The 288,358-nt window shown below is 42.2% G+C and overlaps 4 protein-coding genes across 17 annotated transcripts in view; 2 read left to right on the top strand and 2 right to left on the bottom strand.

The window, feature by feature from the left end:
- Positions 1 to 224: 224 nt before the first annotated feature.
- Positions 225 to 81,675, top strand: atxn2 (ataxin 2). Of its 8 annotated transcripts, none has more exons than XM_078421581.1 (24): positions 225 to 580; positions 13,157 to 13,193; positions 22,786 to 22,845; positions 33,967 to 34,038; positions 35,057 to 35,216; positions 42,506 to 42,520; positions 48,582 to 48,703; positions 50,770 to 50,861; positions 52,579 to 52,776; positions 54,064 to 54,242; positions 61,398 to 61,574; positions 63,122 to 63,340; positions 64,446 to 64,562; positions 64,809 to 64,879; positions 65,303 to 65,619; positions 66,570 to 66,636; positions 68,251 to 68,403; positions 68,592 to 68,664; positions 71,119 to 71,306; positions 71,622 to 71,751; positions 74,010 to 74,158; positions 76,986 to 77,228; positions 80,073 to 80,244; positions 81,119 to 81,675. In XM_078421581.1, exons 1-24 carry the CDS (start codon positions 492 to 494, stop codon positions 81,145 to 81,147), a joined length of 3,129 nt encoding a protein of 1,042 aa, XP_078277707.1. In that variant the 5' UTR covers positions 225 to 491; the 3' UTR covers positions 81,148 to 81,675. The 8 variants fall into 8 exon arrangements, with proteins under 8 accessions (XP_078277707.1, XP_078277712.1, XP_078277711.1 ...); XM_078421586.1 differs by lacking the exon at positions 42,506 to 42,520 and adding an exon at positions 56,910 to 57,107 and having other exon boundaries at positions 65,297 to 65,619; positions 77,001 to 77,228; XM_078421578.1 differs by having other exon boundaries at positions 226 to 580; positions 65,297 to 65,619.
- Positions 81,676 to 90,123: 8,448 nt separating this feature from the next.
- On the bottom strand, positions 90,124 to 231,157 carry sh2b3 (SH2B adaptor protein 3). Of its 3 annotated transcripts, none has more exons than XM_078421588.1 (8): positions 230,896 to 231,157; positions 214,892 to 215,716; positions 122,242 to 122,343; positions 115,223 to 115,329; positions 108,886 to 108,980; positions 103,625 to 103,839; positions 102,643 to 102,814; positions 90,124 to 90,727 (listed from the first exon to the last, which is right to left on the bottom strand). In XM_078421588.1, the coding sequence occupies exons 2-8, from the start codon at positions 215,687 to 215,689 to the stop codon at positions 90,435 to 90,437; spliced, it is 1,782 nt and encodes a 593-aa protein (XP_078277714.1). In that variant the 5' UTR covers positions 215,690 to 215,716; positions 230,896 to 231,157; the 3' UTR covers positions 90,124 to 90,434. The 3 variants fall into 3 exon arrangements, with proteins under 3 accessions (XP_078277714.1, XP_078277715.1, XP_078277713.1); XM_078421589.1 differs by lacking the exon at positions 230,896 to 231,157 and adding an exon at positions 226,307 to 226,528; XM_078421587.1 differs by lacking the exon at positions 230,896 to 231,157 and adding an exon at positions 226,293 to 226,528.
- On the top strand, positions 230,626 to 240,879 carry pheta2 (PH domain containing endocytic trafficking adaptor 2). The gene is made up of 2 exons (XM_078421590.1): positions 230,626 to 230,853; positions 233,769 to 240,879. The coding sequence occupies exon 2, from the start codon at positions 233,779 to 233,781 to the stop codon at positions 234,661 to 234,663; it is 885 nt and encodes a 294-aa protein (XP_078277716.1). The 5' UTR covers positions 230,626 to 230,853; positions 233,769 to 233,778; the 3' UTR covers positions 234,664 to 240,879.
- Positions 240,880 to 262,437: 21,558 nt separating this feature from the next.
- The window catches only part of cux2b (cut-like homeobox 2b), a 280,485-nt gene continuing 254,564 nt past the window's right edge, over positions 262,438 to 288,358 (bottom strand). For 4 of the 5 annotated variants that reach the window (XM_078421595.1, XM_078421594.1, XM_078421597.1 and 1 more), the window contains 8 exons: positions 282,964 to 283,632; positions 281,391 to 281,492; positions 279,586 to 280,355; positions 276,776 to 276,935; positions 274,905 to 275,180; positions 272,112 to 272,300; positions 268,747 to 269,020; positions 262,438 to 265,173 (listed from right to left, as the gene is read on the bottom strand). In XM_078421595.1, the coding sequence (XP_078277721.1) occupies positions 264,321 to 265,173; positions 268,747 to 269,020; positions 272,112 to 272,300; positions 274,905 to 275,180; positions 276,776 to 276,935; positions 279,586 to 280,355; positions 281,391 to 281,492; positions 282,964 to 283,632 (3,293 nt within the window). In that variant the 3' untranslated portion in view covers positions 262,438 to 264,320. The remainder of the gene's footprint in view (positions 265,174 to 268,746; positions 269,021 to 272,111; positions 272,301 to 274,904; positions 275,181 to 276,775; positions 276,936 to 279,585; positions 280,356 to 281,390; positions 281,493 to 282,963; positions 283,633 to 288,358) is intronic. The other variant, XM_078421596.1, reaches the window with a different exon arrangement.

Below are 288,358 nucleotides of genomic sequence, written 5' to 3' on the forward strand. Positions count from 1 at the left end.
GTAAATTTGCTAAAGGCAAGGAAAGCACGGACAGCCATCGCTGTCAGAAAGAGACCTAATGAAAGAAAATACAAAACTCGCCCGACACGGTGGCAAAAGAAGGCCGCGTTCTGCGGGGTTTTCGTGGCTGAAAGCGGCGCTACTTTGTGCGCGCGGTGGAGGGGGTTAGCCGTTCACTCCGGGGGGGGTGGGGTGGGTTGGTATCAGTGCGCGGGTGGGTAGGCGCGCAGCGGCCCGGATCCTGTTTCCCCTCCCCCCCATCTCCCGCCCGCTGTGTTGTGGTGGCGGCTGAAGCTTTGCGATAGCAACGGCGGCGACCTAACGGCTCACTCGTCCCACCTGCCTACTTACCCACTCACCGGCCGCGACTGCAGCTCAGACAGGACCGCCCGTACGTCCTGATCCGCCCCCGGGTTCACCCGCAGCTGTGGATGCCGGAGCGCAACCTGTGACAAGAGCGGATCTGAAGCGAGTCGAGCGGCGTCCTCACCATGTCCATGAAGCAGGCCGGCAGTAGAAAGCCTGGCAGCGGCCTGGGCGCCACTGGTACCGGTGGAGGCAACAGGCAGTCCGGCGGCAGGTAATAACACACACATACACCCCTTCCTTCGTTGCTTGGCCTCGCATCGCCAGGCCCCGCGTTTATCCTTCAACGTTGCCGGGCCGGCGTGAAGCGGACGCGCAGAAGCTTTGCTCGGGCCTAGTGCTTCGGGCCTAACGTAGCGGCCTACCACCAAACGTGGACCTGGCACTGGCTGTCGAAGGGCAGGCAGGTGAACGTCCGTTGCCCACAAGCGACTTTTGAACTAAAAGACTAAAGATACAGATTAACAAATACAGAGGGAGATTGCTTGGTGGAATTCCTTACGGTAAACCTATTACCGAATTTACTGCTGGCTGTTAACTCTCAAAGTTTCTAAAACCTTAAAAAATTTTCATCACAGGAAAGGTAATTAAAAAAAAAATCAACTCCTCTTCAAGTGATGTCATAAGCAAAATATTTGCAGAAAGTGTAAGATGACATTTTAAGTATTGGCCGCGTTTTTTAATGTGGCTTGCTGTAAAATGGTACTAATGAAATGAATGACATTCAGACCAAAATAATCTTTACATCTATAATGCATTTCTGATCGAGCCAAAATAGTAGTAGTTTATTGATTATTGACAGCGAAATGTGAACAAAGATGTTAAACTTTTATTTATTCAAGTTGGTGATTGATTTGTGTTGTATACTCTAACGTGGTACAATGTTGATGTATTGTAAAATATTGTACAAATTGTTTTTGTTTTAACAATTAACATACATTATACTGTTTATCAAAAAAAATCGTGGGCAAATGTAAGCTTTTATGGTGCAATAGTTGCTGATTTTGCAATGTAATCAATTTACCTCTGTTTCCTCTTTACGACGTGATTAATTAAACAGGTTTTAAATTAACTTTGAAAGAGTCTTGTGTTTAGAGCCATGTTCACTATCTCAGGTAATCCCAAATAACTTTTTAGGCAATGAGGTGTTTTCTAAAATGTTGTCGTGCTATGGTATAGAATTATTGTGTTTAGTTTTCATCTGTCCTCACATTGGTCTAAATAAGTAAACAATAATTATTGCATTAAGTACTTTCAGAAGTTTTGATATGAAAGATTTAAAAAGTTATTTAATTGGAGTTTTGATACTGCCCATGTTGTCTGCAGTGACGTTTCTTACCTCCAGCAAGCTGTTGGAAATGGTGGATTAGATTTGAGTTTCCTTTTTCACATAATGATTAGATTCTCTATGTACATTGGTTCATGTCTGGTGCCTTATTCATTCAATAACTGCTTATATTAGACCTTTCAATTTGGTAAAACATTCCAAGATGATTCAAACCATTGATGTACTTTGTTTTTAGGCTTGGCTGGGAGATATTAGGGCAGATGACCAAAGAAGTTGGTCAAAGGGTTAAGTTTGCAGGATTTAAAGAGAAAAGTAGCAAGCCTTAGGAGGGATTATATTGTTAAAATCCTTGGCTACTGAAGTTGTGGCCACCAGTAATGGAGTAATTGAGGAAAGCCAGGGGATTTGAATTGCAGTAGTGATATCTCAGATGATTAGGGCGAATGAGATTAGTATTAGGGAGAGGGGGAATCCACAAACGGATTTAGAAGGAGGATGAGTTTCCAGAATTGATATTTTCAAGATCAATGCAATATTGGACCTGGAACCAGTGATGGGTGAATGAGACCTTGGTACAAACAAGCACACGAACAGCAGCGTTTTCAGTAAGATTTGCGTATGATGAGAATGGCAGCAATTGTATTTATGATGAGAATGGCAGCAACTGTATTGTAGTATGAAGGCTAATAGTAACAATGTTACAGAAGTGTAATTGAGTAGCATACGAACTGAGATAAGATTATTAAAAGGTGGGAATGGATCAATGTTGTAATAATACAGGTCTACGTTGCAAAGTTTATTTTGAGATCAGATGTGATATCAAATTCAGCCGAAGGTGGTTGTCGGGGAGAGGCGTGGTGTTTGTAGCTAGAGAATAATTTCTGGCAGGAACTAGTGTGCAGACTTTGGTCTTAATATGTAATTGGAGGAAAACTGTTCTTGTACTGGATGCACAACAGGAAGTCTGACACTTTGGAGGTGATGGAGCTAGATTCAACAGATGGAATTTCCCTTGGTTTATCGATGACATTTCTGACAAGGTGCACCATGATGAGAAGTGGGAGGGGGGTCCCCTAGGATAAATTCTTGAAGAATGCAGGGGAGTAGTAGGTTACCTGGGATTACAAGGAGGTCTGAGGAGGCCAATGAAGGTGACTAGCTGTGTGGGTGCAATTCCACCATATGCATTACAATGTAAAGGGATATTTGAAGGTGCGATTAGCTGGGTCAAAAGGTTGAGAAAGTTACGGAGACATAAATTACTTTGTCATTGTCACATAAGCTGTCATTTGTGACATGCAATGAATGATATTTAGCAACTTATTCATTACTTTTGTGTGCATATGACTGACATTGTCAGGGATCATGGATTTACATTTGTATGTCTGCTACTACTTTTAAGAAAAATTTGTATGTCTGAATTTAACTCGGAGGGCCTTCAACCAGGGTGAGATTTGTTGAAACATCTGTAGTGTTGCTTATTATTAATCATATTACTGAAACTCTCATCTTGTACGTATATATATTTGTATGTTCCCAAAATACAGCCAAAACGGTGCACACTAGCGCAACAATTTTAGGCCCACCGTACTCACCATTCGCCTGCGGCGTGCATTGATCAAGTTTCATTACATTTTTAAAGTGATTAACTTAATAAATGCGCTTTCCCCTCCCCTGTGCAGCAGCACCGGGAGGATGCCCCTTCCTCCCGTGGTGCAGCACGGATCGTCCTCCCGTGGTGCAGCGCGGCATCAGAGAAAAGGTGAAACAAGATGGCCGCCGGCAGGACCAACATGCCGCTTTCCTGCTGCTGGCCGTCACGATGGCCACCCGGGGCCGGGGTGAGTGGCTCCCTCTCCCCCCTCGCTCGGTCCCGGGGGAGACTCCCCGGCCGGCAACGGGTCCATGGGTCGTCAGTTGGGGGAGGGTTGCCGAAGAGGTTTGGACCCACCGGGTCCACGGGTCGTCTAGTTATTTGTAACATCAGAGTCTCTAATTTGGCACGTGTACAATCTGCGGGTTTTGTGAATGATTTGCTTGATTTTTGAATGTACCTTCTAATCACTTAGGTGATTTAGATTAAAAACCCTGTTATTAAAAAAACTCAAGTTAGAAGTACTGTGTAAATATTTGCTAAATCTGCATTTACATGCTGAACTAAGATCAAGTGCATTAAGAAATAACTCATTTAGTGCTTTACAAATGTGTCCCAGACCATTTCACAGTGAATAACATACAGTGCTTATGAATAGGAGACACTTGTAATATAGGGAGCCAATCTGTTCACTGAAGCATTTTAAGCAATGAGATAAATAACCAGGTAATCTGAGTATTGCCAATTGTAGTATAACATGGCTGGGATATTGAGTCCTCTGCTTCTCTTTATATGTGGGATTTTTGCATGCACTTTGAGAAAGCGATGTAGTTTGTTTGCCTTCCACCTGGCACAGCACTATGCCTAGATTGTTAAATTGCTAGAGTTTATTTTTGAACATATTTGCTGACTGGTGAGTAAAAAATATACCATCAGCTAAAGTATTTAGCATTCTCCCCCCCCCAATTTTTGTATCACGCTAGCTAATAATATTTCATGCCCCCTTCTGGCCCTCTAAATTCCATGCTTGAGTTCTTTCATGCTTTCTTTGTATCGGAAATCACCCCATGTCTTAATAACTGGCAGAGCAGGCTTGAAGATCTACTAATTTCTTATTTATGGAGAGAATCTACTTTATGTATGCTAGAGTGGAGAACCTTTTGCTGTTGCTAGATCAGTTTGGGTATTAACACATGGCCAACATGCATTGGTTAGTCAATTTACACACATGCGCACGATTCTCGGTCAGTTGTGTGTTTCAGCAAATTAGGCTGCTTCTATATGAGAGAAGTGTTAATGTTTCTAGTCAAGGGCTTTTTTATCAGAAAGAGGGAGAGCAGTTTTAAGTTGCAGAGTGGGAGAAGAGGGAAAGTATTAAGGGGAAAATCAAAGATGGCAGGCAGGAGAGATTAAATAATAAAGGTTGTTAGTATAAGTAACCCATGTCCAGATTACCTGAAAATGCAGAACAATTAAGAATGGAATTAGGAATGCTGGCATAGAAATGCTGATTATTTGAAATTGTTGAACTTAATTTTAAATCCACAGGCAATAAAGGTGATTTTCTTTGACTAAAATAATTTCATTAATAGAAATGCTGATTATTTGAAATTGTTGAACTTAATTTTAAATCCACAGGCAATAAGGGTGATTTTCTTTGACTAAAATAATTTCATTAATTATAACAAAAACAGAAAATATTGGAAATGCTCAACAGGTCAGGCTGCATCTATGGAAAGATAATCTTTCCAGGTCAAGGACTCTTTGTCAGTAAGATTTTCACTAATTCTAAATCATTGTCCAGTGTCTTACAATTGTGAAAGGTGTTATAACAATGTGATTTTTTTTTCTTTATTAAAATTTTGCTTGTCAAACTAATGTATTTCATATTATGTGAGGTTTAAAATTAGGGGAGGGGGCATGTGAGTGCTGTCCAAATAGAACAGTGCCTTAGTGAAAAGGTGAACTGGCAAAAATGAGTTTGTGACACTTGGGTGGAAATGAAAAGGTATACATTCTCCTTTCCTGTTGCATTAAATCCAGAAGTTAGGATTAATCCATGATTGCCCAATTAGCAGTTTTATAAATATTATCATAGAGCTTGCCTATTGTACAATTTTAATTTCTGTGGTAATGCTTGTGTATTTTCAACAGCATTGCCATCATGATGTCACTAATGACTACTCATCACACCACATTGTCCAGTTTGTATAAAGACTTAAAAGACTTGCATTTTGAATTTTCAGCAGATAAAATCATGGCTTGCTATGATACTCAAAACTATCATGCATTTGAAGACTTTATGAATTATAGTCCAGAAAAGCCAATGATACATTGAAATTTATCAGGATAATGCAGAATTAAATATAATTATTTCTGTAGCATTGATTCAAAAGCAAATTGCCACAGACAAGGAATCTGAATGAAAATGTTGGAACTGCCCACCACTCAGACAGGTTCTGTAAGGGCAAAGAAAAATGATATGGGCCAGAATCTGGTGAATTTGCCTCTTGCCTTTAATGGGCCTGACCCCATATGGAAAGCACAGTGGTGGAATGGCGTGACATATGTCCATTTGTACTGTGGATCCATGCAAGTTCAGAATTTGCGCAAAATAGGTGAACGTGAGCAGGTCCCCCTGCGCACGCCCACCATGATTTGGTCCTTTTTTAGCCTCAATTGTCAGTGGTATAATGTCGATGCAAGAACCAGCAGATGCTGGAAATTTGGAGCAAAAAAACAATGCTGGAGGAACTCAGCAGGTCGAACATCATCTATGGGAGGAGGGGAAGAGGAAGGAATTGTTAACATTTCAGGTCTGCTGCTTGAAGTCATGCAGTGAGTGGACCCTGCAGAAGGCAGAAAGGGATGGGAAGTGGAGGTTGTGGCTAATGGTGGGGTCTAATTACAGCTGGTGGAAGTGGCTAAATGTGATATGCGGAGGCTAGTTGGGTGAAAGGTGAAGACTAGGGGAACTCTAACTCTTTGAGATTTAACACCCCATTTTACCACTGGGTGGCGCCGTCAGCGATGGCAGCCTTGTCAACAGTCTGTCTTCGTCTTTTTGTTATTTTTAGTGTGTTTTAAAAAGTTTGTGTTAATGTCCTCTGGTTTGTTTTATGTGGGGGAGGTGGTCGGGAGAAACTTTTTTTCAATCTCTTACCCTGCCGGAGGTGCAATTGTTTTCCGGATCGTTTCTCCGGTCGCTCTGCGGCCTATCATGGAATTGGAGGCCTTGCTCGAGACTCGCTTTGAGCCCCACCACGGGGCCGTGGACCTACCAAGGCCTGTGATCCCTTGCCTGGGATCGATGCTCCAACCGCGGCCTGCGGATTTCACCATCGATGTGCGCGCAGTCTCGGGTAGAGACCGATGTTGGGAAGCTCCAAAGTCGCAGAAGGTTCAACTAGTCCCGACCCTGGGTCCAATCGCCCGGCGAGGGGAGCTGAGATTCCCCGATGCGGGAGCTTGGTCGCCCCGATGCGGAGGGCCCGACTGCCAGCTAAGGGAGCCAAGGTCATCCCGTGGAAGGCTCGAGGCTCCCGACCATGGGAGAACAAAGAAGGGAAGAGATTTAACTTTTTTTTTGCCATCACAGTGAGGAATGTGGAGGAGTCACTGTGGTGGATGTTTATGTTAAAATGTATTTTGTGTGTCTTATTGCTTTTTGTTGGTAGGACTGTTTGGCAAATCAAATTCCTCGTATGTTGCAAAACATACTTGGCTAATAAAGTATGATTATGATTAAGTGATACGATTCATGTCTTTAATTCACTCCCCTTGCTTCTCCTGTGGTAATATTTAGCTTTCTTTGCTGCATGATGCCTAAAATCCTTAGAACCTGGCTTCTGAAGATATCTCCTGGAATAGTTCATGTGGGAATTAGACATGACCTGGCAAAATCCAACATCCCAGCAGCGTACAAAGTACGAGTGTGAAAGACTGCATGTATCTTGTCAAAAGATTTTTAATCAATGGTGGGTCGTTTTGTTGCAAAGGTCTGCAAATGGCTCTTCCTGTGGAAGCATTCCTCAAATTCATTGCAGCTTGATTGAAGGACCATATTAAGAATGGGACTAGAAATGAATCTTTTGAAGCATCCAGAGAATTGGCCTCCACTACCTTCTGAGGCAGAGAATTCCACAGATTTACAACTCTCTGACTGAAAAAGTTTTTCCTCATCTTTGTTCTAAATGGCCTACCCCTTATTCTTAAACTGTGGCCCCTGGTTCTGGACTCCCCCAACATTGGGAACATGTTTCCTGCCTCTAATGTGTCCAATCCCTTAATAATCTTATGTTTCAATAAGATCCCCTCTCATCCTTCTAAATTCCAGCGTATACAAGCCTAGTTGCTCCAGTCTTTCAACATATGACAGTCCTGCCATTCCGGGAATTAACTTAGTGAACCTACGCCCTCGATAGCAAGAATATCCTTCCTCAAATTTGGTGACCAAAACTGCACATCAGTGTCCAGGTGCGGTCTCACTAGGGCCCTGGAAAACTGCAGAAGGACCTCTTTGCTCCTATACTCAACTCCTCTTGTTATGAAGGCCAACATTCCATTGGCTTTCTCCACTGCCTGCTGTACCTGCATGCTTTCTTTCAGTGACTGATGCACTAGGACACCCTGATCTCATTTTAGCAGCTAACAATAACTCGTAAACCAGTGTAGTCAAATTTGATATTCTGCTTCCTATTACAAGCAACTCAAGTAGATTTTGTTGTTCTAGGTTCTCTTACATTTTTATATAAATTAAAAGTCTGGGTAAGACTATGACTTGGAACTTTCAGTAGTTCGTGATGTTAATTGGCAGAAATCTGCCAAACCCGTGCAAAAATGGTGGTTTTGAGTGTAAATCCCAACCAGCACAGACTCTTTTAAAGAAAACCTTCCATGGAAATTGGCCATGGCTTCATACTGAAATAATAACTGGGGTTTCCAATGGATCTATTATTTGCAAACTGTTGCTAGACATTGATCAAAAAATGTTCTAACAATAATGTAACTAATTTTCAGCTCAGTTAATAACATTTTTAAGTGCAATTTGTACACTGATTGCACCTAAACTCTTGCCCTTTGTTTGCTTTGTTAAATATTCAATACTTTTGAATTTTTGCTTCTTACACAAATTTGCAGACATTTGGCAAATGTTGCCAATGATTTAGATTTTTTTATTTTACTGTACTAGACACATTAATCTGGATTTATGTTTTATGCCATATTTTGATATGGAATATTATTCTAATGTGCAGTAGTGCCCTGGGGCCCCTGCACATTTAAGGAAACGCTTGGGACTTGTTTATCTACCTTACAAGAAGTGCCATACTTTTAAAATTGATATATATTCTTTTATAAAAAAAAAGTAAATCAGATCAGAGATATACCCCCCCACCATGACCCTTGGGTCCCAGGATCTCATTGTAATTTAGATGTCTTTTCAATTGTGATTTTCAATTAAGAATTTATAAATTGGCACCATGGTGAAAATTCGTTACTTGCTTGGAGTGCTATTGGAAATTCTTTGAAAGTAAATACATGATGCACATCTAGTTGTCCAGATCCCTTGACGATCTGGGCCTTTTTCTACGGATTTTATATTTTCCCCTTTTCCTCAATGAAATTAGAGATGATTGTGTGCAAGTTGCCCACCATGATTTTAATTATCTTTGTTCGCATTTAAAGCTGCCAATCTCCATAAGGGCCAGGCTGTATATTAATCAAGGATATGTATATATATTAGACCAAGTTGTCCCTTTGGGCCCATTCCTCGTAGAGCGGGGACAGGGAAGGGGAGAGGGTGTACCTGAGGAGCCCTGGACCCAAAGTCTGTCCTGCATTGGTATAGCACCCACCGCCCCCCACTCTATCCCCCCCTCTTCTCCCCACTGACCGACTCCATTCCCCCTTCGCACCCCCACTTGCCCCTCCCCTGCCCCCACTCCCCCCAGCCCTGCCTCCACCCCCATTCCCCCCTCCCCACCCCTATTTCCCCCCTCCCCACTCTTTCACCACTATTTCCCCCCTCCCCCCGCTGCATATAACGGCCAATCCTAGCCGAGCTGGGATTACTCGCGACGGGTGTGGGGGAGAGGAGAGGAGAGGGGAGCCCCTGATTGCGGGCGGACGGCTCCGCTAACGGCGTCCATCTTGTTTGTGCGAGGGAGGAGAGAGGCCGTGCGTATGGTGCCATATGGTGGGGAGGGGGGTGGGGAGAGAGGAGTGAGGGGAGCCCCGATTGCGGGCGGGCGGCTCCGCTAACGGCGTCCATCTTGTTTGTGCGAGTGAAGAGAGTCCGTGCGTGCCATATGGTGATGTCATACGCACAGCACCCCTTGGAAAAATGTGTTTAGAAATTAGATTTTTGAACTTTAAAATGTCTAACTTAAAAAATATAAGACCAATTTAAATGAAACTTGTTATAAACAGTCGCTGCGAGAGTGGTGATTAAGGTGGCGCAAAAATTGTATATATATATATACAAAAATTGTGTGTATATATATATATATATATATATATACATATATATACAAGATCTGCGTTTTAGTGGTGTATAGATAGATAGATAGATAGATAGATGAATATAAAATATCTTGGAATTTAAAATGTTCTTAACATGCAACTGTATACAATGCAATCTTTCATGACTGAAGTCAAACAATGTGCAGAAGCTGAAGAGACAAGGCACTACAGATGTTGTTTTTCAAAAAAGACTGTGCTGGAGTAACTCAGCGGGTTGGGCAGCATCTTTGGAAAACATGGATATGTGATATTTTAGGTTGGGACACTTCCTCAGTCTGAAGTCGAGTCCCGATCCATGTCATCTATCCATTTTCTCCAGAAGTTGCTCCAGTACTTTTTTTTTTTGTGCTGTACCTAATCCCTTCACGGTCTAAAGAGCACAGTGAATTCTAATTTTTTTTTAATTGATAAAGGTTAGACTTTCCAAAATCATTGTGCTAGTTAAATGCCAGGTGAATCTTTTCTTAAGCTTTTTTTGAGATTCACAATCATATGTAAAGGAGCAAACATTTGATGCTCTTTTAAATTATACATAATCAAGGAATCCTTCAAACAGTACTGGAATTTTTCTCCCCAAACTTAATTATCTGTTTTCTACATTCTTTGAGGTGTTTATTCTGAGACCAGAGGAGTCCATTAGGCTCGTTGGATTCATGTCAACTTCCAAAAGACATATCCAATTAACCCCATTTCCCCCCTTTCATTTCCTTGTATCCCAGTAATTTATTCTCTCAAGCATGTCCATCTGCTCTCTTTGAATTCTTTGTGCTATCAATTTACACTACAGTAATATTTTATATGAACCAATTACATTTGAATATGGGCGGAAGCCAGCGCACTTGGTGGAAAACCATGTGGTCATGGAACGATTATTCAAACTCCTGAGGCCCGTATTTATTGCCCATTGCTGATTGCACTGAGTGGCTCGATAGGCCATTGAAGAGTCAGCCACATTGCCATTAGTCCAGAGATGTGTGTAGGCCAAACTGAGTTAAAGGTGGCAGATTTCCTTCCCTGAAGGATATTAATAAATCAGTCTGAAGAAGGGTCTTGACCCGAAACGTCGCCCATTCCTTCTCTCCTGAGATGCTGCCTGACCTGCTGAGTTACTCCAGCATTTTGTGAATAAATACCTTCGATTTGTACCAGCATCTGCAGTTATTTTCTTACAATAAATCAAATGGTTATCATTACCAAGAATACACTTCAGATTTTAGAGAGCCACCTAGTCCGTGCCGACCAGCGATCAACCCATACACTAACTATCCTACACACTAGGGGCAATTTACAATTTTATTGATGCCAATTAACCTACAAACCCATACTACTTTGGAGTGTGAGAAGAAACCGGAACTCCCGGAGAAATCCCACACGGTCACTGGGAGAACGTACAAATTCTCAGGATTGAAGAATTGAACCCAGGTCTCTGGCGCTGTAGGGCGGCAGCTCTACTGTTAGCCACTGTGGTCTAGATAGTCCTTTTTTTCTCTTCAAATTCCAGATTTTCATTGTAATACATTTTGGTCACTGGCTTGTCAATCGGGCCAAGCTTCTGGCTGACTATTCCGTTAATTTATGAACTATTATCCTGCTTTCATGAAGAAGATATCGCTGATTTACTTCTAGGACTCCATGACTATGATTGACCTGGCTCTAATTTCAACTTTTGTGTCCCATTGGTTCGACGATCCTTAACACTTTTTGGAGAACCAGGATGTATAATCACAGTTGTAGAGCAACAAAATCCAAAGCTACTTATAAAGACCATTAAGACTGGAGTCAATTGGTTATTTGGCCATAAGTAGTGAAAGTTAGGCATTATTATAAACTAATCGCTGTTCTTGTGTTCCCCATTAGTTCTGTTTAACATATGTATCATCAATATTTTACCACCAATTGTAGGGGCTGGGAGTACTCTAATTTTTATTGGACATTCCTTGATGGTTAAAGTGTTTGTTGTTTAGCCAGGCTCCTTTAATCCATGATAACATTACGAGTTGTAATATCAACCAACAGTACCATTCTTAGTAAAGACATTGTTGGGCAGGCTGCATTATTTGACTGTAAAAGCAGATACTTAAGTTTGATTTATGTTGTGATACGTTTGAGGGATGTGTCTGAAACAATTGCAGCAAGCTCCCTAACTGCTGAGAATCTCCCAGCCATGGAGAAGGAGCCCTTGGGACGATGTTGAGAACCTCAAGACCATGCATCTGAAACACAGAGACCCTATGTAAATGTTTGAAGGAGTGGACCATCACAGACACTCCTCCCCATCAACCACCAGCTGCTCCAGCCATTGTCCTCATTATTCACTTTAGAACTCTCAAAACCTGAGCATGTAAGTCGTGCTCGTTCCTGGGACAAACAAAGAAGTCAATTATCAGAATATTGGTATACAATAACACATCTTGATATGCAGGCAATGTATTTGCTTAACATAGCTGTTTTGTGCATTGAGTACAGTTTAACAAAAGTATTGCAATAATTCAGATCACAACAGTTGTCAAATTGGGATATAGCTGTGGGGCCCAACATATAGTACCAGTGAGTTACATGCATACATGCTCACTGCTCTTTGACCCACACATAATGACAGTACTCATGGATGGAGCACAGGGATTTCCTTTCATGTACATCAATAATGAGGCTGTACGCTCTTGATTCAGTGTGAAATGTGATAAAATCAGGTGGTTAACTGATGATGATCAGTGAACAGGAATCTGAATTTTCCAGTGCTGAAACAAATTTAGATTCAATTTTAGTATTATTCTTCACTGAATTTCGCCTGCCACCTCAGTTATCAAACGATTGTTCTGGAGATTCCTGATAAATTTGAGTATATAATATGGTGGGTACTAAACATATCTCTGGATTAATAACCAAGGCACCTGCATTCTAGTTGGGTAACTTAACTGTTTTTGTTAGATCAGAAAATGACGAAACAACATTGGGGGACTCTTTTCATAGAATGTGATTCAAGCAGGTGAACAAAGTCCTATCTATCATTGCCATCAATATTTTGTGAATGAATAGTAAAACATTAACCTTGTACAAGGATTTCAAAGATTTCTGTTTCCTAGATGTTGCAAGGCAGAGCACAAACAATTCCATTCCGTAACAAAAAATGTTGTCATTTGCAATGATTTGCTCAAAATTGATAAGGCGACTATTGTAGATTTTTATTGGTACTGAAAAATCTTGCTCATTAGATGAGTTCTATCTATTAGTAAAATAAAATGCATGCTTTTAGGAGTAAAATATTTTTTATTGTGAAAGCAATGAGATATAATGTTTGAATTTTGTTCAGTTCTATTTGGAAGGAATTATAGATGATTATTGCTGTTGCTTCTGATCCTAACATGAATATTCTGATGTTGTTGCAGAGGACGCAGCAGTGGAAAAGGACCTCCACAGCCTACAGTAAGTATAGTGATTTATTTGTTAACATTTTATGTTGATTTAATTTTTTTTTAAGGTATTCAAAAAATAGTTACGATTTAATGAATTCCATGAGTAGGTGAAGATAATTAAGTTGATTGCCATTGATTCAGCTTGTAATTGGATATTGGTAACTTAGAGTGAATGAGTTCCCTTGTTTCCATCAACTGAATGTTTTGCCTGGCTAATTTAAATTACAAATGTGGGTGTCCAATTGGAAATCAGTCTTCTGTGAAGCTAGGTTTTATTTCAAGTAATGTTCTAAACTTTGGTGCAATGGCAAATTTGTTCTCTAGGCTTTAGCAGAGGTCATTCGTTTTGCACGAGAAAGATAATTACTGGTTTTAGAAAGAAGCTAAAGGAGAAAATAAAATCATCAAATGCATTTTATTTTGTAATTAATAAATATAAAAGCTTTCAATTTTATAATTGGCAAAATAGATATCAAAAGCTATGCAGCTGAACTCTGCCCTTTATTTTGTTTCCTGTTCAGAAAATATAGCAGTGCTGTGCATGTTTAGAAAATGATTGATTACAAGCTATTTATGGTCTTAATGTGCTTCCATCCAAAGTTGCATGGAGAGAAGTAAGAATCAATAATGCTACCATCTTAAGTCTTGGTTTGTATTTTATTTTCCCCTACATCCACTTACCCTGCATGTTGTCAAGATCCCCATAGAGATATAAGTATTTGTGAGGAAGGGATGAGTGTAAAGCTGCCATTTATCTGCAAGCAGTGTTTATAAGGGAAAGATGCTGCATGTTGTGGTGTTACTGGACATTAGACATGATGGTATTCTAGTGGCAGTAGTACGCTCTTGTCGGACAAATATAACATTCTATGAAATGACTCGCCGGTTGCAGTGACGTGTGTGTACTTGAGTCTCAGTGTTTAATTCTGTGCCGACTACGGAAGATTTACTGATTTAACTATCTTGTGATACTGACAAAATTAACGAGTGAAATTTTAGACAAACAATAACACTTCTACCAGTGAACATTTGAAATGATACTGTGAAATGTTTAACTCTGAAATTATTTTTTATTATATATGTTAATGTATAATTACATTATGTAATTTTATTTATTACATCATCATAAACAAAATGCTGGATGAACTCAGCAGGTCAGGTAACATCTCTGGAGAGAAATGGAAAATTTATATTTTGAGTCTAGACCTTGCCTCCCTAAACTAGTGACAGAAGAACGGTCCCAACTCAAAGCGTAGACTGTCCACTTCCCTTTACTGATGTTGCCTGCCCCACTGAGTTTCTCCAGCAGTTTTTTGCTCAAGATGATCTCCAATCTTGTGTGTACATTGCCATAAAGACACTAAAGACATTAGCAAATGTAAGCAGTCTAGTTTGCAGTCTGAAATTATTCTTAATGTGTACTGTTTTGTGGAAACAAATTTAGTGGTAATTTGTAAGAGAAAACGTTTGAAATGCACTAGTGAGGAGTACCTGTATATTACAGAATTGTTCATGAAAAGTGATGTGTGATAATTCGATTTATGAAAGAAATTGATAATGCCAACAAATGGAAAATGTTTCTATTTGTGGAGGGCTAAAACTAAGGACAGCAATATATGATAGTCAAAACAAAGTCTGCAGAGTTATACTATGCAAAGCTTGCCAGTACTTGTGAATACCATTCGTTCACTTAGGCCAACGCGACATAAACATGTGGGGGAAAAGGAATACAAGGCAAAGAACAAATTCAGGCAAAAGCTTGTTGGTCCTAATAGCTATTTCATTACTGTACCATGTATTTAATACCAAAATGTCCATGTTGTAACGGTTAGTTATTTGAAAAAAGCATATCGTGTCTACAGAATGTGAGTGCAAGGTAAGCTTTGAACCATAAGCTATGAATGTTCATAAAATGGATAATTTTCTATACTGTGATCAGTTGGCTCTTTGCGGATGACTGCATAACAAAGCTTGTAAAGAATCAGCAATCCTATTGCTTACCACTGCATAAGCAGTATAATTGCACGTGATTCAAATAGAAATTGGAAACAAAACTGGTACATGCTTAGCACAGTGAGTGGGAGTGTCTTCTAGCATAACTGTCAATAGAGGTATTTATTGCTATGCTGGCAGATATGGGGCAAGTCACATTTATCACATCAAATGTAAAACCAAGAGTTTGTATAGCATTTATGATCATAAGAAAATATTGATGAATGAATTTATATCAATAATAATTTTGAGTTGAACAAACTTAACATTCAAAGAAGACAGATTAAAATGCTAAGAGGGATGATCAGCCAACCCCAAATTAATTATAATTGTAAACAAATTGCTCAAGGATGTTTTGGAAAATTAAAACAAGCATAGTTACAGTGTTTAGAAATCTAGACTTTAACTTAAAAGAACAATTGAAAGAGTTTATGGTGATAGACTTCCCCCCAACCCACAATCAGTCTCTAATTATTAATACTTCGTTTCTGAGGCAAGAATGAACCATAATGTCAGGCTGTCAGGATATGCAGCACTGCTTTTACTCAAAAATTCCAGTAGGCAAACGTATGAGTACTTTAGGTGCAGCTTGTTTTATTAACCTATCTGAGACATTGTCATACTTTGTTTTCAATTTTACTTTTTTTTTTGGCATATTGATTTAGGATGAAGTAAATTGCCCAGAGTGAAGTTCAAATTCTTGTAGTAATCTCAAAGGTCATTAAAATATATCCTTAAGCACATGGATCAGCATTTGTAAACTCCAAGTAATCATATTTCCAGGTGTTCAAGCTCTGAAATGAAAAGATTTTCCACTAGGCAATGTTAACTTCAAACAGGTTTCATTATTTTTAATAATTTGCTGTTTACACAACAATGTAAAATCTTTGAAGATAGTGTGCCAATTTAATTGCATGAGTTGGAGACTAACCTAGAAGGTGCATATACTGTTTTTTTGGTCTCCGAACTGGGCACTAAACTAGGCAATATTGCAATGAAACAGGACATTCAGCCAGCCTATCATTGTTGCAGTAGGCTCCAACTGTGTTTTTTCTCTATTCCCTCCTTCCTCATACATTAGTCCAGTTTCCCTTAAATTGAATCATAGTGTTTTCTCTACCCACACCCTTTGGCAGGGAGTTCTACATATCAACATTCTTTGGGCAAAGCAGGTTCTTCTAATTCCTGATTTCTTGGTGACTTTTGTTGATGGTTTCTTTTTGCTCCTCCCTATATGGAAATATACTCTCTGTATCCTTTTGTTTTATTGACCTCTTGGGTTACTCAACAGCCCCCCTTTCTCAGGAGTAAAGGAACAACCTATTCATCCCTCATATTTCCTGTGTTGTAAATCTCTGCATCCCCACAATTGCTTCTATAATCCTTTCATAATATAGCAAGAGAAGGCACGTATTCCAAGTGCACTAACCAAAGTTTGATGACGGATTTGTAGAACTTCCTTATTTTGCAATGATGCCACTCTAGAACTAAATCCTTGTGCTTGGTTTGTTTACTTTATAGCCTTGCTAACTTGTAGTGCAATGATTACTCACTGGTGTGTTAGTAATAATAAACTACTTTTGTTTCCCCCCAAATAATAAGTGACTTCCCAATTATTTGCCCATTCTGCCAATTTATTGTGCTCCAATAGTTGTTCCAATAGTTTTTTGCTGCTCTCCTCTGTCGCCCATATCCTTGAATTTTGTATCATCTTCATATTTAGAAAATGTGTTTTGGATTCCAAGACTAAATTATTAATGTATGCTCTGAACAACGGTGTTCCTTGCGGAGCATCTTTACTCAATTTCTACAATGAATGGTATTCCCACTCTATCGTACTTTAAGCACAAAATGCTGTCAGGAGGATGGAAGTTCCAACGGGTTGGTAACTGGTTCTCTGGGTATGGACTCTAACGCTCCCTTTAAACTCACCAGGGCCCCAGTTCCCATGCTCCTTTTAAACTAACTGTGTTCACAAACAATGGCCATTACACTGGGTGTTTAGATGAGTATTGACACTTGCATTTGAAAATGGAATAAAGGATATATAAACGAAACAATAAAAATTCCAAACCAAAAATATTGCCAGTTTGCATTTTTAAAGTACGCAGGGAAAAGGTATCAGAAGCATTATAACAGTTACCTACCTGTCAGAAGTAAACAATGCTAAAGGACTGGCAGATAGTTAATATAAAGTCTCTGTTTAAGGAGGGGTCTGGAAAATACCCAGAGAATTAAAGATGAGTCGGACCAATGTAGTAAAAACTCCATTAATCCAGCAAGCTCACGTTTTGGTGGAGTCCAAAAGGCAGATTTCCAAATTATTGGACGTTATTCAATCAGAAACACAATTCACTTTTAAGTAATGTTTTTGATGTTACACAGTATGATCCAGAGTTTGTTGCCCTCCTCTTTCGTTATGACATAGAAGCTTCAGCCTATCAAGTCTACACCGTCACCCAGAGCAATCCCATTGATCCACTACCCCACATATTTCCCAGTAACCTATTTTCTCCTGTGCCCGTCATCTCCACTCTACTTTTGCCTGCCGGCACCTACCTGCCATAGGGATAATTGGCAGCAGCCAACTATGCTGCCAACATACTCCCATTCATGTTACCGTTCAGTGGCTAACAAGATCATCCGCAGCCCTTTAACCTATGGTTTCTGCTTTATGACTAACTAATCCGTTCACCATATGCCTTATATTTCAACTTGAACCACAAGAATTAGATTGATTCCCTCCCTTTCTAAGTTCTCTTACAGTCACCATCGGGTACTTATTTTCCTGGAAAAACACTTTTGGGAATTTATAGTTTTTGCTTTTGATATTTCCATCTATCCTTGTGGTATGAACTCCCTATCATATTTTGTTTTTCCCACCTCAAAGCTTGGATAGTCTTCTTAGCCACAGTGCCTGATTTCCTCAGTGGCTGTCCATCCTGCTATTTTTCTGTCTTCTCAAGCAATGAGTACATACCAGTTGGATAGTGCAGTAACTGCGCACCCTGTCTTAGCTTTCTGTAATTTCCTATTCAATCCCGAGCAGTCCCAACCTCCTTTCATTACTCTATATTTTCTTATGGAAGTTGACAATATTCTTGATATTTTTTAAAAAAATGATCCGAAGCTCTTTCCTCAGTGTATGGCGAAATGGATCAACTCTCAATTCAGCTCCTTGTCCGTCCGACCTGGCGAAATTTGAGCTGGGGATCTCTGCAGATTGGAGTAATTTGCTCAAACAAAAAACACAATCTGGAGTAACTCAGCGGATCAGATAGCATCTCTGGAGATCATGGTTTGGTGAAGTTTCAGTCGGGTTCCTTCTTTCCCAATTGAGGAAGATGGGTTTGATAGTAAAGGTTTAGTTCATTCTTTGTCAGAGCAAATTAAACACAAAATATAGAACAACATTTCAGAATATGTTGAGATGCATAACAAAACTGACTGGTGCTTGTTGAGAGAAGAGTATGACAGGGGAATTTATGAAAAGAGGTTAAGGCCATAATACGTGAACCTGAAACTTTTAAGACCAGAAAAAAAAACCAAACAGCAAAAAGAACTGAACAGGTCAGTCAGCATCTGTGGAGGGAAATGAACACATGCTGTTTTAGGTTGGGACCCTTCTTCCGATCCGACCCCAAATTATTGTTAGTCCATTTCCCTCCACGGATGCTGCCTGACCTATTGAGCTGTTCCAACAGTTTTGGTTTTTTTGCTTAGGTTTCCTGCATCTGCAGTCTCGTGTGTCTCTAGGAACTATTAAGGTCTGGTTAAAAAGTTGAACATGTTGATTGGAGTGTTGGCACTGCAAATTAAGGCACACCCAGGGCCTTTTTCAATTACCAAATAATTGGTGTAACAAAACTATTTTCTAATGAAAGTTCCTGAAGAAGAAAGAAAATAAATCACAGAAGCTGTTGTGTTTCCTCTGTGTTCAATAACATTGTTCGTTTTAGCTTCTTAGTCTTGCATTTCAACACAACTGTGTTGTACCATGAAACACTCGGCTGATCTGACAGCATCTGTGGAACGATAAGCAGAGTTAATGCTACAGGATGAAGACCCTTCATCTGATTGTCTGAGACGTTAACTCTGTTCTTCTTTCTATAGATGTTGTCTGTCCTGATTTGTTTCTAATATTTTTTATTCCAGATTACCACCATCTATAGTTTTTACATTTTCACAGGCTGTTGATTTGCTATCAAAGTAATTGTAGTATTTGGAGACTGGAGAGGGCAGATGCTGGAATCTGGCCCCAAAAAATATAAATTGGTGGAAGAACGCAAAGGGTCAAGCAACATTTGTGAGGCAAAGGGATGGTTGATATCTCCGGTCAAGATCATTCATCATGAGAGTGTAGAAGGCAGATAGACAGTATATAGAAGACGAAGAGAGTGAGACGAAGACTGGTAAGTGGTAGGTGGAACTAGATAAGAAAGGACTGATGGAACCCTTGTGGGGTAAGGGATGAGGAAAGGCAAACTAAGGGAGAAGAAGCCAAAGTAGATATATGTGGTTAATGGGGAAGGATAATGTTGAAGTAATGGGGGAGGGGAGAAGGAATGGAAAAGGTGGACTTTGGGATAGAGATCCTGGGTGTACCAGTAGGAAATGAACACAGAGAGAGGGGTGATTTAACCAGTAACTGCAGTTCTTTCTTACACAGAGAGAGGGGCACCTGAAATTGGAAGATTGTGTTCATACCATTGGGCGATATGCTTCTAAGTTTGAAGTTGTGGCATGCCATACTGTGGCAGTGGAGAAGGCCGAGGATGGGCAAGTCAGTATTGGGCATTGGAAGGTGATTTGATGACATGCAACTGCGAGCTCAAAATGGCCATTGCAGATGGAGTGCAGCTGCTCTAAAAACGGTCGCCTAGTCTATGATTGGCTTCGGAGGCCATATCACGAGTACTGAATGCAATAGACTGGGTTGGAGGTGGTGCAGATAAATCTCTGTCTCATCTGGAAGGGCTGTTTTGATTCCTAGATGGTAGTGAGGGAAGTGGTGAAGGAATAGGTATTGCACCTCCAATAGTTGCAGAGGAAAATGCCAGGAGAGGAATGAGTGGTCTCGGGAGTCACAGGGAATGGACTCTTTGGAAAGCAGAATTAAAGGATATAGTGGAAAATATGACCGCTGGTAGGACCCCATTGGAGCTGGTGTGAAATGGCAAAGGATGATCTGCTGATAAGTAGTCAGAATTCATGTATGGAAAATGGAGGAAGTACATGTGAGAGCTTTGTCAACAATGGTAGGGAAACTCCATTTTCTGAAGGAGGAGGCATTTCTGAAGCCCTTTCTTGAGAACAGAAACTGGAGAAGCGGAGGTGGTGTTAGTATCCTTGCAGTAGGCAGGTTGGGAGGAGATGTGGTCGAGTTAGCAGTGGGAGTCTTCCAGATTTTTTATTAGATAATGCTGTATAATTTGTCTAGAGATGGGGATATCTCAAAGGAAGAGAAGTATGAGAAATTGAATTGGACTGAATGCAATACAATACAATACAATGCAATATATCTTTATTGTCATTGTACAACGAGATTGGGAATGCGTCTCCCATACGATGCAATAAATTAAGTCAGTATTGCGAGGGCAGAGTGGAAATTGGTAGCAACCGTCATAAAATTGATGAGTTTTGCGTAAGTACAGGACGCAAAACCATTACAGGCTTTGATTTGGCGAAGAAGGTTAGGGAGGGGTATCACTGCCAGTAGTTGCCTGTGCAAATGCTGAACTCCCCTAGGGGAAAGGCGACAAGAAGGTCATGTCTGGTGCGACGTTAGCCAATAAATAGGCAGAGATAGGGGTTAGACATTGACCTTGGGATAAACAGAGAAAATAAGGAGCTTCCTTCCAGCATTACTTGCTTGCATATGCATTCTTGTTACTCATTATATTTACTAGGTTAGCCACAGTTATTTTGAACTCTTGTATAATTTTGACAATTTGATGGATATTGCATCATCCAATACTATTTGTTAGGAAAAGACCTCAAAGAAATACAAAAGAATTGCCAGCTTTTAGCTATCTGAAGCAATCATCGAAGATAAATGGCTAATTGAGCTAAATGTCCTAATCATTTTCCTGTATCATAATCATAATTGTACTTTATTAGTCAAGATGTGTAAGAAAGAAATCTGCAGATGCTGGTTTAAATCGAAGGTAGACACAAAATGCTGGAGTAACTCAGCGGGTCAGGCAGCATCTCTGGGGAGAAGGAATGGGTGATGTTTCTGAAGAAGGGTCTCGACCCGAAACGTCACCCATTCCTTCTCTCCAGAAATGCTGCCTGACCCGCTGAGTTACTCCAGCATTTTGTGTCTACCTTTATTAGCCAAGTATGTTTTGCAACATACGAGGAATTTGATTTGCCATACAGTCATACCAATAAAAAGTAACAAAACACAAAAATACATTTTAACATAAACATTCACCACAGTGACTCTTCCATATTCCTCACTGTGATGGAAGGCGAAATTTTTTTCAATCTACTTCCCTTCTTTGTCGGGGGTCTCGAGCCTTGACGGGACAATCTTGGCTTCCGTAGCCGGCGGTCGGGCCCTCCGCGTCGGGGCGATCAAGCTCCTGCATTGGGGGTATCTCAGCTCCCCCATGCCAGGCGGTCTGACCACGGGTCGGGGCTGGTCGAACCTTCTGTGATTTTGGAGCTTCCCGACATCAGTCTCTACCCGAGACTGCGAGCTTCTTGATGGTGAAATCCGCAGGCTCCGATGGAGGGTCGATCCCAGGCAAGGGATTGCACGCTCCGATGGTAAGTCCACGTCCCCGCGGTGGGGCTCAAAGTCAGTCTTGAGCAAGGCCGCCAGCTCCATGATGTTAGGCCGCAGAGCGACCGGAGATACGATCCAGAAAACAATCGCATCTCCTGCAAGGTAAGAGATTGAATAAAAGATTCCCCCGCCCCACCCCCCACGTAAAACAACCCAGAAAACATTAACACATACTTTTGAAATACACTAAAAATAACAAAAAAGACAAAAGGACAGACAGACCATTGGCGAGGCTGCCATCACTGACGGCGCCACCCGGTGTTTGTGAAAGTGCTGCAGTACTAAATTTGGAAATTTAAACGTAATAGAAAAGATACGTAATAGAAAAGAGCCATGTGTATTTTGTTCCAAGGTGAAAACTTGAACTTTCTATGGGGGTTTGAACTATATAATACCAAACCTGGAAAATAATCTGTTTCTGGGCACTTTTCACTGCAGTACCGCCTGCTTTCGGGTTTGCCCTAATATTCAGAATGGAAAAAGGGGGTGTATTTTGGGTGAATTAGCACCATTTCAAGGGAATTCAAAATATTGAGAAATTCAGGTAATATTTGAAATTTATTTTGTTTCAACGGTTTTCATGCGGGCACTATTAATGTTTATTATAAGTGTGGGTACAGATTTGTAATTCTAACGTGTGTTTATTGATAATTGAAATGATTTATTGGCCTCTTGACCCTGTCCATCTGTACGTAAGAGGTCTATTATTAAATGTTAGGAAGATGTGATTCATTGACTATTATACATGTTTTCAGCATGTGTACTTAAAAGTTAAGTATTGAAATAAGTTAATATCTTAAAATTGTTTTCTCAGATTCAGTATGATGGAATATATGCAAACATGCGTATGGTTCATATTCTTACATCAGTTGTAGTAAGTATACATCTTGAATAATTTGTAAAATAATTTTCACCATATTTAATTCTAAAATGTATAGTAGTTTTAGTTTTGAAATTTACTAGCTCTGGAATAGTTTTTGTAATTAGTTATTTTGACAACTACCAAATTGGAAGATATTGAATATTTCATGCTAAATAGAAAAGAGATAGCAGCTTTCATTTTGTTACATAAAAATTGAACATCCTGATTCAATTGGTCTTTGGGAATTTATTGTGAAGAAATATCCATATTGTTACCTGAATGAAGCCCCATAATTAGCTTTATTTTCAATTATTTCATCCCTTCATGTTGCACCATGGTTAGAATGTTCCAGTTACATACGACCCAAATTGTAACTATGACTACAAACATAAGGCAGTCAGTAGTCTCAATAATAAGCGTCCTACGAACAGAGTTCTGACTTTTTCAGCCTCCACATTTGTCAGCGTCATTCAGTAGGTCAATTTATAAGGGTCCAGGAAAGAACTGCAGATGCTGATTTAAATTGAAGATTGACACAAAATGCTGGAGTAACTCAGTGGGACAGGCAGCATCTCTGGAGAGAAGGAATGGGTGATGTTTCAGGTCGAGACCCTTTGGACTGATCTTTAAAAAGGTCACCTGGTGCAAGTAGCAAACAATGGTGCCTTTTCGGCTTGTACTCGCTGGAATTTAGAAGATTGAGGGGGGATCTTATAGAAACGTACAAAATTCTTAAGGGGTTGGACAGGCTAGATGCGGGAAGATTGTTCCCGATGTTGGGGAAGTCCAGAACAAGGGGTCATAGTTTAAGGATAAGGGGGAAGTCTTTTAGGACCGAGATGAGAAAGTTTTTTTTCACACAGAGAGTGGTGAATCTGTGGAATTCTCTGCCACAGAAGGTAGTTGAGGCCAGTTCATTGGCTATATTTAAGAGGGAGTTAGATGTGGCCCTTGTGGCTAAAGGGATCAGGGGGTATGGAGAGAAGGCAGGTACAGGATACTGAGTTGGATGATCAGCCATGATCATATTGAATGTCGGTGCAGGCTCGAAGGGCCGAATGGCCTACTCCTGCACCCATTTTCTATGTTTACTTCTTACCTGGGGCAGTTAGATTCGTTTTGGGTATGTTTTGGGTACATACATGCATGTTGAATGTGGGTTGGGAAAATGGGTCATGTTTGTTGTAACTGCACTCTGGTTTGATAGCAAGAGATATTTGTGGAAAGAACGTCGATTAATTGCTTCAAACCATAATAGCAAGAAACAGAGAAGTGATAAAAGAAATTGCTTGCACCCAGGCATCTTATTGCTTTACTTTTAAAGTCATTATTCCAGCATTATCAATGGTTAGTTCCATGCAAAACAACTCCTACTACTAAAAAAAAATCTCGGTCTGATATTACATGATTGGAGAAACTTAAAAATTCTTTCACTGTTACAATGGCCACTGAAAGGAAATGAGAGGAGCAATAGCAAAACAACTTCAATAACAACCATGAGAGCACTAAAACATATGGATAAAATTTGCCAGGAATGAGTCGGGATTGCCAGGATAAATCTGGCCCCGGGGGGGGGGGGAGGCATTAAATTGGGGCAAGGCAGATTGCAGCGTTATTAGGCAGGAGCTAGAGAAAGTAAATTGGGAGCAGCTGTTATTGGGTAAATCCACATCAGACATGTGGGAGTCATTTAAAGACCAGCTGATCATAGTTCAGGACCAGCATGTTCCAGTAAAGAAGAGGCATAAGGATGATAAGGTAAGAGAACCTTGGATAACTCGAGGGGTTGTAAATTTGGTCAAAAAGAAAAATGAAGCATGTGTAAGGTGTAGGAAGATGAAATCAGACGGGACCTATAAGGAATGTAAAGCAAATAGGAAAAAAAACTCAAGCAGGGAATTTGAAGGAATGAAAGGGACAATGAAAAGTCATTGGTACTTTGGATTAAAGATAATCATGCCTTTTTACATCTATCTATATATTACTAAAACTGTTTGGGGCTTGACACAGCCAAAACGGTACATGATAGCGCGGCAATTTTACGCCCACACTCACCGTTCCCCGGTGGACTGAACAAACCCACTTTTGTTACTTTAAAAAAACAATTTTCCTTATCAACTTTAATAAATGCACCCCCCCCCCCCCCCGGAGGACCTCTGCTTTCCCGGCGTGCCCTGCGCCTGGCCTTCCTCCCTTGGTGCAACGCGCGGTAGAGGCGGTGACGCAGGATCCACAAGATGGCCGGTCCCTGCCGAGCGGCAGGAGACGCTTCGGCTCCACGCCTGTCCCACAGGAGAAATGGGGCTGAGATCAATGCCTTCTCTCTGTCCACTCTCGCCCACCCACGGCCCTGGGAGACACTTCCCGCCCGGCAACGGATCCATGCAGTCAGGAGATGCTTCGACTCCACGCCTGGCCCGCAGGAGAAACGGGGCCGAGGCCAGTGCTGTTTCCCTGTCCCCCCTTGCCTGTCCACGGCCACGGGGGCACTCCCGTCCCGGCAATGGCTCCGCTGTTGGTGCGGGTGGAGGAGGTGGGGGGGAAGGGGATGGGGGAGGGTGCTGCACCAATGCAGGAGAGGTTTGGACCCAACGGGTCCACTTGGTCTAGTGTACATTAAAATAAAAACCAGGGTAACTAGGTAGAGAGTAGGAGCACTCAAGGATAAAGGAGGAAATTTATGCTTGGAGTCAGAGGTGGTAGGTGAGGCACTAAACGAGTACTTTGCATGTGGATTCAATAAGGGGAAGAACATAAGGAGGGCAGTTTAAGATCTAGAAGGTAGTGGTGAGTCTTGATTCATTAAGGTGGATAATTCTCCAGGGCATGAAGGAATTGATCCCAGGTTATTGAGAGAGGCAAAAGAGTTTGTTGAGGCCTTGATGAAGAAATTTGTATCATCTCTCGTCTCGTATTGAAAATGGCGGCGTGTCCAGACGCAGCAGCTTTGCGCTCCGCCATCCGATGCAATTCGGAGCAGCCCAGCACCGAACGCGGCTGCGAGAAAACCGAAGAAAGTACAACCGGGAAACCCAGAAAACATAATGAACACATACGACCACTGAAACGTACCTACAGCTTGAAGAAATCCAGCACCGGCACTGAAATCCCGACGGTGCGGGCGGCAGCACGTCCGGACACAGCAACATCGCGCTCACCAAAGCGCTGCAAACCATGCACGTAGCAGCCCAGCAGCGGTGGGAAAAACCTTACCCGCACCGGAATCCAGTCGGAGCCCGTCCCGTGGTGGCGAGTTTTGACTCAGCGGCAGCGCGTCCCCCAAGGCACTGCAGCTCCCGGAAGGCGGACAGCACATGGAGCCGCACGGAGCTGCTCAACATTGGACGCGGCTGCGAGAGACAACATTGGACTCGGCTGCGAGAGACTGGCTGGTGAGTACCACAAAACCAAAATCCCGACGGAGCTCGGCAGAACAGGCCCCTGGATCACCACACCGGAGGGATGGAGACGGAGCCAGCGCAGGGAGAGGAAGCAAAAACGTGGCCAGAGCGCGGGGGTGCAGGCCAGGCTACGGAGGGCCCCACAAAGACCATCCCTACCAAGCGTCTTTCTCGCCAATGTCCGGTCACTCTTCAACAAGCTGGATGAGGTAAGGCTATGGATCAACACCCAACGATCCCTGAAAGACTGCTGCGCGCTGATCTTCACGGAGACGTGGCTCAACCCGATGGTTCCCGACGGGGCTGTGGAGCTAACGAACCGGTCACTACATCGGGCCGATAGAACAAAGGACTCCGGTAAGAGCAAGGGCGGTGGGCTCTGTATCTACATTCACAATGACTGGTGCACCAACCACTCCGCATTAGAGAGCTACTGTTCCCCAGACCTGGAGTACCTACTGCTCAAATGTAGGCCGTTCTATTTGCCGCGGGAGTTTACTGTGGTCATCATCATGGCTGCATACATTCCCCCACAGGCTAATGCTAACCTAGCGCTAGCACAACTGCACTTGGCCATCAGCAAGCAGCAGGATGCCCACCCCAACGGCGCCTTCATTGTTGCTGGGGACTTTAATCAGGTCGACCTACGAGCCGCGCTCCACAAATTCCACCAGCACGTGCAGTGCCCTACCAGGGGCTCAAACACGCTGGATAAGGTGTATACCAAAATAAAGGACGCCTACAGAGCTCTCCCCTGGCCACCCCTCGGACAATCCGATCACCTCTCACTGCTTCTACTGCCCGCATACAAACCCCTCATCCGCAAGACCAAACTTACAATAAAGACGGTCAAAATATGGCCCGAGGATGCTACCCTACAACTCCAGGACTGCTTTGATCTCACCGACTGGGACCTGCGGTTCTGAGATAGACGGAGGAGTACACATCCACTGCTCTCCTACATCAACTGCTGTGTGGAGAATGTCACGGAGGACAAGGAAATAAAGATGTTCCCAAACTGGAAACCCTGGATGAATAAGGAGGTACAGATCCTGCTGAGGGCATGCAACAATGCCTTTAAATCTGGTGACACTTCAGCATACAGTGTTGCCAGATCAAACCTGAACAAAGGTATTAAAAGGGCCAAAGACACCCACAGGCAATGGGTGGAAGACCACTTCAACACCACGGACACCAGAAGCATGTGGCAGGGTGTCAGGGACATCACTGACTACAAGAGCAGCCCTGCCAGCCCCCACAGCGATATGACACTAACCAACGAGCTAAACACCTTTTTTGCCCGCTTCGAAACTGGCAACACCACCTTGAGTGGAAGAACCCTAGCCGAGGCGGAGGGACTGGTCTTGCAACTGAGCACACAGGAAGTACAACGCGCTCTGCAAAGGGTCAACCCACGCAAGGCTGCTGGCCCGGATGGAGTTCAAGGAAGGGTACTTAAGGACTGTGCTGAACAGTTGGCTGAGGTATTCACCAGGATCTTTAACCTGTCACTATCTCTGGCTATGGTCCCCAAGTGCCTGAAGTCGGCTACCATAGTGCCAGTGCCGAAAAAAGCAAAGATCACCAACCTGAACGACTACCGTCCGGTTGCCCTGACTCCGATAGTCATGAAGTGCTTTGAAAGGCTGGTCCTCTCACACATCAAATCCAGCATCCCTGACTCACTGGACCCACATCAATTTGCATACAGGGCAAATAGATCCACAGAGGACGCCATCTCTCTGGCTCTTCACACTGTCCGGACTCACCTGGAGAGACAGGGCACGTACGTGAGGATGCTATTCATTGACTATAGCTCTGCCTTCAACACGGTCATCCCCACCAAGCTCATCACCAAACTCCACCAGCTAGGCCTCAGCTCGTCGTTATGCGACTGGATCCTGGACTTCCTGCTGGACCGACCGCAGGCAGTGAGAATGGCCTGCACCTGTTCTCCACTATCACCCTGAGTACCGGCACACCACAGGGCTGTGTTCTGAGCCCCATGCTCTACTCCCTTTTCACACACGACTGTGTTCCTGCATTCGACACCCACGCCATTGTCAAGTTTGCAGACGACACAACGGTGATCGGGCTGATCTCCAACGGTGATGAAACAAAATACAGAGCGGAGGTGCAGAACCTGGCGGACTAGTGCTCTGATAACAACCTGTCCCTAAATACCACCAAGACCAAGGAGCTGATCATCAACTTCCGTAGGTCACACAACGGGGGATACGCCCCGATCTTTATCAACGGGGACAGTGTGGAGAGAGTGTCCAGCTTCAAGTTTCTGGGCACTCACATTTCGGAGGACCTAACATGGTCCAATAACATTGCTGCGCTGGTCAAGAAGGCACAGCAACGACTGTTCTACCTAAGAACACTGAAGAAGTCTGGTGTACCCCAACAGCTGCTGACGACATTCTACCGCTGCACCATAGAGAGCATCCTATCAGCTGCACGGAGGCAGAGAGGAAAGCTCTTCAGCGGGTAGTCCATAGAGCTCAGAGGACCATCGGAACACAGCTACCAGCCTTGGAGGGCATCTACAACACACGATGCCTCAGAAAAGCCATCAGCATCCACAAAGACTCTTCACACCCCTGCAACAGTCTGTTCGAACTTCTACCATCGGGCAGACGATACAAGGCCTTCTACGCCCGCACCTCCAGACTCAGGAACAGGTTCATCCCCAGGGCCATAGCTGCTATGAACCGGTCCTGCTGAGCCGGATGGTCACATCGCACAGTGATCCGGCACAGATCTACTTGCACTTTATTCTGTTTTAAAACTGTTACAATTTGTTTCATTGGGTTGTTTAAATTAATACTGACTAGCTAATTAAATTAGGGGGTGGAGGGAGGGAAGGGGAAGGGGTGGAGGTAGGGGGAGGGGGGAAGGAAGGGGGGAGGAGAGGGTGCTGCACCAATGCAGGAGAGATTTGGGCCCAACGGGTCCACTTGGTCTAGTTAGCTCTAAAGAGACACAAAAAGCTGGAGTAACTCAACGAGACAGGCAGCATCTCGTGGCAGTTGCGCCGACCCTGCCACTTCCCGCTTTGACCGGTTTTTCACACTTCACCTCATCCCTGCAAAAATACACAATTAGAGTCCATGGGAGTGCAAGAGGTGGTCTGTAGTGCCAAAGTAGGATTAGGCTATCTCTTTTTAAATACTTTAATGAACTGTTTCAAATGGTGTCCTTGGCTTTGTTTTATTGTGAAACACTCCATAATCTATTAACTCAGTGTGAACAAATAACTCTGCTTCCTCTTAATTATTCTTGTGAATCTTTTCTGCCTTATTTATGTGCTGTCCACTGGTACTATGCACCCATTATACTGCTTGGAAGTGTTGACTTGGAACAGTCGGGACCATTCTTTTCCTGAGATATGTTGTGGGGTATTGCCATGCTTCTGACTTGAATGTGTAAAACTACATTGACACTTCAGTGCAGTATGCAAGGACGGTTTAATTATTGGAAGTGTTTTCATTAGATAACATGTTAATCTGAGGCTCTACACCAGCTCGGGTAGATGTAAACATTCCCTTGGAACTCTTCAAAGGAAAGCAGGAAGTCCAGCTATCTTTTTCCTCTTCAACTAATAATTTTAAAAGCAGATCAAAATCATTAATTAACTTGCAGTTTACAGAACCACGCTGTGCATAAATTTGACGTGATTTTACATGTATATCACAAACTCCTTCAGAGGTTAATTACAATTGATGATTCTGTGGGGATGCAAGGCATTATGTAAATGGAAGCGTTTTTGCTCTCAAAATACTTTGGAGGTTTGAAAGATTTTTGGTTTAATTGTACTAGAACCACAGTGAAAGACAAAGATTTAACATCTTTTTTTATATAAGTGGTACATTGATTGTATAAAGTATTTGTCAACTAACCAATGCCTAATATGAATTCAAATTCATTTTTTCCCCCAAGTAAATGATTACATGAACAAAGAACCCAGTTGCATTTTGAATGGCTTGTTATGCTTGCAATCCTGCCTGCACTGATCTCATTAATGGTAACTGAGGTTATGATTCCTTTCTCTTTTCCCATCTCGTATTCCTCTGAACATCTGCCTATTATTGTTCTCAGTTTCTTTCACATATAAACCGTTGTCAAAAGGGCCCATGTTTCTGTGTCCAATTATTTTCAGCTACACTAGTCCCACCTGCCTGCACTTGTTCCATATCTCTCCAAACTAGTCCTATCCATGTACCTGTCTAACTGTTTCTTAAACATTGGGATAATCCCAGCCTCAACTACCTCCTCAGGCAGCTTTTTCCATACACCCACCACCCTTTGTGTGAGAAAGTTACCCCTCAGATTCCTATTAAATCTTTTCCCCTTCACATTGAACCATGTCATCTGGTCCTCGATTACCCTACTCTGGGCAAGAGACTGTGCATCTACCCGATCTATTCCTCTCATGATCTTGTATACCTCTACATGCTCACCCCTCATCCTCCTACGCTCCAAGGAATAGAGACCCAGCCTACTCAACCCTTCCTATAGCTCAGACCCTCTAGTCCTGGCAATATCCTCGGAAATCTTCTGTGAACCCTTTCAAGCTTGACAATATCTTTCTTGTAACATGGTGCCCAGAACTGAACACGATGCTCTAAATGCGGTCTCACCAAGGTCTTATACAACTGCAACATGACCTCCCGACTTCTATACTCAATACTCTGACTGATGAAAGCCAATGTGCCAAAAGCCTTTGACTACCTTATCTACCTGCGACTCGACCTTCAAGGAACGATGCACCAGCACCCCTCGATCCCTCTCTTCTGCAACACTCCCCAGAGGCCTACCATTCAATGTGTAGGTCCTGCCCTTGTTAGACATCCCAAAATACAACACCTTACACTTCTCTGTATTAAATTCCATCAACCATTCCTCAGCCCACCAGGCCAATCAATCTAGATCCTGCTGCAATCGTTCACAATCAGCAAAACCACCCACTTATGTATCACCAGCAAACTTGCTAATCTTGCCCTGTATGTTCTCATCCAAATCATTAATGTAGATGACAAACAGTAACCGGCCCAGCACAGAACCATGAAGGCACACCACTAGTCACAAGCCTCCAGTCCGAGAAGCAACCTTCCATGATCACCCTCTGCTACCTTCCGTGAACCCGATTTGCTCTCCATTCAGCTATCTCTCCTTGGATCTCATGCAATCTAACCTTCCAGAGCAGCCTACCATGTGGAACCTTGTCGAATGCCTTACTGAAATCCATGTATACAACATCTACAGCTCTGCCCTCATCGACCTTTTTGGACACGTCTTCAAAAAACTCAATCGGATTTGTGGGACACGACCTCCCCCATGCTGACTCCCTAATCAGCCCTTGCCCACCCAAATGTCTGTATAACCTATTCCTCAGAATACTCCTTTAAAATTGTGAAAGAATAATTTTCCAACTATAGATGTTAAGCTCACTGGCCTATAGTTCCCAGCATTTTCCCTGCTGCCCTTGAATAGAGGCACCTCTCCTGTAATTAAGGACAACTCGTAAATTTCAACCAGGTCTCCCACAATTTCCCCTCTAGTTTCCCACAATGTCCTTGGATATTTCTGATCGGATATATCTGATTTAGCTCATGCCTTTGTAAGTGTTACATTTTGACCAAATAAATTGGACACCAATGCTGTAAACATTAACTAAAAATGATCGTATAATTTTGTGTAGATTCATTAGTGTTCCTTAACTTTTATATTGTGTGCTAATTGCCAAAACATTTAATTTTTATGATCATATCCTATCCAGTTCAGGTGCAGTTTTTATTATTGTAAACTGGAAGTCCAAAATTAATTTGCACTTCTAGGCCATCTAACTTCCCTTTTTTTTTAATCCAATGTGTATTTGCATTGAATTCCATTGCTAAAGTCTTTCCTTTCCAATATTTTTTTGCAATATCCCTAATAATTTCATACAAGTATCTTTTGGTGCTTTTAATTATCTGTTGTGCCTTGTATTGCATCCAAATTTGGATAAATTTAGCAGATCATAATACTACAAATTGAAAGTTATCTGCAATTGCTCCACTTGGATAAGGCCCAATGGAGCAGTTGCAGACAACTTTCAATCACAGTGGTTTTCCCTTGTACCTTGTTTTTGCCCCCGTGACTAAAATTCAGTTTGTTGCTATGTCCCGAACTCTGTCCATAATTATCTGCACTTGGCTCCAGAGGTAGTTGCTTTCTTGTCTGAAGGTTTGTAACACCATTTCTACTTTCATCTTGTCAAAGAATGCGGTGGTAAAATTAAAATATTGGTCATTCTTAAACACAACATTTCAAGCTTGTATGTTTAGTGATGTATAGAAAATAAAACCCTTTTGTTATTTCCATTTATATTGACATCTTGCAGTTTCCTTTCTCATTCCTCAACTTTCAACGTTTTTCTTTTTTTAAAGTGCATTTTCCAACAACATGCATCAATTAAGTGAAGAAATTACATCTTAAAATGTTCAGTTTCTTATTTTTGGTAACGTGGTAACATCTTAAATGGATGTGGTTATTGAAAAATAATATTGCGCATTAGTGAGAAGAGTGCAGTTTGTCACAACAGCATGGTAAAAGTTTTTGTTTGCCAAGAGGATGAGTTATTTTGTTATTTACATTTTTTGTAATAATAAACATTTATATAGCCTTTCTTGACTTCAATGTCTCAAAACTAACCAAAGAAATACTACTGAATTTTTAAAGCAGGAAAAACATTTATTTTGCACACACAGACCTCAAACACAAAAAAATTAAATCATTTAACCTATTTTTGGTTTCGCGAGAAATCCCCTGCGCCCTGGAAGTATCCCCGAAAATGTGGCACCTAGGCTGGGCAAGGCAGTCAATCTCGACCTTATTGGGACTTCCACGGCCGATCGGTGGGTTGAATTTGCAACCTGCGGCCGGTGCTCTGGAACTCCAGCCCAGCTGGAGCCAGCAAATTTATCCCCATAGGCGACTTCCTTCGCCGGCTGGGTAAACCAGCAAAGCCCTGGAACCAAGAGTGCCAGAAAATCAGTGATGGAACTGTAATGAGTAAATATTAAATTTAAGTGCAAGATTATATAACTAAATTAATTAAGACGGGGTTAAAATATAAAACACAGCAGAAAAGCTAATTACCACCTTTTTAGGCTGATTATCAATTAATGTGCGAATTTACTTCAAAATGTTATTAGTATACAGTGACATTCACATTATTTTGTAATGTCTGTTTTTACTTTGAAATGCATTAAAAGAGGCTTGAAACTGGTAATTTTGTGTGTAAATTTTTAATTTTCCATTTTTGACCCCCGCTGTACGCCTCGCGCAAGTGCTCGGCTCTTTTCCCTCTTTTTACCTCACCCGCATGCCTGCACACTAGAGTTTTACTTTGAAGACCATAGACAATTTGGGGGAAAAAATTGTTTATTTCCTAACCAGTTCATGAACTTGATATCTTGGGAAATATACTCCTAAAATGGCAAATCTGCCTCATTTTCTTAGGCTATCTGTAAGATAGTGTTTTTTTTAAATTCTTGCTTTAAAAAATAAATTTCAAAAATTTGAGATTGACTTTTTTTATTCATTCCTACAACCAGTTCAGCCACAAATAGCTGCAGAATTTTGACTGGAAAAGTGTAATGTATTGAGATTAGCATTGGCAATGGGAGGGTTTGCTACTTATTTGGTCCTAAGTTAATGCCAGTTTTGCTCTTTGCACTTGCAGGGTGCAAAATGTGAATTAAAAGTGAAAAATGGTGGCATGTATGAAGGAGTTTTTAAAACCTATAGTCCTAAGGTAAGCACAAAATTAACACTGTAGATTTTATACAACTTTTAAATTAAGCTATTCTATGTTTAATGTTTTCCAGTGCATGATTGAATTGTGAGATTTTAACCAATGATGTCCAATAAAGTTTTTAATGTATCCAGTAATAGCCTAATTCCACTGCAGAATTTTCAGCCAATAACTGGACATCAAAATAGTATTGCTGTATTTATTACAATTGTTTTGTTTTACTATTGTAACTAAATTCTTATTAAATTGATTGTGTACATCAGACTTGTAACAGCGTTTCATAAATGGCTAATAAGTGTTAATTATTTTACTGTTAATATTTGGTTTGAAATTCTGCAAGTGATAGATCATTGCAATGTCAATTACAAATAGGTTTATCTTTTACTCCCATCAAACGGCAAATACTTTGAAAAGAACAGAAATCACAATCTACATTTTTAAGTAGCATTTCATGTTTTATGACAAGTTAAATTGACAATTTTGTGCAACCTCTACAAGTATTTGGTTAAAAAATAAAGTTAATTGATTTGAAAAATGAACATTTGAATATAAAAACACTGAAAATATAATAATCCTAAAAATATTATAATTTGTAAGAAGCTCTTCCTGCTGTTTCAATTGTGTGATAGCCTCATGATTATGGTGGGCAACCTAAATAGCAGACTGACCACTGAATACTGACCAGTTGATGTTTAATGGACGGGCTTATCTCCTCGAGCAGCATTTCTGTCCTGAATTGTATGAATGGCAACTATCAGCAAATTCTTTGCTTAACATAAGATCCCAAAGAGAGTAGAGGAGGCAAAAGCTCTGGAATTATTTCAGGAACCGTTGTAAGCTACATTGAGAATTGTTTGCATCACTCTAATTGCATTTAAGTAACAGCACACTTGTACATGGTCTGCATAGTTTCAATTTGTTCCTTTTCATTTCTGAAATGTTTGTTTTCTAAACTATTAACAGTTCAGAAAACAATTTAGTGTCATTGGTTACTATTTCTAATGCTTTTCTTTTCCAGTGTGATTTGGTGCTTGACGCTGCTCACCGAAAAAATTCAGAATCCAGCTCGCGAGAAGTGGGCCCAAAACGTGAAGATATTGTTGAAAGTATCATTTTTAAATCTGCAGATATTGTAATGCTGCATTTTAAAGATGTAGATTTAAATTATGCAAGAAGAGGTATTGACTTTTTAAACTACTTTTTAACAATGTGAAATTTATCTAATAATTATTGATGTTTGCTCAACTGGATAGCTGCTGGAGAGGTTCAGAATTGAAATAGTGTGCATAATGATTTGGTTACAAAACAGGATCCACCATCGTGAAGAAAGTGTTGTTGGTAATCTGCCCAGATCTTAAATAATTAAATGTAAAAAAACCATTAAGCCGTAAAAATTTAAAAGAAGAATTTCCACTCAAGCGTAGTTGAAGTGCAACCATGTTGTATTTACACAATTAATAAAGCTTGAATTCAAATCCACCTGGGTAGGAATATTTTGAGTTAAAAAAACACCTACCCCATCTCTTTCCTTCCCGCCCCCCATCAGTCTGAAGAAGGGTCTTGACCTGAAACACCGTCTGTCCATTTCCTTCCACAGATGCTGCTTGCCTGTTGACTTCAAGCATTTTTATTTTGCTCAAGGTTCTAGCATCTGCAGTTCATTGTGCCTCCAATGTACTCTGGTTCCATTCCCGCCTATCTAATTGACCGCCATTATCAATGGTTTTGAATTGTTTTGTGCCTGTGCCTCTGGTATCTCACAAGGATCTCTTCTTTTTTTTTCATCTGCAGGCTGCCCCTTAATAATCTTACCTGAAAACGCATATTATTTTTTCTCTTGGATACTGATAACCCTCAGTTTCATCTCACCAACACCAATATCTATCTCTCACCCACCAGCCATGTCTCCAGACTCCCTCCCAAGATGGCGCCCAAGCCAGGCGACTCTCTGCTTGCTGGTCCAAGAAGTGGATTTGCAATCACTCCACTCTTTTATTTCCTTTATCATGTATCTGTACACTGTGGACAGCTTGATTGTAATCATGTATAGTCTTTCCGCTGACTGGTTAGCACACAAAAGCTTTTCATTGTACCTTGGTACACGTGACAATAAACTAAACTAACACCTGCCTTGAACTCTAAATTGTTGGGCATTTTGCCTGATAACCAGTGCCAAAATTGCCTCCAACTATATTACTGAACAATTTTCTGTCCTTATCATAAGTGTTGATTCTTGGCCATTGACTTACTGTGGACTACCTGGAGTAGATTCAGTCATTTTGGGAGTTGGTGTCAAATTGAATCCCGAGTTGAACTTTCTGCGGCCACTTCATATAAACACATGACCTGCGTCGCATCACAACTGTTGTCCATGCTTTTATAATTTTGCATAATCAATGCCTGATTTGTTTTACCATTTATAAACGTGTTCATGCAAAGCACTGCATTATTTGCCCTACACTTATTGCCCCATCTTCAGTGACATACATTAACGTCATTTTTTCTTTCTTTTCCTATCCCTCCATTTTCTTGTCTCTGATCATTATCTTCAGTTCTACATCCCCTCGAGCCCTCCAATTCTGGCCCTGTTCTCTTCCCAACGTGGAAGAGCATGATTGCTACCACGACCCAAAGTTCTGGGATTGTTCTCCATCTCTCTGCCTTCCCATCCTTTTAAGATGTTTCTTAAAAGCTATCCTTCTGATCGTCCTATGTGACTTTGTGGGGTTTTTGGTTTGATATTGCTCCTCTGTATTAGCTTGAAATGATTTTTACGTTACAAGTGCTATATAGTTGTAAGTTGTAGTTGGTCTCATTTTATTTTCCCCCTCTAATGTTCTCTCCTTTTATCAAATTACTGGAACTGCATTTTGCTAACCTCCATATAGGATCTTGCCAGATGCACTTTTAGATGTACAGCTGGAATGTGATAGCTCCAGAGATTTTATGCTTAGAAATTGCATTTGCGACAGATTGAGAGAAGTCTATGTACTGAATGTGGAAAGCAAGAATGATTTGTCATTCAGACAGATGTTTTTATCAGAGATTTAAGTCCCTTGATAGTTCAGGGTCATTTCTCGATGAAATATTAGTCCTTGTTCACTTTATCTTCAATAGTTCAAGTTTATCCCCCTTAATATTTATTTTATTGATTCAGTGTTGCTGCTCTCTCATTCAGTTGAAGAGTTATGGGTTCATACTTGGCTCCAAAGACTTGAGTGCAGAATTTGGGCAGTGATTTCTGTGCACTATTAGTGATGCTGTTGTTTGGATGAGGCATTTAGGCAGAGGCCGATTTGCATTAAAGATCACATTGGTTTTATTGGAAAAAGATGTAAATTTTTCGGGGATTAAAAAAACACAATGTTAGCGATGCTTAACATTCGTGGGCAATATCTCTGGAGATAAAAACAGATGACTTTTATTGGAATTGGGATACATTAAAAAGTCTTAAGATGCTAGTTGGCGCACTCTGATTTGTTTCTGACTCCCTGGACTTCCATATGGCTTCATCTGAAGCCAGTAAAGTTTCTCCCATTCCACTGGTCACCCTGTTCTGCGGTTTGACCATGTATAGTCCATTGATGAACCTCATCAATTGTTTCCATATTGATTCCATAAAGGCGGTGGTTATTTAACACAAGCTGACGAATGCCTTGTCTTGAAACAACAGTAACTGGCAAAGAATTGTAAAATTCAAAGACTAACAAAATTGTTTTCAGGGGCATGTCTGTTGCGAATAATTTAGACTAATTGAGGTCTCTGTTAAAGAAATAAGTTTTCAACAACAATGTGCATCAGCGCTGAACAAATGAAGTCATGTTCACAGCTTCAAGTCATCAAATAGAAATGCTTGTGTATATTATATCTCGCTGTCACTATTTTGATGTGACAGCCACTCAACTATCTGTAATATAGTGACACGGTATCTAACAAATCATTTTAAAAAGGAATGTGTTTTTAATAATAGTTGCAATTTTATATTAATTATGTATCTATTGTATGCATTGTAGTGGAATGTAGTGTAGTATAGGTACGCTTATAAATATTTGGCCTTCAGATATATGACTGCTGCCAAAACATTGTTTGAATGCATTTAGACCACACTTTAATAAAAGTGCACAAATGATTGTCATATCCTGTAAATGTTTATAGTTCAGATATTCTCATGTAATCCTGATAGGCTAAAACGTTCTTGAGGTTTAGATTAACCTAATTAGTAAGCAAAATGAACAGCTCAGAATGAATTATTTATTTTGATCAAAGCTCTTTCTGTGAAAGTATCAGCTCTTAAATAAGACCTTTCTTTAAAACAGTAGTTTACTTGTATGCTTCACTTTTTTAATTTCAAAAACTATTTGATCTTGGATATGTGGCTGAATTATTGTTCAGGAGAATTAATCCACAGGAACAGAATCTCCCTATTCGTCAGTGTACATCAAATCTAGTTATTTGTGATCTGTAGTGGTTAGTTATGCAGTTGAAAGTTAGGGTTTTTTAATTACTACATTGCAAAAATGATAAAGTTGGTTAGTTTTGATAATTCGGAACTTAATCAGAAGACAATGCTCCTGCTACAAAAAGATTCTTTAACTGCATTCAAATACAGTGTGTAGATATCAAGTCTCATCCAAGCCTTTTTGTTGATCTGGTATTCGGAACAGGTTTGCAAAGTGCATTTTGAGTTTGGGTGTTAAATAAATACAGGTTAAATAATATAAATGATTTTTTAATATCCTCCCATTGTGTTTTTGAAAGCCAATTAGATTGATTGTATTTTGCAATTTTTTTTGGTAAACTTGAAACATTTTATTCCACAAATTCATGCTGAAATTGGTTTGATGGGAAAGAATGCAATATAGCTTATGTAGTGTTGCTGATAGAACCTTGATGAATTTCTGAAGTGCATCCTTAGGTGGACCTCAACCATAAATCTCTATTGATGTAGTGGCAGTATGTGTAGGAAGACCTGGTGCCATTCCACCAGACATGTTCTGTTCGGTGTTGAGCTATCTGAATATTGCAACAACATATGTAGGGTGCCCTATAAGGGAGTGGGCAAAGCTGGTTCCCTACTTTTATGGGATTAGACAGGCCAATTGACTGGTCAGTGGGCAAGTCTTTTGGGACCAGCGACCACAGTTCTATTAGCTTTCAAATAATTATGGATAAGGACAGGGCTGGTCCATAAGTTAAAGTTCTAACTTGTGGCAAAGCCAACTTTGGTATTAGACAGGAACTTGCAAAAGTTGTTTGGAGTAGGTTGCTTGCGAGCAAAGCGATGCCCAGAAAATGGGAGGCTTTTAAAATTGTAAGTGATAATTCAAGGTATGCTGTCCCTGTTAGAATGAGGGGCAAGGCAGCTGGGAGCAAGGAGCCCTGGATGATGAGAACAATTTGTCTCTGATCAGGAAAAAGGAGGCTGGGTCAGGTATAGGTAGCTGGAATCAAGTGTATCTCCAGAGGAGTATGGGGGTTTGAAGAGAAGGAAATCAGAAGGGCAAAATGGAGACATGAGATATCTCTGGCAGATTAAGGAGAATCCAAATAGATTTTATGTATGTGAGGGTAAGTAGAGAGAGAATAGGGTCCTTCAGAAACCAAAGTGGTCATCCATGTACAGAGCCACAGGAGATGGGCATGGTCCTCAATTCTGTTTTGGCTGTGGAGAAAATAATGAAGACAAGGGAACTTGGGAGAATTCCTGGAGATGTTTTGAGGACAGTCCACATTAGTCAAGGAGGTGCAACATTTGCGGAGACGTCTGAAGGTAGATAACTTTCCTGGGCCTGATCAGATATATCCAAAGACCTTGGGAGGCCAGAAAATAAATTGCAGGAGTCTTGGCTACAATATATGAATCATTGTTAGAATAGTACGGTGCCAGGAGACTGTAGAGTAGTTAACGTTGTGTCTCTATCTAAAAAGAGCCGCAAAGAAAATTCTGGAAATTATAAACCAGTAAACTTAACATCTGTGGCAGGAAAGTTACAAGAGATTGTTATAGGTGCTCCTCAGCTTACGATGGGGTTACGTTCCGAGAAACCCATTGTAAACCGAAAATATCGTAAGTCGAAATACATATAATACATCTGATCATGTGAGCTGAGGTTCGCTACGGGTTGCTGCCGTTTGCACCATCGCAAAGTCGAAGTATCGTAAGTCGGGGAGCATCTGTATAAGGGATTGAGTAAATGCACTGTCTTTTTTCCCCCAGGAGAATCAAGAACTAGAGGGCATTGCTTTAGGATGAGGGGAAATAGGAAACTGAGAGGCAATGTTTTTACGAAGAGAATGGTGTGTAAATGGAATGAGTTGTTAGAGGAAGTAGTTGAGGCAAGTACAATAACAGCATTTCAAAGACATTTAGACAGGTAATGAACAGGAAAGGTTGGAGGGATATGGGTCAAATGCAGGTAAATGGGACTACCGTAGATGGGGCATCTTGGTTGGCATGGACGAGTTGGGCTGAAGGGCCTGTTTCCATGCTTTGATTCTCTCCATCTAAGAAAATAGAACTTATTCTTTCATGATACTTATGGTGGAAGTTTGACAGTGGAATTGCTGTTGAGGTCAAATGTGCATATTTTCTCTCCCTTTGGAAGTGGTTATTTTCTGGTACTTGTGTGGCATAAATTCTAGTTAGTTAACAGCTCAAGCCTGGATATTAACCTGGATGTGCTTACAGATATACGCTAAGCAGATATAAACTGTGGAAATATTAATCTAGCTGAACAATACGCTGAATAACTATGATGGAAGGAAGATTGATTGAAGAAGCAAAGTATAATTAAATCTTGGACCTATTGTGGCAGTGCCCTTGCATGTCTATTATACTCGTAGTAATACAGCACGGTAACAAGCGCTTTTGGCTCAGCGTCCTTGCAGACCAACATGCCCATCTAGTCTCATTGGTCCACATTGGGCCAGTAAACCTTTCCCGTTGATGTACCTTATAAATGTTGTTATTTTAAGCTGCCACAGCCACTTTCTCTGAGCTCACACCACCCTCTGTGTGAAGAAGTTGCCCTTCACGTCCCTTTTAAATCTTTTCCCTCTCAAAATAAACCTACCCCCACCGGTTTTTGATTCCTCTTCCCCAGGTAAAAGACAGTTTATTTTCACCGTATCTATGTCATCTCCTACACTTCTCGATCCTAAGATCCTCGCCTGTCCAACCTCTCTCTACAGCTTGGGCCTTCAAGTCCTGGCAGCATTCCCGTAAAACCTCTTTGCACTCTTTCCAGTTGAACGCATCTTTTCAGATAAATATCTACTTGTACTCCTAGGTCCCTCTCTACTACAACATTCCTCAGGGACCTACTGTTCACTTTGAAAGTCCTACCCTGGTTTGACTTTCCTAAATGCAACACCTCGCACCTATCTAAATTGAAGGTCATTTGCCATTCCTTGGCCTTTAGTGTAATCTGCTTCCTACCATCAAGCCAATTATGTATCCAGTTATCTAGTCCCTAGATTCTATGTAATCTGAACTTTCAGACTAGTTTACCATGCGGGATGTAATCAATCCTCTTGATTACCTGTTAAAAAAAAGTCTTAACAGATTTGTGGCACAATTTCCCGTACACAAATCCATGTCGACTATCCCTAATCTGTCCTTGTCTATCCAAATGCTGTTAGATCCTGTCCCACAGAATTCCCTCCAGTAATTTATGCACCAAGACCCACTGACCTGTAGTTCTATGCTTTGTTTCATTGCTGCCCATTATAAATAATGGGTACAACATTAGCCACCCTGGCTGTAAGTCTTCTGGAACTTCACCTGTTTTCAGAGCAAGTTAGAAACTTCCACATTTCTCTGCAGAAGTCTTGGACTTGATTGTCACATAAGCTGGTGGTTCTGTTCAGAACTCTGGGAATTTGCCAGCAATATCCAGGCCAATGTTTGTGTGAGCACCTAGGTCTGAGTGGAAATATGCTACTGCATCATGAAACTGGTTAGACCAAGTATGGAGGATAGCATTCATAAAGTGATGGCTTTAATTTTTTTTTTTTTAATCTAGAAAACCTATTGTTGCGAATTAACGTGATAGACTTTGGATTATTTCAAGCAAAAATAGCTAATCCATCACGTATGCAGACAATGTGTTGGAATCTTGATGTGCTCCTGCATTTGTCTACCTACAGGCTTTTTTGTTCCTTGCTCAATTAGAAACTTCCTCCCCATCCGATATTTGCTTCACTGAGAAGACTATCAAGAAGTAGATGCTCTGTTTTCTAGCGCTGTGTTAACTGCTGTAAAAGAGATTGTAAAATAATAATTTAAAAAATGTTCCATGCATGGTCATTTCCCACAATAAGTCAATAAGTACACCACAGTGTTTTTTAACAAGCAAATGTTGCTGTTTGTTAAACCCGATAGCTGATTGATCATCTTGATCCTTAATACATATTTGGTTTACTGATATTGTTTCTTTTTTCCACCTTCTCTTTCTGATCTCTATAGTTCCATCTGAAACAGGTAATTCTGTTTACTTTTTGTTTTATAATGTGTGCATATGTTAACGCTCTCCCTTTTTTGTTATCAAACTGATTCTGAGCTTAACATCTGCTTATAAACTGCTTTATAGTGGCAGTAAATCTTAGAAAACATTGCATGTTCAATCCGTGACCCTTAAACCAGTGAAAAAAGAATCATTAGTTGCTCCATGAAAATTTCACTTGACTTCTACTCTTGACTTGTATGTGCCTTTTTTTACTTCAGCAAATGGTGCAAAGCTATCTTGAACTCTGAATATAGCTGAAAAATAGAGCAGTCTTCTATGAATACCTGTATGCATTGACTTAATCAATTTTGCAGGTGAAGATCATAATCTTTGCACAATTAGATGATGGTAACATGATAATATAGCTTGTATTTTAAAAAGCTTTTTGTGATTGAATTCAATTTGTGAGTTCGATAAACTCAGTTATTTCTAGCCAATGAATCAGCATGATTTAAAAAAAATCTTGAACCAGCATTGTACCTCTAAAATGAGAGTAGGATGAATAAGTCATAGTAAGGCTTAACCGTTGTCAAATTATGTTCAAATTCAAGAAAGATTGTTTCATTCCCTGGTAAGTGTTAAATTTGGCAAGAGAACAGAAGCATCATTTTCATTCTAAGAAATCTCTAAATTAGTTTCTTTGTGGCATAGTATGTAATTTAAAAATTATACTTTTGAGTAGGATATGCTTTCCAAATACCAAGCACACTACAAATTGCTGTAAATGAATGGAGAATTTCTGGTTTATACAACTAAAAAGGACTTCTTCACTGGTTCTACATTTCACTTCACAGGGTTTGCTATGTTTCTAAAGGGCTTTTGTTTTATAAGGAAATTGTGTACAATATTTTAAGTTTTTACTTTGTTTGTAAGTACTGATTTTCAGCTTATTCCAAAGGAAATAAATCTGTGTTGAGACTCCATAAGAGTTGCATTCTTGCAACAATTTCATTGCTATGAAATTATCTTAGTGCACTTCTACAATTTCATAGGTTTTAGGAGCAGAATAAGGGCATTCGACCCATCTACTCTGCCATTCAATCATGGTTGATCTATCTTTCCCTCTCAACCACATTCTCCTGCCTTTGACCCATAACCCCTGACACCCTTACAAATCAAAAATTTGTCAATCGACCTGAAAAAATCCATTGACTTGGCCAAATTGAATAAAATTGAAGTGTGAATGTCACCTCATGTACTTTACACAATTTCTTGTGTTGCCCATTTCCATGTCCATGGTGAACCTTGGGTTCATTGTTGCTGTGTATTGATAAATTAATTGCATTTGCTTGTATGTGAGAATTATTTGCAGAACTTGCTTTTATTTTTCTAATGTATGCAAATTTTAACTTGCAATTTTAATGGACAGATCAAACTTTTATATTTGAGAGAAAACATTTGCAGATTATGGGGGAAAGAGTTTGGGAATGAGACAGGCTAGATTGCTCGCAAAGAGCTGTTGTAGGATTGATGACTCGACCTGTGCTGTAAGGATACTAAATATTGAGGCAAGGAAAGCACCTATGGTATTTTGATTATATTCTGTATTTTGTGAAAAAAGTGTTGTAGTGAAACTAACTGCTTAAATAACACTTCCTGACGATCACCATTTAGCAAATTGAAAAAAAATTAACCAAACCAAATGATTTGTTATGCCCTAGCAGATTTAGTAAAGCATTATGTGCTTATTGTATAAGGACAATATGCTGCTATACTATTTTGAATCTGAATTGGTGCATTAGTAGAATATATGCAGTGGAAGAGAATATATTCGACTAATGAAAATAACTAAAATAATAGCCCCTCAGAATTGACAGTGAATTATTGGCTCATTGATATTTGGCTGCTTTTGCAAAATGGCACACGTTCTGATTTCTTATTTAAAAAGCAGCTCATTGCTTTCTAATAATTAGACAGCTACCGATTGCTTTTCTCTGCAAATTCTGGTGTTTTAATTTCCTTATTATCATTGTTACTACATCTATCATGACATAGGAGACCATTTGGCCATTATGTCCATTCTGGCCTTAGAACAACCCCAATATCACATCCCCCCCCCCCACTTATTTACTGGTAACCTGATTTTCCCCCCACATTTTAGCTCCGGACAGTCTAAGTCTGGAGGGAGAAAAAAACCTGCAGATGCTGGTTTAAATCGAAAGTAGACACAAAATGCTGGAGTAACTCAGCGGGTCAGGCAGCATCTCTGGAGAGAAGGAATGGGTGACATTTCGGGTCGAGACTCCTCTTCAGACCCGAAATGTCACCCATTCCTTTTCCAGAGGTCACCCTTTAACCCTTATTTGCGAGTGAGGAAGTTGGCAACCCTACTAATACGGGACAAGGGTAGTCCCGTACGGGACAAACCAATTTAGCTCAAAATACGGGATGTCCCTGCTAATACGGGACAGTTGGCAACCCTATCAGGAGACCTACTGATAGTATGTTTTGAAAACCAAAGAGTCTGAAATTTAGAATTGTCCAATATTCAGTTGAATGAAATTTAAGCCTCTTCTAAGTACTGAGGCAGTTATTCCAGTATTGGTTCATGGCACTATTCTGAAATAGTTAATGGATTTACTGCTTTGTTTACAGCATGACAGATATCAAGTTCCCTTGTTCAGAGTAAATCCAAACAAGCCTCAATCCAAATTGTCCTACCTCTTACACCTCTGATTTCTTTTGATTGATAAATTAGGAAACACTATATTATGTGGACCAAATTCTGTAACTTCAAGTAACCCCTGCATCCCTCCCCCACCCAGGTCGCACCAGCTTCTCGTTCTCACCTAATAAACAGCTAACAATAGCCTGTTTTCTTTATCATCTTTACTTTTTTTGCATATCTCATTCATTTGTTCTATATCTCTCTTTCACCATCTGTGTCAATTCCCTTTCCCCTGACTCTAGCCTGAGGAAGGGTCTCGACCCGAAACATCACCCATTCCTTCTGTCCAGAGATGCAGCCTGTCCCGCTGAGTTACTCCAGCATTTTGTGTCTATCCAAGTTAGTTTTGATTTAGTTTAGAGATTCAGTGTGGAAACAGGCCCTCGGCACACCGAGTCTGCGACGACCAGCAATCACCCATACACTAGTTTTATTCTACACACTTGGGACTATTTACCAAAGCCAATTAACCTGCATGACTTTGGAATGTGGGAGGAAACTGGAGCACCCAGAAAAAGACCCATGTGGTCACGGAGAACGTACAAACTCCGTACAGACAGCATCCATAGTCGGGATCGAATCTGGCTCACTGGTGCTATAAGGCAGCAACTCTATCGCTATGCCACTGCTGCTCCAGAGAACTAGAGAATCACTTAGAAGTGTGTGTGCTTACAGCAGTAATCATGCAACATTTTCTCTTAAGAACACAGCTGCTTGTTTCACCAGGTAAGGACTTTGCAAATTGATGAGCAGTGGTTTCTATTGATACCTGTGCAATGATACTCCATTAAACAATGCCTTTAATATTTTTAGCTTGCAATAACAGAAACCTTAACTATTAAAAACTACCTTTATTTTTGAAAGTCCTACAGGAAAATAACTCTTATGAATCTGAAACACTCAAGCTTCCCCCCCCCCCCCCACATTTCTCTTTGACACAATTGTTTTTATCGTGTAATTTTCTATAATGTGATGTTTCTTAGGAACGCAACTACCACATTATGACAGACCTACTGTACTCAATATTTGGACTTTAATTACTGACTGCATCAGGTTTGCACTTTGCCGTGATAAACTGAGCATTGCCTATATTTTTTATATTTTTTCATTCATGGTTTCCATCTCAGCAGTTTTAAAATACAGGTCAAATGCTTTCCTGCTTTTATAAAGGCCACCAAGGGTTGCTCTTGCATTTCATCTGAATCGGTTATGGAATGCCGTCAGGAAATGGGAGTGTGCATTTTTGTATTCTAGAGAAGAGAAATTTAGTGAAACTAATTCAGTACAGAAAAAGATAATCCCTGGACATGACAGGTGGTATGATCTTCAGAACTGAAGGGATCGAGTCAGCAGCAACATGATTCACAAATTATTATGAGCTCAAGGATAATGTTTCATGTGGCTGATGTTTTGAGAACAAGGAGTTACAGTCTGAAAATAAGAGTGCTCATTCAAGGCAGAGTTTAGGGTTTTTTCTTCTAGAAACTTTGGAATTCTCTACCCCTTAGACTGAAGGTTGCTCAGAATATTGGGAATAGACAAATTACTCAATTAAGTGAATTAAAGGTTATGAATTTGGTACAGGAAAGTAATGAAGATAAAAAAAATCAGCCTCGATTTTATTGATAATTTACTCTGTACTTCTCCGTACTCGTGCATATGATAATAAACTTGCATTGTATAGCAGGCAAAGAGCCAAGTGACCTACTACGTTTATGTCCTTGCAATACAAGCTTTCATGCGTTCGGTTTCAACTATCTGATTAATAATTATTTGCATGTAAGATCTTGATCACTGATCTGATTGTTTATTGTTTATCTCTTCGGTGAAATTTAGGATTGTCTTACTACTTCTGTATGAGAGCATTTATTTTCCAATGGAGGGAGTATTCCTTCTATTTTGTTCCCCCAATGTGGTTGTAGGTTCCACATTGGCACTGAAGAATGGGGAGCATAATGGGGCTAGAACATATTACAAGAATGGTCATGTCTTGAGGAGTATTGAGCAACAGAGAGATCTTGGAATACATCCATAGATCTTTTTAAATTGGGAATGCAGAAAGTGGTATTACTTGTAGATAATGTGATTATGAAAGTATTTGGGATACTGGCGTTGAATGCAGAAGTTGACAGGTTATGTTCCAACTTTATAAAAGCTTGGGATGCCCTCAGCTGGAGCATTGGTCACCAAGGTTTAGGAAACGTGACATTGTTAGGGAGGGTGCAAAGGAGATTTACCAGGATGTTGCATGGAGTAGGGCAATTTGGTTATTCGGAGAGAATGGACAAGCTACGTCGGATCTCCTTGAAGTAGGGGAGGTTAATATGGGGTATTATTGCGGTATATAAAATTGAGTACAGATAGTGAAGACTGCAGGAAACATTTCCCTGTATCAGAGGCAAGACTATTCTAGAGGACATGTGTGGGGTAAGGAGGAAGAGGTTTAGAGGTGAATATGAGGAAGACCGCCTTCACTGGAATATGCTGCCGGAGAAAACAGTTGAAACTGAATTGCTAGCAGCATTTAAGTCCTCTCCAGATGAGCATTTGAAGCGTTTAGGCATGAAGGGCAATGGATCAAGTACTAGATGATGGGATTAACATGGAAGGAAGTCCAATGATTGGTTTGGACGAGTCAGGGTGTTTCCATGCTGTGTGCTTTTGATTTTTACGGTTGTCAACTGGTTTCACTTTTCTTCCAACCTTTTAGTAACATCTAAGAGGCACATAATTACACCAATGATTTCTCCCACTTTTTCCTCCTTGGGCTGCCTTGATTTCAGCCCAGAACTTTTCTTGGCACAGCTCAGATTGGGAACTTGAAAGTTCAAATCTGCATCTTTCCATTTTTAAATATGTTACTATTTAGTGGGGTGTTTCCACAACATCTGTTAATCCATTTTTCAAATGGTCTTGCCTTTACAGAAGAAAATGTAAATGACAATTATCATCTGCTCATTGTGATTTTATTATGGATTATAAACTTGCTTTTGTCTTAACATATTTTAACATGTCTTAAATTTAATTTTATATAATTTTAATTAAGTGTAATTTTGTCTTAACACGTCTATAATTATTGAAATGGAACAAATCACTATAATCGGTGATTATAGTGGTAACAAGTACTTTGTTTATACATTTAGTCTGCAAATTTGTAATTGGCATTTTTATGTACACACTATGCCCCAACGGAATGTATAATGCATGAAATGATTCCTAGTAATAAAACTTAATTACCTTTGTATATATTATATTAAAGCTCACCTTTGGATGATTCCATAAATATTTGCAATTAGCACTTGAAAGTATTTCATACCATAGCTTAACATCTATTTTAATTTTTAAAAGTAATTTAATTGCAATTTCAGATGCGTTTACTGATGCTGCCATTGGCTCCAGACTGAATGGTGAGCACAAAGATAAAGATCTCGAACCATGGGATGGTGGTGATAGTACCAATGAAGATTTGGAAGCTCTGGAATCAGATGTGGTAAATATTTATATATTTAACCTTATTGGGTGAAGATTGCACAGAAGTAGCCAACATAAAATTTAAATTATGCTATTTGGTACACATTGTACCTATTTTTTCTCTCGAAAAACCAAGATATGTTCTAAAAATCAAGCATCCAGTTTATTTGTATTATTCTCTACTTCTGGAAGTAGTGAGAGTCAGTGAGTATGCAGCCTTGCCTGTATCTCCTCCACAGTCATTGTATGACTTGATTTGTTTCGTAGAGCCATGTAAAATCTATTGCATCTGTTTTAGGGTACCACATGGAGTGAAGAGTAGTCAGATGTTTTAATTTTGGATAGGGAAATGTAGTGTGAAAGAGTGTTGCTTATCTGAATTTTGGTTCTTTAGGATAATTTCCATAAAAATAAATTCCATTGTCCTCTTCACAAGATTTATTTGAGCCAATTCTTAAAAGTCTAAACCAACAGAATGTTAGCCATTTGAATTCAAAACATTTTCTGATGTATTCCTATTTGTGGCGCCACAAATATTATTTCCTGGGCAAATCAAGGTATCACTGTCGTAAAATGTCTCCCTTTATTGTCTGCAGTATCATTTATATTTAAATATCATAGAGTTCTGTGAATACAGAGAAAGTTGATTGACTGTCAATTATTCCATCCCGCCCCCCCCCCGCCACATGTTTTCATATATTTTAATAGAAACAAGGAACTGCAGATGCTGATTAACAAAAAAGGACACAGTGCTCGAGTAACTCAGCGGGCCTGGCAGCATCTCTGGGGAACGTGGATAGGTGACATTTTAGTTTGGGATCTTCATGATGAAGAAGAGTCCCGACCCGAAACGTCACATCCACGTTTTCAGAGATGCTGCCTGACCCACTGAGTTACTCCAGCAATTTATGTCCCGTTTTCCCATATCTTTTTCCATGGTTAGCTTAACTGAGAATGCTGATTGCAGACAGTCTCATTTCCTCCTAGGCAGTCCATCAGGATTGGGGATTATAGCTCTGAGGAAAATTTACAGATAGATAAACAATGAGAAAATACTGTAAATGTATGGACAAAATTTACAATTACTTTCCATGGGTTATTACATTATAGTTTTCAGTCTCATTATTCAAGATTGATCAAATTTATGCTGGTGGGTCCAGGGAATTTACTGCCATTATATGAATCGGAATAGGACTTCATTCTCTTGTGTGTAGTGTGGGTCTTGTACATCGCTGGGGTGTTTTTGATTGGCCCTGATGTATTTTCTGTATGTGCTGCACTATTGCAGTGGACATGAAGGAAAGTGCATAGAGTTTTGGAGGAAAGGAAATGTTTGGCAGTCAGACTTGGAGTCGGTAGGTTCCCCCTGTGTCTGCGTGGGTTTTCTCCGGGTGCTTTGGTTTCCTCCCACATTCCAAAGGCGTGCAGGTTCGTAGGTTAATTGGCTTCTGTAAAATTATACCTCTGTGTACAGGAAAGAACTAGTGTATGGGTGATTACTAGTCGGCATGGACTCGGTGGGCCAAAGGGCCTGTTTCCATGCTATTATCTCTAGACTAAACTAAAATTTGGCGGTCTTCTGGGATTGGGAGGGTGGAGATTGTGAAGTTGTCAGAATGAGTCGTGTGTTATGGTTGGAAGTTAGTGTTTGGAGTTAGATTGGAAAGGGTTGCAGATCAGAATGTAGCTTATAGCCAGAATCGGGTGCTCTTGTGGGAATTGGCGCCGAATTGAAGGGCAGGACTACAAATGAAGAAGAGCACTGTGGCCTAACCTGCTCCGAATTATCAAATGCTTTACATATATTACAATTGACATGTTCAAAAGATTAACGTAAAAGTTCAAATATCATCAGTCTGAAGAAGGGTCTCAACACGAATCGTCTGTCCATTCCCTCCAGATGCATCCTGACCTGCTGAGCTTCTCCAGCACTTTGTGATTTGCAGTTTATTTTTGTCTTAATGAATGGGCAGATTATTTAGTTATCATTTAACATTCAGTTAATACTTGTTTTGTTTTTTTAAAGATCTCTAATTGGTATCTCTGTTGAAGGTTTTATATAAATCCTTTCATTTCTGTCCTCAGTCTAATGGTTGGGACCCCAATGACATGTTTAGATTTAATGAAGAAACCTATGGAGTAAGATCAACCTATGACAGTAGTTTGTCTTCGTATACGTAAGTATACATTTCACTAATCAAATACTTTTCTGGGCTGTAATGTACTTAAAGGCCAAATTGTAGCCAAATTGTTTATTATTAAATTGAAAATTTGACGTGGATCATACTGTGGAGAAAATTGACAGTAAATCTATATTGTTTATTGGTGGCTGTGGAGTCCTTTTAAAAGCTGTGTCCTTATTTGCTCTGCACTTTTGTTTTCAAAAAATATGGTGCCTGTTCTGTCTAGTACAGGGATGTTTCAACTAAAATGAATAATAAATTGAATCTGCCATATGAATTAATTTCAAAAGGCAGATTATCATCTAAATATAAAGAAATTATACATTTGAATGTATGAAGTACAGAGAGAGCCATGTTCGTGTATGAATTGGAAAAAAGTTAGCAGGCAAGGGTGTCGAGGGAAAGATACCATATTGGCAAGAAGGTTGGAGTTTAGAAATGAGGTTGTTTTGTTAGTCATACAAAGCGTTGGTAATGCCACATTTGGAGTACTATGCACAGTTTCAATCCTCTTACCATAGAAAAATATAGCATGAGAAGCAGTACAAAGGAGATCCTCCAGACCAAATAAATAGGATTTGAATTGCTTGGAGTGTAGAAGAATGAGGGGTGAAATATGTGAGCAAATTTGGGCCCCATATCTGAGGAAGAATGTGCTGGCTCTGGAGAGGGTCCAGAGGAGGTTTATAAGAATGATTCCAGGAATAAGTGGGTTAACATATGATGAGCTTTTAACAGCTCTGGGCCTGTACTTGCTGGAGTTTAGACGGCTGAGGGGGGACCTCATTAAAACTTACAGAATGATGAAATGCATAGATAGAGTGGATGTAGAAAGGATGTTTCCAATGGTGGAAGAGTCAAGGACCAGAGTTCATAGCCTCAGAATTAAAGGGTGCTCTTTTAGAAAGGAGGTGAGGAGGAACTTCTTTAGTCAGAGGGTGGTTAATCTGTGGAACTCATTGCCACAGAGAGCTGTGAAGGCCAAGTCAGTGGATATTTTTATGGCAGAGATAGACAATTTCTTGATTAGAATGGGTATCGAGGATTATGGGGAGAAGGCAGGAAAATGGGATTAGAAAGCAGAGATCAGACATGATTGAATGGCAGAGTAGACTCGATGGGCCGAATGTCCTAATTCTACTATAACATGAACATGGTAGATTCTGAGGAGGTATGACAGGGTCGATGCTGAGATGTTTGCACTAGTGAGAGAGACTCAAATAAGCAGACATTTTTCAAGATAAGGTCTTGGTCTTTTAAAATGGCAAAATTTGTTCCGGCAGTGAATCTTTGGAATTCTCTATTCCAGAGATATGTGGAGGCTAGCTTAGAAGTATTTAATATGGAGGTCAAATTTTTGAGAGATTGTAGATTGAAGACTGGGGAACTGGTGCTAAGGAGTCGAGGTCTGAGGTAGATGAGTTATGATCATACCGAATTATGAAGTCACCTTGAAGGGCCAGGTTGGGAAGGGTGTTAGTGGTTATGGGGAGATGGCTGGAGAACCGGGTTGAGAGGGGAAGATAGATCAGCAACGATTGAATGGTGGAGTAGACTTGAAGGGCCAAATGGCCTAATTCTGCTCTGAGCACTTGCGAACTGCTATATCTGAGGAATGTATTTTTTTTCCCTTTGTTTTATTCACCTTGATTTGGTCTTTGATTTTACATGGCTTTATTTCCTCTAATATCCCCCCTATCATTTCTTACAGGGTAGCTTTGGAAAGGGATAACTCTGAAGAGTTTTTACGACGGGAAGCAAGAGCAGCTCAACTTGCTGAAGAAATTGAATCAAGTGCTCAATATAAGGCAAGAGCTGCATTAGAAAATGATGAAAGGACAGAAGAGGAGAAATATACAGCTGTACAAAGATCTCCCAATGAGCGCGAGAGCCATGGTGTTATCTCCAGGTATTAACGGTTTTGGGTTGAAATACCTATATTTGAACTACCTAAGTTGTAAAAGTTTGGAAAAAATTAGTAAGAATGGCAGATACATTTCTTTGAGTGTGTGTGTGTGTGTGTAATTTCAAATTGCTTTTTGTTTTTTGTTGATTGAGGGGAAGATGTAGAATTGTGCTGGGAATCGCTCCTGTGCTATTCTTGAGGACTGCGTCATTAGCACTATGGCCTTTGTATGAGATGGCAAGCTGGAGATTGGTTTATTCTCTCATTCAAGATTTGATGCTTTTTATCTATGCTTGGAATGCATATGTAAAGCCTCTTTCCTGAGCTAGGCGAATGAAGTTCTGGACATATTAATGCAAAATTAATTGCGGGTGAATTTTCAGGCAAAGTGTATTTGATTATCGGATTGTTGGGTCACAGTGTTTTATCCAACTTTCAAATACTGCGTTCAAATATTTTAATCAAATACTACGTGGTTGGAAGAATGAATGGGGCTAAAGTATTAGATGGATTATTAGTTTTAGCAGTCATTGTGATATTGTATTTCTGTTACTGAGCTTTTTAAAAAATCATTTTAGGAAATTTAGTGTTGGGAAAAAGAGTTATCCAGGATAGCAGAGTTTAGAAATATGAGAGGTGGCTCCAAAAGGAACCACTTTAGGTAGTGCTATTAAAGATAAATGCTATCCTATGATTTTGTACTTTCTGGTTGCTACTCATAATTTATTTCATTGAATACCTACCCACCTTTTATAAATCATTTCACTTCCCCATTTGCTTTAATACTGGGAGATCAATGGGTAAGAAATATTATTATTACTTTCTATACAGAATGCAATTGTTTGTAACTAATGAATTAGCAGTTGCATTTGTCATGGACATCACCGACACCACAAGTGTTACAAGCATCTTGCAATTCTGTCACACTGTTTGGTGCATCCTTTGTTGCTAATGCAATATTGTAAGTTTCATTTTGGTTAGGTTTGAGAAGAGTAACCATTCAGAAGCTTGATTGTTCTTTATTAATCCTTGTTGTAAAGATGTATGTGTGAATATGGGGTTAGAATGCATTGCTCTTGTGTTGTACAAACCTTTGTTCTTGTTCACATCTGTCGTACTGGTGGCTGGGGATATTTAATCCCTGAATGGCTCCCCATTGATAGTAACCCAAATGTAAAATTGATTGCTTTGTGCTGCTATTGTATTTGTTAATTTAATCCAATAATAAAATGTATTCTTTTCTCTCTGCCCTGCACCCTCTCCTCCACCCATCCCACTTCCTCCTCCTAGAGAAAATAAATACATTCCACCTGGGCAAAGAAACAGAGATGGAATGTCATGGGGAAGTGCACGACAACATTCACCAAGAATTGGACAATCTGGTTCAGGCCCACCACCTTCTCGGGCTGGATCACATACATCAGATTACAGTCCCAATTCTGGAACTGACCAAAGAGTAGTGAATGGAGGTAAGTGTTCATGTTTAATGGGAGAATAGGGCAGGTAATAAATATGTTCATTGTGTGTACGGTCAATACCATCTAAAGTTTTATTTCCGTAGCAGTCTGCAGAAGTGAAAGTATCAAAGTTCACTAGTGGGACTTTAACATCTGATTCACCAATCTGTCCTTTATTTTGAATACTGTAGTATTATTGAAATTATGTCATTAAAACCACATTGGTGGTACATGGTCATTGGGTTGTGGCAATTGTACACATTTAAAGATAGATTATCGCAATAAAAAATGTTTATTTGTTTTCATTAATGGGTTCAGAACAATGCCTTTTATGGTTAACATACAGCACATTGACAAACATCCCCTAAAAGGCAGATTTGTGGGTTTGTTTGCAATTTGTAGTTTTTATTAGGTATTTTTTATTCATTTTATGCAAAATTGGGTCCTAATTTTTATACTCTTTAGAAATAGGTAGATTCTTCCCTGCCCCCTCTTTCCCTTCAATAAAGCTAGTCTATAAATCTTCTTCATCTCTAATTATAAACCACAAATGAATTTTAGATTTGGTATAAATTAGGATATAAGATCTTCTGTGGCAATATGCCTCCTTAACAACTATTTGGATTAGTAATCATTTCATCTGTGGCAGTGCCTTGAAATTGAGGGTTAACAGGCCCAACATGCTTAAAAGGTCGTCTGAGGAATCTGATTTCTGACTGCATGCTTCTTTGTCATTAAAGGCATGTTGTTTCTTTGGGGAGTGGTATTTTGAGTCTTGGTTTGCTCCCCGTCTGCCTCTTCTAGCGTTCCACCTCTGCACGGAGTGTTGGGCTTCAAAATGGCGTGTGACTTGATAGACCAGGTGGCACCACACGTGGCAGTTAGAAGCTTGCTTTTCCTAGCCAACAATGTTGTGATTTTGTGTAACTGGATCATAAGTATAGGTTATTTTTCTCTCGAGTAAAATTTAGTTTCAATCACACTTGGATTTTTCAGGAATTCATTGGGCAAATATCAGTGATATTTTGCAGGCAACAAGCATGACATTTACATATGACATCTAAATGTTTGATTAAAGATTTTTGAAATGGCAGTGAATTTGTCATGCTTCTCTTTTGGTATTTGTAATAACTAGTTGTACTTGAAAAAAAACTGCTGCATAGATCGAGGCAGTATGAATTTAACCCTCTTGTTAAAATGTTTAAAAAAATGAACACAGGGGGTTTACAATTTTGTGAAAACCACCAGGTTGAGAATTTAATCTTGTTTGGCAAGCTGAAGGGATAGAAGGATAAAAAAGAATAGGCATCGGCTTTCCGCCCTTTTATATACAATATATACATTTTTTTCCCCTGCAAGTTTGCATTTGTACCATTTCCCCTCATTCATTTCTGTGACCTTTGAAATCTAAACTGCTTTCAGTTTTCAGGTTTGGAACTTTTATCTGGAAATCTAGTATAACTCCCAATTGAATCATGTTATACTGAATCAGGATTATTAGCCATGGCTGGGTAACATTCTCTTATATTTTTATACCCAGCAGAAGTGAATAAATATTGTAATTGTTACATTTGTTTCTTAAATCGAAGTCATTATCTCTGCATATCATTTCGTTAGCTTTGTTTCAAGAATTCTATTATGGCAATTCTTCACTGTATCGTAAGACAATATCAATGCCCAGTTCCCTTTCATTAACATCCCCATGTCATCATTCACCAGAAACTCAATTAGACATACATTTTCAACAAGGTATGATCAGATGTTTGGTATCCCAGAAGGAGTGATTCACCTTCTGGCATCCCAAATACATTTGAGTGAAGGAATGAACCTCCGTCATTTCAACCCCAGGACACAGCAGTTGCATGATTTACACTCGATCCATGACTGTATACATTTATCCCCTCTGTTAGCATCTCATTGAGGTTGCAATCCGAGTTGTCCACAAAATGAACCTAATCGGTATAATTGACCTCGCTTTTGAAAACCATAACCTCTATCCACGATATTGAGAAAAACATTGAAACATCACTATCTACGTTTAAAAAATCCAAATAGCGCACAATCTTGATTTGGAAATAGTTTTTTTCTTTGTAGCAATTTTTAGACATTGGAACTCCTAGCCTAATAGCAGTTTGGGAGTACTTTCACCAGCTGAACAGCAGCAGTTCAGAATGGTGTTCTATTCTTTTTAGATTCATTAAGTTTCTTAAACACACACATATACTAAAACTTCCCTGAAAATGAATTTTCTTTCTCTGTATTTACAACTCTTAAATATTTTCAAATGAATGAAAAAAAGGAACTTGCTATTCTATTGCTATATTTAATTAAAATTGCAATAATTTATAGCATTTGTGCAAGTTCATATTTTGATCAATGTCATGTCATAATTAGATTTTGATGGACAGCAGGATTGATATTTCTTTCAATTTGCATCTTGATCCTAATATTTGCTTTTGGAAAATCCTATTCTACAGGGTTTTACAAAATGCTCCATATTACTTGTCAACATGCACAGAATATTGAAATACTTTTAATTTTTTTATTGTGTTCGAAATATTTTCTTAATGCAAACGTCCATATATACTATTTTATAAATTCTATTTATCTTTTTTTGTTGCTTGTATTATCATAATTTTTCTTAGTTTTTACTTTCCTTCATATCATTTGTCCTGTCAGGTGTTCCCTGGCCATCGCCTTGCCCATCTCCTTCCTCTCGCCCACCTTCTCGCTACCCATCAGCTTCCACCTCTCTTCCACCTCAGGCTGCCTCTCCTACCAGGCTCCCATCGCGGCCTTCAAGGCCTCCATCTCACCCCTCCACTCATGGTTCTCCAGCTCTTGGTTCTACTATGCCTAAACGCATTTCTTCAGAAGGTACCATAGTTAGTTTTGTTTTTTCATCTTTGTTTAATTTCTATTTGTGTTATGATTGGTTTATATTTTTATCCAAATTTAATACAAATTTAATCCATCTAACTCATTGATCTCATAATTTTGAACATTACTTATATTTCAATAATAAAAAGTTGTGTGGATTGTGCATGAGGAGTGTGTATGCTTAATTAAATGTGATTGCACAAAAAAAGAACTGACCCTTCACGAAACGTCACCATCCTTTTTCTCCAGAGATGTTGCCTGACCCGCTGAGTTAATCCAGCATTTTGCGTCTATCTGCGGTATAAACTAACATCTACAGTTCCTTTCAACGCAAACCTTAAATCTCATCCAATTAAAGGGGATGAAACAATTATGATATTTATGGACTTTTAAATAAACTGTACTGAAACACACAAATACTCAAATGGTTGTTTTAAGTAATATGGGGGAGTTGGGGATCAAAACCATTTAAATTAAAGTTTAACAGTACTCTTCTTGGTAAAATACAGAGTTATATTATGAAATGTTGTTATTGCAGTGTAGAGAATTAAAAAGTGCAACTTGTTCAATTCCTCTAGGCATTGTTTATTTTGTTAAACAGGCTTAAGGATGTTGACTGATACAAAAGCTAAATACTGGAGAAACAACATTAATGAGATTGTTTGTGAACCCATGTAACATACTGTGAGCTGTGCACAAAAATATGAGAGAGTGTATTTTTCTTAGATTGGCCATTTGGTAATTCTTTGAGGATCTCTGTTATTTGATTTGGAACAAAAACGTTCCATTGTACCCCATGCTGCTTTTTGTGTAAAACTAACTTTGCGTTTAATTCCACTTGACAAAACTATTTATATGGCAAGTTCACTGCATATTTTTAGTTATTTGAAGTTGACACGTGTAAATGTAGGAAATGTTTGTGGAACCAAACACTTTCCAGAAAATAGTGCTTAAAGGGTGTGTTATATTCTGAATGGTGAACATTTGAAAGTGGTTAATTTGCAAATGTGTCGGAGAAGAGCAGCGTGTGGAATATAAAGTTGCAGGTATTTGTAACCATAGCTGACAATTGTTATAAAAATCTATGTGAACTTGTCAAACCGTGAGCTGAACAGGTTGTTGAGAATAAATAAAATCATAAAAATGTGCCCTTGAATAATTTTTTTAAGTTTCATGTTCCCTTGTATGTGTAGAGGAGGAAAATGTAAACCCACAAGAGTTGGTCAAGGGCACTTTCAATGGATCAAAATGTGGCTTAATTACCTCTTTTCTAGTCTAGATCTCTACTGCACTAAAAGCACACGCTGTAAGTGAACACCAAGTAAAAATGTAATGTTCCTTCCGACAGTCAGCCACTGCTAATTCACACAGAAAAATAGAATGAGATAGCTAACGGCTGCAGCCATTTGCAAAACAGAGTATGAACTCGACCATGGGGGGGGGGGGGGGGGGGGGTGTATATTTTCTAACTCAGAAGGCATTTGGTCAATTAGGTCCATGACAGCTATAAAAGAGCTGTTTATGCTTATTCCATTTCCCAGATCTGAAGCATTGTATGTAAACTAACAATTCAGCTCTCCTCGCCTTTTAAAGCGTGCTACAGGATTTCCATGCCTGGATGATGCGATAAATATTCCATTTGTTTAATTATGAGTAGTGAGAGGGTGTGTATTCAATGGAATGAAAGAATTAGAGCTTGTGTATGTAGAGTGATATATGGGTTACTGTAGAAAGTGGACATTTCTGACTTGTGGAGCAATTATCGTATGGAGTCTCCATGGGCACAGAACCCAGGGGCTGCCTTTGCTGCCTTGGTTTGAGTGTTGGTTAACAGAAAACAAAGAGCAAAACTAAAAGGCCATCGGGTTCCCAGACAACTAGTGGGGCACGGTAGTGATTGATGCATGGTGCCAGCTATTCACAATCTACATCCATTTTTTGGCTGAGCAGATGAAATCGTTTTAGTTTTCTGATGTGAAACTAAATGGGAATGGTAGTATTTTTAGAACTAAAAGATGGTTCAACAGGGTATGGACAAGCTAAGTAAGTGTCAGAGTACAGCGGGCGTTTGGATTTAAAGTATTATATAGTTGATATTGCACATGCTGCAGTATACAGATCAGTTTATTTACTTTGCGTTGATTTTATTCATTTTTATTTATTTATTTTTCAAAAAGGGCATTGCTGTCGAGGCCAGTATCTAATGCCCATTCACAAATACCTTTAGAGCAAATACCCTAAATAATTACCCTCATAATATTTCATTGTAACTAACACAAGCACATTCATTGATACAAATGCAGAGCTGAATAAATTTAATAATCATCAGATGGCTACATTTTGTGTACCCTTTTGTGCCCTCTATTCTTTATCAAGTACATGCCCAAACACATACTTTCTAACTGAAATAGGGCATAAAATGTATATTAGTGAATTACTTTACAAATTGCTCTAAATTAGGTCATATTCTGAGTGGGCATTAGTTGCTCAGGATAAAATTTGTTAAAGTTATTAAAAATGAGGAAACACTGAATGCAACTGGCTTTAACAAGTTTACCAGATTTGCCCTCAGATACTGGAATGCTTGTGATGGTGTGACTGAATTCTCTTCTACTTTTAATTCTTGCATGAGATGTGGTTCATGCATTTTATTTCTTGAGTTGAGCATAAGCAGACTTTCTGGAGAACAGCACAATTGGGGTTGTTCATTTTGTCATTCATTATTTATATATATGTTTTCAACCAAGTTAACAACACTTTAAATGAAAATCTTGATCTTTTATGAAATATTGCTTTACATTATTTCCAGATTTTGTTTTATAGCTGTACTATCTTGGAAGGTCTCTGGTTCAATCCTTGTTGTGAACTATGAGGCACATTTAACTTAATCCATTAGCTAATGTGTTAACTTCATTTTGTATTTCTGAAGTACTTGTGCTGTCAGTGTTGGGGGAAAAATGTCATTTAAATATTAGGTATTTATTAGCTTGTTCACTATTAAATTTACAGTTGATGTGTATCAGAGAATGTTTAAGAACTCTTTATATATGGTGGAAGTTGTCATTTCTGAATCACAGCATGTCCGGTAATATTTCACATTCTAAAACACTAAGTAGTATTATCAAGTAGTAATTACATATCAGCAAAATGGGTGTTATTGTTCATAGACATTTAAAATATAATATCAATGCTGGGCCTTTTAATCTGTCTAACATATTCATTGTTTAGATCCACATCCAAATATACCAGTTTTGCCTCTCATTTCTTTGTGGTGTTCACTATTCCCTACCAACAGCTGTATGAATGTAGAGAGGGAGTTGTGTGTAACAACATAGACCAGCTAAGATGATATGTCAGTTTTTGAACTGTGTATACTGTTTAATGATTGTTTTAAATACTTCTGATGATTAATATGCAGCAATATGTGAAATATTGAAATGCTATGAATGCCTTATTTAGTTCCATTTCCCTTAGTCCTAGCTCAGCATGACAGATACAACATATTATTCTCCTCTACAATAGAAAGATGGAAACCTTTCTTAATTTGTTCTTTAATCTTATAGATCCACAGTCTAGAATGCATTTTCTAGAAAGCTAAATGGTTTACCATTGGTTGTGAAACACACCATTTTTCGATGCTTAAAAGACTTCAAAATATGCACACACATTTTCAAAATGAAATAGAAGATAGACACAAAATGCTACAGTAAATCAGCAGATTATGCAGCATTTCTGGAGAAAAGGAATAGGTAACATTTCAGGTCGGAACCCTTCTTCAGAATCTGAACCATCAGTGTATGAAGAGGAGTTCCGAACCATAACGTTACCTATTCCTTTTCTCTCGAGATGCCGTCTGACCCGCTGAGTTACTCTAGCCTTTTGTGTCTGTTTTCGGTTATAAACTAACATTTCAATTTCTTCCTACTCAAAATGAAATTGCTCAACTGTGAGCATTCAGTGGAGAAAGTTTCTATTTGTCCTAATTGGTCTGTGGACATTGGTGCAAAGGAAAGCATGCCATATTGTATAGCTCAATATAAATTCTTAAAGGTCCTTGAGTATGGTTCAATGCACAGAATAGTTAAATAAAAGCTTATGTTTCTATGAACTGCAGCAATTTGGTTTAGCTGGTCTTCTAACATTACCCATCAAATTCATAGGAAAAATCAGTTGGATATGAATAGAACGATATTTGGAAACTGTATGGCCTAATTTTATCAGCCTCTCCATTTTACTTGCCAGCTGCGGTGAATAGTTATATTCATTATACTTCATTCTATCATCAAGGTCCTCCACGAATGTCTCCAAAGGCCCAACGTCATCCTCGCCATAGGGGCCCCTCTGGTAGAGTTGGGATGTCTTCAAGTTTGGATTACATACCCCACAGTGTATCTGGAGAAATTTCTGCTCCTATACCTCGAAACAGTTCTTCAGGGGGAACTTGGTCATCTGTAGTTAGTGGGGGTAAGTCTTTTTAAGATGTTGAAATAAAATCAGGTATTTGAGATCTTTAAGAATATTTTTAAAATTAGCAATTTATGTTTACTTAACTTCTTTCAATATGGATAAATGTCTCTGAGGTTAATCAGGCAAATGTGGATGCTAATACATAGATATTCCAAGGAATGATAAGTGATCGATGATGCTTTCCTTGGGAGTAAGATTGAACACATACAGAAGCATTTTCCTTTGGATCAAAGGCAGTTCAGACACTGAGTAAAATGGAAGTTAGACACAACAAGCTGGAGTAACTCAGCGGGACAGGCAGCATCTCTGGAGAGAAGGAATGGGTGACGTTTCGGTCACCCATTCCTTCTCCAGAGATGCTGCCTGTTCTGCTACGTTACTCCAGCTTGTGTCTATCTTCAGTTTTAATCAGTGTCTGCAGTTCCTCCTCACACACTGAGTAAAATGGAAATGTTAAGTTTTGGGCCAGTGAGGGAGTTTGGGTGTTTTGAACAGGAAAAGTAGAGAACCAGGAGAAGTTATAGATGATTTACAAATGTGATTTTTAAATGTGATGATTGGGCAGAGGGAGTAATTTTGGATGGCAGACTTGGTTAAACAGGATGTGAGCAAAAGATTGGAAAAGATTGGTTGTGGAGGTATGGGGAATAACGAGTTGAGTAAGAGACCATTGTTAGTGTCACTTTTGGTGATGGTCAAAGTCTTAGACCATGGAAATAGCCCCTTCGGCTCATTGAGTCAATTTACAGAGACCAGATAATCTATAAACCCACATGTCTGGGATGTGGGAGGAAACCGGAGCATCTGAAGGAAGCCCAAGTGGTCACAGGAAGAAAGTGCTAACTCCACACAGACAGCACCCGGGTCAGGATTGAACCCAGTTCTCTGGCACTATGAGGGCAGCTGCTCTACCAGCTGTGCCACTGTGCCACATTGGCGTGCTGTCGGAAGAAGGGTTTCCTTTCCGAAACGTCACCTATTCCTATTCTCCAGAGACGCTTCCTGATCTGCTGAGTTATTCCAGCAGTTTGTGTCTTATCTGCCGCATTGATAGTTGTGTTGTAATCAGGCGAGGGCAAGTTTCAAAGAAATTGGCAAAACTGAGGGTTTTGGCTTGAACGAATAAACTGTTTAGTATGCTCAGTACAATTGAAGGTATTGCCCAGAGGTTTTATTTTTGAGCTACATCAGGAACTGCTTATCCTACTCTATTTTTAGTTTGATTTGGTTGGGGGGGACATTGTTGATGTATGTTGTGCATAGAACCAAATACGTTTTTCCCAGGGTGTCTAGTAGAGCGGTGAGGAATGGTGGCAGAGAGTCTGGGAATTGAACATGGGAATGTTCTAATAAAGTATTGCTCTGCTCTGCTGGCTATTTCCAGAATTTTCTGTTATTTCAGATTTGCAACTTCAGCTCTTGGATTAGTTTTTTAAAAGTTTGTCACTCATCATCCATAAACCTCATCTGAAACAATCCTGCAGAATTTTGCTACATCACATTAATCATGTTCCTTTTAAATTGTGCTTTTTTTTACACTTTAGGATCAAGCACCCGTTTATCTCCCAAAACACACAGACCGCGGTCTCCCAGACATGGTAACCAGCCAACTCAGTATATTCCTGGAAGTTCACCAAGTGGAATGATCCTATCTTCTCAGCCTGGCAGTGTTCCAGCTGAACCTATAGCTGCACCTGCTACCAATGCATCTCCAACACCAGCTAGCCCAGCTACCAACAGAGCTGTTACTCCATCGGCTGAAGGTGAGCCATTTATGTTCCCCATCTATAGATTTGGTGCATTTCTTTTATATGCATTCTAAAGTTAGACACAAAATGCTGGAGTAATTCAGTGGGTCAGGCAGCATCTATGGAGAAAAAGGATGGTGATGTTTCAGGTCGGGGCCCTTTGTTTCTATCTTTTGTATAAACCAGCATCTGCAGTTCTTTGTTTCTACATTTTGTATGCATTGTAAAGCTATATGTCACATCTGCACTGTATTAAATGCTGTAAATATTAATCTGATAATGAAAATTGGTACTTCAGCTAATATTTTCAGGTGACACCAGAGCTTGCCTTAGCATACACACCAATTTGAAAAGGTGTTCTGGCACCTTCGGGAGGGGGGGGGGAGGGTTGACCTTCAATAGCATGCAAAGATAATTTCACTAAAAAGAGAGCACAAGACCTTTGTATCACTGTCCAACTGAGGTATAAACCTCAGTTGGCAACACTGCTTGCATCATCTCTGCAGACTTGCATGCTACCTAGCCCATCTCTGCTAACTGTCAGCAAAATCCTTTATCAATTATTGACTTATAAACTGCATTTCTTGGTGACCTTTTTTCCCTTTTTTGAGGAAGTTGTCCAAATCCCTGTCTATCCTGATCAGCGGTCCATCCTCATTGATATTTTTATTAGTTGTAAGGACTTTAAAACGTGCTATCGACCTTTCCATATTTTTGCTTAACGTAGCTTGATATTCTCCAATCAGATGCCTTTGGTATCTTTTCGCCCTTTGGTTTTTCCTTTGTCCCATCATTGTAGTTGCAAATTTCATTTGTTGCTATCTGATGTAAATGTATTTGTTCCGGAGCGCAGAACTTAATTAATGTTGTCTCTGCTTCCTACTGCTGAAAATCATCACGGTGCCTGTTTCTAAGCTGTGTATTGTAGATGGCATTGCATTACTGCTCTATCCCTTATATTTTGCTTCTGTCCACTAAGTTTTCTTATAGATTCTAATAGTTGATGTGCTGAAGGGCAGCATGGGTTTCTGGATTCTTGCGATATTTCATGGAAGACTCTTTGCTGTTAAATCTTCATATGCTTTAATGGTAAACCTTTTTGTTATTTTTGTGTTCACAGCTAAAGATGCAAGGCTTCAAGAACAAAAGCAGAGTTCACCCTCTGCAAACAAAGAGACTCCTAAGCCTGTTGAAACTTGTGGTACTTCCCCCAGCTTAACCAAACCAGGAATCAAGGGTTAGTATTGCATATGTGTGCATTCATGCCTTGCCTTGTGGCCTTATCAAATTTAGTCAGCTCATTAGTAACAGAAGTTCATTCACCATCTTCTAACTCAATGTTCAACTTGGTGTTCAGATTAATTAACTTAAAAATCTTTTGCAAATTATTTGTCTTCATTATGTCCAGGTCTTGGTATTATGTACTATTATTGAGTGCACAAAGAGTTGTCATGTGATTTTTGAATTTCCATTCTTTTTCCAGCTACATCTCCAATGGCTTCAGATCATAAAAAACAAATAGCAGATTTAAAGAAATTTAGAGAAGACTTTAGGGTGAGTATATTTGCAGAGAAGACCATTTAAAAAATGTTACATGTGCGCGTAACCTGTAACATAAGATGGATTTTGTAAATTCCTCTACCGTGTTTTATTCGCTCATGTCTGGATGTTGTGTGGGGAAGTTAAAATTACTCCTTTTTATGAAGGAATTGAGAGGGAGATTTTTTTAATATTACAAGTTGGATGCTTGTCATTTAATCAATTTCCCATCATGTACCTCACCGTGCAACATTTTGAACCGTCTAACCCTTGTAGTATATTTGTTAGTTGCAATGCACTTTGGAAACTTATCTCTTCTATATTTTGCATGGTGGTGCATTCCAAAACATGTTATTCATATAGAGGCTTACTTGTTATGCCAAATGCTAATGAGTTAGTTAGTGTATTTAAAATTAACTTTGTTCTTCCCAGTTACAGACTACTTCAACTCCTGATCCAGTTGTGGATCAGTTCAATAAGTCCAGAGAAGGTGTAGATAACCAGCCTAAGGATTCAATTAAAGAAAAAATAACAGTGATTGAGCCAGGCAGCAAGGAATCCACCAGTGACAGTAGCTCCAATGCTAACACCAGCAATGGTAGCAGCAAACCGAGCAGTCCCAGCAACTCTCCGAACATCATCACCTCCGAGCAGAAGAGAGGACCAGATGTGACTTCCCAAGCTGTCCAGACAACTGGCCCAAATACCAAGGCAGAGAAAGAGGAAAAGGAGGATAAAAAGGAAGGTACACCAGAGTACGTATGCAGAGCACACCAGAAATAGCATCTAAAATGATTCTACGCTCATCATCCATTTGGTTGAAAACTGGAAATCTGCAAACCACAAAGTTGATTTCCAAACCTTTCAATTCAAACACAGATTTTCCATTTTGGATTCTTTTGTTATTGTCTTTTGATCTGTTGATCTTCAACTTCAATAAAATTAGTGAAAGATGGGAAACGGGGTTCCTGATATCAGTCTTGGATTTACATAAAATAAATTAGAGCATGACCTTCATCTTAAATTTTCTTGGCAAAGTCAAAACTTTCCAATAAGGAAATCTGTGATTTGTATTTTAAGCACTTTTACTTTTTAGTATAGACTAAATTTAATTGTGGTGATTTGAAGTATAAACATTTTGTAACTTAGTGTGATGTTCAGTCTTGAGTACAACTATTGTAAGTATTTAGAATGGCAAAGCTGTTTTTTTAGGTTTATGTGGGAATTCTTTGAAGGATTTTTTTCCCAATGATAATTTGGTCAAGAAATGCTTTTCTACTTAGTTGAGACAAGAAGTACTTCAGCTGCTTGCTTGATCTGCTGAGTTCAATCTGAAAAAGGGTTGAACGTTGCCTGTTCATTCCCTCCACATTTGCTGATCGGCTGAGTTTCTCCAGCAGTTTGTTTTTTTGCACAAATTCCTCCAATAGTTTGTGTTTTGCTCCGGAACTGAACTTTTACGCATGCTGCTTCATTATTTTGATTTTGCACAATGATTACCTATCAATGTGATATAAATTAATCTTGGGCATGTGAACTCCTGTAAATATTATAATTTCATAATGCTATGTTGGTAATTTGTTTTCAAGGTGATCATAAATGGAATGGCATGATGGAAAAATTAATGTTGAAGATATTTTGTGCATTTTCAACAAATTGCATTTACAGGGAATCTGTATATCCTTAAATGTGTTTTTTGTTTCAGACAAGTTAGAAAATCTACATTGAATCCCAATGCAAAAGAGTTCAATCCCAAGGCTTTCTATACTCCTGTAAGTTGTTCTATGTTTTGTTTCTCACCCCATCCCCACCTTTATGTTAAAGGGCAGCTTTTGCAACCTCACAAATTAAATGAAGAATCTCTGCACATTTATGGAATGGTCTTACCCATTTACCATCTCCTTAATGTTGATCAGGATTTTAATTCATCTTTCCAGCTTTGGCCATTTCAAAAATGGCCCCCTACTTTTCAAAGTTGACCATTTACAGACACCAAGGGGTCATGAAAGGAATCTCTACCCTAAATTCCATGTGCTTAATCTTTACTTGCCTCCTGTCTGGGACCTCATTAAAAGCCTTCTGAAATACAAATGCACAACATGAGCCCTTATACACTCTAGTAAATATATCCTAAAAAGAATCTAGTAGATTTGTCAACATGATTCCCCTATCACAAATCTGGCTCAACTCTGCTCAATTATATTTTCTAAGTGTCTTGATTTGTCATCCTTTATTATAGAATCCAGCATTTTCTGAACTGCTGATAGCAGGCTGACAATTTGCTAGTTTCTTGTTTATTCCTCATCCTTAAATAGTAGGCTCATATTCGCTGCCCTCCAATTTACAGGAATCATTCCAGAATCTAGAACATTTGGTAGAAAATAACCAGAGAATATTCACTTTCTTTTTCAAAACTCTGGGATGCAAATCAGGTCCCGGAGATGTACCAGTTTTCAGCTTCTCTTTACCAATACGTATTTTTCTTTTATTACCTCTTTTGCAGTGGATCCTTAGTTTTTAATTAACTCGGAGGTTGTGTTTTCTTCCATGAAGGCAAAGCATTTAATTTCTCAGCCATATCTTTATTGCTCATTATAAATTCTTCCATTTATGTTTGTGTCAGATTAATTTGCCCGTACTAGTCCTTTCCTTTATACACATCTGGAGAAACTCTTACCTTTTGAAGCTCTTCTTTGTCGAACTACTTGAGCTCTTCTGTCATCACTGCTGACAATCTGTATTTGATCCTAGATGGGTGGGGGGGGGGGGGGGGGGGGGGGGAGGAGGGGAGGGGGAATTGTGCCATGAGTCTAGCAATAAAATAATATATTTTCATCCATTCCTCTAGGATTTATTGTACAAGAACCAATGCCCAAGCATCCGTGTTTACTTTCTGTAGGTTCTAAGGCCATGTAAAGTTTAGTAATTTATTGATTTGTGTTTGTTTCTAAGTTACCGATTCTAGCGTTTCTACGCAGATCTCAATTAGTTTAGATTAGTTATAACAATCTTTTATTAGTATGTAGCTTTTGAGTACTTCTGAGGATTTGCAGTTGAAATACTAATATGATTTATGAAACTAAATTCCTCCTTGGATATACAATTTTTAGCTGAATATAGGGGTTCCAGTAGGTTTTAGTGAGCTTCTTATCTTGCAATGAGCCTTTTTCACTGTCTCCTGGTTGCTTTTCTTCTCAAATTTTTGAGAAAATACAAGGTTGAGGGTAGACTAAAAATCTCAAATCTCTGTGCAACCTGTTTTCTGTTTACTGTTTGTGGTGACATCAAAAATAACATGTGCCACAATTTTCTTTTAGTTTTCAGTGGATTTTTTTTGTGAATTTCTACAAATTGAGACTTGAATTGCTCTTCTTAAAATTTAATAGCCTAAGCCAACAACCACACCAACACCACCACGTCCTCAAGCCCAGCCTAGTCCATCTATTGTGGTACAACAACATCCACCTACAGTGTACAATCAGCCAATGTGTTTTACACAGAACATGGTGTATCCAGTTCCAGTCAGTCCAGGAGTACAGGTAACCTGTCTGAAATCTTGCTTCTTTGTTAATTGACAATTTTTAAACCTTTTGTACATACCATTTTGATGGTAATCTTACTGTTATTCAATTCCTCGTTTAAAATGTCCTACTTGTATGACACTTTGTGTAACTGTTTAATTCTGAATGTTTAGACTGATTACTTTCACTGTTTCCTTTAACTTTAGCCTACACATATGTACCATGTCCCAATGACTCCTATGCCAATCAACCAAGCCAAGTCATATAGAGCAGGTAAAGGTGAGAGAATGTGGGTTTTGTTGTCTTGTCAAAAGCGTTGCTTTTGATGGGTTTGTGTCGGGTAATTTTGAAGTGGTATTCAACGTACTGGTCTTGTCGTTCATTTCTTGCATGTTTTGAAAGTTGGTGTGAGCTAACCAGAGATGTATGTTTTGAGCAGCTCTCAATTGTTACTAAATATTTGAAGACTGTTTCCCATGTTTTCTCACTCAACCCTTGTTGCTGTTGCATAATGATTCTCCCTGTAGCTGGGTGACTGGTAATTCACACTGTCTATATTAGCATCTTATTGGTATCAATTAGAATAATCCATTTCAAGCAGTGGTAGAAAGCCAGGAACCAAGTGAGAACAAGATATTTAAAATATAGCACATGGAGACAGGATTAATAGGTAACTTTATATTGAAGAGACTTCATGGGAGTCTATGCATGGCTATAAAATAGATGTCATACGAGTTCAAGATTGATGTGGCTAAGTTCTGAAACTGAAATTATATTTGAACTAAGGCAGTTATGTAGGTCTTTGGAGCAAATTGAATAAAGTTTATTGGTTAAACGATGTGAAGGTAAATATGGTAAGTATTTTAAAGAAATCATTCATAAATCTCATTATGCACATTCCCTTTATAAGCACATTCTCTGTAGGAAAAGGTGGCCCAATCATGGCTAAAGTGCAGGTCATGATCAAAAGATGACTGCTACTGCCTCAGAGCACCTGGAACCTAGTTCAATCCTGACTTTGGGTGCTGTGTGCATATTCTCCTTGTTACAAAATGGGTTTTCATTGGGTGTAAATAATTCTGCAGTATTGCTTGTGTGAGACAATGCATTAAGTATTGTCTTCCAGTATGGCTATCGTTTATTTATGTATTTGTCCAAAGGGATATTGAAGTATGTGTCACAGGATGCGATCCTGGATGAGAGCCTCTTACAAAGAGAGGGAAAACAGCCTGGGACCTATATTCTATGAATTAGAGGTGTTCTCATAGAAAGGTTCAACGTTCTGAAGAGGGCTTGTTGAGATATATGCGGCGAGGTTGCTTTCCCTGGCAGGAGAGAAAATATAGTTTCAGGGTAAGGGGTTGACCATTTGCAATTCAGAAACAATTTACGCAGAAGACTATGAATCTCAACAATCGCTACTCCAAAAGGTGTTAGATGAACAATAGACTTCTGTGCATAAAAGTAATTGAGGGATATGCGACTAGGGCAGGAAGTGGATTTAAAGTGAAAGATCTGCACCTTGTCAGTTTAGTTTATCAGTGTAGTTTATTGTCACGCGTACTGAGGTGCAGTGAAAAGCTCTTGTTGCGTGCTAACCAGTCATCAGAGAGACAATACATAGAGTGATACAGTGTGGAAACAGGCTCTTCGGCCCACACTGGCCAACATGTCCCAGCTACACTAGTCCCACCTGCCTGCGCTTGGTACATATCCCTCCAAACCTGTCCTATCCATGTACCTGTCTATCGATCCATTTACAGTGTAAATACATGATAAGGGAATAATGTTCAGTGCAAAGTAAAGCCAGCATAGTCCGATCAAGGATAGTCCAAGGGTCACCAAAGAGGTAGATAGTAGTTCAGCACTGCTCTCTCTGGTTGTGGTAGGGTGATTCAGTCGCCTGATAACAGCTGGGAAGAAACTGTCCCTGAATCTTATTGAATTCGCATAGCAGGCTGAAGGTGCCATGTGGCCTACACCTCTATCTTGTGTTCTGATAAGTTATAGTACTAAAACATCACAATCTGTTGAATACAGCTTATGATTTCAGTTCCTTTCTCTGAAAGTTAACCTTCTAGTTGGTTAGAAAATGTCAGCTAAACTCTTCAATTTGAACTGATAGGTTCATTGAATAAACTAAGTGCAGAAATGTTACGTATGAAAGTGATTATAGTACTTTCATCGATGCCCAAATGAACCATTTATATCCATTAGTGTAGGCGGAGCAATTTTTGATTTAACAAAGAACAACAAAGATGGTTACTACCTCGGTAAGTGCAGCAAGTAACAGGACATGATTAATTTATTGAATTGCTTAAAATGGCTCACACATTTTTCCATGATAAACGGTGCCATTGTAAATTACTTGTTTGGTATGAGGTGGGTAAAAAAGGCTTTGTCAGCGCCTTACCTTTCCTTTAAAAATAGTTTAATGTTATTTGTCCAGCATTGGGATCTTCCTATGATTTCACAGGGAATAAGTAGTGAAAGCAAGAAAATAGGAGCAAGAAAATTATCTGACCATTCATTCTGATCCAGGTTGTTCAGGCCCAGTTTCCATTTATATACCTACTGTTGTGCTTTTATCGGATATTTACTGCTGGAAGAATTATTTGATCATATGAACATTTAAAATACTTTGGCCTATCCCGAGAAAGTGATTTGTTGTGCTTTGTTTAATACTGTCGTAGAAAGACTGCATTTTTGCTAATTATTATTTCCCTTTTTCAGTACCAGCCATGCAGCAGCAGCGGCCAGACCAGCATCACCCTCAAGGCACGCCGACAATGATGCATCCAGTTAGTGCAGCAGGCCAGATTGTTTCTACCGCTCCAGCTTATTCGCAATATGTTGCTTACAACCCGCAGCAATTTGCTAGCCAGCCCTTAGTGCAGTCAGTAGCACATTATCAGTCACAGGTAAGTTGCCAAGTTATCGCTTCAGAGTAATTGACAATGTTTGAATATTTTTCTTCCTAAACTGAGAGTGACAGACTTTAAGAGCATTCAGGCAAAACTGAGTAGCATACATTGTTGCATTTAAGCCTTAAATGAATGCCTTATCCACAGTTTGAAATCAATGTTGTGACTACTACAGGGCATGTATTTTGGTATATTATTGAAATTTAGTACTTGAAGTCCATTATTAAAGCGGGACATTAGCAGAACCCACTGCAAAAGAACTGTTACCTTGTCTCTGTTTATTTTGCTACTGATGGTTTTCTTATCCTGCAGCCTCAAATGTATAGCCAAGTAATGCAAAGTAACGCTCGAATGATGGCACCACCTGGTCATGGACAGCCAGGAATGGTCCCTTCATCCAATGCTCAGTTTCCCACTGCTGAACAAACGCATGCTATGTATGGTAAGTTAAAGCAACAGGTCTTGTTATAAAAAAATAGTTAAAACCATTGGTTGTCTACAGTATTTGCATGGCACAGGGATCTTTGTTCCATAGACCCACATCATTCTAGTGCCAATGTCCTCCATCTTGATTCTTGAATTCAACGTACCATTTGGCTTCTAGCTGCTTGCAGAGCCAGCATATTCATTCTTAATTTCTGTAAAGTGACATTCAGGTCAATCTGTACACCGACACATGTCAGTCTGTTACTATTATATATTTTAAAATATATAATGCTTTTATTTTAACATTATGGATAATCTTGCATTTTTCCACTGATCTTATTGCCGCGTTTGTATTATGAGCAAAGTAACATTATACTCAAAAAGAATGAAAAAGGAAACTCTTAGCTGCAACCACAAACAGTCCAATATAATGACCAATTGCCAGGGAACAGTTATCCCTGGATGGTGATTTGAATGAATTGTGGAGCGTAGCGTCTCCTTGTGTGTGCTGTCCTTGTTCTTGGAGTGGCAGAGATTGTTTCTTTTTGTTTTGATTGGGATTGACAAAGCTCTGGTAGCCCCACTGTCGTTGCAGCCTGTTGTCATGCTGCTTGATTTTGGAGGTTCACTCATCCAGGCACGTGAAGCATATTCCAGAGAGTGGGAACTGTTCAGGAGTATGGAAGTGAATCACTCCCCGCAGTATACGTTGTCCCCCAACCAGCTCTCTTAGCCACATGCTGTAAAGTTTCTGGTCAGCAAAGGAAATTGATGATGGGGGTGTGGTGGGATGTCAGCAAAATTAATACCATTAAATGTCACGTGCGGATGACATTGATTAAATGCTTGTTGCTGGTGTTTATTGCTTGGCACATTTTGCCTTCCATTTATTAACCCGTGCTATTCTATTTTCCTACCCTTTCTGTAAGCAGTCATTGGCTGTTTCATTACCTAAAGCTTTCTGAGTGAAATCGAACATCTTCCAAGAAGCTGTGAATGTCCTTTTTTTAAGTGTTTTGGTGATGAACAAAAGATCAAGCATGAAGCAGCTGAGTATTGCTGCAAATGGAACACAGGACGATCCTTTGTGATGCCCTGAGGATGTGATGACCTAGAAATCGGTCATTATCTTTGGCACTATTGTGATTGCGGCCAGTAGATTGTCCATTATTCTCTCAATTTTACTCGGCTCCTTAATATAACCATGGGTGCTGTCTTAATGTCAAGCAGTCACTCTTATCTATCCTCTGGAATTCACCTTTTTTGTGAAACCCTTGATTGGTATTGGAGTGAATTCAATAGACTAATAGACGTTCCTTTTGATTTTTGATGGAAGTACATAGCGAGAAAATCTAAGGTTATCCACTTTGAAAGGAAGAATGGAAAATAAAATTGTTTAAATAGTGAGGCTACAAAATGCTGTGCTTCAAAGGGATCTGGGAATGCCTGTACATGAAACACTAGCATACAGATACAATAAGCTGGTAGGAAGGCTAATAAAATGTTGGCCTTTATTTAGAAGTAGTATGCAGTGTTAAAGTTGGGAGGTTTTGAATCATCTTTACAGGGTGCTGGTGAAATAACTTCTGGAATGCTGCACATGCTCTTAATCTCCATTTTTGAGGAATAATAGACTTGAGCTGGAGGTAGTACAGTTACATTTCACAAAGCTGCTGAAGAATGAAGAAAAATCAGACCTAAGGTCATTGGGGTTCATAGGATTTGAGAGTTTACCTCTTATCAAAACGTGTAGGGTTCTGAGGACAATTAACAGGGTGGATGCTGAGTGTGTGGTTCTGACACTGGGATAATTTAGAACTGGAGATACACTTTCAGAATAAGGAGTTTTCTGCTTAAAATGGAATTAAGGAATTCCTCCCAGGGGGTTGTGAATCGTTTGGAGCACTATGCTCCAGACAGTCGTTGAATAGATACAAGGCAGAGAATGACACACATTTGAACATGGGAACTGAGAAGAGTGGTGAAAGAAATAAAGCAATGATCGGCCGTGATCTTTTGAATGGTGAAGCAGCCTCAAGGGATCGATTAGCCTCCTACCTATTTGTAATATCCTAATCATCATGACAATTTGTTCTTTTCAAACTTTGGACAACTTGACAGTTTCAAAGTATTTAGCGATACTTTATTAAAAGTGAATGTCACAAAATTCTTAATATATAAAAAATTGCTATTTTGCATGCTGTTTTGAGTTTCCAACAAATGAGGTAGATTTATATTAGAAAACTGGGTATTGTTTTTTTGCTTTTTCACTAGTTTCCCCTGGCCCAATTCATCAGCAGTATGCACCCCACCCCACTGCTACATTACATTCACACCCTCCGCATCCACAGCAATCTGCCACTCCTACTGGACAGCAGCAAGGACAGCATGCGGGCAGTCATCCGGCACAAAGCCCAGTCCAGGTAAGTTCAGTGTATGTTTTACACAGTTACAGTAGACGATAAAATACTAAATCAAAGTTATAGTCATCAAGTTTGTTCCAACTTTAATTACTAAAATAACGAAGATTTAAAAGATTTCTTGCATTGATAATAATTTCGATAAAGATTGGATTGAGCTGTGTATTATTTTTATGGCTTGTTCAAGAGAAATATGGTGAAGCAGCTTGTAGAGCTGCTCCTTCAGCACCAGAGACGTGCATTCAATTATTATCTCAGATGCTGTCTCAGTGGAGTTGTCATGGTCTCTCTAAGACAATGCGTGTCTTCTGCCACATCCTAAAGATGCGTGGGTTGGTAGGTTAATTGTGCTCTGTACATTGTTCTTTCGTTAACAATAAAATTTGTGGGGCATTGAGAATGTGGGGAGAATAAAAGTAGGAATAATGTAGTGTTTTTGTAAATGGGTGGTTGATTGGTGCAAACTTGGTGGGTCAATGGTCCTGTTTCCATTGCTGTATCTACGACTGTGACTACTCCTATCAGCTAAGTTTGGGGGTTTTCAATAAGGCTTTGTAGTTAGAACCTTTTTCCCTCTTTGCTGTGCAATAGTAACATTTGAAAGAGAAATGTGAAGATTGTCACAGAATTTCAAGGCATTTTTACATACTTCGGGAACTGTAGGAGAGTGGGTTTTGTATTAAATCATTTTTTTCATTATTTCTTTTTATATTGTCCAGAGAAGCATAACATAGAACATCCAGTTTATTCCCCACAGGTTAAGGGGCAGGAGACATGTTAATAAACTTGTATCACTCAGCAATCTGTTCCCATAGAATAGTCCAAGGCCACTCCCTCTTCCCCCCCCCCCCCCCCCCCCACCAAGTGCATTGTGAAGAATTGTATGAATGAGAGAGAGAGACGCTGATTATTAATAAAATTAAAAACTGTCTTTTGCAATCAGTTCTTCCATCAAAAATCATTTATTTATTTGTTTCTGTGCTCCACAATTTGAGATTTGTAATAGAAAAAAATCACGTGGTTAAAGTACATATTGTCAGATTTTAATAAAGACCATTTTTATACATTTTGGTTTCACCATGTAGAAAATACAGCAGTGTTTATACATAGTCCCCCCATTTCAGGGCACCGTAATGTTTGGGACACACCAAAGTCATGTAAATGAAAGTAGTCATGTTTAGTATTTTGGTAACATATTCCTTTATTCGTCCCACATCGGGGAAATTTACAGTGTTACAGCAGCAAAGTGGATAGCAAGATATCCTTCATTATAAATAAAAGTAAAGACAAGGATAAATTGTCATCAGTTTACTGTGTATTCCTTAACTGTTGCTGTTGACTCGTCTGCTGGGAGCAGTGCTGGTTGTGCAGTTGCATGTCCTTTGCATGCAAAGACTGCTTGAAGTCTGATTCATGGACATCACCAGTTGCTGGGTGTCTTCTCTGGTGATGCTCTGCCAGGCCTGTATTACAGCCATCTTTAGCTTATGCTTGTTTTGGGGGCTAGTCCCCTTCAGTTTTCTTTTCAGCATTATAAAAGGCATGCTCAATTGGTTCAGATCGGGTGATTGACTTGGCCACTCAAGAATTTACCATTTTTTAGCTTTGAAAGTGAACTGCCGGCTAATGTTTTGAGGCATTTGTTTGAACTTGAGCAGATAAGATGTGTCTATACCCTTCCGAATTCATTATGTTACTACGATCAGCAGTTGTATCATCAATGGAGATAAGTGAGCCAGAACCTTCAGCAGCCATACATGCCCAGGTCACAACACCCCACTGTGTTTCACAGATGAGGTGGTATACTTTGTATCTAGGGCAGCTCCTTTTCTCCTTATACTTTGCTCTTGCCATCACTCTGATATAAGTGAATCTTCGTCTCATCTGTCCACAAGACTTTTTTCCAGAACTGTGGTTGCTCTTTTAAGTACTTCATGGCAAACTGTAACCCGGCCATCCTATTTTTGTGGCTAACCAGTGGTTTACATCTTGCCGTGTAGCCTCTGTATTTCTGTTAATTAAGTCTTCTGCGGACAGTGGTCATTGACTAATCCACACCGGACTCCTGAAGAGTGTTTCTGATCTGTTGGACCGGTGTTTGGGGATTTTTCTTTATTATAGAGAGAATTCTTGTCATCAGCTGTGGAGGTCTTCCTTGGCCTGCCAGTCCCTTTGCGATTAGTAAGCTCACCAGTGCTCTCTTTATTCGTAATGATGTTCCAAACAGTTGATTTTGGTAATCCTAAGGTTTGGCTGATGTCTCTAACAGTTTTTTTCTTATTGTCTATTGTCTATTCTCAGTCTCATAATGGCTTCTTTGACTTTCATTGGTACAACTTTGGTCCTCATGTTAATAAACAGCAATAAAAGTTTCCAACGGTGATGGAAAGATTGAAGGAAAGACTCAGTGCTGAGACCTCTCTTATACCTGCATTAGGGTGGCAATTAAACACACCTGACCAATTACAAATGTCTGTGAAGCCATGTGTCCCAAACATTATGGTGCCCTGAAATGGGTGGGGGGGGGGGGACTATGTATAAACACAGCTGTAATTTCTACATGGTGAAACCAAAATGTATAAAAACTGACTTTAATAAAATCTGACAATGTGCACTTTAACCACATGTGATTTTTTTCTATTACAAGTCTCAAAGTCTGGAGTACAGAGGCAAATAAATAAATGATGGGTCTTTGTCCCAAACATTATGGAGGGCACTGTATGTTCCAGAACATTGTATTACTGAAGAAAAGAGCTGACCTTTAGGGCCACGCTGGTGTTGTTATCCAATTGTCTAGAACAATTTGTATGAATATCAAATGTTTCATTAGATTTTTTTAATGCAGCATCCTCAACACCAGGCTCCTCAAACCCTTCATTTGGGCAACCCTCAGCAGCAGCAAGCGATCTATCACACAACTCTGACACCAACTCCACCCTCTTTGGCACAAGGTCCCAATCCTCAATCTCCTCAGACCAACTTCCCATCGGCACAGCAGACGGTCTACGCCCTTCATCCTCAGCAGGTTCAGCATGGATATTCAAATCCCCCACATATGGCACATGTACCTCAGGTAAGGGAACTGAACTAAGAGCTCATGTTATCCTTAAAGTGTGTGGGCATGCTGTAATCTTTTGTGCTGCTGCACAGTAAGAATTTCATTGTTTCATTTTCAGTACATATGACAATTAAACCAGCTTGACGCTTGACTTTTTAAACATAAATTGCCAACTATTAATAACTGGAAGAGCAATTTCTAACCAGCTGGCAGAGGATTGGTAGTGAGAGAATGTTCTTGCTTTAAAGCTCACCATTTTCATGTTTGTAAGATGTGCTGAATTTGAGATAAAGCCAAATACAATGTTTGCTGCAAGGTTGCTTTTGTTAATGATTGTAAAGTCAAATAAAAGATCTAGTTTGTAAAAGAATAATAATGGGATGAGCTTGAGAATTTGAGTACGGTGAGAAATCCATACATGATATATGATATTGTGGTCGGCATGGGTGAGTTGGGTTGAAGGGCCTATTCCCGTGCTGTATGGCTAATTCTCTGGATCCTTTAAAAGCTTGGGATGCTCTGCTTACTTTGGAAAGCTTCCAATGAGAACTTGAGTGAATTTGAACCAATTTGGATGTACATAATTTGGACAGGTACATAAATAGGAAAGGTTTACAGGGATGTGGACCAAACACAGACAAATGGGACCTAAAGATTAACTAAAGCTGGGTGGTAGTGTGAACTGTGAGGTAGATGCTATGAGGTTGCAGGGTGACTTGGACAGGTTGTGTGAGTGGGCGGATGCATGGCAGATGCAGTTTAATGTGGATAAATGTGAGGTTATCCACTTTGGTGGTAAGAATAGGAAGGCAGAGTATTTTCTGAATGGTGTCAAGTTAGGAAAAGTCAAGTCAAGTCAATTTTATTTGTATAGCACATTTAAAAACAACCCACGTTGACCAAAGTGCTGTACATCTGATTAGGTACTAAGGAAAAAATGAAACATACAGTAGCACGCAAAGATAACAGCACATACAAAACAGTTCACAACGCCTCCTCAATGAGCCTCAAACGCTAGGGAGTAGAAATAGGTTTTGAGCCTGGACTTAAAGGAGTCGATGGAGGGGGCAGTTCTGATGGGGAGAGGGATGCTGTTCCACAGTCTAGGAGCTGCAACCGCAAAAGCGCGGTCACCCCTGAGCTTAAGCCTAGACCGCGGGATAGTGAGTAGCCCCAAGTCGGCCGACCTGAGGGACCTGGAGTTAGAGAGGTGGGTTAGAAGATTTTTGATGTAGGGGAGGAATGTCCATTTAGGGGTTTAAATGTGAATAGGAGGAGCTTGAAGTTGATTCTGTACCGTACAGGGAGCCAGTGGAGAGAGGCCAGAATTGGCGTGATGTGGTCCCTTTTACGGGTACCCATCAGGAGTCTCGCTGCGGCGTTTTGGACCAGTTGCAGGCGGGACAGGGAAGATTGGCTGATCCCAGTGTATAGGGAGTTGCAGTAGTCTAGGCGGGAGGAAATGAAAGCATGAATGATTTTTTCAGTGTCGTCGAATTGGAGGAAAGGTTTGATTTTAGCTATGGTACGAAGTTGGAAGAAGCTGGCTTTTACCACAGCGTTGACTTGCTTGTCAAATTTTAATGCAGTGTCAAATATCATGCTGAGGTTTTTGACATGTGGTTTGAGTAGGCAGGATAGGCTTCCAAGACTGCCTGTTATCGATTTGATGGAGTCGGGGGGGGGCCGAATAGGATGACCTCAGACTTGCTCTCGTTTAATTGGAGGAAGTTCTGTGCCATCCAACATTTTATGTCCTCAAGGCAGTGTAAGAGGCTGTTTAAATTTGACTGGTTGGGGACGTACAACGAGATCTGGGTGTCCTAGTGCATCAGTCACTGAAAGGAAGCATGCAGGTACAGCAGGCAGTGAAGAAAGCCAATGGAATGTTGGCCTTCATAACAAGAGGAGTTGAGTATAGGAGCAAAGAGGTCCTTCTGCAGTTGTACAGGGCCCTAGTGAGACCGCACCTGGAGTTCTGTGTGCAGTTTTGGTCTCCAAATTTGAGGAAGGATATTCTTGCTATTGAGAACGTGCAGCGTAGGTTTACTAGGTTATTCCAGGAATGGTGGGACTGTCATATGTTGAAAGACTGGAGCGACTAGGCTTGTATACACTGGAATTTAGAAAGATGAGAGGAGATCTTATCGAAACGTATAAGATTATTAAGGGGTTGGACACGTTAGAGGCAGGAAACATGTTCCCAATGTTGGGGGAGTCCAGAACAAGGGGCCACCGTTTAAGAATAAGGGGTAGGCCATTTAGAACTGAGATGAGGAAAAACTTTTCAGTCAGAGAGTTGTGAATCTGTGGAATTCTCTGCCTCAGAAGGCAGTGGAGGCCAATTCTCTGAATGCATTCAAGAGAGAGCTAGATAGAGCTCTTAAGGATAGCGGAGTCAGGGGGTATGGGGAGAAGGCAGGAACGGGGTACTGATTGAGAATGATCAGCCATGATCACATTGAATGGCGGTGCTGGCTCGAAGGGCCGAATGGCCTACTCCTGCACCTATTGTCTATTGTCTATTAAATGTGGCATCTTGGTCGCCATTGACTGGTTGGGCCGAGGGGTCTGCTTCCGTGCTGTCTGGCTCTATCATCAAGCTATGAATGTAGGCAGGTATTTGTAAATGATTCGTGCTAGGCCGCACACAGATGTACCAAAGTACCATTTTGAAAACCAAATATAATAGCTATGCATGAATTGCAGTAGTACTTTTTAACACAGCACTTTTGTTTTGCTCTGCGGAAAGCCTCCTCTTCATGCAACTGATACTGCCTGTATTACTTTGTATAGTTTTGAGATGTGCATGAGAGTTGATGCAAATCATCTAATTGAAGGAATGTTTCTTCTCTGCAGGCCCATGTGCAGTCTGGGATGGGTCCTCCGCATCACCCTGCCACTACCCATCCTCCCATGATGCTGATGCCAGCACAGCCACCAGGTGGTCAAGGTGCCATTCCTCAGAGTGCACTGCCACCTATTCCAGTTTCCTCAACTACACACTTCTCTTACATGGCACACCCACAAGGTGAGTATTCATACAACTGTGAGTTGCAGTTGATGGGTCTTTTGCAGGTTGCAGCAAAGGTTTGACTGCAGGCTTACAGCATGGGGCGTGTCAGCAAATTGGCACGAGGAAATTTGCTGCACCTTTAATTTTGAAACCTTCACACCTTGCTGCGGATGAAAATGCGAATTGAAAAGAAAGGGGTTGAATTTTATTTGAGCATTTTAAATGTTTTCTACTTGCGCCACTTAACAACTAGGGTTAAGCAGACGTTCCCCTCTGTCTAATTCTGCTGCAATGATGCCTTGAGCTTAAGACAGCAAGAGTAATCTTTACAAATTTGGACTTCTCTGGAACGCCAAAGGTTGTGGGGAGACATGATAGAGGTGTATAAAATTGAGAGCCATAGATAGGGAGGACAGTCAGGATGGAGAAATCAAATAGTAGAGGGAGAGCTTTAAGGTGAAGGAAGCAAAGTTTAAAGAAGATGAGCAGTGCAAGTTTTTTTACTCAGAGTGGAGGGTGTCTAGAATGTGCTGCTTGGGGATGGTTTGTGAAGGCAGATATAATAGTGACATTTAGGAGACTTTTGGATCGGTACATGGATATGTAGGAAATAGAGGGATATGGATTTATGTGCAGGCAGGTAAGAGTCTGTGATAGCAACAGACTGTGTTGTATTGTTCTGTTGTATGTATGATCTTTGCTAGCATAATACAATTTTTACCTAGTCCTTCTACGGGCATGGCTTGAACTATGTTTAGAAATTGGAAGTATTCTTTGTACCTTGACAATGCCATAGAAGGGAGTTAATGAACAGTTTGAATTAAATCTCCGTTTAACAGTGTTTATGGAGGAATCATTAACTTGCAACTTTCTTTTCATCTCTCATTAGTGCAAGCCCACCACCAGCAGCAGTTGTAGTCCTGTTCTCTGCACTAAGCAACAGGCTGGCCAGTTGAAGCCACTTATTCTTCCCCACCCTAAAACCTGGAACCAGAAGCACAGCGTATTAAAATTATCTTCTCATGCTAAACGAATGTGCTCACACATAACTTCCAGTTTTTATCAAGTGATTCAATGGCTGCTGTTCTGAGGAAATGGACTGGAGAGAAAGAAATGAGAATTACCGAAATTCTGGAATCAATGTGTCATGTCAACAGACATACAGAATGCCCAAAATCTGCTTTCCAATAACTGGAATGTATTTATTTTGCCTGACACTTCTAAGTTATGAACTTCTCATGGTGAAAGAACTAATAAAGTTGTTTGTTCCTGCTGCAAGCCACCCTGATTTGGGAAACCAGAACCCTCTGCTTCTAACCAAACTTGAATTCCATCTTATAACAAAATCCGGTTGTGAACTGGTGGATTATTTATGAATAGAGGTTGCTGGAGAAAAGTGCTGTCATCAGACAGTGGTGTAACTTTTAAGTTAAAAACTTTTACTTTGTAGATAATATTAAAAAAACATAAAAAAACAAAAAAATAAAAAGTTTTAAAAACTGACTGCGATATATTGCAACTTTTTCTACTGCTTTAAAATGCTTTAATGGTACATAACATTGAATTGAAGGCAAACAATAGATTAAAGGTTATTTAAAGGCTCCTTAAAAGAGATCATATACAGTTCACTTTGTAAAACCTCCAACCATTTGTTTCCTTTACTCTCCTTTTGAAGATTTATAAAGTGATTGAGTGAAGAGGTAGGAAATTAAGCATTCATTGCTCTAATAATGTTTTCATTTTCATTTTATTTTTGAGAAGAGGCAACCATAAGTTAATCTTCCAGGAGACATAAGCAAAATCTCCCTATGATTCCTGGGGCCAGCCAGTCTTTGAAGTTTTGCTAAATTATAAATCCTAATATTATAAATTGTTGATTAAATCCAGGCTTGATGATGTAATATTTGTTCCATAGATGGTTTGATGATCAAACTCTGCAGAATCCATTATTTGCAACAGGGTCGGGGGCGGATTGGGTGTTAACATGATTTTTCTACGATTAGCAGTGGGTGATAAAACTAAAAACAAGTAAACAGTACTTTTTGGGTTTAAAAAAAAAAGAAGACATTTTACTTAGCAACTGCCTTGCTAGATCATGAGCAGTTCTACCGAATTTCATCATTGAGGCAATCGAACTTTGCACACACCTCATAGAAACTGCTTGAAAGCCTGACTGCCTGAAATTGGTAAGTACAATACAGAATGAGGGATTGGACAGACAACAGTAAATACTGTTAATATCAATAAATACAGTGCAAGTACTTAAATTATTTGAAATAACATTATTGATGTTTTAAATGACTATGGTGAAAGCTGATGTTCAGCACTATTTGCACGATTTAGATGGTCTGTCCGTATTTATTTGAAAATGGATTACAAAAACCTATTGAATATGTAGGTGAAATACCCATTCTACAATACAAAAAATTCAAAGGGCAAGTATTGATTTATGAATATTTCATGAGAATGTCCACCATTTTCTTTCTCAATTGTATAGCAAGTGATTTTGGTCTTAACGTTATATGCATTAAATATAGCAGACAAAATGGGGAAGGGCAACTTTTAGAATGTCGGAAGTTTCAAATTAATGGATCTGTTTGAAAATACTTTTATTTCAAGAAGAGGTAATAATGTTCTAAGATTTCAATCTTGGTAGAGTGCATGTGTGGTTTGAGCAGAATGACCACAGCATTTGCCCAGATTGTACAATATTTCCATGTAATTCAAGCTTTAGAGTCCAGGTATCATAATGATCAGTTTATGCTGCTCTCCTAAAAGACCACAGCTGTTTATAGTGCTTGATGTATGGTTTAAAAAGTTACATGATAACTTCCACACTTTTTACTCTGTCTCCCTTTCTCTTTTTTAAAAGGCACCATCAAAAGGCACGCCTTTTAATTTTCAGTGCCTGCTGTTGACTTTTTAATTTCTGTGCATGGCACTCTGATCCCTTCGGTCTGCCAATCTGCATCAATTTATAAATGCCTTTGTGCTCCAGCACAGCTGATTTTTCCTGCCTACCCCCCCCCCCCCCCCCCCCAACCTTTCCCATCCTTACTAAAATGACTATCTAAATACTAGTCTAAAAAAGGGTCCCGATCAGAAAAGTCACCTCTCCTTTTCCTCCAGAGATGCTGCCTGCCCAGCTGAGTTACTTTGTGTCTATCTTTACTAAAATGGTTGTTCTCGTCTTTTACTTTCTGTGAGTAGCATGTTTACCATTTTTAATGTCCAGTATTGAATGGGTTCTGCAAAGCCAGCGTTGAAATAGTTATCAAAACTCCAATCGTTTCTTTGATTATTTTCCTTGTGAAATAGGTAGGGACTCACAAATTAACACATTTGAGAGATTGGGGGGAAATTCCTGCGTGCGGGGACAGTAGCAAAAACCGAACATTACAAAATAAGCTAAATGTGGGTGGGCGCAGGAGATTCATAGGAGTTATTGCATAGAAAAAGATCAAATAGCCTGTTTCTGTGTTATGAAATAGACACTGCTCTCATACTTTATTTGCATTGTTTTTAGGAATGTTGTTGCTTCTCCGACAGTATTTCTCATCTTTTATTGCAGTGCACCTCTTGACCTATAGATGGTGCTGTAGGTATAGTTGTGTTTCATTTCATTTATGGAGAATTTTACACTGCAAAATGTGGAACCAACTTATCACTTTTCTGATATCTGAACATTTACAAAGTGATTCTGTGAAAGTACTCGCGAGTGTGAGCTATCTTGCTATGAGACGATCTAAGATTAAAAAATTGTTGAGGTATTACTGAAGCTTGAATGAGAACTATGTTGTAGCCATTGGAATGACTTGAGTAAAACATACAGGCTTTCACTCTAGTGCTGTACTGAGGAAATGCTTTGCTATTAGAAAGGCGTCTTTCCGAAGAGTAGGTGGCTGTAACCATGGCACTATTCCAAGAGGAAAGTTGTCCTGGCCAATATCTAGTTCTCAGTTGTGCAGTATCATGATGCTGCAGCTTCCTGTGTGATGCAGATTACTGGGCACTAAATCAAGTTAATAAATCAATGCATTGATTTGGTTTTGACTGGATACTGTAGTTTGTAATTAACTGCTCTAAATTGTTCTTGTTTAACTTCTGAAGTTGTTTGGTTCTGAATGGGCCTGTTTTGTTTCTGAAGGGACCATGCACAATTACATGGTTGTCCATTTCTATAGCAAATAATTATTCTGGTAAAATGCAACAATGTGCAATATGTTATAAGTACAGTGCAAATTTGGCAGAACCAATATTTTTGCCTGGTACAATAAGATACGAACTTAGAAAATGAAGCACTAAATAAAACAGCTCTTCGTGGGATCATTATAATGTAGTATAAATAGATGTGATCCTGAAGTTATTTTGAACCCGAGATACATAGAGGAATGTATATTGTGTTGTATATGGAGAGTACGGGTTATAATAGTCTAATATAGTAATGGATCTTTACTAGTTAATGTTTTTAATGTAAAATATTGCGCTGTATAATGAATAATGTAAATTTGACAAATATTACAGTGGCGGGTCACAGCAGCAGTGGGAAGTAGGACAGCTGAGGGTCTAGACTGTGGGTGGTCCACATGTTGGAATGAACGTCCAGGCGTTGGTTTTTCACGTTTTGATCGGTTCTTGAAGAATGCATCTCGGATTGCCTGCTTTTTCAAGTCTTCTTTCACAAAGAAATTCTCTGAAACAGGACTTGTCTTGAACACCACTTTTTCCCTTAAGCGCTCCCAGTTAAGGTCATTCTTGGTAAATTGGTCCATGATTTCCTTAAACTTTGTGATGATTTTACCAAGGAATTCAGTGGTGAGGATTCTCTCTAGTGTTGTCTCTGCAGCAGAGTTGTCAGAGTCTTCAGCCTCACTATAGATGCTGTGCCAACTCCTGTAGTTTTTCAACAATTAAACCTTTACCATGAGACTCCACATCTTCAACACTGACATCTCCACTCCCCCTTCATTTGCCAGCTCAACAATATTATTAATGACTGCTGGAGATTCCTCATCAGATTCCAGTAAAGTCATTGTGTGCTTCTGGCCATAGCCTCTTCCAAACTTTGTTCAAGCTGTTTGGGGTTACTTTATCCCAGGCTGCTTTGATATTATCTATGGCCATCACAATGTGGCAGTTTTTCCAACATTTCCCTGATTGTTTATCTTGGCCATCTGTCTCAACATGTTGGCTCTGAAGGTACACCAAAGGTAGTAGGCTTTGAAATCAGAAATGACTCCCTGATACATTGTTTGGAATAAGGATAGACACAAATTGCTGGAGTAACTCAGCGGGTCAGGTAGCATCTTTGGAGAAAATGGATGTGACGTTTTGGGTCGCGTTGGAGTAAGGAAGTTGTGTTCAGTGGAAGATAAATTGCCTCCGCAGGAATGCAGGTCGGAAGGGTGTCAAGGTTCTTGGGGCATTATCGGTCACCAACAATGCTTTGGGTTCAAGGTTATTTTCTTCACAATATCGCTTCACTGCTTGGCAAAACTGACACAAATCACTCTATGATAAACCTGTCAAACCAACCTCTGCTAGCTGTGTTTGTAAGTTATCTCTCTTGTAGGTGTCTCGAGATGCTGCTTGTTTTTTCCATGGTGATGTTAGCTTAATGACATGTGTTTGTTCACCCACCCAAATGCCAAACATCTTCCATTTTCTCAAAGAAAAATACTCTGATCGAGTCACTTTGTTTGATAAATGAGTTTGTCATGGCAGAAGCTTTTATCTGAGCTCTGGCATCATTATTCAGCACAAACATATACTGTTCCATGTTCTAAGCATGATGCAGCCAAGTTCATAGATTTACCAAGATCTACCTGAACCTCAGCAGCTTCCAATCGTTTCAACACATAAATTTTACATCCAATGTGATGCTTTTCCTGGGCACCTAAAGTCGCAGGCTGCTTTCTAGTCACGATAGGTGAAAATTGTATATATAACACATTCTGCAAGAGAGCCAGAATGTATGCACAATGTGCAGTCTCCTCAGCTTGAACAGACTAAAACTGCTGACCAATGTGAGTGCATGTGTCATCCGTTCCGATTGCCTATGTGAAACAGATAGGAGCTCAGTGGGTTGTTCGAATTGGCAAATTTTAACCACTTTTATGGATCTGCTTTTTGTAGGGGGGATAAGGCAGAGTGAAGCAATGCTACGAGGAGTAGCACTAAAATATGTTACTGTATATGAAAGTATGGGGGGGAGGGGAATAACCTGTAAGTACAGCCAAGTATCTAATAATATTACAACTGGTTTTCCTCCTCTTATACAATTTACAATTAATTCCAGTAGAATCCACGAGGAAGAGAATTACTAGTAATGAAACATTTGGACAGTTTTATTAATTGACATACAGCACAGCAGTCATCAGATGTAAAAATAATTTGAACATTTTTTTAATACTGCATGGTATTTGCGATGAGCATTTCTGTACTATGATTGCTCCAAGTAAATTTAATCTAAAGAGCAAACAATGTGGATAGAAGAATCTTGAACATGCATTTTCGTGATGTGATCCTCATGGCGGCACGGTAGCGCAGCGGTAGAGTTGCTGCTTTACAGCGAATGCAGTGCCAGAGACTCAGGTTCGATCCTGACTATGGGTGCTGCACTGTAAGGAGTTTGTACGTTCTCCCCGTGACCTGCGTGGGTTTTCTCCGAGATCTTCGGTTTCCTCCCACACTCCAAAGACGTACAGGTATGTAGGTTAATTGGCTGGGTAAAATGTAAAAATTGTCCCTAGTGGGTGTAGGATAGTGTTAATGTACGGGGATCGCTGGGCGGCACGGACTTGGTGGGCCGAAAAGGCCTGTTTCCGGCTGTATATATATGATATGATGATATGATGATGTGATCGCTTCAATAAAAAGTAAGTGCACTGCAATTGTATGCAGCAGCCACTAATGGAAATTTGGTATTAAATTGATAAATTTTGATTTTTAAACTTTGTATTACACTTTTTCCATGCTAGTAACATTTGCACTCGAATGATAAATTACAACTTAAAATTTTACAATTCTTTTTATTCAAATAACCATTTGACGACCAAATTTCATTTAAAGCTTGCTGTATAAAGGCATTTCTTACATTGAATATTTAAGAATATCACAGATACCTGTAGTGTATCACATCAGTGCATGATTTCTATACTTTGAAAACCAAATCCACAGTTTGTTGAAATTCAAATTGAGACTAATGGAGTTCATTTATTTTCTGATTGTGTACATGAGAACATCTAGTACTCTGAAAATGAAGAGACAGTTCATACAAAAGGCAAATTTGGTAGAATAGTGTTTCCTGAACATCCATTAAATTTGTAAAAATTTCAAGATTCTCCAACTCTTTTGGAGCAAAGGCAAGTAAAGCTTTATTGAGTGGGAACACCTTTTTATCATTGATTTAAATCTCGTCAATGTTTTGTTCATGGGATGTGGGAATTGCTGCCATTTAATGTCTACTCTGATTTATCCTTGAATTGAGCCTGATGAATCATTTTTGAAAGAGGTTGAGAATCAATCACATTGCACTGAGAGTCTGGCATTTCTGGTGGTCATTTGAGATGAGATGATTGGTTCAACAGTCAGGTACTTGACTACAGAAACATAACAAAACTGGAATCTTGAACAAAAAAACAAAGTGCTGGAGTAGCTCAGTGGGTCAGCCAGCATTTAAAGGGAAAGAGTAGGCATCCTTACAGGTCAGGACCCTTCTTTAGGCCCCGAGGAAAGGTTCTGACCCAAAACGTCATCTACCGATTCCCATCACAAATACTGACTGGTCAACTGAGTTCCTCTAGTACTTTTTTTTGCCATTTTCATCATTACCATTCAGGGAGATTTCCACATGACAGCCAGAGCCCCTTTCCCAGGGTGGAAAAGTCAGAGTTCAGAGAACATAGCTTTAAGAGGCATTTTTTTAATACAGAGCGTAGTGGATGCCTGGAATGCATTGACGGGTGGGGCAGATACAATTGTGTTTAATAGCTTTTAGGTAGGCACATGTTGATGCTGAGAATATGGGGATATGGATCACATGCAGGTGCGATTTAAAATAAAACTTAGCACAGACATTGTGGGCTGAGGACCTTCTCCTATGTTGTACTGTTTGTTCTATTTTCCATGAAAGGAGTTTAAACAATATTTTAACTCCTGTGTGTATTTAAGCCTTCCAGCAAAGGTCTATTCACAAATGGAAGAAATCTACTTGAACTTTATAATAATTACTGCCTCACATGTGCAATGTGAAACATGAATATTTTAAAAAAACTGCAGGCAAACGAGTTGTATCCAGAGATATTCAAAGAACATTTTTGACAGACTTTCTAAGCATGATTTAAAATTTAAGAAAATATTCGGTAAAATTTTATCTTGAAGAATCACTTTGGCCAGGAATAAATCTTCTGCTTAGAAGCTTGAGTCAGCTTCATACAAATGCTTCAATTCATAAACTACACCTCTTTTTTCTAAAACCAGACCAACAGATCCACACTGTAATTCTATTGCAGTCAGACCAGAGGAATACTGAAGATTTAGATCAGTGATGTGCAGATGTTGTAGGGAGGGCCTGCTGAACTGAGGAGGATGCAACTTTACAAGGTGTGGCCAAGGCTGTTACTTTCTCTGCATATTGAAGGATGTATTTGCATTAGGTGAGGTTCACCTGGTTGATTCCTGGATTGAAGGAATTAATATTAAAAGGGTTGAGCAGGAGTGGTCCTGACCTGAACCATCATTTGTCCATTCCCTCCTCGGGCTAGAGCTGCCTGACGAGAGCTCTTCCAGCACTTTGTGTGCTGCCCAGCTCATGCCTTGGTAATGGGGGGGTGGGGGGGGGGGGGAGAACCTGGACCTCAGAGGCAGGCCAAGTGGCGCTGTCCTAGGTGTGTTATGTAATTCCTTAAGCACAGTAAGTTAATGCTCTTTTAGAATCGTGTCGAAAAGAAGCCAATAAATGTTTGGTGGTGCTTGAATGTCTTGTCACTTTGGTGTTTGTGATATCGCCTGCAGCTGGCATTGTTGCATTTCCTTCTCTTAAGAATGAATCTGCCTTTTATTACTCTTTATGAATTGACAAGTGTTCGGGCCCAGGACATAATTAGATTTTTATTTTGTCTGGTTCTCCATTTTCTGAAGAGCTCCAGTTGGATAACATGAAGCTTAAAACAAAGGAAAGCATTGTTAATGTAGCAAACTAAACATTTTTAAATACTTTGATACTTTTCAATGAACTCCTTCTTATGATTATGTTCTACATCTTCCCATTAACCACCTCCCTTCAAACTTACAAGCCAAACTTCCTCTCGTCAGTACGTCAGGTCCTAAATGTTTACAAATTCTTAACTGCTAAGCCATGTAAAAGAAAGCCCAATGTTTTTTGGATAGGTCATTATCTAAACTTTCTTCTCCCATTGATGACAAAGAGAAATATATGTTGCTTCAGGTATCCAGCATTTAAATTTAACTTCTTTGCACATTACCCACTATTATTTATGCTTTGCCTTAAAAGGAACCTGATTTGATTTTACTTTTTTTTTTTGCCTTTCGAAATTATCCCTGACTTGCTGGGTTCTATTAAGTATATCCAAAGCTATGTACCCAACGGCTCTGAATATTGCAGTAGCCACTATAATAGGGAACTAAACTGAATTCCACCTGTAAGATGCAAAACATTCCAGAAATTACATCACCTTAGTGTTTACAATCCTGAACTGTCAGTTAAGCTTTTGCAAAAGCACAGGCAAATGCGTTCTTAGACATTTAGCACATGTAAACTCAACAAAATAACTGCAAATTAGCCTTTAAATGCTGCAAGTGCTTGTATTGCAAAGTTGGGAAACACCTTCACTGTTTTAGTCTGGTTAATGGAAATAACATTATATAAAGAAGTACTTAAAACTTTTTATTCAATACATATGTACAAATTGTACAAGACAATCATTTGATGTCCAATGAGGCCATAGTTAAAACATATGTTAAGAAAAAAAATAAGAGCAAAGCTATAAAAGTTAATGCTGTAAACAGACCCTTCAACAGGCCTAATAGAAAGAATACATTTCAGAGTAAACTTGGATTTGGTGTGAAGGTGTCTCACCTTTCCCTTCTGCTCCATCCTGAAACAGAAAAATACATTCATGTTTTCAGAGAAAACCTGAAACCATTTTCAGTGTTGATTTATCAAATGTGTCTACCAGACCTGTTCAAAGGAACATGTACTGATTGTCAATGGCCCGTGAATGACCCCTGGCAGTTGATTCCAGGTCATAGTCTGAGTCTCGCTGGTGCCTCATGGGCACGACCACTGAACCACTGCGCCGTAGGCCACCAAAGGGCTCCTCGTGCAGGGGCGCCGTGTGAAACACCTGCCCTGGCCCACCTTGAGGAGCTTCTGATACATTGCAGCTTGAAGGATCCATGTGAGCAAGGTTGGGTTCAGAGTTTGAGCGATGGACACTAAATGGCAGCACCAATGCATTGCTTGGTGAAAATGATCCTTTGGAAAAAACAAAAATAATATTTTAGGAATATTACAAGTGTACCTGCAATGAACAATTAAACAGATATTCTGTTGTAATTCCATGAGAAATGGTTTCGCACCCAATCGAGGCACCATTACCTTTGCATCACCTCCTCACCTGAAACTGCTGTACCAAATCCAAAGCAATGAAACTAAAGGCTTGTTATTTCAGGAAAAACAAATCTGACTTGATACAGACCATTATCTTAGCCATAAACCTACAGCAGAAAATACCTACCATTTCGGCAGTGGGGAGACAAGAGAAGGCAGTTACTGCAACCTGGAGCTGCAATCTTCTGGAGGAACCTTGCACTGATGAGCCAAAGCATTATGACCACCTGCTAATATGCTGTTGGTCCTCCGTGTGCCGACCTGCCGAGGTATGGACTCTACAAGACCCCTGAAGATGCCCCACCAAAACATTAGCAGCAGATCCTTCAAGTCTTGCGAGGTGGTGCCGCCGTGGATTGGACTTGTCGATCCAGCGCATCCCACAGATGCTCAATTGGATTGAGATCTGGAGAATGTCGAGGCCAGGGCAACACCGTGAACACTTCATCATGTTCCTCAAACCATCCCCGGACAATGTGTGCAGTGTGGCAGGGCGCATTATCCTGCTGAAAGAGGCCACTGCCATCAGGGAGTACCATTGCCATGAAGGGGTGTACCTGGTCTGCAACGATGTTTAGGTAGGTGACACGTGTCAAATTGACATCCACATGAATGGCCTGACCCAGGGTTTCCCAGCAGAACATTGCCCAGAGCATCACACTCCCTGCTTGTCGTCTTCCCACAATGCATCCTGGTGCCATCACTTCACCAGGTAAACGGCGCACACGCACAAGGCCATCCACGTGATCTAAAAGAAAACGACTCAACGCACCAGACCTTCTTCCACTGCTCCAAGGTCCAGTTGCGATGCTCACGTGCCCAATGTAGGCGCTTTTGACGGTGGACAGGGGTCATCATGGGCTCTCTGACCGGTCTGCGGCTACGCAGCCCCATACGCAGCTGGGTGTGATGCACTGTGTATTGTGACATTCCTCCCGTGACCACCATTAAAATTTTCTTTGACTTGTGCCACAGTAGACCTGTCAGTTTGGACCAGACGGGATGGCCTTCGTTGCCCTCGCGCATCGATGAGCCTTGGGCGCCCAACACCCTGTCGCTGGTTTGTCCCCCCTCGGCCCACTGTCAGTAGGTACTTACCACTGCTGACCGGGAGCACCCCACAAGCCTTGCCGTTTCAGAGATGCTCTGACCCAGTCGTCTGGCCATAACAATTTGGTCCTTGTCAAAGTCGCTCAAGTCTTTACTCCTGCCCATTTCTCCTGCATCCAACACATCAACTTCAAGAACTGACTGTTCACTTGCTGCCTAATATATCCCACCCCTTGACAGGTGCCATTGTCACAAGATAATCAATGTTATCACCTATCAGTGGTCATAATGTTTTGGCTCATCGGTGTACATGCTAAGTTTGCTGCTTGACATGCTTCCACCAGTTTGTTTGTTGCTCTCCACAAGTGGAGGGGGGTATGGACTAAGTGCAAACAGCTGAGACTAGCATAGATGGGTCATGTTGGTCAACATGGGCAATTCGGGCTGAAGGGCCTGTTTCCATGCTGCAGATTCTGACTGCCGACATCACTGCCTATGATCGAGTTGGAATGGATGATAAATAGCCAGGCTGAATTACTTTGATTTTTTTTGTAAATGTACCTTCCCAAGTAGATGCCAGCGTTGTAACTATATTGGAAAGCTTGGTTCTCAACATGGCCAGGTCTTGAGTGCGTGCCTTCAGTAGTACATTCACAATGTCCTCTGATCCTTGTAGCCTGTGCTCTCAGCTAATGTTTATCCTTCAACATCACTCAAACAGATGTCACATTAGAGATTTTGAGAACCTGCCCTGCATTATTTGGCTGCCAAATTTATACATTCCAAAAAAGAAATCACAGCAACTCCCAAAGTACCTTGAGCAAAAAACAAATCTAGAGGATGATCTCAGCAGCTAAGCCAGCGCCTGTGGAGGGGAATGGACAGAAAACATTTTTGATTGAGACCCTTCCTTTGGACTGAAGGGAAGATGAAGGCACCAGTCCAGATAAAGAGTCTCAACTTAAAACTCCAACTGTCCATTTCTCTCCACTGATGCTGCCTGGCCCCTTGAGTCCCTCTAACAGATCAAGTTTTGCTTAAGATTCAAGCATCTGCAGTCCGTTACCAAAGAAGCTTGTTGGGTATAAAGCACATTGGGACAACCCCCAAAGAAGGAATGTGAAAGGTGTTCAGAAATGCAAACCTTTTTCACCGTACATCTGGGTCTTTTGATATTTACTGAAACCCTTTCTCTATTAAGTCTACCCGAGCCTTTCATAATTTTAAGATATCTTACCCAGGCCAGCTTGCAAAGAACCAAACTCCCACTGCATCCATTCCATCCTAATACTAGCCCCCTGGAGAGAAGTGTGTATCCCCTTTGTCACAGAGATTTAAAACTATTGATATTTGGATGATGATCGCTAATTCCACCCAGACGTATATGTGCCAATTGAACCAAAACCAGAGCACAAAAATAACATCTGAAGACATTCCAACACAAACATTTCTAACACAGCTACAGAAAATGTGTGCTTCAGAAACAGTTTCCAAAATAGCAGCGGAGTAGGTTTTGAACTCTGATGTGTGTGGAGGAGGAGATGGAGCTGTCTAGGAACCTTAACAATGTGTTGGTGAGAACATACGAGCAGCATGACTGATGTTTTACATCAGATAATGTACACTGACATCCACCATCTTCTGCAAGTTTCTGTGGTTGTGGCATCAATGTGTGGGGAGTTAAAGACATTCCTATCTCATGGAGCTGTCAACACCATGAGCATTCCCATGTAGAGGAGTGCAGCCGCTTGCAGAGTGAAGCTCCCTTTACACTCCTAACAATCTGCTTCCGCTCTTATGCAAGGAGATTTCTCTACTGCACTGATAATTCTCTTCTATTTTCCACACTAACAAGTCTTGTGCCTGTCCAATAGATGGTGGTAGCAAGTCACATACAGCATGCCACTTCCTGGAGGAAGCTGAAAACACCCTCTGCACCAGTGTTCAAATTAATTTGAAACCAGATGTATGATTTAGAAACTCGTTAAATAATTACTGTGGAGATGATTCATAAATTGTTGCAATAAAGTTTCTGCCAGTCTACAATCATTAGATAGTCTTGTGTTACTTGAGTTTCATAATCAAAGCTGTTACAGTAAACTTCTAATACTTTAGTTAGCTTAATTAAGTTTAGAGGTACAGCATGGAAACAGGCTCTTTGGACAGTCCACGCTGACCTTCAATCACCCTTTCACTGAATTAATTTCCACATACCTCGACTCCATCCTATCCCCTTGGTCTAATCCCTCCCGACCTGGGCGGCACGGTGGCGCAGCGGTAGAGTTGCTGCCTTACAGCGAATGCAGCGCCGGAGACTCGGGTTCGATCCTGACTACAGGCGCCGTCTGTACGGAGTTTGTACGTTCTCCCCGTGACCTGCGTGGGTTTTCTCCGAGATCTTCGGTTTCCTCCCACACTCCAAAGACGTACAGGTATGTAGGTTAATTGACTGGGTAAATGTAAAAATTGTCCCTAGTGTGTGTAGGATAGTGTTAATGTGCGGCGATCGTTGGGCGGCGCGGACTCGGTGGGCCGAAGGGCCTGTTTCCACGCTGTATCTCTAAAAAAAACAGAAATCTATGTCCAAGACACCTCGCATGCTCTTTGTCTCTTCAATGACTTCCGTTTTCCAGGGCGCCTCTACCTCATCTTTACTTTTGATGTCCAGTCACTCTACACCTCCATCCCCCACCGGGACGGTCTTAAAACCCTCCATTTCTTCCTCAACCGCACAACCAGCCAATGTCCATCTACCAATACTCTCCTCCGCCTAGCGGACCTGGTCCTTACCCTCAACAACTTTTCCTTCAACTCCACCCACTTCCTCCAACTCCAAGGCGCAGCTATGGGCACTCGCATGGGCCACAGCTATATCTGCCTTTTTGTAGGGTACGTCGAACAATCACTGTTTCAGGCATACACTGGCCTCATCCCCGAACTCTACCTCCGCTACATTGATGACTGTATCGGTGCTACCTCCTGCACCCATGCAGAACTCACTGACTTCATCAACATCACAATCAATTTCCATCCTGTACTCAAATTCACTTGGACCATCTCCGACATCTCCCTACCGTTTCTAGATCTCACCATCACAGGAGACATACTATTGACCGACATCTACTACAAACCCATTGACTCCCATAGCTATCTAGACTACACTTCTTCCCACCCTGCTTCCTGTAAAGACTCACTCTCCTACTCCCAATTCCTCCGTCTACGCCGCATCTGTGCCCAAGATGAGGTTTTCCATACCAGGGCATCGGAGATGTCCTCATTCTTTAGGAAAACAGGGGTTCCCCTCTTCCATTATAGATGAGGCTCTCGCTAGGGTCTCCTCGATATCCCACAACTTTGCTCATGCTCCCCCTCCCCCATTCGTATCAAGGACAGAGTCCCCCTTGTCCTCACCTTCCACCCCATCAGCCGTCGCATACAACATGTAATCCTTCAACATTTTTGCCACCTCCAACAGGATCCCACTACTGGCCATATCTTCCCATCTCCACCCCTTTCTGTTTTCCGCAGAGACCAGAGTTGACAATGGATAGAGAATTGGTTGACAGACAGGAAGCAAAGAGTAGAAGTAAACGGGTCCTTTTCAGAATGGCAGGCAGTGACGAGTGGAGTGCCGCAAAGTTCGGTGTTGGGGCAGCACCTATTTACCATATATATTAGTGATTTGGATGAAGGAATTAGAAGTAACACTAGCAAGTTTGCAGATGACACAAAGCTGGTTGGTAGTGTGAACTGCGAAGAGGATGTTAGGAAGTTGCAGGGTGACCTGGACAGGTTGAGTGGGCAGGTGCATGGCAGATGCAGTATAATGTAGATAAATGTGAGTTTATCCACTTTGGCGGCAAAAACAAGGAAGCAGATTATTATCTCAATGGTGTCAGGTTAGGTAAGGAGGAAGTGCAGCGAGACCTAGGTGTCCTTGTACACCAGTCACTAAAAGTTGGTGTGCAGGTACAGCAGGCAGTGAAGAAAGCCAATGGCATGTTGGCCTTCATAACGAGAGGATTTCAGTATAGGAGTAAAGAGGTTCTGCAGTTGTACAGGGCCCTGGTAAGACCACCTCTGGAGTATTGTGTACAGTTTTGGTCTCCTAATTTGAGGAAGGACATCCTTGTAATTGAGGCAGGGCAGCGTAACAGACTAGGCTTGTATTCACTGGAGTTTAGAAGGATGAGAGGGAATCTTATAGAGACATAAATTATAAAAGGACTGGACAAGCTCGATGCAGGAAAAATGTTCCCAATGTTGGAGGAGTCCAAACCAGGAGCCACAGTCTTAGAATAAAGGGGAGGCCATTTAAAACTGAGGTGAGAAGGAACTTTTTCACCCAGAGAGTTGTGAATTTGTGGAATTCTCTGCCACAGAGGGCAGTGGAGGCCAAATCACTGGATGAATTTAAGAGAGAGTTAGAGAGAGCGCTGGGGGCTAGTGGAATCAAGGGATATGGGGAGAAGTTGGGCACAGGTTACTGATTGTGGATGATCAGCCATGATCACAATGAATGGTGGTGCTGACTCGAAGGGCTAAATGGCCTCCTCATGCACCTATTTTCTATGTTTCTATTCCCTCCACAACTCCCTGGTCAATTTGTCCCTTAGCACCCAAACCACCCCCTCCCCAGGTACTTTCCACGGCAACTGTAGGAGATGCAACACTTGTCTCTTTACCTCCCCCCTCGACTCCATCCAAGGGCCCTGACAGTCTTTTCAGGTGAGGCAGAGGTTCACTTGCACCTCCTCCAACCTCATACAGTAGTATCCGCTGTTCCAGGTGTCAACTTCTGTACATCGGCGAGACTAAGAGCAGGCTCGGTGATCGTTTCGCTGAACACCTCCGCTCAGTCCACCTTAACCTACCTGATCTCCCGGTTGCTCAGCACTTTAACTCCCCCTCCCATTCCCAATCTGAACAGCACCTCATATTTTGCTTGGGTAGCTTACAGTATGAACATTGACTTCTCCAACTTCAAATAGCCCTTGCTTTTCCTCTCTCTCCTTCCCCACCTACTCCCCTGACATCAGTCTGAAGAAGGATCTCGACCCGAAACGTCACCCATTCCTTCTCTACAGGGATGCTTCCTGTCCTGCTGAGTTGCTCCAGCATTTTGTGTCTACCCATTCACATTAGTTCTATGTTATCCCACTTTCACATCCACTAGGGACAATTTACAGAAGCCAATTAACCTACAAAAGTGCACATCTTTGGTATGTGGTAGGGAACACATCTGGAGGAAACCCACGCGGTCGCAGAGAAACATGCGACGTCCACACCAACAGCACCCGTGGTCACGATTGCCTGGTGTGCTGAGCTACAACAGTCTTTTGAAAGAAAAGTGTGTTTGGTTATCAATATGAGCAACATCCAATCATCTGGAAAATCTACTTATGCAGCACCCAGGGGAGAGATCACTGGAGTTTCACTGTACTATCATCTTGCAATAACTGACATGATGCCATCTTTAAAGCTCCATGGAGTAATTGTGACTAGAGATTACAAACTGCCAACGTTAAAAGCAATAAAGCCTTGACCTATTCCTTTCTTTTCACTCCTGAAATTCTACCGTCTTCCTGTACCGGACTTCTCCAGCACAATCAATACCGTTGTAGCATGTCATCCACTTAAAGCTATGTACAGCTGTGATTTGAACACAACTCTTAAAATACATGCAAAGATTACAGAAATCCTAGTGTTAATTTTAATGTGCAGCATTCAAGACCTTTAACAGATGGGGGTTTCTTCACAAATTACACCTTTTTTTAAAAAATGTAGCAGGGTGGATATTCAGTGAAAATGCAAAGTGTCATCACCCTACGGATGAGTTTGTTGAAGAATTGCTTTAAGTTACCTGCAATCAACTACAGGGATAGAGTTTCTGGAAGTTGATGCCTGGGATGCTTTTATTTGAGCCACCTGCAGGTGGCGATGGCATGCAGGGGTTATGTTCAATTTGCAATTGAATGAAAATTGAAGATAAAAAAATTGAACCTTTCACCTGTTTCTTGCAGTGAAATTAGATTTCTCAATAATACGAGAATATGGATTAGACTGTAGAGATACAGCGCTGAAACAGACCATTCGGCCCACCGAATCCACAGTGATCACCCTATACACTAACACTATCTGACACACTGGGGACAGTTAACATTTTTACCAAAGCCAATTAACCTACGTCTTAGGAGTGTGGGAGGAAACCGGAGCACCCGGAGAAAGCCCAGAACATACAAACTCCGTACAGACGGCACCATTGGTCAGGATCGAACCCAGGTCACTGGCACTATAAGGCAGCAACCCTACCAGTGCCTCTGGTCTCATTTAGTAAAAATATTGGGCTTGAACTACACTGTTGCTCTACTTCATAATAAAAACTCACTTCCTCCTTTGCATTTTAGATGAATGGATGTGATTTTATTAAAGCACAATATCCCAAGGATGCATGAAAAAAGTGGATGTTCTGCTCACGGGGAGAGTCTTGAACAAGACTTCTGCTAGAACAACAGTTGCAAGGGGATAATCGTTTAAATTCAGATGCAAAAATATTTCTTCTCAGAATGGAAAGCTGTGAAATTGTTTACCCCAGAGGGTTATGGAGGCTGGATCACCAGACGTGTCTGCAAGAGATAGATAGTTTTTTTTGACACATCAGGAAATTAAGGGCTATGGGGAACAAGCACAGAAGAGGAATCAAGGCCTGGAGCAGATTAGCCATGATCATGTTGAATGGTGTGGCAGGTTCAAGGGCCTTTCTCCTGATTCCTGAGTGTATCTTCACTATGATTAATGAATGACCTAGGACACATGCAGAAAAAGATCCATGACTGAAAAGCCTAGTGATCTTATGGAGGTTTAGTTTAATTTAGAGATACAGTGCAGAAACAGGCCCTCCGGCCCACCAAGTCCATGCCGACCAGCGATCACCACACATTAACACTATCCTGCACACACCAGGGACAATTTACACTTATACCAAGCCAATTAACCTACAAACTTATAGGTCGTTGGAGTGTGGGAGGAAACCGAAGATCTCAGTGAAAACCCGCGCTTTCCACAGGGAGAACGTACAAACAGCACCCGTAGTCAGGATCAAACCCTGGTCTCTGGTGCTGCAAGGCAGCAACCCTACTGCTGCGCCACCGTGCCACCCTACAAGATCTTGAGAGGAATAGATAAAGTAAATGCACAGAGTCTTTTACTCAAAGTAAGGGAATCGAGAACCAGAGGACATCGGTTTAAAGTGAGGGGATGGAAAGAATTGATAAAATAATAAAACCTGAAGGGGGACTTTTTTCTTAAACACAAAGGGTGGAAGGTATATAGAATGAGCTGCCGTAGGAGGTAGTTGAGGCAGGTACTATTACAGTGTGTAAGAAACATTTAGACAGGCACATGGGTAGGATAGGTTTAGAAGGATATGGGCCAAACGCAGGCAGGTGGGACTAGTGTGCTGGTGTTAGTTGGCATGGGCAAGTTGGGCCAAAGAGCCTGTTTCCACACTGTATGACTAACAGCCCCGAATTGTGGCCAAGTCAGCCTCCATTGCTATATCCGCCAGTGTATTTTGTACACTTGCGCTATAAATTACATACTTTAAATAAACTAGATCAAGGAAGTGGTGCTCTTTGTCAGAATAAAATTTGCACCGTACATCAAAGTCACAGTAAAGATGGGTTGTGGCAAGTGGTTATGGTAAGATGTTCTTGTTATGACGCCATTGTTACTGAATTTGGTAGAGGAAAGAACTGAGGTTTCACCTATTCCCGTAACTACAAAGCCATTTCCTGTCACCAATCTCTAAATGCTAAATATTATTGAATCAAACAATATAAAACGTTAAACCAAAGATAACAGAAGGAATTGTCAGCTTGAAAACTGAACAGTCATTGGTATCAAATTCACTGAGTACATGATCACTGAAGATCTGGGATAACTATTTTTGCATATGACAGAAAAGTTCCATTAAATAAACTCCGGATTGCTGATTACAGGTCATGTAAAGGGGGAGAAATCACTACACTCACTCAAAAGGAACAAATGTTGCTTTGTAACCTCACGATGCAAACTCACACACAATGGCCCACACTTCACCCACTCGGCATTCCATTGCAGACCTTCCTGTAGCATGCAGAGTAAGCATATTACTGTGATGCATGAATTAGTAAGCAGGGCAGAACATTGCAGCGTTAAAGAAAGGGATTTCAGTCAAGTACTCATGAAGAATCCAGAATATCTGAACTTAATGGGACTCATACAAATTTAGTGTAATTTAAGGAACTATTTTCTTAGTGGCCTTGCCATTGGAAGTTCCAGGCAAGGCACTGGAAAGAATGAGCCAGATCGGTTGAGCAAGATTCTCAAGCTGGAAAGGGTGCAGAGAGGATTTACGACAATGTTGCCAAGACTCGAGGGCCTGAATTATAGGGAGAGGTTGAGCAGGCTAGGACTTTATTCCTTGGAGTGCAGGAGGATTAGGGGTGATCTTATACCAATTGTTCTTTGACTGTTGGCAGATCAATTTCCCTCATGGGATAAATAAAGTTCTATCGCATCGCATACAGGTGTACCAAATTATGAGAGGAATAGATCGGGTACTCAGCAGGTCAGGAGGCCATATTGGAGGAGACAGAAACAGAGCTGATGTTTCACGTCAGTGACATTCAAATACAAGGTTCATGCAAAGCCCCTCACCAGTAGGTGGAAAAGGTACTCTGGTGTCTCCACAGGGAACCAGGAAGATTCCCAGGGTCTCAACACAAACATTTGCCTCTCAATTCGCCTGCTCTGATGAAAGATCAGCAATCTAGTGTTAACTCTGCTGCTCTCTCCACCTAAACTAATTAATATTTTCTTTCCCTTTTTAGTGGAGGAAAATAAAGAGAAAGGGGACTGGACAGGCGATGTTTCGGGTTGGCACCCTTCTTCAGACTGAACCAAAATGTCACCTGTCCATTCCCTCCACAGAGGCTGTCTGACCCACAGAGTTCATCCAGCACTTTGTGTTCTGATACTAACAGACATCTCAAAATTTGGATTCAACTGATTTTAATTTTTTTAAATGCTGTCAGTTTGGCACAGGACAGGAATTATTATTAAGAGTGGAAATAGGCCCTTCGGCCGAACTTGCTCATGCCGACCAACATGTCCCATTTACACTAGTCCCATCTGCCTGCATTTGGCCCATATCCCACTGAACCTACCCTACCCACATACCCGTCCAAATGCTTGTTAAATGTTGCTACAGTATCTGCATTGGATTTGAAAGAATTTATTATCTCTCTTAATGCTTTTACCATCACATTAGTTGCCGCAGCGGGGCGGGGGGGGGGGGGGGGGGGGGGGAGACGACGATCAGAAACAAGGACCACTAGACGATCGCTGCCAGTACCATTCAGTGTTCCGGCAACAGGAAGGAAGCTTGTTTGTACAGGGTGAACTGAACAGCCAAACTTCAGTCAGTAACAGATGGAAAGCTTTATTACGAAGCAGTGCGCACTGAGAAAGCCTGGTCGGAAATGACAGAACTCATCCCAGCTGCGACGGGCAGGCTGAGCAATCAGGGGCACTGGGAATTGAACTTCTGGACATCCAGGGTGGGAAGCCAGTCCTCATGCTTCGAGGCTATCAACTAATCCCCTGATTTAATGTTGATTTTTCAATGCTCTGATATTTAAAGAAAGCTCGCTGAGTACTAATGCACAGCCTAACCACAGCCCAGCCCACAATCACTTCTTGAGAACTCAGAGTTCAGAGGATGATCTCACATTAATTCTATTAATCCAAAAGCTAATTTATATAATTGACTACCAATCGTTATTAATACAAAGCGTTTGAAAATGGGTCCCGACCCTTGTCCTCCAGAGATGCTGCCTGATCCGCTGAGTTCCTCCAGCACTTTGAGGCCTTTTCTATAAACCAGCATCCGCAGCTTCTGATTTTTCTATTAATACAAGTTACCGGTGTAAAATTAATTCCGTCTCCAAGCATTCAGAAAAAAGTGCTTACAAAACTGGAGGTTGCATTTTCCTGACAACATGATGGATGAAGGCATTGGTGTGATCAATAATGAGCAGCATCCCTGAGTTCAGGATCAAGAGTTTCTGGGTTAAGCAGATCCGCTGATCTTGAGTGCACGTGTTCACAGACAGTGATTAAGTTGGGGCCGTTTGGGTCGACTGCCACAAAGTAGAAATTTATGAGGGTAAAAAAAATGAATAAATCTGTGATACAACATGGAAACAGCCACTTCAGCTCAGAGTCCACGCAGACCATCAATGACCCTTCCACACTAGTTCTATGTCATCCCACTTTCTCATCCACTCCCTACACACGGGACAATTCACAGTAACCTACAAACTCTCACGCCTTTGGGATGTGGGAAGAAACCAGAGCATTCAGAGGAAACGTGCATGGTCACTGGGAAAACATGCAAACTCCACACAGGTCAGTATCAAACCCGGGTCTCTGGTGCTGTGAGGCGTCTGTGCTGTCCCCAAAGGCAGCTTACTTATCAAACTATCACGAAGATTCAGAAATATCATCACTGTCCTTAAAATAAAGGCAGAAGAGACTCAATTTAAGTTGAGCTGACGCACTGGCAGTATTTCCACAGATTCCTATTCACCAACGGTGCCCAGACGAGCTATCTAATTACATTCTCGCATCAATAAAAGTGCCCTGTATCTGCTGCAGTGCTACTGACAATGCCAATGGGGTCTTACCTTGCTGAGCAGGAATGGCGACCACGTAGCTGGAGAGCTTGACTTCGCAAGCAGTACCACACTCCAAAGGGATGGCGTATGTCCCAAAGTAGTTCAGCATCTCTGTGACAGATGGGAAGCGGAAGTGCTGAACCAGGCACTTCCCTGTCTCCGTCACCAGCAGTCGCAGATGCTTAAAAAGTTAGAACAACATTGGTCAATCCCAGGGAATTTACCACGTCTTAGTTATTGAATAATGATTAACACCAAAATAACAATAATGGCAGCAGGCTGAAGAAAAATGTTCAGCTATATTTCTAATGGTTAATTTAGATCCTATTTTTAGCCAGGGACACAGACTTGAACATCTGGAACACACTGGCAGTCCTTGGGTTTCAGCAATTTCTTCCTGCACTTTATCCCACCCAGAGTTCTCCAGATTCAGACAGCCTGTAATTTGTAAATGCTCCTCTATTATTTAACATGAACACAAGGGGAAATAAACAGATTAACAGTAGTTGAAGTAAGTCACGATGGAGGAAGGTGGTTTTATGAAGAAATTATTTTTCTCCATAACGACTCATCCATGGAACCCATCTATTGGCCACTCCCAGAGCAGCAATCCCATTGATCCCAATCCTCCTCTTCCCTCTATCACACACACATGCCCATTAACTTTCCCATGATTCTTGCTTCCATTAACCTACATTAACAACTCTGCTTCTCTTGCCACTTTGGGTGGCACAGAGGCACAGCAGGTAGAACCGCTACCTCACAGCGCCACGCAACTTACTAGTTAGAAACAATTGCTGCCAGTGTAAAGTATCTTGGGAAGCAGTTGAAATAAAAGGCACTCTACAAGTGCAGGTTGTTATTTGTCTCATCTTCTATTGACACTTTCAAACCAACCAATGCCACCAATGCATCCGCACCCGCTCAGCTTCCACGATGAATAATTTAAAGTGCACGGGCTAAATCGGCTCTGCCATCAAATGCTCCGTACCTTTGCTCTCCCTCGATAGTTGAAGGTGAGGACATATTCTCCACGCTGCGTTTCGCTCTGCCGCACAAGGAACACGCCGTGACCCTCTGTTCCTGGAATCTGCACCAGCTGTGCGGCTTTGAATCGGGAGATTGGGCCATGAAACCAGGCGTAAGATGAGAAGAGCTGGTCGGTCTTGTGGTAGGGCTGTTCTGTGGAGCAGTTGTGTGCAGCTCCTGACCAAACAAAAAGGAAAACGGTTTGGAAACTGTTCTGTTAACGAGAACGTTTTGATGGGGGCAAAATTCTTGTTGATGATTTTAGCAACAAATCTGTGTAAGACTGGTTTGGTTGTCTTGCTCACAAGCTATCTGTTAAAATTAGCAACATGACATATTTCATTATATGAAGAAAAGTTGTTCGAGTAAATAAATTCTAACTGAACAAACTTATACAAGCATCTTAATGTGGTGAAATAATTCTCATGAAGGAACACTCTCGGTAGCACAGTGGTGCAGCGGTAGAGTTGCTGCCCACAGCACCAGAGACCTGGGTTCGATCCTGACTACAGGTGCTGTCTGTACGGAGTTTGTACATTCTTCCCGTGATTGTGTGGGTTTTCTCCGGGTGCTCCAGTTTCCTACCACTCTCCAAAGACGTGGTTAATTGGCTTCGGTAAAAATTATTAATTGTCCCTAGTATGTAGGATAGAGGCAGTGTATGGTTAATTGCTGGCTGGTGCGTACTTGGTGGGCCGAAGGGCCTGTTTCTGAGCTGTATCTCTAAACTAAACTTGGAAAGGTATAACTTGCTACAGATCACTCAGCAGATATTCACAGGAGGATGGATGTATTTAGCCAATCTGGAGCTGCTTTTTACTGATTGTGAAAAGATTGGATAAAATTAATCAAAACTTGGCAATCCAAAATGGTTTTGAAAAAGTTCCACCACAATGATTAAAGAAGATATGACCAAACACGAGGCAGAGTCAGTCACTGAAATACTAGAATATAAATAGCCAGCAGTAAGATGAGTGTGCTCGATCTGCAACCAGGTTGCAGTTGGAGCTATTGTGCCCCAGTCTTGTGCCACGGGACCGTGCTATTTTTACTGACTGGATGACCTTCCATTGAGCAAACAGACGTTTGCAGATCAAACCAAATTAGGAGAGAGCGTTGACTAATCAGTCTCACAGCATGGAAACAGATCCTTCGGACCAACATCCATGCTTACCAAGATTCCTTCAAAGTTGCCAAGTTGCCCTTCAAATTCCTGTTAAATCTTGCCCCCCTCACCTTAAACTTATGCCCTCTAGTTCTTGATTCCACTACCCTGTGCAAAAGAATATGCGTTCACCCCATCTATTCTCCTCACAATTTTATACACTTCTGAAAAGTCACCCCTCAACCTCCTGCACGCCAAGGAATAAAATCTTAGCCAACCCAACCTCTCCCTTAGCTCAGGCGCTCAAGACCTGGCATCACACTACTAAATCTTTTCTGCACTTTTTCCAGCTGGATGAAAAAGTGGGAATAACATAGAACTAGTATGAACAGGTTCAGTGGTCGGCATGCACTCGGTGGGCCAAAGGGCCTGTTTCCATGCTGTGCCTGTCAATAAATGAATTTTGCTAGTCACACATGCACACACACACACGTCCCCCTAGCCCAGCCACTGGCAACCACTGTAATCAGTGTGTTTAGAATAAACAGAAACAGAGACTGGTGTCAGCACCGTAACACCCACTCCATTCTAAGAAAGTACAGAAGATCAGTGATTAATACAGAAGGAACAGAGGGGACTAATAACAGCTTACAGTAACGCTGCTGAAAGACAGATGCTGTTCACGCCCAGTCAGATGCCAGAAGTATGATTAGGCTGGGAAAGCAATGCAGGTGAGGAGGGAGGTGGGTTGGTCTGGACCCTGCCCTGGTGTTGTGGTAAGAAGGAATTTTACTGATATTTCTGAAATAGAGGTCATAGAGTTGTACAGCACAGAAACGGGTCCTTCGACCCAACTTGCCAATCCGACCGATGCCTCATCTGCATTAGTTCCACCTGCCTTTGTTTGGCCTATATATATATTCTTCTAAACCTGACTGAAATTTTATTACTTGGATCAAAACCCAAGAGAAAGATGTTACTCGGTAAACTGGGAAATTTGACTGCTCATGTCAAACTAGGTTTGACATGAGCCTGGGGGTAAAAATTGACAATGATCTCAATTTTAAATCTCACATAAATAAGGTAACAAAATGTGCTTTCTATCACCTCAGAAATATTGCTAAAAGTACGGCCTTTCTTAACTAACATGACTAAAAAAACTCATACATGCTTTCATAACACGCAGACTTGATTACTGTCTCCGGGTGGAGCCACCAGTAGTGACTGCCTGGCCAACAGTCTGTCTGTCCTTCTTTTTGTACCTGTATGTATCTTGATGTATAATCACCATCACTGTTTGTTGCATACATTAGGAGAGTCATGTGCCAAGTCGCAATTAAATATTAAATTGGGCCTTTAAGGTCAACGTCTTAATATTGATTGTTTCCAACTTGGTCTTGAATGTCTTAATGTCGGGTACAGTGCGAATGTCATGATGGAGATGACTCCATTCGCGATTTGTCTTTGGGTACAGTCAATACCTATAACAGTCTTTACTTGTTGGGATGATGTTGTATTTGTTATTTTTAGTATGTGTTAAAAGTATGTTTTAGTGTTCCTTGGTTTGTTTTATGTGGTGGGGGGGTTGGGGAAATCTTTTTTTCAATCCCTTACCTCGACCAAAATGTGATTTTTGTCCGTATCGTATCTCCGTCCCCACTGCGGCCTAACATCGTGGAGTTGTCAGCCTTTCCTGGAGACCGACCTGGCGCTCCAAGCCGCGGGAGTCTGCGGCACTTTAACATGGCGGAGCTTGCGATCCCTTTGCCGGGGATCGAAGCTCCAGCCGCGGGGCCTGTGGACTTCAACATCATGAAGCCCGTGGTCTCTGGTAAGAAGAGCCCGACTCGGGAGCTCCATGCCACGGAGAGTTTCAACCGCCCCGACGCGGGAGTTTCGATCACCCCGACGGGTGCTTCGGTCATTGGCTGCGGGGGCTTTGATCGCCCCGACTACGGATGGTTTGACTGCCCCGACCGCGGGAGAACAAAGAGTAAGAAGATTGAACTTTATTGCCTTCCATCACAGTGAGGAATGTGGAATCCACTGTGGTGGATGTTTACGTTAACTTTTATGTGGTTGTGTGTCTTGTTGCTTTTCACATAGTATGGTTGTATGGTAACTCAAATTTCACTGTACCTTAATTGGTACATGTGACAATAAACTGACCTTGAAACCTCGAAAATTCACCAACAAGTTACAGCTCATTCAAATGCAGCAGCCCGGCTTTTAACAAATACCAAGAAAAGGGAACATATCACCCCAGTATTATACTCCATTGGATCCCTGCGAGATCCAGGATAGACTATAAAATCCTCCTTCTTGTCTATAAAGCCCTAAATGGCTTAGGAGCAGAATATTTTACAGTCCCTCCTTTCCTATGTCCCTACTCGAGCGCTCAGGTCTTCCGATGCCGGCCTGTTAGCCTCTCAATGCCGCAGCAATAAAAAAATTGGTGAAGCAGCCTTTTTCAACTGTGGAATACACCAAGCTGTGGAATACCCCACCCAGGGTCATGAGAGACACCCCCAAGCTGTGGAATACCCTGCCCAGGGCCATGAGAGACACCCCCAAGCTGTGGAATACCCCGCCCAGGGCCATGAGAGACACCCCCAAGCTGTGGAATACCCTGCCCAGGGCCATGAGAGACGCCCACTCAGCTGTGGAATACCCTGCCCAGGGCCATGAGAGACACCCCCAAGCTGTGGAATACCCTGCCCAGGGCCATGAGAGACGCCCACTCAGCTGTGGAATACCCTGCCCAGGGCCATGAGAGACGCCCACTCAGCTGTGGAATACCTTGCCCAGGGCCATGAGAGACGCCCACTCAGATGACATTTTTAAACACAGCTAAAAACTTATCTTTTCAATCAAGCTTTTGACTATACTTCTGATGACATTGTAAAAAATACCTTTATTCTCTTGTATTTATCTCAGCATTCCTTTCAGCAGCTTGTAAGCTCATGTAGTATATGGGATTCTGGACTTGACCTCAGTGTTTTGTGTTTTGTCCTTTTACACTCTCAATTTTTATTTTTTTTAAAATATTTTTATATAAATCTGTGCTTTTTATGTTATTAACTGTCTATGTCCTTACTGTTTTAAATTGTATTTTTGTTTAGACCTGTGTTTTTGTGAAAAGCACTTTGGGTTGCATTTAATTGTGTGAAAAGCACTATACAAATAAAGTGATTATGATTATTATCCATGTACCTGTCCAAATACTTTTTAAATGTTGTTATAGTAGCTGCCTCAACTAGCTCCTCTGGCAGCTCGTTTCATATTCCCACCACACTCCATGTGAAAAAGTTGCCAGGTAGGATTCAATAATTTGGAATTGGCTGCAGAAACAAAGAATGTATAATAGAGAGGGAGTGGTGAGGACGGGACTCACAAAACTATTATAAAGGGGGAACAGTGAGAAAAACGAGTCTAAAGAAGGGTCTCCACCTGAAACATCACCTATCCATGTTTTTCAGTGATGCTATCTGACCTGCTTTTACTCCAACACTTTGTGTCCTTTTGTTGAACTGACTACATTTTGATGTGCATCTATTGCAAGTACTCCACATTCTGTGCAGTTAACTTAAACTATATTCTTAAAGACAAAAAACCAAAATCATTCATTTTAATTTCAAAACTTTATTGCTAAACTATGCCTCTAATGAAGGTGAAAATTGTTGCCTGCAATTCAATGGACTTCAATCATCGTCTGTGTGACAAGTTTAAATCTCAGACCAACATTCAAATTCAAGCTTCAGTAGTTTAGTTTTAGAGACACAGCGTGTAAACAAGCCCCACCAGGTCCATGCCGACCATCGTACGGGCATCCGTTCACGCTAGTTTTATCCCACCTTCTTATCCACTCCGTACAGACCAAAGGCAATTTACAAAGGGCCAATTAACCTCCAATCCCACCAAGGCCTTGTGATGTGGGAGGAAACCGAAGCACCCGGAAGAAACCCACACAGTCACAGGGTGAACGTACAAAGTCCACGCAGACAGCATCCGTGGTCAGGATCAAGCTCAGGTCTCTGGTGCTGTGAGGCAGCAGCTCTATCAGTTGTGCCACTGTGCCGCCCTGAAACCAGCTGAGAAAATTAGTGTCAACCACTTACCCTGTTGAATCAAATCTGTGGTGCCATCAACACTGCCCATTTGTGCGCTGGCAGGGCGAGGTGTACGGAGTAACTCCACATCAGGTCTCTCTGTCCTGCAGATAAACAAGAGGAAACATTTCACACACTTCACCAATGCTTCCTGTAAATGGCCCTGCAGACCAGATAGAAAATGGCAAACCAAATCTCGTGGTAAATACACTCTGTAGATGTTATTATTCCTTATTTTTTAGAAAAACAGTCCAGAATTTTCCTCTCCCCAATCCACCATGGACACAAAGTAGCTTGGGTAAAAGGGACAATATCAGCCAGGGGTTGATGCCAGCATCTTTGCAAGCCAATCAAAATCCAATACTTCTGCACACTTTATTCCATTCCCTTTATCTCGACACTGTGGACGGCTTGATTGTAATCACGTAGAGTCTTTTCACTGACTGGATAGCACAAAACAAAAAGGCTTTTCATTGTATCTCGGTACACATAATAATAATACCATAATAATAAACTAATCTAACTACTCAGACTTTAACGAAACAACAGAGTGCTGGAGGAACTCAGTGGGTCAAGCAGCATCTGGGGAAGGAACGATGCTAATGAGATGCCGTTTTAGGTCGGGACCATTCTTCAGACTGATTGTTAAAGATTCCAGCATCTGCAGTTTCTTGTGTCTCCAATTTATTACTCAGACTTTAAACTAAGTGTTTAAACTGTACACACATACTTTGCCAGAATATAATCACTGAATCTGCTCAATCTTATCGTGAGAGTAACTACAATGTCAGCGAGTTTTTCCTGCCTGGTTTTCCCTGTTGCTAATTTTCCCATATTACTTTAGGTTCAATTACATCCTGAAACATTTACTGGAGTCCAACCAAGGGTGCTGGTAGTAAGATACTCTAGGACCACTGGCAGAGTATTTCGACAACCCATATACGAGTAATAACGGGAAACTGGAGATGCTGGAAGAAACGATGCGCTGGAGGAACTCAGGTCAGGCAGCATCTGTGGGGGAAAGGTCCCAACCCGAAAAGTCGTCTGTCCACTTCGTCCACACGTGCTGCCCGACCTACAGAGTGACTCCATCACTTTGTGTTTTGCTTCCGACTAATACAGGATGATTGCTTGAACGTACTGATGTCTGTGTGTTCTCATTCTACCTGAAACTTATCAAAAGATGATTAATATGGGCAGCTTGATATAGGATTAATAAATCATTAAATCCTCACCACATTCATCATTCCCTTTACATCAAAGGAACACACAATGCACTGTTGATGATCCAGTTCCTGCCATACTAGACCACGTGCGGCACAGTGGCGCAGCGGTAGAGTTGCGCCAGAGGTGCACCAGAGACCCTGGTTCAATCCCGACTACAAGTGCTGTCTGTACAGAGTTTGTACGTTCTCCCTGTGACCGCGTGGGTTTTCTCCAGGTGATCCGGTTCCCTTCCACATTCCAACGATGTGCATGCTTCTAGGTTAATTGGCCTCTGTAAATTGCCCCTAAGGTGTAGGATGCGAAAGTGGTCCAAGATAGAATCAGTGTTTGGAGATCGATGGTCGGAGTTGACTCAGTGGGCTGAAGGGCACTTTTCCACACTGTATCGCTAAACTAAACCATACCATGTAATCGGAGCAGAATTAGGCCATTCAGCCCATCGAGCCTGCTCCACCAAATGATCATGGCTGATCTATTTTTCCCTCTCAACCCCGTTCTCCTGCCTTCTCCCCGTGACCTTTGACGCCTTTGATATGCACCTAACATGGTGCCTCTCACTGCATCCTCCAGCACACTCATCTTTTCTAGCCCTTCCAGAGAGTCACAGATCATAATCGGGGAATATCCTTGCGAGCAGGAGAAGGCCTGGCTGGTCAGCCTGGGTTTGCACCAAGGGGTTGGTGGGGTGTGCGGGCAGAAGCAGCCTGAGACTCACCACTCTCCACGCCACCACTGCGTTACTGAGCTGCGTGGATCAGCACAGACAGAGTGAACATTAACTGGTCTGCAAGTCGCCCACAGTGTACCACAAACTGGCCTTTTCATTAGCTTTCCGACTTCAAACCTTAAATTGGCTGATTAGCAAAGTGGGCGGAAAAGGATGTTTTTTTTAAAAAGGGGGAATTTTATTAGTTTATAGATGGGCTTAAATTAAGTGTCCCATTGGCAGTGGAAGAAAGCAAGTCACAAACAGCTGCGTTAACGCTGCCAAACCTGCAGCCAAGATAGAATTGAAAATCAAAGCAATCATTTTCATTTAAATAAAATCAAAGCATTCTGTTCGTTACTCATGAAGCAGAATGTTGATAATTGTCTGAATTATTAGTGCACCACCGTGTTCAGCTGCCAGAATAAACACTGAATTTTGCTGGTTTGTATCACACCTTTACATCACAGCCACAGATGGCTGCCTATAAACACCACGAGCATGCGGAATAAGGCTCGAAAAAAGAAGTAAAGAATCCAGGATACGGGTTTGAAGCAATCTGTGCGTCACTGAAATCAGGGCCAAGCCAAGCTATCGTGAGTTTTCAGAGACGGTCAGGAAACGTGTGTCTAATTCATGGAAACAAGGAAAGCAGTGGAGAGAAAATCGAGTGTACAGTTCTGTAAATCAAACCATGATTAACTGCTGACAGAGTTCTTGGTATTTGAGTAACAGGAAAAACTCGCACTGAGGCAATCAGGAGGCCCAGATAATGTGCTCGCCTTGCAGGCTAACATGTGCTTCCTGCACTCGAAGCAACAATTGTCACAATCAATCCAGACCACTGCAAACCAAACCTTTCATTGTCGTTAATCTCTCCCTCCACTTCCAACCTCCAATGCCAGATTTTAAACATGCGTTAAAAACAACTCTTGGATTTCTTCATTTCTAGCCTTCTCTGATTAACGTTTCTTTGCTGCAATAATCACACTGCCCTAGATCCACTCGAGTTTAATTCATGTTCATAAAGCTATACAAAACAGAACGGTGTTATTTACTCAGAGTAAACCTAAAAATCAGTTTCAAATAAAACGGTAATAAATCTCAATATCTAAGAATACTTCAAACGAATCCCTACATTTTCAATCCATATAGTATGAAGAATTTAAGAGTCATCAATTTAGCTCTGAATTTTGAGTATTTCCTTGGGCAGTTTACAATCCAATTAATTGGGTGATTAATGAAACGTTAATTTCTCCAATTTCAAGTAACACCTGCATTCCCTCCCCTCTCCCCGCCTCCCTCACCCTAGTTCTACTGTTGGCATCTTTGTATCCCTCTCGTTAACACACCTTCCCCAGCCAACAATGGGCCATTATGGGCTCCAACCTTCCTGAGCTATTGTTCTGGCTTTTTCTTGCCTCCAATTTATCCTCCCGCCTCAGCTTTCAGTCTGAAGAAGGACTCCGACCCGAAATGTCACCTATTTGTTTTCTACAGAGATGCTGCCTGACCTGCTGAGTTACTTCAGCATTTTGTCTCTATTTTGAGTATTTGGAAATACACCTTAGCATGGAAAATTAATGAATACCGCAAAACATTGCTCTTACTATCAGGAAGAAATGCCTTGACGTATGGAAGAATTATTTTAGTTTAGATTTAGTTTAGTTTAGTGATAAAGAGGGAAACAGGCCCTTCGGCCACTGAGTCCATGCCGACTAGCGATCCCCGTACACTAGCACTATCCTACACACTGGGAACAATTTTCAATTTTTTTACCAAAGCCAATTAACCTACAAACCTGTACGTCTTTGGCATGTGATAGGAAACCGGAGCACCTGGAGAAAACCCACACGGTCACTGGGAGAACGTACATACTCCATGCAGACAGCACTCATAGTCAGGATCAAACCCGGGTCTCCGGCGCTGTAAGGCGGCAACTCTACCGCTGCGCCACCGTGCCTCCCCTAGATTTGCATAAATTTGATTTGTGTAAAGTCGAATTTCGTTAAGTACAATCACCCATAACCCGTGCAGCCCCTGTGTGTTTAAATAACTCCATTCATGTCAGCCAGGTATTCCAGTTATAATTAACCCATTAACAGATTCTGAAGTGCAAATTGAAGATAGACTCAAAATGCTGCAGTACTCAACGGGACAGGCAGCATCTCTGGAGAGAGGAATGGGTGACGTTTTGGGTCGAGACTAAAGTTGACCCCATGGTTCGCTACCAGCGGATATTAACTGTCCTGGATTGATTCTTAATATACAGATTTGACGTGGGCTCGAAGGGCCAATGGCCTCCTCCTGCACCTATTTTCTCTGCTTCTATTTTCTATGAGAGGAGCTTGGCGATTTCAATCACCAAGAAAATGCCAGCACCCTAATCTCTATATAATGGTTCAGGGACTATGGAGTTCCATTGCAGGGTCTTGACCCAAAAGAGTGACAATTCTTCCTCCCCCCCCCCCCACCGGCTCCCCCCTCCCCCACTCATGCTGCTAGACCCACTACACTCCTTCAGCAGTTTGCCAGATTGTTTTTGCTCCAGATTCTAGTATCTGTAGCCTCTTGTCTCTCCAGTAACTCACTTCTCCTCAATAATTTCCCACTGATATCTCTCATCAACATCCATGGTCCGCGGCGATGATACCGACCTGCATATAAATATTATGGATGGGGCAGAGGGGCAGCTGAAGGCCCAGGTGACAATGTGGACACCACAGGTCAGCAATGTGCCAGAACCCACCAGCTCACTAACTTGGAGGGCTGGAGAATTTTCCAAGTTAAGGAGGCGTAAAGTCACAGAGGAACTGGGCAGATACATTAACATTTTGGACAAGCTCAAGTTGATAGAGGGTGGGAGATGGAGGGCATTCAGCAGGTTTGGAGATCAGAAGGTATGGATGAGGCTCCTGCAGCAGGTAAGCCAACACTCACTCCACAACACTACATCAGTGACGTTCCCTTGGACAAGTTGCAGGGGTGATCCAAAGCCCAGTATATTTATGTCTTCACAAACCAAAACAATCTTATTGACATTTGAAACGCTCTACCTGCTGTGTCTACTCATGTGATGTGATTACAATCAACATCTTCTTTAGAAAATTGAAAGTCATGTTATAAAGCACCAATGAACAGTAACAACTCGGGAACATAAATCTGATGACTAAACAGTGGCACGGGCATACTGCCTTTCTTCTAGGATATGGTTTTCCAGTAATTACTTGACTAATTTCCAAATGGAGTGCACTTTGGGACATCAATAGATTTTGACCAGATGCTCTACAAACAACATTTTTTTCTTTCCTTCCTTTCTCTGGTCCTGAATGTACATTTATGAATAATAGTTATTGCTGCTTCCAACTCAAAAACAGCTTCAGAATAAATACTTTTTCCCTTGCTTATCTTTTCAGACCAACTTGGCAACATGACTGAAACAAAGTTTGAATTTGGACCAGTACGTACAATTATCTATTCACAAACCCTACCTTAAAATCGAGTGAAAATTCTTGCAACGTATCAAGTTTGATGATCAAGTTTCCTTACTCCCACTGTGTGATTGAATTACTGACTTATGCATTCTTTCTACCATGCATTTTCTGGTTTCTGCTTATCATGTTAAAACAGGTAGAGTAAAACACAAGTGCTCAGAGACTCAGCAGGTCAGACAGCATCTGTGGAGAGAATGATAGCTGTTTTGGGCAGGACCCTTCTTCACTGAGAATGGGGGAAGAAAGCTGGAAAAGAGAGGTGGGAGTGGGACAAAGCCTGGCAAGTGACAGGTGGATACAGGTGAAGGGGGTTTGGATTGGCAGATGGGTGAAATAAGTGGCAAAGGGTAGAGGCGAAAAGGAGACAAAAGGCCGCCAGATACAGAGAGGAGACGAGGAGTGAAATGTAAAGATGGAGGGAGGGATATGGATGGAAGGAGAAAGAGGGGGAATAAAATGGGAGACATAGATGCACAGAAATGTACATGCTGGTTTACAAACAAAAACAGAGTATTGGAGTGACTTAGCAGTTCAGGCAGCATCTATGGAGAACATGGATAGGTGCCGTTTCGGGTCAGGACTGATGGGAGACCCGGATGTGGGAGATGAGTATATGAAGGAGGGCAGGGGAAAGAGTAGGGCCACTAGGGGAGTGGGTCTGGTCAATGAAGGGATAAATGGATGCACACGGGGGTAGGAGGGCGTGTTGGTGGGGGGGGGGCCTTGCTTATAATAATTCGGAGCACAGGCTGAATGTCCTCTAGCCCAAGGAGTTACCAAAAGGAAGAAAAATAGAAATCTTGAGTCCGTCAGAGACCCGGCAGTGTTCTGTATGTAATCCTGCACCTGAGGGAATGTCATTTGGAACAAGACATTTCAACACTGACATGCTAAAATGAAAGAATAATAATAGTCTTACCATGAATTTATGCATTCTCTGATATTTGTCGTCCACAGGTTCAACTGCTGATCATTGAGAGCCTCAAAGATGACTTCCAAGTAACTTTTAACCTGGACCTGCAGAATCTGTATTTGAAGAAAAAAACACCAAGATTCACCGAGGGAAAAAAATAGTCATTGCTCAATCGAGACCACAGACTCCATCTCATCTCAGGGTCTTCCGACTTTAGAGATACAGTGCGGAAATAGGCCTTCAGTACATAGAGTCCGAATAGTGACCCCCGTACAGCAACACCGTCCCACTAACACTGGGGACAATTTAACAATTTTACTGAAGCCAATTAACCGACAAACCTGCATGTCTTTCGAATGTGGGAGGAAACTGGAGCACCCGGAGAAACCCCACGCGGTCACAAGGAGAACGTATAAACTCCGTACAGACAGCACCCAAAGTCAGGATCAAACCCGGGTCCGTGACACTGTAAGGCAGCAACTCCACTGCTGCGCCACCATGCCGCACCCTTTCCACGTCCAGTCTGGGGAATGCTACTTCATTCTTCTAAATTCTAAAGAAAACAGGTTGGGTAATCTGCAAACTATCCAGGAGTATTGCTATAACCTGAAAAACAGTTAGTCCTCTTCACTGGCTCAAGGCTCGTTCTTCAAGACATCTAGTGGTGAGTTAGTTTAGTGTAGATTTAGATTAGGTTTGGAGGTACAGCATGGAACCAGGTCCTTCAGCCCAACGAGTCCATACTGTCCATCGATCACCCACTCACACTTGTTCAATGTTATCCCACTTTCACATCCACTTAATACACACTGGGGGCAATTTACAGAGGCCAATTTACAGAGGGTGGGAGGAAACCGGAGCACCCGGAGGAAACCCATGCGGTCACAGGGAGAATGTGCAAACTCCACACAGACAGCACCCGAGGTCTGGATCGATCCCGGGTCTCTTGCACTGTGAGGCAGTGGGCGGCTGTGCCAACCAGGCTTCCTTTCTCCACTCAGGAACTCAGCCTGATAAATAGCCCCCTCAACACTGTGCTGAAACACCTACTGAGAGTGTTTGATTGCACCACGCTATTCAGTCACCAACTAACCCTCCCTCTGATCCTGTGCACACTCAACTGACCTCTACACCGAACAACAGTGAGCTTATGTACAACTGGATCCTGCCTCAGCATTGCAAAGCACCCATGCCAACAGTCAGAAATATAATGTATAGTAAACCCTCGTTATTACAGACCATTGGGGGGGGGGGGGGGGGGGGGGGGAGGGGGTGAGGTGTGTCCGTTATTGCAGATTGTCCACTATAACTGAATGAGGAATTATCGAGTAATAGAGTGTCATGGTATAAGTAATAGAGACAAAGAACTACGGATGCTGTCACAAAGTGCTGGAGTAATTCAGCAGGTCAGGCAGCATCTCTGGAGAACATAGATAGGTGAGGCTTCGGATCAAGACCCTTATTCAGACTCTGGGTCTGGAACTTGGCCTGGAATCCTGGTGAGTTGGAGGCCGGGGGAGAGGCGAGGATCGGCGGAGTCATTGGTCACGGCCACAGGGGGCCAGAGTGGAGGTAAGGGTTGGCGGAGGGGGCAAAAGCAGCTGAGGAAGCTGTGTGGGCTGGCGTTGGCAGCCCGGCCTAGCAGTGGAGATCGGTAGGTCCGTCCGCTATTGTAGAAATCCCTGGGATGGCGGGACTTTCATATGAGGAAAGACTGGATAGACTGGGCTTGTACTCGCTGGAATTTAGAAGACTGAGGGGGGATCTTATAGAAACATATAAAATTCTTAAGGGGTTGGAGAGGCTAGATGCGGGAAGATTGTTCCCGATGTTGGGGGAGTCCAGAACCAGGGGTCACAGCTTGAGGATAAGGGGGAAGTCTTTTAGGACCGAGATGAGAAAACATTTCTTCACACAGAGAGTGGTGAGTCTGTGGAATTCTCTGCCACAGAAGGTAGTTGAGGCCAGTTCATTGGATATATTTAAGAGGGAGTTAGATGTGGCCCTTTTTGATAAAGGGATCAGGGGGTATGGAGAGAAGGCAGGTACAGGCTACTGAGCTGGATGATCAGCCATGATCATATTGAATGGCGGTGCAGGCTCGAAGGGCCGAATGGCCTACTCCTGCACCTATTTTCTATGTTTCTAAATCCATTATAAAGAGGTCCGTAATAATGAGTTTACCGTTATCGCTTGGATATTTTTACAAATTGAACAGATACTCTTTGAGACTGGGTTCAAATGGTGCAGATTTTCAGAGGAACTATGGAAGAGTCCCTGACCTGTAAAATTGACTGGCTTCTCTTTCCACAGAGGAGTTCTTCCAGGATTCTGTGTTATAGACAATAGACAATAGGTGCAGGAGTAGACCATTCGGCCCTTCGAGCCAGCACCGCCATTCAATGTGATCATGGCTGATCATTCTCAATCAGTACCCCGTTCCTGCTTTCTCCCCATACCCCCTGACTCCGCTATCCTTAAGAGCTCTATCTAGCTCTCTCTCAGAGAATTGGCCTCCACTGCCCTCTGAGGCAGAGAATTCCACAGATTCACAACTCTCTGACTAAAAAAGTTTTCCCTCATCTCTGTTCTAAATGGCCTACCCCTTATTCTTAAACTGTGGCCCCTGGTTCTGGACTCCCCCAACATTGGGAACATGTTTCCTGCCTCTAACATGTCCAACCCCTTAATAATCTTATACGTTTCGATAAGATCCCCTCTCATCCTTCTAAATTCCAGTGTATACAATCCTAGTCGCTCCAGTCTTTCAACATATGACAGTCCCGCCATTCCGGGAATTAACCTAGTAAACCTACGCTGCACGCCCTTATTGTTGCAAAGGCAACAATTACTATATAAAGCAGTTGCTCTGGGGCAATTGCCTCGTTCTTCTCTCTCACTGACCTGCCGAGTGTTTCCAGCATTTCTTATCCATCATGTCTCGTTTTTTTTAGCTTTCAATGTAAAATGCCGATTGAATTGTAGACTTGCAGATGATTTGTTTGCGATTTTGCCCTGGGCGTTCTTTTTAGTTTATTCTTACGCATTGCTTGATCATTTAGCATTGAGACAATTTAATTAGGTAACTGTTGGAATGAAAGAAATGTAATGTGCTCTCACGGGCGTTTCAGATGAGGCTTTAGTGCAAAGCCCAAGGCTGGGGAGATGAGGTTTTTGAAGTTGTCAGGAAACGTTGAAGCTCAGGAGTACTGAGAGTTATAAAATGCCTTTTGACTTTTATAGCATTCTAATTTGCAGCATAAATGTTTTAGGGTCAGTGATGGAAGCATCTTCTATGGGACCCAGTGGGGCATGAAGTGAGTGGGTGGCTCGATGGCTAAGTCAGTGGTTGGTGATGTTCTGTGCTCCTTCATGCTCCTGTTCAGTGCTGGAGTAACTCAGCAGGTCAGGCACCATCTCCGCAGAACATGGGTAGGTGATATGTCGGGTTGGGACCCTCCTTTAGATTCAAGGGGTAAGGGAAGGAAGGGAGGGAGTGGTGCTGAGGTAACGCTTGGATCGGCAATGACCTCGTGAGGCTGACCAGCTCCTATTTTCAAAGTGCTTCACAAAGTAGAGAATCATTGCTGGGGCTGTTGACCTGACTGAAGGCAGTAACCGCTTCACCCGCCGAGTCAATGGACTTGGAGGAGCTTCATGGGGCACGGCCTTCTATCTGGAAGGAGCTTCAGAGCGCCACCTAGACTGGCTGTGGCACACCAGCTCCACCTGGTGGCCTTCAGTTGCGGTGTGACAAGCATATGCTGACATTGGAGCAAATAAACTAACTGCTGAAGGGACTCAGCATGTCAAGCAGCAACAGTGGTGATCGCAATTGTCCACATTTTACTTCAAGACTGCATGTGCTGACATTTGCTTTTCCCCATTTAACTGTATTTATACTTTTAGACTTTTAGAGATGCAGCGTGGAAACATTTCCTTCGGCCCATCAGGTCCAGGCCAACCAGCGATCACCCAGTATACTTGCACTATCCTACACATTAGGGACAATTTACAATTTCTTTACCGAAGCCGATTAACGTACAACTACCGTGGCCTCCATAATGTTTGGGACAAAGACCCATCATTTATTTATTTGTTTCTGTACTCCACAATTTGAGATTTGTAATAGAAAAAATCACATGTGGTTAAAGTGCACATAGCCAGATTTTAATAAAGGCCTTTTTAATACATTTTGGTTTCACCGTTTATACATAGTCCCCCCCATTTCAGGGCACCATAATGTTTGGGACACAGCAATATCATGTAAATGAAAGTAGTCATGTTTAGTATTTTGTTGCATATCCTTTGCATGCAATGACTGCTTGCAGTCTGCGATTCATGGACATCACCAGTTGTTGGGTGTCTTCTCTGGTGATGCTCTGCCAGGCCTGTATTGCAGCCATCTTTAGCTTATGCTTGTTTTGGGGGCTAGTCTTTTAGCTTTGAAAAACTCCTTTGTTGCTTTAACAGTATGTTTGGGATCATTGTCTTGCTGTAGAACGAACTGCCGGCCAGAGTTTTAAGGCATTTGTTTGAACTGGAGCAGATAGGATGTGTCGATACATTTCAGAATTCATTATGCTACTACCCTCAGCAGTTGTATCATCAATGAAGATAAGTGAGCCAGTAACTTTAGCAGCCATACATGCCCAGGCCATAACACCCCCACCACCGTCCTCACTCTTCAGGGAATGGGGGTTCCCCTCTTCCATTATAGATGAGACCCTCACGGTATCCTCAATATCTTGCAGCTCTGCTCTTGCTCCCCCTCCCCCCATTCGTAACAGGGATAGAGTCCCTCTTGTCCTCGCCTTCCACCCCATCAGCCGTCGCATGCAGCACATAATCCTCCAACATTTTCGCCACCTCCAATGGGATCCCACCATTAGCCACATCTTCCCATCTCCACCCCTTTCCGCAGAGACCATTCCCTCCGCAACTCCCTAGTCAACTCGTCCCATCCCACCCAAACCACCCCCACCCCAGGTACTTTCCCCAGCAACCACAGGAGGTACAACACCTATCCCTATACCTCCCCCTTCAACTCTGTCCACGGACCCCGACAGTCTTTCCAGGTGAGGCAGCTTCACTTGCACCTCCTCCAACCTGTCTACTGAATCCGCTGTTCCATGTGTGGATTCCTGCATATCGGCGAGACCAAGCGCAGGCTCGGCGATCTTTTCACTGAATACCTCTGCTCAGTCCACCTTAAACCCACCTGATCTCCCAGTTGTTTAACACTTTAACTGCTCCCCACCTCCATTCCCGCACTGACCTTTCTGTCCTCCATTGTCAAGAATGAGGCCCAGCGCAAATTGGAGGAGCAGCACCTCATATTTCACTTGGGCAGCTTACACCCCCAGCTGTATGAACATTGACTTCTCCAACTTCAAATAGCCCTTGCTTTCCCTCTCTCTCCATCCCCTCCCCCTTCCCAGTTCTCCAACCAGTCTTACTGTCTTCGACTACATTTTATCTCTGTTTGCTTTGTTGTTACCTTCTCCCAACTCGCAGTGATCTATTCTACATTTTCCTTGATCTGCATTCCCTTTGTCCTGTTTTCACACCTTACAAGTCTTTACAGGAAGCAGGGTGGGAAGAAATATAGTCTAGATAGCTATGGGAGTCAGTGGGTTTCTACAGCCACCCTTGTACCGTCTTCCAGAAATCAGGATGAAAGCTTGCCAGAGGTTCAATGAACAGCATCTTATTAAATTAGTTGCACCCCAATAATTTTCCATCACTTAATCAGGTTGGGGATCCTCCATTGGATGGATTATGTAGAGTCTCATGCAGGACAATTTTTGGCTCTTCACACATTGATCAGATTCACTCACATGGTATTTTATCTGAAACATATTTCATATACAAGTAGTTCAAAGCCTATGATTTTATCACAATCTCCTGTTGGACAAATTACTAAATATTTGAAGTATCATGATATAGAATGCAGTTTTTTGGCCTTCACAGCATAGAGGATATCAGGGTGTAAAATACCTGGAGCACACAACACCTATGCCAGGATCGAATCAAACCTCCCAGTTAAAAAGGTCTTGTTTTTTCTTATCTGTATTTCTTATCATTCATTTTGAATTTCCACAGTTTTCTCATAGCTGTAGCCAATAAAACAGGGTTATTCAACCCAGTTATTCCCACAATTTATACAGCCACATGTTCCCTCCAATGTGCGGGGAGGAACTGCAGATGCTGGTTTATACCGAAGATAGACAGAAAATGCTGGAGTAATTCAGCGGGTCAGTCGGCATCTGTGGAGAAAACTCCAATGTTATTTAATGGGTGAGGTGACAACTCTCACAGGCCAAAGACTGATCTATAAAACCGAAATATCCAAAGAATATGTTTATAATATTGCAAATCCTTCAGGCAACACTCCTTCGTCAGGCTGCTTTTGGCATTAGCACTGGGCTGTGCCGACTGTGCAGCCTTGCAACTGGAGATCTCGCCCCTCATCCATAGGACTGAGGAGGGGCTGGTAAATCTCACACATCGTGATGGCCAAGCCTGGCATGCTGAACCAAACCCTCCTTGAAGAAAATCCCCCCAGTTAGTGACCCGGAATGTGCTGAAACTGCAGAAATAAATTTTGGAGATAGACGAACTGGCACCAAAATGCACTTGAATGAAAGCTTGTCATAAAAAATATCATAAAGGATTTCAGAATGCTGAGGTGGGGTGTTGCAATTAAAATATTTGTGGTTTGGTGACAATAGGCTATGACGCATGTCAAGGGACGATCGTAAACCGATGTCTCCCGCACAATCATTTCACAATTCAACTGATATTATCAGGGACTGCTTATCATTAAAGGGTTCGTTTGTTAACCCCTATTTTGAGTTCTTTATGGTAACAACCATTTCAGTTCCAGTGATTGGGAAAATTAAGAATTCAAAACGGTCGAAACAGGGAAATTCAATAGGATGCCACTTTTTAAAGGCTCCGTTAACAATGTCCAATACAGCTCCATCATTTCATGCAGTCACTAGATAGCTACTGGCACTCACCTTCAGTACAAATGTGTTTATGTTATCTGGCATCTCGAGCTGCGTGCATGTTCTTATCTCTGTAATTGCAGAACACGGAGTACTGTGCTTCGGTTTGGAGCACTACAAAAAAAAGCACACAAATAGAAATATATAAATACATGTTTATTACAAGATTTACATCTCCTAGTTATTGCGATCAAACTCCAGTATTTTACCTTGATCCATCTTTGAGCCCCTAAAGTTGTCCTGATTTCTGGCTGCGCTCTCTCTCCCTCTCTCTCTCTGCAATAGCTATAATGTTTACTCTAATGTGGCAAGGAATGAGAACCACCCAAGAGAAAATATTGCTGTGGGCATGGGAATTCACCTGATAAAAAGCACATCACTAAACATTTATGTCGAGTTTGGTTCAGTTTTTGTACAAACGAGGGATGCAATAAGCAGCTGGAAGCTTCTCCCCTGATGAATGATGGGATTCCTATCACGGTGCATCTGGCGAAGCAGAGATATGTGAATACCTTGAAACAAGTGAAGCAAGGAGAGAGAGCAGCAGTAAATGGGGACTGACTGTGTTGACTGAGCAGGTCGTGCTCTTACTAATCTATTACTGGCTCGGAAGTCAGGTCTGAAAATACATCTTGAGACAATGTTGGCCAGGACTCAACTGCACACGAGGCCTGTGGAAAGTCATCACACAATTACAATGCTCTAGAATTCCTATTAAATGGCTACCACATTAGTAACAGCCGATGAATAGAATGGCATGTTCAAATGTTCAAAAGTCACGGCTTGCTGATGCATATATGTCCTGATTTCCGCTTGGCAGACCCGAGGGGATATTTAAGTTCCCAGCTGTGCGAGGGCGATAAAGAAACAACTACAACCCTTTGCCGCTACAAATATTGCTGTCATAAAGCTGCTGTCTTTGGAAGTTAGCAAGCCTGCCTGTCAGTAATGTAGTTAAAAGTGGCCACACAGGCACTCAGAAAGGCCAATGCATCATTAAACACATCATCACCATGGAAACCATTTTAAGCCTTCGGTGATGCACAAATCATCCAGATGGTTAGCGGTTAACAGGTAGGCGTACATTCTCTCCTTCTCTCCATCAAACGACTCACTTGCCACTTAGACTAATTTATAAAGTCTAACCAGGCAACTCTGCAGAATCTCTACATGATACCCAACATAAATAAAGTAATATTTCAAGTTGTTGATCATACACAGAATACATTTTTAAAGAATGGGGAGTTGGGGAAACAGCTTTTTCCGAGTTCCCTTCAGATCTTTAATTGCAGGGTTTATGACTGGACCTGGTGTGCACCAGGTCACAGCTCTCAAAGTGCCTGCACCTTTTGGCACACTGTGCAAAGTGATTTGGAAAATGCACATAGTTCTGCAAAAGGTTAAAAACTGAACAAGTTTGATGACAATGGTTTGAATTTTGGGAGTGAAGGTGGCATATCACCCATGTCACAACACGACATTTTGCTTTAGCATTAGAATTCCAAACAGTGGAGTAACCATGTAAGAAATACCCTGTCATTTTCCTGTCAAATACCCAGTCAAAATTCATCAGCTGCATCTTTACAGGGAGCAGTTTATAAATTTATAAATAACAAAAAGCATATTTGTTCATGGAGATTAGGTATAAATTATTCACAAGATCAAACAATTGCTGAAAAGTGAAGTAATAAAACAAAAGGAGGCAGACCCAAGGAACTGCAGATGCTGGAATCTTGAGTAAAACACAAAGTGCTGGAGTAACTCAGCAGGTCAGGCAGCATCTGTGGAGGGAATGGACAGACAGCATTTTGGGTCAGGACCAGTCTTCAGACTCGGAAGAAGGGTCCGGACCCAGAATGTAACATATCCATGTTCTCCAGAGACGCTGCATGGCCCGCTGATTACACCAGCAATTTGTGTTTTAATAAAAAGAAGCAGCCTTTCTCTTGTATATTTTCAATTCTTGCAAGTCGCAAAATATTTACCCCATGAATGAAACAGTAGCTGCCCCAAGTGGAAACCCAATGGCTACTGTAAACCCTCAGGCCTCACCACCAGAGCAGAGACTGATTGATATCTGGAAAACAAACAGGTTTGCTACTAACTAACCTCCGCTATATCATACTGTCGACGAGGCACCCTGCAAAACACAGACTGCTTCCATTGACAGGTTTCTCCTGGGATAAGGAAAGCAGACGTTCATGATGAGCTGTTAAGAGTTATGGGGAGAAAGCAGGAGGATAGGGTTGAGAGGCAAAGATAGATCAGCCATAATTGACTGGTGGAGTAGACTTGAAGGGCCGAATGGCCTAATTCTGCTCCTAGAACTTATGAACCTAAGACAATCATCTTCAGTTCAATAAACTGTCTGAGGATCAAGATCCCAAATGCAGACCACAACTCAGGGTCCATGCAGCAGGAGCGATCTCAGCCGAGACACAGATACCGACCGCTTGCACCTCAGCAGGATGACAGAAGTGACACTGGGTGTTCCTCTCCCAGCACCGAGGCTCCAACTACTCAGCCAGCTTTCCCATCACTCACATGCCCACCATCAGCCTCTTTAACCTGGCCCAAATTCCTTCATGCCTAGAGATTACAATTGGAGAAGTGATTCAAGAATGCTCTCAGTCTCCATGACAAAAGGCCAACACTCTGACACGTGGGAATCCCCGGACACGATCTAAGCGGAGGAGGAGCATGGGCGATGGCACCGAGAACAGAGACCGTTTGTTGAGGACACACCAGCTCGTATACCCGATGCAAGGAGCTCGCCAGCTCGCCAACGGCCCACCCACCTGTGGCGGAGTCTGCATGTCCCACCGTGACCAACAGTAATACAAGTCATTCTCCATCCCCAGGGGCTGCCCAGGAAGGCTAGAAGATAAACAGCACTGCTACAGGGCTACTTCAACAACCCATCTCCAAACCATGACCTCCATCATCCAGCCCAAGGCCAATAGGTGCATAATCGAAAAGTTATAAAACTCCACACCGTACATCTGCAACAATCTAAACGCATGATAGAGTGGCACAGCACAGAGAGACCATTTGGCCCAACACGCCTCTGCTAGCTCAATTACGCAACTAACTAATTCCACTAGATCAAACATCTAATCCATTCAACCACAGCAGTGTAAATATGGTCCCAAAAGTTATCTTATGAAATTTATATTAATTTGATAAAAGAGCGCTGCCATTAACAGAGCCATACCCTCGACTTCTTTTAAAGTTTTGTTGTTAAAATGCTCAACTAAAAGTTGGGAATTAAGGTTTTTGATCAAATTCTATCTTTGAAAGCACAGTGTACAGAAATTAATTCAGCATAAAAGAATTGATTTAGTTGCAGCAATAAATTCTATTGAAACGAGAAATTATAGATGCTGGAATCTTGAGCAAAACTCGAAGTGCTGGGGGAACTCAGCGGGTCAGGCAGCATCTGTGGAGAGAATGTTTTGTGTTTTGCTCAAGATTCCAGCATCTGAAAATTTGGGTCAGGACCCTTCTTCAGATTCTATTGAGACATTGTTGTAGAAAATGCTCATAATAGCGGAGATAGACTGAAGAAGGCTTCCGACCCAAAACGTCACCTGTTCCTTTTCTCCGGAGATGCTGCCTGACCCGCTGAGTTGCTCCGTGTCTATCTTCGGTATAAACCAGCATCTGCAGTTCCTTCCCATTCATAATAGCGGGCCAACTGATGGAAGATCATAGTCTGAAAATATTGTATATTTTTGTCCACAGAGGCTGGAATTGCTATGCAGTTCTAGTTTTTATTTCATGATACAAAACTCAGAATAATTAGTTAACAACCACTGAAGATGTTAAAGTTAATGCTTATATCAAGATTTGGGGATCTATACTAGTCTGAAGAAGGGTCTCGACCCGAAACGTCGCCCATTCCTTCTCTCCTGAGATGCTGCCTGACCTGCTGAGTTACTCCAGCATTTTATGAATAAATACCTTCGATTTGTACCAGCATCTGCAGTTATTTTCGTACACTATACTATATAGTGTTTAGCAACAGTATACAAATCTTTCTGTTTATAGTTGATCTGGCTGCTGGAGGGTTGGAGCTTCTATTTTATGACAGGTTTATGGGCTTTGTTTTGGAGATCATGTTCAATTACTCTGCCTACGTGCAAGACTGAGCTATGTCACAGCTTCCAGGGTCATGAGCTGACGGCACAACCCGAGAATTCAGAATGTCATTTACGGAAAGTCCAAAAGGGCTGCTCTCAAGGTGAAACTTTAAAATTTGCAAGTTTCTCCCAACAAGTTCAGGAGGAAAATGATGTAGAGAAGAGGGAGAGAACAAAAGATCAGCATTATTCAGTCACATAGAATGTATAGCACAGGAACAAGCCCATCAGCCCACAACGCCCGTGCCGAACATGATGCCAAGCTAATTTCCTCTGCATGCACATGATCCATACCCTCAATTCCCTGCATATCCATGTGCTGACCCAAAAGCTTCTTAAATGCCATTATTGTATCTGCTTCCATCACCACCCCTGGCAGTGCGTTCCAGGCACCCACTGCTCTGTAAAAAAACAAACTTGTCCCCCGATGCTAATGGCTTCTGAACAGCGAGCGCATCAGTACTACCAGAGTCATGGCTAACACAATATCCGCACAACACGCAAACATCCCTGCTTTTCCAACCAGCATTCTTCCCTCAACTCCTTAAAATAAAGTAAAGGCTCCATCAATCTCATTGTTCATGTAAAGCAAAAAAAAAGGCTGATTTGCTTGCGTAACAGTTTGCATTGGAGACAAGGCACTGGTGATGCTTCTGAGAAGCACCCAGTTCCTTTTTCCTTTAACATTTTGTGAAATATTAGTCAATGACCGCAATGAAGCCAGGTCTAAATTAAGAATGACTATGAGTGTTCAACAATCTATAAAGGAGGTCTTTCTTAATTTCCCTGGGAAATTCCTCTTTCTCAATATTTTTCTGAATAAGAATTATTGCAGCACAACCACCTAGCCCACAAACCCAAATACCACTTAGTGTTTTTCCATTTAATCGCTGAAATGTTCTATTACATCTTTGGTAACAGGCCATTCGGCCCACCACATCCACACTAACCAAAGGCCCCCCATTGTAGTTAAGCCTATCCCCCCAGCACTTGGCCCATGGCCTTCCATGCCGAGGTGATTTGCAAACGTGTCGAGATGCTGTTTAAATTATGTCAGATTCTCTCGCTCTATACCATCCATTAAGAATGTTCACCAGTGGGGTGAGGAATATCGACTGTGTACCAGAACATCTAAATATGGGAGGAATTTAGAAGGACATGCAGATGCTGGTTTACACAAAAGGACACAAAGAGCTGGAGTAACTCAGCGGGTCAGGCAGCAGTTCTGGAGAACAAGGTAGGTAACGTTTCGGGTCGGGACCCTTCTAGGAAAACATCTTCAAAGTAGGCGTAGCTTTACGAGACTGACCCCTGAGATACTCCAGTATTTTGTGTCCCTAAATATGGGGGGGGGGGATTACTGTACTTAGTCAGGGGATGGTTTGGAAAGGTATTACAAGATTTGGGGATCTATACTAGCGTTAAGTAACTGTAGATAAATCTTCCTGTTTATAATTTAGGGTTGTGGTTAGGTTTCCAATCAAACGGGCTACTCTACGTCAGAGGCAAGTCATATAGCACAGAAATTGGTCCTTTCTTGGAAATAGAAACAAGGAACTGTAGATGCTGGTTTACCAAAAAAGACACAAAGTAATGGAGTAACTCAGTGGGTCAGGCAGTATCTTCAGACTGATGAAGGGTCCCAACCCGAATCGTCACCTATCCATATTTCCAGAGATGTTGCATGACCTGTTAAGTTACTCCAGCATTTTCAGTCCTTTCTTGGAAAGGCAAGGTCTCAGTCACAATGTTACCACCTTTTATATTGACGCACAGAACAGCACAGCACAGGAATCGGTCCTTCGGCCCACAATGGCTGGGCCGAACTGATGCCAATACCAACTCTCATCTGCAATTCGCATACAACCCAATAAATGATTGTGCGTGTGTTTGTGTAGGTGTGCACAGGTCCCTTTGTGTTTGCATGCAACTCTATCCTATGATCATAGCTATGACTGCAACAATTGGATCGCTTTGCAGCTCATTTCAGTGCACAATGGGAACATCCATCACAATCCATTCAGCAGATAGATATTGGCAAGAGATGAATGTAATTTTGATGGCACGGGTAAATATTTTATGAAACATTTGCACTTAGTCAAATAACTGTAGTGTATAATAATTTCAAAATTCAATAAATTAATAGGCATAATACAAGATAGCATTCATCGTGCAAAAACCTATGCCCGCAGTGCAGTCCAAGACAGTTCATACAAGATCATTTTTGCTAAGGTACGGTTATTGTTGCGTCGTATTTAAGAGCCTGAAGATTGCCAGGAAGAAGCTATTCTTCACCCTGGGGCTCATTAGTATTTACTGTAGTATTTGTCATTAGTATATGGTGCACTGTTTACTCTGTGAGCTTCATGTGAGCAAGGAATTTCACTGCACCCTGGTGTACATCATAATAAACAAATCTATTTTTTCATAAGCACGTCTAAGTAATAGATGTTAATCAGTCATTCAATCGGCGGAGTGGAGCTCAGTCCTGTCCTCGCCAGATGTGTGTGCTTTGACCTTCAATAAAAGGCTGCCAGTAAGTCATTAGGAGCAAGGGCAGTGTTGGCATCACTATCTCCTCTGTAGTTCCGCAGGGCAAACAGGCTGCTGACACCTCTCAGATTTGCACCACTGATCAGGTACAGATTGACTTACAACCGGCAATCACTGGGAAAGTTATGAACAAGGCCACTGTTTTCAACAAGCATTAGTGGCAGCACCAGGTGCTGGGAATCAATGGCCAAAGCACTTAAAATGATGTTACCATGTCTTTACAACTCAATGTATCAAAACTCATTATTGGTGTATAGGAAATTGAAGTGACTCTATATGTCTCGTCAACTGTCCCAACAAAATTCGATGAATTCTCTCGGATGGGACGATCAAGAGGGTGAATAATAGTACAGAGTAAAATCCGCCACGACTACTTGCAACAAAATGTGAGTACTATACGATGACAAAAAAACATACATTTGAACAAGCTTTTGTGCAACCTGGGGATCTCTTCCAATGTGAACACTGCATTACCTACAACCCTGTACAGCCTTGCTGAAATCACCATCACATCCTACTTTCACACCTATTCCATCAATTCAAAGCCAGCATTTTCTTATGCATTTGGATTAGCACTTTTAAACTTGAGGTACTTTCATTAAACCAAGCTTGGAAAACCTGTGGGAGCTCAAGAGCTTCTTCACGAAGCCTGACTTGGAGGTAATAAGAAAATAATGGTCATTTACATGTGGCCTTTGATGGTAATCAACATCAGTATAAAATCTTAACAAGCCCAGTGATGCAGCAGTAGAGCTGCTGCCTTGCAGCGCTACAGACCCGGGTTCGATCCTGACCACTGATGTTGTCTGGTGCGACTTTGTATGTCTTCCCTGTGACCGTGTGGGTGTGCTCTGGTTTCCTCCCACACTCTCAAGATGTACAGGTTTGTAGGTAAATTGGCTTTGGTAAGTTGTAAAATGGTCCCTAATGTGCTAGCATTCAGGGTGATCACTGGTCGGCATGGACTCAGTGGGCTGAAGGGCCTGTTTCCACACTGTGTCACTAAAGTCTAAAAATGTATTTTGTGGGCTGAAAGGCACTAGATTCCTCTGTTACCAACTTTGGTTTGGCATGGTAGGAACAATGGCCGGCATCATCTTCCATTCACTTTGGAAAGGCAGCATCTGAATGCATTTAACAGTTGTTTCAGATACTCACCTCAAACACAGACTAGCTATACATTTGACCTGGAGTCAGTTACTAAATTTTGGCATTAACACATGGGCAACGCATCAACATTTCATACTCTCTCATACATTCATTTTAGTTTCTGCGGATATCTCAGCATGTTTTGCAAATGATTGTACTGTTAACACAATATGTATCTTTGAGTTTTTATGGTGGAAATTAAGTGCTCTTATTATCGTTAAGTAAAACATTACCACATTGTATGTCACATATGAAAATACTTTAATACCTTAGCAACATGGTGTGTCTCAACCAAATTACTTTTAGACTCGTTGCCTGGATATGCTACACATCACTGCCATCACAGCACCCAGAAATGCTACACATCACTGCCATCACATCACCCAGAGCACATTGGCACTTCATGGCAATCACGATGAATTCCCAGGAATTAAAATACTTGTAGAATTGGTATTAAAAGGGATCGCTACAAAACGTTCATCACATCCAACAGGTAGATAATTTACATTTGGGCAGACAAAATGTAGAAACAAGGAACTGCAGATGCTGGTTTACAAGAAAAAGACACAAAGTGCTGGAGTTAGGCAACATTACTAGAGAACATGGATAGGTGAAGTTCCAGGTCGGGATCATTCTCCAGAGCCTGGGCAGACACCGATTTCTTTTTATTGGTGTTTGGAGCGAAGGGAAGGGGAAATTCAAAGAAATCTCAAACTCACAAACAGAACCTACAAACACAGTGTGTAAGTGCTTTACTTTTGAATATAGGGCACTGTAGCATGTTTAGCTCAAAAGTAAATCATCAGCATTTACTGGTGCATTTCTAAGACTAAAACTAACTCAAACTATTCACTGGAAAGCAAAAAACAACCGCAGATGCTGAAACTTTTAACTGAAAATACTAGAATTACTCAGCAGGTCGGGCAGGATCTGCAGATAGAGTGAGAGCAAAACAGATGAACTTTTAACATCCTTTTATTAGAGTTGGAAAAATAAGAAAACAAAGGTCTAATTTTTTTTAAAACAGAAAATGCTGGAAACACTCTACAGGCCAGGCCGCAACTGTGGGAAGAGAAACAGAGATAACTTTTCAGGTTGAGGGTGCGTCATCAGAATGGGGAGGGCGACAAAAGTTGGATAAGCTGCAGGCAGATGGTGCTTTAAATTGTGGAGATGGGGAGGGATGGAGAGAGCAAAGGGACTGCAGGTGATTGACTAAGAGATTACGATGATCCAGTTGACATGAATATTATTAACGCCTTATAAAGGTGGGGGCGGAGTGGTGCGCAGTGAGTGCTTGTTAATCGTACATGATTAATCAGGAACGTGAAGGAAGATGAATGAGGGCACCAGTCCAATAGGGTGAATCAGTTCATTTTTTGTTTTATTTAATCACATCTTTTTATTGCCCTGATTTTGAGCAGTAAAAGCATCACGCAAGGTAAACATATAATCTGATAGCATTGTCCTGTTGAACTCTGCTTCTGACATTCAGTTCCATTGCTTACAGTGCAGAGAAGCAACTGTCAGAGATTCTGTGCAGGTAACAATTGACAAAGGTTTATCCCACTGACACAAAACTGGGCTTCGGCCTTTAACAAAGTTGCCTGACGGCAGCGATAGCTTGCAAAGATAGATTGATCACCGAGTCCGTACATTAATGGCAGCTCCATTTGTAATAATAATGTCACTACTTGGATTTCAGTGCTATATTTTTATTCAAAAAAATTACTCAGAATAAAATACAAAATAAAAAAGTTAAAAACTCTCAATATATCCTTAGTGCCTGCATGTTCAATATTGCTAGCGTTATACGCAGTAGTGTGTCTATTTTTATGTAAAACACCCCGGTCACGTGTGTGGACCCCTGGTGCGATCTTAGCGCTGCTCTCTCACCTTCACTACACGTATTCAGCTGATTGGCTGCTCATGTGCATGGACGTTGAGGTATGATAATAATCATTATTGTCCAAATTGCCAAAATTATCTGTTTCTCACAGAATCCAAGTTTAACACACCTTGCCACTGAATTTCAGACACATTTAGCCACTAACACCAACAGATACCCACTTGGTAAAGAAATGATGGACAAAATATACAGTCAAGCTGACCAAAATTAGACCAAATTAGGGGAGTGGGGGGGGGAGTGGAGGAGGGGAGGGGGAGTGTGGTGGTGGTGGGGGGGATGGGGGAGTGGGGAGAGGGGGGAGGGGAGTGGGGGTGGGGGGGGAGTGGAGGAGGGGAGGGGGATTGTTATTTCAACAGACAAAAAAAAAATCTATACCTTTATGTAAAAGAATCCTAAAAAGGAAAGGTACAAAGTATAGGCGAGAATGACTTTTAGCACAATGGGCTGTGCTGTTAGAACACTATTTTTAATGTATTCATCTCTCCTCAACTGAACCACATTTTAGATACTAATTAGGTATTACTTCCACGGTTACCTTCGAAGGAGTGGCCATTACTTAAATGCAGTCTGCACGATCCCATCAAGTCCGCCGAAACGCTCACAGTTAACCAGGTTAAGGGAAAAATAATCTCACTAGAGGAAAGAAGTGGCCAACTCTAAGAATTGGCCTTGGCCATTGCAGTGTGACCATCAACTCACTTGCTGCAAACCAGGGATCAAACACAACACCTCGGTGATCTGTAAACTTGGCTACTTGGGGGTGGGGGGGATGGAGTGGGTGAGTGGGGGGAGGAAGGGGGGATAAGGGGGATCGAGTAAAGGGGATGAGGGTCCTAGACCAATGCTTTGGGTCCACGGATTGCTCTGGCTGCAGCGCTGACGCCAGGGGGCCGAGTTGAGTGGCACCCTCTCCCATTCCCTGTCCCCCTCTATGAGGAATGGGCCCCAACGGATCCACTTGGTCTACTTTATTCTAAAAATCCTCGAGAGCTTGTCATCTATTTGCATTAAGAAATCCTTCTTACAATAGATCACTTGCATCCATTGGAAAAAATAGCTAATACATGAGAAACTTGTGCCAAAACGACAACTTATTCAAGAAAATACATTCCCAGTCCCTCAGCATGTAGGGTGAGGAGTGAGACATTCAGTTCTATAAACCTGCTCTGCATTCAGTTGAGGCAAAGAACAAAATAATGGATGGCACAATGGCACAGCTGGTAAAGCTGCTGCCTCACAATGCCAGAGACCAGAGTTCAATCTTGACCTCGGGTACAGTCTATGTGGAGATTGCATGTTTTCCCTGTGACCACGTGGGTTTTCTCCGGGTGCTCCGGTTTCCAACCACATCGCAAAGGCGTGTAGGTTTGTAGGCTAATTGGCCTCTGGAAATTGCCCCTGGTGTGTAGGGAGTGGATGCGAAAGTGGGATAACGTAGAACTAGTATGAACGAGTGATCGTTGGTCTGGTGGGCTGAAAGGCCTGTTTCCATGCGACATGTTTCAATCAATTAATTAAATCAATTGCTCACAGCAACTCTGAACTTCCCTCTGAAAGGTTCCTGTGTACGAGGCATAATGTGCTGTAGAACTTCTCTTTCATGATCTTCATTGCACCAACTTGGTGCTTCAATAGAACGAGACTGAGGATTTTCCACAGCGAGTTCGGTCTCTGATATCTTTGTTATTGCCTTGGTTCCAACTCCAGTCCTAAATTGGGAAAACTTCCCTTATCCAAGTATGTGTCAAAATACGAGCACGCCAGCCAAAAAACCAACATAATTGTTATTTCTTCAAATATCATTTAAGTGGGTACTTGAATCAGACAGCAGTAAATGTCAGATGAAGTCTTTGAAATAATCAGGAATTAATGGATGCAAGTCTGCAGGGTGGAATGAAATCATATTCAAAATCCTATGCCGCTTTCTTCCTTCCAATAAAAAAAACTAACATGGAGCCTGTCTGCTCCATTCTGGCATTTAGAGTCAGAGTCAAACAGAATATAACAGGCCCTTTGACCCAACTCAGCCACGTTGACCAAAACACCCCATCTAAACTAATTCCATCTCCTTGTGTTTGGCACATATCCCTCTAAACCTTTCCTATCCATCACGTGAGAGTTTATTCTCCACATACGTTTCCACATGGAGTTTATACTCCACACAACTTTCCTGATCTATCTCTGGGCACAAGTTAAAATCTCGATGAATCTTAGCATATGAATTATGCCTTGGGTAGAAAGTCTCTCTTCTCCCCAGTACAATTTCTCCATTACTTTGAGCTCCCAACAAAAACCTGGACTAACTTTACTTGCCAAGCCCCCAGCTGCCATTGGATGCACCTGCAATTCTTTTCTAGTGTTCCTTGAGTGCGTGGAATGTCAAATAGCGAGTTAATTAAGCCAGGCCTGTCTGTTCAGAAGTATTGAAACACATCCATGTGGATCTGTACAAATCCTGTTGCCAAACTCAGAGACAATATCTGACTGTCCCTGTGCTTGCTTGTGTAGTCTTGAGTGATCATGAACTCAGCTTATGAATGCAGCTTATAATCCACATCTTATAAAAAGATACAATCACAGGGACAATTCTCCACTCAGTCCGAAAAGCCCATCAGCCAGAATTTTTAACATTTAAAAAGAAACTTCTGACCCTCATGGCTGCCGGCTATTTCATTCACGATGTAGCACAATGCTTCCTTTGGAACTTGCACTATGGACCATTTCTTACAACTTAAAAGGACAATTGTTTTGTGTCCAAGTTTTTGCTTTCAACACATCGACAGCCGCAGGATTCATGGATGTGTTGCAGGTGCACATTGGTTTCTCTAAGCGTGCTCTGTATAAATCACCAGCGCTGCTCCAGGAATCAAAGTCACTCTCTCCATCCGGAAACTTGGATTGACAAAGTGTGCAGCTTGCCCAGCAAGTACATTGACAGCAATGGCTCAGTTTGCATTCGCTGCTGCTCAAAGGGAGTTGACAATTGGCAAGGCCGCATTTGGAGTATTGGGTTTAGTTTCGGTCACCCTGCTATTGGATAGGATGTCATTAAGCTGGAAAGACTACAGAGAAGATTTACAAGGATGTTGCCAGGACCTGAGGACCTGGTCTTTCGGGAGAAGTTGGGCAGGCGAGGATTTTATTCCTTAGAGTGCAGGAGAGTGGAGGTAATCCTTTAGAGGTGTAGAAGATCTTGAAAGGGAATAGATAGGGTGAATGCAGTCTTTTACCCAGGGTAGGAGAATGAAGGACCAGCAGACATAGGTTTAAGGTGAGAGGGGAAAGATTTAATAGAATCTGAAGGGCAACTTTTTCCACAGAGGGTTTTGGGTATATGGAACGAGCTACAAGAGAAGGTGGTTAAGACAGGTGCCGTAACAACATTTTAAAGACATTTGGACAGGTACATGGATAGGTACATTTGGACAGGTACATGGTTTAGAGGAACATAGGCCAAACACAGGCAGGTAGAATTAGCGTAATTGAGGACTCGTGATTATTATTGTAATATTTAACGACAGTAAAATCTTTTTTTTTGTTGCCAGTTTTGGATGCAAATTTTACAAACCATTGGCACACACAGGAATACAAATGAGAGAAACTCAACCATTTAAATCCAAATACACAAATGTTAAGTCTTTGTTTCAACAGTAAAGCAAAACGTTTTCATAGTACCACACTTTCTCACACATGGAGTGCTCCCTTCCCGAAATTCATTTAGAAACAGATTTTCAGACAAAATCTGGAAATGTTAAGCACAGCCTGTCGAACGATTATCATAACTTCTACTCAAAATGAACAATTGCCAAAACGTGCTGATGACAGCACTTTCCTGAGCAACAGCTCCTGTGCAGAACCAGCCTTTCATACAACCTTTTGCCTGTTGCCAATTAAGGGGTTACAAATCAAGAAGAAAAAAAAATGATCGGTATGGACTCCAACCCCATCCAAATGCCCATGTTGAGCATTTACAATGGCCACTGAACCTTTTCTCAAACAGTTGCCGCTTTTCCACATGCACTTTAAAAAATATTAGTACTTGTCAGTTTTGCAGCCAGGTGTGCAGATCGGATAACACATAAAAACCAATCATAGTGCCAGTCATTATCTTTTATGGAAAATAAAATTAGAACATCGAACAGTGCAGCACATGAAGAGGCTCTTTGGCCCACAATGCCCGTGCCGAACAAGATCCCTCTTATCTAGGTGTGCATAATCCATATCCCTCTATTTCCTGCGTGCTAGCCCCCGTGCCCCCAAACGCCTCTTAAATGGTACTACTGCATCCACTTAACCACCAACCCTGACAGTGCATCCCAGCACCCATCGCTCGGTGAAAAAAAGGTTGTCCGCATATCTCCTTTAAACTTTGCCCCTCTCACCTTAAAGCTATGCCCTGTAGTCTTTGACATTTCCACCCTGGGAAAAAGATTCTGACCATCTACCTTATCTATTCACAAAATGCTGGAGTAACTCAGCAGGTCAGGCAGCATCTCAGGAGAGAAGGAATGGGTGACGTTTCGGGTCGAGACCCTTCTTCAGAATGATGTCAGGGGGGCCCGCCCGAAACGTCACCCATTCCTTCTCTCCTGAGATGCTGCCTGACCTGTTGAATTACTCCAGCATTTTGTGAATAAATACCTCCGATTTGTACCAGCATCTGCAGTTATTTTCTTACATCTACCTTATCTATGTCTCTCATAACTTGATATACTTCTATCAGTAGCCTCCAGCGGGGTACTTGAATCCAACTTAAGGGCAATCGCCAAATGTCTCTCGCTATGTGGTACAAAGTCAGTAGGAATTTTTAAAAACTGGTCATAGAAACTGTCCTGTCATTACCCATGGTAACCTGTGTCCCTTTGACAGGTAAAGTACAAATAGCAATAAAAGCAAGTCTCTTTCCTTTTATTTTATATATAAATTCACATCCGATGCATTGATGTGACCTATATTTTGATCAACATTATACATTTTGAAACTTCTCCAATCATGTTTTCCTCACTTCTCCAACTTCCAGCCCTTTCATTACATTATATTTCTATGCAGCATGGGAGGCAACTAGTTGGTCATCAAATCAATGTCAATTCTCAGAGCAATCTTATTAATCTATTTGTTTTTCACCATGTAACACATTCTCACTCACATGCCCATTACTAACTTCCTTTTGATCCTCTTTCCTTTTTTTGATCATAGTTTCTTTCCAATTGCCATACTCCCCGATTCCATCTGTCCTATCACCTCACACAAATTTACCCAATACTTGCTTTACAAAGGGCACTGAGTAAAATGTACTTTAATAATAATAATAATAATAATAAACATTTATTTTTTATAGCGCTTTTCCAAATGCTCAAAGACGCTTTACAATACAGTCAAGACATAAAATCAAACAAACGAACCGTCCTGACGGAGAAGCGGCGAACAAATAGCGCCAGCGTCCTCTCACGTCAGGGTCCGGCAGTAGACAATAAAGAACACAAGACACACAATTACAATTTTAACACAAACAGCCATCACAGTGATTGCTCCAGGCACACCCAATACAATCTCTGGAAAGCCACCAAAAGGTTTTGTCCCTGATGTCGTGCATTTTCCAGACAAGGAATGCACGGTATGCAGCAAGATACCACTTACAATTCAGTGAATTTGGTATTGGTTTCTTATCATCACAGTGTACCTAGATACAGTGAAAAGCTTTTGTTTGCATGCTCTCCAGTCACATCAAATCATACTATACATGAGTACAATCAAACCATACTCAAGTGCAACAGATAATACGAAGAGAAAAATGCAGAATATAGTGTTACAGCATTAGCTACAGGAAAAAAAAGGACAAGATCCGCAATGGGGTAGGTTGGAAGATCAGGACTTCACCCTAGCTTATGGGAGGACCATTCAGTAATCTGGGACATCTACTGAAAAATGCAGACATTTTTCCCCACAACAGCTGGGAAGAATATGTTCCTGAATATGGTGGTATGTGCTTTCAAGATTTGTCTCGAGTTTCTGATAAAACCCGACAAAAAAATTATTTATGTTTAATAGTAGATTTCTGTCCAGCAAACCCACATCTCAGACTTTAGACTTGAATGAGCAATGACAACACTGCAATAAAAAAGGGAGTTTGGCCTGAACTATGATTAATAAAAAAAACAGTCTAGGCCAACAATAGCTCCAATGAGGCATGCATCCTCTTTCAAACAAAGGACACCATGGCACGGGAGCAAAATAAGGATTTAGAATCATTGCCTTCAAAAGCATGAAAGTCTTTCTGCTTTGGTTTACAGCCTGAACAATCACATTAACATTTGAGAATCCATACAATAAAACCACAGAAGTCTATTTTGTTAGCAGAATCAATCTCAGCACTGATGTATCCATTAACCTGCTGCAGTCAGAAGTATTAAGTAGTGAGATAGAAGAGACCACATAAAGGAAACAGACTGCTTTGTAAGATTACGTATTCAAACGCAGTTTCACTTTGACTACTGTGATATAACAGCTGTGGCAGTTTCAGAACTATTCATTCAATGAATCACATGATGAACATTTGTTGAAGAACTTCGAGTTTTGCTCATAATAACCGCATAATTTACAATTCCTCTTCCATCGCTGCATCAAGGCAAAGGTGGAAGACATTGCTTCAGGAGGCATCAGCAGCGATTACATGATTCCCAGACAAAATAGTAAAGAATCATTTGCAAGATCAAGTCAAGTCAAGTCAAATTTATTTGTCACATACACATACACGATGTGCAGTGAAATGAAAGTGGCAATGCCTGCGGATTGTGCACAAAAAAGAATTACAGTTACAGCATAGTTCAGGAGTGAATATTCCGAGCAAGCACATAAAGCAAAGATGAAGATAGACACAAAAAGCTGGAGTAACTCAGCGGGACAGGTAGCATCGCTGGAGAAATGGAATGGGTGACTTTTCGGGTCGAGACCCTTCTTCAGAGTTGTTTCTGTGAAGTTCTGACTCAAGATGAATGCTGGCCTACAGCATCTGGGATAGAATCTTGCAAATCGGCATTTTACAGTAGATGTGAAGGCAGAAAAGCAATAGCATCACTTGGTTGTTTGTACTTTGCTTGTGTTCACTTTTACATTGCAATCAAGATTTTTCAAGAAATTGAAGAAACAAGGAATTGCAGATAGCGGTTTACCAAGGAAAGACACAAAATGCGAGAGTAACAGTGGGTTCTCACTCTGACAGTTCCTCCTTTCAAGAAACACGAGCTACACGCGATTTTTCCTAATTTATTGATTGAAACGTGACCCAAATCGAGATTTTGTTCACAGAATGTTCTTGCTCTCAAAGGCTTCTGGACCTCACCAGCCCTGGATAATAATGTACAAACAGCTCTGCTGAAAGAATGGATTCCATGGACGTTTGCGATTTGTTTCAAGATCCCTTATGGAAAATGATAAAAAAGTTCACATTTTCACCAGATTTCAGATAATAATAATAATAATAATAATAATAATAATAAGCATTTATTTTATATAGCGCCTTACCAGAAGCTCAAAGCGCTTTACAAAAACAATCATAACATAAAAACAAACAGACAAACTATCCTAACGGAGAAGCGGCGAATAAACAGCGCCAGCGTCCTCTCACGTCAGGGTCCGGCAGTAGACAACACAAAGCACAGGACACACAGATACAATTTATAACACAAACAGCCATCACAGTGATTGCTCCAGGCACACCCTCACTGTGATGGAAGGCAAAGAAAAGTCTTATCTCCTCCTCATTCTTCTCCCGTGGTGGTGATCGAGGCTCCCAACTTTTTGAAGCCCCCACCGGGCAGCAAACTATGTACCAACTTATTCCCCAGTCAAAATCAATCCTGAACTATTCTCTGTACCATTCACCTGGTATTTATGCACAGTGGTAACCAATACAATACAATATTGGTACAACGAGATTGGGAATGCGCCTCCCATACGATGCAATAATTTAATTCATTTAAACAACAACAACCCGACGAAACAAATTGTAACAGTTTTAAGACAGAATAAAGTGCAAGTAGATCTGTGCCGGATCACTGTGCGATGTGACCATCCGGCTCAGCAGGACCGGTTCATAGCAGCTATGGCCCTGGGGATGAAGCTGTTCCTGAGTCTGGAGGTGCGGGCGTAGAAGGCCTTGTATTGTCTGCCCGATGGAAGGAGTTCGAACAGACTGTTGCAGGGGTGTGAAGAGACTTTGTGGATGCTGGTGGCTTTTCTGAGGCATCGTGCGTTGTAGATGCCCTCCAAAGCTGGTAGCTGTGTTCCGATGGTCCTCTGAGCTCTATGGACTACCCGCTGAAGAGCTTTCCTTTCTGCCTCCGTGCAGCTGAGGTACCACACAGGGATGCCATGTGTTAGGATGCTCTCTATGGTGCAGCGGTAGAAGGTCGTCAGCAGCTGTTGGGATAGACCAGACTTTTTCAGTGTTTTTAGGTAGAACAGTCGTTGCTGTGCCTTCTTGACCAGTGCAGCAGTGTTATTGGACCATGTTAGGTCCTCCGAAATGTGAGTGCCCAGAAACTTGAAGCTGGACACTCTCTCCACACTGTCCCCGTTAGAAACCACAAAACTGGGAAGTGACTCCACATGATGAAGATGATGTGTTCAGGCAGTGTGTCAGTGTGGAGTAGGATCTACATAGATAATGATGGAGCATTGATGAACTTGCCTTGATCGAAAACATGGAAAGCCATTAAATGCTGCAGTAACTTAACGGGTTAGGCAGCATCCCTGGAGAACAAAGATATGTGATGTTTTGGGTCAGAACCCTTCTTCAGACTCTTCGGTGTCTTTTATGGACTATTCACTTCTCAATCACTGCTCCTTCTGGATGCTGCCCAGAGAGAGTTTCACACTGCTGGGTCCCACTTCTGTGCCTCACACATCTCAAAATTTGCTGCTGTTTCCTTTGGTCCTCCAATGGATTTTGCTCACCTCACTAATACATCTCCAGGTTTTCCATCTTCAAATAGTTTCTGGTCCCTCAGATTCATAGAACATACACTTGGGCCCAACACTTCCATGCTGATCAAGGTGCCCCATCTAACCCACATCTGCCTATATCCCTCCAAACCTTTGCTATCCGTGCACCAGTCCACGTGTCTTTTAAATGTTTGTATTGTCCCTGCCTCAATGCTTCCTCTGGCAGCTTGGTCCATACACCCACCGCCTCCAAGTGAAAATGTTGCTACTCAGTTTCCTATTAAATCTTTTCCCCCTCTCATCGTAACGCTACTCCCTCTATTCTTGATTCCCCTACTCTGGGAAAAAGACTGCATTCACCCGATCTATTCCGCTCATGATTTTATAATACTCCATCCAAATGCATTATATCCCTGAGGAATCAGTGAATATTTCATGAGCAAGTATTATGAAAATGGAAAAATCTTGTAAAAGATTCGGTAAACTTTTGTTAGAATCAAAGTACACCCAAAAGAGAGGCTGCTTTACGTAGAAATCATCCATAAATGATTAGAACCAAGAAGTCATTCATCCTTTGGCTCCGAATTAAGTTCTCGCCAATACTTGGTGGTTTTGTTTTTGGTAAACCACAGAGACCTGCCAGATATCTTTTATATTATTACGGAACAAGAAAGCCTCCACTAAGATCCATAAATATTTATGAGTCACTTAATCTTCTCAACTACTATTTTTACTGGCTCTCTCAATGGGATAAATCTACATTGTTTTCCAACCCAGCTCAAAAATATTTAGCACTGCATAAGTGGAGGACATGGATTTATTTTTGAAAGAATATAAATGGAACAGTTGGACTCAGCCTCCGGAATTAAAAAAAATTGTCTCCAATCCACCCCTGAAGAACATTGCCGGATGTGGGAAGAGAGATGTGCCAATATTTTAAACCTGGAACTTATTCAAAATGAATTATTTTCATTCTTGCATTTTTGCTTTTACATCAATGCCAACTTATTGGAGGGAGGGGTGGGGGGATGCTTAAAAGGGCTTTGGTAGCTGGGAAGCTCACAGCAGCTGCTGGAATAAGCATTGTAGCCAATGTGACCACAGATTCCCGGGTTCAACATGAGCAGCGGCTCCGATGACTCAATTGGCACATCTCTTTTAAACCAGGGCTGACTTGAAATGCCCAACACAGGATGTACCACGGTGTAAAATCAATTTTTGTTTACATACCAGCTTAACAATACCAAAAACTGTTCCCAGCCACTTCAAAAGATGTAGGACCAAGCAGAAAGTGGTCTTCACAGATAAAGAAGACATCAAGACACACGATCGAAGCCTTCGATCGAGGGTTTAAGGAGTTTCCTAGATGGGTGGGAGACAAAGAGCTTTAGGAAGTAGATTCCATGCTAATTGTCTTGGCAGCTGAAAGGATGGCCTCCAGTGAAAGAACAACTACATTCAGGAAAGCTCACAAGCCTGAAGATAGAACACAATAAAAATCAGTGTTTCAGGGAAGGACGAATCTGGGAGAGCTGCACCGTGGGAGTATTTAGGAAAAGGGATGAGAATTTTAAAGAAGGTGCATCTTAATCTGCAACCACAGCTGTTCAGCAGAGCAAGAGCCATTGTCCTTTTATCTCCTTTTCCCAAGGACAGAAATAAAATGATTTTAACAAACAATGGTCTTTTTTTCCCAGTGACATTACTTCACATTAAAAGGTATGCAACAAATCATGTTTTAATCAGATCAACTCTGCTTTGAGAATGAATTTTCATAATTAAATGTAAATAATCTATATACTAAAACTCTCGTTTGTTATCTTGTTTGTGACTGAACTTCAGCCAAAAGGGTACACGATAGCGCAACAATTTTAGGCCCACCTTACTCACCATTGTCACTTTAGTGATAATGCAAGTTGTTTTATTGAAATCGGTGTTATATTTTTTAAGTTAATCACATTTTAAAGTTTAAAAGGAAGGGAGGGGGAGGGAGGGGGGAAAGGGGGAGTGGGGGAGAAGGGAGGGGCAGTTGAGGAGAGAGGGGAGGGGGGGAGGACAGGGTGCTGCACCAATGCAGGAGAGGTTTGGGCCCAACGGGTCCACTTGGTCTAGTGTTTACTAATCCTCTGAGCAACAATGGTCTGATTTTTAAATCTGCACAAAAAATACTATTTTGCCCACACATTTTTACGCTGTTTTCTCCCCCATATGAGAATGTTATAATCGTAGAAAGGTATCACAGTTCACTCATTCTTTAGTCCAAGACACACAATCACAAAAATAACCTTTTAAGACGGGAGGAATGGGCCACATAGCCCCTCAAGCCTGCCCTTCCATTCAGTAGCATTAGCCATCTCAGGCCTTAACTCCTCTCAGTGCCCACCCTACACAGCCCTCAACACTTCCATCTTAGAAAAGTTTAACTTTCTTCTCTTTAAATACCGTATAATTTTAATTTCATCAGTGCTTTCAAACAGGAAATAGCATGCAACAATGCATCAAATTTATTTATTTTTCAAAACGCGTCTTTGCAGTAGAGAGCTATCCATGCCCTCCCTGGTCAGATTGTTTTGTGATTGTATTTTTGACCAGTACCTATGCTATTTAATCAATGTAGATTTATTTGTTTCATCATGCAATCAAGATGAGGCAGGCTACTCTGGAGATTGCTGAGCTCGGGTTTTTCCACAATTTTTCAAGGATCACTTTGTGAGCTCAAGAACAACATTTGGGGAGTGTAGGGACATGTTGCCTTCTTGCATGTAGAAACAAAGAATATTTGGCGAGGCGATTATTCAGCCCAACCTAATTAGGCCAGAGATTACAATAACAAATTGGAAACAAAATATTTCCTCAAGATGTTCTAAATACATCCCAGGGGTTTTACTTAAACAATGAAGCTTTTTCTTTCTGGCCTTCATTTTATTATACAAGGTATATTATGAAGGAAACTTGAAAGCAGGCAGCAGAATGGAGTCACGAATCACTCGCTTGGACTTGTCCACAATAGCACCAGTGATAATTTAAGGCAGGAGAATACACAGTGGAGATTGAAAAATTGACCGTGTTTAATCCGCACCAAGCACACTTTCTCCCGTTGTGAAATGATGGCAATTGCAAAATCTGCATTTGCTATCCACTCAAACGGAGGACGGGAGAGAAGACACGCTAAAACACAAGACACGCTAAAACTAAATAATGGAGTCTCTCTGTTTAAACTTAGAATAAACTTTCATGGATTGATGGTGAACTCATTTGCAGAGTATACTTAAATTAAGTTTAAGCCTTATGAAATTAACATGAAAACTTATGTACACAAACCATTAGAGGAAATGAAAACCAGCTCCATGACTTTAGGTTGATCAGTGCCATGCATAAAACATATCATAGTGCATACAGAACAGAAACTTCTGCTCACCACATCTGCACCAATAACAAAGCACTGTCTAATCCTACACTGTGCAGACACGATAGCGGTGTTTAAGAGGTTTTTAGATAGGTACATGGAGGGATATGGATCAAATACAGGCAATGGAGATAAGTTTAACTTAGCATCGTGTTTGGTACGGACATTGTGGGCTGAAGGGCCAGTCCCTGTGCTGTTCTAATTTAACACCATGTTATTCACCATCAATCTCAATCACCATCATAGACACAAAATGCTGGACATCTCTGGAGAGAAGGAATGGGTGATGTTAATTAACCTACTTTTAAGACATTTGGACAGATATATGGACAGGGTTTAGTAATTAACCTACAAACCTGTATGCTTTTGGAGTGTGGGAGGAAAACAGAGCACCCGGAGAAAACCCACACAATCACAGGGAGAACGTACAAACTCCTTCCAGACAGCACCAGTAGTCAGGATAGAATCCAGGTCTCTGGCGCTGTAAGGCGGCAGCTCTACCGCCGCGCCACTGTGCAGCCCTGTGAGAGTTGGCGTTGCGTGAGCCAGGGCAGACCACATTGCAAACGGGAGGCTGTACCTTGGCTGGCACAGTGAATGTGGGCCATCGCCCGGGACTGACTGTACTAGCGCTAGTTATTGAAGGACAGTTCAGATCCTTCAGTCTCCCTTCGTTGCATCCTGCTGAGCATGAGGGAAGCTGCCACCTGCCCCTGTGTTTGCTCAGCTGCCCAGCTCTCCACAACATGGAGATTTCCTGGCTGCCAAGCTCATTACCCTGGAGAAAGTTGTTGCGGCACAAATCTGCCAAAATTTCAGGTAATAATTGCGATTTAATGGCCTCTTCTGGAAGCACATCTGAACAGGACTTTGGACAAGGCCACACTTGGCTTGGCTGTCTTCCCAAGCACAGTCTGCTGCAGTTCAGTGTTAAGACCAGACGAGTGTCACCTGGGGACTGGAGGCACCTGCAGAGCTGCGGTCAGGAAACAGTGATGGCCAAGTCAGAGCGTCAGAGCTGTACAGCCCTTCAGCCCAACTCGTCTCTGTCAACCAAGTTGTCATACTGGGAGAACTGGATAGTCCCATTTGCCTGCATTTGGCCCACAGGCCACTAAACCCTTCCGATCCATATATCTGTCCAAACATCTTAAAGGTCATAATTGTATCCATTTCTTTAGCCTCCTCTGGCATCTTATTCCAGATACAGACTACTCTGCGAGTGGAAAAGGTTGCTGGAAGTCCTTCTTAAATTTCTCCCAAATTACCGTAAGTCAATGCCCTGTAGTTTTAGAATCCTCTAGACTGGGAAAAAGATTGGAAAAACAGCTTATTCATATATCTAATCACCTTGTACACCTCAATAAGGTCACCCCTGGGCCTCCTACGTTGCAAAGAGAAAAGACCAAACTTATCCAAACTCTCCCTATAACGCAAGCAAGCCCAAGTAACATCATGGTGAATCTCTTCTTCACCCCGTCCAACCTAATGACGTCCTTCTGAGAGCTGGGAGACCCAAACAGTGCATAATACTCTGTGTGGTCTCACCAACAAAGTATATAACTACATAATGATGTTCCGACCTTATTACTCATTACCCTTCGCAATGAAGGCAAGCCAAATGGCTTCTTTGTCACAATGTCCATTTGGCTTGATACAGTTAGGGATCCAATGGATCCTGTAAATGAGCCAGCTGATTACAGATGCAGCCGACCTTGGTCACATCTCTTGGTCTGCTACACGCTGCTGCATAAAAGTGCTTATCTTAACCCAAGAATAGCTTTACCTACAGAGGACATAAAGTGCTGGAGTAACTCAGCGGGTCAGGTAGCATCTCTGGTGTACATGGATAAATGACTGAAGAAGGGTCCCAACCTGAAATGTTACCTAATCATGCTCTCCAGAGATGTTACCTGACCTGCTGTTTCAACACGTTTTTTTGGGTAAACCAGCATCTGCAGCTCCTTGTTTCTTAAATAGCTTCATCTACTCTTCCTTCATCCCACAGGAGCAGGCTGAGACATTTGCCTACACTGAAGGCTTCCACAAAGCACACACATTGTTTGACAGATCTCATGCCCTTGGGGACCTCTCTCCAAGAGCACCTGGCTGCAGCCCTGCTGGTTCTGCTTTTCATTCTTAGGATCACTCTCCTAAACCTCTCCACCCTCTCCTTACGACCAGCACCACCCAACCAAAGTCCTGCAATTCATGTATTAGCAACATTCCCTCCCCAAGCAGCGAGATCCATGTGGCTGGTGCCGTGGTAAGAACAGGTGGCAAAGTTCAGACCCCTGGACAATGTGCTGACAACGGTATGGAATTTGCAATAATTCAACACGCGTCGCTGTAACTAATGACAGTTTCCGAGCAATACTAAACAGGGGAATCCGACATTGCCGTTCCACAAAACCAATTAGTTTTCGAGATACAGCAATGGAAACAGGCCCTTCAGCCCACCGGGTCCATGCTGACCATTGATCACCCGTTCACACTAGTTCGACATTATCACACTTTCTCATCCAATCCCTACAGGGGCAATTTTACAGAGGACAATTCACCTACAAACCAGCTAGTCTTTGGGATGTGAACAACCAAAGGAAACCCACACCCACGGGGAGAATGTGCAAACTCCACACAGACAGCAGCTCGACCAGCTGCGCCGCCTCCATCTTGCTGCAGGTGACTTTCACTAACAGTGTTGGAATGCCCCACACCACTCTGCAAGAGGAATAGAACAGGCAAAGGAATGGAAGGATGAGCAATAAATAAATCCCATAAAGGCGATTCGTCGACAAACCTAATTGTATGGCACTCTTTCATATACAAATTTGTTGGAAGCAAATCATTGCGGTTCTGTTAGCTGTTATTTTTGGCCAAGAACAGCAGGGTGGGGAGAGTACACATAGTGAGACTACTGGAAAATGCACGGGTGGGGATGTTTCCCCAGGTCAGAGTCAGGCAGTCTGGCCAAGAAGAGCCATCTTCTCCCCTTCTCTCATCATAGCAAGACGCAGAACTGCATCCACATGGTAGCACGGCTGTCGAGCATACATTTGCCCAGGCAAATCTTGACCCCCTTGGTATGATGGAGTTAGTTTAGAATGGCTAAAGAGAACAAATGGCTAAAGAGAGCAAATGGCTTTCAGCAGGCCAAAGGACGGATCCACTGGACTTTGTGCCTCTAGGGTGTGCCCCCTCTAGGGTGGCACAGCAGAGGCACAGGTCATGTCACACTGTGGTCTGTCATGCCCACTGGTGCATGGATAACGCACCAGACAGCTGCAGAAAGTTTGGGAACGGCAGGACAGGATGCAGCGTTGTTCTGTAGAAAGTGGTCACAAAAAGGTCAGGATTGTGTGCAAAATGTGCAGTGTTAGCTCCCTCCAAATCCTCCTTCAGTGCCTCTCAACACAAAAACACACACACACGCACATAAAACCATGGGATTTTGTAGTAACAAATAAAAGAGACAAAGTGCTAGAGTAACTCAGTGGGTCAGGCAGTATCGCTGGAGAACATGTACAGGTGACGATTCAGGTCGGGACCCTTCGACTTTTTGTAGTAACCAACTGGTTAAAGTTTTCTTTTTGTCCATCAAAAATGGATTCTAGAATTTAGTATCCATTTTCTAGTGGTACAAAACGCTTTCTTAATTTAAATCCTCAGAATACTTCTGGACCCTTTTTTTCTTGAAAAGAAAATAACCAATAATTTTAGTTAACCATGTCTTCGTATGTGTTCATAACCCAACGTGTGCTTGCAAGGTCAAACTGTCCATTGTGTTTTTTCAAAAGATATTATTTCAACAAAAAAAACCTGAAGGATTAAGGTTAGTCAATATCTGTAAAGAAAAACATATTTCTGATGCAACACCTTTTCTGAGAAATTGTGTCATTTTTCCATTTCATGTACGCAGGATTAGTCAAACAGTGAGGTGGAGCTGCATAACCCCTTGCACAAACTCAATGCAGTGCAGACTTCTGTCCACCACATAACAAAACATAGGGCTCCCAGACGTTGCCTAATGGGGCTGAAGTGGGTGGTGATTTTGTGTTACAGGCCCATACCCCCATCCACTAATAGCCAGATCAAAGCTGCCAAACTCATTTGGCACAGATTGTGACTACCAGGCAGAACATAAACATCAGTTCAGCTGCATCTGAACACATGACCCGAAAGGTCACTCCCTATGGGATGCATAATCTCTGTGGATTCCTAACTTCTAACTAAGTGCATTTTCGTGGTTATGCCAATTAAACGCACAAAGAGCTCGAAATATGCTGCATTCTCTCTTATTTTAGAGCTCCTCACTTGTGATAAACATTGAGTTGTCTGATCAACTATTCAATGGACTGCAAAAATCTTTAACAAAATATGAACCTTAAAGCAAGTAAAATCTCAGCACCAGTCATCTGGGCTCCTTATCTATCCTCCTGAAATAACAGCACTATTGGAAACCAGGTGTTTTCAGTAACATCATATCCTACATCAGTGACATTTTTTTAAATGTTGAATTGCTCCAGCTGAGTTACTTCAGCACTTTGTGTAGGTTATTTTGTAAACCAACATTTGCAGTTGCTTGTTCCTAATCAAAAACACAGCACCTTTTCACAGACGTCCATCATTACAAGTCACAAAATTACGAATCATGTATTTTGCTTGTACAATATCTGTCCAGGAACCCTTGGCAAATGTCGCGGAACTAACCAAATCTGACTTTGCCTGACTCGCTAGCAAGTACTCCAAACTTTCCCCAGCTCGAGGATACAGAATCAACTCATGAATAAGTTTTTTTAAAAAGCCACAGATTGAAACAATTTGCGGCAACATCTTCAGTAGCTTGAAAACAGCTGAAGAAGTGGAATACTGCCCAATCATGGTACACATCGTGAGAATTTAATGCAGCGCATTGAGAGCAAGATGCTGCTCCCTTTGAGTCTCAGAAAGGAAATGGGTAATGATATGCTGATAAATCAGCCAAGGTACACTGAATTTGCGAAAGAGTGTATGTAGCCACAGGGCAGAACTGCCCCACCCAAACATTCGCCTGCTACGCACAGTGCTTGCCAACACTCAACGATAATCTGAATGAGCAGCTGATAAAATTAAATTAACTTAGCCTGAATACTTGAACTCTTAGCCATGGAAAATGAAACTGAGAAACAGAAAATAAACTTGCTTCATCAAAACAGGATAGTGCACTTGCATAAAGTCCCTGTGACCCGCATGAGTTTCCTCCGGGTGCTCCGGTTTCCTCCCACATCCCAAAAGATGTGGGGGGTTGTAGGTTAATCGGACCCTGGCATTGCCCCTTGCGTGTTGGGAGTGGACGAGAAAATGTAATAACATACAACTCGTGTGAATGGGTGATCGATGGCTGGTACGGATTTGACCGAAGGGCCAGTTTCCACTCGTCCAATTATCGTGTTGTTATGCTAAAAGATAAAGACTCGGAAAAATAAATGAGAGAAATACATATTTCATCAACTCTTATGTAGTGCTGGGGAAAAGCTAAATACTGATAAAATTACTTGCTAGGCAACTTTGCAGAATCTCACCAGGGTGTCCATCAACAACAAGCTGTTTCAAAGGGCAGATATTAATCAATATGTCCTTTGTCTTCAGCAAATGCCAGCATGAATCTGCTGCGATTAACTCGATGCTCGGGAACACCCAATGGTTTTCCTCAAGCTGCTGTCCAACTCAGCATTCCCCCTAGGGTACGACACCACATGGGAGACAGTGCATTAAGCAACGCTGTGGTGCTCAGAATATAGTAGACAAAACAACTCACACCAATTCTTGGAATCAGGACCAATTCTATTAATTATTACATTACTTGGAAAGTTATGAATGGAGAAAACCACACTCGATTCATCTCCAAGATAATAAGTGCTATTAAAATCAAATGATCCTTTAAAAATTGACAGAACAGAAAACATATCTGTTTTTAATAACATAATTTGCTCTAAAGGGCCAAGAGAGGGGTATAGGAAGGAACTGCAGATGCTGGTTTATACCGGAGATAGACACAAAATGCTGGAGTAATTCAGCGGGACAGCAGCATCTCTGGAGAGAAGGACGAGTGGCATTTCGGGTTGAGACCCTTTTTCAGACTCCGTTTTGGGTCAGACCCCAAAGAAGGGACTCGACCCGAAACATCACCCATCCCTTCTCTCCAGCAATTCTGCCTGCCCCGCTGAGTTACTCCAGCATTTTGCGTCAATCTTCGGTCGGTGGGGGGGGGTGAGGTGGAATTGTGTTGGCATCTTTAGGATGATAACATTAACACGAGACTACCTGTTTAGGGAACACAAACTGCGTTTTTCAAAAGGAGTGGAGAGAGTTCTCCAAGTGTGCTGGCCAATATTCAACATTGAAATGACAACACAAACTGCGAAAGACAGCGGGTCAAGCAGTATCTCTGGAGAACATTGATAGGCGACGTTCCAGGTCAGGATCTTTCTTCAGACTGATAATTTGCCACTTCTTCCAACTACTGTTTGCAGATGAATAGAGTCAGCAAATTGGCTGCTGGTTTTTGCCTAAACAGCACTGCATGGGTAATGCACTGTTGGCTAGGGCTTTGAGATGGATCGAAGTATGTGATAAGGCCATAGAAATACTAGGGAAGCAGAGTGGTGCAGCGGTAGAGTTGCTGCTTTACAGCGCCAGAGACCCGGGTTTGATCCTGACAACGGGTGCTGTCTGTACAGAGTTTGTAAGTTCTCCAGGTGACCGCATGGGTTTTCTCCGGGTGCTCCGATTTCCTCCCACATTCCAAAGACGTACAGATTTGTAGGTTAATTGGCTTTGGTAAAATTGTATATTGTTCCTAGTGTGTAGGATTAGTGCTAGTGTACGGGGGTGATCACTGGTCAGCATGGACTTGATGGGCCGAAGGGCCTGTTTCCACGTTGCATCTCTAAAAAAGACTAGAATGCAAGTTGTTTCTCACTAGATCAAGCCCTTAACATTTAGTTCACCCATTTGTGTTTACAGGAAAATCTCGGGATTAGTTTTAAGCTTTAAGTATGTGTACAATAAACAAAAGACTGGACTGCCGGTCTGAAGAAGGATCCTGATCCAAAATGTCATCTATCCTTTCCCTACACAGATGTTGCCTGACCTGACGAGTTCACCCAGCCTTTTGTTCCTTCTCAGGATTCCAGCACCTGCAGTTTTATGTGTCTATAACATATAAACTCTCCTCTTTCCATGCTAATCTTTGTCCTCTTAAACCTGGGTAGTACTGATATTCACCAAGACGACCAACATCACACCAAGACAAAACCTCTTCCACCTTCTCTTTCCTGCTAATCACCCAAGTCCCAATTCAACATTTACATCCACTTAAGATGGTCTTTATTGAAACGTAAAACCTCCGACAACGCAGCATTCCCTGGCTTTTAAACTGTAGTACCAGCCTTGAGTGCATATCTCTAACGTGCTCTGGGAACTGAATCTACACTCGACCAGCTCAGGAGACAGGAGTCTTAAGGGGCAGAAGTGGGATTCATTGTTGCTCTCCCAGAAGAGATTGTGGGACAGTTTGATAAGTAGGTTTCAAATGATAACGGTAGGAGATTGCAGGAGATTAAAAACAAAATAAGCTGACCACTTTCAGTGCCTGGAACAAGGAACATAGAAACAAAATTAAATACTGGAACTTGAGCCAGAGAGCAAAACTGTTGACAGCAAAGGCTGATGAATGCTGTAAAAGACCAAGTTAATACTTTTAAATTGGTCAGGTAAGCAGAGGGTTCACGAACCTTATATTCATTGACGGGACGGCAGTGGAGAGTCAACAGTTTCATGTTCCTGGGCGTGCATATCTCTCAAGATCTGTGCTGGGCCCAGCACATTGATGCAATCACAAAGAAAGCTGATCAATGCCTCTACTTCCGAAGAAGATTCGGTATACCGATGAATACACGATTGAACGCCTACAAGATTACAGTAGAGAACATACCGATTGCTGCATCACTGCCCCGCTCAGCAACTTGAACGCCCAGGAATGAAGATTACAGTGACTGGTAGGTACTACCCAGTCCATCACAGGTATTGACCTCCCCACCACTGAAGGGGTCTATGAGAGGCATTGCAATGGAGATACACCAATAGGACAGCCCAGTGGCGCAGTGGTAGAGTTACTGCATTACTATGCCAGAGACCTGGGTTCAATCCTGACTATGGGTGCTCTCTGTAAGGAATTTGTATGTTCTCCCTGTGACCGCATGGGTTTTCTCCGGGTGCTCCAGTTTCCTCCCACACTTCAAAGACATACAGATTTGTGGGTTAATTGGCTTCAGTAAAAATTGTAAATTGTCCCTCGAGTGTAGGAAAGCGCTAGTATAAGGGGTGATCGTTGGTCTGCATGGACTCTGTGGGCCGAAGGGCCTGTTTCCACACTGTATCTTTAAAGTATAATATCATCAAAGAACCACATCACCCAGAGGCCACTCTCCTTCCACTCCTGCAATCGGAAAGAAGGTGGCCGAGCCCAAAAACTGTCACCACTAGTTTCTAGAATAGTTTCTTCCCAGCAACCTTCAACACCACACAACAATTATCTCAACAATTATAAACTTTGATAGGCAGTGTCTTGGATTGCACTGCAGACTTTGGTTTTTGCACTTTTATGCTTATCTTGTATTACAGTTACTAATGATTGAATTTTGATTGTTATATATTAACTGTGTGTATTTCATTTACAGACCTGATAAGCAAGCAAGAAAGAACTTCAATGTTCTGTTGTCAGCACAATATGACAATTAATCTCTCCTGATGCATGACTCTACTTGGGTGGTTAAAGGTACCTGGAGCATCTGTGGTGTAAAAGGACAAACACCAATGGGGCTGGCTTGTGTGTTTTCCTTGTAGCCACCTCCCTGCAAGGCAGCCCCTGTGAAGCCCCAATTCTCAGCTGCTGAGTTTCAGTGTCATCACACGCCTGCACTTCCTCTTTGCTCATTTCCCAGCACTGTTTCGACAAAGTTCACAATAAAGAGCAAGTATTTTTTTTACTGATGATACAAGAGGCTGGGTTTCCTGGCCAGCACTTGCCAGCTTTTACGCTGCAGTTACAAAACGTCACTGACCCTGCTCGCTCCCACGGTCCATGCCAGCACAATGTCAGGTGGACACGGTTGGCATGTGCTGATAATAATTCCTTTGTTCCACAGAGGATTGCCACAGAAATATTTGGTGCCATTTTCTCAGTTGGGTTCTTTTAGTTCAGAAGGGCCCACTTGGCCACACGCAGCCCCTGCACGGCAAACTTAAACCCCTCCAACCTCACAGTTTAGTTTTGTTTAGAGAAACAGCGCAAAAACAGGCCCTTCAGCCCATTGAGTCAACGCTGACCAGCAATCCCTGCACACTAACACTGTCCTACACACACACTAGGGACAATTTACAATTTTACCAAAGCCAATTGACCTACAAACCTGTACATCTTTAGAGTGTGGGAGAAAACCAGAGCACCCCGAGAAAAACCACGTAGGTCACGGGGAGAACCTACAAACTCCGTACAAACAGCACTCGTAGACAGGATTGAACCCGGGTCTCTGGCACTGTAAGGCAGCAACTCTACCATTGCACCACCATGCCGCCCTTTCTGAGAGATGTAGACGTTTACTGGGAGATGCAACTTGTAGACTAGCAGTCCAAATAATCAGAAGGAGGGAGGGAAATCTCTGAATAACTTAGACCCAATTACTGTAGGAAACTATTCAAAGCCAAGTCTGTTCATCCCTGATCAGTTGATAAGTTATTAACATTTTAACATGTCTTGGAAGGTTATCTAGAAGTCAGTGAATACAAAATGATTTATAGAGTTGGTGCAGCAGCAAGTCCAATTAAGGATTTAGCTTATATCTGCATTCACACTAATCATTCATTCCAGACGAAAACTACACTGTCAGATGCAACATATTAATTAGCATCAAGCAAACAACCAAATCCAATATAGCCTGTTCCAAAGCATTCATTTGCAAAATAGAAGCGAACTCTCTGCATTGTGACGTAGAATTTATTGACTGTAGATCTATCTCCTCTGATATTTAAACTTGACCAATAATGGCTAATTAAAAGCAGATGAATAAAGCAGACCCCCACAATAGGATTGCGAAGGAAAACACAAAGCGCTGGAGGAACCCAGTGGGTCTGAAACTGTCCAACTTCCTCTACCACTTGGGTTTTTGACACATCCACGCTTCTTTGTAAATATTTCCTCACTTGCTATATGACCTGAAATACCAAATACATTCACATTTTATAACAACTCCTGCTTAATAACTTGAAATAGTTTTGAAATCCCTCCTATGTAATATATATTTCCTATTCTCTACCTGCCATTTTGACAACATTTGAAATCAATGTCTAGACTTAATAAAAAGCAACTGCAGATGCTGGTTTGTTGTGTGTCTATCTAGACTTAATAATCCAGAATGATTGAGGTGTTTATTTCCAACTATGTAAATGTAAAATTATACACATTATCTGCTGATACAGCATATCAGTGTAGAATTGCGGTATTTCACAAAATGCTTCTTCATCCACACGAGCTTTGAATGGACTTCAACTGGACTAGGTAGCAATAAACAATGGCCAATGCAAGCAAGTACGGCCTTACATCTAGAATTGGTCATCATGCTACCAATGGTGTTATGGCATTATGGTCTTTAAGAAGTGAGTTACTTTTAAATTCCATAATTTTCAGTAAAGTCACAAGTTCTGTGAGAGAAATAAACAAAATTGACAATAAACCGACTGAGTCCACACCAGGAACGACATCATTCTCAACTCAGTTCTTTGCAGTTTTGCAAGTCAATAGAGGCCTTGTATTTGGTGATGTTCTCTTGCACTTCCTACCCTCGTGATTTTGGTATTAGAAGCGGAGACATAAAAGGCTGCAGCTGCTGGAATCGAGCAAAAATAAGTGCTGGAAGAACACAGCAGGTCAGGCGGCATCTGTGGAGGGAATGGACAGACGATGCGTCAGGTCAGGATCCTTCTTCAGACTGACTGGAGTAGGGCGGGAGAATGCTGGAAAAGACCTGGGAGTGGGGCAAAGTCTGGCAAGTGATAGGTGGATACAGTGAGGGGGACTGATTGGCAAATGAGTGGAGAAAGTGCAAATTTAGGAGGTGTTATATAAAAAATATATATTTTCCAGGAACAGTATTTACTGCAAAAGTACTTTTTATTCTTCTGGATGGAAAGGGCAGTACTTCAGTAACCTTTTGCTGCCTGCCTTGTTTTCATTCTGAGCAAAATCTGTGCCAGAGTAATGAGCATTGCTGTTCCCTGCCTTCCGCCCTTCACACCAGTCGGGTAAGAGAGGAACTGGAACAGAATGGAGTGGTAGATGGCATTGAGGTCTCACACAAGCTTGCCCCACCCACAATGCGGGACTGGGCTACATGCAGGGACCCGCCTGAATGATGCGGCCCTTATCTTCTTCATGCAGCTGGGCTTTGCGGGAAAGAAAACAGACTTGTTTCCACAGGAACGAGCGACAAATTAGGAGGAGGGGTTTGGCTTGGTTAGGAGGTTAGGGGTTAGGAGGGGAGAAAGGAGACAGCAAACACCTTGGGAGAGCCTTGACGTGTTTTGTGTGTACAGACACACAGGCAAAAAGTAGCCTATTGACCTGGAGACGTAAATTTTATTGCCAGTGTGAGGGCCCCAGAGGAGGGGGGGGGGGAGAGGATTGGCAGATGGGTGGAGTGTGAGAATGGCGAGAGCAGAATACGAGACAAAATATAAATGTGTGTGCACTGGGTGGAGGGCAGGGGAAAGAGAAATTGGAGAATTCAATGTTTGTACAGTTGGATTTGTCCCAACTCTCGCTAACCATTTTAACTCTCTTTCCCATTCCCATTCCAATCTCTCCGTCCTTGGCCTCCTCCATTGCAAACTGGAAGAGCAACATAATGTATTCTATTTGGAATACAACCCAACAATAAGAGCAGACACAAAATGCTGGAGCATCTCAGCAGGACCCCTGAGTTACTCCAGCATTTTGTGGATGTCTTCAGTGTAAACCAGCATCTGCAGTTCCTTCCTGCACCCAACAATATGAGCATTGATTTCTCCAATTTCAAGTAATACCCCCCTCCTCTCCCCACTGCCCCCCCCCCCCCCTCCCCACTTGACTAATGCTGGCCTGGTTAACGCTGCTCTGATGAATCAGTTTTTCAAAAATAATGATTAATGATTAATCACCTGTGATTAGTCAATTAAAGTGATTACATTTCTAAATGCTCTCTTCTCCAAAACTAACTTTTCAACCAGCCAGTTTATCCAGTAAAGCCAAGCGGAAACATAAACAATCAGTTAAATGCATTCAGAAAATTTCAGACAGTAAAATATTGAATGACTGGATTGATTTTCCAGGCATGAAGTTCGGGCGTTTGGCGCTACTTTCTTGCGCACAAAAACAATAGGAATTTAGTGAAATGTAAGCATTGTGAAACGACTTTCAAATATCCGCCATCTTCCTCTTCATTCCAGTATCATCTGGAACGCAATCATGCCTTCAAATTTGACCCAGTGTCTTCAAACAATTCAGTTGGCATTCCATCGTGCACAACCCAGGGAACAATTCTTTCACATTTCGAGAACAAATCAACAGAAACACCAGAGTTTGTTATTGCATGTTCGACAGCTTTAGACAGAATTCCGTTTGCACCTTTGGCCAAAAGTGTCAACGTCCAAAATGGCTGGAAAGCACTAGGTCTGAAAATCCCAAATACAAGATGGGGAATTTGAATGAATTATACTTTATTGTCACAGGTACTTAGATACAGAGAAACGCTTTGTTTTGCATACAACCTAGGCAGGACACAAGTATTGCCACGCTTTGGCACCGACAAAGATGCAACAGTGATATGGTTACTAAAGTGTGATATGGTCATGGTCTGGAGCAAAAATCCAGAATGACTTGAAGCAAGAACTGAAGGAAATACCGGAATCTGAGGACCGCTTTTCACTCACTTTATACAAGTGGACCTCAAAGAGAAATCAACGCTATATGTCTTTACATCACACTGAGAAGCTCTTTAGCCTTGGGATGATACAAATCAATGGTTCAATGCCTGCGGATGAAGGACTAAAACTGTTCATTGATAAGCTTGAAACTTTTGATATTGATTTGAAGAAACATGTAGTCGGGATGACCAATGATGGAGCCAGGGTCATGAAGAGGCTCGGTCAAAAACTATACATTTCCCAGCAATTGTGTCATTGGCATGGCATTCATGCAGACGTGGTTGATGTGCTGTGCAAGTGGCCACGTGACATGTCTGCTGTTGATGAAGATGAGAATGAAGAGGACGACATCGATGAGGAGAGGATTGAGGAGTCCCGATGATGAGGAAGAAAGCGATGACGCCTCCGTCAGTGAGTGGGTTGTAGATCAATCTGTGGATGCTGATGTTCAACTTGCAGACAGCATTGCTGAACTGATTCAAAAAATACAAAAAATTGCTACGTTTTTTCTGCAAATCACCCGTGAGAAATGATTTACTGCAAAATCTAGTCAAACGTGAAAAAGGAAATGAGATGGCATTGATCCTTGACTGCAAAACACATTGGAATTCAATGCTGGCTATGCTGAGGCGGTTTTAGGAACTGAAAGATGTCATACCAACCGTGCTTAGTGAGCTTTCATCCAGCCATCTTTGTCTGTCTGAAATTGAATTGGAGCTGGCATCTGAGTTAGTTGAAAGAAATGTGAGTCCTCGCCCTTGGACAACGTGATTGCAACTTAGTCAAAGCTGACATATTTGATTTCACGCTGACCAACCCAGAGCAGCAAGCTGGTGATACCTGCAGTAAACTCTATGAAGCAGCTCGCGCCAGGAGTGAGCAGAGAAGAAACGCAGGCATTTCAGGACTCCCCAATGGATCGTGACTCTCCCTGGAACTCCCGACTTGAACTTGCCAAAATGGCAAGAGACATTTACATGCAGCTGTTCTCAAACAAAGACGATGAATTAGTTGATGACAATGGCGAAGAAGATAATGATTAAGCTGATGCCACTGCAAAGCAAAGTAAATTGGAAGAGCTTGATGCCATTCTCTCCAGCAAACGTCACAAAGCCAAAGCCAATGGGGTCATATTCAAACCCACAAGACATTTTGAAGATTCCGAAGCGAGAAATGGTTGTCCTGGAAAGCACGTCGAAATGCCCCAGCACACTAGAAAAAGTGTACAGAACACTCATGACAATTCCTTCTAGGTCAGTTGAATCTGAAAGATGTTTTAGTGCTGCTGGCCTCTTTGTCATGAAACTGCATGGGTCATTGAGAGATGAGACCGTTGATACCTAATGTTTTTTGAGATCTTACCTAACAACAGCCTAAAGTAGGTTTACATTTGTAAAATAAAGGTAAATTTGCAAAGAAAGAATATTTTAATTCAAAAATCACAAAATATTGTTTTTTCAAATGTAATAATTTTAATCAGGGGAAAAGTGATTAATTAATGATCAATCACTTTATCAAAATTAATCAATCAGTTAATCAGAAAGCAGACATAATGTGTAGTAAAGAACTGCAGATGCTGGTTTACACCGAAGACAGACAAAATCCTGGTGTAACTCAGTGGGTCAGGCAGCATCTCTGGAGAAGAATAATAGGTGATGTTTCAGGTCGGAACCCTTCTTCAGACTCTGAATCAGAAAGCAATCCTAGTCCTGACCCAAGACATCACCTGTCCATTCCCACCATAGATGCTGCCTGACTGAGTTCCTCCAACATTGTGAGCTTTGCTAATGAAAGCCATGAATCTGGGCTGTAGGTAGGTATTTTCATCCGATGTAAACACTTCCACGTCTATGTCATAGTTTGAAGACAAAGTGACCCCATCGTATGCTTTAGCATAAAATAACCACAATGGTGCCTAACCCTGCCACTTAATTCTCAACTCACAATGAAGCATACGGAATTAGAAAAGCACCCAGAAAATTGTGACATGACAGACTGTTTGGTGGTTAGTGGAGTGGTGCTGCTGCCGCAGTCTAGCCAAGAGCCATGTAGCTTCTGCACCTGGTTCCTGTGCTGTGCTGCGTGCTATCATGGCCTCCTGTTTGGAAACTGCAGATTATTGCTGCTGTGCTTTTAACCGCTTGCAGCAGGAATTTGGACAGCCTGACCTCTCCAGCTAATTGACTTTCAGAAAATCAAAGCAAACACGGAATGCACATATTAAACAGAAACCGAGCAACAGATTTCTGACCACCAGAAAGGAAGGTTTGCTTGTGAAAAAAAAATGGTTGTTTTGCACCTTTTCCCCGTCAAAGTTCAAGAAAGGTTCACCAAAGAATGAGCAAGGACACAGAGGAGGCAAAGAAGAAATGATCGGAGTTTTTATAAAGGTAATAGGAACCACCAACCTCAACTGAACATGAAATGTATAAAATCACCTCTCCACAGCCGTTTAACAAATTATGTTCCATTGTCTTATAAACTGAAACCTGCAGTCTCCAATGGTTTGGCAAATTCACAATAGCTCGTAAAAGAAGTTGGCCACTGGCCATTTTAAATTTGCGTTTCAAATTTCACATACATTTCCCGACAAGCGAGCCTCAATGAATCTGGAAATCAGATTTAGTTTTGTGGAATTCAATTGTGTTGAAAAAATGGCGGCCATGTCCAACAATCTTAAATCATTTATACATTGGACACACAGACTCCATTAGCCTTGCACGAGCACATCCTTTTGTTGAACAGTGGCTGTTATCTGCTTGTGAGAACTTTCTTCCTGCTGTTTTTTTGGCTGGTTTGGCAACATTGATCTCAACTGCTGTTATCTGGCAACACCACTTCCTCTTTCCCAATTGTAGCCAACGTGTCAATAGTTGACAGCTATGACCATTCTCCATTGGATTCATTTTTATAACATGACCTTCTTTATGCATTACACCACGACTCGTGTTAAGGTGAATGGATTGTTGGAACATAGCGTTAGATTCAATGAGAGAAAATGCGCCTCCTTGCAGAAGGAAGTGATTTACTTTGATCCGAGGGTGGGTGCAAATGGTCTACAACTGAAAGGTGAACCCCAAGAGTGAGGAAAGTAACTACGGAAGGCTGCTGACCTCCAAGGCAAGTCACAGTGGAAAGGTTCACCAAAGAATGATCAATTTTAACAGAGGTTTCATTAGGCCACAAGAACCTGAATTTAAACTTTATAAAATCACCTCTACGTGTTAGTTTAGCAATATTATGGGATTGTATTATGAACTGAATCTAGCAGGGTCTTCACTGGGTTGCCAAATTCATAGTAACAAAGAGATGACAACCAGCCATTTTAAGCTTACGTTTCAAGTCATCCATACATTCACTGACAACGTCACTTACACACTAAATTGTGATGTCTCTATTGATGGGGACAGGACAGTCAGAAGTCACACTCTGGACAAGGACCAGAAGAAAACCATTGCATTTGAGTAATGAGGATCAACGACCAAAAGGAACTACGGTCCAATACAAAAGAATGTGTGTGAAATTATATTCAAATCAAAGTTCCACCAGTTATGTTGGGCAATTGATGCATGTTTGTCGCTGAATACAAAGTCTGATTGGCCACTCTTGCATTCGTCCACAGCGGTGACCTCAGGGACACAGAAGTGACCCATCCTCTCGACTCAACACCTTTATAATATTGAACATTGGTTGGGAATGCCACTGGGGATGCATCATCAAAGCTACCACGACAATGACTATGCTATATCCGGCCTACAACATTCATGGATGATTTTCCTGGAACAACCAAAATGATAGCAGAGATATCGAATATGAAATCAGGTGCACAAATGCACCTTGACTGTACTGATGCAGACAGATGCTGAGGTGAGAATTTAAAGCCTTCCCATCTCAGGTATTGACAGCTGTCCACATTGGAGGGCCACAAATTAATTATATCTAGAGAACCACAAAGGAGAAAAACGAGTCAAATGGGATCTTCAGCCAGAGCACTTGGGTAGGGTATTGTGAACGAAGTAGCCGCTCAGCTTTATCGACTGACCCAGCATCAGCAGGGATCTGGAAATCAGCAGCAAGCGGATCATATATCAAGACCACAGGTCCAACCACTCTAATCGACCTAGTCATTCCAACAACGCTGTATAAACAACTGCAGAAAAAAAGTAGACTGTTCCAGTTTGCTTGAGTAACATGGTGTCATGTATTACTGCTGAACACAGGCAGAATTTGGATCCCTTTTCATGGTACGTGGTCTTCCGCGGAGATTGGATTGGATAATATTCTGCAATTTCAGTCGTTTTAATTTGGCCAGTTGTGAGATGAAGGGGAATCGAGCATCAATTACATCTCCTCTTCATTCAGCCTCTAAAGTTGAGATCAGTAGATGCTGTTAAAGTGACACAAAAACAAGTCACAAAGGCAAATCCGATCTATTGTATAGCATCGACTCACGCATCCTCTGCAGATTGATGCCACGCTGCCAGACAGGTAACAGTCCTGCACAATGCTGGAGAAACAGACTCGAGATCTCAGAATCTGGTTCAATTAAATCTGTTGGAGACAGCTGATGTTGGAATCTTGAGCAAAAAGCACAGAATGCTGGGGTAATTCAGCTGGTCAGTCAGCATGTCTGGAGAATATGGATAGGCAACGTTTTGGGTCGGGACCCTTCTGTTGGGGAGCTGTGGTGGTGCAAAAAAGACAATTGAAACAAAATAGCCAGCACAGAATGTGTTAATAAAATGGGGAAGAGATCCAGATTATACGATTAGGTTATGTGGTAACACTACCATGGAGGTTAGAGATGAGAAAACGGGATGTCAAATAGATTGTGGAGATACACAGTTCCAAGAACTACCTCATAACAAGTAGACAAGAGATTCAGAAAGATTCATGTGGACCGCTTGACCTCGCTCGGCACATGATATCAAAGAGATTAGTGAGGAAATTAGCAAGCTTGAATATGCTTCTGAAAAAGCCCTCCATGAGCAGACAGAACATAACTAAAGATAGTCGAGGTAACATCGTTGATGAATTCAGAGATTAAAGCTACATGAACATTGAACCTCAATGATCAGCATAAGCAATACCAGTTTAATCAAGATCAAAGAAATTCAACTTAAAATTATAGCATTTGTAATTGATAACTGCTCCTCTTTTGAAGGAGGAAAAATATATATGTATCTACATGCCTTAATCATACGTGTATTGTGTGCATGTTCACAGTCCAGAAGAACCTTGAATATAATGGCTGCAGCTCTAGCCATTGCCTGCAGGTACTCAGCACTGTGTGCATTGTTATTCACTGCGGACTGGGGCTTCACTCCCACCTTACAAGCTATTTCCCTGAAGGTAACAACATAATTTGGGTAAGTGTGAACAAAGAAGAATCATAGAAATACTGGGGATAACAACCTCTTTTGCAAATATTCTCAATTTTGCAACTGCAATCGACAGCGTGAAAAGACATTAAATCTGATGGGTTGCTGTTCCAAAGTAGGTACTCCCAAAAGTCAATCCTTGCCCCCTCCCCAACTCCCGTCCTCCTCTTCCTCCCCAAATAATATTTGTTTAATTGTATTAACTATCCCAGTCCAATTTCCACAAGCACTTTCTCAGAGTTCAGTTTAAAAAAAACACTATTAGCTTTCTGAAAAATAGGTCAGCTTACTTCATCATTTTCACAGCTCAAAACACTCAGTTGATCGAAGGCCAACTGTTTTACTGAAGTTTGCAGTTGCCAGCATTTTGGGATCCAATGCAGAACCATGACATTCTTTGTGTTGATCATACCAACCCCAAGAGATTTCAAAGTCCTGGGTTGCATTCTGGAATGCTATTCTGTGCTGATATGAGGCAATGAATGATGTTCGAACCATGCACACTTCAAAACAGATCCTTGCAACCACCGAGAGGTATTGGCACACCAGTGACATATTTTTAATCAAAGGTTACGAACACTCCTTGACAATGACCAATTCCCCCTCCTTTGACTTAGATTTTCTGCAGTCTTTGACATAGTTGATTATACAACTCACTTCCAACAACCCCCCCTTTCCCAACTCTCCCCTTTCCGCCCACACACTGCTCAGAGACTCAGTAAATTCCTTTCTCAACTATTCAACCATGGGCAAAGCATCTCCACCAAAGGATTCCGTTCCCTCTCCAGTGTAATGACCTCTGGAGTCCCCAGAATTTATAATTTATCCCTTTTCTTCCTCCTATCCGACACAAGCCAGAATTTTGTCCAGTTAAATTTGAGAGGCCCAGATCTATCTCGACGATCCTTACTCTTGTTATCATTCCATCTCCATCCCCAGCCATCATCTACAGTTGAAGACAACTGTTGGCAACTTCCGGCTTGACCCCATATACTCTCCATCTCACGATCTCCACTTTCCACGTCAAATGCTGCCCATCCTCACACATTCCTCATCTCAATGGATGATGCTTTGACTATCATCCTCCTAAACTTCTACAATCCTCTTATTTTTTGAACTCATCAATATGCTGTGCTTCCCATATCCACTATCTCACCTTGCAGATCCTTCACATCAGTGACTTTTTTTGCCATACATTGGCCCATTGACCATTAACATCTATAATTTAAATATTATCCTCCTGGTGCCCAAATCCCTTCATGGGCTCACTTTCCCAATCTCTGTCTCCCGTTCCCCAATACCTCCCACGTTTAGCACACCACTTAGACCTGCTACCACTTAATGTCAGGGATCACCAAAAGGAAGAATGTGTTGCTCTGTAAGTTACTGGAGTTGGCTAGTGCCAATGGATGCCAAAGCTCCACCACTCCCCCATCAAAGGTTCGCAACTATTAATAAGGAGGCATTTACTGAATGGGAAAAGCATAGATCACATTCTTTATCAGAGCACGAGAGTTAACTTGCAAGATCAGGCGGCTGTAGGAAATTGAATATTCTGTAAATCTGATCGGTTAGGCGGGGCATTCTTGTCCTGTACAAAGATTGTAACACACTTACAAGAAACGAAAGGGGATGTTGGACAGATATGACATGATGATTTAACAGTAGCCTCGACATAGGGTGCAAGTTGAATCAAGAGCTAAAATTGGCATGTCGCAAATGTAATGCTACGGTGGTTATGGGAGATTTCAACATGCAGGTAGACTGGGAAAATCAGGTTGGTACTGGACCCCAGGAAAGGGGGTTTGTGGAGTGTCTCCGAGATAGATTCTTAGAGCAGCTTGTACTGGAGCCTACCAGGGAGAAGGCAATTCTGCATTTAGTGGTGAGTAATGAACCTGATCTGATAAGGGAACTCAAGGTAAAAAGAGCCATTAGGAGGCAGTGATCATAATATGATAAGTTTTACTCTACAAATTGAGAGGGAGAAGGAAAAATCAGAAGTGTCAGTATTACAGTATAGCAAAGGGGATTACAGAGGCATGAGGCAGGAGCTGGCCAGATTTGACTGGAAGGAGGCCCTAGCAGGGAAGACGGTGGAACAGCAATGGCAGGTATTCCTGGGAATAATGCAGAAGTTGCAGGGTCAATTTATCCCAAAGAGGAGGAAAGATTCTAAGGGGAGTAAGAGGCACCTGTGGCTGACAAGGGAAGTCAAGGACAGCATAAAAATAAAAGAGAAGAAGTATAACATAACGAAGAAGAGTGGGAAGCCAGAGGATTGGGACTCTTTTAAAGAGCAACAGAAGATAACTAAAAAGGCAATACGGGGAGAAAAGGTGAGGTACGAGGGTAAGCTAGCCAATAATATAAAGGAGGATAGTAAAACCTTTTTTAGGTATATGAAGAGGAAAAAAATAGTCAAGGCAAATGTGGGTCCCTTGAAGACAGAAGCAGGGGAATTTGTTATGGGGAACAAGGAAATGGCAGACGAGTTGAACTGGTACTTTGTATCTGACTTCACTAAGGAAGATACAAACAATCTCCCAGATGTTCTAGTGGCCAGAGATCCTAGGGTGACAGAGGAACTGAAGGAAATTCACATTAGGCAGGAAATGGTGTTGGGTAGACTGATGGGACTGAAGGCTGATAAATCCCCAGGGCCTGATGGTCTGCATCCCAGGGTACTTAAGGAGGTGGCTCTAGAAATCGTGGACGCCTTGGTGATCATTTTCCAATGTTCTATAGATTCAGGATCAGTTCCTGTAGATTGGAGGGTAGCTAATGTTATCCCACTTTTTAAGAAAGGAGGGAAAGAGAAAACGGGAAATTATAGACCAGTTAGTCTGACATCAGTGATGGGGAAGATGCTGGAGTCAATTATAAAAGACGAAATTGCAGAGCATTTGGATAGCAGTTACAGGATCTTTCCGAGTCCGCATGGATTTACGAAGGGGAAATCATGCTTGACTAATCTTCTGGAATTTTTTGAGGATGTAACTAGGAAAATTGACAGGGGAGAGCCGGTGGATGTGGTGTACCTCGACTTTCAGAAAGCCTTCGACAAGGTCCCACATAGGAGATCAGTGGGCAAAATTAGAGCACATGGTATTGGGGGTAGGGTACTGACATGGATAGAAAAGTGGTTGACAGACAGAAAGCAAAGAGTGGGGATAAATGGGTCCCTTTCAGAATGGCAGGTAGTGACTAGTGGGGTACCGCAAGGCTCGGTGCTGGGACCGCAGCTATTTACAATATACATTAATGACTTGGATGAAAGAGATTAAAAGTGCCATTAGCAAATTTGCAGATGATACAAAGCTGGGTGGTAGTGTGAACTGTGAGGAAGATGCTATGAGGTTACAGTGTGACTTGGACAGGTTGTGTGAGTGGGCGGATGCATGGCAGATGTAGATGTGTGAGGTTGTCCACTTTGGTGGTAAGAATAGGAAGGCAGATTATTATCTGAATGGTGTCAAGTTAGGAAAAGGGGACGTACAACAAGTCTGGGTGTCCTAGTGCATCAGTCACTGAAAGGAAGCATACAGGTACAGCAGGCAGTGAAGAAAACCAATGGAATGTTGGCCTTCATAACAAGAGGAGTTGAGTATAGGAGCAAAGAGATCCTTCTGCAATTGTACAGGGCCCTAGTGAGACCGCACCTGGAGTACTGTGTGCAGTTTTGGTCTCCAAATTTGAGGAAGGATATTCTTGCTATTGAGGGAGTGCAGCGTAGGTTTACTAGGTTAATTCCCGGAATGGCAGGACTGTCATATGTTGAAAGACTGGAGCGACTAGGCTTGTATAAGCTGGAATTTAGAAGGATGAGAGGGGATCTTATCGAAACATATAAGATTATTAAGGGGTTGGACACGTTAGAGGCAGGAAACATGTTCCCAATGTTGGGGGAGTCCAGAACCAGGGGCCACAGTTTAAGAATAAGGGGTAGGCCATTTAGAACGGAGATGAGGAAAAACAAATTCAGTCAGAGAGTTGTAAATCTGTGGAATTCTCTGCCTCAGACGGCAGTGGAGGCCAATTTTCTGAATGCATTCAAGAGAGCTCTTAAGGATAGCAGAGTCAGGGCATATGGGGAGAAGGCAGGAACGTGGTACTGATTGAGAATGATCAGCCATGATCACATTGAATGGTGGTGCTGGCTCGAAAGGCCGAATGGCCTACTCCTGCACCTATTGTCTATTGTCCCCCAGCATTTCTGTTCTCTTGTAGAATGGCATTCCTGCTAAATTACAACCCTCTAAATCTTTTGCTACTTGAACATCTCTGGCCACCCTTTCGAGGCAAGCATGGAGCCTGGCTATTCAACTGCAGGAGCATCAACTAAGGCATGTTCTGCCATCATATAGCTTTTAACCACTCAGTAACTTGAACCAGGCAGAATTTGGAACGACAGATTGATGCATTCGCAATGTGTGTTGACAAAGCTTTTCGAAAGATACACGAGGGAAAGACAACACAGCAATTTGTGTTTTCATCCATTTCCCCTGCAGCTGGGAGAGATTTAGAGGGAGAGCTGGGGGTAGTTGGGGGAGTGTGAATACTGGGGGAGTGCGATACTGGGGAAAGAGACAAGAGTCAGATGGCATGGCCCCCAGTTGCCACTTCAGTGACCAGTGAGAGTTTCATGCCGCAGATTTATCTGCCCCGTTCAAGAGTTGGGACACTATATCCTTGCGTTTAAACACAGCTCTCACAGCGCAGAATCTGAAGTCCGTTGTTTCTACATTTCCCTGCAATTGGCCCATAGCCCACTAAACCCAACCTATCCATACGTCTGCCCAACTGTCTATATCTTGTTTTCATTCCCACTCAAAACCTGAGATGAGCATGTGTGGCAACAGAATTTTATTTTTCAGATTTGGTTCCTTGCTTATTCTAAACCAAGCATTCGTATTCATGTAAACGTTGTGTGCCAGTAAACGTGACTTGTATGCAAAAAAGAATTGAGTCACCATAAAAATTCCCATGCAAGGAACAATTTTATAAGATCTAGAAAATGGTATCGGGAAAACGAAACAGGAAATAGAATGTAAGGAATTCAAACCTGCAATAGAATCGTTTGCCATAGCTTTCCTTAAAAGGCTCTTCCTCACTATCTCAACGGCAGCAGAGAAGTACTATGCCATGAATTTTACAAACTTTGCAAGCATTAACTGAACTGCATCAGCTCATTCTGAATTGAAATAAGGATGGGCCAACTGAGTGGTTAGGAGTTTAGTTTAGTTTAGGAATACAGCAACAGGCCCTTCGGCCCACTGAACCTGCGATCTACATTAACACTATCCTACACACACTAGGGACAATTTACAATTACACCAAGCCAATGAACCTACGAACCCGTACGTCTTTGGGTTGTGGGAGGAAACCAGAGACCCCGGAGAAAAACCCACGCAGGTCTCGGGGAGAACGTACAAACTCCGTACAGAGAGCACCCATAGTCAGGATCGAACCCGGGTCTCTGGTGTTGTAAGGCAGTGGCTCTACCGCTGCGCCGCTGTGCGGCCACTGAGCAGCAACTTATTTGCAGAACAGTGGATTGCTCTACCATTTGTTTAACCGACATGGTTTACAGCATCACTAGAGTGCTTCATAAACCACTGGAATTATCAGTGGATCCGAACACTTCCTTTTGGATAAACCTCTGCCATATGTTTAAATACTTGCACAAAAAAACACAAATGGCATGACATCTAATGCTTTTTCCATACTTTGCAGCTTTCTAGAAAAATCCATCTCCTTCTCTCCAAAAACAAAATTTTGATCTTTTATTTTCTGCCAAACAGAAGCTAGAGTTTGATTGTGTATTGGGATTCTGAAACCGAGAAGTGTCTAGAGGTAGTTGCTGAAGATGAATAAAACTGAAAGAAACTTATGCTAAACCACAGGAATAGAAAACAGTTTGAAAGCCACAGGGTGCATGGAGGCAATGGTATTGGCAGCAAAATTCATCCTCAAACTGAGACAGTACACTTCCAGCGGAGGCAAGATATACCGTCACAGAGATCCTCAAAGCAGAACATTATAGCTTTTAACCACAAGAGTAGAAAGGAGGAAAGAGAGAGGGGGGGGGGGGGGTAGTGGTGGCAGTGAAGAGCAAGGGAGGGGCAGAGAAGGGCAAGAGGACTAAGAGAAGAGAGTGAGGGCAAAAAGAGAGAGGGAGAAAAGAATTGCGTGATGAAAGGGAAGAAAGAGAGAGGGCAAAAAGAAGAGAGGAGGAAACGAAGAGAGCAGGGAAAAGAGTGATGAGAATACACCGACTTAAGAAAAAGATAGACTGAAAAAATATTGCAGTCAGTCTTCACTTGAAAGGGGGGTGTCCCCTGGTTCTTGTTGAGTGACTGACTTCCAGGTTTTGTTTCAGTTATGCTTTCTGTCACAATGCTAGAGTGCAGAAACTGATGAATCAAGGGAAAGACCTGTTCACTGCAGCCCTGCATTCATCTTGAACAGAACTCGCATCACAAAGCATTTTTATAAGAGCCAGCCAACAGCCCATGCAGGACAACTCTTGGCACACATGCTGCATATCCACCAGTACTGATCAAATATCTCCCTCCTCCCATCACATCCACCCAGCAACACAAGGTTTTTTGAGCTGCTCAAGTTGAACATTCAATTCTCTTGGCATTTTTTCTTTCAAGTTTCTCCCCATCTCTCATTACAATATGGTTCCCTGAGAGGTCATTTCTCATACACAAGCCCGGGGGAGAGGACAGGTCTGATTACACACAAGTGGCAACCTCCCTTCTCTGAGCACTTCCATTTTCCATCTTCACTATTCCCCCCCAACACATCCATTTCTCCCAGTAGTCAATATTAGACAGTGATCACAAATAAAAATAAGACTCATCTCTTTTGTTTCATGAACAATCAATATCATTTCTACATTCATTAGTGAGGAATTCTTTACACGTACAGAATTATAAGCAACTTGAGAATGTAAAAGGGCAACAGATTTGAATGAACACTAGGTGTTTAAACATCAAGCCAAAGGGCAGCTCTCCAAAATGTTATAGCCTCTGTGGACTAACGAGGGGGCCAATTAAAGTCTGAATATTATGAGATAACGTTTACACATGATAATAACAGGCAGTGAATAAAGCAAATGGCATGTTGGCCTTCAGAGCGAGGATTTGACTGTAGGAGCAAGTCCTACTGCAGTTGTACAGGGCCCTGGTGAGACCACACCTGGAGTATTGTGTGCAGTTTTGGTCTCCTAATTTGAGGAAAGACATTCTTGTTATTGGGGGAGTGCAGCGTTGGTTCACCAGGTTAATTCCTGGGATCGCGGGACATATGATGAAAGAATGGATCGACTGGGCTTATGTTCACTGGAATTTAGAAGGATGAGAGGGGATCTTATAGAAACATATCAAATTCTTAAGGGATTGGACAGGCTAGATGCAGGAAAAATGTTCCCGATGTTGGGGGAGTCCAGAACCAAGGGTCACAGTTTAAGAATAAGGGGTAGGTCATTTAGGACTGAGATGAGGAAAAACCTTTTCACCCAGAGAGTTGTGAACCTGTGGAATTCTCAGCCACAGAAGGCAGTGGAGGCCAATTCACTGGATATATTCAAGCGACCGTTAGATATAGCTCTTAGGGCTAACGGAATCAAGGGATATGGGGAAAAAGCAGGAACAGGGCACTGATTCTGGATGATCAGCCATGATCATATTGAATGGCGGTGCTGGCTCGAAGGGCCGACTCCTGCACCTACTTTCTATGTTTCTTCACAGTAATCAGGCTCTTGAACACTGCACAACACTAACTACAACCCAACCTCAGTAATGACCTACTATGGACTTTATTTTGGTTGCACAAAGTATTTATTCTTGCACTATTATGGTTTGGTTGCCAAATATGACTGTTTATTGACTTATTGTATTATTAATTATCTATTGAGTTGTTTCGTTAATGGACCCATTGAGCTGCAACAATTCATTGCATTGTTCCATTGCCGGTACATGTGACAATGAAACACTTTTAACCCAACTTTTGATTTACTAACTTAAGAGTCTGCCTTTAGAAACAATTCCATAATAAAATGTGTAGGATGTGTTGGAAGGAACTGCAGACACAAAATGCTGGAGTAACTCATCAGGTCAGGCAGCATCTCTGGAGAAAATGAATATGTGACGTTTCGGTTCAGAACCCTTCTTCAGACTGAAAGTAGACAGAAAATAAACGGAGAGAAAATAAATTGAAGGCCAGAAAAGCAGTAGACCAAGCTTCATTGCATTGAAGCATGGCCATAATATATTCACTCCTTTTTACAATTCCTCGGTTGCAACCAATTGCATACAAAATGAGTCCGTTTAAAAATTCCCTTGTTCAATCCCAGTACAAACCTTTAAAGATAGAGAGGGTTATTTTGTATCACAAGCTCACATAAAAATTGTTTTCTTTCCATGATCCAGACTACTTAAGTAATCATTGAACAGCAATCCAGGATATAGCTGTGGTCTTTAGAGGAAACAAAATCCTCCCTCTCTCACACTGAATGCTACATTATTTGCAACTGAATCAGTTTTGAGTCCTGCAACAAACACTATTGCTCAATGTGGCATAGACAATTTGGAAAAAGGACCAACTGAAAGCAAATTTGGGATCACATTCAAAAATCAAGTACACGTGAAAAAGGAAGCAAAGCCCTGAAGATGTAAACAATTAAATGTTCATTCTGCATGACTTGTCTTTGACTCAATGAATTAAGATGGACTTAATGCCCTTTCCCATTCACTGTGGTAGTCTTATCCGATATTTATAAAAAGCATATTTGCTTCCAGATGTAACAGATTCCACTAAGCCAGGCTGCCAAAACTACAAAACTGCATGTTTAAAAATATGGTTGTCCCATTACAGGAAGCTCGTGGAGGCTTCGGAGAGGGTGCGGAAGAGGCTTACTAGAATGAGTCTGCAGTAAGCTCCCGACCTCAAACATGGTTCATGTTCTTCATAAACGTTGCCTGACCCACTGAGTTACTCCAGCATTTTGTCTTTTAAAAAAAAAATGAGAATGCTGCCTGGATTAGAGGGTAAAAGGAGAGATTGGACAAACTTGGATTGTTTTCTCTGGACTGTCAGAAGCATAGAATTTTTGTTTTTAAACTACACAGAGTGTGTTGGGTGCCTGAAATGCGCTGCCAGGGGTGGTGGTTGAAGCAGATTATTGTAGTGGCATTTAAGAGGCTTTCAGGTGGGCACATGGAGGGATATGGATCATCTGCAAGCAAAGTACATTTGTTTGACTTGGCATCATGTTCGGCACAGACTTTATAGGCCAAATGGTCTGCTCCTGTGCTATATACTTGTGGCAGGAAGTAGCTCCCTCACATTGACAACATTTCTAACATCATGTCAAGCAAATTTATGCAATTTGAGAACAAGGAACTAGTTTCACAGCTCACCTTGGTTATGGGGCAACTCCACATATTTACTGCTGTAAAACTACCCTCTATCAACTTTTATCATTTTATAATTTTCAATTATTTAACTGCCGATATCTCCAGCACAATCTCACTTGGATTTTGTTATTTGTATCTTACAGGCTTTTGTTGCGGTTCCTTATGACTGAGCCTTCTACAAATAAAGAAAAAATTACACCATGTCCCAGTATTATCTGGTTGTGACTGCTATTTTCACGGTTAGTAGGTAATAAATATCAAGAAACAAATATGTATCGGAGTTTGCACTTTAAAAATATACACACAATAATAAAATCACAATAATAGCCACAGCTACAGAAGATGCCACTTAAAAAATGGGCTATTCTCAAAGCTAAACATCACACTGAAAGTACGTATGTTGCAATATAAAATGCAACTTTCTGAAGTTAGTCAGAGGGTTTGTATTTTTCAATGAGGCCACCAAAAAAAAAAAGTGCAGTTGATTAGGAAAAAGATATTGAAGCAGTGGGCTGGTAAACTATGATACCTGGCAAAAGTCTTGCCTTGGAATTTAGTCTCCTTGGCAGAATTCAGCATAAAAGTGCAGGCTGCCCCTCCGGTACAACACTCAACCGAACAAGCCAGATGGAACTTCAAAGCAGGTGCTCATAAAAGATTCCCTGCCACCACTTGGAAGCAGCTGGGAGTTATCCCTGCTGTCCTGCTTCTCAATCAATGCCAGCAAAACTGATCACCAGGTCATAGTCATACTGCAGGCCGTGTTCGGTTGTGCACAGCGGCATCCATTTATCATGTGATCACTACACTTCATTAGACATGATGTCCGCAGGTCACAAGGTGCAATAAGCCAGCTGATCCACCTCTCCCTTTACTGAGGTACAACACTTGATTTGCCTGGTTGACAGAATTGCATGACTTCGTCATTTTTCATACCCTGGTGGTTTAAAAACCCAAGCTACTTGAAGCCCTGAACAAAATGGGATCAGCTGAAAACAGTTGCTCACCACCCATTTTCTAATGTGCAAACTGCACCCAGACATACAAATGTGGAAAACATTTAACTGACAGAAAGCTTGTGTTTTTTATTGAGAAGAAGAACAATTCTATTAAGATTTTTAGATCTTTTATTTCCATACAAAAGAAAAAGAATTGTGTCCAAAGGATGTACAATTGAAATGAACACGCGTTAAACCCTTGGATTCTTCAGAAGGTTTCACTACGCTTTACAAAATGTCTGCTGCAACTGTAGACAAAAGAACTGAGAGGACAGTCTACAGCAACACTAAGCCACTGTGGTTTGGCAGGAACAGATGTGAAGAACAGAACTAAAAATATTGGACATAAATACATACCTGAGATCAACACAGGAAGAGGCAAGTAAACAGGAAAAGGAAAGCATTCTCAAAAAAATTTGACAGTGTATTAACTCATTTTAATGCAGTTTAAGTCCAAGAATATATTTATCTTCAGAGAGCAATACTTCAGAGATTTCTGCACCTGAGTCAGAACAACATTCTTTTTGTTTGTATTTATTCCAAGATTTGGTTCAGTGTCAGAAAAACTGCACAGAGCTGGTCATGGTTACAAGAGTACCAGACATGGGCTTTGCAGATGTTAGGGGAAACAAAGGCTCGTGTGTTTTGAAAGCTGAAAGCAATTCAGTGTTCACAGGGTCTCTCAACATTACACGTGGGATTGAGTACTTAAAGGCTTCAATGTGCTTGTCCTGAGTGAGTCTCTGTGGCCAATGCACTCATTAAAGAGAGATTACATTCCAGTCAGACAACCTGGAATAAATGGAATGGTGAACAGTCACACTTTTGGAACCCATTGTGTTTGATCAGAAGTCCAAACGACATGAACCAATATTTGTGTCTCATTTTCCCCTCTCCGACCACCATGCACTCTCCCCACCTTCCCAAATTCCAATCCAGAGGCATCCATTTTCCAGTGAACAGAGAGGGACTCATGTTTAACCTGGGTCACCATTCCAACCAAATACAATTTCAGCATCTATTTGCAACAGCTGCAGTACTGGCGCAAACAGTATTTCAGTTCACTGCCATGCTACAATTATTATGGCGTGGGAAAGTTGGGCCGAAGGGCCTATTTCCACACTGTAAGACTCCATTGTGTGCATGGAGCTTTATGAAGCTTTATTCCAACAATTGGGACATGACCTATTATCCTTGTGAGGAGAAACTTGCATTTCAGTTCACCTCCGGGCTTAATACTACTACAAGATTGATGCTCGGGCAGAGCTAAACTAGCCCTGAAAATGCCACACCATTCTGAGCCAAGACAGGAAGAAAGGTGTTGCGTAGGAAGGAAATGCAGATGCTGGTTATACACCAAAGATGGACTCAAAATGCTGCAGTAACTCAGCGGGACAGACGGCATCTCTGGTGAGAAGGAATGGTTGATGTTTCGGGTGAGACCCTTCTTCAGACTGAGAGTCAGGGGAGAGGGAGTCTAGAGATATGGAAGTGTAAGGTGCAAAAACAACAGATGGTTGTAAGGCTGGAGAGCTGGAGGAATCACAGAAGGGGAGCAGCGAGAGAGGGTGTTGCAGAACTCAAAGGAGGAGAAGGTAGACACAAAATGCTGGAGGAACTCAGCGGGACAGGCAGCATCTCCGGAGAGAAGGAATGGTGACATTTCGGGTCATGACCCTTCTTCAGACTGATGTCAGGGGAGTGAGCGGAACAGAGATAGAATGTAGTCGGAGACAATAAGATTTGTGGGAGAACTGGGAACGGGGAGGGGATGGAGAGAGAGGGAAAGCAAAGACTATGTGAAGTTAGAGAAGTCAATGTTCATACCGCTGGGGTGTATGCTACCCAAGTGAAATATGAGGTGCTGTTCCTCCAATTTGCACAGGGCCTCACTCTGACAATGGAGGAGCCCAAAGACTGAAAGGTCTGATTGGGAATGGGAGGGGACCCAGAACTCGTTGAGGTGGGGCGGATGGTGGGTGTTCAGGGAGGAGGGGGGCATGAGGACTATTGTGTGGGTGGGGAGTAGCTGGGGCTACTTGGTTAAAAGGAGAAGGGGAAGAACCAGTGGACCCCCCACAGAGTTTCCCTGTGGGGGGGGGGGGCACAGTCAGACCACGTGATGTTGGAGCTTGCATCGTGGAGACGGTGGCCCCGGTGCTGCACCTAGGACTCGGGTAAGGCGACGCTGCGGCCCGCTAGTGGGCGGTGGAGTGGCGAAGGTCGGCGGAATCGCTGGTGGAGGCCTGGTCAGCGGATGAAGCGTCGGTAGTCCCGGTCAGCAGATGGCCGGGGAGGCGGCGAGGATCGGTGGGTGCATCTGGGAGGCGGTGAAGGTGGGCGATGGCGGCAGCTTCGGTGGTCTGGGCCTGGGATCGGCCGGGAAAACAGCGAGTCTTGGTGCTGCTCCTCGTGGCGGCAATGGCGTCGCGGGTCTCGGCCTCGTGGTGTTCGGGCAGTCTGTGCAGTCCAGCAGTGGAGCTCCAGGCCTGCGGGCGGTTGAGTCGAGGAGTGTCGGTGGAAGGAGCGGGCTGGAGGCGGGCAAGTTTGTGATCCTTCGTGGAGTCCAGTTAGGAAAGGAAGCGTTTGTTGAGGGTGCGGATCTGGCGTTGGATAAATTGCAGTTGGGGTCCGTTGCAGGTGTGGTTGAGTGAGGCTCGGAGCAGTGGGAGAGTCAGAGCGAGGGCCCGTTGTTGCCGGCGCATCGCAGCCACCATATAACGCAGGGCACGGGATGAGAACTGTTGTGAAAAATGGCAGATCGACTGTCGGAACCTATAGTCCGGGTTGGGTCCGAACTGGGAGGTCTGGAACCGGTGCTGGAATCACGAGGTAAAAGATGGATGCGCAGGCAAGTCCCAAGAAAACAAACGTGGCTGAAGTAATGGGTCTGGGTTAAGACATGGTTGTAGAGTCGCAGGGAAGGAAGAATCACAGAGGGGGAACAGTCAGAGAGGATGTTGCTGAACTCTCGTTGGAGAGAGGAGAACCTCTTCAAAGTAGGCTGTCTTCAGGAAGAAAGATAGCCAATATGTGACAATGTACCAATCAAATCCTCACTTATATCCACCTATCACTTGCCAGGCTTTGTCCGAAGAAGGATCCCGAGCCGAAATGTTCCGTATCCCTGTTTTCCAGAGATGCTCCCTGACCCACTGAGTTACTCCAGCACGTTGTCTTGTTTTGTCCCACCCCCATCTCTTTCCACCTTTTGACCCATACTACAATTAGTCTGAGGAAGGGTACCGACACAAAACATCACCAATCCATTCCCTCCACAGATGCTGCCTGACTTGCTGAGTTATTCCAACACTTTGTGCCTTATTAAAGAATTAATGACAAATCAGCCATGCACTTCCAACATAGACATGGCTTGTGGGGAAGATTTACAGTTATTACATAGTTTCGGGTCTGTTGGATGATAAAAAAACATCTTTACCCCAAGCAAAAAAATATAGTGCGGTTCCCATTCACTGAAATCACAAAGCAATACATGATGTATGAAGATTGGATTCATGTAAGCACAATAGCATTCCATTCCTACATCTTCCAAACAAAACTCAGCAAAAGAGCCGCCCATCCCTTGTGCGTGGGATGAGTTGAGAGAGCAGCAGCCAGCATAATATCCAAAAAAACATCCTGATCCCCTGTAAGCAATTCCACTGGACCTGCTGAGGCAGGCCTTCATAATTCCAAGGCAGTGTAGAGATGTTAAGTCAATGGTTCTTTATTGTCACGTATGCACTGCACAGTGAAATTCTTACACCCGTCATCATAAAGAAAAAGTCCAAGGACCTGTCCATATGTTGGATGCAAGTCACTACAAAATCAGGTATTTGGCCGCAAGAGAGCTGTACCCAACATTCGCTAGTTGTAACAACTGGCCAGTTAAAATGTTGTTGATTTGATTCACTAAGGAAGATACAAACAATCTCCCAGATGTTCTAGTGGCCAGAGATCCTAGGATGACGGAGGAACTGAAGGAAATCCACATTAGTCAGGAAATGGTGTAGACTGATGGGACTGAAGGCTGATAAATCTCCAGGGCCTGATGGTCTGCATCCCAGGGTACTTAAGGAGATGGCTCAAGAAGTTGTAGACGCATTGGTAATCATTTTCCAATGTTCTATAGATTCATGATCAGTTCCTGTGGATTGGAGGGTAGCTAATGCTATCCCACTTTTTAAGAAAGGAGGGAGGGAGAAAACGGGAAATTATAGACCAGTTAGTCTGACATCAGTGGTGGGGAAGATGCTGGAGTCAATTATAAAAGACGAAATTGCGGAGCATTTGGATAGCAGAAACAGGATCGTTCCGAGTCAGCATGGATTTACGAAGGGGAAATCATGCTTGACTAATCTTCTGGAAGTTTTTGAGGATGTAACTAGGAAATTTGACAGGGGAGAGCCAGTGGATGTGGTGTACCTCGACTTTCAGAAAGCCTTCGACAAGGTCCCACAGACGAGATTAGTGGGCAAAATTAGAGCACATGGTATTGGGGGTAGGGTACTGACATGGATAGAAAATTGGTTGACAGACAGAAAGCAAAGAGTGGGGATAAATGGGTCCCTTTCAGAATGGCAGACAGTGATTAGTGGGGTACCGCAAGGCTCGGTGCTGGGACCGCAGCTATTTACAATATACATTAATGACCTGGATGAAGGGATTAAAAGTACCATTAGCAAATTTGCAGATGATACAAAGCTGGGTGGTAGTGTGAACTGTGAGGAAGATGCTATGAGGTTGCAGGGTGACTTGGACAGGTTGTGTGAGTGGGCGGATGCATGGCAAATGCAGTCTAATGTGGATAAGTGTGAAGTTATCCGCATTGGTGGTAAGAATAGGAAGGCAGATTATTATCTGAATGGTGTCAAGTTAGGAAAATGGGACGTACAACGAGATCTGGGTGTCCTAGTACATCAGTCACTGAAAGGAAGCATGCAGGTACAGCAGGCAGTGAAGAAAGCCAATGGAATGTTGGCCTTCATAACAAGAGGAGTTGAGTATAGGAGCAAAGAGGTCCTTCTGCAGTTGTACAGGGCCCTAGTGAGACCGCACCTGAAGTACTGTGTGCAGTTTTGGTCTCCAAATTTGAGGAAGGATATTCCTGCTATTGAGGGCAAGCAGCGTAGGTTTACTAGGTTAATTCCCGGAATGGTGGGACTGTCATATGTTGAAAGACTGGAGCGACTAGGCTTGTATACGCTGGAATTTAGAAGGATGAGAGGGGATCTTATCGAAACATATAAGATTATTAAGGGGTTGGACACGTTAGAGGCAGGAAACATGTTCCCAATGTTGGGGGAGTCCAGAACCAGGGGCCACAGTTTAAGAATAAGGGGTAGGCCATTTAGAACGGAAATGAGGAAAAACTTGTTCAGTCAGGGAGTTGTAAATCTGTGGAATTCTCTGCCTCAGAAGGCAGTGGAGGCCAATTCTCTGAATGCATTCAAGAGAGAGCTGGATGGAGCTCTTAAGGATAGCGGAGTCAGGGGGTATGGGGAGAAGGCAGGAACGGGGTACTGATTGAGAATGATCAGCCATGATCACATTGAATGGTGGTGCTGGCTCGAAGGGCCGAATGGCCTACTCCTGCACCTATTGTCCATGGTCTGTAATGACACAGCAAGAAACAGGCCATTCGGCCCACCAAGTCCATGCCGACCATCGATCACCTGTTAACGGTAGTTTTATATTATCCCACTTTCGCATACACTCCCAACAGACGTGGGGCAATTTTACAGAGGCCAATAAACCCACAGGCTCGCATGTCTTTGGGACGTGGGAGGAAATGGAGCACCCGGAGGAAGCCACACAGTCACAGGGAGAACGTGCAAACTCCACACAGCAGCATCCGCTCTACCAGCTGTGCCACTATGATATTCAGTTGTACAGCCCTGGCTATTCACAAATATTTATTTAAATTGGGTTTATGGCAATAAGCTACGAGTCACCACGACCAATGGAATTGAGCGGACAGACCAGAGGGATATAGAAACAAGGAACTGCAGATGCTAGTTTTCAAAAAAAGACACAACGTACTGGAGTAACTCAGCAGGTCAGGCAGCATCTCTAGAGAACATGGATAAGTGACATTTCAGGTCGGGCCCTTCTTCAGACTGAAGTCCTAATTATTCCAGCACTTTGTGTCTTTTTTAACTTTCGGAGTGACCCAGTTTTAAAAGGCCAGTTAAACAGAGGTTGATGTTGTGTCTTTCTAAACGTGTTCTTAGTTATATTTACTGTGAGATTTGCTGCATTATTCAAATGGCTGTACACGTTTTCTTCCTGGGAGTGTTCTGATAGACAACAAGACATAGGTAGGCAATGCTTGAGGGGCTGCAACAGAATAAAAGATCAAACAATAGGCAACGCACATATTGCTTAATTTGGGCTTTTTTTAAACTCCTCTACACTGGGACATTTTTGAACCAGTCCTTCCTGAAGTTTTTACCTCTTGGTAGTCCCTCATTGTCTGGAACTAGTCCAGACTGTTAGATAGAGGGTTCAAAAGGCTTCCAGCGTTATGGGTGTGCGATCTTCTGACAAAATCATCATCACAGGTTTTGAAGAATCTACATCAAAGCGGATTCAATAAGATCTCAAATACCTAAAGGCCTTTGTTTACCTTGCATACATTTGTCATGTTGAAAAAACATTTTAATCATCCCTTTGTATAATCCTTCTTTGAAAGAAATGCTTGAAAGATCCTCAATCAGAACACGCACGTTTAAAGTTTAATGCATCGTTGACAGATCAAGCGATTGAGTTCCTGGAGTGATATCCTATAATCTGGTCTGAACATGTTAAATGCTACAAAACCGAGCGGTCACGGCGTAAGCAATTCCGTGGTACAACTCACCTCCATTATCAACTCTGATGTCTACCTTTCCCTGCGGCTGGACTCAACTGCATTGTTAGCCCAGGCCTCTGGATTTATAATCTAAAAGAGGCGGATGTGCTGCTTTAGTCACAAAAGAAAAAGGAGGATCTTTATGTAAATGTCTCCTTTTACAGTCTCTCTGTCTCATTTTCTGAAGCACTGTTATCCTGCAAGGTAGAAAATCCAGCAGTCAATATTGACACAGCGATGTCCCACAGAACGAAATGTAACCAATACTTGAAAATCTGCCATCAGTAACATGTGCACGTGCTTTGAGAGATACTGGTCCAGCCCAATAGAGGAAGGTCCTCTAAAAAGAGACACAAGGGCTGTCTGAAGAAGGGTCTCGACCCGAAACGTCACCCATTCCTTCCCTCCCGAGATGCTGCCTGACCCGCTGAGTTACTCCAGCATTTTGTGTCTACCAAGGGCTGGAGTGTGCCAGGCAGCATCCCTGGAGAACATGAATAGGTGATGTTTGGGCCAGGACTCTCCTTCAGACTGATTATTGGAGAGGGGGAGGAGGAGGTGGGGGGGAGGGGGGGGGGAGATAGAAAATAATTTGTAAACAAGGACAGACCGTTGGAAAGATGAGAAGGAATTTCTTTAGTCAGAGGGTGGTGAATCTGTGGAATTAATTGGCACAGATGGCTGTGGAGGCCAAGACATTGGGTATTTTTAAAGTGGAGATTGACAGATTCTTGATTAGTAAGGGTGTCAAAGGTTTATAGGGAGAAGGCAGGAGAATGGGTTTGAGTGGGAAAGATAAATCAGCCATAATTGAATGGTGTAGACTTGATGGGCCGAATGGCCAAATTCTGCTCCTATGATATGAACTAATCTGCAGTTCCTCATTTTTACATAGGAAAAATCTCTGCTTGATTTCAAATTGATGACTTAGGAGTATTTATATCCAGTGAGAACAAGGTGGCAAACTAGGCAAGGATTTGACATTTCATTTGGTGGTGACAGCCCCAATATCACAACGCTCCCTTAATACGCAGGGCTGAGAGTCTGGATTCCTGAACCCAAGTCCCGGGAGAGGAACGATGGGCTTTGAGCATCACCAGTTGAGCCAGGTCTTACCCACACATCCATAGCTCAAAGAAAGCAAGATACCCAACGAGATAACATTAAAATGCATTGATCTTGGTCAATTTTAAATTATAGCTTTGTTCACAAGCATTCATTCTTGAATTAATTAGAGTTTAGACATTGTCTATAATCTGCCAAGATATTTGCTGCATGTACCCTATCGGAAAGGTCTGTATTTTTAAGTCTTTTGCTGCCCTCATTCAGCACTTCCTCTGGATCATCTAGTAAGGGAGTACAGGGGAGATAGATCAAGCTCAGCTTTCCCTACAGCCTCCCTTGAGCGAGCCGCTTTTAAACCCTCGATAACTAGCAGACTGCAGCACAGCCACTGCTTCAGAGAGTATAAAAAAACGTAACTGATGATTTTAGGAAATAGCTTTATTTCAACTGTTATTTTACTTATTTTCTTTGGCAAACCTGTCTCTGGATTGGGTCAGAGTTCAAAGCTGAAATTGTTGTAAGAAAATGACAGGTAAAAGCCCTTTACAGCCAGCAGCAATCAGCCAATTTCTAAGAAACCTCACTGATTGTCATGGAAACATCTCTGATAACATCATCACACTGAGAAATAAAAATGCTTCAACTGAAAAACCTCAGCCATATTAACAAGTCAGCACTGGCAGCTGCTGGGCTCCAAAGTGTACATCCACCTACACATTTCCTTTTTCCCCAATAACAGCAATCAAACTTTCACAACAGAACGTAATTATAAATAACATTCACCACTGCATTCAAGCACTCCGTGGGATACTGCGGTATTTATTGGCTTTTATTCGGTTTTACAAATATGTTACACATCACATCCTCTACACGGGTCAGAGTCAGCCTTCTCCATTACTTTGGCTCAACCAAGGGGAATGCAATGCCCTGCTACAATTTTTTAATATATACGAACCAACGTCCAGTAATGGACCGAGATAAAATACTTCTGATGCTCTTTAAGTTTCAGGCAAATTGAAACACTGGTCGTGAACAAAAGCCAGTTAATTCACACCAATAGATAGATACAAAGTGCTGGAGTCACTCAGCGGGTCAGGCAGCATCGCTGGAGATAAAGGATGGGTGACGTTTTGAGTCAGAACCCTTCTTTGGACTGCCACAAAGTGGAATAACTCAGGCACATTTCTGGAACAGTCTGAAGAAGGATTCTGACCTGAAACATCACCCATCCTACTCCAGAGATGCTGCCTGATCCACTGAGTTACGACAGCACTTTGCATTTATCTTTGGTATAAACCAGCATTTGCTGTTCCTTCCTACTAATTCAAACCAATGCTCCTCATTCAGATTTTCAACATAGCCAATTTTGGTTTAATTTTTATCTTTTTTTTTGTTTCAATGCTTAAGAAAGGAACATGCTCTCCTGTTTGTACTTTGACTAAAATTAGACCAAAAATAGTAGACACTCCATCCACAAAGTATAACTTTATATCATTAGTCTATGCACTGCCATGATATTCAGAAAACTGCCTCAAGTTTGACTCCTGGCCTATGTCTGTAATGCATTAGATAATGATAAAAGCCAAATTAAACCAATAGAAGCAAGCTATATCACATAAGGAGCAATGGCCACACTTAACATTGTTGCACTTCTAGCAAGTGTTTTCATTGCAAATATTCATATCTTTTCCTAAAATAAAGGCATCAGTTGGTACTTGGTTGCCATCTACTTTGGAGTATAAACGTGCCCAGACATGCCCTCCAATCCAAAAAAAGGTAAACCAAACTAGGAGGCCTCCAAGATTTTAATTTCTCTGTGTCCAATAATGTACTGAAGCAAAATATTTCTGATGCTCTATAGCTTGCAGACCAATGCATCAGAGTATTTCCAAATGAAATCCAGAAGTAGCTTAGTTTTTAGGTTTTCAAAGCATCCGTGTTATCCATTGGTCTAAGGGAAGATTCAATTGAGGTGTGTAAAATTCTGAAACACCAAGATAAAATTGATAGAAAGGAGTTGCTTCCTTTAGGAGAAGGAAGAGATATACAAGGTGAATGGTCTAAGTATTTTTTTTAAAAAGACAAATTCTTTATTTGCTGGGATGCAATTTGCAATTTGCTTTATTTGCAGAAATATAGTTGAAGACTATTTGGAAGAACATATCATGTGCTGTAGCCTTCTCTGTTACAGTCCAAGAACTTGGCAATGCTTGTTCGGCTGGTATTGACAAGATTGGAGAGGTTCTGTGAATTTCTATAATTACAGACTGCAAGCAGTATAATTGGATTCCGTTTACTGAACATCATATTCCACAGATGTGACATTGGTGCCTGAAGTACAACAGCATTCCTAATAGCTTGCTCAACAATTCTATTCTCATTATTAGAAGGCTTTCCAACAACTCTTAGCAGAATTTTGAGGGGAAACTCAGTTCTTTGTCCAAATGGTCCAGCAAAACTTTAGTAATATGCCATCATCAATTTTACATTTAATTACATTTGGCATTGTGCTTACAGAATTTTTGGGCATTAAATCTATCTACCAGTGAGTACACATTTTTAAAAACTTTACAAATAATCCATAACATGGTGACCTTGCAGCTAACACACGACATCATCCAGATCCCTCCCCTACCTGGACTACAGCACATGCTGCAATCCCTTGTCCCTCACTAACTCCCACACAATTGACCTCAGACACAGAACGTGATTAGGCCTACTGCCTGCAAGTTCATAAATGCTTGGGTCTACACTTGTATGCTTATACTATATATGCTTGGATCTAACTACTGGATGGCATTAAACCTTGGACACCACTGGTCACAGCAAGGATTCCATGTTAGAGAATGGTTTTGGGCACTGCACTGCTACAGACCTTGTGCACGCATTCTCGGGATATCAGGCCTTCCAGGCTTTAATATTTAGGAATCCAAATTCAGGCAACCCATAAATATTAATAACCCTGTAACAATACAATCCTGAGGGGAGCTGAGACAAGACAAACACACAAGAAAGGAGAGAGAATACTCAAGTGTGATCCTGAGCTATTGTGTTCTTATAGACCTATCTATGCTTCTCATAATTCAGTCTCCGAAGCTCCAGAGAAAACAATCCAAGTTTGTCCAAATTCTCATATCTAAATAGGTAAATCTCTGGTGTACTCTCTCCAAAGTCTCCACAACCTTCTTGTAATGGGGAGAACAGAGCTGTGTACAGTACTCCAAATGACAACATAAGTAGATGGAGTGGTAAAGATGTATGGTGTGCTTGCCTTCGTCAGTCAGAGCATTGTGTATAACAGTCAGGAAGTCATATTGGAGTAGGGGAGACCTGATACAGATCTCCCTTATAACTTCATATCAGAGGCATAGACAGAGTAGACAGTCAGAACATTTTCCCCAGGCTGATAACGTCAAAGATTAGAGGGCACAGCTTTAAGGTGAGACGAGCAATGTTTAAAGGAGATGGGCAGGACAAGTTTTTATCTACACAGAGTGGTTGGTGCCTGGAACCAGGGATAGTGGAATAGGAAAATATGATAATGGCATTTAAGAGACTTTTGGATAGGCAAATGTATATGTAGGGAATGGAGGGATATGGATCATGTGGAGGCAGGGGTGATTCATTTAATTAGGCATCATGTTCGACACAAATATTGTGGGCCAAACAGAATGTTCCTCAGCTGTTCTATATTCCATATAGTGGATAGCAAGGCAATGCAGACGACCAGCAACAGATCACCTGTTCACTCTTTCAAGGAATGACGGATGCAGAGATAGCAACAGCAAAGTGACAAAAAGGCAATTAAAACTCGGGCAGTACAGGCGATAGGCTTGAACAAAAGGACTTGGTGGGGAAGAATGAAACTAATTACACACAGTTGGTTTTAACAAGTAAGTTGCAGAGTCATAAATCACACTACTGCTGCTGCAGTTCAACTGTCAGTGAAAACACTGAAACTAGATTTCATAAAAGCTGTCCTTACCCGTCAGTACACGTTTTTAAATTATTTGAGGGAAGTGGGCTTTGCAGGCTAAGCCAGCACTTAAATGCCCATCCTGAATTGCCATTGAAAAGACAAGTGTCTTCTTGAACCAGTGCAGTGCTAGGGTGTGAGAATACCCACTATGGTATAAACAAATGGGGGGGACCTCATTGAAATGTACAGAATAGTGAAAGGCTTGGATAGAATGGATGTGGAGAGATGTTTCCACACAGCCTCAGAATTAAGGGATGTTCTTTTAGGAAGGAGATAAGGAAGAATTTCTTGAGTCAGAGGGTGGTGAATCTGTGGAATTGTTTGCCACAGAAGGATGTGGAGGCAATGTCAGTGGATATATTTAAGGCAGAGATAGATAGATTCTTGATTAGTACGGGTATCAGAGGTTGTGGGCAGAAGGCAGGCAAATGGGGACTAGGAGGGATAGTTCAGCCAGGATTGAATGGCAGAGTAGACTTGATGGGCCGGTTGGCCTAATTCTACTCCTATAACTTATGATCATTGGGAAGAGTGTTCCAGGATTTTGATCTAGTGACGGTGATTGAACAACAATACATTTCCAAGTCAGGGTGATGTGTGACCAAGTTGCTGGTATTCCTATGCTTTTGTTGCCCTCGTCTTTCTAGCTGGTAGAGTTGTGGGTTTGGAAGGTGCTGTCTAAAGAGTCTTGGTGAGTTGTGTATTGTAAATTGTACACAATACAAATTAATTGAGGGAAGTGTGATTCTTCTTATGACTTCCACCAAGTCCTCTGTACTGCCTTAGATTCCTTTCAGCAGAGTCAACTCACAGTGGGCTGCACAGCAGTAGAGTTGCTGCCTTACAGCGCTAGAGACCCGGGTTCAATTCTGACAATGGGTACTTGTCCTTACGAAGTTTGTAGTCTCCCAGTGACCTCTGGTTTCCTCCTACACTTCAAAGATGTAGAGGTTTGTAAGTTAATTAGCTTGGTATAATTATAAATTGTCCCTAGAGCGTGTGTAGGATAGTGTTAGTACACGGGGATCGCAGGTCAGCACTCACTTGGTGGGCCAAAGGCCTGGTTTCCACGCTGTATCTCTAAAATAAACACTAAACATTGGCTGCAGCAAAATAAGCTGCTGGAAGAACTTGCGGGTCAAGCAACTTCTGTGGAGTAAAGAGACTGCCAACGTTTCTGGTCAAGACCCTGCATCAGGGCTGAGATAGCCAATGGATCAAAGTGAATGAGAGGGATGGGGCAGAGACTGGTAGGTAATAGGTGGAACCTGATTTGGTGTGGGGGGGGGGGGGTAGTGATGGGGCCACGTGGAGAACGAGTTGTGCTCCCTGTCTCATATCTTCACTGGGTTTGAGTCATTTAAAATACAGTCAAAGTGAAGACATTTCAAAATCACGAACCAGGCCTTATTCCTTCTTGTGTCTGGTGTTGTTTGACATACAAACACCCTCAGCGGGCCACAGATTTCAAAATCTTATAGATTAGTTTTCCATTGCAATGTTCAGGTTATGTATTATTGTCAAGTGTTGCTGCCATTCAGGTTGAAGGCACCATAATGATTTTCATGAGTCAAGTCTTCACAACTGACTTATTTCCAAATAAGATATATGGTCAGCTACACTTCTATGTTGAAATAAATATTTTTTTAATATGCTGATTCTCTTAATGTTTCGTTTTAAACCATATACCCTCCATTCAATCACCAAGTTTTTTCTCTTTTCATGGTCTCATTACCTTCCAGGATTCTGGCACAGTGGGGGTAGATTTGCTGCCTGACTGCACCAGAGACTTGGGTTCGATCCGGACTAGGGGTGCTGTCTGTAGAGTTTGTATGTTCTCCTCATGACTGCGTGAGTTTTCTCCGCAGTGTTTGAGTTTCCTCCCACACACCAAAGTTATACAGGTTTGTAGGTTAATTGACTTTTTCGAAGTAAAATTGTCCCGAGTGTGTAGGATAGTGCTTGTGTACGGGGATCGCTGGTCGCCGCAGACTCGGTGAGCCGAAGGGCCTGTTTCCACGCTTCTAAACTAAACTAACAAATCTCACACAAAGGGCCGTTTGCACGAGGCAACACAGACACTGGGATAAAGGCAGGAGACAATTGCAGGCTTCCGTAGGAATGTCCTTGCCCCAAAACCGCATGCATATGTTTTCCAGCAGGGGTCCTCAGAAACCAATCGCCTCTCAGTAGAGGACACTTGACCTTGGGAACAAAGTTTATGAAGTCAAAATAAAAAAAGGCAGAAGAAAAAAAAATGTTGTTGCTCAATGCTTTTAAGTGGCTGCTGCTGGGAGTGTACTTTGGTGTCAGGATTGGGCATGATGTCCACCATGATGAAAGTGCTTGCCGTTGCTCATGTTTCGACTTGCTCTTCTTGAGCAAGGCAGTGGGAGTTCCCAAACACCCACAAAATAAGATTCCAGCAGTAAACTCTGATTGGAGTAGAGCACCTAGGATGTCCGGCACATCCTACACAGCAGAGAATCTACAGCAACTGACAGAGTCATATGGCACGTGAGAATGGCAGACAGAGGCACAATGAGTAAAAGAGGGAAACATGATGACCTTACAATGGATTAAATAGCAAAATTGATTCTATTTGGTGAACGAAGAGAGATGAAGACGTTCCCCTTGTGCAGAAGGGACTTGTGAAATGACAGCATGTATCGTAACACAACGCTGAGTGCAGGTTGCCTCAAAACTGCTGCTGCTCCACTTCACAAAACCCAAAGGCCCGGCCATCTATTCAAGAGTCTCTGCAATCACTGGAAAGCCCACTGTGGTTCTGGAGAAACTAGTTGGAATTTGCACAGCACCCAGCTAATCCACACATTGTAAAGAGGGACCAAAACAAATGCCTTTTTTTTGCATATTTAAATAGATCCCAGAATAACCTATATTTAAATAGGTGCCAGAAATGCCTGAAAGGAAGTTAGGCCCAAAATGGTGATGGCTATGCCATTGACGTAGGTTAGATATGGGAGCACTTTGCTCTGCATTCACTTTACACCCCAAACCCTGACCCTGTCTGTTTGCACTATATTGGTTTTTTAAATTTTATTAAACTCAATTATTTAATTGAGTACTATATTTACAAACCTGTTGTGCTGCTGCAGTTACGAATTTCATTGTTTCTTTTCAGTACATATGACAATAAAACACACTTGACTCTCAAGTCACTTCTACTAAACTTGGCCCTGTGCCTATTTGTTCAGGCCTAGCACACTAAGAGTACAGTACTAAACAACTCAGGCTTAAATCTAAAGTCATAACCAGTCTTTTCTCTTTACAGTTGCCAATATATTTGCTATGCACAAGGTCATAAGTGATAGGAACAGAATTAGGCCATTCAGCCCATCAAGTCTATTCTGCCATTCAATCATGGCTGATCTATCTCGCTCTCTCTCCTAACCACATTCCCCCCATAACCCCTGACACCCATACCAATCAAGAATTTATCTAGTATAAGAAAATAACTGCAGATGCTGGTACAAATCAATTTATTCACAAAATGCTGGAGTAACTCAGCAAGTCAGGCAGCATCTTGGGAGAGAAGAATTTATCTATCTCTGCTTTAAAAGTATCCATTGAAATATGCAATTCCTAAAATTCAGTGTTTCTTTATTCAGTGTTTCAGTGTGTCTAATCCATGAGGTAGCAAAACCCAAAATAAAGCAGTTTCTTTGGAGGCCTTGTTTCTTTTTGTATGAATGGAAAAAATGTGCTGAAAAAAGGTACCTGTTGCACACCGTCACAAACCATTCACAGCAAGTTATAAACAGGGACTTTCCAAACAAGGTCAGGCAGATCATGCTGTGGTTAAGAATGGAACCTTAGCTAGTGCATCGAGCGCTTTACTTTTATAACTAGAAAATTTGCTAAGATCAAAAGTTGACACGGTATGAAACCAGAGAAAGTGTGTCCATTCAGCTGCACCTTTGTTTTCCACTTATTTGCAAACTCAAGAGGACATTTCAAATGCATTTGTGATGATCATCTGGGACTTTCCAGAATGCTAAGGACAGCAAGATCAGTCCCATGATTAAGTCTGCAGATAGCCCACATGATTTTTGCACAACAATTTTTAAAAGGACTGCACAATTGTGTTCTGCATTTTGGAAATTGCGCATCATATTAGAATTATTAGAATAACTAACCATATCATTTTGGACAATTTAAAATAAGAGCAAGGAAGGAGACGATTTGGTCCAAGCCAGTTTGCTGGAAGAGCATTGCACCAGCCTCCATTCACCCACTTACCTTGCAGCCCTGTAATCTTTTCTTCTTTCAAGTACCGATCCACTTCCCTTCTGAAAGCAACAATTTCATCTAAATGTGCCTTTTGGTCATGAGATTATTTTTTCATTTTAAATAACTTATTCGTGGAGCGTGGGTGATTTTTAAGAGAATGTTTCTGTCAGTCTTATTCCTCTGCTCTTTCCGCATAGCCCAACATATGATTTTCTGTCAAGTGCCTATCTAATTTCCTTTTGAAGACACTGACAGTTTAAGTTGGGGAGATTTTCTCCCCAATGTATACTTAGTGAACCAAGTGGGTTTTTAATGAGAATCCAGCGGTTTGACCATCACTGATACTAGTCACACAGTGACAGAAATGGTCAGGGTTTTTCTTCGAAGATAGACAAAAACCTGGAGTAACTCAGCGGGACAGGCAGCATCTCTGGAGAGAAGGAACGGGTGATGTTTTGGGTCGAGACCCTTCTTCAGATTTTCTTCTGCAGATACAACCCAAACAGAAGCCTTGGATTATCACACCAGGACCTCAGGCGGCATGTTTAATAGCCCACAGCTGAATCACAGTCAAATTCAGGGCAGATCAAGAGTAACACAGGGTTCATGAGGGCAAGGCCAACTTGAAACAATAGGTTCAGGTGCAAGTAACGATATTGTCAACTGCTCTCGCACTGAGGCGATCGTGACTCTCCAGTGTTGACAGAAGTGTAGAGAACCATTTCTAGCTCAGGTAGGTAATTTGGCCAGAATTGGGCCTTCGAGCCTGCTTCGCTGCTGTATAGTTCTATGACTCTTCTGACAGGCTGGTCCTGATGAAGGAACCAACACAATGCGACGTCAGGAAGCATTTCTTTACATTAAAGGATAACAGGAATCTGGAACACCAACTCTTTGAAATGTGTCTAGACCATGGTGTGGGAAAATTAAGACGTGACAGATGAGTGCTCATATCTTTAGTACAACATAGGAGGCCATTCAGCAAATCCCATCAATACTATTCCCTCGGGACTACCCTTTACTCTCACACACCCACCAATTCACCCCCTAATTCGCCAGCCTTCTCCCCACACCAGGGGTGATTGCCAGCAGTCATTTAACCCAGCAAGTCCATGTGATGTAGAAGGAAAGTGGAGCAGCTGGGAAAAAACCACGTGGCCATGGTGAGTTTGAGAGAACTGGAGGACAGAAGTAAACTCAGGTGACTGGAGCTGTGCTACAGAGAAAGTATTTCCAATGTAAAGGGCTTCTCACATTGAGAACATCCCAATTGGTTTCAATGAATGGCAATGAAAATAAAAAGGATTGGAAGTATATTACTTACAGATCAGACATGGCAGAACTAATTTGAGGAGCTAAATAGCCTACTCCTGTTCCAGTGTTTCTGTCTTCATTGTCAAGTCATGGTTACATTTCTAATCAGAAGGGAAATTCTCATTATTAAAAATTAACCCTTGCCTCTCAAGTAAAACGTATCTCAATACTGGGTGATCTACAAAGCACAGAAGCAAAAAGTTCAGGTTTATCCAAGAGCAGAGTAAAATTGTCTTCAGTTCTTTATCCAAATTCCAAAAATATAGTTATCCTTTCTGAAGACAGGTAGACAAGGTAGTTAGGTGCCAAAAGTTGTACTTGCCTTCATTGACTGGGGTGTACAATGGTAGATCAGGAAGGTTATGGTAAAAATATATAAAGATTAGTTAGGCCACAACTAGAGAATTAGAGCGCAAGACATACGAGTAGAATTAGGCCATTCAGCCCATCCAGTCTGTTCCACCATTCAGTCATGGCTGATCTATTTTTTCTCTCCATCCCATTCTCTTGCCTTATCCCCGAAACATTTGACATCCTTATTAATCAAGAGCCTATCAATGTGCGCTTTAAAAAAACCAAATGACTTGGCCTCCACAGCCGTCTGTGGCAATAAAATCCACATATTCACCACCCTCTGGCTAAAGAAATTCCTCCTCATCTCCATTCTAAAGTTGTGTTCTTTTGTTCAGAGGCCTGGATTCTAGACACCCACGCTATCTAGTCTTTCATTATTCGGTAGGCTTTACTGAGATTTCCCCTCACCCTTCCAAACTCTATTTTTGTGTACAATTGTGGTTGTTCCAGTACAGAAAGAACGCAATTTTACTGGAGTGGGTGCAGAGGAGGTTCACCGGGATCACTGTCTGAATTAGGAAATTCACTGGAAATAATCTGAAGCTGTTGAAAGTGGCAATTTACACTTTTATAATTCTAAATTGTAGCAGTTTTGTGCTTTTTGTTCATCACACAACAAAAACTTATAGTATAACCATACCATATTTTATTAAATACAGCCAATGCTGTCAAAAAACACAGCAGAAAGCAAGGTTGCATCCTAATATGTTTTATATGCAACCCACAAAATGGGCACATAGTCAGCTTTACCTCCCCCTGAAACCCAACAACCAGTCAAATTTAAACAGCCTCTCACACTGCCTTGAGGACATAAAATGTTGGATGGCACAGAACTTCCTCCAATTAAATGAGAGCAAGTCTGAGGTCATCCTATTCGGCCCCCCCCCGACTCCATCAAATTGATAACAGGCAGTCTTGGAAGTCTATCCTGCCTAGTCAAACCGCATGTCAAAAACCTCGGCATGATATTTGACTCTGCATTAAAATTTGATAAGCAAGTCAACGCTGTGGTAAAAGCCAGCTTCTTCCAACTTCGAACCATAGCTAAAATCAAACCTTTCCTCCAATTCGAAGACACAGAAAAAATCATTCACGCTTTCATTTCCTCCCGCCTAGACTACTGCAACTCCCTATACACTGGGATCAGCCAATCTTCCCTGTCCCGCCTGCAACTGGTCCAAAACGCCGCAGCGAGACTCCTGACGGGTACCCGTAAAAGGGACCACATCACCCCGATTCTGGCCTCTCTCCACTGGCTCCCTGTACGGTACAGAATCAACTTCAAGCTCCTCCTATTCACGTATAAAGCCCTAAATGGACACTCCCCCCCTACATCAAAAATCTTCTAACCCCCCTCTCTAACTCCAGGTCCCTCAGGTCGGCCGACTTGGGGCTACTCACTATCCCGCGGTCTAGGCTTAAGCTCAGGGGTGACCGCGCTTTTGCGGTTGCAGCTCCTAGACTGTGGAACAGCATCCCTCTCCCCATCAGAACTGCCCCCTCCATCGACTCCTTTAAGTCCAGGCTCAAAACCTATTTCTACTCCCTAGCGTTTGAGGCTCATTGAGGAGGCGCTGTGAACTGTCTGCGTGCTACTGTATGTCTCTTTTTTTTCCCATTGGAACCTAATCAGATGTACAGCACTTTGGTCAACGTGGGTTGTTTTTAAATGTGCTATACAAATAAAATTGACTTGACTTGACATCTCTGAAATGCTTAAAGTATCGAAGAGAATAAATCCATTCCAGATATGTACAGGATGTCAGTGCATGGATCTATCTTCAAGAAGGGTATAATGCTGGTTCTGTAATAATTTCATATATCCAGTGTAATGCGAACAGGTTCAAAAGAAAACCTCTGAATTCATCACATTCAAGCTGAAGGCTCCTTCAGGTGGTCAATCCAACAAGCTGAACATAAACTGACAAAAAAGAATGACAGCATTGGAAGGGTATTTTGAGACAGCAGTAATGATGGAACTGATCCCAATCGAGATCAATTCCTTTTGGAAAGAGATTGGGGAGGGGGGGGGGAGAAAGAGAAAAACAGGAAAATATCAGTTCCGCAATTCGTATAATAGACGCAGAAGGAAAGTAATTCAACCACTGGCAGTTCAAGTAGTATTCCAATAAAATGTACCAGCACAAAGGGCAAACGTGGAATCCCATTTTTAATAGTTAAATCACCTTATTGACAGTTAATCACCTTATTGACAAGGATAGTACTGTATTCTGGGCTGTCCACCACATTCGCACAAGACAAAACTCATAGGTAATCAGCTAATAACTAGCAAATGTTCAAATATAGTCTTCAAAATGAGTGGACAAAGAGAACAAGTTAAATATTTATGAAATAATAAGAAACTTGATCAGCAACAGGTTACTGGATTCATTGGAAAAATAAAAGGGTTATTTTAATATGGAAGCAATTAGCAACTTAATTTAATCCAGTTCTTAAAGCCACAAGATTGATCAGGCAACAGAACCAAGGATATTTCAGAAGTACGTTCAAGCTAATTCTCTTCAGTAACGCTGAACTATTTGAATATTTGGTTAATTATTTCATCGTCCAGTTCAGACAGTGCAGCACGAGTTCATTTAACCAAAAAGCCTTTAGGAGGATTAAGGAAGTGGGTTTGAATTGTCTGCTTCTGTTCCAGATCTGAGTGGTAACACACAGTCAGTGAAATGCTATCCTGCTGGTTGATTCAATTCGCGTCTTTGTGGTCAGTCTTTTAAGATGCTGTGAATGCACTTACAGCAGGAAGGAACCATCATGCAAGGCCAATGATAAGATAAAATCATGACTGTCTTTGTGTAAATAAATATAAAAGTATTTTCGAAGAATTACAAATTGAGTGGTAAAAAGATTAGAAATCTTCGGTAAAACTTGCAATTGTATCCCCTCCTTTGCCACATCAGGTTAGCTCAATTCAAAACCTGCACTAGGATTGTTTGAGAGTTTTGCAAGGACAGGGTAATAAGGGATGCAAAGCCTAAGCCATTGGACATATTAAAGAAAGAGTTCATTGAATGACATAAGGGCCTGGATGGTCTTCTCTTGGTCTTTTGATCTTTAGAAGTAATGTATAAATGCTGGATGCTTGTATGTGGTTTGATCGCTGTAGACTGTAGCTTGTATTTATGTGCTTTCTTTTTCTTGTCGACCAGTATGAGCAATCGATACTGATGTGGTCCTCTGAACAAACCATTACCTTCAAAACTAATAATGACTATAGTGGCTTGAGAAATGTCTACATTTAGAGTTTGGATTCAGGCAATACCAGGCAAGATCGTCAATCTGAAGCCCACAATTCAACAGGGGGAAAAAAAAGGATGTTTAACCATTTTTTTTAATGAACTGTTTGCTAAATTAATGCTGATGTGCGTCGACACTAAATGCAAATGTGGAAGTTGAAACATCAGTTCTTTACTGTTCCAAGTCATACAGGAAGCTGCAACCTGAAATGAAAATCGATTGAAAGGAAACACCCTTCAGCAAAGCTCAACTTAAATAAAAACACACACCTGTCGGCAACTGTTCCTTTTGCACTAAATAATGTGATTCTATTCAAATTACATATCTGCAAAATCACTTTGAAATTAATTTTGCCTGGAAATAACTGATTTGTTTCACATGCTGAAATTTGCAGTTTGGATTCAATCTGAAAGTACTTTGAAAAAAGATTCTAGTCTTCATACTCCCCTTTGATTTGCTATCTTTGTGGCCGATACTAAACTTGGTAAAATGCTTTGTGCTTCAAACATCAGCAAAAAAAATATATATATATTTTTTTAAATGTAGAATTTACTCAAAATAGCCACTGATAAAAAGTCTGCAACAAAATTGAAGATTAGCTGGACAATTGAGAGTCAGGTTAAAACTGTCAATAAACAAGCTCGAATATATTCAATATTGAAATAGTGAACAGGTTTTTTAAATGAATGCCAAATTATAACTTTCTTGATAAAACGTGCTCATTTCTACAAGTGAGACACAGTAGCTTTGAGACTCATCTTGTTTGGTCTTTTCCAAGTAGTTATTTTGCAGGCTTGTAATTAAATGCAGTGAAGTACTTATATTTTAACCTTACGTTTCATGGCACATTGTCAAGAGGTCGTTGTCATTTCAAAGGCCTGCCGAATTCACAGGGTAATTAAAGAACAGCTATAAATCATAATTCCTCTTTGTTCAACATCAATACATCAACATGGGAGGGAAATCATAGCACATTTTTAAAAACACCTTCTGCAACACAGTAGAAAAGCACCTTCCATAATCTTGTCTATATTATTTGTCTGCACTTTGCAGCCCTGAACATTTTTTTAAAATAATGCCCCCCCACTCCACCCTTCATCCTCAAAAGCTCCAGACAACCACACAAGACAGAGTGTGGAGTCCCACTGTTCTGGTGTAAAGGAGAGCCAAAGATATTTTCACATTTTCTTTGTCGACCTCAGTGCAGGTGTTCCTTAACACCAGCAGCTGTGCCAGCCGTTTCTTTGATTTTTGAAACCAATCAGGAAAAGGGAATTTTTTAAAAAGCAATGTAGAAATACTATCACAACGTTCTGGTTTTTCAGCTAAGATTTACACTTTTTCTAATGACTTTCCAGCACCTGTCCTAACAGTATGCACTATGCTGTAGCATTCCTGAAAATCTCCAATCATCTTTATCCAGCTACATAACTTTTAATAAAGTTAATCCCACATGGTTTGAATTTATTGTTAGGGTACACTTGTGTATGATGTCATTGCATGCCCTCAGATTATAGCACTTTTCCTTGCCAAAGACTGGAAGTGAATTCTGTACAGCTGCATTTCTGAACAGAAGGTGTCAAGAATGGAAAACTACCGAAGGAGACCTGCATCCCACCCCTCCAGGCGGTGCACTACAGCACAAATAGGCACCTAGCATAGCAAAGCACAATGCAATAAGCACACAAAGGTGAATGGATTTCTTATTCTTCATCAACGCTATGCCTTCCGAAGGATTGCCTTGGAATAGCAACACCTCTTTGCTTGCCTATCTCCCCACTCTTTCACACCTTCCAGAAACGAAGGTGAAACTAGTGTCTCAGAATCTGGAGCCACTCCAATATCCAGGTTGCAGGCCAAGAACTCAGTACAAACATTTATCTTTGCAAGAGAAAAAAACCTTGCTGAATACTACAGGGGCAGCAAGCTGGCACAGCTGCTGTCCCTCAGTGCCAGAGACCCGTTTCAATCCTGACCTCCTGCATGGAGTTTGCACTTTGGCCTGTGACTGTGTGGGTTTCCTCCAGGTGTTCCGGTTTCCTCCCACATTCTAGACGTTCGGGTTTGTCAGTTAATTGGCCTCTATAGATAGAGAGTGGATGCGAAAGTGGGATAACAGAGCTAGTGTGAACGGGTAATCGATGGTCAGCATGGACTTGATGGGCCGAAGGGCCTGTTCCCATGCTGCATAACATTCAATGAATTAAAACCATATAAACAAAAAGACGAACAATAGAAGTCTGAGCTCCTTTTGAGATCACATTCTCATCCAGTGTTCAATGTTCCTCCGGATCAGTTAAAGATTTCTAACATTCTAGTAAGACATTGCTCGTATTTCACAGCAGAGAAGGAAACTTTGAGTGAACTACCCCACTTAGCCCTACATCCAAAATCACTCAAATTTTTCTTCAAATATTTATCCATTTCCACTCCAAAAGCTATTATGAACCCTGCTTCCACCATCGTTTCAGAAGAAGAATTCTAAGCATGTCCTGTCTGACTAATACTATAGCAAACAAAAATCCCAAAGACGCTCTTGGGAATTATTAAATCTATATCCTCTACTTCAAATTTTCCACAGCAGCCGCATACTAGGATAGTTTTTTTTTAGTATGCACTAGGAATAGTGTAACCTGAGCAGACTGTACATTCAAAATGTGTAGGAAAATAACTGCAGATGCTGGTACAAATCGAAGGTATCACAAAATGCTGGAGTAACTCAGCGGGTCAGGCAGCATCTCTGGAGAGAAAGAATGGATGACGTTTCGGGTCGAAACCCTTCTTCAGAATGGTACATTCAAAATGAATAAGATGTGAATTTTGGACTACATTAAATTATAGCGCAAAGTTACACAGATCTAAACAGGCCATCAGCACAGGTGCATATTGCACAATCCATAATGTTCTACTTATTTTTCAATAAAATGTTTTGCAAAACAGTATTTTAAGCAGTTTTTTTGCAGCTGGTATCAATGGAAGTAGTTCAAATATTGCACACTTTCACTGAAATCTCAGCTATTGTGCAATATAAAAGTCTGCCAAAGTGCCGGAGGAACTCAGCGGGTCAGGCAGCATCTGTGGAGGGAATAAGATAGGTGACAATTCTGTTCAGACCCTTCTTCAGAATGGTAGAATGAGGGGATGTGAAAGCTGGAACAGAGAGAAGGGGGCAGTTCAAAGCCTGGCAAGTGATATGCAGAAAAAAAGACAAAGCGCTGGAGTAACCCAGCATCTTGGAGATGTATTTGACCTGCTGAGTTACTCCAGCATTTTGTCTTTTTCTGTCTAAGTGAAAAGTGGATACAGGTGAGTGGGGTGCAAAAGCTTGCTGTACTTTGGAGGGTTGGGTCACAAACTGTTTTCTGGAACTCCTAGGAAGCTAAAGCAATTGCAAGTAATAGTAATTCATGCCAACCAGCAGTCTTTATCAACACGGACAAGGTACCCGGCCACTCTTTCAGTTGGGAAATGATGCATGACAGGAGCGAATATAAACATACAATGCACCACCTGTTTCTTTTGTAATATACTGCTGTATAAATATGCATACCTTCAGAGGCAAGTCAAGCCTGAGCCAGTCATAAATAAATCAAGGAATGAACAGACATACCGAGAGTGCAAGCTGCATCCTGCAAAGAAGTGTCATCTACCACACAGCAACCAGGTAGAAAGTAACAAAAAGGATTAATCTCAATCATACACTTCTGCTTTCGAGAAAACAAAATTCTAAAAGCCGTAACTTTCAAATGATGACTTTTGTATGGCTGCCAGTTCACATCAAAGAGCCATTTACAGGAGTCCTGTGTGTGCTTTCATGAGGTGAAAGGTGAATGAACTTCATTATTTAAATGCAGTTAAATAGCAATGTAGTTTAGTGCAAGATTTTACTGTTAACAAGCTCTTAACTACACATTATCCTGTCTGAAGTGCTGACTCCAGAGCAAACTACAGTTAGACGGCAAAAAATTGGCAACACACTAGAATTATTCTGGAAGGAAGTTACTCGGAGATTATCGTCCTAAACCCAAAATCAGAAATATTCTCAATAATGGCTTCATTTGTAGCAAGATAAAAACTAATGTTTTTGCAACTATGCCAAAGTTTTGTCAAATAATTAATAGCTGCTTGAGTCTATGAAATGTATTCAAAAAGGTATAACAAAACATAGAAAATAGGTGCAGGAGTAGGCCATTCGGCCCTTCGAGCCTGCACCGCCATTCAATATGATCATGGCTGATCATCCAGCTCAGTAGCCTGTACCTGCCTTCTCTCCATACCCCCTGATCCCTTTAGCAAAAAGGGCCACATCTAACTCCCTCTTAAATATAACCAATGAACTGACCTCAACTACCTTCTGTGGCAGAGAATTCCACAGACTCACCACTCTCTGTGTGAAGAAATGTTTTCTCATCTCGGTCCTAAAAGACTTCCCCCTTATCCTTAAGCTGTGACCCCTGGTTCTGGACTCCCCCAACATCGGGAACAATCTTCCCGCATCTAGCCTCTCCAACCCCTTAAGAATTTTATGTTTCTATAAGATCCCCCCTCAGTCTTCTAAATTCCAGCGAGTACAAGCCCAGTCCAGTCTTTCCGCATATGCAAGTCCCGCCATCCCAGGGATTAATCTGGTGAACCTTCTCTGTACTCCCTCTAAGGCAAGAACGTCTTTCCTCAGGTTAGGAGACCAAAACCGCACACAATACTCCAGGTGCGGTCTCACCAAGGCCCTGTACAACTGCAGCAGAACCTCCCTGCTCCTAAACTCAAATGCTCTTGCTATGAATGCCAACATACCATTCGCTTTCTTCACTGCCTGCTGCACCTGCATGCTTGCTTTCAATGACTGGTGCACCATGACACCCAGGTCACGTTGCATCTCCCCTTCTCCCAATCGGTCACCATTCAGGTAATACTCTGCTTTCCTGTTCTTGCCGCCAAAGTGGATAACCTCACATTTATCCACATTATATTGCATCTGCCATGCATTTGCCCACTCGCCTAATCTATCCAAGTCACTCTGCAGCCTCCTAGCATCCTCCTCGCAGCTAACACTGCCACCCAGCTTCGTATCATCCGCAAACTTAGAGATGTTGCATTCAATTCCCTCGTCCAAATCATTAATATACACTGTAAATAACTGGGGTCCCAGCACTGAGCCTTGCGGTACCCCACTAGTCACTGCCTGCCATTCCGAAAAGGACCCGTTTATTCCTACTCTTTGCTTCCTGTCTGCCAACCAATTTTCTATCCACCTCAAAACTGAACCCTCAATACCGTGTGCTTTAAGTTTGTACACCAATCTCCTATATGGGACCTTGTCGAAGGCCTTCTGAAAGTCCAGATATAACACATCGACTGGTTCTCCCTTATCCACTCTACTAGTTACATCCTCGAAAAATTCTATAAGATTCGTCAGACATGATTTGCCTTTGGTAAATCCATGCTGACTTTGTCCGATGATTTCACCACTTTCCAAATGTGATGCTATCACATCTTTAATAACTGACTCTAGCATTTTCCCCACTACCGATGTTAGGTTAACTGGTCTATAATTCCCCGTTTTCTCTCTCCCTCCCTTTTTAAAACCTCTCCATAAATTGACAAGGGACCCTTCGACACATAGTGACACATCCAGCCTTCCAGTCCTGAGCCAATGACACACCTGGGCAAGATCCAGTGGGGAAAAACAAATGACATTTGTTGATCTAATCCAGTTGAGTTGATGCCCACCCGCAGTGATTTAGTATCCATCTTTAGGCATGGGAACTACAGATGTAGATTTACAAAAAAGTGCTGGAGTAACTTAGCAGGTCAGGCAGCATCTGTGGAGGACATGAATAGGCGACGTCTTTGGTCGGCATCCTTCTTCGGATATTTTTTTAGTATGTGTCTTTGAGAAGTCAGGATCTGCCCCAACCAGGAGACAATTCTTGCCCAAAGGAATTTAGCTGATTGCAGCAGCAGCAGCCCACTCTGTGATTCGCTGTTCTCTGGAAGAGATGTGGGTCAGAGACTGACATCGAGATATGCTGGAAGGTCATCAACTCGGCGAAAGACACTCTTTGGTCTACCCGAGCTTTGTTGACCTCCCAGCAGAGCGAGATGTCCATAGGGGAATGTTGCCGACCGGCCCGCTGCAGACTGCAGGAGTACGTGCTGAGGGACGCACCGGAGCTCGGTGCAGCTTTGTGGGGGAGGCCCACAGTCTGGGGTCCTTCCGCTGCCGGACATGGGGGGCAGGGTGTGGTGGAGACGCCCCTCAAAATAAGGGAGGGGATTCCACGCCAGTGGGCCACATGAGTGGCAAGGGTGGGGGGAAACTTTGTGTAATTGGTGTTTGAATATCTGTATTGAATGTATGTGCAGCCTCCGAGTATGTCGGATAGAGTTTGGAAGGAACATGTTTTATATATATTTATTTCTTGAATAAAGTATTTTTTAATAATAATTTTTTTTCTAAATGGTTCCTACCCACAATCACACGAAGGGCAATGGACACCATTTTCTTAATCAGGCCTCTGAGCAGTGACAGTCACTGTTACACGAATCAGGGGACACAGATGGAATAGATTAAGCCCCATGCATTAAATTCCTCGTATGTCCTTTGACAGACAGTAAACTCCTACCACTTTTCCATCTGGCAAAGCTGTCAAGATACAAAGTTTCTGAAAGTATCCCTAATTTAAAAAAAAGGAAACTTTGAAATAATTAAATGTTCCAGTAATTTGCGTTCTTTAGTCTTAACTTTCTTTCCAATAGTCCCACAATCATTTCACAAATGACTGGATTTGTGGATTCTGTATTAGGTTTAAATTCCCCCAGTTACATGATTCACAGATGGAAGTCAGGCAGTAAGACTAGAATCTACACGTTCCAAACTTGCCAGCAGTAAATGCCTAGTGGATTTGCCAACATTTGACAGCAAATATGGGCCAGTACTAACATACAGTACTAACAGTATGGGCCGAGACTCTCCCAGTTTATTCAAATGTCAGACAGGATGTTAAAATCATTCAGACTAGTGAGCAACCAGTAATGAACGAAGGGAAAGGGACAGCTGCCTAAAGACAGTAATAAAGAGCGGGACAGTGGCACAGCAGTAGAGCTGCTGCCATACAGCACCAGAGACTCAAGTTCAATCCTGACTACGGGTGCTATCTGTATGGAGCTTGTACCTGCGACTGCATGGGTTTTTTCCGGGTGCTCCGGTTTCCTCCCACACTCCGAAGACATACTGATTTGTTGGCTTTGGTAAAAAAATTGTAAATTGGCCCCAATATGTAGGATAGTGTTAGTGCATGGGATGATTGCTGAATGTTGCAGACACATTGGGCCAAAGGGCCCGTTTCTATGCTGCATCTCTAAAATACAAGTCCCAAGAAGTAGAGCTTGGACCTTTGTTGCACTTTCCCCAGAACCTTCCTGTCACCCCTCCTATGCCTAAGCTTCCCAAATGCAAGATTCCCAGGAAATAGATCCAGTCACCAATCCCAGCCTTTGGGTCCCAATCTTTCAATACTTCCCGAAAGAGGCTTTAAGTCAAGCAATAAAGATTTAAATGAAGCCTGGGAATAAAAATTGGCCAGGTCTCATTTCTGGAACAGGAGTAGATTTCAAGTCATCATGTTGCCCAGACTGCTGAATGCAAGTGACACGCTAGCCCTTGTCCTCGTTACGATAAAGATATTTTGCAGTTTCCCAAATGTACTACCCACAGTGTCTCCATAGTACCTGATGGCATCTGCAAACATAGACTTCATAACCAGGTTGTAAAATATTAGAAGAAATGTTAGTCGTTTGAGCAATAAACAGGATACTCAATTTTGGCAGTAGATTCTATAAATAATGCTGCTCAGCTTTACAAATGACGATTCCTACAAGCAAGTTTCATTCAAATTTAAAACAATTCTGACATAGCTCTAATCACTTCCTAGAATGTATACATTAGTCTATCTATATATTACTAAACTATCTTCTTGTCTATGTTTGTTTGTTTGATTGTGCGTACCCAAAATATAGCTAAAACGGGCAACAATAGCGCAACAATTTTAAGCCCACCTTACTCACCTGCAGTTCAAATGTTTGTTATATTTTAAAAGTTATTCACTTTTTAAACTTTAAAAATCATTTTTAACTTTAAAAATTTGATTGGCTCTACCACCTCTCCCCACATGGGGTCCGGCGCGTCCTGATTGGCTCCTGCCACTCCCCCCACGTGGGGTCGATTGATTGGCTCCGACCGCCCGCACGACGCCCGATTGGTCGCTGTTCCGGGTCCCACGTGGGGACCGCTGAAAAGCAATGGCCATCGCCCTTGAGCTGCCGCTGCAGGAGAGGTTTGCACCCAAAGGGTCCACGGGTCGCTCTGGCCGCCCAGGGTCAGGGTGAGTGGCTCCCTCTCCCCTCCTTTCCCCCCCCCCCCCCCCCCTCAGCCCCAGGGGAGACTCCCCGGCCGGCAATGGGTCCACGGGTCGGCAGTTGGGGAAGGGTTGCCGGGTTCGCAGGAGAGATTTGGACCCAACAGGGGTTGGCGGGCCCGCAGGAGAGGTTTGGACCCAACGGGTCCAAGCCCGTCTTATACATTAAAAGCAGAGAAAAAAAAACGTACAGGACAACCAACACTCACTTTGAAACTTGTCAGCTATATAGAATTTATAAAACAGTAGTGACTTTTATTCTTGCAGTAGGAATGACTATCATTTTCAGAGGATAAAAGAAACTGCGGCTGAAACTGCAATCACAGGCAGACTGAGAGTTGTACAATACAAATTGTAACAATGACTCAAAACAGAACACTGACAAGAGAAAGTGAGCAAGTTTGTGAATGAATAAACTTATAAACCCGATATATCTGAGCAAACAAATTCAGTCCATTGAAGATAATTTGACAAAGCTGACAAAGGAAGGTTATGCTGACTTTCAAATCTAATTTAACTGCACATCCATAGCCTTAAACAAATTCATTAAGGCAAGTGGATTAGCAGTATAGTACTCTTCACAGAAGATAATTAACATCTAGTCTCACCTACATTTTTAAAAAGATCTGAACTTTCCATTTAAGTTTTAAGTTCTCCCCACCCAAACTACCAAGCGCCTTAAGAATTAAATTAAGATAGGATTTAAATTCAGAGGGGGCCATTGCCCATACATGAAATGCAAACTTTACATTTGCTCCCCAGAGATTCTCTTAATCATTATCAGACTTGACCTTGACCGCCTCCGATGACCACACAAAGCCCTACAACTTGCACGGTGGCACAGCGGTAGAGACCCACTACAGGTGCTGTCTGCACGGAGTTTGTACATTCTCCCCGTGACCGTGTAGGTTTTCTCGGAGATCTTCGGTTTCCTCTCACACCCCAAAGACAAATAGGTCTGTAGGTTAATTGGCTTGCGTTTGTATACTTGGTACAAGTATAAATTGTCCCTAGTGTGTGTAGCTTAATGTGCCGGGGGATCGCTGGTCAGTGTGGACTCAGCGGGCCAAAGGGCCTGTTTCCGTGTTCGATCTCTAAATGAAACTAAAACCAAAGTCATATCGTATTATTCAATGGGACCATTTATTTAAAATTTCACCTGCAGAACTCAACTTTCAACATAGAAAGGAATGAGGCTTCTGACTTCCATTTGTGTTGGAATAAATGGAACAGACTTCTATATGGTGTTTACATGAACCAAACATCGGTCGTCAAATAGGGCTGAAACATGCCAGATTATAGAGTAGTTGCCTTATAGTACATTCACTGCTGAGAAAGCATTAGAATTATCTGATTGCTTGGTATATTTTACCCAGAATTTTGTTAAACCCAGATTTGAATTTGTTAAAATAGAACCCCAGACAACTTTTTTAAAAATTTGATCTTGATATTTTGAGCCAGCCAACAAAAAATAACACGCTATCTCTCCAAGATGATTATTTAAAGATTTATGTGATGAATCTGAAGCAAAATCTTCCAATGTGGAAACAAGAATCTTGCCTTCAAAATAAAAACAGAAGCATTTACTTGTCAAACACTTTGTAAAGGCTTAGAGTATGCAGGTTTGTGACAGGAAGTCTTTGAGGTTGGACTTGTGTGAACAAATCTGCATTTTTATAGCACCTCACATCGACAGGGCATCTGAAAGGACTTTCTAATCCAAAATATTATTTCAGAGTGGTAGTGCTGTTGTACAGCCATTTCACATAAAAGAGCCAGTGTGCAAATGAATAATGGCGCTATAATTTCACTTTGACAATCTGACCCGGTGGAACAGTGTTAGCTGGGAGATTAAATATTAAACCAATCGAAAATACAGTGCATCTAACAATGCAGCACCCGTTTTATGGAAGTGTCACCTTAGAGAGATTCTTATGTTTCAGAACACCCCACATCTGGTAAATGGTGAATAAATGTAAAACAGGGAAATCAAACTTGCACTGTCTTCAAACCCCTACTTAGAAAATGCTCAGAAAAGTTAAACTGGCTGCATGACTGACTAACTGACCCACAGCGTGTCTGGATTAGACACTATTAATGTTACAGGCACATCAGCAAGCATCCTCTGCTTTCATTTGCCAGTGTTGCAGACTAGTTGGCCTGCAAAAAAAAAAAAAACTTTTTGCTGACAACATATTTAAGCAGACTATTGAGTCACAATCTTTCAGCAATCTATCTGCAACACCTGCTTCCTCGTAAGTCATTTCACAGAAAACACTGCTCATTTTCTGAGAAATGTGACAACAAGCACGGCTTTCGTTTATGAAACAGGAGATGTGGAACTTTGATTTATATTTCAGTAGTCAAAGGGTCACGGGCACTTGATGAAGGGTGGGGGTGCCCTGAAAAAAGGGAACAAATAGTACTTGTGGCAGCTAAGTTGAACACCATCGCGATCTGACAATAACTGACTGAACAGAAAAGATAAGGAAAAGATAACATGAAAAGATAAGGAAAGACACAAAGTGCTGCAGTAATTCAGCAGGCTCGGCAGCATCTCTGGAGAACATGGTTAGGTGACATTTTGGGTCAGGAGCCTGCTTCAGTCTGATTGATCAGTCACCTATCCAGGTTCTCCAGGGATGCAGCCTGACCCACTGAGTTATTCCAGCACTTTGTGCTTTCCTTGGTAAACCAGCATCTGCAGTTCCCCGTTTCTACATGGATATGTCGCTGTACTTGATACACTCAAATCAGTTCATGCATCCAAGAAGCCAACATCACCCATTGCTTCATCCATACCCTTCCGAATTTCCACATTCAAATATAACGTTCCAATTTTTCGACATAGTTTTCCAATTTGCATCTCGGGCTGGACAGAGTGGAGTAACAAAGCCACGAGCAGTTTCCATTCTAATCATCCAAGCACCTTTTCTCTATAGCATAATTAGACAGTGAACATTGGCCAAGTGTAGAGGGCCCAACCCTCTCATCGAGTTTGCAATGGCACTTACACTAACGCTATAATCAGAATTATACTAGGAAGAACCACCATGACCTTATGATCAGTAATGCACTAAATGTTTCTTCTGCCCACCAGATCTCTAGTCATAGAGCTATACAGCACGGAGACTGTCCCTTCAGCCCAACTCAGCTATGCCAACCATGCCTAACTGAGCTGGTTCCATTTGCCTGGGTCTAGTCCATATCCCTCCAAACCTTTCCTATCCAAATACCTGTCAAAATGCCTTTTAAATGTTACGAGACCAAGCGAACCCGTTGAGCCCAAACCTCTCTTGCATTGGTGCTGCACCCTCTCCTCCCCCACTCCCCCCCCAACCCCTCTCCATCCCCCTCAACCCCCCTCCCTCTTCCCCCTCCCCCCATTCCATCCCCCTCAACCCTCCATATCCCCAACCCTCCATATCCCCCTCCCTCCACCCCCCCCCCCCCCAGGAAATAGATTTAAACTTTAAAATGTGAATAATTTAAAAAATATAACACCGATTTCAATGAAACGTCTTCCATTAGTACCAAAAGGATGACGGTGAGTAAGGTGGGTCTAAAATTGTCGCACTATCGTGTACCATTTTGGATGTAGTTCAGGAACAAACAAACGAGAGTTTTAGTATATCCCTCCAGATTGTAGATTGTAGCTTCCTCTGGCAGCTCGTTCCAGATACGTACCATTCACTGCGGGGAAAATTATGCCCCTCGGGTCACTTTGAAATCTTTCCCCTCTCACCTTAAATCAATGCCCTCTAGTTTTAGACGCTTCCACCCTGAGGAAAAGATTGTGGCTGGTCATCATACCTATTCCCTTCATGATTTTATACATTTATTACAGATGCTGTGTTTTCTTTTCTTAAACTATTTTTCTAACCTGAGCTATCAAAGGGGACGATTCTTTAGCTCTCTTTTAGCTTTCTCACCCCACCCTTACCCACAATTAGTATGAAAGGTCCCACTTGAAACATCACCTAACCATGTTTTCCAGGATGCTGCCTAGCCCGCTGAGTTACTCCAGCACTGTGTCATTTTTTTCATTCATTACTGATAGTCAACTCATTAAGAAACAATGTTGTCATGCAAAGGAGCATAGGTAGACTATTCAACTGCAGGGACATCATACAGATCAACCATAAGCTGTGTACCTCTATTTGAGATCTGTCCATGACAATGAAGTAAAGGAAACTGCTCAATGCTAGAAGAGCAGGGCCAATTCAAATTGGCACTTGTACATACTAGATAATAGCAAAGAACTCTGAAGGAGCAAATTACTGAAAGTCAATGTAAGTTACAAAAAACATTACTTAAAAATGGAATTTGATCTAAAGAATGGAAAAGAGAAAGTAACTGACTGCCTTATTCAGTTTCCCTTTCATTATATTGGGCGCCATGCCTCAGGAGAGGCATGCTGAGGGTTGAACAGACTCTTCGGAATGACAATAGTGAGAGTTAAAATAGAATAGAAAGAGAGTTAAATGAGTTTGTACAAACTCAGCTCATATTCTATTGTTTAGGTCGAAGGCCTAACAAGATAACTGAAGAAGTTTGATAACAGGTTGCCAGAGAAACTACTTATCCCAGTGAGAGATGGGGTAATATATTAAAGCTGCAGCCACGTATTAAATTTAATATATTAAAATTGCAGGTCAATTAAGAGAGAATATGTCACACCCTAGTGAAGCTAAAAGTAATAGAAATATGGAACTGCCTTCTAAAAGCCTGCCAACTCAATTAAGGTCAAGGGCGAGAAATCTTTGATTGGTACAGGTGTGACACGAGAATATGCAGCTGGGGTTCTGATCAACCTTGGCCTGGTGAAAAGCAGATAAGCTAAAAAAGTCAATGACCTATTTCAAATCTGGTGCATTAGACCTGGAACCTCCATAATCTGAGAGACTTGGCTGTGAACAATAACTCGCTAAGTAAGAAGCTGAGCTACTGTGTGTGTACAGACCTGCGTTTCATACGTATTTTCCAGTTTTTCTTCTTCGAGGTAAGAAAATACTGCTTTCACAACCATTAACTAGGTGTATTTATGGTTCATTTGTACAAAACTATGATAATTTTGGTGGTTTTATTGTTTTATGCTTCAGTGAGTGAGCGAGATCGTGACGATGAATAACAACCATTTTTTATTGTTTTTGTTTTGGGGGGGGGGGAGAGAATGAAATGTATGATTTCTATAACTATCAATAGATAATAATGAAAAGTATTTGTGGGGTTTTCACCTCACTGTACTAATCCACGGCCATAGACTGTATGCACGTTTGTTGACTTCTGGGAAGACACAAAATGCTGGAGTAACTCAGCGGGTCAGGCAGCATCTCTGGAGAGAAGGAATGGGTGACGTTTCGGGTCGAGTCCCTTCTTCAGACTGATGTCAGGGGAGGGGACGGGATAAAGATAGGATTTATTCACAAAATGCTGGAGTAATTCAGCGGGTCAGGCAGCATCTCGGGAGAGAAGGAATGGGTGACGTTTCGGGTCGAGACCCTTCTTCAGACAAAGATAGGATGTCGTCGGAGACAGGAAGACAGTGGGAGAACTGGGAAGGGGAGGGGAAAGAGAGGGACAGAGGAACTATTTGAAGTTAGAGAAGTCAACGTTCATACCACTGGGCTGCAAGCTGCCCAAGCGAAATATGAGATGCTGTTCCTCCAATTTGCACTGGGCCCCACTATGACAATGGAGGAGGCCCATGACAGAAAGGTCAGACTGGGAGGGGGAGTTGAAGTGCTGAGCCTCCGGGAGATCAGGTTGGTTAAGGCAGACTGAGCGGAGGTGTTGAGCGAAACGATCGCCGAGCCTGCGATAGGGCGGCACGGTAGCGCAGCGGTAGAGTTGCTGCTTTACAGCGAATGCAGCGCCGGAGACTCAGGTTCGATCCTGACTACGGGTGCTGCACTGTAAGGAGTTTGTACGTTCTCCCCGTGACCTGCGTGGGTTTTCTCCGAGATCTTCGGTTTCCTCCCACACTCCAAAGACGTACAGGTATGTAGGTTAATTGGCTGGGTAAATGTAAAAAATTGTCCCTAGTGGGTGTAGGATAGTGTTAATGTACGGGGATCGCTGGGCGGCACGGACTTGGAGGGCCGAAAAGGCCTGTTTCCGGCTGTATGTATATGATATGATATGATATGATGATATGATGATATGATACTGAGGGAGCTTAGATGTGGATAGCAAGCCTGGTGCTTCTCATAAAACAGTAACAAAAACTGCCCTTTGGTATCCAGAGTAACTAAAAGTGTCAAGTTAGCTTGCAGGTATTGCTTCCATGTGCCGTGCTAAACCATAAATACTACTCATATGGCGTGCAAAGCATCTGATCACAGGGAGGGAAAGAGAACTAGTTTCATAATGGCTGAAGAAGTATCCCAACTCAAAACATTTGAGTGCCCATTCCCTCCCCAGATGAATTCCTCCAATACTGTGTTTGGCTCAAGTCACTTGCTCGACCCCATATGGAGCTACAGCACCAAGCCTGGAGTTGCTACCTACCATCACTGACACAAGGTGCGTTTCTTAAAATGCTACCTACTTCTTTGAATAAACTTTAAAACTCCACAATCGCAAATCACAAGGATGGCTGGCACAAAACTATTTTAGTATAATTGAAGGTAGACACAAAATGCTGGAGTAACTCAGCGGTCAGGCAGCATCTCAGGAGAGAAGGAATGGGTGACGTTTCGGGTCGAGACCCTTCTTCAGACTGATGTCAGGGGAGGGACAAAGATAGGATGTTGTCCAGCCCTCTCCCCTGACATCAGTCTGAAGAAGGGTCTCGACCCAAAACGTCACCCATTCCTTCTCTCCTGAGATGCTGCCTGACCCGCTGAGTTACTCCAGCATTTTGTGTCTACCTTCAATTTGAACTAGCATCTGCAGTTATTTTCCTATTTTAGTATAATCATGCACTGATCCCCATTTGGAATTAATACAAAGCTAGTGGCCAAGTTCCATTCAAAATTATGGGAATTCCAGAGATTCCGAGACACAAAGTTTCAAGCCCTGTCTGTGTCCTCCATAGTATGATTTTTGCCTCTTGATCCATTAGGCCTTAAAGTTTGAACAAACTTTAAGAATGCAAGTTGGTTTGCCCTACTTTATTTAAGTGGCAAAGTTCCAAAATGTCTATGTGATATACTGTTTTTCTTTGTAATCAAATTATCAGAAGCTTTCTGAAAACCTTCTTCTATTCTCTGATTAAATCAGATCACAATTGATAAACGTTATCAAACAAAAAAAGTTGAATTTTCATCAGAGAGGACCTAAACATCCCAGAATTCTGCTCCTGATTACTATGCAAAGAGTTGTATAGAAATGCAAGCACACTTATCAGGATCAAGCTTGAATGTTATGTACACTGCAGTCAAACAACTCGCCAATTTACAGATGAAAAGTGCGACTTAGGTGAGATTCTGAAAGATTACTGCTGCTTTAGGAATGAAAACCCAACAAACATTTTGCAAAGGATGATACTTGGATTAAAAAATGTCATAAATGGAAATTTAGTATCAGTGCTACACGTTTAGAATGTTGCTGAATAACTAGCCAATGGAAGGTTCAATAATGCATCAGGTGGCAATTCATCCAATATAAAAGATTATTAGAGAATTTAGAAACTTGGATAGACCAAAGGCAAAAATTGAACTGAAAGTGCTCAGTTTTACTTTTGACCAAAAGGCAACAATCTACATTGAAAGAGCAAAACCACATCTGGTTTTCTGGTTACGTGCATTCTGCACTGGTACAGACTGGTTGGTGGGGAGGGGGGGGGGGGGGGGGGGGGAGTAAGAGAGTGAAAGAAGCCCTATACAGACAAAAGTCATGCCACCTGGCAATTTTTCACTGAAGTAACTATATCAGTCTTCGATCACTGTAGATTCAGGACCAGTTTAACAGGTTAGAGCTGACCAGAAGCAGACTCGAATTGAGATACATGATGCGAGTTTGCCTTATGCTGTATGCATCAGAGCTGCACAGGAAAATCTGCCCTTGCAATTATTGGCCTCCTGCACTTTTGGCTGCAGGTTTAAGGAAGGTTTGCAAGAGCATTTATACTCAGATTGCTAACTGGAGACGCCCAGCAGATGAACTGATTAAGCATATTCCTCCCGAGGTCACAGGTTAAGTATGGGTTCCAGAGTATGTGTGAGCACAGGGCATGGTTGGCCAGACCTCAGCAGGGCTTTGACCTTTTGGCTACAAAAGGTCAATTCATGAGAACTCTTGCCCCACGTAGTGTTGTTGGTAAAACTTGCACATTTGGAAAAGGGCAAAAAAAAAGACAAGGATCTTACTTATCCTGTTTACTGCTTAGTTATTAAACAGCAAGATTGTAGGTGTTGCACAAGACTAAATGCCCTCCCTTCTCAAATGGGGAATGGTCACATATGGAAAAAAGATACCACAGGCTAATGTTTGAAGGTACTCGAGATTCTGCGAGATTCCCAACTAATAGGAGTGCCTTTAAAACCAGGGAAGTGAAACAATGGAAGAACATGCACGTAATGCTTTCAGGGCTGTGGTTTTAAAGTACAGCCACTTTGTTTCCTCTCACCTCAATCCATTTCTTCATTTTAAGCACTGAATAAATTAAATGCTGGTAAATTATTGTGTTTATTACTTCTGTGCACAACTGCTATTCATTGTCAGACAGCAAAAGACAGATGCACCAAAAATAGAAGCAAAATCCAGATAAAGGGGAAAAAATGCATTTCCATGGTAGAAAAACAGGAAACATAGAACATCAAATGTTTATCTGAAAGTCAAAAACTGCAAGCAGCCCTGCCAAACCACTGCACACAACATAAAGACAAGTGAAAAAGCTATTTAACATCCCAGAATTATTTTAGAATTTGACATTTAGCCTTAGCTGCATACTCACTTCAGTTTCTTTCCAAAGGCGCATCAATTGAAAGTATATTGTAGATCAATAACACATAAGATTGGATGTTTTATTGGGCATTTGTTAAATATTGAACTATGACACTATCCAAAAGAAGATCGAGTCACCTCTGATGTGTTGTCAAACATCTTCCTCCCCACATACACACACACAATTCAGCGACACTCTGACTCGCTTCCCTTCTCTCCGGGTGGAACAATAATTTACCACAATTTGTTTCATTCCACAACAAAATATACACTCGTCACAATGTGTGCACATTGCCACATTGAAGGGCCAAATCCTAGGCCGGAAAGACCAATTAGCTCCTACTGCATTAATGAAATCCGAAAAAAAATCTTTGTGGCATTGTGTGAAAGGCAGATGAAGTTATTGTTACCCTTGTAAGAAATCATTTAGCCCATTGTACCTATCATCACTTTAATCAGACTGATCAATTAGTCCCACTCTCATTCCCTACTTTTCCCTTGCGAGCTGTGTGCCATCCCTTCTGTGATTCAAAGCTTACCTACATTGCACAAGGTCGCACACGAGAACCAAATGATCAGGGCGCTAAGAGAACAAACATTCAGTAATCTTAACTGGGAACTCTAGACTCCCCTCCCCAAGCCTTCCTCTTTGTCTATCTCAACCAGCACTTTGTGCCTTGTTTTTGTAAGCTGGCACCTGCAGTTCCTTGTGTCTCTTTGTCTACCTCCTCTGCTTTAAGACCCACTTCCTTCACTTTCAGTCCTTTCATTGCCTGATGCTGTCTTTTTTTCTTGTCCAATCATACTTCTATTAGGCAACTTTGTAAGTTTTCCGACACTAGAAAGACATTTATCAGTCTTCAGACGAAAATTTAAAAAAAACTCCTATCATGTTTGATGTTGAAGAAATAATTTTCCTTGCTTCAGTTAAATATTGGGCATCCAGGGAGACCCCGTTCAACAATGAGCAGGAAACATATGGTTAAATATTTATGTAACATCCAGAAGGGCACAACTATATTAATGCTGTTGTTTATAGGACGCTAGGGAACATTTCAGTTTAAACACGCCAGTCAGGCAATGTGCCTCACCACCAACTCAACCTTCACTCGCTCTTTAAAAATAACCAAAGGAGGAAATATCCAAACAGATAGTGGCTGCAGATGTGCAGAAAATGTGATCTTCTGCTTCTGCCCATGAAAGCTATGGTACATTAAGAATTGATTTGTAAAATAGAAACAGAGAAAATAGGTGCAATAGGCCATTCGGCCCTTCGAGCCAGCACCACAAAATAAAACACAAATAATATACAAATTTATTTTCTTTCAATTCTTTCACAGAGATGAGCATTATTTTAAATGTTAGATTAGCCTTGGGAAATATGAAGCCTAATATGGTGATTCAGTGGGACAGGCAGTATCTCTGGAGAGAAGGGATGGGTGACGAAAGCTTGACACCCAATGCATTGATCCCAGCCCACTCTGAATTGTAAAAGGCCTTCAAGTGGAGCGATGCACTGAACATAAACGAACACTGTGGTTTGAGACACTGCTACAAACACAAAGTACAGCTATCAAATATAATTCTGCATTCTTAGATCCACAAACAAATATTATTGAACCAAGTCACATTTTCCACAAGAACAACAAAGATGCCTCAAATCCCTATTTCAGGCATCCAGTTTTTTAAATATATATACATAAACAGGTTTGTACAAGTTTCAAATTTTACATAAGTGGTTTGTATGTAGCAGAGTGAGATGTAACTTCGTGCAAGCACCATGGGTTGAACATAGAGGTTATATGCATTTCTAATTATAAACACATTTCCCAGATTATTCGGCATTGTAAATTGGAGGAAATAATAAACAAAAATACCCCGGAAATTAGATCACTTCCGCCAATTCCTTATCTTTTCCACAAATTATGCTCGTAGCCATTGAGAATACAAACAAAACATTAGTAAACAGCTCAATCTATGAGTGGTCATTGTTGACACAGAGGGGGGTGGTAGCGGGCGAGGGGAATCCAGTGACTTGTTAGTTGCCAAGAGTGCCTATATCTAGTTTGAGGGAAGAGCACTGACCAGGAGTGTTGTGGGATGCATGACATTGAAAATAACATCAAAAGCAAGAAACTGGGGCATCAACAGCAGCCACAACATGTTTCAGGACAGGCAGACATAATTTATAATTTCCCACCAGTAGAAATTACCAAACAAAAAACAGAACCATGCCGCATCGCATAAGGCCCGACAGAAGAAAGCATGTGTTCAGCACTGGTACTACAATGTGTGGAACTGATAACAATATCTAGTCAGGACACAAGCAATGGATGAGAACCAAACTCTCCAACCACTGGACATAGCGGAGACTTATTGCAGGTGTCTAGAGGGCACCCTGATGATCAAATCAATCATGCAGTTGGTAGATTTGTGCAAATTGATTTCATTTCAACTTGCACTTCCTGCCTAATTTATGGTTCTCAACTTGTTTGAAATGTGCTGCAGCACTTACCATGCAGTGCACATCACACCCTGTAGCAACACAAAATGTTCACATGCCACCACTAAAATACTAGCGCAAAATTCCAACCCAGCAAGTCAAAAATTTTAAAAGTCACGTCTATATTCTGCTGGCATCTAAACATCTGTTTAGTGCTGGCAGTGGACCAAGCTCAATATGAAAACAGATGCTAATGTGAAACACCTCAGGCAGCACAATGGTGCAGCTGGTGGAGCTGCTGCAGCGGCAGCACCAGAAACCCGGGTTCGATCCTGACCTCGGGTCTACGTGGAGTATCAACGTTCTCCCTGTGACCGCATGAGTTTCCTACAACATCTCAAAGACGTGCGTTTGGAGGTTAGTGTAGAAAAATAACGGCAGATGCTGGTACAAATCGAAGGTATCTCAGCAGGTCAGGCAGCATTTAGGAGAGAGGGAATGGGTCTCATTCTCTCCCTTTCCCTCTCTCCTAGATGCTGCCTGACCTGCTGAGTTACTCCAGCATTTTGTGATACCTGCGTTTGGAGGTTAATTGGCCTTTGTAAATTACCCCTAGTGTGTAGGGAGTGGACGGGGAAAGTGGGATAACATAGAACTAGTGTGGACAGGTGATCGATGGTTGGAGTGGATTTGGTGGGGAGAAGGTCATGTTTCCATGCTGTATCTTTCATTGAACAATACATGTTCATTATCTGTGAATATATTATATGAAGCCCTTAATAATTGCTTAAGCAGATTCCCATAGTGTTTAGAATGGTTCTAAATTCATAACTGCTTTAACATAAAACTATCAAAGTCTGCCAGTATAATAAGGGAGTTCAATTCATTGTTCAACCACCCGGTCGGTCATAATCGACATTGCACATACCTTTGGTGGATCAAACAACTCCAGAATGTAAAATCCACCACCTTCGCAAGACTTTGCCCTTCGCACAAGCAGCCTACACTTTTGCCATCGTGTCCCCACGTCCATGCTGACATCATCCACCACCATATAATTTAAAATGTCTTCCTTGCGGATATCATGAACCTCTTCTTTAGACGGAGTTCTTGAACGAGTGAACTTATGAGTCAGGTGTTTCAACCATTCCTTTTCAGGAGAGCTGGCCACGGCAGAAGCTCCTCTTCTTTCAATCACCGTGGAATCTGTTGATTTTCTCCGGAACAGGCCCCGTATGCTGCCCCCCACAGTTCTGGTAAACTGCGTCAGTGATTTTGGTCGCTCAAGCGAGGGACACGCAGAAATAGAAACATCTTCAGAGCTTTGGGCTTTTGATGAAAGCACAAGGTGCGCGTCGGAACCCCTTTCTGATGCCTCAGCACTGTTCACCGCAGCATCCATCTTAGGTACAACCAGACCAGAGGAGCCATCAGGATTCTTCCTGCCCGTTTCCCTATAATCCTGTACTCCTGTAAAGGGCGCCACAATACACCTGTTCATAACAAATCCCTCCTTTACCTCGTTCCTGAAGTACTGCTGAAAGAGATCAGTGAAATACGAAGAAAAGTTTTCAGCCCCTTGCAAGTCGTGATTTGGGCTTTCATTTGCAAACAGCAAATACTGCCTGGCAAGTTCCCTGGCAGCAGCATGAGCGTGCAGCTCACAGAACTCTTTCCAGCTGCGCGGCTGTGTCGGAGACCCTTGTTCTACAGTGTCGCCATTCATTGCAACATCTGGCACTGCTGGATTACGCTGGAGAAGGAAAAGAGACAAAAGCCACATTAGTGCCTTGGAGAAATGCAAATACAAAATAAAGATGACAAGCAAAAAAAGTCTGGGTCAAGTATACATATGCAAGTATAGATATTGCAGCAATTGCTTCTGTGATATACATAAATGAATGTATTTGTACAATATCCATAGAACATCGGAAACTACAGCACAGGAACAGGTTCTGTGCCCCACAATGTCTGTGCCGAACACGATGCCAAGATAAAACAAAGACACAAAGTACTTGAGTAACTCAGCGGATCAGGCAGCATCCCTGGAGAACATGGATAGGTTTCGGCTCGGAAACCTTCATGAAGGGGAGTCCCAAACTGTTCTCCAGGGATGTCGCTTGACCTGCCGAGTTACTCCAGCACGTTGGTGTCTTTTTTTGTAAAACAGCATCTGCCGTTCCTTGTCTCTGCAGGATGCCAAGATAAACTATTCTCATGTGCATGATCCATATCCTCTATTCCCTGCATATCCATGTATTTATGCAGAAGCCTTTTAAACGGACTATCACATCCACCCCCATCACCACCCCTGGTAGCACATTCCAGTCATCCACCACCCAGTGTACAAAATCATGCCCTGCACACCCCATTTAAACTTTCACTCTCCTACCTTATACCTGTGCCCTCTCGTCTTTGATATTCCCACACATCGAAAAAGGTGCTGACAGTCTACCCCTATCTATACCTCTTAATTTTGTAGAGTTCTGTCAGGTCTCTTGTCAACCTCCAGCATTCCACATAAAACAAGTCAAGTCTGTCCAGCCTTTCCTTATTACTAATACCCTCTAATCCAGGCAGCACGATGGTGAGCCTCTTCTGCACCCTCACCGAAGCCTTCCCATCCTTCCTCTAACCCTTCGGGAAAACCTTAAATGTTATCTGTTTGCCAAAATGTAAATCAAATCTTTGGAGAATTGAGGAACTACAAAGACCATTTCAGTACATTGATATTAACAAACTTAAATAATAACATTAAAAAGACTTTTATTTGACCTACAAAATCACTCAATGTAAGACATCATGGTCCCCCTGCTAAGCGCACAGGAGTTTCACTTGATTTTACAATGCTATTATTTACACATTATGCAGTGTTTGAGAATATGAACCAAAATCTGCTCCTATAAATGAGAACTGCCAAGGAAAATTATTTTGAACTTTACTCCAGTGGTTTAGTTGATAAATGTACTGCACTCTGTGCAGCCAAGCCATGCAGACCAGAAGGATCAGATTCCATCTACATTTGTCCTCTAGTGTTTTAACTCATTCAGAATTAAAGGATATGGAGAGAAAACAATACCATTCACACTTAAATGAATTACAAACATTTCATGAGGCAGCACCAATTACATTTTCTTTTTGCAATTTTGAGAGTAAATTAATTTATATGTTCCAAAATTATTCTTTTAGTTTAGATATATTTTAAATACATAGAAACAGGCCCTTCGGCCCATGAAGCCCATACCATCAATAACCTGTTCAGGTCAGATCCATGTTATCCCACTTTTGCATCCACTTCCTACATACTGGAGCAATTTTACAGAGGCCAATTAATCTACAAATCCGCATATCTTTGGGAAGTGGGAGGAAACAAGCACCCAGAGAAAACTTACATGGTCACAGAAACAACGTGCAAACTCCACACAGACATCACCCGAGGTCAGGATTGAACCCGGGTCTCTGGCGCTGTGAGGCAGCAGCTCTACTAACTGCGCCATTGTGCTGCGATTCTTGTCTTACTCTTTGATCCTTTAGACTCCTCAAATCCCATCAACCATCTGTAAGGCTTAAGTCAGGAGTGTGATGGAGCTACACTTCACTTGTGTAGCTGACTGAAACTTCAACAATGTTCACAAACCATGATCCCATACAAGGCATAAATCAACATGTAGAAATACACCGATCAGCCAAAACATTATGACCACTGACAGGCAAAGAGAATAACATTGATTATCTTGTTACAATGGCACCTGTCAAGGGGTGGGATGTATTAGGCAGCAAGTGAACAGTCAGTTCTTGATGTGTTGGATGCAGGAGAAATGGGCAGGAGTAAAGATCTGAGCAACTTTGACAAGGACCAAACTGTTATGGGCAGACCACTGGGTCAGAGCATCTCTGAAATGGCAAGGCTTGTGGGGTGCTCCCGGTCAGCAGTGGCGAGTACCTACCGACAGTGGTCCAAGGAGGGACAAACCGGCGACAGGGTGTTGGGCGCCCAAGGCTTATTGATGCGCTAGAGCAACAAAGCTTTCCCATCTGGTCCGAACCGACAGAAGGTCTACGGTGGCACAAGTCACAGAAAATATTAATGGTGGACAGGGGAGGAATGTATCACAGTACATAGTGCATCGCACCCTGCTGCGTATGGGGCTGCACACGGAGGACCAACAGCATATTAGGCAGGTGGTCATAATGTTTTGGCTCATCAGGTCATAATGTTTTGGCTGATCAGTGTAAATCAACAGTGAAGCTTGACTTGGTAAGTCATTGTGCTGCTTTCAAACAACAGCAGTTGACTCGAAACAAAATCAGAGAAATTTCAGTGCTGGAGGACTTCCCACTGCCAGGCTGGTACGTTATCGACACTGGTAGAAGCCCCTCAGTTGATTAAAAAAATGTTCCTCCTTCCATTTTTGATATTTTGAACGCAAATTAACTTTATTAAGATTGCTGGTTAAACACGGATCCACTTTTGCTGCTTCATATTTACGAGTTAAACCGTTACTTTGGATCTGTCTTCACTGAGGAAGATACACACAATCTCCCAAATGTTCTAGGGGCCGGAGAACCTAGGGTGATGGAGGAACTGAAGGAAATCCACATTAGGCAGGAAATGGTTTTGGGTAGACTGATGGGACTGAAGGCTGATAAATCCCCAGGCGCGATGGTCTGCATCCCAGGGTACTTAAGGAGGTGGCTCTAGAAATAGTGGAAGCATTGGAGATCATTTTTCAATGTTCTATAGATTCAGGATCAGTTCCTGTGGATTGGAGGATAGCAAATGTTATCCCACTTTTTAAGAAAGGAGGGAGAGAGAAAACGGGTAACTATAGACCAGTTAGTCTGACATCAGTGGTGGGGAAGATGCTGGAGTCAATTTATAAAAGACGAAATTGCTGAGCATTTGGATAGCAGTAACGGGATCATTCCGAGTCAGCATGGATTTACGAAGGGGAAATCATGCTCGACAAATCTACTGGAATTTTTTGAGGATGTAACTAGGAAAATTGACAGGGGAGAGCCAGTGGATGTGGTGTACCTCGACTTTCAGAAAGCCTTCGACAAGGTCCCACATAGGAGATTAGTGGGCAAAATTAGGGCACATGGTATTGGGGGTAGGGTACTGACATGGATAGAAAATTGGTTGACAGACAGAAAGCAAAGAGTGGGGATAAATGGGTCCCTTTCGGAATGGCAGGCAGTGACCAGTGGGGTACCGCAAGGTTCGGTGCTGGGACCCCAGCTATTTACGATATACATTAATGACTTAGACGATGGGATTAAAAGTACCATTAGCAAATTTGCAGATGATACTAAGCTGGGGGGTAGTGTGAATTGTGAGGAAGATGCAATAAGGCTGCAGGGTGACTTGGACAGGTTGTGTGAGTGGGCGGATACATGGCAGATGCAGTTTAATGTAGATAAGTGTGAGGTTATTCACTTTGGAAGTAAGAATAGAAAGGCAGATTATTATCTGAATGGTGTCAAGTTAGGAGGAGGGGGAGTTCAACGAGATCTGGGTGTCCTAGTGCATCAGTCAATAAAAGGAAGCATGCAGGTACAGCAGGCAGTGAAGAAAGCCAATGGAATGTTGGCCTTCGTAACAAGAGGAGTTGAGTATAGGAGCAAAGAGGTCCTTCTACAGTTGTACCGGGCCCTGGTGAGACCGCACCTGGAGTACTGTGTGCAGTTTTGGTCTCCAAATTTGAGGAAGGATATTCTTGCTATGGAGGGCGTGCAGCGTAGGTTCACTAGGTTAATTCCCGGAATGGCGGGACTGTCGTATGTTGAAAGGCTGGAGCGATTGGGCTTGTATACACTGGAATTTAGAAGGATGAGGGGGGATCTTATTGAAACATATAAGATAATTAGGGGATTGGACACATTAGAGGCAGGAAACATGTTCCCAATGTTGGGGGAGTCCAGAACAAGGGGCCACAGTTTAAGAATAAGGGGTAGGCCATTTAGAACGGAGATGAGGAAGAACTTTTTCAGTCAGAGAGTGGTGAAGGTGTGGAATTCTCTGCCTCAGAAGGCAGTGGAGGCCAGTTCGTTGGATGCTTTCAAGAGAGAGCTGGATAGAGCTCTTAAGGATAGCGGAGTGAGGGGGTATGGGGAGAAGGCAGGAACGGGGTACTGATTGAGAGTGATCAGCCATGATCGCATTGAATGGCGGTGCTGGCTCGAAGGGCTGAATGGCCTACTCCTGCACCTATTGTCTATTGTCTATAGCTGTTCAACACTGCACATTTCCTGCTTATCTAGTTAGTTGTACGAGAACAGCGGTTCCCAAACTGCCCGAATGAAAGCTCCATTTGTTCACATTTAGTAATACACGTATCACAGACCCACCCCCACAAATACTTGAAGATGCCAGGGGTTGTTTCGTTCATGGAGCTGGGGCTCCCCCAGGAATTTCTGCCTTTGCTGGCAGTGCCACAGTTTGGGCAGCAGGCATGCCAAGTATATTTGTCACTACCTCAACTTTATTGTGAACGACTTGAGTAAATTACCTCAATACTATTAAAGCCGTGTTAAAACCCTTGCAGGTTTTGGCATTCTCAACTCGAGGGACTCAGGGCATCCCAGGCTGTTGCTTCAGACGTCAGCAGCACATTAACAATTATTTATGACTCGTTATAAATACGGCTTCAACAAGCCAGTTTCGGATGAGATGAGCAATTGTCTTGTCCAATGCACTACAATCAGTCTTTTACATTTAACAAACATGCAAAGCTGCAAAAAGTTATATATTTGTCACAGGAGAGTAAACATTGAAACCAACTGGAAAAATAATGCATCAAATCCAAAAATAAATTCTATGGATTCGCAATACTCTTGGGATAATTATAAGCAATCCAATTTGGCTTTGTGACATTTTTAAAAATCATTCCTGCATAAATGTTATTGCAGTCCTTGCAGAATTAAACAATGAGCATTTGTCAGAAACTTGTTTACCACAAGTCATACCCAGTTGCTACACATGAATTCATTGCCCATTTTGGAAAGCTCTCCTGCATATGTTTTAAGTGACACCCACACTCATGACTGACAGAAAGGACTATAAATAATCAAACTTGCAGGAGAGAAGGTTTTATCGAAAAACATTTTTTTTTGGAGTGCAGTTTATCTTTCATTGAAAAGTTACTTTGGAAAGACTTTAAAGAAATAAGAACTTTGTATAAATGCGGTTTGATAACCTTGGAATCATCGTGACGGCGTAGTGAATGATTTTTTAAAATGCATCAATGTCACGAGGGCAAAAGCAGCAGCTACTCAATATTTGCGTAACAGTTTGCACAAAGAAAAGGTGAAAACTAGATTACATAGGCGATATAGGCAAGAAAGTTAAAAACATCAGCTCTTCTTGATCTGATATGCATATCTATCAGAAATAATCGAATACGCCTGAGATTGTTATTTATGATGAGAAAAGTGTTATTTTTTCATGTAGAAACACTCAGTGTAAAATTTCCATAGACCTATATTTCAAAATGTTGGCTCAAAGCAAGTGTTTGAGGAGTGTGTGCGTCAGTGTATATACAGTTGGAGTTTATTTCACTGCAGGAAAAATACAATAGGTTATGTGCTTAAAATTCAATAAAAGTAGAAGCATGTTGTTTTACAACCTCAGAACAACACTAGCTAATTGGGTGAATTGCCAAAGTAAGAATGCAACTTTTCAGTCTGAAGAAGGGTCCCAATCCAAAACATTGCCAACCCATGTTTGCCAGAGATGCTGCTCAACCCGCTGAGTTTCTCCAGCATGGTGTGACTTTAAAGAAAAAACAGCATCTGCAGGCCCTTGTGTCGACATGCAACTTACAAGGAGTGAAATGTAAAGCAGGAAACAATGATTTAACTGGAAGGGGACATGGAGGAGCAGAAGCCGTGGTGGGGGGGGGGAACAGAAAGGAAATATGGGACTCAAGAATGAGAGATGAGCATACGGATGAGGGGAAAGGAGCAAGAGGATTAGGGTGGTGGGAGATAGGGATGTGTGCACACCTTGGTGGGAGGGGGAGGATGACTTGAAATTGGAGAGATCAACGTTCACACCATTGGGTTGTACGCTACCCACGTGCAATACAAGGTCCTCTTCTTAGTTTCCTGTGGCCTCACTCTGCCAATGGAGGCCCAGGGCAGAAAATTCAGTATGGGAATGGGAAGTGGAGTTAAAATGGTTAGCAACCGGTAGATCCAGCAGGCATCGGCAGACAGAGCACAAGTGTTCGACAGCCTAGTCTGCTGTCGAACACTAAAGGAGGCCACATAACTGAACACCTCTTCTGCCAAGGCCTACTCTTTCCACTCTCCCATCCCCTTCCACCTATATCCCTCGCTCCACCTTTACATTTCACTTCTCCTCTTTTCTCATCTTACTCCAACTAAATAAACACAAAATGCAAGAGAAGCAACAAATTGTCAATTTTTGAGACGGATTCAGATTACGGGAAATGCGATATGGACCATTTTCCAGGAATACAACCCCTCAGTGACGTGTACTGGATGTAACCGTGTACCCGCCAGTAAGTTGCTGGGTAAACATTCCATATAGATGTCGTAAGTTACATGCAGTTTCACTGCACGACAGGATTTCCAAGCTAAAAATGTCTCTGAATGTTACCTGAACAACTCGTGTCGACGTGTAAAAGAACCACATTTGATGTTCTTTGCCTCAGGTGAAGTGTCGTGCTGTTGCACCGAACCAAGAGCTGATTAAACTCATTGTGACTGAAATGCAAAGATCACATTTCACAATAACAAAGGGAGATATTTGGCCGATCAAGTCTCGTCCAGCAAAACAGTAGGGGGCATAGATTTTGCCCTCATTGCACTGGAACAGCTGCGACCTGCAGGGCTCTGGAACTAGTGCAGGATGATGGGATTAAGCTGGAAAGCTCTTTCTGAACCAGCACAGACTTGATGGACGGAGTTGTAAATTTTCTATGCTGTAGATCTGCACTGTAAATTGTATATGATTTGGGGTGTATAAATTGGACCAGAAAATGCAAGCTAATTCACAAACCTATTGCTAAAAATACCTGAATGAGAAATAGTGCAACTTGGTTGCGAATGCTGGGAAATTTCTCTTTTGCAGAAAAGAGGAAGGAAAGACATTATAATGAAAACACTGCTGCATACGTGAATTATACAATATCGAATCAGTAAATACACTTCTCTTTTAAGTTGCAAACATTACAAACTAAAAACGAAACTAATTAGAGTGATCCATGAGCAGTTTTTGTTGGTAGTTTCCCTTTCACAAAGTTTAAAGGATACTTTGCAACAGTCACCTTAAAGCACAACACACGCATGTACTGGAACCCTCCATCTACAGATCTCCAGCAAAGTTAGGTGTGGACGTGTTTGCCTGCAAATATTTTGGCCATATCCCCTTCCCTGGCCCCTACGTAGATTCTTTTATCTGGCTTGACAGCCCACAGATGACTCAGCTCGTTACCAAACGTGGCTCACGACACAGAATTATCCTTCAGCCAGAGGCATTTAACACGAGTAACTGGATTAAGTTGTCAGACAAGCCTTGCCGCACATCCAATGAGGACACGTTCATCAACAAAACCCACAAATGCCAGGAAACAAAAATCAAGAATTACTAATTAAAATTCTAGTATGCCAGCACTTAAATAACTTTAAAATTGCACCTTATCCAGAAATTCACGCTCAGTGCCAATCACTGTACAGCCATCCATGGTGGAACAGTTGATATGGAATCTAACTGGCAAAGGCAGCTAAAGTCGTTTTTATTGCCCTCTTTACAAAAAAATACAAAATGTCTTTTTAGGGACCATCAAAATAAATTCTTGTTTTTTTTACTGGAGTGAAATCGAGATACAAAGTGTCACCTGGCGATTTAACCACACAGGTAACCAAGGCAAAAGTGCGTTCTCAACCACCATCCATGAAGACATATTTTGGGGCGAGGGTGTCAGAAATCAGGGTAAAGGCCACGAAGTTTTAATTAAAATTATAAACAGTATCTTTAAACTCAGATATGTTCTAATAGATGGCACTTTAGATGTCAGCAGAAAACATCCATGATCTTGGTTAGTTGTACAACCTGCCTATTCTCCAGAGCACATCGGGGCTGGGCAAACCTTTCTGACCCATTGCCTGAAATGAAAACGTATCATCAGGTTTCAATAAGGTCCAACCAATATGGCGATTTCTACAGATTCCCAATATTAGGGCTCCTCCACAGCATTTGACCCGGGCAAAAGTGCTGAGCCACTCACACACTCACACAGAAACAGACAATTTTTCTTCATTCTATACATTTGGTCTGCAAAGAAGGGTCAAGAAGGTACGCAGAGGAATTGATGGCATGGGGCCCAAGTCAGTGACTATCAGGGACATAGGGGAATGACAAACTGTCTGCAGAGGTTTCTAATTGCAGTTAGCTCACCCTGGCAGTAATTGATTAGTAGTACCTGCTCCCTGGGTTGTATTGAGGCAACATCACTCCACCCTGGGTATGAGAAGGGTGAAATAGCCCTACCGTTTGAGTGCCACATAGATCTTCAGAGGAATAAAGCAGGACAGTTGACAAAGACACTGGCCTGTTTTCAATGAGCCACAAGGTGAGACTATAAAATGTTCATATTGTATTAAAACATCCTCTTGCAGTTTAAATGGCATCTCCCCCACCACTAAGAAAATAATATTGCAAATTATCACAATGAGGCACGTCAATATTATATTTCGTAAGTATTGCCGGTCTTGCTCACAATTGGGCCTCAGATTTGAATACACATTCTGCCATTTTAGTAGGCTTTAGGGCACCAGCAAATTCTGAACATCTTACAAAGGCACCAAATTTTAAATCAGGCATCTTCCTGGAAGATTTGGCGTGAAGTTTACAGTGGTGCAAATTTAAGTGACACTTTGGTTTTAGTTATCCTTTGATGTCATATCAATTCATTTGTTTGAATGTATTGTTACTCATCCTTTGTGCTTCAATGAGTGCCACTCCGTGCAAATCTCTCATTGACTCAAAGCCCTTAGGCGCTGACAGTAGAAAGCAGATGGGAAATAAGATAGGATTACATCTGCAACACTAAGGCCACACAGAAATTGTAGGAACAGCACCTCATATTTCACTTGGGCAGCTTACAACCAGTGCATTAATATTGATTTATCTAATTTCAAGCAACTCTTGCATTTCCTCTCTCCATTCCTCCCCATTCCTAGTCATCCTGCTAGTTTCACTGTTAGTATCCCCTCGTTATCACCTCCTCCACAGCCCACAATGGACCATTGTGGGCTCTTTGGCTGGGGCTGGCTGTGATTTGCTCTGTACCTTTTCATATCTCTAGTTTGCCTCTCCCCTGATTCTCAGTCTGAAGGTTCTCGATCTGAAACGTCACCTATTCCTTTTCTCCAGAGATGCTGCATGACCCGCTGAGTTACTCCAGCATTTGGTGTCTGTCTTCGGTGTAAACCAGCATCTGCAGTTCCTTGCTCTACACTGAGGTGTGTTGATCCAAATGACAAACTTCTTAAACACGCGATAGATAATCCTGAGGAAATTGTGGAAAACCTTCTGATCCATCATTTTAGGAATAGTGAGCAAAACACAAAGTGCTGGAGTAACTCGGCGGGTCAGTCAGCATCTCAGGAGGGAATGGACAGACAACGTTTCGGGTCGGGACCCTTCTTCAGACTGTCTGCTTTGGCCAACAGTGGGAAAACGGTGTTTTGCAGAGTATCGTCCATGCTTTTAACTACTCTTGGCAATGGCAACCCCTCTCCGACCCACTGATCGCAGCGCAGACACCGATGCAACGGCACAGTGGAGCTCCCAGCCCTGCATCATGTGGCACTCTACAACCAGAGCCGTCTGCAAGCGTTTATGAGAACCATGTCGACACAACAACTAGTCAACACGACTCTCCTGTAAGTTGGTGCACTTAAGTCTGAAAAAGATACAGTGCTGAAGTAACTCGGCAGCTCGCTGGCTGACCCGCTGAGTTACTCCAGCACTTTGGCTCCTTTTGGTTTATAAACTGGCATCTGCAGTTCCTTGTGTCTACTTTAGTTTGAAGATGGGTTCCGACCCGAAATATCGCCTGTCGATCCACCCCCACGGATGCTGCCTGGCCCGCCGAGTCCCATCTAACAGCACCGCCGCGTTTTGTTCCTGTGTTATTTGGCTTTAAAAACTTCATCCCCCACTGAAGGTTGCAGTCAGTCACGCAGCCGCTATCCCCAATCCGCGGGCAGAGCTGAAGGCAAGCGGCGAACAGTGTGTGCTCACCCCCAGCGCCCCAAGACTGGCCAGACATTCAGCAGCAAGGGGTTGTACTCACACAAGAAGTCGTACCTGCGGCAGAATTCTTCACCACCTCGCTCGCCCATGTTGCCTCAGCCTTTACTACTTCAGGAAGGAAATCCAAGCGCGGAAAAAAACCCTAAATTCATCATTTCCGCTGACAAGTTGACAGTTGCATGGGGACTCGGCTCGGGCAAGTGTTTGTGCGGCGGCGGGAGGAGCGAGGACACAACTGGCGCACTTACTTATCTCTTCACCTCCTGCCCTGCTCGCCACTGCCTGCCGACCTGCCTGCCTTCATTGGCCTGCGCTCGCCCAATCGTGTCTTCACGGCGGCAGCAGGGGCAACACACACATTAGTTGTCCAACAGTGGCCCCCGAAGGCTGCCTCCCACCCAGCAGCAATGCCGACCCTTCCTTGTTTACTCAAACAGTGCATTCCTACTCACCGAAAGAAAGCACAATCTGCCGCATAAAAAGGGAGCAGAGCCTCATGAATCTCTCTGTAGAGGCACACTGTTATGTTATCTTTGAAGCTAGACACACAACGCGGGCATCTGAACAGAATCAAGGTCTAGAAAAAGGGGGCAGCCCTCGAGAACTTTAATGCGACATACCAATGCAAACGTCTTGTCGAGTTTCAAAGCTTTCTTTTGGTAATGTCACCTTTTGAGAAGCCGCCTTTCCCGTTGTCATTGATAATGGTTGACTCCACGTTTGACGTGCTACATTTTTAGTTTCATTCCCAGCAGTCGAAAGTTAGAAACTTCCTTTTGAAACGTTTGCACGATAGAAGGCAGAAGCAAACAAACTATTTAAAGTATTAATTTATTGTTGGTTACCTGGAAGATCAACAATCATCAAAATATTTATCCACCTACTGAATTGGAATTAGTACTTTTTTCTTGTTTAGTAAAACAATGTATATAACGCACATGTTAAATGTTTCACTTCAACTTCAAGCATTTAATATGTTTGCAGTGCAATAAGTAAACGCATAATCTGCACAAACGTGGCGAGGGGGATTGGGGCAGAGATGAACGAGGAGCAGGGGGTGAAAGGGAAAGGAGATAGGGAGGTTAGGGGTCGGGAAAGTAACAGTGGGGAGGGTGTGGAGAATGAAAGATGGGAGTTGTGACGCAGGAGTGGGAGAATGGGGTGAGGGGGAAGATCGGGGCAGGAAGGAAGTAAAAAAGTATCGAAGATGAAGACGATATGATTAGGGATTGGTGAAGAAGTGGGAGGAAGGGAGTAAAGTGGGAGGAAAGAAGGGGAAGCCGAGTGGATGGAGGGTAGGGAAGTTAAAAGGAGAAAACATGAAAGAGGGTAGGTGGGGTGGGACGAGGAAGCAATGGACAGATGAGGTGACAGGACAGTGAATGAAAAGGGTGGGAGATGGAAAGGGGTGGGAGATGGGGAGATGGAAAGGGGTGGGAGATGGAAAGGGGTGGGAGATGGGGAGATGGAAAGGGGTGGGAGATGGGGAGATGGAAAGGGGTGGGAGATGGGGAGATGGAAAGGGGTGGGAGATGGGGAGAGGGAAATGGGCAGGTGGGGTGGGTGGGGATGGAAAAGGGGAAGGGGGAACCTTCAACTTCCTCTACTTCACAATACGTCATTCCATTTGTTTCACACTTTATCTTTTCATCTCTGGTCTTAGTCCAGCTATTTGCCTATCAACCACGCCCCCTCCCCTCCCCCCCCCCCCGTTTCCTGCTAGGCTTTGTCCTCCCCCACCCACCACAATCAAACCTGACCCAAAATCTCACTTATCCATGACCTCCAGAGATGCTGTCTGACCTGCTGAGTTAATCCAGCACGTTGTGCCTTTTTCTGTGAACCATATTCGCAGTTCTTTGTTTCTACATCTTCTTGTTTTAGGCGTGTAAATGGCTTTCTAAAGATGTGCAGTCAAAAAAGCTATACTGATTTATTGCAAGAATTCTTATAATCGCCACACATTATAAACCAAATAATGGATTGGCACCAATCGAGCAGGTTGTCCTCTCTTGACAGTATCAAAATTCTGAGTTCCATAGAATCTGAGTCACACAAGCACCGAAACAAGTTATTAGCCGGCTAAACACGTGACACAGAAAATAAATAATCATGTATGCAAAGTAAGTTGTAAGATAAATAATATTTTGGTCATTATTACAAGGAGGTTGTAGCGTACATTAAAAAAAGGCTTGTTGAGATAAGGCTCTGCCACTACTGTATTATTGAGGTAAACAGGAAAGCTCTCAGGAACATAGAAAACAGCATCATTAAACAATCTATCACACATTAGCAGGACACCACTTTCTATTTATCAATATTTAAAATTGTATATAAATCCTAAATTAATTCTTCCCTTAAAATTACATTCCTCCCCAATTTCTTCTGTCCTTTCTCTTATAATGTTCTCATCCAAACCCACACCCCCTCCCCACTTCTAACTAACATAATTTTATCCTACATGTTCTCCCATAGTGCATTAGTTTCTCTCCCCAGAGGAACTTCTGACCTCTCAATGTTATGTCAACATGCTGGAACACCTTTCAAAAGGGGTGGTTTTCAGTTATGTGTCCGGCAGAAGCCGACATTATTTGCCAGAAAATACGTATGTGAACAAATATTTTCACAAATGAAGATGAACGTCCTGTTTCTTCCAGAAATGAACATCTGCGGGATAGCTATTACTGATTCAGAACACAGCTGAAACTGTGAATGAAAGAACTGAAATTGCAGACATGTTTAGATCTCCCATTGCGAGCGACTGCTTTGTTATGCAGTAGATACTCATGTCTGAGAGTAAACATGCATATCATTTCATGGAAAATAAGTGATTGAGTGAGATGCATTCAATCACAATTTTATCTTCATTCTAGGTGTTATAATCATACAGCGCAGAAACAGGTCCTTCGACCCAACTTGTCTATGCTGACCAAGATGCCCCATCTAAGCTGGTCCCATTTGCTCGCGTTTGGCCCATATACCTCTAAATATTTCCTATGTACCCGTCCAAATGTATTTTAAATGCTATTTATAGTATCTGCCTTAAACTACCCCTCTAGCATCTAATTACATATGCACATCACCCTCTGAGTGACAAAGTTGCCCCTCAGATTCCTATTAGATTTTTCCCCATTCATCATAAACCTATGACATCTGGTTCGATTCCCCTATTACTGGCAAATTATTCTGTGCATTCATCCTATCCCCCTCATGGAGCCAGAATTGAACCACTGACTGACAGTACTCCATGTACAGTTGATACTGGAGCAAGAAGAAGGGTCACGACCCGAAATGTCACCCATTCCCTCTCTCCTAGATGCTGCCTGACCTGCTGAGCTACTCCAGCATTTTGTGATACCTTCGCATTGAACCACTGGCTAACTGCTCCATGTACATTTACTGGAGCCAGCATTGAACCACTGTGACTGTGCTCCATGTACAGTTACTGGAGCCGGCAATGAACCACTGTGACTGTGCTCCATGTACACTGTGACTGTGCTTTATGTACAGCTGCTGGAGCCGGCATTGAACCACTGTGACTGTGCTCCATGTACAGTTACTTGAGCCGACATTGAACCACTGGGACTGTGCTCCATGTACAGTTACTGGAGCCGGCAATGAACCACTGTGACTGTGCTCCATGTACACTGTGACTGTGCTTTATGTACAGCTGCTGGAGCCGGCATTGAACCACTGTGACTGTGCTCCATGTACAGCTTTCTGGAGCCGGCACTGAACCACTGTGACTGTGCTCCATGTACAGCTGCTGGAGCCGGCATTGAACCACTGACTGTGCTCCATGTACACTGTGACTGTGCTCCATGTACAGCTACTGGAGCCGGCATTGAACCACCGTGACTGTGCTCCATGTACACTGTGACTGTGCTCCATGTACACTGTGACTGTGTTCCATGTACAGCTGCTGGAGCCGACATTGAACCACTGTGACTGTGCTCCATGTACAGTTACTTGAGCTGACATTGAACCACTGTGACTGTGCTCCATGTACAGTTACTTGAGCCGGCATTGAACCAGATGTGCAGCACTTTGGTCAACGTGGGTTGTTTTTAAATGTGCTATACAAATAAATTGACTTGACTGTGACTGTGCTCCATGTACAGCTGCTGGAGCCGGCATTGAACCACTGTGACTGTGCTCCATGTACACTGTGACTGTGCTTTATGTACAGCTGCTGGAGCCGGCATTGAACCACTGTGACTGTGCTCCATGTACAGTTACTTGAGCCGACATTGAACCACTGTGACTGTGCTCCATGAACACTGTGACTGTGCTCCATGTACAGCTACTGGAGCCGGCATTGAACCACTGTGACTGTGCTCCATGTACAGCTACTAGAACCGGCATTGAACCACTGTGACGGTGCTCCATGTGCAGCTGCTGGAGCCGGCATTGAACCACTGTGACTGTGCTTTATGTACAGCTGCTGGAGCCGGCATTGAACCACTGCCACTCCTTCTCCCGGAGGGAGGCCAGGCCATCCCGTGACGTCAGCGGGCGCCGGTGATGGCGGACGCGGGGAAGGAGCGGCCTGAGGACGAGCGGGGCGTGAGGGCGGGCGGTCCGCGGGGCCGGGGCAGCCGGTGAGTGAACAGCGCGGGTGCTGCGGCCGACGCCTCACTCACCTCAGGGCGGTAGCGACGGCGAGGAGTGGCGGCCGCCCTCACTCCCTCCTCGGGCCTACTCCCATCCCCGGGCTCCTGGATCCGGGCAGTGCCTCCCTGCCCGAGCAGCGGCCGCTAAACCTCTCACTCGCTTCCATCTCCGTCTTCTTGAACCAAAGAAGCGGGTTCCTGTCATAAACCGGACGTCCTCGGTTTATTTTTATTTGAAAATAACCGCCGCTCGTTGCCGAGTTGCTGTGCCGACCGCCGGACAGCGCGCATGCGCGCATCCAGTAGCCATTGGCTTCTGTTTGTGCAAGTTTGATCTTTAATGATTCAATGCAAGCTCATCAATCAATGCATTTCTAATCCAAGCATCTCTTAATGAATAAATCAGATAATCCTATACATAAATACAATCAAGTCAAACTCAACTACATTAGAGTATCCAAGCTAATCCATTGTGAGTGGAGCACCAAGGCCCTTTCCTTGTATATGCACATACTTGGCCAATAAACTTATTCATTATTAATCCAAGCATCTCTTAATGAATAAATCAGATTATACTGTACATAAATACAATCAAGGCAAACGCAACTACAATAGATAGAGCGAAGAGGAGATTCTGTATCGTATAGTTGAATATAGTTGGAGAAACAAGGAACTGAAGATGTTGGTTTACGAAAAAGATAACATAAAATTCTGGAGTAACTCAGAGGCTCAGGCAGTATTCCTGGAGAACATGGATAGGTGACATTATGGGTCAGGGCCATTTCTTCAGACTCTGGGACCCCAACCCGAAATGTCACTTCTCAATGTTCTCCAGAAATGCTGGCTGACCCACTGAGTTACTCCAGCATTGTGTGTTCTACCATTCTATTCTAGCATGCAGTTCTCTCCACCAGCAACATCGCATGATCACTTCAGACTGCAAAACATGCCTGCAGTGTTGCTTCTGCACCTCTTGGCCAGTTTACTTCCAGCAGCATTTTCTACAATTCCTTCCTGTTGTAGCTTCTTGTTTACCACAACTACATCTGTAGTAGTGAGCTCCACAATTTCTGAGTAGCAAAGTGTTCTAATTTAGAGATTCTGAGTGACGCTCTGAAATCGGTTGCCTGAAGTTTTGCAGGTCCCCATAAGTGCAAATACTTTTGTCTGCTTTATCAAAGCTTTATTAATTGTAAAGAATGTTGAAGAACCTTTTGTTTTCGAGAAAAATAGAAATCCACGATCTTCATTCATTTCAGATTGGGAATACCTTGCATTTCCCATATCACTCCTTGTAAATAGTTTTTAGATCCTCTCTATATCATTACATAAAATTATACATTGCACCCCAAGTCTGACATAACCAAATTCCACATAAATTTGGCAGGATTTTTAAAAATCATTCCATCGCTCTGTAAATAACCTTGGTGTAATTTTTTCCCCCTCTTTATTATTCTGCATTGCTCCTTCCATTGATTATTCTGATGCAGGGTCACGACCTGAAATACCAGCCACCCCTCTGCTTCGATAGCTGTGGCCTGACCTCCTTTGTTCTTCTAGCAATTTTGTTTTGCTCCAGATTAATGAATCTTGTGTGCCTAATTTGTGTCTTTAAACTTCAAGTCCCCTTTGTTTCACTTTTCCATTCAGATTTTAATTTTGCATACATTATATATAACTTTATTTGTCTGAAGTTTATGGCAAGGCAAAGTTCACAGACATAATATATGTTTACAACTGAAGACAATGGAAATCTGAAGTCAAATTGATACCTGGCAAAATTCAGTAAAGTGGGACTAATTTTTCTCCCGCTCCTTCCATGTTATATTCCTTGTCAAATGCTGTTTTTATATCTTCCACTTCTCATGAGTGTATACCCAAAATAACTTTCTTGATTCTGTTATAGACAATGCCATTCATAATTTGTAATTGACGACGGTCATGGCCTGTCACTTGTGTGGTGTGAATGTTACCAGTCATTTAGCTGCCCCTTTCTGAATGTGGTCGAAGTAGTGCTTCGTACAGGCACAGATTACTTCTTTGTTTGAGGAGCTGTAAAAGGAACTAAAATATTTAATGGAAGGAAAGTCATTGATGAACTAGCTGTAGATGGTTGGACCTAGGACATGATTATGAGAAACACCTGAAGCAATGCCCAAGGCTCAAGGTGATTAAACATAACTATCTCTGTGTCGGATATGATTTCACCTACAAAGAGCTGATTAAATGTCTTTATTTGCATTGATCTTTTTAATATGCTTTAAATGTCAAAAGGTTTTTTTTTCCAGCCTTTCAACATAATGTCTTGTGCAGATTGGAAAGCAAACAGTATTTTTATATCAGGATTAATATTTCATACAATCTTCTAAATCCTTGCTTGTTAAACTGTCTACTTAAACTATTTTCCACCACTTTTGGTGTTCCACCTCTTTCTACTGTAGGTAGTTGTAGATGTTCAGCTGCTGTGTATATTCAAGGCTGAGATGAATAAATTTTGGGGTGTGAAGGGAATTGAGAAATGAGATGAATGAGGATTGGCCATCATACAATGAAATAATGAAGAAGGCTCAAGGGGCTAAATGGCATACTTCTATTTCTGTTGTTTGTAATTCATCTAGACCTAGTCTGAATCTGTGGTGATCATTTTGTGTTGATATTTCCTGGGCCTCTCCATGTAATCTCTTGACATGGTACATTCTTTTAAGCTGCTTTTTAGTAAATGTAACAACATATTAATCGATGAAACTAAATTCTCCATCTGTTTGCATTTTTACTGACATCTATAGTTAAAACTAGATGCTCAGATCCAACCAAATTTGCACGCATGAACAATGGTGAATACTTTGAAGAATAACTGCATTCTCCATTCTTAATGTCCTTTGTGTTTTATTTTTTCTTTATAGAAGCTAAAGCATGAAGTTGAATGAAAGGAGTGTGGCATACTATGCCACTTGTGATTCTCCAACTGACAAGACTGGATACTTGCACAAAAAGGGAGAACGAAACACTGCTTATCACCGCCGTTGGTTTGTTTTGAAGGGTAACCTGTTCTTTTACTTTGAAGAAAAGGAGAGCAGAGAGCCCATTGGAGTAATCATACTGGAGGGATGTACAGTGGAATTGTGCGAGTCTTCAGAGGAGCATGCTTTTGCAATCAAGTTTGACAGTGTTAAGTCAAAGTCATACAAAATGGCTGCAGAGAACCCCGCAGAAATGGAAGCCTGGGTTAAAGCTTTATCCCGCGCAAGCTTTGACTACATGAGAATAGTCGTGAGGGAACTTGAAAAACAATTGGAAGAGATGCAGCAAAGTAGAGGCAGCAGCCGGAAAAGCCAGAGAAAACTACTTGCACAAAAACATGCAATCAATCCTTCTGGTGCACTACAGATCTCAAGTAGTTGCACTGTATCTCATGGAACTTCTGTTAAAGAAAATGGCTACGTTCCCTGGAATACCACATCAGTTCAAACACTAGAAACAGAATGGAATGGTAAAGCTCATGCTGGTAATGATAATGACATTGCAAAATACATCCCAGACCAGGTGCTGGAAAGACCACCACATACCCAACGCTTGCCACCTCCCTTGCCCCCGAGGAGGAGAACAGCAACAGGAGGGGTAACGTCTGGGATTGGTGGTCTGATGCTGGCCCATGATAATGCTGCCACAGCCACAGGGACCTACTGCTTCAGCAGATTACATGAGTGGTTTGGCAGGGATGTGATACAGCTGCAAAGACAGTGGCAAGAGCACAAGATCAGAATTGATGGTGTGTCAGAACCTGATCACATCATCTGAATTCATAATATAGTACATCTTGCTCAGTGTCTTTAAAAGGAGGATTTCTTTCTCAAGTTTTATATCTAATTCAATCTCTTTAGCATCTTATTCTAGCTCTCTAGTGTTTTCCACTAAGTATACAAATGGTACTCTGCATTTCTGTTTTAATTTGTTTCATAATCTGGCTGGATCCAGCAAATGAAACACAATATATTTAAATGGGCATTGGGCAATGTCTTACAATATTTGCTACCTATGTCCTTCTGTTTTAATTTTAGTATCCCTGGCAGTGAAATGAAATTGCACATGAAAATTAAAGTAATTCCAATGAGCTTTTTAAAATAAATGGGATTTTGAGTTATGGTGCAGAGACAAACCAAATGCACCTTAAGTTTGATACCTGGTAATTAGTTGCCTAATTAGAAAATGAGGATAGATGGCCTTGTTTGGGTGGGGTGGGAAATCATCCAAGCTTCCTATAGTTTATATTGTGATTTGTGTTTGCAAGATTCATGCTGTCCACCTTGATTTGGGCAGCCTGCACAAAATGGCCTATGCATGGGCATTGGCTATTTTGCCTGTGAACCTGCGCTGCAGCATGTCGGGGTGGGAGGAGTGTCAAAAGTGATAGCAGACTCAGGATTTACTCGCCTTTCCTTGATTGGTGCTGCCAGTTTTTTTTCAATGTTCACTTCAATAAACTCACCCCATCTCTTGCTTACTGAATGCATTATAAACATAGAACCAGCAGCTTACCACTGCCATGCTATTTTACAAGTTCAAACACTAACTGAAAATTACAAAACACTCTATTTCTGACAATCAGCACCAAGAAACGATCACTTAAGTAAAATTTTGTTTTCTAATCTGCGTGATTGATAGGGAAAGGTACAGCCCGGAGCCTATCCAAACATCAGAAAATTGCAAACATATGTAAATGAAGTACCACCCATTAACTCTTTGGCTTGAAAAGTTATTACTGTACAGGCATCTCGCATTTTACACGGGGGCTCCAGGCTTGAAAAGCAGTGTGCAATCAAAAGTGCACAAATCAAACATATGCCAGGCACCCCACATGACTACGGTGCCAGGCATAAATTTGAGCGTGTTATTCCAAATATAGGAGTGTTTAAATTAAACTTTGGAAGCATTTAGGCAAGCGTGTCATTCTAAAAACGCGCAAATCAAGCAGGCGTAAAACGTGAGGTGTCCTGATTTAATTTTTAAAAGCCATTCCATTATAGTTCCCAATGAGTTGGTAAATGCAATGTATTATGCATAACCAAGCCATATTGTGCACAAAGGCACTGTATCCAGTTGTGTAATCTAGACAAAAAAAGTTAGAAAAATTGACTCCACCATTGGCTTCAGACTCTCAGGGCAGGGGAAAGTTGTTGTTTTCTCTCTCGATCACTGTTCAGTGATACTTGCTGAGCGGAAAATACAGTATTGGATTTCCGAACAGAGTTATAGTTGGCTGTCGTGATGCCAGCGGGCTGTACCTTGCTCACAATTAGTGTCAGCTCACGTAGATCATTTGTTGGACGATTGGTGTTTTTCCAGTTCTGGCACTCAATAAAAGAAGAACATTTTTAATGCTTTTGCTATTTAATTTGACAGTATTTAAGTTTTGGAGTAAACATTAACATTAGCCAGCCTAACGTGGCCTGAAATTGTGTCAGTGGCCTGAAATTGTGACAGAGCTGGTGCGCTTAGCCACTTCCTCCCAAAATCAAGAGGAAATTCCAGACAATTTTTTAAAAAGTTGCCACTCAATGTTGGTGATTGACTACTCTGTGTAGTAACAGAATAAAACCTTTCAGAATTGGAGTCCAGGATATAAGTGTTGAGGCTTACACAAGTGTTGGATTTGGGGGGGGGGGGGGTGTCAGAGGGAAGGAGAAGAAGATTGTGGTAGGATTACTCTGCCACACACGTTAGTTAGGTGGATAGTTAAGAAGGGTCTTAATCTTTAGCATCCACGTGGTTAATTAGAATTTGGCCCTTTTCACAAATTGGCTGGGTGGTGTCAGTGGCTGCACCTTCATATTTTTAGCAGCTATTTCAATTTGGCCAGCTTCAGTAGCTGTTGAAACATGCACAAATTACTATCATTTCTTTGGTGCTAGATATACTTAGAAAATATGTCCTAAACTTGCTGAACGAAACAAATTGTACTTTGAACGTGCAATTCATTTTATTTTGCTAATACTTAATTTTGCGATGTTGTACTTGGAGACGTATGGCTACAGTGCATGAATTGCTGTATGGTGGTTCTATGTTGGTTCTATGGGGTTGAAACTGGGTTTAGTTTTGCAAAGTTAGTGAATATGGAGAGATGAGGGAGAAAAAGTTCCAACTTCAGAGTTTCATTAATGATTGTGGTTGGAAATGTGACTGTGGGACGGAAAGAGAACTATGCCTGGCCTTGATCGCTTCCATCATCAGTCATGCAGCATACAAACAGGCCCCTTGGCACAACACATCCATGCCAACCAAGGTGCCTACTTGAGCTAGTTCCATTCGCCCACATTTAATCCATCTAAACTTTAACTATCCATGTACATGTCTAAATGTCTTTTGGCAGCTCATTCCAAATACCCACCACACTCTCTATGGAAAAAAAAATCCCATTCACTTTAAATCCATCCTCACCTTAAACCCACGCTCTTTAGGTTTGGACTCCCCACTGTGAGAAAAAGACTGATCATTCACTTTATCTGTGCTGTTCATGATTGTAGATACCTCTAAATTCACTCCTCAGCCTCATACACTCCAGGGAAAAGATTGTTGGCATCCAATGCCCAGGAAGTACTAACACATAATATTTAAAATCCATTCATTAACTAATGATTTGAATTAAAGTGAGTTGTTACAGAACATCGGGAAGTGCAAGGAAATTGACATATTACTGAATCTTTCATATTGCTTTGACAATAAGACCAGTTTATCCAATATACAGTATGTGAAGAAGTATTTCTAATGTAACCTTATAATGTCAGATATCAAACACCACTAATACGTCTTTGTACTTTGTTCCCTCATGATTCCATGGATGACTATATTAAGGATAATTGTAGCTGCATAAACATTAAAAGTAAGAAAATCTTTTCCTACTATTTGATGTGAAGTACCAGTGCAATCAATCCCATTAAATGTAAACATCATAGGAACTGTCGAATGACAAGTGAAATCCCTTCCTATTTAAAACAAGAGCTAACTTTTAAATGAGATTTATTGGAATTTTAATATTACATCCCACCCCAATATTTAATGCTTTTAATGTCATGTTAATTTCAATTTTGCCAAAGATTGGTATTTCTTAAATCATTTTAAACATGTGCAACTTCTCAGAAACAGCCAAACACTGTTATGCAGTGATTTCATTGCATTCTCTCTGAGCTTAATGTTCAGAACAAAGATCATTAAGAGCAATATTTTTAATTGAAATTCAAGATTTCGAAAGATGTGCTTGAAGCCTAAGTTGTGTAGCAATATTGGGGGTGGTATTTTTAGTCATGTCAATTTATAGACAATGCTTTTAGTATTTTTCTTTTAAGCTTGCGTAGGCACAAATTTCTGTTTGCATCTCACTTCATTTTTAGGTAGCAGACTTTTTGAAAATCCAATCCTTTAATGCTGCATTGTGGTCAGCACCTGAAATATCCTATATTAGGGAGTTCCTGCCTTCTATCAGTAAACATACGCTAACAAACTGCCATGTCTTTTGATTAATGACTTTTCGGACATGAGAAGGAAGTGATTATAAAGAGAAAGGGACAGAGCAAAAGGGATGAGTTAAATGGTTCTTTTTTAAAAAGTCTGAACTGTTCCATTCTGTAACATTTACCATTGCTTTTAAATTCAGGAAATTATATTTTCCTCAAACTTTGTGTAAAAAATTAACTTTTTTTAAAGCAATTCCAAAAGTAATTACATAGATATGTCGAGGTGTTAGCGAACCAATGGAAAATGAGTGATTGCACTTTCTTATCTTACAATTTAGACTTCTATATATACTTCACTACACATCAGCTAATAAAACACTAATGTACACATGTCTTTACGTAATTATCAGCAAGAATTAATCAACACAATTCTTGCAAACCATCACCTCCAAATGAAGCAGTGTGAATACAAAGGGTGCTTTTCATTGAACAGTAGTTCCTAATCTCCTCACATACTGTAATTACCATTTCAGAAGTTAGTTAAAATATCACTTTACCTTCAAAAATACTTTTACATTATATTTGTCCATGCTGTTTATGGATTTGCATTTGAGAAGGTAGCCTCTGATTTCTTGTTGATTATGAAAATTTTAGCATTTGCCATTCTTAGTTAATCTGTTAAACCATTATTTTTAAACAAACTATTGGAGTTAAAATTATGAAGCTTCATTTTGTTTAATTTTTTCAAGAGTATCTTTTGGTTATATGGTTCAATTTTCAGATGCAGGAAATTATTCTAGACCAATTACTCAAAAGTTATATATAAACATTTATATTTAGGACTTTCACAGCACACAAATTCGAATGAGATAAAATTAAGTCTTCGAATAATGTTGTGCAATAGAAAACACTGACTATCAACAGCAAAGATGCAGCAACGCTGTTTTAGCTATGTGCATTAATGTCAGCGGAATACTCTATGCCCACACTTGGTATAGAGTGTAAGTGGACTGTCAGGATGATAAACATCAAGCTCTGTGTTATCCCTGCCCTGGAAGCATCCAACATCCTGCGTGCATATAACGTGGGATTACACAGAATGAGCACAAAAAAAATGTTAATTTAGAAAAAGGAGTTTGCCTGTTCTTCCCATGATGAAGTAGATATTCCCCCTAGGTACTTCCATTTTCCCCACATCCTTGCTAGTCGGTAGCTTAAACGCCCAGAGGTGGATGAAGAGTTGATTAGATGTCGAGAAAGAATGGATTACATTTTAAACAAGAGGGGGAATGAGATTGAGGGGATTGCTCTTAAAGGCAGCATAGACTAGATGGACGAATGGCTTCCTATATTTATAGGAAATAAAATGAAAACATAATATTCACACATTTGTACAGGTACTTCATGTTTGATTTTCTAAATATGGCCAATACATAACCAAAGAAACAAACCATTCATCAGTAAAGGTATACTCATCGTACAATATTACCAAAAACATTGCCAAACATATGGCATACCAATATGAGCATTAAAATCCCATGATGGTATTTCACTAATATTCTTAATTATTTCATGAATTCCTAATTAGATCCAAAGTATCCAGTGAATGAATACTGGATTATAATACATTTTTCAGCATAAATCCACAAATTCCTTATTCTTACAAATCTGTGTTTACTTATGTACTGTATTTAAAAAGTACTTTTTGAATGTGCCTCAAGGAAACAGGTCCATGATTAAGCAAAACCCTAACAACCTTAAAAACCTGCACAAACAATTTGCACAAGATCCATATTGTCATAAACCATACGGCATTAAAATGGGAAACATGTTGCAGGAATTTACTTCTAAATGTTTGTACCATTGTTGTATCTGTTCTTATCTCTTAATTTGAGTTACTTCAGTCAGAGACTAGTAAAGCATTTTGTTTTAATGTAATACTGTTTGACTGAATTACTCTTCCGCCATTTAGAATAATGCCATTATGGTTTATCCCACTTTCAAAGGGAGTGGGAGAAATGTACAGGTATGAAAAGCAGGATCAATAGCTGCCATTTGAATTGGATTTAACAACAGATCAACATCAGGCTTACTTACTATATTTGTCTGTGGAAACTATGAAATTTGGCATATTCATTGAACTTTGTAGTGACCTTAAAGGTGTGCACAGAGCAAAATAGGTACCTGTTCAATGGCCAATTGCAAGATTTGAACTTTTATGAAACTGTGTGTATGATATGAGAAACAATACCTAAATGTGCCATATAAATGTATGTTTTTTGTAGAATTAATAATATTCCCTTATTCCTTTAGGGATCTGTTTATCCGATGTGTCGTTATTTTGATTAACATTTTACAAAATGGATTGTGTTAATGTAGATTTTTTTTTCCAATATATCTAAAATGTATGTATTTTTGTAATTACACTTTTCAATTTGCATGGAATATTCATCATCTCGTATTGATTACCGCATGATTGCATGAACAATCGGTGTATATTTTGGTTCGTAGTATTGAGAATCAAATATTCTGTGTTTACTGCTCATTCATATCACAATAAATTGAGAATTGGGAAATTAGTGCATGTGTTTCATTTGGACAATATTAACAGATTTTGAGATGTCAGTTTTTTACCTAAATTTTAAAGTACAAAATATATGTTAACCCCTCGGATTTGCAATTGAGCTTGATGTCTCTGGAGTAACTATTACCAAAATTGGTCTAAAATACATTGCATTATTTGGATTATAAACAAACTGACAGACACCAACAGTTGATAGATTTTTAGTTAAAATTTAGCTGATTGGTATAACACTTTCATTTAATTTGAAGGGTCCCAACCTGAAATGTCATCTCTCCCTTCCCTCCACATATGCTGCCTGACCTGCTGAGTTCCTCCAGTACATTGTTTTTGCACTTTCATTTTTTAAACTGAAGGAGGCGATGGAGAAAGGAAGGGACAAGGCGTGGAAAGATTTGAAAACAAGGCTTTTTTTTAAATCAAGGCAATGTCAGCTCAAAGCAAGTTGATGCAAAACAAAAGTGATTTGCACTCTCATTAAGTTGCTTTTGGTTAGTAATCTGAAAAGGTTTGGGTGAAAAAGGTGAGTTAGAGGAAATTCAGTGCTCTTTGTTGTAGGATCTTTCTCACCTTGAGGAACCATGCCAGTGGATCGCAAGACATGTTTAGCTCAGAGGTTTGTTTTAGGAATGATGATCCAAAGAATAAGACAAATTAATCTTAGTTCGGCAACCACAGGTGAATAAGGTACGCCAATTTTGACAATAATCATAAGGGAAGTTATGAAAAGATCCTGACAAATGTTCTGGATTTACTTTTTAACTGGAATAATGTTTTGAAATATTATTGGAGAAGAAAGGAAAAATGTAAATAGAAAACCAGCAAATTATGACATGCTTTGTAGCCATCTTGCAACTTTTAAGTCTCAAATCTCTGAAATCAAGTCTGATCTTGGCTTAAGGAGTTATGCAATGCCTTATTTTCTCACTAAGGCCTGGCAGCACTGGAGCGATGACTCCGCACAATGCCGGTGGTTGGTATGGATAAGAGCTTCACTCAGGCAAGTAATGCTTTACTGTGCTTAAGTTTATACAGCAGGATAAACCAGTGTGATAGAAATCAGTAAATACAAGAAAATCTTAACCTGTTGACATTGTTTTACTTGTGAACTGGAATGAAGAGCTGGTCTCATGGGCTTTGGGAGTCAAAGCTCTACCTTATGTGTACCATGCCATGTCATGAGAAATGTAATGACAAACGTGATTTTTTTTAAGCATCAACTCTCATTGCAATTGATTTTCTGAAATTTAAAAAAACAGGAAAATGATGACACCATGTTTGTCATTTTCTTACTTAGTTTCTACATATACACAAAAAAACCCCACATAATTCTACACAGAAAGGGAAAAAGACATTAGAAATGTCTCATCAGGGTTTTTTAAGGAACACTGTGCTAAAGAAAGCTGCCGCAGTAGTACCAACACACCCGAGGATGTTTGCTGGACATTACACTCCAGTCTCAATGGCGTGCCAAACACCAGGTAACAACATGACGAGGTGGCACAGGACTTGGGGAAAAATTGAAGTCTTCGAATTGAAATGTTAACCACACTTACCATGATTAAAAAAAGACAATTCATCTGGTAAATTTAAATGTCTTTGAGAAATATGTATTAACATTTTGGATGAAACCTTTTACTTTGGATAATGGAAAATTCAGCTTCCAAGGGATAAAAGGCAGGCCAAATGCTTTCAAATGAAAAATGCTGCCACAGTGCAGGAACAGCTAATTAGTGGCAGAAGTAACAGGGATCTAGAATGACACAAGGCCATTCAGCCCATTGAGTATGTTAGTTGAAAGAGTTACCCAGCCTGATCCCGGCACTTGGCCCTGCAGCCCACCGTTCTGCAAGCATAATCAAAGTAACGTGCCTCGTAAGTTCTGTGCTGAGTTCTAGCCTCTAATGAAAATGTTTTTCCCTCACCTCCATGCATCGTAGCTTAGTTTGGGAACAGTTCTGCCCGGCCGCAAGAAATTGCAATCAGTTGTAGATGTAGCCCAGTCCATCACACAGACCAGACACCCCACCATTGGCTCCACCTACACTTCACGCTGCCACTGAAAAGCAGCCAACGAAATCAAAGGCTTGTCCCACCCCAGTCATTCCTTTTTCTCCCCTCTCCCATCAGGAAAACAATGCAGAAGCATGAAAGTGAGCACCACCGGACTCAGGAACATCTTCCCCTCTGCAATCAGGCTTCTAAATGGTCTTTCCATAAATTAGGGTACTGTCCGATTCATCTCTACCCCTTAGTAGACCTTGGACTTTGTCCATGGATGTGCTACAATGCTGAGAACTACATTCTGCACTCTGTAGCTTCCCCTTTTGCTCTACCTATTGTAGTTGAGTTTCACTTAATTGGATTTATGTATAGTATTGTCTGATTTATTTGAATAGCATGCAAAACAACGCTTTTCACTCTACCTTGGTGCACGTGACAATAATAAACCTAAACCATTCTAAGTCTGTTCCAATTACTTTAAATCTATGCCTCGTGTTTTTAATCCCTCTGTGAAGAAATAAAGAACCTTCTGACATACACTAGTCCCTCCCCCTTCCAATTTGCTCTAACATCCCATTTTCCTTTTAAAATCTAAACAAGTGATGTTTGTGATAAGATGCAGACCAATGATGCCAAGGTAACAATTACTTTAAAAATGAATTAAAACAATTAATTAAAAAAACTGCAGTGAGAAACAGAAGTGGAAATTGAAGGAAGAAACTGAAACAGGCACAGCCTTGGAGAAATCTGGGTGCAATGTTCATCACTGCTCCTCAACAGGGGCGACCTAATTGAATCGAACCGAATCGTGAAAGGCTTGGATAGAGTGGATATGGAGGATGTTTCCACTAGTGGGAGAGTCTAGGACTAGAGGTTATAGCCTCAGAATTAAAGGATGTTCCTCTAGGAAGGGAATGAGAAGGAATTTCTTTAGTCAGAGGGTGGTGAATCTGTGGAATTCTTTGCCACTGAAGATTGGAGGCCAAGGCAATGGATATTTTTAAAACAGAGATTGATTCTTGATTCGTACAGGTGTCAGGGGATTTGTGGAGAAGGCAGGAGAATGGGGTTAGGAGGCAGAGATAGATCAGCCATGATTGAATGGCGGAGTAGACTTGATGGGCCAAATGGTCTAATTCTGCTCCTATCACTGATGACCTAAAACCAGCCCCTCAGTCCTGCACTGGAGTGTCAACCTGGGCTCTTAACACAAGTCTCTCGGGTGGAGCAAACCACAATCTATGATTTGGACACAAATTGCTGGAGTAACTCAGTGGGACAGGCATCATGTCTGGAGAGAAGGAACGGGTGATGTTTCGGGTTCGTTGATGAATGGGTGAACTTTGGCATTCTAAATGAACAGCTCTACCACTGGGAATAATGGGAACTAACTGAAGCCTCTGCTTAAGACAATCATTGAAACTTACCCAATAGTGAAAGGCTTCGATAGAGTCGATGTGGAGTGGATGTTTCCATTAGTGGGTGTGTCTAGCACCAGAGGGTACAGCCTCCAAATAAAAGGACTTACCTTTAGAAAGGAGTTGAGGAGGAATTTCTTTAGTCAGAGGGTGGCGAATCTGTGCAATTCCTGTAGACGACTGGGTATTTTTAAGGCGGAGATCGGTAAGGGTGTCAAGGGTTGTAGGGAGAAGGCAGGAGAATGGGGTTGAGAGGGAAAGATAGATCAGCCATGTGCAAGAAGGAACTGCAGAAGCTGGTTTTATCAAAGATAGACACAAAAAGCTGGAATAACTCAGCGGGACAGGCAGCATCTCTGGAGAGAAGGAATGGGTGACGTTTCGGGTCGAGACTCTTGGGTCTCGACCCAAATCATCACCCATTCCTTCTCTCCAGAAATGCTGCCTGTCCCGCTGAGTTCCTCCAGCTTTTTGTGTCTATCTTCGATAGGTCAGCCATGATTGAATGTTGGAGTGGACTCGATGGGTCAAATGGCTTACTGCTGCTCCTATGACTTATGAACATGAACAAGAGAGTGTTAACAGTCAATACATCGCACGACATTGACAATAAATCTACTTTCTAAAGGATCTTCATTATTTTCTGAAGAACATCTGCTTTCAAAAGAGCTCAATATCCAGGACCATCACCAACATTATTCCCAACAGCCGAAGTGAAGGACAACTGGAAGTGGTACCCCGAGTGACAATGGTAGAAGCATCAATGAGATAAGAGCCACATTATGATCTAATTTCATGGCAGAAGAATGGGTAGATAGTGGAAGTAATCAACTGGCAGAGTTAGCAGTGGAGTGATTTCAATTAATGGAGCATGTTCCTCTCAAATAATTCCTGATTATACCGAATGATATTGCAAAACGATCATGAATTAAGCAAAAATCCCATTGCTTCTGCCTGCTCCTGCCCCACCAAATCATTTATTATTCAGGAACAGTTCCTTGTGGAATAAAGTGTTGGGTGAAGTAAAATTCTACTCAGCAATGAGTAGAATGAGCAGAATTGCTGGGCGATAGAGGAAACAAATACAACTTCAAATAGCCCTTGCTTTTCCTCTCTATCTCCTCCCCTTCCCAGTTCTCCCACCAGTCGTACTGTCTCCGAGTACATTCTCCCTTTGTCCCGCCCACTCCCCCGACATCAGTCTGAAGGGTCTCCACTCGAAACGCCACCCATTCCTTCTCTCCAGTCTGTCCCGCTGAGTTACTCCAGCATTTTGTGTCTACAGAGGAAGTGAAGGCAGCTTCAAGGATTAAATATTTTATACATGGCTAAAATTTACCATTCTCTAACAGCAGGTGGCAGTGGAGATCTGCAGGAGAGAATCATTTCAACTTGGACATCCAAACAGAAGAACAGCTTCTTCCCATCAGCTACACTGAACCAATCACCACTTTCTCATCTCATTTCTGAAGCCACTGCCGTGTACTTTCACTCTTCATTCTAACTCCTTAGGTTATTCCAGTATCATACTTTAATATTCTTTTGCATTACTCATATTTTGCACTACAAGTTTGCACCATTCTGCAGGCCAACAACTTCTTCAGTGATGGAGGAAACACTTAAAAATATAAAAGCCGTTAGATAAGAAGTGTGGGGTCTGTAGGTACTTTGTGTTGCTACCTACAGTAGGGGGCAAACAACAAATGTTAAACACCAGCTAACAGACCCAACAATTCCTGCAACAAAAAATCGAGGTGACTAACAAGTTTCAACAAGAACTACCTTGGTTACACTAGGAACTTTGGGCTTTGTTTTGTTATTTGCGCTATATAGGTTATTAATTTTTTGAACTTTTGAGTTCAATACCTGCGTTAAAAACCTGTTTTGCTGCTGCAAGTAGAATTTCTTTGTTCCATTTTGGTACATATGACAATAAAGCACTCTTGACGTCACTCTCTCTTTACTGTTTATTCTTAAGCTTCTTGTGAACAAGACGTTTCATTGCACCCTGTTTATATGACAATAAAATGATCTTATCTTGTGCTTATGTTAAAACTTGTTAATAACCTCAATCTTCTTGTTGCACAATCAAAGAAAGTTTAAAACACATGCACAGTAGTTTTTTGGTTCAGTTCTGGTTACCATGTGTGTTCAGTTCTGGTTACCATGTTATAGGAAAGATGTTGTCAAGCTGGAAAGTGTACAGAGAAGATTTACAAGGATGTTGCCAGTATTAGAGGGTCTGAGCTATAGGCAGAAGTTGAGTAGGCTGGGACTCTATTCCTTGGAGCACAGGACGATGAGGGGTGATTGTATGGAGGTGTATAAGATCATGTGAGGAATAGTTTGGGTAGATGCACAGAGTCTCTTGCCCAGATTAGGTGAATCGAGAACCAGAGGACATAGATTTAAGGTGAAGGGGAAAAGATTTAATAGGAATCTGAGGGGGTAACTTTTTCACACAGAGTGATGAATATATGGAACAAGCTGCCAAAGAAGGGAGTTGTGGCAGGGACTATCCCAACATTTAAGAAGCAGTTAGACAGGTATATAAATAGGACAGGCTTGGAGGGATATGGACAAGAACAAGAAGGCAGATTATAATCTGAATGGTGTCAGATTAGGAAAATGGGAGGTGCAATGAGACTTGGGTGTCCTTGTACATCAGTCACTGAAAGTAAGCATGAAGGTATAGCAGGCAGTGAAAAAAGCAAATGGCATGTTGGCCTTCATAGTGAGAGGATTGGAGTATAGGAGCAAGGAGGTCTGACTGCAGTTGTACAGGGCCGTGGGAAGGCCACACCTGGAGTATTGTATGCAGTCTTGGTCTCCTAATTTGAGGAAGGACATTGTTGCTATTGAGGAGTGCAGAATAGGTTCACCAGGTTAATTCCTGAGATGGCAGAACTGACATATGATGAGAGAATGGATCGACTGGGCTTACATTCACTGGAATTTAGAAGGATGAGAAGGGATCATAGACACATATAAAATTCTTAAGGGATTGAACAGGCTGGATGCAGGAAAAATGTTCCCGATGTTGGGGGAGTACAGAACCAGGGGTCACAGTTTAAGAATAAGGGGTAGGCCACTTAGAATGGAGATGAGAAAAAAACTTTTCACCCAGAGAGTTATGAATCTGTGGAATTCTCTGCCACAGAAGGCAGTGGAGGCCAATTCACTGGATGTTTTCAAGAGAGAGTTAGAATTAGCTCTTAGGGCTAACGGAATCAAAGGATATGGGTCGAAAGCAAAAACGGGGTACTGATTTTGGATGATCAGCCATGATCATATTGAATGGTGGTGCTGGCTCAAAGGGCCGAATGGCCTACTCCTGCACCTATTCTCTATGTTTCTATGTAAATGCTGGCAGGTGGGACTAGTGCAGCTGGGACATGTTGGCCGGTGTGGGCAAGTAGGGCTGAAGGGCCTATTTCTACACTGTATCACTCTATGACTCTCCTTCACAGCTGCAGAAACCCTCATCCACGCCTTCATCACCTCCCGTCTGGACTACTGCAACAGCCTCCTCTATGGCTCACCCTCAAAAATCATCAGTAAACTTCAATACATTCAAAACTCCGCTGCCCGTCTACTCGCCCACTCCCCGATCCGTGACCATATCACCCCCGTCCTTTACAAACTCCACTGGCTCCCCATCCCCCAGAGAATCCAATACAAAATCCTCCTCATGACCTACAAAGCCCTCCATAACCTGGCCCCATCCTACCTGACTGACCTCCTCCACAGGCACACTCCCACCTGCACCCTCCGCTCTGCTGCTGCCAATCTCCTGTCCCCCCCCCCCATCCGGACCAAACTCAGATCCTGGGGGGACAGGGCTTTCTCCATCGCTGCTCCCACCCTATGGAACTCACTACCCCAAACCGTCAGAGACTCCTCCTCACTCACCACATTCAAAACATCACTGAAGTCTCACCTCTTCAGCACTGCCTTCAACCACTGAAGGTCACCTCATCTTCTGTCTCCTTTCTCTGTTTGTTTACTTATTTATCTATTTATTCACTTCTCTATGTTCTAGAAATCCCTGTAAAGCGTCTTTGAGTGTTTGAAAAGCGCTATATAAATGTAATGCATTATTATTATTCATTGGTTTATATATGAATGCAATGACAGTACACCATTAGGATTTAAAAACTGACAGTGAATGATGAAGTATTTCCGTGACCCTTGGGAAGCCGAGCATTTTGAAGCATAATATAATAGCTCATTGCATAAAGTCTGCATATATTAAGTAATAAATGGCAAAAGGTTGCAAGGTGAAGTTGTCAACTGCAAAACACAACACCTTCCTTCCACCTAAATACCGGTTACCTCACACTGGGTCCCTATTCTTAAATTGCTGAATAGTGGCACTGTGTATAATTTGAATTTCTCTCAATAATTGCATCACTTAGAGTAATCACATGAAATATTAACTATAATTACTTCCCTCATTAAACAAATAACTTATTTAAAAGGGATCATTTTTCTTTTTTTACCAAACTTCCCCAGATTCTTCACACTCTGAAATATTCCTCCCAAAGCAGGGAGAATGGGGCATTTTGTCTCGGCCGCTAATATTAGCTGCAGGAAAGGATGCAGCACATCAGACGTTCACTTAATCCCAAGCACAACACAAAGTGCTGGAGGAACTCAGCGGGTCAGGCACCATCTGTGGAGGGAAATGGACAGACACCATTTCGGTTCTAAAGAAAAGCCCCGACCTGAAACGTCGCCTATCCATCCCTGCAGAGATACTGCCGGGACCTGCTGAGATACCTCAGCACTTTGTGTATTGTTGAAGACTCCAGCATCTCCAGTTCCTTGTGTCTCCTTTCACTCCATCATTTCGCACAGACACCTGACAATTCCGCAGATGATCAACGGAGAGAGACTGGGTCTGCAAAGTGGATAGACTGAAGCAATGCCATACTCCTCAGTGTTGCAGACTTTTAAGCAGCACCACTGTTTCCGCCATAGTGCAGAAAGTTATACACTGGGCATTTTCACCGCAGTGGCGTTTCACATGGTAGCTTCTGGAATAGAAGCTTCTTTGCCAAACTGGCATCGACATTTTTCTAACTTCAGTAGTCAATTTGCTCATGTATATCAATGGGTAGTATAGAGCTTGGAAAGGGTATTCTTAAATGAAGTTGGAATGATATCAATGAGGAGCAGTTGGCAGCAGCAGAAAGTGATGACTGTGCTTCACTGTCAGCCGTTCCAGGAACTGTTCACGAGATTTTTCCAGAAATGATGAAAGACATTTTGAAGTTTGTTTTTAAAACTCTGCAACTTCATGATCTGGGGGTTGTGGAGGGACTGTTTTTATTCCCGCCCGCCATGAGGTCCAGACTTCCAATCTCATATCTGGTGGGAATCCCCACGTGGAACTTTGAGGGGAGGGGAAAGCCATCGCTGCGCAGGGCGAGAGGATGGGGAGTAATGCAAAAGATAGTGGGCTCCATCACCGCATGCACAAAGAAGGCGCCGGCCAAGCAGATTGTATGATGTCGTCCCCCCCCCCCCCCCCCCCCCCCATGGAGCCATCGCCCGGAGAAGGAGGCGCAGTGTATCAGCTCTTACATAAACAACATCCACCTTGGAACGAGAATGAGATGTTGGCATCAACTTTGGTTACGAAATAATGTCTGGACTGTGCTCAAGTTTTATTTCAGGTCACCATGGAGGATCTTCTAACGTCACAGAGGACTGATCCAAGGAATTGATGCACTTTCCAGGAAACTGGTGTGTTCCCAAAGTTTGGCGTTACAAGGCGGCAGTGCGATAGGGCCATTGATTCTATTCTACTGTGGAGTTCCCGAAGGGTGAAACAGGTGGCATCACGTCACACCTGGACCACCCAACACTTGTAGGATTGTTGCTCCTTGAATGCCCAGATTTAATATCAGCACGACTCACACACACTTCTACACTGATGTATATTAATACCAGCACGACACACACACATCTCTACACTGATGTAGATGTATTAGAAGCATTTATTCCCAGAATTATTTCTTGCCCATAGCTGTTCAAGGAGCAAGGCAGTGAGCAGACCTTGCATGTGACATCTGACCTCACTTTCATGGACAAGGACTCCTTCAGGAGTTGCAGTGTTGAGCTCCACAAGAGGACATCCATCCCACACTACTATAGACAATAAACAATAGGTGCAGGAGTAGGCCATACGGCCCTTCGAGCCAGCACCGCCATTCAATGTGATCATGGCTGATCATTCTCAATCAGTACCCCGTTCCTGCCTTCTCCCCATAACCCCTGACTCCGCTATCCTTAAGAGCTCTATCCAGCTCTTGGCCTCAGAGAATTGGCCTCCACTGATTCACAACTCTCTGACTGAAAAAGTTTTTCCTCATCTCTGTTCTAAATGGCCTACCCCTTATTCTTAAACTGTGGCCCCTGGTTCTGGACTCCCCCAACATTGGGAACATGTTTCCTGCCTCTAATGTGTCCAACCCCTTAATAATCTTATACGTTTCGATAAGATCCCCTCTCATCCTTCTAAATTCCAGTGTATACAAGCCTAGTCGCTCCAGTCTTTCAACATATGACAGTCCCGCCATTCCGGGAATTAACCTAGTAAACCTACGCTGCACGCCCTCAATAGCAAGAATATCCTTCCTCAAATTTGGAGTCACAGACTAAATAGTTCAGGCCCTTAAGGGACTACGCCTTGATTCTTCAGTTGCTATCTGAAGAAAGATCCCATCTGTCCAGCCTGATCCGCCGAGTTACTCCAGACCTTTGTGTTTTGCTCACTATTCCTTTATTGATGGATCAGAAGCTTTTCTATAATTTGCTTAGGATTATGGATCACGTATTTAAAAGGTTGTCATTTGGATCAACACAACGCTGTGTTTGAGAGTTGCAGGTGTGTTCTATACCATTCCCGCTACACAGAATACAGTTGCAGCAATTCTGTTGCATCTTCTTTGTCGGGTATCAGCTCTTTAGTATCTGCAGGGCTCCCTCATTCACCACCATTTTACTGGAATGTCCTGCAACAAGACCGAGTCTGACGAAAGCTGATATTTAAGGTTTCTCCAGAGAACTGTCGCAAGTGAAATATTTAAATCAGCTTTAAATTGGACAATAAGAGGTTTAACTTCCAGACTTGATGAAGCTTTCAAACAGGGTCCAATGCAAAAGAAATGATCTATTGACCTGAAATGATGTGAGACTGAGGAACAGTCCTGACCCAAAACGATGCCCGTCCATTCCCTCCGCAGATGCTGCCTGGCCCGCTGAGTTACTCCAGCACTCTGTGTTATGCTCACGATGCTGTCACTTGTGTCTCGATTATTTATTGATGTTTGCTGCTCTTGAGGATGAGTAGGTACAGCACCCCTCATCTCATGTAATCTTTCTGGAAACCCTCGAGGTTTTCCCATCACATCAACAGGATACTTTTGCAGGGAATCTTTCTGTTGAATTACATGATGGATGAATTGAAATTTAGTCTAAATTTTCAATTTGTACTTTCCTTTCCTGTTGAGTTTGTACGTTCTCCCTGTGACTGTGTGGGATTTCTCTGGGTGCTCTGGTTTCCTACCACATCCCAAAGATGTACAGGTTTGTAGATTAATTGGCTTTGGTATAAGGGTAATCTATCCCTAGTGTGTATGATAGTGCCAGTGTGCGGGGATCGCTGGTCGGTACAGACTCAGTGGGCCGAAGGGCCTGTTTCTGCGCTGTATCTAAACTAAAACTCAACAAAAACAACCCGCCCCTATAGCATCCTTCTAATATCCTTACGGCTAACTAAATAATCTATTTAACTCTAAATAACTGAAACGCAAGTTAAGTATGTCCAGATATTTCTTGGTACACTCCAGGGGTACAATGTGGATGACTTTAGTGCGGTAGAGGCTAAACTTTAATTATGCATTCAAACCATGAACAGAAAAATTGCAAAGCAGCAATCACCCCAGCATTGCAGAGGAGCCAGCATCATCTCCCAGCTTTGCAAACAGTTGCACTCGCTTGATGTGTGGAGGAATATGTCATCCGAGAGATGACAAATTTAAATTTTATTCCGATCCACATCACACGCCGGGATTGATGACTTTCTCAATTAGCTGGGGAGCACCGAGGCTGTTATCATGCAGCATCATGCTCTGAGCCTCAAACACGCCCTGCTTTCACTGATCTCGCAGTGCACGGCGCTCACTCTGGACCGGCGCACGGTTACATTGTGGGAATACTAAGGCAGGGTGGCGCGGTCAACCTATAATCTCAGACAGCATTGGAGAGGAGCAGTTAGTCGAGTCCAAAGCCTGCAGGCTGCGAGTATGAGTGAAGCATTCTCAAGTAGGCTGGGGAAATAAAGGCATCAGGCAGAACGACTGGCCTGCTTAATGTCTTTTTTTATTCTTTATGAGCAGGGTAAATATAAACCAAGTTCACTGCTTGTATGTGAGACACCCAAAGCAACTTTCCACATTATTATGGTAGCCAGGGGCAATTTGTGAACTAGCTTACATGGCACTGCATATCCCTGCCTGTCTACTCCCACCACTAGTTTGCTGCTCATATTCAGATCAGAAGGTCATGTGGAGACAGAACAACACAATCCAAGTGCAGATTTGACAGTATTTCAGTATAACCACCCACAGTTCTGTTGCCCTGCTATATCTAATTTTGAATGGAGAAAAACAAAGAGATAATTACCAGGACCAGAAGGCTCCACGCATATCTCCACCATTACCCTAACCTCAGCTGTAGTAGGGATAGTGAGTAACAAGAGACAAGTGTGGAAAACACCTTCAGCCAAAAGTGGCAATGTGGGTGAATATTATGACCTCCCCCCAATGCTATTGCCAAAACGGATGTCAATATCCTCCTCATCAAAGATGGAAATGTCCTCACCATCATGATTGTCATTGTTCTCTCCATCATGGGTGCCAATGCTCTCTCCACCATGGGTGCCAATGCTCTCTCCACCATGGGTGCCAATGCTCTCTCCACCATGGGTGCCAATGTCCTCACCATCATGGAGGCCAATGTCCTCACCATCATGGAGGCCGATGTCCTCACCATCATGGATGCCAATGTCCTCACTATCATGGATGCCAATGTCCTCTCCATCTTGGAGGCCAATGTCCTCACCTTCATGGATGCCAATGTCCTCACTATCATGGATGCCAATATCCTCTCCATCATGGAGGCCAATGTCCTCTCCATCATGGAGGCCAATGTCCTCACTATCATGGATGCCAATGTCCTCTCCATCATGGAGGCCAATGTCCTCACCATCATGGATGCCAAATGACCTCTCCATCATGGAGGCCAATGTCCTCACCATCATGGATGCCAATGTCCTCACTATCATGTCCTCTCCATCATGGAGGCCAATGTCCTCACCATCATGGATCCCAATCACCTCACCATCATGGAGGCCAATGTCCTCCAGGTGATTAAATAATTAGAAGCAACTGAATGTACTGCACACAACAAGGGCTACTGGAGAATCTCACCAGGATATCTAGTGAGAAGGTCTCATCAAAGCAACTGAAGATCTTCTCCAAAAAGTTATAAGCCTGAGTCTTACTTAACTACTACACTGGTTTAACATTTGACAAAAGCAGTAGAAATACTGACATAACATGCCAGAAACAAAGTCTGATATCTGACATAAATCATCCCCACAACAGTAAAAAAATACCTTCACAGCCAATAATGGTTTTGGCAAAACACAGCTACCTTTTAAATCAATGCACAAGGCCATTGGAAGTCAATATACCAATTATTTATTGGAATTGTTTCTTCCTTCGTATCAGCAATAAACAGGAAAAAATCAGAAGGATTGACCGTTGACTGCAGGGCCTTCCACGTTTTTAATCTTTGTCATCTACAGCAGTAAACATCAGAAACTGCTAAAGAAGCGTGGAATTATCTGTAATTATCAGCACAGGACATCAACTAGCAATTTTAAAACAGCTTTTATTATTGAATTTTCTATTTTACAAGGGAGAGGTTCAAGAGCTTTTTTAAAAAACTGTATCGGCCTCCGACAGAATGCTTCAGCAAACTGGTCCCAGCTTGTTAGAGACTACTTCTGTTCTGGAACTCTCCTGCCACCATCCTTCTGAGAAGTATTTGCTTCAAAATTCTATGCAGCTTTCAGAAACAAGGCCGCAGGACCTCTTCATTCTGTGTTTTGTTCAAAGAAACCCGAGGACTAAATTCTGCCCGGCTTGCTGAGTTTCTCCAGCATTTTGTGCTTGTCTTTGGTGTAAACCAGCATCTGCAGTTCCTTCTAACACATTTTGTCTGCTCCTCAAGGTATTCCTACTTTGAAGAGGTTCTCCTGCTCTCTCTGACGGGTGTTCTGCAACACCCTCTCTCGCTGCTCCTCCTCTGTGCATCTGTTGTTGGCCGTTTTGTTCTGGTCTGCTCTATCATTCAGTCTGAAGAAGAGTTCTGATCCAAAACGTCACCTATCCCTTTTCTCCAGAGATGCTGCCTGACCCGCTGAGTTACCCCTGCATTTTGTCTCATTCACAAGTTCCTACATTTGGTCATTCAAACTTCTAATTCTTTACAATCATTGTCAATCCCGGCGTATGATTTATTATCACCTTTTGAAGTGCATTTGAGGAGGGCAATATGTTTGTTAAAAATTGAACATCATAAAGCTACTTCTAAGTTGACTACAAAAGTAATTAATTCTTTTGAACAGTCACTATTGCGAAAGTTGTTAAGTTCAATGAGTGCTTTGTAATGCTAACGGCAAACAGGTGCTCAATATATTTCTGGAGGAATTCAATTAGACAATTAGCATCCGTGGAGGGAAATGAACATCAGGCCATAACACATTGGAGCAGAATTAGGCCATTCGGCCCATCGAGTCTGCTCTACCATTTGTAATGGCGGAGCAGACTCAATGGGCCGAATGGCCTAATTCTGGCTGATCTATTTTCCCCTTGCAACCCCATTCTCCTGCCTAATCCCCGTAGCCTCTGACACCCTTACCTATCAATCTCCGCTTTAAAAACACCCAATGACTTAGCCTCCACCACCGTCAGTTGTAATGGATTTCACAGATTCACCACCCTGTGGCTAAAGAAATCACTCCTCATCTCCATTCTAAAGTCATGTGTTTTCATTCTGAGGCTGTGCTCTCTGGTCCAAGGTTCTCCAACTACTGGAAATATCTCCGACATTTTTGATCAGTTTGAAGAAGGGTCCCGACCCGAACATTATCTATGCATTTTCCCCACAGATGCTGCCTGACCCACTGAATTCCTCCAGCAGTCTGTTTCTGCTCAAGATTCCAGCATCTGTCGTCTCGTATAAGCATAATATATTTTGATTTTGCAATGGTGTTTTGATGCTTTGTGAGCCCGAATAGAAATTTGGTTTGAAATAACACACACAATGTAGACTGTATAAGTCCCAAGTATTTGAGGTAGGAAGGAACTGCAGATGCTGGTTTAAACTGAAGATAGACACAAAATGCTGGAGTAACTCAGCGGGACAGGCAGCATCTGTCTGAAGTCTGAAGGGTCTCGACCCGAAACGTCACCCATTCCTTCTCTCCAGAGATGCTGCCTGTCCCGTTGAGTTACTCCAGTATTTTGTGTCTCACCCAAGTATTTAAGATTTTGTTTGGAACAATAACAGTGGACAAATCGTGCATTTTTTCGCCCCGTTTCAAGTTAATATCAATCATATTTAATGAAGACCTTGGCCCTTTGCATGGAACTCACCAATGAAACTCTTGGCTAGCCCAACTTCAGCTACTATTTAATTATTTGGTAAAGCATTTATTAAAGAAGAAATCATCAATTTGCTGCCTATGCCACGGGAAAATCTGCATTTATTGTCCGTCCCTAATTCCCCCATTGAATTTAGTGGCTCGCAAGACCATTTTGGGATGCAGTCAAGAATTAACTGCTTTGGTACAGAGTCACACAGGGAGAGCAGATTCCTTATTCCTATCTTTAGTTTTAGAGATAGTGCTGAAACAGTCCTTTCAGCCCACTGAATTCATGCTGACCATGATAACTAGTTCTATCCTACACCCTAGGGACAATTTACAGAAGCCAGTCAACCTACAAACTCGCACGTGGGAGGAAACCAGAGCACCCGGAGAAAACCCATGTGGTTACAGGGAGAACGTACAAACTCTGTACAGACAGCTCCCATAGTCAGGATAGAACTCGGATCTCTGGCGCTGTAAGGCAGCAACTCTACTGCTGCGCCACTGTGCCACTCTGTGCACTATTGATCAATAGGTGGAAGAGATGGCTTTATGACGATGCTGTAGATATGTGGTCACCACAAATGGCACTAATTTTTCCTTGCGGGTTTTAATTAACAGGTTAAATTCCACAGCAACCTGCATGGGTTTTGAACACTCATGAACAGACATTAACATTATTACTCTAGTAATATAACCGGTATGGCACTGTGCCTAAAGGTGCACCATCCCACATAGATGGAGCACTTTTAACATGCCTCTTCTGTTAAACATGCCTCTCATGTGAGAACAACCTCAGAATCAGCTACCATCTACCTCATTGGAGGCCCTCAGACTATCTATCGGACTTTACTAGACTTTATCTTGCACTAAACATTATTCCCTTTATCTGTACACTATATATTCCCTTTATCTGCACACTTGATTGTAATCACGTATAGTCTTTTTGCTGATTCGATAGCCCGCAATAAAAAGGCTCTTCACTGTACCTCAGTACTCGTGACAATAAACAAAGCTATCAAACTATCAGTCAAAGAAGAAATGTAGCCTTTTAAAGAGCTGTTTCCAGGTCCCAGTTTGCTGAAGCTTCAGCCCAGGTCATTCACCTGGTGCAATGATGAAGTTAGCTGCAGTATGGCAGAAACAACAACATAAACCTGAGAGGAATTGTAGGATACCAGTAAGAGTTAATAATTAGCTGGAGACTCTGATTTATAGAAGGCGGCATGGTGGCCCAGCGGTAGAGTTGCTGTCTAACAGCACCAGAGACTCGGGTTCAATCCTGACTATGGGTGCTTGTCTGTACCGAGTCCATATGTTCTCCCCGTGACCTGCGTAAGTTTTCTTTGGGTGCTCCGGTTTCCTCCCACACTCCAAAGATGTACGGGTTTATAGGCTAATTGGCTTGGTAAAATTGCAGATTGTCTCTAGTGCGTTTAGGATAAAACTAGTGTACGGGGATCGCTGGTTGGCACGAACTCGGTGGGCCAAAGGGCCTGTTTCTACACTGTATCTCTAAACTAATCTAAAAATGGAAAGGCTCACAATGCAAGCAACCATGACAATAAACTACAAGTTCTTACGGAGTAGGATTTAACTCTTCACCGAGGTTTATAAATCAAAGAATAAAATAAAAGTAGCAACAACAAAATCTATCAAAAATAGCTTGGAGGGTGAAATGGATTGATGTTACAAATCCAAATTGTGCCCTTTAACCCGAGCAGGGTTAAATCCAGCTGAGATTGACAAGGTGGAAAATCCACTGTCTTGTCCGGGATTCTTATACAAATAAGTTAAAGGCTTGGCCAGATTCCATATGATTGCAAAGGACAAAACCACACACAAACTGGGAGACTCACACAGAAAAGTAATAAGGATAGATGGACTGAGAGAGGGGATAAAACGTTAAAAACATGATCACACACCATGCAGCAGAAAGAGCTCAGTATGCGTTGAAATATATCCCCGAAAAAACAGATGGATTCAATTTGGAACAGGTTCAATGAATTAACTAGTATCTGCTGCTGAATTGGCCAAAGGCAATATGCATCTTCGAGGCTTTATTACAAACAATAGGATATAAATTAAATCAATTCCAATCTAATTGAATGACTTGTAATCGAGTTAGGTGATGTACATCCTGATTTATACAATTTCAAACATTTTAAACCATGATCTGCCTGCTTTGTCTGATAGGTTCACATTACTCCAGGCTTTTGTCCATTTGAAGAAAAGAACTTCAACTAGATTTTTGTACAACTAGCAGATTCCCCATGAACATGGAATTGAAACACACAGACCAGGAAAGCACCAATTTTCTCTGAAAAATGTACCGTTTGAATCTCCAGCAGAAAATGAGTTGGAATTTCAGTTCAGTTTCGTTTTTACAGCATGGAAACAGGCTCTTTGGCCCACTGAGTCCGCACCAACCAACGATCACCCGTACACTAGTTCCATGTTATCCCAGTTTTGTATCCAGCACATTAATCTACAAACCTGCACGTCTTTGGCATGAGGGAGGAAACCTGGAGAAAGCCCAAGGCGACACAGGGAGAATGTGCAAACTCTGTACATACAGCACCCGTAGCCAGGATCGAACCTGGGTCTCTGGCTCTGCATGGCAGCAACTCTGCCACTATGCCACATCTATACACAAATGTCTTTATTAATTCAAGCAAGTTTTTAAAATTAATTTAATGTTTTTCAAAGCAGTGGTGTGAACCATCTCAAACTCCTTTGGAACCTGCAAATTGCTCCTACAAACTTCAATTGCTCTGTCCAGTCAGTGAGGTGGGTAATACTTACCCAGGGCAAACCAGCAGGTAGATATAAAACAAGGAGGCAAACAAAACGGACACACAGTGCTGGAGTAACTCAGCGGGTCAATAATTAACCATGTTAACCAGCGTCTGCAGTTCCCGGTGTGGGCAAGTAGACCGCATTACCCATGGCCCACAGGCTACACAAGCGAACCTGGTCTGACAATAGCGTGGGTCACGGAAATTTGCCCTTACAGAATTCACAAATCAATACCGAAACGTCTGGGATTCAGAATAAAACTTCACTCTCATCGAATTTGTGTGAGAAATTTTATTTTATTTTCAGCTCGTGTTTCTTGGTGCAGATAATGTGCTCAATGGAAAACCGCGTCACGGACGGTTTAGCGGTCTGTAACGCAAGGGTCACCTGCATCCGAGCATTGCTGCCCGAGCCATCGCCCTTCATCCTGCAACGCACGACTCAGCAGCACAAACAATGGTTGAGGTGACCAATTGTGAAGCCGTTAAAGCCTGGTTTGGAATATGAACAGGAAGGGAGTAGGTTATCTGATTGGAGTAAAATAGGTTAGAAAGTGTGAAAGGAAGCTCAAGTGAACCATAAATGTCGACTTGGGTTGATTGGCTCAACGAGCTGTTCTTGCACACTCTACACAATTCTTTGCCTGGAAATCCATTTTGTTTTGAGTCGGTTGAAACCATCAATCGTTTCCCATCCTCTCTCCATTTTCTTGCTTTGTTTAGACTTATCATTGGTGCAAGGGCAAATATCTGGTTAAATTTCTCTGCAGAAATTTCATATCCTGAGACGTTCACTAAATAAATGAGTGAACAAGCCTGAGTATCCATTAAGCCCTGCTTGGAATGTCTTCTTTTAAAAAAGCACATTAGGGCTGTGTAATCAGTCTGACTTTTGGGACATTTACAGCAAAATGTGTTTTTATTTTAACCACTTCATATTTCCTGATCACGTAGTGTGTCCCCTGCCAGACAAGCTCCCATCTATAGTTTACAAACAATAACCTCATTCATACCTTGTCATTTTTGGGAATGGAGTTATTTTTATGTGGGCGCTTATGTGCATTAGTGTTCTGTTGGACATTACTTTGCAAGGTCCATCTTCTTAAAACAGCGAAATTAATTAATTAAAACACATTACTGTGCTCCATTTAATAGGCTCCAATGGAACAGTATTTCTTAATTAGTGGCAGCTGCAGAACTGTTAATATTGCTATTCTATCAGTAACACGACAAGTAAAAGAGTTTATTATTTTAAAAAATTGAAAAAGTGCCCACTTATGGGATCGGCAATAAAGATTATTGCTCATTTAAATTAATTCTAAAAACAAACCTCCATAAAAATATTGAACTATTACAGGTCCATCAAACATAATAGCCCTAGAGCTGCTTAATAGGGTGAACAGACTGGCATAGCGGCGTTTAAATACTGTCCTTTCACAACTGGGTGCTGGGATTTGATAGAAAGTCATTAGTTTAATAATGATCAATGGTGTAATGAGCTTGAACTAGTTCCTAATGGATCCAAGTGCAGAGCAGAAAGTGCCCATACTTTGGAGAATGGGTAATTTCTCTCACAACTATAACCTTGCATGAGCTTCAATTAAGACAATGTCAAGGTTTTGGAAAGGGTAAAGGAGGGATTTTCTGGAACGATAACAGGACAGGGAACTATAGTTCTGTGGAGAATCTAATCTAAATCTCAGAGTATGACAGATCAAAGAGCAGTTCTAAACTGCTGTGGGTTCTGAGGGGTTTTGATACGGTAACTTAGGAGAACTTTTTCACTGTGCATGGATCAGTAACTAGAGGCCAGAGCAGTAAAGTGACGTTAAAAAAAAAACCGGAAGGCTTTAGTTTAGTTTAGTTTGCAGATACAATGTGTAAACAGGCCCTTCGGCCCATCGAGTCCAGACCAATCATCGAACACCCGTTCACACTAGTTCTATGTTATTCCACTTTCTCATCCACTCCCTACACATGAGGGGCAATCTTACAGAGGCTAATTAACCTCCAAACCCACATGACTTTGGGATGTGGGAGGAAACCGGAGGACCCGGTCATAGGGAGAACATGCAAACTCCACACAGAGAGCATCCGAGGTCAGCGTCGGTGTCTCTGGCGCTGTGAGGCAGCGGCTCTACCAGCTGCGCCACCATTAAAATTAAATGCTTTAAATTTGTACTTCAAGATGAAAAGATTAGGTTTTTAAAGTGGATGTCCCATTGTTAAACATAGCAAATAATAATAAACCTAAAGTTAATAAAACAAATTATTTACTAACTGGAATTTGTGCGTTAGATGAGGAAAAGCAAGCAATTAAATAAGCTACCAGTGACAGGACTTGGTTGACCCTGTTGGCTTGGATTATATAGTAATATAATAGGCGTATCAGAACTCATTCATCCTGAATTAAATCGGACAGAAACTCTCAGAGTCTCCAGATGACATCCTGGAGATCTGGTAGTAGTTTGAATTCTCCGTGTTGTCAGAAGCTTTGTTAAAACCAGAATCTTACCAAGAGATTTGTCATTTTAAAATACATAAATCTAGTAATTCACCTCTAGATACGCCTTTAATATGCCAGAAGGTATGGGTGCCAAGTGAACTTTAGTTTAGTTTAGTTTTGAGATTTAATGCGGAAACAGGCCCTTTGGCCCACCGAATCTGCACCGACCAGCGATCCCCGCACAATAACACTATCCTACACTCCAGGGACAATTTACAATTTTACCAAAGCCAATTTACCTACAAACCCGCACATCTTTGGAATGTGGGAGGAAACCGGAGCACCCGGAGAAAACCCACGCGGTCACAGGGAGAATGGACAAACTCTATACAGACAGCAGTGGTCTGGATCGAACCCGGGGCTCTGGCGCTGTAAGACAGCAACTCTACCGCTGTGCCACCGTGCATAGATTGTATTAAGGCTTCATTCTAACCTCTCCACTGTGCAACATTTACTGCCCCATGTGGAATATCATTTCTTCCGTTTGTAATTACTGTGGGATCTTTAAAAAAAAAAATCTCCTTCAGTCAAATCTTTCTTATCTCACGTTACATTAAATGATTTTGCATTGAATTCAATATGCTCAATATTGATTGTACCTTGAGATCAATACACTGTTAATTGCAAAAACTGGGAGTGTATTTCCAGCCAAAACGGTCGCTCACCAGGAAGCAGCCCTGTGTACGTACCAGCCACGGATATGCATTAATGGCAACCAGGAGAGTTGCCGCACGATGGAAATAACTTGGCCCAGGAAGAGTATCCATGTTTCACCAACAGTGAATAACAAATTGTTGACCATTACAGAGAGAAATTTAATTGAAGTCTCATCTTTTCTGCTGAACCGAGTTCCGACACAGCGCCAAATAGAAAATGTTTAGAGGGAAATTGATTTTCAGCATTAAGAAACCTTAAGGTATGGATCCAGAGAGTAATATTATCCTGGGTGTTCATATTTTCTGGCCTCAAACAGTGGTTAGTGAAGCCAACCTTTCTTGCTGAGTGTGCTCAATAGATTGATTGTTAAACGTTGATTGTATTGACTCAACTGTCACATTAAAAACTGCACATCTTTAATTCAGCAGCAGCTGCACAGGATTTTTATGACAATTGGTTTAATACAGTTGCCATCTTGAGATTGATTGCAGGGTAAACCTGCATGCATAATGGAGAAAATAAAAATGCATATTTCAGGATCAAATCAAATAAACTTCGGTATCCTTGCCCATAAAGGCCACACCTAAGATGAGATACTCAGGTCGTATCTAATTTTCATTGTTCTGACATTTGCTTTTCTTTTTGCAACTTCTTCTCACTTAATATTTTGAGGAGGAAAATACATCAGCTATCTTTTAAAGAAATACGTATAAAGTACCACTGAAAACAGCTTAAATTCAAATGTGTCTGAACAGTGTCACGAAGGAATAAAGTCATCACACATGGCTTGCCTTCCATTGCATTGCTCTGTAGTTGTCTTACTTTGTTGCTCTATCACAACTGCAGTATTTTAGGCAATTAATGTAAAACAGTGACATGAAGCACTGTGTTTGGGACACGGCATCAGAGAATAAATCAGGCTGCATGTCAAAACTCTTACACAACACCAACGGAAATATACTGTATTTAGTGGCCAAGTGCAGAGAAAGACTACAAAGGCTAGATAGAGATCAGCCTTCATGTTTCCTTTTTACAAATACAAAAGATAAGGTAAGATGAACGCAGGGATAAAAAGGATCAGTTGAATCTGATCAAGTGCATTACCGTAGCCTTCAGCAAAACAGGATTTAAATCTGGTGCAAAACAAAAATAATCGAGTGCTGCAGGAAGTCCTGAAGAACCCAACCCCACATCGACCTTCAGCAATGAGAATACACCAACATCATCACATGAACGACATCTTAAAAAGGTGGAAAAAAACCCCCCTTCAAAATGTGACATAAAAAATCAGGATTGACTTGAAGAGGCCGGTCAACTGCATTGTTAGGACTGGAAGATGTTCACTCAAGGAACAAAATCCTGTTACTGAACGCCAGGCCACGACAACTGGGAAGTCAAATTTCTTTTCCTAAACCAGAGATTTTTGTCAGCTGCCTCGTGGTTTTCGGACTTTGACCCATCTTCTCATAGTTGGTTACAAAAACAAAATGTAAACTCCAAAGTTACTGTACGCGTTTTTGCTGGGCAGAGTTCTGTTCATTAGACTTCAAAACACCACGAGTGAATGTCTAACAGGAGTGAAGAATTAATCACGTACCATGCTACTGCTTGTTCAAGAAAGGCTATTGCAGAAGTTTCTACAACATATACAATTGCACATAACACCCTGTGTTACAAATGTTTGAAAACACATGATCAAAACTAAGAGCATTGTTCCTGGTGTTGAGGTTCCTATTTTTAGAGTCTTCTTGACTATATCAGAGTTCACTTCTGGTAATATGAATTAGTTGTCTTGAAGACAAAATTAAGAAAACAATTTCTATCCATGAGCTTGCAAATTTGGTCAGCCTTCTGGATCATAGTGCTGTTTAATGGCTTTAGACTATAGTCTTTAATCTCTTCCTGTAGCAAACTACAGGACTTCAAGTGTGCATTTAATGGCACTAAAATCAACTTTTGCTATTTTCATTTTGTAGCTAATGACAAATAGGAAAACTGCTACAGCAGAGTTTTCAACCAGTCCTTAATATAAGACATGTACAAATAAATATTTCTTTTCTAAAAGTTGTTTGAATTTTTTTTGTTTAAAATAGTGGTCAATATTTTTTCCTCGGATGCTAAACATGATTCTGGAAGATTAATTGAAGAGTGAATTCATAAAATTCAAAGTTTTCTGCACAAACTACTGTGGTTTTGGCTTTGCCAAGTCTCCATTTAAATTAAACATTTAAAATTCTTCCTACTCTTGAAGAGTTCAGTGTCACATCCAGCGGTTTCACAACTAACAAATTCACTGCCCGTAATAAAATCTGTCGTTAGAATTCCCAGTCTGTGGGTTCCTCACGATTGGCTGCCCGTTCAAGACGATGGATAATGTTATTCAGATTGGCCATCTTTGCATTGCGTCTCTGGATGCTTTTTGTAAGCTTGGAGGTTGGCTGCAAAGCAATGACATCAGTCGCAGGGGTCGAGCACTGGCCCTGAGGGGCAGTGGGGAGTGATGGCGAGATGGGAGCAGAGGAGGATGGAACGGGAGACACTGACATTAGTCCTGGCGAGGAGGTTGCAGGAGAATTCAGCGTCACCTCCACTCCGCCACACGCAGGCTCAGAGATCGCCTTGAAACCGTTGCTTTCTGCCGCCGTCGGATCAGGGACGCACTCGTCTGGCTTTGGCGATTTGCTGGGAGACTCGAGACCCGACGAGTTAACGTGAAACTTGTCGTAGTTAGATGAGCCGATAATCAAGCATTGCGGATTCTGGATATGCAGGACCGTGGTCATTTTTAATGGGTGGACATGATTACAACCAGCTCTGACACGCCCTTGTTTCAGAGTGCCCGAGAAATGTACGGATGAAGCTGTGCTTTCTTCGCTATCTCCAATGCAACAGGTTGCACAGTGCTCATAATCCTCCTCTTCACAGTGCTCGCCAAATTCCCGCTTGATCTCCATTTCGCTCTCCCCGTGTGTCACCATAGCAACCGGCAGCTGGCCCTTCATCTCAGCAAAGGTGGCCTTCTTGTCTTCCGGCTCCGAGTCAGAACTCCGTGATGGGCCGGTGCTGAGGGAATGGTTGTGGTGTGCGTACTCTTGGCAGCTGGAAGGCTCTTGATCTGTATCGTTCTCCTGTAGATCTTCGACAAGCGTTTCCCTTCGAACACGGGACCTGAGGTAATAAGTGTGCAGGGCACCATTAGTGAAAGAAATTAACGGAGCAATTGGAAGCTCGAAACTGAGAAAGAATCAATCTGTAACATTCGTGTTTTTTCTGGTTAAGAAAAATACAGGGTGTCTCAACTACTTTTAGAAGCAATCTTTTCGCTAGCTTTGAGTTTGGCTGTAAAGATAAAGATTTGAGTTTTATCCGTAAAAATAATGAACATAATTTCTTCAAAACCCAATAAAGTTGAGGGAAACTCATTAGAAGAATATGTTTTGTTTAGAAATAACAGGCCTTTCGGCCCACCAAGTTCATGCCGACCATCGATCACCCATTCACACTAGTTCTATGCTATCCCACTTTCTCATCCACTCCCTACACACTAGGGAAGTTTTACTGAGGGCAATTTACCTACAAACCCGCACGTCTTTGGGATGTGGGAGGAAACCGGAGCCCCTAAAGGAAATCCACGCAGTCACAGAGAGAACGTGCAAACTCCACACAGACTGTCGCGGTCAAACCTGAGTCTTTGGTGATGTGTGGCAGTGGCTCCCCCATATGTTTGATGGACAGGAGGAAAGTTGGATGAAGCTCCTGTGAAGAATAAACTAGCACAGAATCAAAGGATTTTATGAATGAAATCTTTTAGAAACTCTTTTTGTGGATCCATTTACATTGTGTAATTGCAGGGTTACTGGATAGGGAGACACTGATGTCAAACAAAACCCGACCGGGCTCATATAAACACAGAAACATAGTAAATTGGTGCAGGAGTAGGCCATTTGGCCCTTTGAGCCAGCACCGCCATTCAATATGATCGTGGCGAATCACCTAAAATCAGTACCCCGTCCCTGCTTTCTCTCCCCATATCCCCTGATTCCATTAGCCCTAAGAGCTAAATCTAACTCTCTCTTGAAAACATCCAGTGAATTGGCCTCCACTGCCTTCTCTGCAGAGAATTCCACAGATTCACAACTCTGGGTGAAAAATTTCTTCCTCATCTCAGTCCGAAATGGCCTACCTTTTATTCTTAAACTGTGACCCCTGGTTCTGGACTCCGCCAACATCGGGAACATTTTATCCTGCATCTAGCCTGTCCAATCCTTTAAGAATTTTATATGTTTCTATGATCCCCTCTCATCCTTCTAAATTCCAGTGAATACAAGCCCAGTCGACCCATTCTTTCATCATATGTCAGTCCCGCCATCCCGGGAATTAACCTGGTGAACCTACGCTGCACTCCCTCAATAACAATAATTAGTAGACCAAAATTGCACACAATACTCCAGGTGCGGTCTCACCAGGGCCCTGTACAACTGCAGTAGGACCTCCTTGCTCATAAACACAAATCCTCTCGCAATGAAGATCAACATTCCATTAGCTTTCTTCACTGCCTGCTGTACCTGCAAGCTTACTTTCAGTGACTGATGTACAAGCACACTCAGATTTCATTGCACCTCCCCTTTTCCTAAATCTGACACCATTCAGATAAAGTGTAGGAAAAAAACTGCAGATGCTGGTTAAAATCGAAGGTAGACACAAAATACTGGAGTAACTCAGCGGGTCAGGCAGCATCTCGGCAGAGAAAGAATGGGTGATGTTTCGGGTCGAGACCCTCCTTCAGACTGAAGAACCCAAAACGTCACCCATTCTTTCTCTCCCGAGATGCTGCCTGACCTGCTGAGTTACTCCAGCATTTTCCCTCTACCATTCAGATAAAAATCTGCCTTCCTGTTCTTGCCACCAAAGTGAATAACTTCAAATTCGATCCTGACCTCGGGTGCTATCTGTACAGAGTTCGCATATTCTCCCTGTGACCACGTGGGTTTCCTCCGGGTGTTCCTTTTTCCTCCCACATCTAAAGATGTGTGGGTTTGTAGATTAATTGGCCCTCTGTCAAATTGCCAGAGTGAAAAGGAGTGGATGAGAAAGTGAGATAACATAGAACTAGTGTGAACGGGTAATCGATGGTTGACGAGGACTCTTTGGGCTGAAGGGGTTGTTTCCATGCTGTATCTTTAAACTAAATTAAACCAGACAGACCCACCAGGTCTTTGCCAGAGGTTTTGGATACTGCGATGGACACCGAGTGCTGAGAATACTCTGCACCTGTTTCCATGCTGTATCTTTCGATTCAATTCAACATGATGTTACGTTCATGACAACCAAAACTGACTATTCACATTGGCAGCCAAGTTTCATAAAATGCAAACCATGGGTAAGGAGTGGTGTTTGGCAGATGGGTGACAAAGGCTAGAGACGATAAGAAACTTTGTTTAATAGCAGAATCTGTAGATTTGGTTTTTAATGCATATTCCTCCAAATAAATTCCTCCATTCCACCAACTCTCCCCTTTTCCTCCCCCCATCTTTACTCCCCCTTTCTTCCCTGTGTCCCATGTGAATATGCACATACATCTCCCTCCCCCCCCCCCCCCCCCCCCCCATTCCCTTCTACCTATATTCCTTCCTCTGGCTTCACACTTTGTGCTTCTTCTGTCCTTATCTCACACTCGTTGTCCTTTCATCACTTTTGCCGACTCCCCACCTCTCCTCCTGTATTCTCTACCACCCCCTCACTACGATCAGTCTGAAGAAGGGCCCTAATCCAAAATTTCACTATCCATGTTCCCCATAGATGCTGCCTGACCCACTGAGTTACTCCAACAATTTTCCTGCAGTTCCTTGTGGCTAGATTGTCACCAACCACGTTAGATTCATAGAGTGGAATCAGGCCCTTCAGCCCAACGTGCCCATGTCGACCAACATGTCCCATCTACACTAATCCCACCTGCCTGCGTTTGGCCTATATCTCTCTAAACCTAATTTATCCATGGTACCCGTCCAAATGTTTTTTTAAACGTTGTGATAGTACCTGCCTCAACTACCTCCTCAGGCAGCTTGTTCCATACACCCCCTACCCTTTGTGTAAAAATGGTGTCCCTCTGTTCTTATTGACTTTTTCCCTCCTTGCCTTAAACCTGTGTCCTCTGGTCCTTGATTCCCCTCCTCTGGGTAAAAGACTGTACATTTACCCCATCAATTCCTCTCATGATCTTGTACACATTTTGTCCAATCTGGACAACGAGGGCAATATTAATTCGGCAGTGGAAACTCTGACCAAAGTGCGTTGGACAGCAGGAAGCTGGAGCTCTATTACTGACCGACCTCCTCCACAGGCACACTCCCACCTGCACCCTCCGCTCTGCTGCTGCCAATCTCCTATCCCCCCACATCCGGACCAAACTCAGATCCTGGGGGGACAGGGCTTTCTCCATCGCTGCTCCCACCCTATGGAACTCACTACCCCAAACCGTCAGAGACTCTTCCACACTCACCACATTCAAAACATCACTGAAGTCTCACCTGTTCAGCACTGCCTTCAACCACTGAAGGTCACCTCACCTTCTGTCTCCTTTCTCTGTTCGTTTACTTATTTATCTATTTATTCACTTCCCTATGTTCTCTAAATCCCTGTAAAGCGTCTTTGAGTATATGAAAAGAGCTATATAAATGTAATGCATTATTATTATAATTATTAATTAAGCGTTGTTTCTGGGCCTTTAAACTGTGCACTGACCTGTAGTTGTGAAACCAGTTGATGACTGTGCTTGTCTTGCGGTTCAGATGGGAAGCGAGGCTCTCGATGGTCTGCTGGGATGGATACGGTTCTGACAGATAGGCGTTTTTTAGGGCTTCTTTCTCCTCAGGTGCCAGCACGATCCTGGGCTTTTTAACCTGGTAATGGTGGAACACCTGCTGCTGAACGCCTGGGCTGACCGACTCTGACCGGGTGCTGGGAGAATCACTGTCTGACCCAGCATTTATTAATCCATACCTGCGCTTCAGATAGGCTGAGGAAAAAGAATGATAAAAACAGTTAGTGCGATTTCTGTTTTGTTCCCATCCATTTCCTTCTCCATCCTGTTTGCCTGCAGAGTAAATCTCTTCACTGGACCCTGGCTCAGTTTGCTGAGGAACAGACTTTTGCTGCTTTTGAACTGAAAGATACAGCGTGAAAACAGGCCCTTCGGCCCACCGAGTCCATGCTGACCATCGATCACCTGTTCGCACTACAGTAAATCCTCATTATAACGGACCGTGGAGGGAGGAATGGTGTCTGTTATTGCCAATTGTCCGTTATAACAGAGTAAGGGATTATCATTGTAGGTAGTTGAAACAGAAAACTGTACATGATGGTTAACATACAAAAGGACACAAAGTGCTGGAGTAATTCAGCGGGCAACATCTCTGGAAAACATGGATAGGTGACGTTGGGACCCTTCTTCAGACCGATTCAGTCTGCTGAGTTACTCCAGCATTTTGTGTTGTTTCACCTTAAAACTAGGTGGCGATGGCGCTGGTGTGCACCAGCGAGCCCTTCTTCACCGTTTGACGCGGCTGTTGTTGCGGCTCACCTTGTAGCCCCCGGCAGGATACGTTTTCATCAAGCCGCTACTACCGACAAGACGTGCTCGGTCATCGTGAGGCTCCCTCCCCCCACATCCGTCGCTTTCTCTGCTCCCCGGCGCCTCCTCCTTCTTCTCCCCTTCAGTCGCCAACATCCTTCAATGTGGATTGTGTTGGCCACTCCCGGGGATAAGGAGGAGGAGGCAGCGGTGGGGGGGGGGGGAAGAGGGGTTGGGGGGAAGAGGAGGGCGGTGGAGGGGGGGAAAGAGGAGGAGGTGGAGGGGGGGAGAGGGGTTGGGGGGAAGAGGGGGGGAAAGGGATTGGGGGGAAGAGGAGGCGGCTGTGGAGGGGGGAGAGAGGGGTTGGGGGAGAGGAGGAGGCGGTGGAGGGGGGTTGGAAGAAGAGGAGGAGGCTGTGGAGGGCAGATGGGAGAAGGAGGAGGAAGAGGCGGAGGAGGAGAGAATGGCGAAGTGGAGAAAGAGATGGGAAAAGAAGGTGGAGGGAGGGGGGAAAGAGGTCAAGTGGACAAAGCAATGGTTAACAAAAAGAAGCAGTAGCTGGTGAGATGGGAAGAAGCCTGGCAAAAACCATTATAAAGGAATCATTAAAACATGGGTTTACTGTACCTCTGTTTTCCCAATTCCTCATCCATCCTGCACACACGAGGGGCAATTAACCTACAGAGCCAAATGTCTTTGTGTTGTGGGAGATAACTGTTGAACAAGTTGAGAGGCAGAGATAGATAGGGTAGACAGTCAGAACCTTTCTCCCAGGGTGGAAATTTCCAACACTAGAGGGCATATCCATGGGGCGAGAGGAGGAAAACTTAATAGAAATGTGTGGGGCAGGTTTTTTTTTTACACAGAGTGGTGGGGGGGCCTGGAATGCATTGCTAGGAATGATGGTTGGGTCAGATACGATAGTGGCATTTAAGAGGTTTTTCCATAGGCAAATGGAAGTGCAGGGAATAGAGGGATATGGATCATGTACAGGCAGATGAGATCAGTTTAACATGGCATTGTGTTCAGCACAAGCATCGTGGGCCGAAGGGTCTGTTCCAGTGCCGCACTGTCCTATGCTCTATAAGTTTAGGTCAAGTCCTCGCAAACCTTAATACTTTTGGGGGAATTAATTTTGGGATTCAGCGGCAACGTGTAATCAAGACTAATCATCCACGGACACGAGTTCAAATCCTGTTACGGCATCTGAGGAATTATAATTTGGTTAATTAAATAAATCTGGAATTAAAAATTAATTTCTGCAATAGTGACGATGAAATGACCAGATTGTCACAAAATCCCATCTGGTTCATGAACACTCTCTGGGGATAGAAATGAATTGAATTGAATTGAAAGATAAGGGGTGATCTCACAGATGTTTATAAATCACGAGGGGAACTGATAGGGTGAATGAAGAGAGTCTTTTACCCAGGGTTGAGGAATGTAGGTTTTGGATGAGAGGGGAGAGATTTCATAGGAACCAGAGGGGCACCTTTTTCACTCAGAGGGTGGTGGGTGTGAGGAGAGAGCTGTCAGACAAGATAGTTGAGGCAGGTACGATAACAACATTTAAAAGACACTTGCACAGGTACATAGGTTTAGGAGGGATATGGACCAAATGTGGGAAAATAGTACTAGCTTAGATGGGGCATCTTGGACAAGTTGAGCCAAAGGGGCTGTTTCCGTGCTCTATGACTCTATGAAACTTGCCGTATTGTAGTCTGGTCTATGAAATTGCTCCAGATTCACCAATGTGACCCTCTCCCCACTGCCTTCTGAAATGACTCTTAATTCAGAGACAGATTCAGGAACAACTTCGTCCCAACACACATCCGGCTGTTGAACACTGCACAACATTAACCTCAACTATGAACCATCCTTGATTGCACTGAGAATTTCTGCATTTTTATGCACCAGTATTGTCATTATTTATGGAGTTTTCTCTCACACATTATCTCTGTAATGTTTACAGACCTGTTATGCTGCTGCAAGTAAGAATTTCATTGTTCCATCATCTACACATATGATAATCAAACACTCCTGACGTGACTCTTTACAAAACACCAGTGGTACAGTAGTGCAGCAATAGAGTTGCTGTCTCACCACGCCAGAGACGTGGGTTTAATCCTGACCTTAGATGCTGTCTGTGTGGAATTTGCACGTTCTCCCTGTAACCGCCTGGGTTTCCCGCGAGTGCTCCTGTCTCCTCCCATATCCCTAAGCCGAGTAGGTTTGTAAATTAATTGGCCTCTAGTGTTTAGAGAGTGGATGATAAAGTAGGATAACATCGGACTAGTGTGAATGGGTGATCGATGGTCGGTGTGGACGTGGTGGGACAAAGAGCCCTTTACCACATTGTATCTCTAAACTACACTAAACCAACACCACGTAGAAAAATGCACCCGAATTGGCCAGCAAATTTTGATCAAGTTGATGTTAATTCTACGGACACCAGATACTTAAAAAGTGAGAACAAAGTTGATCTGTACTTTGAACTTGCTCACAAAGCTGGTGGATTTTGTTGAGGACACTTTACCTTTTTTCTCCATTTTCTTCATGTCTCTCAACTTCTCCACGTTGAAGGGATCGTTTAGCCAGAACTGCATCCGAACGAACGGCTCCCTCCCCTTCAGGCTCAGCTTGTGCCAGGGCTTAGGCCGAGAAAGCAAATCGGAGACCGAGCCTTGTGTCAGTCCTAAAATGCTCTCTCCAAATAGCCTTTGACCTGGGGGGGTTGTGGGAGGGGGGAATAGCAGCGGTCAGACAGGTTTAGCAAGGTCGAGAAATGCCACTAAGTTACAAAACTTTCTCAAAAAGGATGCATAGCACACCCATTATTTAAAACAACCCATGGTATAGATTAGGAGCATGTTATCCCTTACCCCCTGACATTATCCCTGTTAAAGATAGACACAAAGTGCTGGAGTAACTCAGCGGGTCAGACAGCGTCTCTGGACAAAAGTAAATGGTGACGTTTCGGGTCGAGACCTTTCTTCGGACTGAGAGCCAGGGGAGAGGGAATGGAGAGATATGAAAGGTACAGGGAACAAATGAATGAAAGATATGCAAAAAGACAGATCAAAGTCAGGAACAAATGATCAAGGAAAGGTAGAGCCCACAAAGGTCCATTGTTGGCTGTGGGAAAGGTGATAACGAGTGATACAAACAGTGAAACTCAGTAGGACGCTAAGTTGGATACATTGCTCATAAGGAGAAGTGTTACATCATGGACCTTCTGAAGAGTGCCTTCAGGGATGCTGCCCGACCCGCTGAGTTACTCCAGTATTTTGCGTCTATCCTTGGTAAATCAGCATTTGCAGTTCCTTGTTCCAGCATTACATCATATTGATAGCTAAAAAGATTTTTAAAATACAGTGCGAAGACAGGGCTTTGGCCCACTGATTCTATGACGATCCTCGATCATCTGTTCACACTAGTTCTGTGTACACCTCTTTCACATCCAGTCCCCAAACACAATTTACAGAGCATAGTAGAACAAAGAACTGCAGATGCCGGTTTATGCCAAAGATAGACACAAACTGCTGGAGTAACTCAGCGAGTTAGGCAGCATCTCTGGAGATAGAAAATGGTGACGTTTCGCGTTGGGACCCTTTTCAGAATTTACGGAGTCCAATTAACCTGACATGTTGTCGGAATGTGGGAGAAAACCGGAGCACCTGGAGGAAACCCACAGGGAGAACATGCAAACTCCACATAGATAGCACCCGAGGTCAGGATCGAGCTTGGGCTTCTGGCGCTGTGAGGCAGCAGTTCTACCATCTGCGCCTATGTGCCGCCCAACACATGGTGTTTGCTTCAATGGAAATAATGACTCAAGAGGCACTAGTGGTGGGGATTTTCTATGTTCGGGAAGGAGTCTCGCGGCTTTGTTCCCTCACTCGACAGTGGCACAGAATCCGTTGCAGAAAGCTACACATCAGTGTAAAACCTTTTTTTTAACGTTTTTCAAAACTTTTCTTTTCTTTACAAAGTTGTTGTTTTGCAACCGGGTAAAATGTGCAAAGGGCAAATGTGTGAAGTGCGGACTGCATCTGCCGCATGCAACTCTGCTCACTGCAAGGTGGATCCAGATGTGCAGCAGTTGACCAGAGTGCATGCTGCTCTGAAAAATGCAAAGAAACAACAGTAATCTGTTTCTTATTTCCCCAGAAAAATAAATAAAACCACTTCCTTTAGCAGCTGGAACCAATAAATAACCACCACAGAGTTCTCTGTGCACAACGGAGATGAACTTTGGGAAGGCCATCTGTTTTGGATTTTTTATGGCATGCATCTTTTTGTACATAAAGCCAAAAGGCTGTACTAATTTGGATTTATCCTGTAAATCAATTATTTCTCCTTCTTGATCTGGACTCACTTCGCAGTTTTGATTTAATCATTCTTAAACTTCTTTTCAATACTCTCTCAAGTTGGTACACTTCGTCCCAAAGGTCTGCTGTTTACAGTAAACAGCTTTCTCGATGCGTTTTAACTTTGATGTTAATACAAGTAAACAAACATGGCCGCTGTAAACATTTAGCAAACGGCACAAAACACAAAAATGAAAGGGAGCGAAAAATTCAAAGCATAAATGCCGCATTTGGAACAAAAACAGAACATGAAAGATGAAGCGACAACTTTTGAATTTGTTTTCTTCAGACAAATGATCTGTGATCTAATTTGCTTTAATAATGTACGCACGCACACCAAAGGAACAACGACATCTCTGGAGGAGGCCTTTCAGTCAGCTCCGTCAATGCTTGCTCACTCCCGTACAGGGAACAGGGAGCGCCACCGTGCCGCCCTGTTATACAGTCATACAGTGTGGAAACAGGCCCATTGGCCCAACTTGCCCACACCGACCAGCATGCCCCATCTACACTAATCCCACCTGCCTGGATTTGGCACATATCCCTCTAAACCCATGTACCTGTCTAAATGTTTCTCAAACGTTGCGATTGCACCTGCCTCAACTATGTCCTCCAGCAGCTGGTGCCATACACCCACCACCCTTTGGATTTCCCCTCAGGTTCCTATTAAATCTTTCCCACCTCACCTTAAACTTACTAGAAACATCGAAAATAGGTGCGGGAGGAGGCCATTCAGCCCTTTGAGCCAGCACCGCTGTGTGACCTCTACTTCTTGACTCCCCTACTCTGGGCAAGAGACTCTGTGCACCTACCTGATCTATTCCTCATGATTGTGTACACGATATAGGTGCATAAAATCATAGTACAGAAATTTACAGCATTATGGATAAAAGATTTGCAGTTTTATAGATAGATTTACAGAGAAGCTACACTGAAAGTTGTTGGAAAGTGTACAGTACCTAAGTTGTTGTCTGTTAGCACTTCTTTCACTTTTTTGGTGATGGTATAAGTGTCCAGCTCAGAGGACATGGCCACCATTTCCTGAATGCCTGTGGGAGACTGGCCATTGGAGAGGCTCTTCCCACAGAGGGGCCGAGACGTTGACTGGGGGTCCGGTTGCTGGTTTTCTTTGGTGCTTTCCAGCGCTGTGCTGATGGGTTCTTGTTGACTCATCTCGCGGTCAGCAGGACTGGGTGGAGGTGATGGCGAGTACCTGGCCTGAACCACATTATTTGCTGTTTCAATCAAGCCAGAGAAAAGAATTGAGTTTTGTGAAAGAAATTTTTTTTAAACATGTTTTGTTTCAATTTAATCTAGTTTAAAGAAACAGACCCTTTGGCGCACCAAGTCCACGCTGACCTGTGATCACCCCATGCACTAACACTATCCTACACACCAGGGACAATTTACAATCTTTTTTAACCGAAGCCAATTAACCTACAAACCTGTATGTCTTTGGAATGTGGGAGGAAACCGGAGCAGCTGGAGAAAACCCACGCGGTCACCGGGAGAACGTACAAACTCCGCCCAGGCAGCATCCATAGTCAGGATCAAACCCGGGTCTCTGGCGCTGTGAGGCAGCAACTCTACCGCTGCGCCACACCAACTTTTATTTGAAGTTGAACATATCTTATTTATGAACAAGAACATCTTACTTTGGCACTAAACCTCCCAACACTCCCAGAATTTCAGGGACACCAGCATTTGGGTACTTGGGAGCAATGGGGATGGGGTGGTAGAAATTGGATCTTCCCAGTCAATATCCATTCCATATAACTGCCAACGTCCAAGGCACCCCTGATCTTGGTTTGCAGGTTGGTACAGTATCACCACTGCAAAGGGCAACGCGAGATCAGAGCCGGTCGGCACAGTGGCGTAGCGTTAGAGTTACTGCCTTACAGCACCAGAGACCCAGGTTCAATCCTGACTTTGGTGCCGTCTGTACGGAGTTTGTACATTATCCCTGGACCACGTGGGTTTTCTCCGGGTGCTCCGGTTTCCTCCCACACTCCAAAGACCTGCAGGTTTGTAGGTTCACTGGCTTTAGTAATAAAATTATAAACTGTCCCTTGTGTGTAGGATAGTGCGAGCGTACAGGGTGATCGCTGATCAGAGCGAACTCGGTGGGCCGAAGGACCTGTTTCCATGCTGTGTCTCTAAAGTCTATCTCTAAAGGTGCAAGTACCCAGGAGTTAAATGGATCAGCCAGTCTGGGCTCTGGAGGCTTGACGTAGGAAAGGTTAGGTAATCCAAAGAACTGCAGCTGCTGGAGATTGCTAATAAAAATGGATAATGCTGGAAACACTCGACAGGCTGTGCAACGTTAAACTTTACAGGTCAAAACTGAAGGGTCTTCAATTGGAAATGAAATCCCCCATGGTAAAGAATGAGATAAGAAGTAATGTGCCGACTACAGTAAGGAATTTATTTCCATTACTCTGAGACTTGTCACCTTGGACTAAGATTGTTGATGTCACTATTTTTTTTTTTTTTTAAGAGTTACAGCATGGAAACAGGCCCTTCGGCCCACCAAGTCCACACTGACTATCGATCACCTGTTCACACTAGTTCTGTGTTAACCCAGTTCTCATCCACTCCCTACACACTCGGGGCAATTTACAGAGGTCAATTAACCCCTACAAAGCCGCATGCCCTTGGGATGTGGGAGGAAACCGGAGCACCCAGAGGAAACCCACATGGTCACAGGGGGAACGTGCAAACTCCACCTGAGCTGGTCCTGAAGTCCTGCACCACTGTGTTGTGTACTTGGTTAATGATTTAGTTACTATAATAGTTTCGGAACACAGAGCAGAAAAATAAAGTTCCTTACCTTGAACAGGTTGTGGAGGATATGTGGTGCTCTGGCCTAGCTTATCAACAAGCCACAGCTGCATGCGGATGAAGGGCTCACGGCCTTTCTGAGTCAGCTTACTCCATGGCTTGGGTCTGGACAGCATATCACTGACACTGCCCTGGGAAAGGCCCAGCACCTGACGCAGAGGAAACACAAAGGGAAACAAATTATTTTCCAACCTTCAAACCTGGCCTGTTAATAGCGTTACTGAAATGGGAGCATGTTACACAAGACAGATTATTTTCCAGGAGACTGACGATGCCTTCTCCGTGTGAATTTTATTGCGGCATTTAAATGGATTTTTAGTCTTCCCCATCTTATTACTCCTCTGTTATAGGAAATCCACTTATAGGCATTTAGCTCCTGACAAATGAATGTTCTTCACCGTTTTGCATCAGGTGAGCATGCTTTCCATCGCAGTGAAGATAGATTACTGAAAGGGATGGGTTTAGACAAGTTTATTAGTTGCTGTTTTGAGGAGACCAGTGAGAAATAGCCGCAGAAAAATATGCTTTATGCCTCAGCAGGTTCCAACCCGATATTGGAATGGAATAATCAGTTACCTTCAGCTAAGGTCCCATAATTAGATAGGGAATTCCGGTTTAGAAAAAAAAATAGTGCTGGAAAACATGAACCAGAATAGGAGACATTAGCAGGTAGTGATTCCAGGAGTCTCACACTCCAGCTGATTATTGACTACATATAGACCGCCCAATGTAATGAAGCAAAGGTCCTACATGCACCAGGATTTTTGCCACCATAGTTCTCCATAGTCATTCATACAAGTCACTCATAGTTCACCATAGCCGCACATTGCTCAATTATTGTGAGCAATTTTGGGCACCATATCTGAGGAAGGGTGCGCTGGCTCTGGAGAGGGTCCAGAGGAGGTTTACAAGAATGATCCCAGGAATGAGTCGGTTAACATATGATGGGCGTTTGACGGCTCTGGGCCTGTACTCGCTGGAGTTCAGAAGAATGAGGGGGGACCTCATTGAAGCATCCAGAATAGTGAAAGGCTTGGATAGATTGGATGTGGAGAGGATGTTTCCACTAGTGGGAGGGTCTAGGACTAGAGGTCGTAACCTCATAATTAAAGGACGTTTTTTTAGGAGAGAGAAATATATCAGTCATGATTGAATGGCGGAAATAGACTTGATGGGCCGAATGGCCTAATTCTGGTATATACTATACATTACATATAGTGTTTATAATGCATGGTATTATTATACATTATATACAGTATATATAATGTGGTACATAGGCCTCTGGTGAGACTGCAGGTGGAATAGTGTGTATGCAAAACACAAAGTACTTGAGGAACTCAGTAGGTCAGACAGCATCTGGGGATGGGATGGAATGGCCAGCTGATGATTTGGGTTGGGACCCTTCTTCGGACTCAAATCCCCACCCAGAATATCAACTGTCCGTTCCCTCCCCAGATGCTGCCTGACCTGCTGAATTCCTCTAGCGCTTTGGTTTCTGCTCCAGATTCCAGCGTCTGCTGCCACTCATTGTCTACATAGTATTGGCTGAACTCCCTGCCAAAGGAAGAATACTTACGATAGAGGGAATGTAACATATGTTCACCGGCGTGGTCCCTGAGATGGCGGCTGGTTGAGGAGTTCAACAAATTGGAGCTAGACTCTCAAGGGTAGGACAACGCCAGGACTCCACTGGGCTTAAAGGGGCAGACACAGGCCTGGGTGTCAACGACCACAGTCTCAGAATAATGAGCCATTTCAGCATTGAGATGACAAGAAATGCCTTCAATCTGAATCTTTGGAATTCTTTACATAAGATGGCCGTGGGGGATCAGGAGGATTAGTACATTCCACCGGAGAACGGGAGATATTTGGATATCAACTGAATCGCGGGACATGGAATTAGTGGGAGTAGGTGAAACTCAGTGGGGGGCATAAGATCCATTTATAGAATGGGCGAGCAGGTGGTAGAGGCTGGAGCTCCTTCTTCCGTTATTTATACGGCAACTGTTTGCCACCTGTCCTCACACAAATCTCACTGTGTTCGTCTCGTAATCACTGAACCTGAAGCATGGCACTATGAGTGATCTGAACAAAGCTCTTGTGCAGCTTTGTTAGATGATGATATCATCTGAGATGGATTTATTCACAAAATGCTGGAGTAACTCAGCAGGCCAGGCAGCATCTCAGGAGAGAAGGAATGGGTGACGTTTCGGGTCGAAACGTCACCCATTCCTTCTCTCCTGAGATGCTGCCTGACCTGCTGAGTTACTCCAGCATTTTGTGAATAAATACCTTCGATTTGTACCAGCATCTGCAGTTATTTTCTTACATCATCTGAGATGGACAAACATATGAGGAAAACGATTACAAGAATATGTTTAGTTAACAGATGCAGCATGAAAACAGGCCCTTTGGCCCACCGAGTTCACGCCAACCAACATTGAACACCCGTTCGCACTAATTCTCTGTTATCCCACTCTCTCATCCACTCCCTACACACGAGAGGCAATTGACAGAGAGGCCAATTAGTTTGCAGACCTGCAGGTCTTTGGGATGTGGGAGGAAACTAGAGCACCCAGAGAAAATCCAAGCGGTCACAAGAAGACCATGCAAAGTTCGCTCAGATAGCGCCCAAGGTCAGGATTGAGCCCGAGTTTCTGGCGCTGTGAGGCAGCGGTTCTACCGGTAGACTAAAGTGGAATCATGAATCCCCACACCATTCCTCTTCACTAGATATTTCTCTTTCCAGCTTGGCGAGGCAGGGAAATTCATTGCGAATTGATTTGTGTGGCCTCTTACCTTTTCACCGAAGATTCTCTGGCAGATTCCATTTTTGGCCAGCTTCTCTTTAACTTGTCTGGTCAGCTCCAGAGTGTCCACTTCTCGGTACATGTACATTTCGTACTGCTCTGGAGTCAGCGGAGGTACGGTTGGTTTGAGCGAGCGCGGGACGTAGGTGGGGAACACCGAGAGCTGTCCCGTGCTCTGAGAGTCCAGGCTGCCCTCGCATTTGATGTCGGCGAGCTTGTTGGCAGCTTCGAAGGCGGCCGGCTGTTCCTCTCCGCTCTTGCTGCTCTCGCTGGGCTCTGCCCGCCACTGCCTGACCGCGCCCGTCCCCGACGAGCCACAGGAGGAGGACGACGGCGAGGGCGAGACCGAAGCGTACAACCTGTGAGCCACGCTCCTCTCCGCGGCCCAATGCTGGTCGAAGTACGAGCCAGCGTCACCGATCTCCGACTTCACCTTTCGTATGATGCTCTGCACAAAGGCAGTGGGTGACACCACGTTGAGGGGGGTCTGGGAACTTTTAGTGGCAATGCCTTCCTCCTGCTTGATGGAGGGGGTAAGGGGAACTTTGCTTGTGGCTGGTAAATCTTCCAAATGCGGGGTTGCCGATGCATTGTTGCTGCTGCTGCTGCTGCTCCTGGTCTCCATCTCCAGCAGAACCTGCTGCTCGGCCTGCATCTCTCGCCGAGCCTGCTCCAAGATAGACCGAATCGCATCATCAGAGCCAGCACTGCTGCTGGAACTTGCACTGCATACAGGCAAGGGAGAGCTTTTAGATTCAACTAAAAGGAAAAGAGAAAGTCAGGCTTTTTTAAAGCATTCTTTCGCTCTCAAGCACCAATAACTATTTATTTTTTCCAAATACGGGTGGAAGTTGTGACTCAAAGCAGTGCATACAAAATATTTAAAAATAACACTTTCCAAGATGCAAAGGAGAACTGGAAATGAAGTATTTATTGAAGGTCTCCAAAAATGCACCTTGTGAAAATAACTAAGCTGACTTTGCTTTCGTAAGTTCATAAATCCTTGGAGAAGAATTTGGTCATTCAGCCCATTGAATCCGCTCCACCATTCAATCATGGCAAATCTATTATTCCCCCTCAACCCCATAACCCCTGGCACAATTATTAATCAAGTATCTGTCAATCTCAGCCTTAAAAATATCCAATGACGGCCTCCACAGCCGTCTGTAGCAATGAATTATACAGATTCACTGACTAAAGAAATCCTTCATCACCTTTCTAAAGGTACGTCCTTTTATTCTGAGGTTATGTCCTGTAGACTCTCCCACTAGTGGAAACGTCCTCTCCACATCAAATGGCTGCCTTGATGCAACTTATTCCCAGGAACAGACACAAAATGTTGAAGCAACTCAGCGGATCAGGCAGCATCTCTGGAGGACCTGGATAGGTGATGTTTCAGGTTGGGACCCTTCCCCAGACTGAAGAAAGGTCCCAACCTGAAACCTCACCAATCCATGTTCTCCAGAGATGTTGCTTGCTTGACCTGCTGAGTTTCTTCAGCATTTTGTGTCTTTGCTTGTAAACTAGCATCTGCAGCACCTTGCATTTCTTTATCCCCATTACCCAAGCCTCAGTGATATCCCCTCCTGCACACATTTTGACATTGAATTAGACTTCTCAACGCAGCTACTCAAAACGTTTGACATTAATGATTAAACAGCCTGTCAACTGATGAACCTCTCCACAAAGATCTAATTTGCCTTCATGAGGTTTTGTATTAAGGACCCGCAGAGCTGCGATCTCATCGACAATCTCAACTCAAGCACATCTGGAGTGTTTTTCCCAATTACTCACCAGTTTTCTGAGTCTGAAGCTCTTTCTTTGCCTGCTCTAGGATATTTTTAATGGCATCATCTGATCCGGTTTCTGGAGTCCGAATCCTCGGAGTTATACTCCCTGCAAAAACAAAAGATGCATGAAAACTCTTCCTTGCACTTTACCCATGTATATTAGAAGACAAAAAAAAATAACACGCGGCTTAATTTAATTGCTACCTTCGCTGGATTGGAAGAGGGTCCCCCAAGAGTTTAGTTTTATAACTCAACAATATCTTTGGAAAGATTTCCACTTCTGAATGATCTAGCAAAGGGTAATTTAAAAATATTTCATGTTTTCTTTTCCCCACCATTATGACATGTAATGCCTGGTGCTGCTGTGATTTCAGCTGAGCTGGTAAAACATATAATCTGGAGTCACAGCTTGTATTGGAAACTACACCCATCTGAATAGTCCTTTGTGAAGGATTACAAGTAGTTGCAGAAACAGTAAGACATACAATGTTCTCTATGTGTACAAGAGGGTCACTTCTCATTCATGCGGGTGTTACTTTAATTTTAAAATAATACCAACCAAATGTCCCATTAGTATGAAGATAGGCACAAAGTACTGGAGTAACTCAGTGGGTCAGGCAGCATCTCTGGAGAAAAAGGATTGGTGATGTTTTGGGTCGGAACCCTTCTTCAGACTGAAGGATTCCGACACAAAACGTCACCCATCCTTTTTCTCCAGAGATGCTGCCTGACCCACTGAGTTACTCCACCACTTTGTGTCTATCTTCAGTATAAAGCAGCATCTGCAGTTCATTCCTACACTTTCCATCACCATGTTTGTCCACTGCTTCTTCTCCCCGCCCCCGTCGAGCAGAAGGTAGGGAAGCTTGAAAGAGCACATCACCAGACTCAGGTATTCTTCCCCTCTGTTATCAGGCTTCTTCCCCTCTTGTTATCAGGCTTCTGAATGGTCACCATCTCTCCCTCTAGTTCTATGTTTCACTCCCCACCTTCTTTATCTGTTTCCCCCATGCACACCCTTTTGTCTTCTCCACTTGTCACCTCCTCCAGCCTTGGTTACCATCCCCACCCATCTCATCTGACCATCAACACCTCCTCGCCTTTACCAGCTATCTCTCCTAAACCATCAGGAATGTTGTCCGCCCATTCCCTCCACAAGGACTAGGGGCAGCACAGTGGTGCAGCGGTAGAGTTGCAACACAAGAGGCCCAGGTTCAATATTGACTGCGGGTCTTTTCTGTACGGCGTTTGTACGTTCTCCCTGCGAGTGCATGGGTTTTCTCCGGGTGCTCCAGTTTCCTCCCACAGTACAAAGACGAACAGGCTTGTAGGTTAATTGGCTTCGGTAAAATTGCAAATTGTCCCTAGTGTGTAGGATAGTGCTAGTGTATTGGGTGATCACTGGTCAGTGCGGACTCGGTGGGCCGAAGGGCCTGTTTCCACGCTGTATTTTTAAAATCTAAAGTAAAGATGCTGCCTGACCTGTTGAGTTCCTCCAGCACTTTATTTTCAACTCTCATATCTTATTACTCCAAGTTTCATTCAGACAGTAAACTGGCATTAGCCCACGTACATACCTCTCTGGCGCACTTGAATAGTTCGAAGGGCAAGGATATTTTGCTCGTCAGATAAAAACTGCTTCATCTTAATAAAAGGTTCCTTCCCTTTAACAGTAAGCTTATGCCAGGGCTTAGGTCTGGCAAGAATCTCACTGACAGATCCTTGCGATAACCCCAGGACATAGTGTCCAAACACTCGCTGTCCAATGTTGTGCTTTAGGAGTTGGTCTTTAACCTGAAAAGCAATGTCAGCTGTCTCTACATGTTCCTCATCGCCAGCACTTGAACCGCTGCCCTCTGACTGGTCACTTGGTGGGGCAGCTTCGCTGTTACTGGAACTGCTCCCTACGATTAGCGCTCCCTTGGCAGAGTAGAGTGCAGTTGGGTAAACTACTGTATTGACAGCTTCTTTCGAGTACAAGGGAGACAGCAGTGGCCTGTGGTGCGAAGGCTCTGGAGAAGGCTTCTCGCTTGCTTTGATCAAGGGGTTTGGAGAGAGGGGGACTGCTCCTGATGGTTCAGGTCCTTGGGTTGACGCATGTGTTGGGATGGCCTTTGGAGAGGCTTGCTCGTCTCTTGACCAATGTGGACCTGGCTGAGGGGCTGGTGAAGCATGATCAACACTCGAGGCATCCTTCTCATTGTTCACAGCCGCTTTGCTGGCACCATCTTCAGGTTGCACCTCATCTGCAGAATACAAGGAGAGGTTTAAATCACCTACCTCAATCACTGGCACAATTTCACTCACACACGTGCATCCAATTGGGTGGCACAGCGGGAGAGTTGCTGCCTCACAGCGCCAGAGACCCGGGTTCGATCCCGACTACGGGTGCTGTCTGTATGGAGTTTGTACGTTCTCCCTGTGACCACGTGGATTTGAGTATAGGAGCAGGGAGGTTCTGCTGCAGTTGTACAGGGCCTTGGTGAGACCGCACCTGGAGTATTGTGTACAGTTTTGGTCTCCTAATCTGAGGAAAGACATTCTAGCCTTAGAGGGAGTACAGAGAAGGTTCATCAGATTGATCCCTGGAATGGCAGGACTTTCATATGAAGAAAGACTGGATAGACTAGGCTTATACTCGCTGGAATTTAGAAGACTGAGGGGGGATCTTATTGAAACATATAAAATTCTTAAGGGGTTGGAGAGGCTAGATGCGGGAAGATTGTTCCCGATGTTGGGGAAGTCCAGAACCAGGGGTCACAGCTTAAGGATAAGGGGGAAGTCTTTTAGGACCGAGATGAGAAAACATTTCTTCACACAGAGAGTGGTGAATCTGTGGAATTCTCTGCCACAGAAGGTAGTTGAGGCCAGTTCATTGGCTATATTTAAGAGGGAGTTACATGTGGCCCTTGTGGCTAAAGGGATCAGGGGGTATGCAGAGAAGGCAGGTACGGGTATTGAGCTGGTTGATCAGCCATGATCATATTGAATGGCGGTGCAGGCTCGAAGGGCCGAATGGCCTACTCCTGCACCTATTTTCTATGTTTCTATGATTTCTCCAGGTGCTCTGGATTCCTCCCACACTCCAAAGACATACAGGTTTGTAGATTAATTGGCTTCGGTAAAATTGTAAAGTGTCCCAAGGGTGTAGGACAGTGCTGGTGTATGGGAACTGTTGGTCGGCGTGGACTCGGTGAGGCGAAGGACCAGTTTCCACGCTGTATCTCTAAACAAAAATTAAACTGAACAATTAAATGACAGGGATATAGGAATATTCAGAACTTCATGTGTCGACACTCAGGTGAAGAAACTTGTCGCTGCACCATAGAGAGCATCCTAACGCATGGCATCCCTGTGTGGTACCTCAGCTGCACGGAGGCAGAAAGGAAAGCTCTACAGCGGGTAGTCCATAGAGCTCAGAGGGCCATCGGAACACAGCTACCAGACTTGGAGGGCATCTACAACACACGATGCCTCAGAAAAGCCACCAGCATCCACAAAGACTCTTCACACCCCTGCAACAGTCTGTTCGAACTCCTTCCATCGGGCAGACGATACAAGGCCTTCTACGCCCGCACCTCCAGACTCAGGAACAGCTTCATCCCCAGGGCCATAGCTGCTATGAACCGGATGGCCACAACGCATAGATCAACTTGCACTTTACCCTGTCTAAAAACTGTTACAATTGTTTCGTTTCGTTGGGTTGCTGTTAATTACTTAAATTATTGCATTCCCAATCTCGTTGTACCCCTGGGTACAATGACAATAAAGATATATTGTATTGTATTGTATTGTATTGTCCATCAGCAGGTTAGACACTTGGGCACATGTCATGCATAATGCTGTGTCGTTTAAGTCCAGGCAACAAAGATCTGTGCTTAACTAAATTTCTGAAACATGCTGCTGATGCACACCTGTACACTTGTTCAATCCTACACACTAGGGACAAATTACAGAACCAGCGCGTCTTTGGGATGTGGGAGGAAACCGCACACGGTCACAGGGAGAACATACAAACTCCACACAGACAGCACCCGTGGTCAGGATCGAACCTGGGTCTCTGGTGCTGTCAGGCAGCAACTCTAGCGCTGTGCCACTGTTCCACCCTTTGGTGACGTTGGTGGGACACAATTTGATGGTGATGGAAGTGACGTTAGTTATAATGGAGAACATTCCCTGCTTCTCGTCACCACTAGACAGCGTTGAGTCAGTGGATATCAGACAGGGAGATACTTCGATTCCACCGTGATGCCGCCAAACCCATGTATTTCATTGGATTTGCCCTTTTCCTCAAGACTGCAGCAGAATTTCCAGGGATTGAAGACTGTGAAGACTGGCTTGTGTTAAAAAAAAAAGTCAAACATTTCTGCAACCAATCTGTGGGTTGCCCCGCAGATCCAGGGGATTGTTTAAGCAACATTAGACGCTCATCATATTGGCTCCCCCTGCAATGTGCTCACAGATGAAAATGCTGCCAAGTGTTGGCCACGCACAGATATCACCGGAAACAGCAGGCCACTTGGCCTTTAGGTGCCCGCCCTGCAATTAATAGCACAGAAGAATGTCTATTTGTCTGAAATTGGATCCACAGATAATCAAAATAACTGCAACTTGAACTGAAATGAACACTGATCAACATGTTAATCAATGCAAATTTATGTTGGCATTTCCAGTTACAGAACAAATAGTCTCTTTAAAAAACTTTGCTTCCAAAAATGTTTTCAATTATTCTGATACGAATGTGAACGCAGCTATTTTGTTTTCAATCACGGTTCAATAACGACCTCAGCAGTTATTCATTTCCTTCACAAACCCAAGCACAGTTCCAGTCTTTCAGAAGTTTGCCAGGAATGTAGCGGAAGCAGAGCTTCATCGAACCTCAAAATCTTCATATCATATTTAGATGCAACTCTAGACGGCCAATTTTATGAATCTAAATGGTCTTCTGCCGCCTGCAATCTAAAGTATCCCTTGGATGTATAGTGGGGGGGGGGAGAAAGACAAAAGACTAACTTGTGTAAAAGTAACATGGTTCTGGATTTAAATGATTCAGCAACTTCCCAGAGGAATGCCTTTACATCAAAAATTCCCTCACATCATTGAAGCATTAATTGTATTCCAGACCTGCATCCATCTACAACCCTGGACACACTCTTTGCCATGCTACTTGATATACAAGTCAGCTTTGAAAAATAATCAGCCCAGACAGAGGTTATTGCTGGTGGACACTTGAAACCTCACCATCTTAATTTGTTTATTTTCTTCAAGGTAAAACTACCAGAATATAAATGTCTCTCTCAAAAAATAGGCAACTGGTTAATGTGTTTAAATGGCAGTGTGTTCGGTGGTGGATGCACAGAACAGCTGTTCATGTACATTAATCATGCTGCTAGAAATAATAAATTCCATGTTATATTAATTAGGTTTTGATTTATTTTACATTTGCAGATTATTTTGATTTAAAAAGGCTTTTCTCTGGAACTGATATACTGCGAATGCCCACTGTGTAGATGAAGTGTAGAGATTGTTAAATAATGCACCGGCTGGAAATATTGTTACAAACAAATATAAAAAATGAACAATTGTCACTCTAAAGGCCGAGGCAATAATTGCATGCTTTACCAACAAATGGTGAAGAACATAAATGAACACGAGCAGGCCATTTGGCCCATCAAGCCACAGCCCTACCACTCATTCAAATCATGGCTGATCCAATCCTGGCCTCACACCAGCCTCCACCTCCATCCCCATACCTCTTGACACCCTTTTATTCACAACATGCTGGAGTAACTCAGCAGGTCAGGCAGCATCTCGGAAGAGAAGGAATGGGTGACGTTTCGGGTCGAGACCCTTCTTCTTGACACCCTTGTGCTTTAGATGGCTGTCAAACTCTGTCTTGAATAATTCAGTAGCTCTGCTCCACGGCTTTTTAAGGTAAGTGAATTTCAGAGGTTAATTGACCTCTGTAAATTGCCCTGGATGTCATGGTGGATGCGAATGGGGATTGACATAGATCCAGTGTCACCAGGTGATCGGTGGTCAGTGTGGACTCATAAGACCACATGTTCACAGGACATAGGAGAAGAATTAGGCCTTTTGACTCGTCGAGTCTGCTCCGCCATTCGATCATGGCTGATCTATCTTTCCCTCTCAATCCCATTCTCCTGCCTTCTCCTCAAACCTTTGATTTGCTTACTAATCAAGAGCCGATCAATCTGCATCTTAAAAATACCCAAATGACTTGGCTGCCACTGCCGTCTGTGCCAATGAATTCCACAGATTCACCACCTTCTCGCTAAATAAATGCCTACTCATCTCCATTCTAAAGGTATGACCACCTTTTATTCTGAGGTGGTGCCCTCTGAACTCGATGGGCCAGAGGGCCTGTTTCCACGCCCTCTCTCTAAACTCTGATAACCCTCGGAGAGAAGAAATTCTTCCTCATTTCCATTGTTGACCCCTTATTCTGACCCTCTGGCCCTGGTTTAGGATTGCCTCACTAGGGGAAACAGCATCTTGGTATTTACCTTATCAATCCCTCCCATAAGACTGATGTTTCAGTAAGATTCTGGAGATTATCTTTACTCCAATAAACCCTGCTTAACTTTCCTTCATAACTCAGTCCCCTCACCCCAGGAACTAAACTTTCTCTGCACTGCAAGCACGTCAAGTATGAAACCAAGACTCTGCGTTGTCCTCCATTTGAGTTCTCACATCACCCTGTGTATTTCCATCAAAAGCTCCCTTTATCCAGGTACTGGTTAATAAACAAAAGGACACAAAGTGCAGAAGTAGCTCAGCAAGTCAGGCAGCATCCCTGGAGGACATATAGGTGACGGAAGAGTCTCGGGAAATGTTCTCCAGAGATGCTGAGTTACTCCAGCACTTTGTGCCCTTTTGTGTGGATGCGGGGTGGAATCTGGAGAACACCTTCGGGAGAGTGGGGAGAATACGATGGTATTAGAGTAGGAT

Source organism: Rhinoraja longicauda, chromosome 25 (assembly GCF_053455715.1).
Source record: "Rhinoraja longicauda isolate Sanriku21f chromosome 25, sRhiLon1.1, whole genome shotgun sequence".
Taxonomy (NCBI): domain Eukaryota; kingdom Metazoa; phylum Chordata; class Chondrichthyes; order Rajiformes; family Arhynchobatidae; genus Rhinoraja; species Rhinoraja longicauda.

Excerpts from the sequence above, each read along its gene's own strand:
- atxn2 (XM_078421586.1), top strand. The coding sequence starts at position 492 with ATGTCCATGAAGCAGGCCGGCAGTAGAAAGCCTGGCAGCGGCCTGGGC. Across the intron at positions 48,704-50,769 it reads AAGCTCTGGAATCAGATGTG|TCTAATGGTTGGGACCCCAA; the intron begins GTAAATATTTAT and ends TTCTGTCCTCAG. Across the intron at positions 77,229-80,072 it reads ATATGGCACATGTACCTCAG|GCCCATGTGCAGTCTGGGAT; the intron begins GTAAGGGAACTG and ends TCTTCTCTGCAG.
- sh2b3 (XM_078421588.1), bottom strand. The coding sequence starts at position 215,689 with ATGAATGGCGACACTGTAGAACAAGGGTCTCCGACACAGCCGCGCAGC. Across the intron at positions 122,344-214,891 it reads AGTTGTTTGATCCACCAAAG|TGCTCCAAACCGAAGCACAG; the intron begins GTATGTGCAATG and ends TTTTTTTTGTAG. Across the intron at positions 108,981-115,222 it reads AGAGAATGCATAAATTCATG|GACAGAGAGACCTGATGTGG; the intron begins GTAAGACTATTA and ends GTTTATCTGCAG.
- pheta2 (XM_078421590.1), top strand. The coding sequence starts at position 233,779 with ATGAAGTTGAATGAAAGGAGTGTGGCATACTATGCCACTTGTGATTCT.